Source organism: Platalea leucorodia (assembly GCF_965183815.1).
Source record: "Platalea leucorodia genome assembly, chromosome: 1".
NCBI classification, from domain to species: domain Eukaryota; kingdom Metazoa; phylum Chordata; class Aves; order Pelecaniformes; family Threskiornithidae; genus Platalea; species Platalea leucorodia.
Genome location: NC_138823.1, coordinates 149821388 through 150109745, shown reverse-complemented (window position 1 = coordinate 150109745; position 288358 = coordinate 149821388). Strand labels below are relative to the sequence as shown.

The window sequence follows — 288358 nt, the reverse complement described above, 5'->3', positions numbered from 1 at the left end:
TTTTTAAATAAGGAGAGTACTAAGCCATGGGAACAAACCATTACAGATAAGTGTCCTTGCTGCCACCACGTGAAAATGTAAACAAATCTTGGGTTTCTTTTTGAAATATTTGCCCTGCTTCCTCCAGCTATTGCAGGTGTTATGACTGGGTAGTATAGATATTGATGAGGGGGGGTGTGTCTTTCTCCTTTGCAGTATCCACAGTCATACAACAGCGAGCACAACAGCCTCTTTCTGCCCTTACAATAGACTGATCTGTCAGTTCCGTGACACCCATCAGTTACCAGCCACGTCTCAAACAGACCTGTCAGTTGCTCATCTAACATCATTTTTCCTGACACGAGGAATGAGTGAATAACCGCTCTGTGTGTTGGCAGGAAGAGCGGCAGGGCAGCGGCAGAGCTAATCAGTGAAGTAGTTGGTACTGAGGGCCAGCTGTCCACGCTGCCCACATCTAGGGGCTGCTTTGGGCCACCTCTAAACACCCAGGGCTGGCTGAAGCACCCGAGGTGTGCCTGCAGAGCCCAGCTTCTGCTCAGCTTCACCCAAAAGGGAGACACTTTGCAGGCTCTCAGATTACACCACGTTCTAGGTGGTGATGGTTTGCCTGAACAGATCAGCTCTCCTGATGAGAACTGCAGTGGTGATGTGGACACACACCCACTAACATGGCACAGAAATGCACCAGTGGAGGAGAAGCCCTGCCTGTGACAATAATCAGCTCTGGATCCTCAAGAAGCAGGAAAAATCACATCTTATGGTTCCCACGGCCAACAGTGTAACACTTTAATATGGACTTGGGCTTAATCAGCCTTGACATGACAGCAGGATCTGGCTATCTGAAAGAGGGACCTGTCTTTTTGGATCTCTAGGACACATGGTTTAAGTCAGTTATGTAAAAAGAAAAGTATTTACAGTGGCAAAACTAGAAATGCTGAAACATATGGAATATTATTTCTAACAACCTGAGAGAAAATGTTGCCCAATAGCAGTTCTTGTCTTCTCTTCAGCAAGGCTAATCTTAGTCTTCATTTGTTTTCCAAATGACATTATTATTCAGTAAATAGAATATGAAGCCAAGGAACAGAAATTGCTCAGTTTCTGGCAAACTTTCTTCTCATCTTGCTCAATAATCATGATTATAATGATTTTATTCATAAGTCACATTAAGTTTTTCCCTATGGTAAAATTAAATGAAATGGGAAGTGAATGATCTGTTCCCTAAAATGCAAAGCTAAAAGAAATACATCTTGCCCCTACATAAAACAACCATATTTATGCTCCAGATAGTCAATGACTGAATCAGAAATAACTATTCTGATGAACCCTGGCATTCAACTCTTCCTTTTCTTTTTGTTTAATAGCGGAACAAAATATCAGTCTAATAAATTAAAGCATCGAGATCTTTATCTATGGAGACCCCAGAACGTCAGACAGATTGATACTAAATTGCTGGATGCAGAGTAATCAATGTCATCTGAGAGATCAGGATGCAAGAGTCAAACACGACACTGAACAGATGGATTTGTGCCCTGTTTTATTCTAAAACATGTGCCATCAACTCTTTACATATCCACCAGATTGAAGGGGACCAGCTTTAGGACTAAAACGATACTTTGGTGTGAACATTTTGCTGAACTGGGGTATCCTATAAAAGCAGAGGCCGGACATAATTTGCTAACATTTTGTTTTAGTAGCAAGTAAGTTCTTACAATGGGAGGGAATACTCTGAAAACTAGACATCCAAGGAAAGCACCTGGGTACTGAGGTCAGCAAGCAAAATGTAAAAAAATTGCACCCTCTTAGTTCACTGTTACCTACTGAAGGTACGTTGGGCTGCACCAGAACACCTTCTGAGGGAAGAATAACCATACTAAAGCCAAATAATCTTTTCCCTTTGGAAGTGAACCAGCTGATTTTTGGAGGAGGAGGGCAAGCAGCAGCACGCTCACTTGGGGCTTGACACAATCCTGAACCCGACAAAGGACACAGAGAACAAGAAGTAAGAAAGGCTGCAATGACTCAAATCAAAAACTTGCAGCCTTGGGAGGTGAGTGACTGATGTGCTGAGAGATGAGTGACTGATGTGTTTGTAAAAGGCACTGCAATTGTTTTATATTTACTTGGCATTTGTGGAGGGTCAGTCTTCTGGGTTTATACCTGTCACATAGAGCAGAGTGAGGAGATTTAAGGGAAGAAAACTTAATAATAAATCTGCTAAGGCTGTATGAGTATAAAAGGTTCTGCAATAACAGTGGCAGCATTTACCTGAGGTATCTGCACTATTTTGGAGAAATGTTCACATACAATTTATGGTTGCGATGTTCAGCAGCTCACCAAACCTAAAACATGTTTGATTACACTTGAATAATATATATTGCTTTAATCAAGGCTATGGCATGTCCATGACACAACTCTTGGAGAACGAATGTCCCCACCAGTATTTTGAAGGCAAAATTAGTTAAATGCATGGGATTGTTAAGCATAAAGAGGACGTGTAATCCTATTCAGGTTACTATAATACAATAATAAAAGGAGTCTATTGGAGAGCAAAGCGATACAGCTAGGCATGCTACATTGTGTCTGTCTCACCAAGCATATTTTCTGTAGTATGCTGAATTTTCCTAAAGTCTTGCCAGTGAGGTCCTTTTTAGGATTACCTTTTGTTAGCTTGGGAAAATTGATGGTAATTCCCTGGAGCAGTGTGAGACCGGGAGACTTATGAAGACAGCACAGGAGCATACCACCATGTCACCGTACCCTCCTATTAGTGAACACGGTGGACAAAATCAGCTCTGATGAGGTAGATGTAGGCTAGCCTGATCTGAAACACTTGAGGCTAGAAAGCCATGCTTAGCCCCTAAGGGCTGAAATGCCTTAGGTAAGCAAAAGGAAATTAGAGACTGAAACTATCAAAACCGTGCTGGGCCCTGAGCAGTACTGCAAAAATGATTGCTTGGCTTGCTCAGAACTCTGCTGTCTGAGAATAAACCTAAGCACATAATGACATCTCTTTCTTTATTTGTTTCTCTGTCTTGTTTCCAGCAGACTAGACGTCAGGAATCCATGTCTGTCTAGTTTATACTGAATTATTTCATTTTTATTGGTGGTGGCCAAAGGAAAATGTGATCAGTGTTGAAGCCACATTCTCCCAAATAAAGGAGTTGTAATGTTGATGCTCAACATAGAGCATCATGGAAGCAGCACGTTTAAAAGAAATAAAATGTTTTGAGTAACTTACTTTCACGTATATGTATGCATACATGTGTAGTATGTGTAAGAGCTTATATTTATTTATACCTGGTATGCCTGCGGAGTACCAGATAATTCCATGAAGGAAAGAATATGTCCTCTTTTTGTGCCATGAATTTACTTCTTGAACTACACATGAAAGAACATTAAGATTTACAAAGCTATTATAACTGACAGATTAAATTTCATGGGGATATGTATTTTAATTGATAACCATAAAGGCAGTGCAGTAAAGGTTATCTTGCAACTGCATTTGGAAATCTCTTTCATAACATCACTTAATTCCTCTAGAAGTTATCTTTAATCAAAGAAACTCTTTGCTGATATTATTACATACATTTTATCTGAAAGTGACCCTATTTTCTCTTACTGTGACCTTATCTTATGTGTGATCCAGCAAGAATGGGAACTAATTTACTTCCCACAGATCCTTTTACTTCATATATCTTGCATAGATTTTCTATCCCCAAATAGACTAACCCAAGCATATAACCACTTGCTATGATATACTGAAATCCCTGCTCAAAAAATGGCTGGCACGTAACGGTGTCCTCAAGCAGCTGAATACAAAACATTAGAAAATTGTGACAGAAAGCTGATTTTTTTCCTCCTGTTTTTGGAAAATTAAGATTTTGCGGGGGGAGGTGTGTTGACAGAAAACCAAAATAATATTGTAGTGTCACTTACTACATATAAGATAGAATCATTTTCATCATTAAAACAGAAGAATTTAATAATGACTGTAGTTTTTGTCTTGCAACACTGTATCATGTCTCTCCCCAGCCACAGGCGGACAGCCCATGTTCCTCCATCAGCGGCACAGTTTGCCTCCCCTCGCACTCTCGGGTATCCACAACCTGACTGATAGTATTGTGAGAAACAGCAATTTAAAAACCTCCCTAGGCTGTATAAGAGCATCACCATTTCAGGGAAACATAACATCTTGGAAGGCAATTTGACTGGCAGCTTTGGCGTTTCAGTCTGTGTTTTCCCTCCTCCCTTACTAAAACATCCCGGCTGTTCGGCTGCGCGGGGCTGCGGGGGAGGCGGGAGCGTACGAAGGCTGCAGGGGTGGCTGTCGGGGTGGCTGTGTGAGCACCGGGGAAGTCAGGGGGAGCCCATTTCCAGCTACAGGATGGACAGAGGATCCTGTGGTTTGCCTTTGCTGGGGCTGTTGTTATCACACAGCTCCTGCTCTGATGCGTGGCACTGAAGAAGAGCAGTGAGCAATAAAGATGGAGCGCCAGCACCCTCTCATAATGCTGCTGAAGAGGGGGCAGAGAGGCAGACACCTGGGGGTGTCAGAGGCATGATAGGCAACAAGACTGTGGAAGAGGTCTCCAAACCAGGAGTAAGACACACAGTCTGCAGCCCCGGGGTCCATGGGACGTACATGATGGCGTCCCAGCGGCTGGTGGGGTCAGCCTGGTGGGTCTCAGCAGGAGCCAGGAGACCACCACCGACGTGCTCTCAGCAAGGCACTGCCAACCTTCACTTTGGCACCTCACAGCTTTTGAATGTTTTTTCCGTTCCACCAATGTTCTGTCAAACTGATTTATTTGTGTGGGGTATCAGCAGACACATTGCATTTTTGGACCTTTTTCTACCCTGTTCGAAGGAGGACAGGAGGATTTGTACAATTTTCCTCGCTATCGCTATTTTGAGAAGATATGGACAAATGGAACTGCAACAACTTGCTGACACCAGATGATTTCCAGCCAGCATCGATAGATCTAGACATCAAGATACATGATGTCATGACCAGATGATTTCCAGCCAGCATCGATAGATCTAGACATCAAGATACATGATGTCATGTATTTAGATATCCAAAAGTTATTTGAGAAGGTCCTTTATCAAGGGTCTTGTCAAGTAGTTCAGCTGTCAGGGAGAAAGAGAGATGGCCCTGGCCTGAATAAATTAATTGTTTAAAAGATAGGAAAAAGGGGATGAGAATAAATGATCAGTTTTAACAGTAGAGGTGGTTAGCAGTGGGGCCTGAGTGGTGCAGCATAGTCATAGACGATCTGGAAAATGGGTGAGCAAGGAGATGACATGGCCTGCTGGTGACACGAAGTTATTCAGGGAGAAAAAGACAAGGGCTTATTGTTGAGAGCAGCAGAAGAACCTGCAAGTGCTGAGGGATTGGGCAAAGAAACGGGAAATGAGGTTGAATGTAGATAAATGTAAAGAACAATGAAAAAAGTTTGAACTGACTTGAGCAAAAACTTGGGCTATAAGTATCCCATTAAAACTGTCAGCTCAAAGTTCAATAGCAGTCAAAGAAATGCACCAAACATGAGGAGTTATAGGAAAGGAACAGAGAATAAATCAAAGAACATGTTTGTGCCTCTGTATAAATGCATGATGCGTTTGCATCTTGGCTTGTTTATGTAGTTCTGGTCCTCAGAGTCCAGCCCACAGGGGACATACTGGAACTGGAAGAAGTTCAGAGAAAGGGAGTAGGATGGTTATTGGTATAGTGCAGCTTCCATTTAAGCACTGATTAAGTACACTAGGATGCTTTTGCTTGGAGTAGCAATAAATGAAAAGGGTACTCTATAAAAGCATGAGTGAACTGGACAGGGTGAATGTAACAGTGAGGAAAGAGTAGATGGACTTCAGGTGAAGAAAGTCGTAGGCTCAAAGCAAATCAAATGAGGTTGTTTCTCCCAAGATGTACAGTAAAACTGTGTTACTCCTTGCTTCAGAATTGTGGCTTCTAAGTGTTGTGTCCATAGGACCAAGGAGACAAACTCCAGGGAGGAAAATCCATGGACAGATATTAAATATAAAGTTATTTCTGTCTCAAGAAGTGTCTGAGGTGCAAATTTTCAGAGGCTGGAATGGTAAAGCCAGGTATGCCTCATTCCAAGCTTGCCCTATGGTTTTACTGCTCTCTAGCTGCTGGGCACTGCTGAGGGCAAAGTCCTGGCTGCCTGTGGTTGTGGTCTGGCCACTACCACCACTCTTGTGAGAAAAAGTATCAAACAATAAATACACTTTTCCACATTTTACAATAATTATTTAAATACAAATCTAAGAAAATAATTGAAAAAGCGGCAAACTGACAAATATCTTACAGTGTGGTAACGGATCCCGTGGTAGTTGCTGTCCTGCTGAGGTCTATCTGGGAGATATATTTCTATACGTTTCTATATGTATTGTCCATCTATGGTAGGCTTGAACATTTTCACCAATGATCAGACTGAAAAAAACAGGGACTTCTGTGGAGTAAGCCTGCGCTGGTCAGCCTGGCAGAGGAGTCAAAACTGGTATTTTATAACTGACCCAGCCCCACAAGTCTGCTCTGCCAGTGCAGAACTGATCGGAGGCTGGAGGACCACCGTGCTCATATTAATTTACGAGGTAGGATAAATAAAGAATTTTTGCTTATATAAGATTATCAAATTAAATCATTGCTGGCCTTTATGCTACTGTTTGCAGAAAGTACACTGGGGCTTCGTTATTCTTCTGCTATTTCTTAGGATTGATTCAGATTAATCAGAAAGCTCCTGAAACCTTTACATAGTATTAGAGAGATTATGCCAGTTCATCAGCATCTTTAGTCTGAGTTTTTTGACCGCATAACAAGTATATATCCTTTCCCTTTCCCCTCCGGGAACTGCACTTTTAGTGAATTAAACACATGGAGACTGAAAAGTTCAGAAAAGTAGAGATGTATTGGGGGAAAAAAGAAAACAAACAAAAACGAGTACCTGCTAAGTGACTTCAGAAGCATGTAACCTCCCTTTGGTCCCTGGTCAAAACCAGGCAGCCTTGGTGAAAGCATATCCAACTTGAAACAGGAACCTGCACACTGAGAAAAATCTGTTGTCAAGAAAGAAAGGAGGTTTTGCAACACACCTTTTGGGGGAAAAAATGTGTGGTTTAGATATGAAGAAACAAATGTTCTCCTGAGGCTGATATTTTTTCTCATCTTTTGGCACCACATACCATGTGAGATATTTAGCATATATCTTATCTCACAATTGTTGTGGGTTCAAAAACCCTATAGAAACACATCCTACTAAATTCTGAAGAGTTTTTCCATAAAATAAATATCTTCCTTTCCCAGTTGTTTTCTTTGTATATGTCTTCTTTAAAGGTTTGTGTTTGACTAAAGCTTTCTCCTTCAAAAACCAGGCATTGAGAAAACAGCACTGCCAAGAAATCCTAATCAAGATTTAGAAGAGCCTGTTGCTATGGAAATAGCTGTGGCATCATGGGTTCAATACGACTTCTGCTGCATTAAAAAGTGGGCTGAAAAAACCCAGAAGACTCTGGCCTGAGTAAAATAAATCAACAGAGTAAACAAATCCAGTGAATTTTAGCAACGATACATTAATGGTGAAAATTTAGCCTTTATTAATTATGCTTTCATTGGCTTTTTTACCTGCAGGTGGAGGGACTGCCTCCCCCCCAGGCAGGGGGATTGCAGCAGAAAGGAATTACTTGCACCCAAGCACCCAAAATGAGTTCAATATTTTGTTGAGTATATGTTTAGTTGGGGTGCTCGTATCTGCTCTCACTCAGCAGTGCTGACACCAAGGGTTGAGAAATCATGACTTAACTCTGCAAAAATTAAGTAGTTTTTGGAGAGCAAAGGAACCCTGCTCCAGGGGAGTGTGTGCACGTGGGCTGCAGTCAGGGCTGCCAATTATTCTCACGAGCTGGTAGGGCCCCAGAAGATCTCAGCCCCACAGAATCTGAGCCCCGCAGAAAGCCTATGGCAGTTTATTCTACATCCCAAATTAATCTAGATGCAGTGTCCAGGTACCATTTCTAACCCATCGAAGTCCAAGACACAGTAGCCTGCATCTCCAGCCCGCCTGGCTGACAAGTTCCCTGCACCAGTTTTGTCCTTTCAGCTCCCCCACATCCCATCCATTCACTTAATTTTGGCCTCCTAATATTTAACTGCTATGCTACTTAAATTGAGGCAAAAGTATCATCCTGTACTGCAAAAATTGACCACAAGTTCAGGAGTAACAGGGTCTAATCCTAAGTCTATCACAGCATCAGTTCTTGAGACTGTAATAGTCCTCCTTTTGTTTAGTTTGATCCTTAGTTAAAAGATTACTGAAGTTGAAGATATAAATCGTCATTTGTGCCTGGAAAGTTAATGGCCTTGGAGATGAATCAGCACCTCTCTCTGGTCCTGGCTCAGGGTTCCATTCCAGGTTTTCCCTTTCAGGTAGATCTCAACACTTTGGCAATGCTCAAGAATGTGGAGTCAATTTAAAGATGAAAGTTCAGGTTGCGGAACAAGAGCTGAGTGGCTCCTGCCAAGCAAGATGAGTAGATGCGCATCCATTTTAGGGCTGTTCATGGACATATGGAGACTGTGGGTATAACTGTAACTGCGTGCTTTATAGAAGTGGCTTTATAGCACTTCCACATGTGATGCAGGATTGCCCTGTGCATGTATAGCTCAACTGTATGTACAATGCAAATACTGTTTTTCTGGATACCCTGCACCTGAATATCTGTTCTTAGATCTGGGCAATCATCTGACTGCTGCAAAACCTTCCTGCAAAACTATATACTTTTGGAGAAGGATGTGGTATTTGATGTATAACATGGAAAAGCCCATATTATACAGCATGCCTAAACCTAGTGTTGGCAGATGCATCTTGAAAGTCTTTGGCTGGTGTGCTATGAATCCACTCCTTAACACCAAGCTGATCCAATGCAGCTCCTCGTAAGCCATCTCATGCCAGCGATGACTGCAGAGAAATGACTTTTAAAAACTGGAACAAAATTGTCTAGTAATCTCAACTGAAATTCTACACCTTTTAATTTAAGCTGATATGGCCTCAGGAAAAAAAAAACAGTAAGAGTTAAGTCCAATGTTGGTAGAAGGACATGCTCTAAAAGCCTGATTATCCAGATGGAACAGATAAATCTGTTACTCTTTCTCTAAATATCAACACTGCATAATTAGCAGCTGCTAAAATAATGGAAGCCAATTGAAGAAAAACATGGTATGCTCTACATTCATTTATTAAATACCTTGTGTTTCCAAACAGAGCTTTCCATATTTGCCGCAAAACTCTGTAGCTTCATGCTCTACACAACCGAGCAAAGATGACAGCACTGAAATGAGCTATTACTATTTCCATCAGGAAGATATGGGGAACTAGTCTGTGTCTTTGAGGCGAAAATATATATTCATCAAATGGAAAAGCTTTAAAAAGCAGCAGTATCTAAGATATCAGCATCCCATCTCCCTTGGAGACAGCTAAACCCCACATTTATCTAAATTATCTTGGTAATATGACAGAGTGATTGCTCACTAATGGTCAGTAACAGTTTTCTTTGTCATTTTCCTAGTCATTACCTCCTCAGAATGAACTCCAGAATAAACTGCTGATGCATCGTGACTAGAATATAAAGCGCACCGTTACAACAGAGACCATTTCTATTAAACTCACGAACCTGTATATTGGACTTCTGACATTTTCATTTACGAAAAATAATACCCCTCTATTACAAACCCTGATGAGCTTAGAGATATTTTATGCTTAAAACAGAAGCAAAGCAATATTTATTTCGCACAGCTGTCTTCTATTTTCTTCCTTTTCTCCCCACAGCTACTCATACGCAGGAGCAGCATTCTCTGCAAAGCGGAGAGCACTGTTCAAAGAAGGCTAGTTTTGTAGATACTGGATTTCATGGCCCATTCAGCTGCATTTTTTAATTTGGATGTTTAAGTCTATTTGCCCTTTGTCAGGAGCTGGAGAGAATCACTGATTACACAGCCCGCCTGAATCTCATTTCCCCTGCTGAGTCTGAGAAAAGCCCTCACAGAAGGCTCATGCACGTGGCAGCTGCTTATTGACTCCTTCTCCTCTTGAAGAGTGGAAATTTTCAGTGCTGAGATCCATTGCGTTTATTTCAAATCAAATGGAGCTGATCTGTTGAGCTCCAAAGACGGAGGAAACAAAAAACTCAAGCAGAAGTAGTAAAGGAGCCACAGTGCTGCCATGTGAAGAGGCATGGTTTTGAAATATTGCATCAGCCTAGAAAAACAGTGTTAGGGTGACCATAAAGGAGGATCGTATCTTCCCCAGTGCCACACTAAACAGATGTATACTGATCCTTCGGGGAGTCCTACAGGCCAAAGGGTTGGGGAAATGCTGTGGAGCTTCTACACTTCATCTTCTGACCTTCTTTTCTACAGGAGGGGATCCTGCCCGCTTGCTGTGCAAATGGGCATTAACAACATGGGCAGCCATACAGCGACAGCGGTGCTTCATCCTGTGAGCTCTCAAATGCTATTCCAGCCTTGCAAAACACATGCACAAATAAGCTATAGATACAAAAAGCTATCAATACATTTTTTTAACCTCTGTTGTAATTAGGAGAGAGGGGAGGATCACAGCATGCTCTGACTCCAAAGAAAGAGGGGCCCACCTGAAAAGGCAGATATTTCTAAATCATTAGGGCACAAGGACTCAAAGAGTTACATCAAATTTCTCCTTCTCTTAAAACAGGCCACCAAACCACATAATTTCCCTTGTTTTACAGAAAATGCCATGTATCTTTGCTAGCCTAGCTTGACCATGGAGTTCAGGTCAGGACCATGGAGTTCATGACCATGGAGCTCAGGACAGGTCCTCAGTTTAGCTAATCCAGAGGTGCACAGCTTGCAAAAGAAAAACAAGGCGTAGGTTATGTAATGGAACGCAGAGCCTCCTGAGGTGCCTTTCGTAGCTGACCCTCAAGAATAGACAGTGGTATTTAAATGCACTGAATTTCTTCCAAAAAGTGCCAGCCGGCAGCATCAGGAAGCCCCCTGCCCCCAGAGCCCCGGAGCAGAGACCCTGGGGGGGAGCAGCCCCGAGCTGGGCTTCTGCGCTGGGCCACGTCCCAGGGCTGTGCAACGCTACCGTCGCCAAGGTTTTGGCTTGCTTGTGGCAGTGGATGATACAAAAAGCTTGATGCCAGCAACTTTCAGGCAGAACTTTCCAAGCAATACAGACGTATTATTTCTTTTTTAAAAGGAGAGAAATACATACAGAGCTGAAGTCAGACCATGATTAGACTTTTCGAGTCCAGGCTGCTTCATTCCTATTGCCTTCCCTGAAACGCGGTGCTGAAGATTTCTGTATTTCTGTGTATATGCAAACAGTAGATCTCCTTGGCAGGCAATGTGTTTACCTGAGAGAACAATGAAGGACTGGCACAGAAATGAAACGTTTTTTGCTGCCAAAGTGTTGGTGCATCACAGCTCATCATGTCTATTCAAATTCTATTTTCTTATTTTCAAAAAGCCATCTACCATCTGAATGTGATCAGTCTTCTTGAGGGCTAAGAAACAAAACGGTGCATCTGTTCCACATGCTGAATGGGCCATGAAGCTAGGGCTGGGATGTCATCCTGAAGCATATGAGTCCTGCCCCATGGGGTGAGGGAGTTACGCCTTCAACATATACAGTAAGAATTCCCACTACATCCATGATTTTAGGATGGACTTACTTGTTATCTAATATTCTGAAACTAGATGAATTTCTAAATTTTCTAGATGGAAGGTAAGAAACACAACAAGAACCTGAGAGAGGAAGACCCAACAGGCTGAGCTGGACAAAAGCTCAGGTTAGCTCATTATTGTATCTCCAATGCCCAGCATTGCATGGGTATCCACATCTGGCATTTTGTGGCAGCAACAGAGTTCCACAGTTTAATGATACATTCTGTGTCAAATTGCTTCATTTTCTGAGAGTTGCTGGAAATGTCATTTAATGCCCTTTAGTTGCTGCATGTGAGAAACAGTCACTAATTTTTCACCTTCTCCATACTTCTCTATCTTCTCTCTCCCAAGTCAAGTTTTTTTAAGCTGATCTTATATGGAATGTATTCCCATAGACCAGATTTGAATGTTAAACGACTGATTTGCAAATCAAGTAACTTAATGAAATGTTTTTAAATAAAGCTAATATGCCTAAGAAGAATAACTATTTGAAGATGGAGATCAGTTCAGATAGTGCTGAGATGGGTAAGATTATTTTCACTATTTAGTTCTCTGCTCTTGGAACAAATTCAAGCACTTAAAAATTTGAAAATATATATATATTGCAATAAAGAAGCAGTAAAAATACCAGCAGGAACCACCTAAGTATGTGTGGGAGAGGTGAGAGGAGGCAGGAGGAAAAGGAGAAGGAGTTTAAGCTAGCATAGAAAATTCCCTCCCCAAAATCATTTGAATGCAATAAGAAATTAATCTGTTCTATATATTTCCCACTATAATAAGTTATTTTTGCCTCAGGCTGCCAATCAATTCTGCTAACAAAGACCCCAAACCTTCAAATATCTTGCATCACGCTATTACACGAACTAAAAATCTGCACCTAAATTTAACACAGGGTTTGGAAGAGATATTCTAAAACATTGCTAAATTTATCGACTAGAAAAGTGGCAATGGCTAATTTATAAGAAAATAATTTAATTCTCCAAGGTGATTTAGTATCTCTGCCTTTTATCACTGCGTCTAAGAACTTAGCAGGCTACATAAGAGCGATAGCTCTTTTCAAAATGCGCAGCAGATCTGCAGACAGATGTTTTGACCCTTAAGGAGAGTTTAAACCATGTTTGTATAACTCTGAACCCAAGCTTCCCAGTGGCCTTGCCTGAGGGGGAAAATAAGGTAAAGGAAATAGTAATACTACAAAGAAACACCTCTATCCCATCTTGGCAAAAGGAGAAATCTAGTAAGAAACCAGCCACATGCCTGGGGTATGCCTCTCTGGTGTGAGGCCGAGGTGCCGAAGGGGATTTTCACTCACGAGCCGAAGGCTGGGGGTACCTCAGGGCATCCCTCTGGAAGTGAGAGCGCAGAGTAATCACCGCTGATCGCATAGTGGTTGCTTCCCTTACCAGACTGGCCTCTGAAGTGGACAAAAGATATCTTAATTTTCAGCATTACATGTATGGTTGTATTTGCAGAGAAACTGAATTCTTAGGAAAATACGTTTTGGTGTTTTGAAAATGAACAGGAGGCCTTTTTGACCTTAAACAACATGCACAAGTCCCTAATCCTCTCAGAAGCACCCTCGTCACGCCACATGAACAATTTAGAGGAACTCCAGGCCACCCTAAGATCAGGGGGCATATGATTAGCATTAAACTGAAAAACATTTTAATCCTGCTGCAAGATTAAAAGGGTGCTGAAAAACAAAGTGGTGCTCCTGTCTCCCTCTGAATGAAATATTTCATTCAATAGGAACAGGAAGCTCTAGATAAGAAATGCCTGCACATTGGGGTGGACGAGAGTGTGGCTGGAGGGCTTTTCAGCTTTGGTACATCCAGCTGTTGACTTCAGGGAGGTTGCTCCAAATCTGCATCAGTGTTGCTGAGAGCAGACTCCGGTCTCCAGCCCTTAGACCTTGCTCAGTTCAGGAATGGCTTATCTGTAGCTCCCTAATACAGAGGCTTACAAATAAGTGGCTCAGCTTGGTAAAAGCCACTTTATAAGCTGCCTGCTGCAATACAAAGCTTCCTTCTTTAATTAAAAGGTACTAGATTTGTAGGAAGACAGCAGTGGTAGGCCTTCCTGTCGGTTAATGAGAGCACAGTGTTTTATTAGAGCAGAAAAGCCAATAAAAATGTATAGGTTGAGTCAAAAGTACTTTGATGGAGCTGAAAAATATGATGTTAGATATTTGTAAATGATGAACTACATCCTGGACCTAGAGACACAAATTGAGTACTTTTAAAAATCTCTCCATATTTACAAACTGTGAACATGGGGCTGCAGTTATCCTATTTAATTATGACAACTGACTCACCATTGTTGGCCTTTTTGGAGCAATGGGATAAAAAGTGCTCTGAAGGTGACTATTTCTTTAGGCAGGACTGAGGGATCCTGGGTGATGAGGCTTCCAGTTTCTGCAACCCAGAAAAGTACCTGAGGTTCCTAAATCTAGGCCATAGGCTGAAAATATGAGGAGGCATTACTGCCATCCTGCCATTCCTTCGTTATTTTTTCTGTTTAATTGGGTCTTGAACCAAGGCTGGGCAGGGATTTTCCCTTACTATCTGTCTGTTTGTGCAGTATCTGTAACACACGTAATGATAAGAAACAAAATCCAGAGTGCTGTGCTAAGATAGAGTACCTACATTTATTCACCCATCCATATTCCACAGTTCATGGCAAATTTCCATTCCAGCTAGTGGAAAATATAATGATGGAAGATGATAATTCAACATCTTGCAATAGAGGAGACAGAAAAATCAAAGGGAAACTTGCAGATTCAGCATCCTTATTACAATATAATAATAGCAGAGCATATTTTTTTCTTTTAAAGACATTTCATTAACATGTTACTCGCTTTGGATTCTTGGATTTAAGAAAAAAAATCTTAACCAGCACTTGCTGGGAAATGTGCTGCAAGAGGAGCCCAGATGCTATGGTAACAGAGCTGCACGCCTGCATGAGCCATACTGATGCAAGAGCTGTGAAACACCGGCTTTGCTCCCATCGAGTGCAATGGGAAAAGCCTCCGTGATTTCAAGTGTCATGAAATCACCCCTTTTGTTTCTACATCAATGCGGGATAGTCTTTCTCCAGATAATTTCCCTTCAAGATAAAATTTTTAAGGGAGCATGCATACAGATGATATATGTTAAACTGACTTCTTTGAAAAGACTTCATTTATTCAGGATTGAGCACCCGGATACCTACTTTTGCTTCAGTTGCATCTTAGCTTTACTTATGTTCCTATTATCTTACTTTGCAAATAGTCCATGAAATGTAAATCCATGTAAATATATATGCCAAAGATCTGAAAAAGCCATACACACCTTGCCCTGTATTTACCAAGTGGCCTCCTGAGTCTGCATTTTCAGGGTCTGATTTCAGGCACCATAATAGGTGTGTACAGGCAGATAGCAATTTCTTAATATGAAACTTCAATGATGACTAGTCATTTCTGAAAATGGAAGCTGCTGACTGCGTGTGTGGAAGTGCTGGTGGGATCAGGGTCCGGTGGTGACTGACAACAGATATCTTCTGAACAGCTCCCAAATCCTAGGAGATTTCCTGACTTGAACTATAAATCTTGTCAATTATTTCTCAATCTGCATGTACTTTCAGACCCTGAGATAATTTTACTGAAAACAAACAAACCGAAGTTGCTGATTTTAAATTGCTTGCAAATGCAGCAGTACAGCTAATTATGCCTAATGTCATAACTCGATAAATGGGTCACGGTAGAGAAGTGGAAGCATATCTGGCAGCTCAACGTTTCTAGGGTGAGGTAAACTTAGCCTTTACTTTAGGAATTTAATTCCGATGCTGCGCCCCCAGACTTTTAGGGAAAGCATTGCTGACTCTTCCTAACTTCTGTATACCCATGGAGAAAGGTGCTGTAGGTAGAGATAACCAGCCCACTCTGTGTGGGAGCCTCGCTCTCTGCACCGACTGGTTGGGGAGCTCTGAATGGCCGCAGGGGTACTCCAGGCCTTGCAGTGGGGTGATGGCCCCTTCCTCTGGCATAAATAGCCGGAGGGGTATGGTAGGTGCCATAACCCCACATGGGTTTGGTCTGCCTGGACCTCTTGTGAGGGCTGTGTGCTAGTTAGGGCACCTCTCCAGGGCTGCAGGACTTGCTCAGCTTGGGAGGGATCAAACTCTGTCTCCCACATTTTAGGAGAGCGTTGAACCCACCAGCACAAGGGATGTGCTGATGAAATGACTTTTCTTTTGAGTGTGATCCCCTGCACGGGAACCCATGAGCCACGCAGCCTGAGGAAGCCCGCAGAGGAGGACGCCTGACTGAGGACATCTGCTGCCTGAGGCAGGCGGCTGGGGCCCTGTTCCCAGCCTCGCTTGTTTTTCATTCATTCACGGTCCCACACAGCCTGGGAAGCTGGGACCAGAAGCCCAGCAGCGGTGAGCAGGGGATAAAGCATAACTTTATCATTGTTATAACTCACCTTGTTAAAGAGAAACTTAGAGCCTCATGATTTTAAAATTGCTCTAGAGCAAGCCTTCTTTCATCTTTTGCCAGACAAGGTAATGATTGTGGTACTCATCTTTCCCCTTTAAAAGAAGCCAAATGGAGACTGCAAATAACACTATGGCCCTTAAAAAAATGAAGACATAAATATTGAACAGATGTAACAGCACTTCAGTAAAGATCTTCAAGTACATGAAAACCAGCCCCAGCATAATATTGGAGACAGTAAAGAAACGGGATTAATCTTTTTCAGAGAATTTCTTTGAAGGAAATTAATCTCTTTTTGTTTGCAAATTGATCCTTGGAAAGTTTTGACTAGGCCTGCGTGCAGCAGTAGTACTCAGGGTATCATGGCAGCGTTTTCCTCAGAAGTGAAGCATAGTTTGAAAGCAAGTGTTTACACATTCAGAACGCAACACAGCAAGCATCAATGCAGAGATGCAAGACAATGATAGGATGTTGCTCATGCAACTTCCTTCAAGCATTTTTACATGTTGCAAGAGAAGAAAATTTGGGCTCCAAGACCCTGGTGCAACTTTTAATTTGCTAAAAGTTACGCAAGTGCAAGGATTATAGCAAGAAGTGGGCCCATGTCAAGATAAGAATATTATGAGGCATCTTGAAGACATTTGTAATGACTTTCAAGCCTGCCCATGTTTATGGCTAGGTGCTACCCTCACTGTCTTCAGTACCCTTCTTGTACCTCCCTCGTTTCCCCTGCGGTGCTCAGGCAGCCACCCCTCTTCTGCCTCTCCGGGGTGAGAAGCCTCGAGCAGGCACTGTGGGGAGGAGTACTGAGCTGCTTCAAAAAGTCACTTAGAGAAGGAGCAGCTGAGAGCAAGTTCCCATCACTCAAATGCGTGTCTGATGTACTGGTCTAAAAATAAACCCATGCAGTCTGTGAGATGTGACAGTCCATTACAGCTTCCACCTTGGCTTTGCTTGCTGCGTCCTCACAAGTTATGGAGCAGCACAGCCTCAGAGGATCACCTGAGCTAATCAGAGTAAGCCTGCCTATGCCCTGACAAGTAAAACAAGTAGCCACCGAAAAATGAAGGCAGGCCTTTGTGTGTGCATGTGATGGTTCAATGCAAATAGTTGTCTAGGCAGCAGCCTAAGACAAATCAATACCTGTAATAAGGCTCATCATGCTCCAATAACTACTCCAATCTGCATAGAAAGACATGTGCTGGACAAAGAGGAAACTTGTGCTCCTGAGGGAGAAGGCACTTAAGAGTAAATTCTCATTAAGTGAAAATAATTTGTTGATGAGAGATTAAGCCAGTTGGCAACTGGACAAAAGATGGGTGTATGGCAGTGAAAGAACACATAATGTGTCCTAATAGATTCAGCCGAGTTTCTGTTATCATTATTCAATGTAAGCAGCAGAAAATACTGCGGTTTTGCTCCTTTCCTGTCAAACACAGCTACTTTTTAATTCCTTTTTAAGAGTTTGCCCACTATTCCTACAGAAGAAATGAAAGACAGATCTATTGGAAAATAACTGGAAAGATTATTTTTTTACCTTTAATTAAATATTGTAAAGAAGTACATTTCTGAGAGAAAAATGCACTCATTTTATAGTGTGGAGTATTTTTCCCCCAATGTGTGGTTAGGCTATTGGAGATAAGAGCACTGATGATTTTCTACATAGATCTGATGGAATAGCTTTTTCATTTACATTTCAAAGAAGGAATTGGACGTGTGAATCATGCAAGGAAAGAAAATAAGACAGAAGATAAAGAAACCAAAGAAAGAAGAGCATCATACAGCTACAAATACCCCCTAGATTTACCCTGGGAAGAAGAGTGTTCACAGCTCACTGTAGCTTCATGCCTGACAAATGGCAATTAAAATGCGACGAATTTTGACCAAATGGTCAAAATTACTGCAGGAACAAGAGTGTGCATCATGTGTTCAGGGGCTGAGGGGGAGGGTTTCAAATGCTTTAATTACTGAGGGTTGGCTTCACACGGCTAGTTAATGCCTCTTTGCACGTGCCCCTGGCGAACAACTCTTCCTCAACCCAGGGAGCAGTACACCCGTGCAGATGGAGCCTGACTCCCATTGATGTCCGTGGGTCCTTGGGAAGCTGGAACTGACGTCCCTTGGGACCTGGCAGAATGGATCACCTCTGGCACCGCGCTCCCGCATCCAGCGGGGACTCTGTGCCGTGATTGCTGGGGACGCTGGTGCAGAGGAAAGATTTGCATTCCCTCTGCTTGCTCTTGCCACAACTAAATAACTGAAACCCACGGTGGGGAGGGTGTCTGTCTCCGACGCTCTGCCTCCTGCCACCTGATCTCCCAGCCTTTCCTCACTCTGCTTTCCAGCCAGCAGCAGGCGAGAGCCAGCAAGCCCCAGCCAGAAAGGGAACAGCCTGGCCGAGACAGAGTGAGTACGATGATTTAAATGGAGAAAGTCGGACAGTTGTCAATGGAAAGGAAATGAGTTGGAATCTAAATCTAACTAAAAGAAGCTACCCAGATTACCAACATTGTAAATTGGATTAAAATTAAGTCCTACAAGAAAATCAATGGAAAGCGATAAGAAAGTAAGTCAAAATGACAGCAGAATGAGGCAGACGCTCTCTGAGGGCTTATTCAAGAGAACCGATCAGAAGTAGAGAAGAAAATTTAACTGAGCCAATCCAATTCTAAATGGTAGAAAAATAAAGGGAAATTGAAAGATATTAGAGAGAAAGCCCAAGAAAATACTTTTGAGACAGTTATAAATCAGTATGCAAAACAGAAAATGGGGGGAAAAAAAAAAAAGAAAAGAAAGGCAATTTTAATTATGTCTTAGAGCAAGTGAAACTTAAGTGCCTGGGAATAATTTTTTATACCATGCATTTGTTTACATAGAAGTAGACTTTGATTGACATGCAGATGTTGTTTTTCAGAAAACAGGCTGATTTTTTTTTTGCCTTGTATGTGCAGTTACCAAGCCTCTGAAATGCATGTGTTCTCACTCCATGCTCTGAAAAACGCCTTTTTCTTTCTCTCTCTTCTCTTTTACAGGTTCATCCATTGGAGAAGTGCTGCCCCAGGCTGCGGGCAGCTGGAGCTGCCTGCGTCCTGCCAGCCCCCGCCAAGGGCCGGGGCGCAGGGAGCCTGCCCAGGGTGGGGGAGCCCGTCCCAGGGAAGCCTTTACCTTTCCTCGGCTGCACCCACAGAGCCACTGGATGTCACTGTTGTTTCATGAAAGACAAGATCTTACTGACAGCTTTTTGACAGTTAATGTTTAGTAAATAAATAGGTACGTATTTGTATTTCCTTCCCCCCAACTGTTCTGCACAAGGATCGAAATTACAGAACGACTGTGCAACCCCCTAGCTCTCACTCACATTTTTGATGACTGTTTTACAGTGATTGTGTTTATGGGTCCTTTTGTGGCACTCTAAGAGGCATCTTTTCCGTAAAGGATTGCTTTCTGCTGTGCTAGATGTAGAGTGTGGCAGAGCTGCCATAATGCATTTCAATTGTATTTTTGATTTTTTTGCTTCCATTATTTATATTACTTCCTGGGAAATATTTTAGCTCACCTCAGCTGGCCCGATTGCAGCTGTGTTGGGGTGGAGGAGTGAGCTGCCTGCGGGAGCAGCATCATCTGCTGGCATCTGTCTGCAGCCCTGGAGAGCCGGGCATTGCCGGAGGGCAGCGCTGCCCATAAATCAGGGTTACCCTGGAGGTGTCTGCTTGTCTCCACCATTACAGGAGTGCGCAGAGACTCTGCCCCTGAATCAGGCACCTCCTGTACTAAGAGGCAGTGAGAAACTCAGACCCCATTTCTTAAAAAGGGAAAAGCTTTTTTCCCACCGCCGGTTGCCTGAAGTGGTATTCAGCCGGCCAAATGAAGACACAGAACTCTCTTTAAAGTCAGTGGAGAGGAACAGGCAATTCCAGGAAAGTGATTCATCCCGTCTGAAAGAACACTTCTAGCAGATAGGTCAGGTAGGTGAAGGCTTACAGGCACCTATTTCTGCCAGCTGACGCTGCAGGAGCCTTCAGTGACCAGCTGAAGGCTAGACCGGTCAGACAAGAAGAATGGTACCCATTTTACCTGGCATAGGCGCCTCTGCAGCAGGGTTTTTTTTGAAACAGCCTGCAGATCTTTCCTACATAAACTTCGCTCCACTAGTAACTATCTTGAGCCATCTTTCTACACATTTCCTTAATGCTAAACATATCAGAAAAGGCACATGCTGCCGAGTGACCCACCCCAAACTGCCCACCAGGAACGGCCCTGGCCTGTGCTGTCCCCCCGCCCTGGGACTGAGAGTGGTTCAAAAACACACGTTGAAAACACACCAGGAGCTGATCTGACAATTTGGTAGTATGGAGAGCGGCATTCCCGTGCCTGGCAAGGCTCCCAGTGCCATTTCATTATCAGTGCTGCGGCCTAGGTGTAAAAAAATATTTCCTGCTGGTGGTAGGTACATAAAATGCAGTTTCAGCACGGTCCCCAGATCCCAAAGGCTTATCTGGTATATTGAGGACAACAAAACTGTTATTCCCTACAATAGGACATCAAATACAATGCTAAGGAAGTGGTCCTCTATTTACATTAAAACAGACTGGCTCTGTTAGCTGTTCTCCATCTCACACCCATATGAATTTCAAGCAAGGCTGTTTGTTATAGACTTCTTTAAGGCTTCTGTGACCTCACCCAGCATGAATGGTCCATGCAAGAAGACAGCAGCTGTGGCCTTCTGTACAGAAGCAGAGTACCAGAGTCCAGCTCCTCTTAAGAGGTCAGGCAAATCTGAACAGCGTAAATAAGGAGAATAAGAAATTTCAGAGAGTTACCTGAATCACTTCATGGGAGAGAACTAAGAGAAGAGGCAAAGCTTGAGAATTAAAACGTAATTATTCCAGAAAGGAGTTAATAAATTTGGGGCTAAAGGTCATGAATGCAGGCTGGCCTAAGAGATTTGACAATTTTAATTAAAAATGATGCCAAAACCACTAGGTAGAATAATGCGTGCTGTGCAAATTGAATAGGAGCACTCCTCAGTCCCTGCTGTTTTTAGCAGTGCTATTTTCATTCTATGTCCGTAAATAAAGGATTGTGGAATGACTGCCGTCATTTAATAGGGCACAGCAAAATGTGTGAATTATGCAAAGTTAATTTCAGGGAATCAAAACGATAAGACATTTTCAAAAATGAGGCTTCCAGGAGTAACTGCTTGGAGTGGGGCTCCTCTGGGGTGTGACAGGCGATCCCCCCCATTTCTCCACAGCACAAACCTCTGCCATCATCTGTGTCTTTTGGTTACTGGTACCTGCAGAGATAAAGGAAACTTGTCTCCCCAGTGTGTGGGGGAGACAGACACTCTAGTTGCATTTTCTGGGTCTTACTTTGATTGCCATCAGTAGGCTTGTATCTGCCAGGCGGCCTAGGGCACTCCTCGGAGGTGTGCAGTGCTCCGGGGCTCCAGCCTGTGTTCCCCGGTGGCTGCCGACAAACCAAGACTGCTATGCTGCCTGCCCAGCCGCAGCCCATGTGCCTGACAGGCAGAGCTGCATATAAATTATGTGTATAAAATTAAGCAGCATGCAGAGCGCTCAGAGAGATGCTGCGAGGTGCAGGGCAGGGTGAGATTACAGCCCTCTGCCTCCTCCAGCGCCGCGGTGGTTGCATGAGACCCCACGGGTGCAGGGAGCTGAGTAACATCCCCACACCCTTACTTCTTCCACAGGTTTGGGGCTCCTCAGGGCAGAAGGCAAGGCTAAAAACGTCAGATTTTCTATATGCATCTTTATATGTATTTTTCCCCTAATTTGTTGCCATTATTCCCATCACCAATAGGTGACCAGTGATTTACAGAAGATGGAGCAAGCCTGATCCTGCACGGGAGAGCTCGCATGTGTTAGCTTCCCAAGCTGTTTCATGGTATGCATCCCCATGGCTGCTGTGGAGATCTGATCCGCTTCACGCTCGTGGCTCGGGCACTTGGAGATTGTCATGGGCAGGGAGCTGAGAGACGTTGTTCCTTCATGCTCCACAGTGCAGGGAGGCTTGGAGACAGATACAGCCCACCCTGGTGTGAGGACTCACACCAACATGGGAGCTCCTCCTCGGGGCTCAGAGCACGCCAAGAGCCATGCGCCAGGGAGCCCTGGCCCTGCTGGCAGCGTTTCGGGAGGGAGCGGCACCCTGAGCGGGAGTGGGAAGCTAACAGCACCGCTGCGCGGCATCCTTTCAGAAAGCTTTTTGCATTCGCTGTTATCTCCACAAGTTAAATATATGCAAATTAAACATGGCTGGTAGCCGCTAAATAGGTATTTCTTGCCAAAAATAGCTTCTCTCTGGGGTCTCCACCTCTCTTGTGTTTGCAAACTGCATCAGATGCCACATAAGTCATCCTCCAAAATGTGCTGACACCAATACCAATATCAGGCAAGGAGTTCCCAGCCCTCCCTGCTTTTTCCCTTTAATCTTTTTTTTTCATGATTTTAGGCTTTTGCTTTTACATTTCTAAGCAATTAATTTTTTGGCTCTCATGTAGGATCAACAGGTGTGGAATGACTGGCATGGCCCTGATACGCTCCATCTGGTTGCTGCTGATAAAGTAATCCTGCAGGCTGAGGGGCAATATCTCCAATAAGCTTAAGAGGCAGCAGCCTAATCTATTTGCAAGAGAGAACAAGCCCTGCAGCCAACATTGTTATTCCACGGGAACAACTGGGCACAGACAGCACTTTCATAGGCGCGATGGGGAGGCTTTCACCCAGCTATTTTTCCCCTGGGAGTGATGATTCACCCGGTGCAGTTCTACCCCCTCTCAGAAGAAGGAAAAGCTTTGCTTTGTGAGTGTCTTCCCCCCAAACACACGATTTCTGAATCAAATCAATTATCGCTTTGCTTCTTTACCTCCATAAACTCTTGGGTCCTTAGTTAATCTTCCCCAAAGCAATGGGAAAAGATGATTGTCAGCTTCGTGTTGATAATATTTTTTTCTGTAACTTCCGTAAAACTATTGCAGCTGTTGGCTTCTGAATGTGGGGCATGATGAGAGCAATGGGGGTGTGCTCGGGGTGCCCTCTGCAGATGAAGGGCTCTGTTGTCTCCTCCGTGCAGGTTTGGCTCTGATCCCAGCCAGGGGAGCTGCGCAGGCAGGCTGAGCACCGCCTCGCCTCCCTGCGGTGTGTTGTCCTGGCTCGTGGCATGAACCACGGAGTGCCATGCCAAGAGGATCACAAATCCATGCCTGCACCTTTCACGGTGGGCTTTTTGTGGAATTTCAGCCAACAGCTTTGGGCTTTATTTTATTGATGATTCCTGTTCTTAGCTTTCACTGTGTGCTTACCCGGTTCAAATACATCCTGTATCTTCCCCCTCAGCAAAACACACAAACGTGTGCTGTGGGTTCAGCAGGTCAGCTGTCCGCCGAAGGCCCCCAGGCAGCCAGACGGCCCTGCTGTAGCTCCTTGGGGAGTCACAGGAATTAACAGCTCATACCTTCTCCCTTGGGCTGGGGAAAGCATGGAGGGCATTTTTTAAGCTGGTCTCCACCTAGGAAAACAAGTGGGCATTGCTCTGGCAGACGCGTTTCCCCACGTGCAGGACGGGGTTATCCCCCTGCCATCACACAAGGGCAGTGGCGTGACGGAGGCACCTGGCTGTGGAGCTGCCACCCCCGCTGGACTTCATGCTCCAGTAATGAACACAAGCAGCGTCACTGGCGAACGTGGCACTGCTTGCAGCGACGGGAGTTACTGCATCATTGCATCACGCTTTCTACCTTTGCTTCTGTCAGCCACAGTCATTTCTGCTACGTGCGTGCACAACGAATACGCTTGCCTGTGCCTGAGAGGGCAGCAGCCAGCAGCAATCCTTCGAAGCGGGGGGGAAGCGGGGAGCATACGGGCTCTTTTGCGGGAATAATTAAGCTTTTCCTCTTTTGTACCTTGAGCAGCTGCTGGTGTCAGAGACTGCACCATCTGCTGGTGAGCTGAGCAAAGGCGCTCACAGCAGCGAGGGAGGATTTCTGCTACCATATCCCTCCCGTGGGAAGGAGGTGCTGCAGGGGTGTCTTGGCCATGTCTGGTGCCCGGGGCTCCCCACAGGCACTGGGAGCCCCTCGCCCTGCCAGCCCACTGCAGAGGATCCCTGCGCCTCCACCCGCTGCACTGGAGAGGGGCCAAACCCAAATGCACCCCAGAGTGTGCTGGGGGGACCGCCGCAGTTCCGTGCAATGAAGGCACTGTGATGCCAGGGCGATGGCCTTGCTGCGAGATCCCGAAGTGAAGAGTTGGGGAAGACACCACAGGAGGAGGTTGGGCAGGTGACCTGGGAGAGGTGGCCCTTGCAGGGGATGTGGTGGGAGAAGAGGCTGCTCTTCATGGGGTGTTGTAGCAGCAATGCTGGGCTACAGCTGGTGCTCACCCCTCGGCTGCAGGGAGGACAAGGCCAGGAGCTTCAGTTTTAACCAAATACACTTTTCCTGCCCCCGTGGTTTATGGCATTCATGGCCTTACCAAATGAAAAGTTAAGATTATCAGATTAAATATACACAGTTGATTCTCCACTCAGAGAGAACTTCATCTCTGGTGCCTCCTTTCTAAATCCCCCAAGGACATCGGGACACTGAGACAAGACTTCCAGCTCCCAGTTAAGAAACAGGTAGTGCCCCTGCCAGCACTTTTAAAACTGACAGCTTGGAGATGAAAAGTGGCTCTCCCCCCTCCCAGCTCTCCCCTTGCCCAGCCCCAGGCAGCCCCAGGGAGAGGGGCTGCAGCAGCACCCTGTGCCTCAGCACACCATTTTCCTGGGCCCCCCAGGCCCTCTGCTGCCATCGAGCCTGCGCTCACACCAGGCGCTCAGCTGAGGTGCTCCTGATTGCACCGGAGACAGCAACTGAGGAAGGAGTGAGCATCAGTAATTACATGGAACAGTTTGCAGGAGGCTCATGTACGTGCCTTTTGGGACAAGAACAGGGAACAGAGGTGATGGGAGAGGTCTGCGTGCTGTCATCCCATCCTAGACAGAATGGATAGGGCCAAAATTCTGATTACTTTTGCATCTGGGTAGCTTCGCTGGTGTTAATTAAGTGGTGGAAATGGAGGATCCGTGTAAGCAAGATTCAAATCAGACACTGGTATTTAGCTCTGCTTCAGGTCCTCTCTATAGGGTTGCTTCTGTCAAAGTGAAGAATGAAACAAAGAGGGAAAAACCTAAATAGTGATTAATGAAGAACAGTCCATATTTAATCACGGCTTTCAATTCAGACTTTATAATTTAAACTTCAGTAATTGTCTTCACAATTTTGGCATCTGCTCGTCCCAGCCTACACACTATCTTTGAACTAACAGCACGGCTTATCTTTGCAATTAGGCATTCAGTGTAGCAACAAATCTTCAATTTGGTGTGAGTCACTCAGCTGCTAAATCAAACAATGTGTCACTAAACAAATCGGTTTCCTCCTGACCTCATATGATGATAATAACGATTTGTGAAACCATCTTGAGATTTCTTTGGTATAATTTGCTGGTACTTTCTGACACACTCGTTTTCATAAATATAATTGGGTTCTGCGTTAGAAACGGGATACAGCAGTACACAAACAATTGATAGTAGTTATTATCATGGAAATGCAGGCAATCCACCTCAAAACCAGTTGCTACAAAAGCAAAATAACTTTCTAAAAGTACAAGCTGTAAGTACAGAGTGAGCCAAAGTTGCAACTGCATCATCTCTGATGGGCGGGTGGGGATGGGGACTCCGGCTATGGGGATGGGCAGCGACGGGGTGGGCGCTCCTGGTGCAGACGGGAGCCCTGTGCCTCCATACGCCAGCCGCACACCCGCTGCTCTGCATCACAAGTGTCTGTATGTGCAGTCATTATTAGAAGTAATATGTAATTTTCAGCTTAATGTAGGCAAGGTGACATTTGGTTCCAAAAGGTTACAGTATGTAGAAACTCCAACTCTACACTCGAACAGAGAAGAGAAATGCTGGGGTGGAACTTGTGATGTGCAGTCCCGGGGCTCCCAAAACACACACCACCGTTTCACACAGCTGAAGTTTCTCAGAAGCTGGATTTGGAGTCCTGGTGGACGCAGGCAGTTGCTTATGGTGGCAGCACTGCCTCATTGCAGCCACACATCCCTGAAGTCCATAACACACAGAAATTGGTAGTGTCCTGTTGGGTGCTTAGACTTTTAGTGCTCTGTCTCCTCAGCTCTGGAAGCCACCAGAGCTCCACCACAGCTCTTTCTCAGCTGTAGCCAAAAACATCTGGGAGGGCTTTTACTTCAAAGGTCCGGCTGTGGTACATGAAAGCAGCTCTGCGTGGGTTTTGCTGTTAGCTGCTGACACAACACGGTCAGTGGTTGTCCTCATTTCAGGAACAGCACAGGCTGCACCATTGAGCTGACACTGCTGCCTGCCACCTGGGGCTGTGTCTTCAGGGCTTCCTGGACCTCGTAGAGGCTTATCTAGCAGATACTCTATTGCAATGTCTTTAGTGGCATACTCTCTCCTTAGCTGAAGGGATCTAGGCAGAAAGTCACTCACCTTCTTTCCCATTCCTACCTCTGATACAGCTCTTTGTCCCTTGGCACAAGCTCGTTCCTCTCCTGCAGTGAACCTAACGTGTGCAGGCAAGTTCTCATGCCCACATCAGCTGGTGTCAGATGAATTTTGCACCTTTTGCACAGCACAAAATGAACTTGGCAATTTGTAAAATGTGGCCCAGAAGCTGTGCAAAAGTCAAGATGTCATAGTTATGGTGGCCTCCTGCATTCAGGTGAACATAGTAATCTAATCGTAGTATTTAATTAGCTTAATCGGATTTTTCATTGTACCACACTGCTTTACTTCAGTTCTCAAAATGATTTCTAGGGGTAAAAATCCTCCTTTTGCCAAAGGAGGAGCTTGTATGAAGAAACAGAGGATTCAGCATTAGAGATGAGCCATCGCCTGCCTGAATGAACAAATGAACCCTAATAAACAGGCAGGAGAGAGCCACTTAGTAACACAATTTCACATTTCAATCAATGCAACTAAGGTGAAATAAAATAAAGTCACTCAGTTTTGATAGCAGTGCCAAGAGAAATAGGCTTCATGCTCTGTATTCACTTTAATTATTGTCTTTGTCTGGCTCAGAAACTACATGAGGTACAGTGAATGCTATTACCTACAGCAGAGCTGTTGATCTGTAAAAAAAGCAGTATGATCAGATGCCAGCAGGGAAAAGGCAGGAGTTAAAAAATCAGTTGTTTGTCATAGAAAGAAAGCAGATTTCAGGATAGATGACATTCACCGCAGAAAGGGCAACCACTTAGAGAGACCTTGAAGGGTTGACAAATCTCACTTGTTTTGATTATATGCATTTTAAAAGTTTGATTTTGCAAACTTTCACCTTCATTTGTACCACTGAGTTCACCAGCATCACTCCAGCAGCCCAGGCTTTCCTGGAACAGAGTCCCCCCTCAGCCGTTCCAAGCCTAGAAATGCTGCCAAGTTGCCAAACCATCTCATTAACAGACAAAAATTAAAATGAACTAACTTATTCCCTTTACAATGGAAGCATGATGGGTATTTTCAATTTTGTACCTACAGACTGCTCTTGCATCATGTTTTCATGTCTGTCTTCACAACTGTAGTCATTTTTTAAAAGGTGAAAGCTGAGATGTTTGTATATCCTACGGCTCCAAGAGCTGGCAGAAGCACCCTGCATGTCACAAGGTTCATGGTAAAGACAGGTCACACAGCTATAGGGATGTTCGTGCCATTACACTGCTAAGGAAGCGGTGCTAAATAGATCACACCTCTCCCAGACAATTCAAAGAGATGATTGAAAGATACAGTTCCCTCCAAACTCATGTCAGGGGGTGTTGAATAGTATTAGCAGAAAATGAAGACATTTCATGCAACCTCCTCCAGCCAAAATTAGTTCAGCTATTGTGAGTGGTAAGTTTGGGGTGGGAGGATGCTCCGAGCTTCGCTATTCACTCATCCAGGCCACCAGACCTGGTGTGGGACAGGGGATCGCGACCAGGTGAGTGGCCGGGCAATGCACACCCTGCCACCAAAGTCACATCCCAGCACATGTTTTCTCCATCCCAGCACGTTTTCTCCATCACCTCGTTTGCCTGAGTGCCTCCAGGAACCACCCCGGTGGGAGAGCCAGCCTTGGCAAGTTTGGGTTTCATCCGCACCACAGACCGCATGGGCAGCCTCTCTACTCATAAACAGCTGTAGCTCTGCGATGAAATCTGCCTCTGCATGTCCCACCTCTGGTATTCACTTACAATTTACTTATTGTAAATACCTGCTAGGAAAAATTTAGTGGCAGGCAGATTTCCTTGCAGAGTTATGGCTGTAAGCAACTGGCAGGCCCAGTGCAAGTAAGTCTTCAAAGTATCCCTTCAGTGTTCTTAGAAGAAAAGTGGGTCAGACCTTGCAGCTTAAATCTTCTAGGACTTTGTCTTTAATTAAAGTGTAAGATACCAGCACATCACCCTCACCTAGGCACACAACAGAGGGGATATGCTGCTATTACCACTTACAGATGCAAAAGCCTGGGGTGGGAGCTCCTCTTCCCTGTCCGCCTGCCTCAAAACACACAGAAACAGCACTTTTGACATTATTAATCCATTCAATTGATAGACAAATGATGTGCCACATGGAATGGCACCAACAGGGCTTTTCTTTACACTGCTGACCAGAAGGAAGTTTCCCAGAGGGAGATGCCATGTTATCCAAGCAGCTTTGCCTCCACAAAGTACTTGGCTTTGGCAGTGCATGATCCTGGGAGGTCCTTATGAGGGCTACCAGACCACTGCAGAGCAGGGGGACAAACCGAACCCCCAACATCTTCAAGCAGAAACTGGTATTTCAGCACAAATTTCCATGGCAACTATGTAATAAATTGACAGTTATGAGAAATATTGTCAAGAGTGAAGTGTCTGAGAGCAGTGAAAGGCTGACAGGGAGAGACGCGTGGGATGCTGGAGCTGGTGGTAGGAACAGGAAACTGATGTCACAGTGTGTGGTGAGCTAATAGATGACCTCATTTTTACATTTCCAGGACATGAGAGTGATATGGCAGCCTAAAAGAAAAGATTTTAAACTGCTTTGCGCATTTTATTTTAACTTCTTATCTTGTCAAAACAGCACTTTGCTCAGCCTGACAAAGTTAGTACAACTTTATGTGGTTGTTTATATGGTGTCCTACCTGTACGCTGTCAACTCTCACAAGTTTTTCAAGCTTCTTTTAATATTTTGTGTTCTAAAATCTCAGTTACTAGAGATAAGGGACATCCTCAGCATTTTAGTTTCTGCTTTATTTTAAAAATCTTATCAAAAAATAATTTCAAAAATCCTCAACAGCAATATTTGGAATGCATTCTCATCATTTGGAGGATGATGCCTTATTTTCCAATACTTGACTTTCAAAATATTATATTGATGCTGCAGAAAGGACTGAAATGCTTACACACTATGACTTTCCTGCCAATTATGAGTTTTTTGCACTGGATGGCATACCGAGTCCTGTGCAAGTATTAGTCTGTATCTAGCTAGTCTGCTCTAAACATTTGTGATACCACTGATTGATTGATAACTTTCCTCCCTTTGCAGTTTTTAATTATCATAAAGTTCTGTTCATTATGAAGACGTTCATTAAGTCTATTCAGCACTTGAATGAAGCTGATAAACCTGAGAGTACACTCAACTACACCAATAACTGACAATTTTTATTTCTTAGCCAAAGAGAAATGAAATTTTCCGTAAGTCAGGACCAGCCTGTAGCAGTAGCTGAGAGGAAATCCACCACTTATAAAAACCACGTCATTAGGTAACTGTAAGTTACCCCATAACTATAAGTGCTCCCGCGCTGGCCAGATGGTCTCACCGCTGCCCAGGGGCAATGCCGCCCCTCGCCCCGGGGGGCACGGCCACAGCTCAGGGCAGGGGGGGGGCAGCATCACTGCTGGCTCTGCCAGGTGCTGCGGCAGGTGCGACAGCAAATCCTGCTTCCCTGCCCTGCTCCATCACCCCCTGCCCTGCTCCATCACCCCCTGCCTCGCTTCTCCCCACCCAGAGCCACCTTTCAGAAGCACACACCAGTTTACACAGAGAGGCTTAGGTAACTCTAACTCAGTTGAGGTAGATAGGGTTGAACAGAAGAACTTACATTATCCAGCTTAAAACAGGTGACAGAAGAAGTATAATGCTTATATGGAGCCATCTAGGTCTGAGGCACAGGAACTGCCCATCATGTCTGTTCTTTCAGACCTCACAGTGCACATCTCTTCCCCACCTGGAGGGGAAGGGGAACTGGCATCTTCATGAGCAGTTACATCTGCTGATGGCTCTGCTTTCCTCCTTTTACATACATAAAACCTTAAGCAAGATGTCCTGGATTTAGTAGACAGGTAGATGCTGCTTAAATATCAGCAGACGCTGCCTGGTGTAAGAACAGGAGGTTTGTGAGCTTTGCAATTTTATCACCAATTTCACCTGCTCAGGAATCCAAACACACAAGTGTAATCTGACAGAGCTCTGACACCTTTGCTGTGGTTTATCTTCAGCCGAAGAGTAAACGGGTAAATGGTATCAGAATACGGAGAAGGCAGCCAGCAAGGGCAGCGCTTATGCACCTGGGTGGTATAATACAGGAAGGAGACACAAATGCATCATAAATCCATATTTTAGAGCTGCAAGACACCCATGCTTGCAGCTGGCACATTTCAGCTTATATTGAATACCCATAAGGATAAGCAAATCGGTGATTGCAGCATCTGATTTACACTGTCACCATTCCACATGTCCTAGAACATTTAGTCACCTACTTTACACTTGTACAGAGATACACCATTTTTAGGAGCAAACATTTAAGGTGGAGGGTTTTTTTATTATTATTTTTATACAAGGTACAGCACAGCAGACTGTATTTCTGTTTTAAGCATTGCAGGAAAGGGCACGAGCTGTCAAAAGGAAAAGCTAACGAGGCTGGCTCCATTTTACTGGTAGTGAAGAAAATATTTAAGATATGAGATGGAATTTAATATCTGTGAGGGCTACTTTAAAATGAAGATTTAACAGCTAGCACAATCCCCTTTTGAAGCCAAAGTACATCATCCTTGAGGACTCCCTCTCTGTCCCATTAGCCCTGTGCAGCCCTTCAGAATCCAGCCTTGTTGTTTGTTTAGCATTTGCTGTCATAGGAGATTTCCAGTATATTTTGCAGCTAGGATCACTTGGACTCGCTTGGCAACTGTATTCTGGCCATGCTGGCATCTCCTCGGGCTGGCAGCCTGCCTTGGTTTCCTTTTTTGCTGCAGCCCTTCAGTGAGGAAACTAATTGCAGTATTGCCACATGAGTGCAGGAGCATTGCCGAGGTCAGCCAAGGAGAAGGGCTCATCCCACTGTCTTCTGATGGCCATGCACCATCTGGAAGTAGGTTAGTATGCGCTGTGCAGCACTAATATGCTGCACTGTCATGATATCCCAGCGACAGATGAATTGCATGATCTGGCTTATTTCAGGCAATGGAGAAAGCATGTGGCATAGTCTTCTAGATGTCCTCAATGCAGAAAGAAACTGCTTTTATTTATTCTTAGTTTGAGGGAAAAGAAAGGAGTCTTTACAGCTCTAAGAAGAGCTTTCCCATCCTTTAGCATGGGGTTAAATTAAGCTGTTCCTGTTATCCTCTCCTAAATTCACATGCAGCCCTATAGTTAAGCTGGAAGTCAGTGGCTTGGTTGGCTTTGACTACATGGGCCTTTGGGGGTGTGGAATTCAGCATGAAATTAATGCAGATGCAAACGTAGATACCTACATACACATATATGTGCGAGCCAAGTGTGTAAGCTGCATTATAGCTGATGGAGTCCGTAATGTTAGTGAAGCGTAGGGTGTGACTGAGGCTGTCATAGAGTTGATTTCTCTGGTAGACTGGGCCGCACCACTCTCTGGCTTCACAGGCCATACTACCCACAACCGTGTTGGCTATTTGGGACTATGGTTGTGGGACTGGGTGAGGTACCTATGTTCCCACTCAGCCTGATGCAGCTGAAGTCAGGGGAGCCCACAGCTCACTGGCATCCACGCTGAGATGTCTCAGACCTAAGCTGAATCCCATCCTGGATGATGTCTACAGTTCTCCCTCTTCTGGAAACCTTGCAGGGCCTGGCTATCACAAACAAAGAACTGTCATGCCTTTACCTGGGGCTGTGAGTGACCAGCACCCCTGAGGATGAGGCACTCCTGGCCATTCCTGCTAACTCACCGAGTCATGCTGCAATTGCGGTCAGTGAGGACTGCTGTCATTGCATTAGTTGAACGTAGGCTTTGTACTTGCAAGAGGTTGCATCTGAGCCCCAAGTGCGGTTATCTTTGTACTGTGCACATATACATGATAAGCTGGGTAGCTTTCACATTTAGCAAACAAAATCTTCTGCTGAAGAGACATGGTTAAATGGAATGATTTAAACACTAAGCATAGAAAATGCTGCTTAAGCGAAAGTATATTATTTTCAGTCTTTTAATGAACTTTGCTACCTACAGTGATGCTTTCTCAGGGAGTCACCCCCCTGACTCATGGCTTTTGTAGAATATTATATTTTGTTAGGAGCCCTCAAAAGCTGGTAATTAACATTATTTTTCTCTCTTGTTTCCCTGATGTTTGTTTAGCTCTTTTGTCAGTAACCAACTGGCAGTGAAATGGCTTCGGCTCAATTTCTAAGTACTCCAACTGAAAACACTTGACTGACACCAGTTCAAGCCTCCATCTGGCACCCTGGGAAACTCCCAGTGCACTGCCGGCGTACTCACGGCAGAGCAGTGCTGCTCACTCAGCAGCAAAGGGCTCGCGGTACGAACACAGCTGGGCTAAGAGTGTGTTTGCTGAGCTACTGTCCGCTCGCTGCTCCTCACCTCGGGAGCACCAGCCATTGCCCGCCACTGGTTACCAACGGTGTAGATGTGGCTGCGATGGCATAAATACCTATCTGGCTCTGAGAAGAGATGTAAAGTACGAATGTTGTTTCCAAAAAGGCTTTATGAATTGCACCTGATGACAGACAGCTTCAAGTATGCATGACCTTATATCTACTCTGCCTACCTGGGATGAGTGTCAGCTTTCAGGGCAATTTATGCTTAGTACCAGACCAGGCTAAATGCCTCCTAGCTGGTTTGGTTTATTCTATCAGTAAAGTTGACTACACTTTTGAGGAAGCAATGCTGGGCTAGCCAGACTGTCTTTTTTGGATACCAAATCCAGACCCATATACTTCTCCACTTGTGACCCTTCAGAACTGTCAATGTAGGGAGATGTGGTCTTGTTGAGTTCTCAATGCTCATACTAAATTTTCAGAGCAAGCAGAGTATCTAATAATACTGGCATCAACTGAATGCCAGTTTTGGAAGACGGAGCAACCAATGGAGCAATCTCGTTGCGTGTCTGTTACAGAAAGCCACAAGAGTACAACTTTAGGACGTGAAGGACCACTTTGAAAATTTGTGCTGGGTGATGGTAATAGAAGTGTGAATGGTCATCCATAAATGGGCACTGCAGGTATCACAAATGTCATCTCTGTGTGTACTGGCTTAGGCTGGGATGGAGTTAATTTTCTTCATAGCAGCCTGTATGGTGCTGTGTTTTGGATATGTGACCAGAACAGTGTTGATAACACACCAATGTTTTAGCTGTTGCTAAGCAGTGCTTGCAAAGCATCAATACCTTCTCTTTTTCTCACGCTCCCCCCTCAGCAAGTAAGCTGAGGGTGGCCAAGAGGCTGGGAGGGGACACAGCTGGGACAGCTGACTCCAACTGACCAAAGGGCTATCCCATACTGAATGACATCGTGCTCAGCAATAAAAGTTGGGGGGAAAAAAGAGGAAGGGGAGACATTTGGAGTGATGGCTTTTGTCTTCCCAAGTAACCATTACATGTGATGGAGTCCTCCTTTCCTGGAAATGGCTAAACACCTGCCTGCCGATGGGACATAGTGAATGAATTTCTTATTTTGCTTTGCTTGCACGCATAGTTTTTACTTTACCCATTAAACTGTCTTTATCTCAGCCCATGAGTTTTCTCACCTTTACCCTTCCGATTCTCTCCCCGTCCCTCTGCAGGGGAGTGAGCGAGCGGCTGGGTGGGCCTGAGCTGCTGGCCGGGGCTAACCCACAACACCATGCCATCTACCACTTCAGATGACACAGTTTCCCTGCTGTGTGGGAGCCATCACGGAAACCATATGTTCACACAGGGCCTGCCCGGGATATGATTGTGTCAGCAGAGAGAGATTTCACTTTATTGCTCTGGAGGCAACTAGAGAGCAAAGATTTTAGCCATCACCAGGTACCCTACATGTCAAGGTAGATATGACTGCCTGGAAGAAGTGAGTGAACAATATAATCTACAGTTGACACTATTGCTCCTTTTCACTAAGTCAGACAGAAACTATGCAAAAAGTTTGGATTTTTTTTTCCACAGAGCAATTCCAGAGATAATTTCTTAAATTTAACTTTTCTCTTTTCCTTAGCTGTAATAAAACCCTTCTGAATAAACAGTGGAACAATTTCTGAGTTTATTCTGTCCCTTTCCAGTTGTATCCATTATAGCAAAGTCAAACTCCATTAATTTATTACCCTTGCGCTTCCCCAAACAGGACCATGTCAACCCTATTAGCGCCAGGAGCTTTCCACTAGTGCTTGGCCAAAGATGCCCCCGAGCACTCGGACACACCATAGCAACCCACTTCCCAGAGAGCAGCCTTCAGGAGGGCATGGAGGCTAAAGCAGGCGTCTGTCTTGATGTGCACTTCAGCTCAACAGTCACAACAGTTTTCAGCAGAAAGGGGAATAAATTCTGGTCTCATTTACTCCGCTGGGAAACTGGAGTCATTTTACAAGTCTCCTTGAAGATTTTTAACATTTAATGATAGATTTTGGCTCTGAGATCTAGGTCTCAGGTGCAGAAATTGCTGGGCTAATCAAAAAAGAAAGAGAGAGACGTGATAAGTATCTCAGATGGATGCACTCACAAAGGGCTGCTCTTCAAACAAAAAGATAACCTTGCACATGCATCGACATTTACACCTCAGAAAGATTAATTCAGAAAATATGCAGAAGCTTGAGATCTTTAACCCTGCTGACAACAGCGTGGGTGTAGGAAGAGTTTCTGTGCTGGGCCTACGAGTGAGCTGAAGCAGCGATAGCAAATGCCAGTGGCTCATGGATGCATCACGATCCACTTGTTGCTATGCCTTTCAAAGCTTATGTTGCCATTCGTTTGTTAGATCCTGTGGGAAAACCTGGGAGCTGGATTTGGTAGGGTTTGCTATGCAGGTGAGGGAACTGGCTGAGTTTTCCTTCGAATCCCTGGCAGGACTAGCTCTGTGGATCAGCAGCACAGGCAGCCGTGGCAGGCAGAATGCCCCAAGCCCTGGTCCCCCTCCCTGGGCACCAGGGTCCCTCCCTGCTCTGCCCCTATCTCTTGGATAAAAGATTATTTATGTCTTGTCAAACCATTTAGGATGGGCCTTTCTTTGTGTAGATGGAAATGTGAAAGACTGCATCCTTTTGAGAAAGTCTAGTTTCTGATGGGTCCAGTGTTAATCTTTTCAGGGATTAAAAAAAATTAAATAAATAGAATCGAGTCAGTGTCAGTAAAGAGTATTCCTGCACTGCTCCAGTTACAGTAATACTCTAACTGGTATTTAGAAACCTACATTAGAGGAAGGCAGGAAATATTCTAGACTCATGTCTGCTTTAAGGTGTTGTCCGTATCTGTCCAGTCATCCACGGTGTTTCTGTGTCTGTGTCCGTGTCTATGCCGTTCTCAGCCTTTCCCTGAGATTTCTCCTGTCTAACTTAGGAAAATCAAAATGCAAACATTTCATCTGAAATAATCACCTAAGTGAAAGTCAGTGGATCAAGACAGGACTTCTCAGAGCAGTTCACTCCCACCTAAGGTAGGCATTTGCAGAGGACAGGTAGCTAACGCCTCAATGCAGAGGTTTCATGGTTTGAGGACTAGCATCATGTGAGATGCCGCTCACTGTTCAAATGAGGTTCGCCCTCTCCTCCACAACTTTCTCTGCTAACCCCCTCATGAAGAAAACGTCCTCCCCCTGCAAAAAGAAGAAAGCAGGGAGTGCAATTGCACCTGAATTTTAATTCCTTAGAAGCAGCTCCGGGGAGGGAAGGGGGGAAGCAGGGGGCTGCTCCCCACCAGTCACCCTCGGCTGCTGGGAGACCCATGGCCGTGTGCCACCTTGGGGTGGGGATCTCAGAGCCGTGGCGTGGACAGCCACTCCGTCATTTAAACTGCTTCATTCACAGCAGCAGGAAGCAAAGTTAATCTTCCCCTGGGGAGAAAGAAGGTGGAGGATGTGCTACCACAGCTCATTGCTCTCACCTTATGAGCGTGACGTCCACTGGTGATGACAGAACAGTAAATGAGGCAAGTTCATGTGTTATTACAGCAAAACCATGTCAGATTTGACCAGACTTCGCCTTCTAAAGTAAAATTTGTTGCTATTTGACTTCCGACTTTTCTTGACCACTGAATTGGGAAGGGGCATGTAACTGTGGGGGGAATAATTTTCTCCAGATTTGGATCAGAGACAATTCAAATGTCAAATATACACCAAAGGGGGAACAGGGAGAGGCAGCGGCTGCCAAAGTGGAACCAGTCCTGGTGTCTGCACTCCTTCCCTGGGGGACACCCTGCAATGCTGTCCCGCAGCCGGAGGAGAGAGGAAACCTGCACAGGGCACCCCAGCCAGCATTTGCTGTCTGGCATATGCTTCAGAGCACAACTTGTTCTACTCACCTTTCGCCCCATGGACCGATGGAGACGGGCTTTAGGGAAACATCTCACACCTCCTTGGGCAGTCACACACATTTCCAGCACTTGCCCTGTCATGTAACTGCTTGTCTCTGTGGCTGCTATGAGCTGGTTTTTTTTAGTGGTCATTTAAAACTGCTTTCTTCCAAGTATTCTTGTTTGGCATCAGAATAAGGGTGAAAGATGAAGACCAGAAATTGGTTTTGGGGTTATTCTCACTGTGGCTTCTCACTGAACTCAGCTGAACATCTGTTAGTGAAATCTTTGTTTAAACTTATTTAAAGATTCTGTGATCTGCCTTGGCAACACCTTATGAGAATGCCAGGAACAAGATAGAAACAATTAAGATCAACAGCCGTGCTGCAATTTCCATGTCCATGCTGTAAACGTAGATCTGCTCACTCCAGCCCTCCTGCCACGGCACGTTGCACCTCTGGAGGTCCCTTCCAGCCTGAGTGAGGCTCTGATTTTATGGCTGCTCAAGCACAGGCTTTTATACATGGCTCTGCAGCTTGAACGGAGTGAGTTACTCATTATGAGGGCCTTTGTTAAACATCATGTCCTTCTGAGGTATGTTGATGCTTTTAGATTCCTTTTCATAGATGTTTCCTTGAATAAAATATCCAGCAACCTTTATTCTAATCACATAAAAGATTTATGCCTGTCTTTTTCTGAGATAAGTGAAGAGAGGTATTCTGTATGGGAAAAGGAGGAGCAATGCTTAATATGTTTCCTCTTATGTATATTGAAATTAAATCAAAAAGTATTTTATATTAAATTTATTGCCATGTTACCTTCTAAATTATATGTGCATGGAAAATGTAGAGACCTCCTCCACCCCTCTTAGTGTCTTCCTTCCTTTTTTTCTGGAAACTAACACATCTTGGGTATTTCCATTGCTCTTTCCCCTATATAAGGAAATAACTAATGTAACTTTAACTATATTTTTAGTGCCTCTTTTTCTTTATAAGGTTTACATCATCTCTGGAGGGAAGTTTTCCACAGGGATGCACTTCCACAGGAGGAAGCAGGCTCCAGCAAATGCCTATTTCCTAAGAGAAAAGTTCACACATTTGTAGATAAATAAGAAATTAGTCATGAGGAATTTGTTGGCCTCAGCCACCGTGGTACCTGGTGGGAGTGACGTGGGTGCGGGTGCCCCATGGCAGCCGCTGCCCTGCCAAGCAGCCAGCCCCATAGCATGCCAGAACCACACATCCCAGGAGGCAATGGGCTGACATCACATGGTCTTGAGTCATTTCAACAAATAAAGACATTTTAAGTCAGAAGTTTGATTTCAGAAGCAAATGATGACATGCAAGTTATTCAGCATATACGTTGAAAAATTCTATTCAAAAACTTGTTCTTGTGGGAAAACAGTTCCTAATTTTTCTCCCTTCTAAAGAGTATCATAGGTGAGATCCCCGATGCATTTTCCAAACATTAGTCCTTCAGGGAACATTATTTATCTCAATGAAGAAAGGCAGTGATCTCCATGAAGAGCTGCTACCTGCATGCTGGATTGGAGCCCCCCAGGCCGCTGTGACATCTCAGAGCAGAGAAGGGAACCTGCTGGCTCTGCTGGCCCAGGTATCTCCCAAAGGTACAAATTTCCCTTGGAGGAAGGGACTCTGCGGAAAATATGCTCCAGCCCCACTTCACATACCTGTGCCTTCCTGCTTCCTCCTCTGAGCTGTGGGAGAGAGAAGGAGGCCAGCCCCACGTCTCCATCCCGCCGTCAGACAGCAACGGAAATGTTCCCAGAGTAAATATCAGCCTTTGCATAGCCATGAATTTCTAAAACTCTCTGTACTGTGTGGGCTTCACTGGTTAATAAACCAGTTTTACAAAAAGACAAGACATTTTTTAAGCCTGTTCTGAGAAAGGAATAGAAAGTAACGCACAATTAATTGCAAGTCATCATAATTTAGATACTTAGGGATAATCAACCAAACAAACCATGCTGCAAATGCTACTCAATAAACCACAGGCACTGAAGTAAATCAAGCAAACTGGAGCTATTCATAAATAGAGAGCTGAAAAAAGTAAAAATTAGGACAGTGTCACAGAGCAACTAGCTCTTTGCTAGCATTTGGTTGGGAATAAACATTTTCTTTTTCACAGCAGCAGGCAGTTCTCACTGTGCCAGCATTAAATAATAGTCTTCCCTCAGTGATCCCACTGAGAAAGGAGAATTGATCTGCTGAGAACATTTTGTTTTGCAACGAAGCAGATTTGGAGTATGACTTTGAAGGCAGACTGAAGGAAAGTGAATATTCCCCACGAATTTTCTGTGGAAACCCAACTTCAGAGTTGACTGAATGTTCTCATCCTAAGCCCACATCTCCCTCAAAACGTGACCAAAACACACACAGTCTCATGCTCTTTGCTCAAAGACAAAATCTTGAAGTCCAAACCAATATCTTCCCCTGGTTGTCTGAAACCTCACTGACCCCTCTGGCTCGCTCTGCCTCCCGGGGGGACTGAAACCCACACCAGCAGGGCCATGGGCTTCCCCATCACCTCCCACGCCATCCCCGTGCACCACGCTTTTCAGTTGCTCCTTTTGCATGGCTCTGCCAGGGCCACCTCTGCCACCCAATCTATCCATCTGCATCTATACAGCATTAAAAAAAAAAAATCTCATTTTGCTAATTTCCTATAAAGTGCAGTTTTTAAAACTGGTACGGAAAGAGGATGCAATAGCTATGGGAGTTACAGGAGCCACTGTGGAAGACACGGCGCCAAATCCACGGGTTGAATTTCAAATAAATAGAAAGAAAATGTGTGTGGCTCTGAGGCCTTTGGCCACGGGAAGGAACGATGGCTGCTTCTCCACTCAGTTGCGCTGCTGTCCCCACAGTGGGGGAATAAAAAAGTAATTAAAAAAAAGCCTTCATTTTGTTTTAAGTCCTTTGTGCACAAACTTTGCAGGATGACTCCCAGCCCTCATAGAGGGAGCCATGCCGAGTAACTGCTTGCCTTCTAGAAACTGTTTGTTATTTAAAATATTTCTAGTGTATCTCATCTCCCTTTAGTCATCACTTTTTCAGGCTGTTTACTCTCTCTTCAAACAGTAGCTGTTAGATACTCTGATCATCTTAAACACTACTTTTTTAGGCCTATTTTATGCTTGTATAGTGTGGAGAAAAAAGGTGGCTCCAAATAATAACTCTACAGTACTTACACTGTAGCACATGGCATTGCTCGCAGTAGTCACTACTCTCCCACTGTTAATTCCTGAATATTAATTTTTTCTCTTTGGCTGCTATCAAGAGAAGGGCTGAGTTTTTTCTAGGACTCCAGGACCTTTTTCTCATTTATTTAGGGGCCATTTTACATTTGCAACTTGTATTTTGTCTCCTGCTCATCTTCCGTCCCTGCTGCATGGGTAGCATATGGCTACCTGCACCATCTGAGAGGATTACACGAACCCCTGCGAGGTCTGGCACCTTACTGCTATTGCGACCATCAATATGCAACCATCTTTGGCATCACAAGTTCGACTATTTGTTGAAAATCAAATCCTTCATTTTTCAATCCCACATTTGCCCTCACTAACTTGTAGGCTAACCACCCTCTGGCATAAAATGGTAAGGTGGCATTGAAGTCATGATGAGCTGATGTGTTCCAGGTGTGAGATCCCCACTGTCTCTGCTCTACTTTTCATTCCTTTGCCAAAGGCCATCTTTTGCTTTTATGATGAGACCGCCAGAGCTGTATGCGATGATCAGATAGATGCTTTTCCTTTTCTCTCTGCATCTGCCCTTGATTGGGAAGATGATTTTATGGGGGTGGGAAATGTGGTGCTCATTAGCCCATTACTTAAACAGATATGGTTAAATTGCGCCTTCCTCCCACTGCCTACAACTAATGTGACTTTATGGCTGTTTGCAGACATGTTATCATGGATGTCAAACTTTTTTGCTAGCATTCTTTGCTTGCAGGGACTCAAAAAGCACCGGGACATGAGCTGTAGATGCTGCTGTTCTGTTTGGTGTGATGAGCTCCCTCCAGCCTCACGTGTCTCGCACCCAGGCAGGGCCTGGGAAGTCCATGGAGTTGCTCACAGGAGCAAAAGAAGCAGCAGGCAGCACCTGCAGCAAAGCATGCTGAAGTTAGTAAAAGTCTTTTAGGCCCCCACCTTCATTTTTTGCCCTGTTCTTTATCCTTTGCTCTTCAATGCTTACAAACCCAGGAGGAGGCAGTGGCGATTTGCTCTTGCCCTCCCACGCCTGCTCGGAGGAGGCTGCCACACAGGTGTGATGAAGTGCTTGTCCACGCAGTGCTCTGCACCGGGGCCGAGCGCTTGGCTTTCATGCCTGTGCCTACCCGCTGCAGCCTGGGCCAAGGGACAGCCCCGCTGTGCAAGACATTTCCATTGCACACTTGTCTCTCAAAACCGAGGTGTAAAACACCTTGTTGGAAGCACAGGCAGCTCCTTTTATTCTGATTACCAAAATGCTACCTGGAATGGAGAAACTGGGCAGTATAGTAAAGAGGCATAAATACTGCGTAGCATCCTTATATATTCACTCACTTACCCTGCACCTCTCTTTTCTATTATTTTGTAACCATCATATAAATAAAGGCATTTTTCCTTCCACAACCATCCACACCTTTTACTTTATGTTGCAATGGGCTTAGAAACCACTTAGGGGAACTTTTTCCATTGCAGTTAATTATGGATAAAGAAATTGTGTTGTCACAAATACCTACTGATCTGACTCAGCTGCTTTTGTGAGCACTGAATATCATAGAAATCCAGCTGATTTCACTGAGAAATGTCAAATGCTTAGGACACCTGAAAATAAAGCGCTCTTGAGATTCCCTACTCTGAGTGTATAGTTTGGGAAAGTTTGGATTTGAGTGAATTTCTAATTAAGCATCAAACTGGCACTGAAAGACTTTTTTTAAGTCTCAAACTGTATCCTGACCTACAAAAATGGGGAAATGTTATTTAGTTGCTAAATAGGATTTTGTAGTGCTGTAAGATAACTATTGTGAACAATTAGATTGATGCCATGCTAGAAATGGTTCAACACAAACCGGTATAAATCTTGTAGGGCTTTTTCTCCTTAAAAATCCTTCATTTAAAATATTGCTTGGGCCCTCATAAGCAGAAGCTACGAGTGGAAGCTGGAACGAGCACCAAGAGCCTTCACCCACAGCAGATTGCTGCAGAAGAGCGTTTCCGAGTCCCGCCCAGGCATGGCAGAGACGCAGCAGCATCACCAGGTGGAGCTCTGCCCCTCCGCTCGCCTCGAAAATCCTCCCTGTAAATCTAAGGCCATACGTCTTCCGTATGTAAGGGCATACATTTTACAAAATAGAGTTTTTAAGGAATGTCCTTTGAATTTAATTGTGAATGCTAAATAACACTGTGTTGCTGTGCGGTGCTGTAGTGCCTGTGTGCAGGATGCACAGTGAGTGGTACGGGGCTGGTGAGAGGGAGAGTTTGCAGGGAGGCTTTTGGGGGAAGCTCATGGGCGGGAGGCACAGGGACACCTGCGATGGGCACCGGGGCTTTGCATGTGGGTCTCTCTTTCTTTCCCTGAAGGAGCCGTAGATTTCATTAAACACTTTCATGATCTGCAGTGGACGTTTTCAGTGGGCTGATTCAGTGGTCCTGTCCCAGCGCAGGCACATGGCAGCCCCAGCTGTGGGGGAGCCACCAGTACTGGTGGTTTCCTGGGGGCTGGGAGACACAGCACCGCATCCAGACAGCGCTGAGAGAAGGGACGAGGCCCTGGGGAAGGGCCCTGTGCCCCTCTCACTTAGAGCCCTGTGACTTTGCCGACTGTTCCCCGTTTCACCACTGAACTCGTTTCCAGCCCAGCACCGAGCACTGCCCTGATGCCTTTTGCCCATTAATCAGTTTTGCCCCTTGGATGCTCCCCCCTCTCCCGCCTGCCCTGCTGCTGTGTGCAGCCTTCTCTGGCCAGGCTGCCCAGAGCACTTCAGATACCAGGATGACAGCATTTTTCATGCTGTGATTTTTCACAAAACACCAACAGAGTAATCCAATATGCTTCTAAGAATGGCAGAAGTGAAAAATTACCCAGTATGGGGCCCAGTCACATCCCTTAATGCCTCAAACTACACCTACCTCCAGGAGCAGCTTTACTTAAAACAAATGGACTATTAAGGCCTTAATTTTTGCATTTGAACAAATATCTAAATCCCCTTACCTGTTACAAATCATGGAAACATCGACGTATGTTCCAGTGAAACTAATGGAGCCCAGGTCCGCAGCTGAGGTTCAGCAGGTGGCTGGTTGCTGTCCAGGACGGGGGCCAGTGAACACTGCCCTGTCCCCCTTTGCCTCCTCCTTCCCTTCCTCCTCTTCCTCCTCACTCAGTGGGGCCAAGGGGAAATGCTCTGAGCAGAAGCATTTTGCTTTGTGAGGCTGTTGAATTCTGTGGCAGAGGTCCTCATGTCAGTCCCTAGGGCCAGTGCCCAAAGTGCAAGTGGCTGGAAGAAACTAATGGACTGATGAGAGAAAGAAAAAAGAAAAGAGAGAAGACAAGAGAGAGGAGAGGAGAGGAGAGGAGAGGAGAGGAGAGGAGAGGAGAGGAGAAGGGGAAGAGAGAAAGAAAAGAAAAAAGAAAAGACAAGAAAAAAGAAAAGACAAGAAAAGACAAGAAAGAAAAGAAAAAGAAAAGAAAAGAAAAGAAAAGAAGAAAAGAAAAGAAAAAAAAGAAAAGAAAAGAGAAAAGGTCCTGCTCTTTCAAGATGCTGAGTATGTCCTCAAAGAGCCTTGTCAGAGGAAGCCAGAGGGACCAGCAAAACTGAGGTCTGCTGCTCCTGCTGCTGCAGCCCCCAAGGAGAGAACAGGGAAGAAAATATATGCGAGGAGCAATAGTCCCAGAGGATTTTGTTAGAAGTATCTGCCATAAGGTGACTCTCTAGCATTGAAAACAGGAGCATAAATGCAACACATACATGCAAAGATGATTCCAGTATTTAGATTTCATTTTTCTTCCTAGTTAAACACCAGGAAGTTCTGATATTAGCCTGCAGGAATCATCGCTCCCCTGGGAACTGTGTACCCACAGTGTAGCTGGGACCTTCATGGTCTTGTATAATTGAGCCTGAAGCACCTCATGGTGCCTGAGTGCTGCTAAATAATTTGGGGGTGTCATGTCAGCTTTTTCAAGGCAGAAGAGCATCCCTCTTGCCTATGATGAGAGTCTCTAAACCACAGCCACCCATGGAAAAGAGACTGGCTAGCCCCCAGGTCACCCATTAACAACCACAAGTGGGACAAAAGCTCCACAAAGTGAGCAGGGAGGAGGCTGAGCATCAGTAAACAGACGTGTCCTTTAAGAGAAGAGAAGGTTAGAGAGCTTGGAGGAGGAGTATCTGTCACTTTGCTGCTATTTTAGCACTCTTCATCCAGAAGCCAAGCTGACCAAAAGCAATCAGGACAGGGATTTGATGGCCTAAACTACTGCTTCTGTGGAAAGTGGGTTTCATCTTTGCCTGCTGGCTGCCTAGCTGTGTGAGATGCCTGCCTCTGAGAGAGGGACAAGCACATAATCACCACTGAATATTTGGCCCTCCAGCCTGCTGCTTTCCTTGCTGAAGCCGTGGCAGCACTCCTCCTCGGCACAGCCCACAACACAGGGTAGCACTCCCCAGGATGAAGGAGAACCCCAAGACATGCCCTGAGCCCCCATTTTAGCTACCTCCCAAATTATGACCAGTGCTGATGGCCCTTTCTTTTGGCCTCTTCTTTTTTTTTTTTTTTTTGTTTTTTGGCATCACTGACTCTTTTGACACTTAGTTTCTCACTTCTACCCTTTCACATCGTAGTTTAGACATGAATTATGCCTAACAGCATTTTAGTTATTTTTTAACTGCCCTGTATTACCATGTGACCCATGCCTTTGGCAAATTGTGGGACAGATACCATGCCTTGGAAAGCTGGCTTTCTCAGAGTCCACAGGATACCTCCTCAAGGGCCTGATAGCAGATGTGTTCCCAACTCCTCTGCAGAGGAAACCCAGTCTGGTCTGGCCTGGTAGGGCAAAGGGTTTCTCGAAGAATGCATCTGATGATTGATAGTTGTTGAAAATGTTGTCCACTAAGATGAGAACAGAGATAGTCCCAGGACGGGATGTGACAAACATGAGACCTGTAACGAGATTTGGTTTTTGAGATCATGGAGACCACACAGAGCACTTGGTAGTCCAAGGTATGCATATAAATAGTTATTTGTAAGGTTGTTTTTCAGTAATAAATATGATTTTGTGGTCTTTGGCAGGTGATTGGGTAAACCTCAGAGACTCAAAGCACAGCTGCACAGCTGAGCTTATGCAGCTGCCCTTGGCGGAAGGTCATCATTGGGATTCGCAGGAATTTGTACTGTAAAGGCTTGGCTTTGACCAGAGCACCAGGGGATTTCTGCCCAGGAAAAACAATAGATTGGCATTTGGTATCTCCCTGGTATGACTTTACACAGTTGACAGGAATCAAAATGTATTACTATGCGAGAGCTCAGAGGCCCAGCGCTGCCTGACCAGCTCTTGCCAGGGCTCCGGTTTGCCCATCACTGGTACATTGGGAGAACTGGCAAGAAACCCCTCAGCTTCTGTCTGGGACATCTTGGGAGCCTGAGGATTTATATCACCCTTTAAAATGTTTGAGTCACAGCAAACATTATATCTATTATGACAAATTTTTGAATAGAGATTGAAGTGATCATTTTTCTTCTTACTGTGGGAGTACATGTTTTTCTTTGCCTCCTAGTCTAGAGGCTTAGGGTTGCCTGGTTACTCTGACTCAGAAGCTCTGTAAGGTGTCTCTTGATGAAGGAGCAGATACAATTTGGCAATTAGAGAAGCTTGATTTGTCATCTAAATGTAGAAATCCTTAGGAAAAAATAACCATTTGAAGAGCAGTTGTACAGAAACCGCAGTGAGAAAACTCTCAGAATGTGCATTGGTACTGAACGTTGCTGTTTTGCTTATTGTAGAGGCATGAAGGTCATTAATAATATATGCAATAATTAGGATTTTTTTTCAGTGCTCAATTAATAGAATCCTGTTCATAGCATATATGAATTGCAAATGTGATCAGAAAAGCATTTTTGTTGAAGAATTTCCCCATGGACTAGCACTATAAAAAGACTCCATTCAGCCGGCAATCTATTCATCTCGGGCTGGAGTTAAAGGAACATGATGTATTCAGGTGAGGGCCACAATACAGCCATCACAGCAAGCTAATAAGTGTTTTACCTGCTTAAGTGTGCATGTGCGTACATATGTATTTATAAATATTGTATGTGTGTGTATAAACGCGTGCAGATGTTCTTATGAGTCTACATTTGTGCTGATTTGGGAAAACTGTGATTGCAGAAATGGTTTTATTTTGCAAAGTATTTCCTTTAGAACTGAAGCCATGTTGTTTTAACAGTTGCTTCATAGATGCCCTTTAGTTGTTTGCATTTTAATGAATGGCAGCAAACACTTTAAGAACAAGGAGGGGCTTCTAATGGGTTGGGAAGGTGGGGAATGTTTGTGGAACAGTGAGATCTGTGGACTGACAATTTTGCTTGGAGGTCCAGGGAGCAGGAAGGCTCAGCCAGTGTAAACTGTAAAAGGTCAGAATTCGATTTAATGAACTTAACCTTCAAGAAAACAAGCCTTTTCCATGTAGGATATCCCCTTAGGCTTGCTTCATTCAACTAGCAATAAGTGCAGAACAAAAAGAAGGACGAAAAAGTCCCATTTTGTAAATCTTGCCATGTTTTTAATCAAGCGTAGCCAACTCATTTTATATAGCCTAAGATTAAGGTAATGCTGTACCTAGTAGGGGTAGGGGTAAATCTATGGCATTGTGCTGGTTCCTTTACACTTACGCCCGCTTCTGTAACCTGCGTCACCAAGGTGTGAATCATCATTGGTAACTGCTGCCCCAGAGGTGCTCTCACAGACTCACTTTGGATACTGCTCAGTTGCAATGGGCTGTTGGCTTAAACACCTCCATGCTGTTGGGATTTCCTACTTCTCACAGCCTGCTTTTTTCAGCTCTGAAAATGCAATGGCTGTAAGATAGAAACAGAAAGCAATAGGTGTTTCTCCCCATGTTATTAAAAATTAGGGATAACTCAGGAAGAACATACATCACCCAGGATTACTTTCAGTAGTATATAACTGGCTGTAACAACCAATATTTTTAAATGTGAAACGGTGAAACTCTTAGATAGTCATAATATCATGAGATTCTTGCCAGAACTTTGCCAAAGAAAAATGGTGCCTCATTAATCTCTTACTTGAGGTTTATTTTTTTTTCCCAGAATCAATTGCACAGTTAATGAAACAGAAAACCAGGATAAATACCAGTTTTCAGCATGACACATGGTGAGCCTGATGGACAGAATAGTCACTACAGGAATGATATGTAATCTGCTTACTAATTACTGTGGGGAAAGTCCAGTAAAATTTGCAGCTAACACCCCCCCCCCCCCCCCCAAATTTGCATTAAAATATGAGAAACAGAGAAGACTTCAAGAAGACCACAGCAAAGCTGGGTAAGCAGTGAGGTGGGAGGTGGCATGCAGAGTGCTGCTGGCAGGAATAATTAGAGATAATGGCAGTCTAAATTAGTACCGCCAGTTAAAAAATAGCTACGTAATTCAGATGCCTGCGGTGGATGGTCGGTGACCTGCAGTAGGTCCTCTCCTGTGCGCTCCGAGCAGCCCCCAGAGCTCCACGGCCCCGAGCTTGCCGTTGTTGGGTTGAGCCACCACCCGTGCCCTCCCCATCGCTCAGCGCGCACCAGCAGCAGGGAAAGGAGCAGGGAGAATTAGCTTAAGAAGGAATGGCATAAGAGATTACACCGAGGGTTCACTGTTGCAGGTGATGATAAATCAGCAATCTGTCTGTGACCAGAAAACGGATTTAAAATCTGGTCACCACAACAAAATAGGATTTAACAACGGAGGGCAAACATCAGTGATACAGTCATTCTGAGTGAGTGGGCTACCTCCCAATAGGCTGCTTATCCTAGAATGACCTATTAAAGCAATATTTGCATCCTCCCTTGAGGATCCTCCACTTGCTTCTTTACTGAGCCGTGCTACTGGGTGAGAGGTATAGGGGAGCCAGAGATATATGGAAGCCAGTATGACAATACTTGTGCTTCTATATTAAGATTCATTCACACGTTTAACAACATTATTCCAAACACTGTTATAGTTTTGTCTGATATATGTCTTATGTTCTATTTTCTGAAGATAATATCCATGTTAACTCTCAGGGAATCACAAAATAGAAGGAACTTCATCGACCTGTTTTGTATGTTTTCACCAACCTCATGTATGCAATGTACTTTGTCTATACAGGTAGTTTATTTAGGAGGACTTAAAGAGAAAATTGCAAATCAGAGACGCATTATATTTTTATTCCTGTCTGTGAACCCTTTTTAACTATTAAGATTTATATTTGCCTTTAGTCAGAAATATGGTCTTTCACATCTTTTACCAGTCATGTTATGGCTTACAGAAGTTGCCACAGTAAAGGGATACTTGGCATTTCCAGGTTATGTTTCTCTAGCAAGTGCCCCAAACACGGTATTCACAGGATTTCCATGCTCTCTATTGCAGGGGAGGAAGGGTGCAATAACACCGAAGTGGAAAGCCCAAGGATAAGAAGGATCTGCTTTTACCCCAAATTTCTCAGAGCAGCAAGCACTTCTTTGTAATGCTGTAAGTATCAGGGTACTCCAGGAAGATTCTTTTAACAAAATCACCTTCTGAAACAGACACAACACAGAGACAGAAAAAGCTTTCAGGTTCAAACCTGAATGCGACAAAATTTACAGAGAAAAAAAGAAAACACAATGCGGAGGAGACTGACTTCTCAAGCCCCGAGGGACCAACACTCTCTTAACAGGATTAGGTAAATACAGTTGCCAAAATGTTAGCCTAAACTGCAGCCCTCCCAAGGATCAGCCCGGTGGCAGGCTGCAGAACTAGCTGCTGCACTTTTGATTTACTTTTAGTACAAGGAAAAGGATTTTAATATTGCTCTTTCTTGCCTAAGGAATGATCAAAGTTTTCCACATCTTCGGATGGAAGCATGCTGGGCCCAATTTTTTTTCCTCGTCTATGCCCACATGATGCATTCACAGCCTCCCAGTGGAGTAACATTACTTGAGGCTCAGAGAAAGAATAAATAAATTAGTAAGAGGCAGCTGTATGAAATATACATCCACATATATAGCTGTGAGGTTCTGGCCTCATACTGAGAGCTCCTTTTTACAGGCTAATCCCCAGCCTGGTACTCTTCTGGCTTCCCATTGTGAACTAGTTTACCCCTTTTTAGTCACTTCATTACATATCCGATGCATAACATTAATGATATTCCCAGCAAATGAGAAGAATTACAAACACCAGTGATGATGGAGAAATAATCAAGAAAAAGGAAGTCTCTAATGGGAAAATGGAGCCTCCCACAGAGAATTCTGCTTAAAATACCATCTTTTACTAATTGATACAGCCATTGGTGTTGGAGATGTTGTTGTTTTGCACCTGATTTAAATAGCATTCAAGGAATACTTAAATCAGACATGGGATGTGAAGTGCTTATTGTGTTTTTTCCTGAAGCAATGTTGTAAAAAGTGTATTTTAGAGACCCTGGAAATTCAGCAGCCAATGCCAGCAATGTCCCAGCTGTGTGGGACAGTGCAGTTTTGTATCATTAGGTGGCCTCGATACTCACCCAGGTATAACCACCTCTGCATGAAGGAGAAATTGTAATGATTGCCTGAGTCCTTACTCCCCAGAGACCAGTGCTGCTGGAAAAGGAGGAGGAGATGAGGAGGATTAACTCACCTGCCCAGTGAAGGGCTCGCTATGAAACCTGCAGTGGGGTGGGTATGGATTTGTAAGAAGATTTCTGAAATGAAGAGTGTAACAAAGTCCAGGCTGGGTTTCCCAGGCTCCTCTGAAGGATTAAGTGCACATTGCAGTGGGTTTCCTTGCACCTGAATCTGTGACTGCAGAGTGACAGTATTCACACGGGACCCCTGGGGACCCTTGAATGCATTCCTGACAAAAAGTAGGCTGCATGTATGTGTTGCTGCATGTAGGAGTTAGCTGCTCTTCTGCCATGAAAGTATCCTCCTCAAAGTTATTTTTGTATAGCCGCTCTTTCTCTCAGTATGTGCAAAGCCTCAAGTTTTAATTGCCTTCTGATGTTTGAGCCTTTAGGATTCATGTTTTTATGATCCTCCTTGCAGCTATTTAATTCTTATAAATTCAAATAAATGAAAGCTGATTTTTTCCACCTAATAAAGTCCCTGCATTTAAGTAAGGAAACTAAAGACATACATTGCTACCAAAGAACTAACTACTTATTTCAAATGTTTTCCTGAATTATTATTTAAGGGTGTAGGAGGAGGGGGAGAGGGAAGAAATGTGTTTCTCTCTGATTCAACCATTTAGGTGCAAACCATGAGTGAAGCTGCTCCTCCAGCTCCCTTCCTAGCAAACAATGGTTCTTAGACACAGCTTAAGATCACTTTTTCATCTTGCTGTTGACTTCCTCGGCATTAACTTTGAGGAAGAGAAGTAATGCTGTGCAGTGGTCTGGCTTAGTGGGAGATAGCAGCAATATCTACAGGAAGCTTTCTTAAGCCTTTCTGAAAGCAACGTATCAAAGGGCAAAAGCTAAGCTGTAGAGGATGCTTATTGTGCCAGGACAATAGCACAGATACCCTCACTGTAGCCGGTTAAGATTTTTTTTCATGAAGCCTTTTATATTGCTGTCAGAAAATGCCAGCCCATTGAAACTTTTCATGGCAATGTACCCATGTACCTTTCCTTCTTTAATTCATAATGGCCACCCGGTCAAACAAAGAGAAGATAACTCTCCCTGATGCACCAACATTGCCATGATCACCAAGCTAGTTACTCTTCTTAGATTTTTTAATTAAACTTGAAAAGAACCACATAAGCAAGCAATGATACTCTCCGTGGAACAGGGGTTTTATTTTTCCAGCTCTCCTTAGCCCTCCCCTAATGGCAACACACTGTGTGTCGGCTCAAAGAACATATGTCTCGGAGAAGCTCTGCCAGGAGGAAGGAAGTTGGATCGCTGTTGCTAGAGGGGCAGAGCCGGGGTTTCCAAGGTATTTTAGCTATGCATTTCCTTACTTTCAAAAATGCTTATATTTCTTTTAGATTTAAAATTGAGGCTGAATTCATCAGTTGCTACAGGTTTTCTTGTAACTTAAACATTTTAGTTCTCTTCAGGCTGCTGCCATATATGATGAACATTAACCGTGTTCAATAAGATCTTGAGAACATAGTATATTGCCAGCATCAATCAAGACAACAGCTGCAATAGCACAGTAATCTATAACACTCATGTACAGAAGGTAGAAGTTTTTTGTACATCAGAAACATCTGAATGGGAATATTAACACCACTAGAGCATTCCTCTACTCTGGGAAAAACACTGCCAGATAGTAAACCCCAATAAACTGAGACAGAAGAAGACTGGATTAGCATCTCATGTCAGAGTAGGTTGGAGTAGATTGGCTTCTTTTTATATAAAAGGTTTTCTAGAACAAGGCTGATGTTTCAGAGCTTCTTGATGTTTCACAGTCTCTTGTCTAAAGGTCTGCTTGCAAAAAGCAGCAGTTCACTCCATAGTGACTCACTTTAGTAGATATAACACAGAAAACCTTCCCAGCGGCACTTCATTCTGAGTCACATTTCTCCAAAGTAGCATCTATTCAATGTACATGGACTGACTGTCACTTTACTTGATCAATTAAAATCTGGAGCTTTACATAAACATTACTGGAGGAAAGGTATAGCCTAATGGATTTGCAACTACAATGGTGATTGAATAAATCTGCATAACAATAAAGTTAACATACAGTACTAGTCTCCTGCTTTCAGAGCTCTTGTTTGTATTTTTAAAATACCTGTTTTTATATGTCAGGGTGTCTAGCAGCACCTAGGGAATAAATCAGAGATAGTCGGATATAGTTGTGTATGTGTGCCTATGTGTGTATTTAAATGCATTATATATATATATACACACACCCCTCACACACACACATATACACATACATACATATATATACATATACATTATATATATACGTACACATACACAAACTATTTTCCTACATAAATTACTTTGGTTGGCTATTCATGAAAGTATGGTACAAGAGAGAGCTTGAAGACTTGTAGCAGAGAGTCGTGGTACACTGCCGGCCGCGCACCATCGGTGTTCCCAGAGGGATTCCGGCTGAAGTTAAAGCAGCTTTCATGGGGCAAGAGAGCACGTCGTAGAGAAGAGCCCAGGGCGGCCGGCAGGCAGGCGGTGCAGGAACTGTAGGCACAGGGGCAGAATTAAGAATAAAGAGTTCACTCACATCATGACAGCAAACTAATTGAATTGGTGCAAACTTCAGACTCCTCCAACCTTCTATTAAGTGTTTCAAGCTTATTCAAGATAAGAAGATTAAAATGGATAATTATAATTATGGAATATTAGGGGGGAAAAACTACAGTATAGCCATAGAAGTTAAATGAAAGCTTAACAATTATAGTTATTGACAAAGCTGATATACACAAGTTTTGTAACTTATAATTGGGTAGTAATCCTGCTTAACAGTATTCTGGGAAGGAAATGTGGCTTTCTCAGTAAAGCAACAGTGGTGGCTCTTACTCCAGTTATACTTTAGACATGTACAATGTCAGCATTGATGTTTGAACTAGTAACCTAACTTCCTTCATGTTCAAGAGAGAGAAATTAATACAGAATCATAGAATCATAGAATCATTTAGGTTGGAAAAGACCCTTAAGATCATCGAGTCCAACTTTTAACCTAATGCTACCAAGTCCACCACTAAATCATGTCCCTAAGCACCACAACTACACCCCTTTAAATGCCTCCAGAGATGGGGACTCAACCACTTCCCTGAGCAGCCTGTTCCAATGCTTGACAAGATATTTTGGGGTGCTTTTCATTTGAATCTCTTAGATGTGGAGTTTAGCAGGAGACTAATTGTATCCCAGACTCTATCAACAATATTGATTTGATCTCTGTTTGTAAAGGGTACCTAAGGAGACTTACGGATAGAGATGTTGGCTCTTACTCAGATGGATACTATTTTGGGTAGTCTTTGCAAAGAAAGTTGCTGATACTTCCCAGGTTTCCTTAGTTCCCTCCCTCATTCCTCCCACACACCTTTCATGGTGGAGTTCTCTTGCTGCTTTTTTTTCCCCAACCTCTGCAGCACCAGAGAATTGTGGCTTCACTCAGTTCCCAGTATGGGATTTGGCTGGAATGTGGTGTGAAGGGCAGTCATCTTGCTGAACCATCGTGATGTGTACAGCAGGTTTGACAGCAGGCTGTGGTGCTCACAGGGACTATTTCACCTGCCTGCACCTGGGCTCAGCCCTTTCACCAGGACTTGATGCCAACAGCCCTGTGCTAGATCTCCAAAAGACACGAGAGAAACGTGTGCAGTTGCTGCTGAGCACTGTGGCGAAAGAGCACGCCCCAAGGCTGTGGAGTCGTGTTGCCATTTGGAAATGCTGTGCCATTACTGTGCTCCTGGATGAGGGAACACAGGAGTACTGTCCTTGCACATTTAAGTGGGGTTAAATAAAGGATTTAACTAACAAAGCATTTGGAAGGAGGTCAAGTCTCACCTGCACTTGGGCCTGGTATCTGTTTCTTGGGTTAATGAAGCCATCAAGGGGGATATGGAGTCATGGTGCTCAACCACAGTGCATTATTGATGCATATAGTTTACTACACTGATGGTTGCTATGGACTGCAGAGTTATAATGCAGCAGAATACAACATACATGTGCAGAGAAATGTATGGATATTCATTTCACAAAGAAAGGGTATGATATTTAGCTGAGTGGTATAAAAGATTGGCTTCAACAGCAGGCAGGCCAGCTATGTATCTCGGGAGGTGTGATCACGCTGCATATATCACACCTGTGCTATGGCATATAACAGTTTTTGAGGAAGAGAAAGAACTTAAATGGCTAAGTAGATGTGCTGATTTAGCTCAGTGGTAAGTGACATTTTGGGGGCAGAAAGAAGGGGTGGTTAGATTTCTGAGTGGGCTGGAGTGAGATGTACCATTTGCACCCTCACCATTGATATGGCGAATCACAGCCGATCCCCCTAACTGTACAGGAATTGTCCAGCTCTCTGCATTTGTTTGTGCATGGAGCATCTTTCAAGCCTCACTTCATATTAAGCACGACCTGCCACAACATTAGCATTATGATCCATACACTTCATAGATATCCATTTTCACTGTCATACAGATTTTCAGACTTGGCAAATTATGGACCCCAAATTCATCATATCCACATTTAATAGTTTCCAGTGCTGGAATAATTCTGTACTGTCTAGCACTTCACACCTATGATTAATAGCCTTAATATTCACCTCACTATACACATATATTTTACCTGATACTGATACTATACTGCCACCCTTAATTTCAGTAATTTAAGGTATTCGTTCAATGTTTAAAAACTATATCAGTTTCAAGGGAAATTGCAATCCATATACTAAGTCATTTTAAGCTTCAAGTCACTTTATATGACATCATTTCAATTACATCCTTGCTCAATATATAGAGCACTTACTCATAAAAGAGAATGAGTTAGTCAGATGTACAGAGTTTTCAAGGTCACTATATTGTTAATAAAACTTGTTAACTGACACAGGCATTAGTCATAAAGCTGAGTAAATGCAATGATTAAGCCACTCACAGTTCCTCACCGTTCTGTTACATCCTGCCTTCTAAAGAGAGAATTTTTATTTTGGGGCCTGATTTAAACTTACTTAAGTCAGTGGGAAAACTCCCTGTGGCTTCACTGGGCTTCGTATCAGACTGCCACAAAATAACAGAACCATACTCACGAAAGGAGCAGACAACAGGTTGATAACTCGGGCAGACTCCTACATACCAGCTCCTAGCACAGTTTGTAGCTGTAACGTTCGTCTCAGCAAAACAGCTGGAGCTTGACCAAGCTCTAGGTGGAACTGTGATTACATTTTAGTCCTTCAGACATCTCTTACTACAGAGAGCCCAGAATTTCCCTGCTGCAGAAAGCATGGAATAATTATTGTTTGGACTTGCCAGGGTTTGTTGATCCCCCAGTGGTGGGCTGTTATTTGTTTGCTGGGTGGAAGGGAGCAAATGAAAGTACACATGCAACATGCAACCATACAAAGTGTGCAATAAACTGTGATCGATAACTAAACGGAGACACTTCAGTTTAATGAAATCCCCACTCAGCTCCTGGGAGAGATCAAAACAGATCAGCTCCCTTTTTGTGATAAGGAGTACATTATTTCTGTATACATTACCACTCTATACTGAATACTAATGAGTACTATGATGTATTCTGTTTAAAAGTGAAGGATTTTGTCTGGCTTGTGTCTGCTCTGCCTTACTCAGACAGTCACCCATGCTGTAAGATTAGGTATTTGAATGATCCTGGCCAGATGAAAAGTTGGGAGGCTGGAAAGAAGACTAAGGCATTGTCAGTGCCAATATGTATAATATAGGATGAATCACGTCCTGTGTGGGATCTCACATCTCACCTGTATGAGACATCTTAGATACTTCTAAATCTGAGCTAGTCATCCTAATCTCCCTTGGAAAAGGGAAAGATGGCAACTTTATGGTGCCATTTAGATGACCTCCTGTAGGCATTGTCTTTAGTGTGACATGAATTACGCCATAGACTCCAGTGAGTATATGGAATACATCTCCATTGACCATACAAGGGTCCTAAGAAGACCCACTTATATGTAGGTTTCCACATGGTGAGATTCATTCAAGACAGTCCCACCCAAAGCATCTGCTGCTGGGTATCACAAGGCAGCAGAAAGACCAAGCTGCCAGTACACATTGCCACCAAAACGGGCAGAACCCCTCCCTGGCCATACCAGCCCACTGCGACGCACCCCTTAGGAAGCAGAGTCTGCCACAGAGACTAAAGGGGGACAGAAATCCTCCATGAGGAGACTGTCCACTGCAGTCCCATGTAGAAGCAAGGGCCTGCATACAAGAGAAAATGTCCAGTTAAATGGACACCTTGCTAAACAGAAACATACTTACACAATGTGTGTATAAGGTGTTTACAGACTCCAGGGAGTGAGGGATTAAATATACTGGAAAGTAGTGGGGGACAGGTAGCACCTCAGCCAGAAAGCTGATCTGGTTAGGATCAGCAGGACAGCGAAGTCTTTATCATTAAAGGGAGCTGGAAAAAACAGTGTATGAACAGTATCATCAGTGTCACACAACAGAGGGACAACAGCAGCAAGGTGAAGGGACTCCTCCTCCCAGTAGGAATAATAATAAGGGAGCATTTAAATCAAAATCCAAGACACTTGAAAGATGTGTCCAGAAGGTAAAACAGAACGGCAGCAAAACTGTGTCTTTTAGTGCAATTCATTTATTAGCACTACAGCCCCTGCTACAGCCAGCTGCCCACTGAAACAGCTTTTTCTGAACAAGCAAATCCTAATCCAGCATGGTCCCAAGAAAGGAAAATCAAGGTTTTGGGAGAGGGACCAGCAAGAAGCAGCAGTCTGGGCACATGGTTAGATTGCTATTGGCAAAGCAGCTGTAAAATGCAGCTATAAAATTCTCTTAAGAATTTGCAGTTTATGTAAACAAGCATGGAGTCTTCCTACATTACTGTAGAGTATGCGGTTCATGATACAGTATGGATACACACAGACTTTAGTCAACAGAATTATTTTCATCTCTTAAAATTATTTACATCTCTTTTATCTTTTATTTTTGCCTGAAAATACTCTTAACTAATCTTAAAAAATATCTTAATAGACAAATCTATCTGGAAAAGTGGTGAATAATTTTTTTTATTGTCAGTGATGTGTCCATTATACTCACGTGATAGTTATCCCTCTTCCTCTTCTGCTTTTGTTTTCATCTTCCTGTAAGCCTAGGCTTCAAGTAGTAAAAAAAAAAAAAAAAAATCAGCACTTATTTCTGTGTGCTTTTGTACAGTGCTTAGGACAACCTAGACTGACACAATGACGCTGCCCCTCCTGCCTTGTGCTGCTCAGAGAATGCAGGAAGGCTGGGGGGGATGAGGCGGGGGCGGTGAGTCCAGTGGGCAGCAGGGTCTGGAGCAAAACGCACGTGTCAGTGGGGAGGAGAGAACTCAGAGCAGAAGTCAAGGTGAGGGGTGATGCATGTTTGGGAGGTGAGGATAGAGCAGGAGGTCTGTGCTAACTGAAATGATTTGGAAGCCGCAGGAATAGGAAAAACAGTAGGGTTTAGCAAGGGCACAAGCCCAGGCCTAGTGGAAAAGGCATAGGAAAACTGTAACACAGTGTCGCCACGTCTGAGACAAAGATGGAGAAGCTAAGAATCAAAGACAAGGAAACATGCGGGACAGACAGGGTAAATAGGATTTTTGACAACACCTAAATTTCTCAGTGCCCTCTTGTTTTCAGTGTCCTACTCAGAAGCAACAGATAGAGCTGAAAAATCCCACTAAAGGAGAAGAGCTCTGATCAGGCTGAGCAAGAGCTGGACATCAGGCATGCAAAAGGGGTTGTAAAGAAATCTGCAGCCACGGGTTATAGACATAGAGCATCAAGTCTAGGAAACATCTGTGCATCTGAGCCTATGTTAGTAAATGAGCTCGTTTTGATCACTCTTTGTAAGAGAATAGCGGGGGAGAAAATGCAGTTCTTGGAGGAGATCAGTAGAGAACACTAGAAGGGAGGATCAGGAAAGGTACTTAAAGCTTTCTTCGAGATCTTTACTTTGCGTGAAGGTTGTGACAGTGACATTAAATACAAATAAACTGGATGCTCACGACAGATTTGATCTCCACATTGTGCCACAACTTACCTTTCTTCTGAGCAGAGTCAGCTCTGTTTGCAGAGCCCAGCTATTTTAGTTAAGAATGTAAAGAAGAACAAACTTTGATGTTTTTTCTTTGAATTTACCTGGCTCCATGGAATTGAACAGAGATGAAGAGCTGCTGAAATTAAACAGACGTACAAAACTGTGCCAGATGTACCAGAGACGCAATACCCAAGACCGTCCCTGTGATATTTGGATAGTATTTGGAGGAGCAAGGAGGATTTTTAATTTGCTTTTCATGTGTACACAGGAATGCCATGATAGCACCAGCAAGCTGTGCAGGTGGGCAAGGGAAATTCTGGAGAACTCCTGGTGCCGGTGCTAAAAGCCAGCAAGTATTCATTTCCTGCGTCTGAAGAGCTCAGGAGACTATACGAACTTTAACGTAGGAAAAGGTCAGGTCATTTCAGCTTTGAGTTTGTCTGGGTTTTATCTGTTTTGCCAAGAAAACCTGCAAATTATAAAAGAGCCAAGAGGAAATTTCACGTAGTATAAAATTGCTTACATTAACCAAGCTTCCATAACTTGCAAGTTGATAATCACCTACTTTGTGAATCAATATGCATTTTTCTGCCATTGAACACTATATAATCCATTGTCATATAAAAGGTGAGGAGCAGTATCATGTTTGTGTTTTTTAGTGCTACCAGGAGTATCTGAAGACTGTAAGATTTTGACTGCATCCTTCTTCCTACCATCTTTTGGAAGTAGCCAGGTCATCCTCACACAATGATGGAAAGTTAAGGCACAAGGAGCCTGGGAGCCAGGCCAGTACCTATGTAAAAAATCTGCCCCTAAATGATTTGCCAAATATTACACTGGAAGTTTACAGCTAGGCAGAAAAGTGAATGAGTGTGGCTTTGTCCTAGCTGTCTCCGGTTTGGGGCAGGGGGGAGGCATTTTAGCAGGGCAGCTCTAGCCTGTATGGTAGCATGTGATTTAAAAATAAAAAGTGGGATGTTTTGAGAAGATGAGGACAATAGCGCTGCCATCTGCCCAGGACTTGAGCTTGGGAAAGTAACTCCAGGGGATAAAAGGCAGCTGAACAGCCAGGAGAAAAATCTGAAAAGAGCTTTAGTTTGCAGCACAATGCTTCTGGCCTCTGGCTGAAAAGAAAGCAAAACTAAGCATAAGCAACTGCGACATTTCCAGTGAAAAGGTGAACCTTTTGTACTACCTGCAGGGTGGCAAAGGGCAGTAAGCACCTGGTGGGACCACCAGCTGGAAAGCAGGGATATGAATGGACAGTGGCAGCTCTTGGGATGATGAATGCTTTTTTGTTCCTTAAGGGTTTTGTATCAGGCAGATTGCTGACAGCAGGTTTCTCTTTCCCTGGTATGAATGTGAACCAGATCCTGACTTAACACAGGCCAGCTCGTTTGGTGGCCTAGTTAAAATGAGCTTGTGGTCTCTCCATCCCAGTCTTGGTGAAAAGGTGTCTACGCTGTCAAATACATTCTCTCTCCTGTTTGGCTCTAACAACTCATTCCTGGTAGTCCAAAATGCATTAATTCTGGATATAGTCAATGTGTGGTCCTGTGTGCTGTTCAAAACGGTTTCCCACACCAAGAGTCCACTTGGCTTAGCATCAGCCTGTTTCTCCAGTGGTATGAGGGCATGGACTCTTTTGCTGACTTTGCAGATTTGCTATTGCCATTTGTAAAGATTCATCACACCATCAAAAACAATAATCTAGCCTTCCAGACAGGAGTTTTCAAAGAAGTAATTGAATTCAAAGAGGACTGGAGACTAAATTCCTTTTCTGGTGGCCTTGAAAATCAGTGGTTTCTATGCTAAGAATTAACCAACTAATGGTTTGCCTCTCATTCAGTAACTTGATACCTCCTGTCCTCTAAGTCTTCTTTAGGGCCTTACTAAGTTACATTAAAAAATGTGTTTCCCATGGAGGAAACAAGAAACAAGCAGAGGAAAGCAGGAACTCTGCATGGATAGCCCCTAAAAGCTGCATTGTTTGTTTTGTGTAAATCTATTTCCTTGTATAACCTACCTGTTTGGTACTCTAAACATGCACACGCTTTTGAAGTAACAATATCCAAATAATTTACTTCCACAGAAAGGCAATTTACTGTGAGGTAAAAGCAGGAACAGCATAAAACTGTGCCTTAATATAAACACAATCGTGCACAGGCATGGACCTTTAATGTGTGCAGACGTGGTTTCTGCACCTTCTGTTGAAATCCATCCCCACTGGGTCAAATGCACCTCTAGTAAAAATTGAGTTGGGCAAGAACTACAAGATACATACTTGTTTCAGCTGAAATCACAAGTAATTTAAATAGACAGAATGTACAAGGCAGTATTTGATCAATCAGAAACATAGTGAAGTTTTCTCTAAGCTTAATTAAAAATAATCGGTTCTGAATGGGAAAGTAATAAGCAAAATCATCATTGTTTTGTTTTGTTCTGTTTTCTTTCCCAGAAATGCCAGGGTTTTCACATTTTCACTATCCCATGTTTAACAAAGAAAAAGAATATGCAGTTTTACTCATTGATTTTCTATTATTATCTGCTAGCCCATTATATTGAATTATAATGTTGTTCCCAAGGAATTAAGAACAACATCTAAATTTTACAAGGTAATGGGTAAAACACCAAGGCAAGTGGTTTAGCAAGTAGTTTAGCTTGTGTGTAAAAATGCTTGTCATACACCGATGAGATGGCAAATCCAAAAAAACCCTAAACCCTCCCTGGGCACTGGATTTTCTTCATATTATGATTTTGCAATTCCAGTTGTAAAGCAGACAACAAACAGTTGAATGGAAAGGTCATGCAGTGCACAACTGAAACCTACAATTAATCATAAATCCTGGAAGCAAAAATACATTTAAATACCACTTAGAAAGTAATAGATGTAGCATTTTGCTAGCAGTTTTTACAGATTGCAATTTTGTTGGTCATTAAAGCAGTATGCATCATTAAAGTAATCAGAATAAAAATTGTCACAGTTGTATTTTAAAATATTTAACTATTTCTGAAGGAAAATTCCATAAATTGAGAACCTACTGCCTTCTGACTTCAAACACAAGGAAATTTGTGAGGATAATGCTGGCCTTGCAATAGAGCAGCTGAGATGCAAATCAAAGTTTTGTAGCAAGTTCCTGTAAAACAAATGAAAAAAAAGAAATTGTAGAGATAACAAAACTACTGTCAACAAAGGGAAACCGATATATTATAAAAGCATTAAAATGAGTAGAAACCTAACTATTAAAATACACTGCCTACAGAGGAGCATAGCCAATTTTCCTAGCTTAGACAAATCCTGTGCATTTGCCAAGTACCTCATAAAATGTGATGTGGGAACAGAGTTGGACAGGTGTCTTCTCCAGTGCTCCTGTGATTTTCCCTTAGTGAAGTCTCCAGGATGACTGCTTGGAACCACATGGTTCTTACCACCTTGCAGCTTCAAAAAAATCTTCATGGAACAAAGACATCATTATATGATACTATTTTTAGCACTGAAGTATGTCAAATCAACCTGCTTCTCATCTGTAGTACTGCAGACAGTCTAAACTCCCCATCAACATCATCTGTCAAGCAGTGCAGCTAATAGCATTCAACTTCAAACAGATCCAGGCAGCCTCCAAAAGACTTAACGCTGCCCCGCTCCGGCATCCCTGCGTGCCCACAACACACCAACCCAGCTCATCGCCACTGCTCTCGTCAACTTCTGCGCAGCAGCAGAGGAAAAGGTACAATAGAAAGCCGCCATTATGGGTGTTTGCCAAGCAGATCAACCAAATACAGGTTTTTAAGTTTATTCCATGATTCCCCATCATGAAGTAAGGGCACAGCAGGCCAACAGCAAGCAGGAAAGCAAGAGGTCACACACGTGGGTATGACAGCCCATGCCATGGTGGGACTGGAGAGGCGTCTGCATTTGCTCTGCCTCAGAACATCTCTCCAACAGCCAAGAAGCAAACGTGCCGGCAAGCCCTAATTCAGCACACATTGTATGCTGGTAGACCTGAAAGACACCCAGTGGTTTGAATTTCATTAGGAGACTTCCTTTGAGCAGGCTTAGCAATCTTCTCTTTTAATTGCTTCTAAAGGCTGCCACCCATCTACTGGAAAACCTTGCCTTCTGCAGCTACAAATATGTAATAATGATTCTGTACACTTGTGTATAAAAGATGTATATCTATACTATACAGACGATGATAAATGCACATTTTAAAAATACATGGCTATTTTGGGTACAATGTAATGTTTTTCCATGCTTTGACACAATGAAAAATTGGACCCAACTCATATATCGAGAAATCTAAAATCCAGTAATTTGATGGTAAAATGTCCAGTGTTTGATTTGTTTGTACACTTTCAGTGACTAAAACAGCTAACTCATAAATAAATGAAAAAAAAGAAAAATCACCTACATAATTGGAGAGATAATGTTCAATTTTCCAAGTATTGAAGAACCAGAAGATTGAATATTGCAACATGATGGCAGCCTGCCAAACCAAGTGAAACAATCAATATCTTTTACTAAATTTCTAGCATTGCTAAAGCTAATTTCCCAGTTGATGAAAAAAGCTCCTTTAGAATTGGAAAAAGTTTGCTCCAACCTGTCAGAAATACTATTTTATTAAGAAAAAACAGAGTATTCAGCTTGAAATGGCTTCTCTGCAGGCAGGCATGCAGCCCTGTAACCCTGAACCACATCAACTGCCATTTTGAAGAACTGCATTCACAAAACCCCCTAAAATAATGAATTTCTTTAATGGTTCCTTCAGAATCCAGTACTGATTTAAAAAAATTCCTCAGAGTGTTACAGAAAAACGTTATCCTTTTCATAGGGTTTGGATTTTTTTGTGGAAGACATTCTTTCAACTGTGTACCAGCTCAAGCACTCACTGAACATGAACTAAGCTAAAACTGTTCTTCTCAACCAGCTCTAAACAAAATCATTTCCTTCTTCACTTTGTCACCGTGATCACTCTGGGCTGTGGGGATCAGAAGAAAAGCAGAATGTCTTTCTATTACAGCAGCTGGTATTTGTTAAGGGGGCTTGCCCACAGTTACGCATTGCATAAACGACTACGTGTCCTGTACTGTTAGGCAGGAGTCAAAGCTGCCTGGAGTATCCATCTGCAGGCTTTCAAAAGGGTGATGTGAAGAACATGTTTTAGTAGTGAACGCTGTTCATAGAATGATAGGACCATTCAGGTAGGACCTCGGGAGTGCTCCAGGTCAGCTGCAGGATCAGGGCTTTATCCAGTCCGTTCATTAAAAACTCCAAGGATGGGAACTGCACAACCTCTGGGTAACCTGCTCCACTGCTTGACTTCTCTCATGGTGAAAAATTTTTCTGTATATTCAGCCTGAGCCTCTCTTGCTTGAATTTACGCCCGTTGTCTCTCTCTTCCTCCCACTATGCACCACTGTGAAGAGCCCATCTCTGTCCTCTCCATACCCTCCCCACGGGGGCCAGCAGGTTTCCTCTCAGATGAAATATATAACAGGAGAAGGAAGAAGGGTCCTAGAAAATACAGCTATGGATGATTTCCAAAGCCACAAAACTTTGGAAATCATTCCCTTACTTCTTAAAAGCTGTGAAAATGTCAGAAGTGGAGCTCAGAAGGCCACTATTAGTTTTGACACCCTGTGCCTGTGAGAGCAAAGCTGCCCTAGGTTTGAGCTGAGCCCCATGAAGTGATTCAGAGGAAAAACCTTCAGGCCTTATTTTTCTGATATCTGGACTTCTTGCTTGCAAAGGGCTTGTACACAGTTCCTTTACTGAATATAAGCAATTCCCTTTTCCTTCTCTCCCCCTCATGTCCCCATTATGCCTGATACCATGACTCAGACTGGTTACCCAAATGGCAGCTTTTCAACCCAGGAGGCACTGGGAAAGGTACAAATGAATATATATATATATATATCTATGCAAGAACCTACCAGAACTCCTACATCAATAATGGGTCATTAAAAAACAGGGATGACTACAGAAAATAAATTAATTGAACCTAACTATCTGTATTTATGCAGACATAAGAACGTACAAAGGTTGTGCTGGGTGAAATGCTCATCTAGCACCATATCCAGTGGGTGATTATGGAAAGAAAACTGGGTGATTATGCAAAGACAATTCTCCTACTTATCAGCCATCTACAGATTAGGGATTTAAGAGTTTTGTATCCACCATTTTCAGGGATCTTGATGGATTTCTCTTCCGTGACCTCTCCAGTGTTTTTTGAACTCATGATATCCACAGCAATCTGTGAAAATGAGCTCCATGAGTTATTTATGCTATATGTAGAAGAAAACTTCATTTGTTTTAAACTGCTGCGTGATGGCCGCTCTGGGTGTTCTGTAGTTTCTGCATGACAAAACCCAGCAAATACCAGTTTCCTAATTACCTTTGGACCATTTTTAATTTTATATAGGTCTCCTCCCTCTCTCAGTCATCTCTCTCCCAAGCTAAACAACTTTGCAGCTGATTTAGTCGCCCCTTACACAGCAGCCATTCTCTGTCTCTGATCATCTTTGCTACCATTCTTTGTACCTTTTCTATATCTATTAGACATATACTTTAGATGAGGAATCCAGGCATGCACACATATAGTACAGATGAGTTATAGGATTTTACAATGACATCATAAAATGCTATCTATTTATCTCCTAATATTTTCTAACATTCTATTTGCCATTAAATTCAGGAGAATATAGTGTGGACCCTACAATTTTGCTCCCAAAATTGCAGCCACTGAGAAAAGAGAGCTGCCGATCATGCTATTTATTTAACCTGAACACAGTATACAGCTAGTCTAAAGGTTGATGTCAAGAAAATAGGAGGAAAATCCGGAAAATGCTAATGATGTGATCAGACCATATAAGCTGTAAAACTCATTGTTAGTTATTTTACAAGTTTGATGAGAAACCTGTTTAGTTTGGATCGGTAATGACTTCAGGAAATCACAACACAAAAGCCTGCAGACAGATTTCATATAAATGTGCTTTATTGCAGAGAAGTTACATTATTTACATGCTGCAACACATTACAACATAAATCTATCAAGTATTTCATGGTGGATGCTGTTGGTTGCCAGATAACATTGTTATAAGAACCACATTATAAAGTGAAGAGACTTACAGCTTTATATACTCTACAACTTGGAGTAGCTAAAATGTTAAAAGTCAAAAGGCAGTGTTTTCTCAGGCCTGCCTGTTGTCATATGCATGCAAAAGCCTAAGGAGAGCAAATATAAAAGTATTGTCCGGTTTCAGGTCTATGATGCCACCAAAGCTGATGATAGGTGTGTAGTGATTGATATTTTAAAGCGTATAATCTTGCATAAATTATACAAGTCTAATAAGATCGGTATAAATCTAATTATTTATAAACCATGGCTTAGAAATAAAGGAGAAATGCAGCTTGCACATGCATTTAAAAGGACAACCTAGCAAATGTTTGTGACCTTAGTGTTTATTATCTTTTCTCTTAACAGGTCTGCTAGAAAACATCTTAATTCTAGAGTTGCACTTCTCTTGGCTGAACGATGACAATGAAACTCCAGAAAAAGACAACTAAGCAATCTAGCCAATATATGCTGGTGGAGAAAAATCTATGAAATACAGAACATTATTTATGTCTAACTTAGTATGTCTTCATTAAGCAATGTTTCTAGCAGCATCATAGTGAAATAGAATAGTTGAGTGCAGTTTGGCCCCTCATTTTCTTAAGTGCGAAATAATTTAAAGTCCCAATTGACTCTGTAGCCCAAATATCAGTTGCTAAATAAGCTGGGGAAAGCTTTGTAGCTTTCTAAAGGAAAGTTCTCCAATGGTATCAGTCTTAGGAGATGTGACTACAACAAGCCTAAAGAACCGTAACAGACATTTTTTAAGAAGTGAGGGAAAGGGTCAAGATGAAAGAAAACAAAACCAAACAAGAATATACAAGCCAGTGCCTTCCCTGGTAAATCAGCCATTGTTCTTTTGCTTGCCATGCAGCTGAGCTGTTTTACACCAGCCAAGGAATGGGCTTTTGTTTCTCTGTTTCTAATGAAGTTATCTTTTAAAAAAGAAAGAAAGGCAAAAGAAAATGAGCAAGGAATTGTAGATAGGTAGTGATGGCACACATACGGTCGTGCATGAAGGGCTTGATCCTGCCAGTGGTGCAAGGGGCAGTGGTACCGTGTGGATGCTTTGCCAACGTGGATCCCCTCACCCTTGGTGCATGTTGCACCCCAACATGGCTGCCGCAGCGCAGGGGCAGCATGTCCTTGCTCAGCCCTGAGGTAAAGGAGGGAGGGCAGGATGAGCCAGGGTGCCAGAGCTGGCGCATGCTCCTTGTGACCGTCTGTCTCCAAGAGGCAGTCAGTATCTACAAACATCTCCTTTCGTGACTCCTCCATGGATGCCCACTTCTAACCTCAGCACCGGGCTCCAACAAAGCGCTGACTCCCGTTAGTGAGTCAGGGCAACCTGCCATAAGCTGTCCCCCCCACCCCCTGTTCACACAAACCACCGCGGAGATGGGCTGCAAAGCCTCCCTTCAGGGGTAGGAGAGGCATGAGGTGGTCACCATACTCAACAGGTTTAAAGTTGTGCATCTCTCTGCACACAGGGTCAGTGTGCTCCTGGAGGACTCCCAGAAAGCTATGTTCCCAGGACGGACTTCTTCCCATGCAGGGAAATTCAGGGTTACTTGCTCTCTGAAGAGCTGATCAAATCTCACTGAAGTTGATGGAAGAGTTACTGCCAAATCCTGTGAGTGTCTCGGACTGGGAAGGGAGAATCTGGGCACACTGGGTCTAACCTCAACTCTTTTCCACACTAAGCAGAGAGCTGGATTTGGGCCACATGTGGGATGCCACTGGCAGTGTATGTGCTAAGTGGGTGCACAGATGTCCAAAGCACCCAGACTCAGATGCCTGATGCCCTTTCACAGGTGAACAGAGATTCTGCGCTGCAAGGGTCCTGGCCAGAAGATGTGTGTTGAAGGCAAAGACCAGATCTCCTAGGCCCTAACTACACCCTACAAAAGAGGGGTGGGAGAATCAGACAAGCCCAGGGTAGCAAAGACCTAAGTTAGCATGTCTCCATGGTGGAATCAAGCACCGTCCAGGCTAACCAGGTTGGTTGGGGCAGTTTGGCCACTTTAATCTGGAGCTAATGAGCAGAATTTATGAGTGAGGCCAATGTGTTTAGACAGCACTGAGACCTGAGCTGACTTGTCCCCAGCTGGCTCAGGTGTCGGCACGTTCCAGGTTAGGGCTTAGCAGAGCAAGATCAGATCCATCTTGATCTGTCAGTGTAGACGTGCCCATAGTCTCCTGTCCTTTTTAAAGGACAAAAAAAAGTCCTCCTCATGCCCAGCTTGTCTAAGTCCCTCTGCTCACTGCATTTTATCTTAAGCCACTTTTTCTATGATGCCACAAAAATCAGTTTATACTACATATGTGTTATGTGCATGTGTGTATTAGATATGACATTTTATATATATATTAAACATATATAAATATCTATTTTTATATATATTATATATATATTAAACAACACATTCTATTCAATCATCCTCATTTCATGTTCTTCCACTGAATCCCATCACTTCTCTCAAATTGCACAAGTTCTTTAGGACTGAGCTGTCTTTGTTTTGGAGTACTGTATGTATAGCCAATTCTAGTGATTAGCACTTTACTGGTACTGCATTTAGATGAGTCAGGGTTTTTTATTATTAGTGATACTCCTCAGAATCTTTACAATATGTCCTCAGGCCCTGATGGTATACCATCACTAAGACTCATAGTAGTGAACGGTCCATCTATGAATTAAGCTCATATGCACGATGGGGACTGTAGCTATTACTGAAAATTAGCACTGTATCAAACACTAGCTTTTACTGTAAATGTATGTCTAAATTAAAAAAAAAATCAAAGCATTTTGGAGAGTGGGAGAGAGATGCCATCATTTCCATTCCCACTATCTCTTACAATTGCATATATGGGGGAAGAGTAATATTTTGGACTTCTCTCCTCACTCCGAAGGCCAGTTTTTGGAGGTTTGCCAACAGGGATAAACAGTACACTGTTGTTCTATATGAGCTAGCTAATATATTTCCCAGAGTTGTCTGGTTTTAGTGAAACAGGTGATCATTTCTGGGGTATATTCGTTGTCATTCTTGCTTGTCTTATTTAGCAGTATATGCTCAGTATGAAATACTGAACAAGATCATCACCATGGATGTTTAAATTAAGAATTCTGGTTTGTTAGACGATATTTTCCAATTAGTAACAAACAACAGATAAGTTGTCCTAAGACTTACCAGAATATGCAGCTAAGACGACTGAATTCCCACTATTAACAAAGTCTATGAGCATTAACAGGGAAGTGCATAACAAGTAACTTACTGCGTATAAAACCCCTGAATAATACAGTATCAAACTATAAATTTAAATAACAGAGAGTAAACAAAAAAATTCACTATATAAATCACAGGAAAGGAAAAAAAAATCTCCAAAGCCCAACGGAATTTCCCGATATGAATTACGGCTTCCATAGCCAGTGAAAGGTTACTGCAATTCTATATATAAACAAAAAAGTCTACAGCAGGTATTTTAATTTGCAATTAGAAGAAAGTATCTGCAGATTGCATAAATGTGTTGTTGTGTCACATAATATCAAAGTTATTTGCAAAAATTATACAATCTGGAATGCTTTAATATGAGACACAACAATGTACTTAAACACACAGTAATAAGAAAATGAGAGCAACCATTATATAAAATGTATTTTTGGGATGCATTGAGTTAGCAGTGCTATCTAGATTAAATACGTAAAGTGAAAAGTCGTCATTTTAATAAGCTGCTCATTGATACCCCTTTTTGCCATCAGGACATTTCCTGTGCCCTACTTCTGCTGGATCTTTAAAGTCCCAAGGGCAAGTTAAAGCCAGTTGCGGCATTCAGAAATAATTCGGTTAAGATCTACACTGTGCGCTTGTTACCACCATATTTTTTTTCTTTTAAAAGTGAAGTGATTTCACAAAGGCAGGTTTCTTTCATTGACACAGTAAAATCCTTGGAGCAGGGACCACATTCTGGGCACTGCTAATCACATTGTTGGCACTCAACAAATAAATAATAACAACATTAATGATAATTTACTTTGCTTAACTCCTACTTATTTGTAGTGCTGATTCCCTTAAGTGATGCTCCTTAGGAATTCTCAGATCCTTTTGGCCTAAGTCCCCTCTGTCTTTCCTGTTGCCTTTCTTCTCAATGTTGCTACTCTCCTCAGTCCAAAAGCCTCTTATTTTCGAGGTGTTGCTGTTTTATTTGCACTTATAGCAGAGGTGTTCGATAAAGCTACACTTCTTTCAGCATTTGGTAAATCTGGTGTATCATACTCCCAAGGGCAGACTTCAGCTCGAGATGCTAAAGGTTTCTGTAAGTAACTACTTGGCTTACAGGAGTCAGATGAAAGCACGTTTCCCTCAGAAGAGGCATTTTTTTTCTGTTCTGCCAATTTATTGAGGTTTTCCTTTTCTGCTGCTTTCTGGGGTAGCTCCTCCCGCTCCCCAGCACAGGTATTAGGTGCATATCTATTAACATTCTCACACTTCAGCCCAGGGGAAACCTTGGAATTCAACTGTTTTTTCTCATTTTCAAAGACCTGCTGCTCTTGTGTCTCCTGAGTGGCTGTGTCCACCTTCTCTGAGCTCTTTTGATTTGATTGTTGATATCCTTCAGGTGTCTTCAGCTTATGATGAGACTTCCCCTTTGGCTGGGAAGGGTGGTTTTTCTCTGGCTCTGAGGAAGCAATAGACACATGTTTTTGAACTTTAGAGTCAGAAGGCACAGGACCAGGAGTTTGGTCATATATCTCCCAAGGACAAACTTCTCCTATGTCGAAATTGTCCTTGTGCAGAGACTTACCTGGGCCTGTGTCTGGATTTGCAGGTGTTTGACTAACCCTTTGTTGCTTCATAATTCCAGATTTATGGGTTTTCTTTGTTTCCTCAGAGTGGGTAGAGTTCTTCCGGTGGGAATCCTTATGCTCCCCTTTATCGGAGGCTGAGTGCTTTTTGCTGGCCTCCTTACCCTTCTGCTGAGATTTATGAGATTTAGTGCTTTCTTCTAGGCTTTGTGTTTTACCCGTTAGTCCCAGAGTCTTTTCCTTGGCACTAGCAATAACACTGAGGGATTTTTGTAACACAGATGTTCTTGGATGCAGAGGCTTCTTATCGGCACTTAAATTATGTGCACTTACTGATTTGCACACCAAAGGGACTGATTCAGTGGAGACAGCTTCAACTTTTTCTGGAGCGTTTTTGGTTAATTTGTTACCGTTCATGGAATCCAGCAGTGAATTCTCGGCAGCTATAACTTCTGTGCTTTCTGTAGTTAAGCTATTCGGTTCTTCTGTTTGATCCCTAACATGATCATAAGTGCTGTGCGACTTTTTTAATGAAAAGACTCGGTTTTTCAAAGTCTCTTCTTTTGGCTTTGCAGAACTTGTGGAATCCTGTGGGTTTTTTCTCAGCGTGGACATGTTCTTCACAGCACTGTGCTCCATCAGGTCCTTCTCGTCCCTGGAGCACTGCCTGGTCACCGTCTCAGGGATTTCTGTAATACGTCGCATTATCGAGCGCCCCAAGCCCTTTTTAGAGCACCTTTTTTTCTGGAGATGTGGGTTATTAGCAATCATCTTTTTCCTTTTATAGATTTCAAGCTGGGCATATAGTTTCTTCAACTCATCCTGCAAAGCAAAGTGAATGGCAAAACTAGTATGTACAGAGCAAGTCCAGTCAAATAAGCAGCCTGATGAATGCATTACCCATTGCTCTAAAAACAGCATTAAACTTATTTCACTTTTTTTTCTAATTATTGAATATGTCATTTCTCCATCAACTTGAATCCCATTTTTTCCACTGTAACAATAAGTTCAACCCTCGTGCACAAACCAGTTACCTTCCACAGCTGTGCATCATACAACATGCACAATTCATATACATTCATGCTGTATGTTTCAGTTTGTGCAATGCTGTGGTGCATGCTTTCCTACTGAACTCCATAGCTATTCTTTATTCTGGGAACATAAGCCCTTTTATCATGTAAGATAGGAATAAAGTATTTTTTTCTGGTAATCATGTGTTTTTAAAATTTTATGTTAAATAGTTATGTATAGTTAGGTATATGTTACGTACAAATGACTAATCACACTGACACCAAATGCTGTTTGCACTTCAAGATAATTCAAATAGCCTATGTAAACTGATAAACAGCTCTTGCTGTGGATGATTCCTCCTCTTTAGCCTCCAGTATGACTTTTACTACAACTAGTAATGCAGCTTCTCTTCACACCAGTGAATATTTTCCATGACATTTTACATGACATGATACCACAATCACTGAGAGACCTAAGCTGGCCTCTTTCAGCTGATATCTGCAAAAAAAGTCAAATGGATGCAATTCAGAGTTTACTCGTAGGAAAAAGTATTGTTCTTGAAAATAAATGCTATTTAAATAAGTTATATATACCCGAATGTCTTCAGGATCCAAACTATGTTCGCTCCATGCTGAATTGATACTGCTGTTCAGATAGGATCCAGATCGACCCATATCGAGTTCATCTTCATAAGCTTCTGTAGCTATATCATCTCTTGGGTTATTGCTTGAATGTGAAAACTGCAATAAGTATTTATAAAAAAGATGTTGCCATCAGTGCAAAAGTTTACTTCAAGATCACTGTAAGAGTTTACATCAACAGTTTTTATGGCACAATGATCGTTCTATGGATTTCATGTGATTTTCTGAACTCAAAACACTAGCTATAGGCATCACTGGCATAAGTAGTGTCCCATAGAATATCAGTACTGTATGGAAGGAACTCTTATTAATGATGGCTTAACTTGATAAATCTTGAGAGATTTGCATAAGGAAAAAAACCCACTTATTTTGATGCTTATGTGAACCTCTTTAAATTGAATTTAAATTAAGCTAGTATGGAAATAGACTTTTAGCCAGTATTTCCAATTAGGCTGCTAAAACCATAAGACTGTATTTTATATTTCATACAGTTTAATAATCCTGCAGAAAGCAATTCTCCCATTTTAGATCCTGACCCTGAAAAGGAAGAGATGGGGTGGCAAAAAAAAAGGTAGAAAAAAAGAAGGAAACAAACAAAAAAGCAGACAAGTTAATTTCTCTCTTCTAAGTTTTAGCAAATGCTTGGTTCAAGAGTTGGAGAGAGGTTGTCAGCTTTTTTTTTTTGGTTCATTCATCTGTAGTCACTATTGTCCACAGTCACCTGGCCTCAGGACTTTATGAATTGAACTAAACCTTGTGAATCTTCTCTTAATTCCCTGAATTCTTTGGTGTACTTGAAGAAAAGTCCGTGCCGTGGTACACAGATAATAAGCTAAAATTGGAAATGTTGATCAGTAGCTATGAGTCAGCTACAGAAAGGTTAACAAATTTTCTAGGTTACTCTAGAAAGACATCTCTGAAGATATGTAATAAAGTATATAAATATAAAATAGAAAATAAGAAGACTATTGCTAAAGACCAGAAAAGTAATTTAAAATAAAACAAGGTTATTCAGTATAGGCTGCATTAATGTGTCGCCTTGTTATGACTGCTTAATGTATGTATATTTGACAGTTATCAGCATACCCTGTTCTGACACACAGGCAAAAGACAGGAATAGCAGCTTCATTAAACTGATAATTACATCAACTTGAACTGCTTAATGTTCTTCTTTCATATGTAGCTTTCACATTTACTGTTTTCTTTGACTCTTGACCTTTTGATTAATATTATTGGTCATTTCAAAAGCCATTATAAAACCATTCGCTTTGCTGGGGTACTAAGAAGAAAGCTCCATTCGAATCCCGTGGAGTGGTGCTAGAGACAGGTGGAGCTGCCTGCGGTTCTCCTGCCCCTGGTGAGACCGACATATTGTCCCAGCGCCTGACGGGAGGCGTGCCGCAGTGCTGAGAGTGCTTTCTCTTCTCTCCCTGCCTCCTGTCATCCTCCATCTTCTCGTGTCCCACACACGCTCATCCTCCTACCCAGCGCTGGCTCCATATCATAGGCCACGGCTCCTCTCGGTATGCAGCATCTGTCCGCCCCAGGCTCTGACTTGCAAAGGGCTCTCCTTTTTCACCCTGGAACAACTGCCTGGTTTCAGTCCCAACCTCTCTATCTCACGGCCAGTCCAAGCTCCTCATTCTAGTTTTATTTAGCAGTCCATCCTAGTCTTTCTATCCCCCCTAAACTCTTTGTCTGGTCTCAGCTAACTCGGGCAGCAGCATGGTCACCCAAATACCTGAAATAAGCATCATTAGGCGGGATTCTTTCCTTCTTGTATTAATCACATCAAAATTTTAAATACTTTAAACCCCTGGAATTTTGAAAGCTGAAAGAAAGCATCTTTGAAGACATATAGGAGTTTTTAAAATAAAAAAATATACAGCTTTCTAGGTAACATAGCCAAATTTTACATGTTCCTTTTCTACCAGTTGCTTGCTAATTTTGTACAGCATTGCTTCTGCATGACAACATTTATCTTCCTCGGTCTTAGCAAAAGAAAAGAGACAGGAGACTCGAATACCTTAGGGATCAGAAGTAGCCCAACAGTGACTGTCACAGTCAGGTGTGTGTGTGCAAAGAACAGCATCAGCATCCAGTCAGACTGAAGTCTTGAAGCAAGAATGAATCTGAAAATAGAATTCAGGGTTGTAATTCACTGCCTTTTCTCTAGGGCATTAGATTTAACATTTTTAATGTTCCTTAGGTTTCTTTGCATTGAAAGGCCAAACATAACTGGTTTTGTTCTGTACTGCTTTCATACAGACTAAAAATTACATCCACATGCTTTACTTATACACCACAATTCCAAAACAACTCAGAAAAAAACCCCAACCAATAAGCCAAAACAAAATATAAAAAGAAACAACAGCCCTTAAAAGATATTGCTTATTCCATGATTCTCACTCTATTTAGCTGTTTTTTGGATGGTTTATATTGTCACAGCTTCTTTGGCCTGAACTGAGTTATGGCAGTTTACATACATTAAAGATCTGAACGGATGATTTTAGGTTAAGTATGCACATGTACTATGATAAATTGCAGTGCACTTCATAAATACAGGATGTCCATAGATCGCAGCTACAGAGTGCAGCTGATAAGCCATCAAAGAAAGAACTGAACTGAAATGCATTTTAGTGGGGAGCAGAGAAATGGTCTTGATTGCAGGGCCGCCCAGCTCAATACCGCAGGGCCCAAGAGCCTTGCAAATGCTAGGAAATGAGTGGCGAACCTCCCAAATGAAGCAATTCCTTGCTGAGCTTTCTAAAAGAGTGGCAGAACAAGCACTGCAGTTAAAGCTAGCTGGAGCATGCTTGGCTTATCCGCTTTAGTGAGCTCCCAAAGATAGAAATGGTAAGCAGTGCAATGGATGAATGGATGTACCACTGGCTTGTAATTTGCAGGTTTACAAAAATCATTCAGATAGAAATTACATTTGCAACTTATCCAAGTCCACAGATGCACATTTTGCAGAAGCTTTTGTTAACAGAAATAGTCTGGCATGAAACACTGGCTTATATGCCATAATAATACAGTCATCATTTCTTGTTTAATACTTTGTAAATGAAATGTTTCATGAACACAATAAAATATTATAATTATTTCTTACAGAGATGTTGCTCTTGAGGTGTGCAGGGATATGAGGATGCTCAGGCCTGAGGTTTAGCTAACTGAACACAACATGAGAACTATTGAAGATGACATGAGAAACTGCTGGAACAGAGTGAAAAGTGAACAAAAGTTACAGACAGTGCTGTACGGGATGGCAAGATTTCACAGATGGTTAACGGGGAGTCATTTGAAAGATGGCCAAACTTCACAGGTAACTGAAGGGAGCACTGGGGGCCTTTGGGGGAGTAGAACTTGCAAGATGAGCGGTACCTATGCAACCATATCAATAACAGTATATAGGGCTGTGATTACCTAGCTAATGATATCAGAAACACCAAATTTGAGTACAGATGTAGCAAAACTGGGACCAATAGGAAAAAAGTAACAAGGGGTGGGTTGTTCATTTGGGAGAAGACAAGGACAGAGATGGGCTGAGGTAGATGGGGAAAGAACAAGCATGGAAAGAAGGGGGTATAAAAGGGGCCAGTGACATATAAGCAGGTTGTCATTGACTGAGCCCTGTACCTGATCACTGCAATATCTCCTATCTTCTCATCAAATCATTCTCCTAATGTCTCTGTGATCTCATTCTTTACACTGTGCATGTGTGTATGTGCAATTCATGAGCAAACTTCAGGCTGGACTAGCCAGCACGTGGGAGACCCACACTGGGGAAGACCCAAGGCCTCAGCCCATGACTGGCTATGGGGCCCCAAGCCCAAAGATGGATATTAGACTGGCTTAAGGACTGTGCTTGTATTTCATAGAATCATAGACTCATAGAATTGTTTAGGTTGGAAAAGACCTTTAAGATCATCAAGTCCAACCATTAACCTAGCACTGCCAAGTCCATCACTAAACCATGTCCCTAAGCACCACATCTACACCTCTTTTAAATGCCTCCAGGGATGGGGACTCAACCACTTCCCTGGGCACCCTGTTCCAATGCTTGACCACCCTTTCAGTGAAGAAATCTTTCCTGATATCCAATCTAAATCTCCCCTGGCGCAACCTGAGGCCATTTCCTCTCATCCTATTGCTTGTTACTTGGCAGAAGAGACCGACCCCCTGGAGCTTGCTACAACCTCCTTTCAGGTAGCTGTAGAGACCAGTAAGGTCTCCCCTCAGCCTCCTCTTCTCCAGACTAAACAACCCCAGCTCCCTCGGCTACTCCTCACCAGACTTGTGCTCCAGACCCTTCACCAGCTTCGTTGCCCTCCTCTGGACATGCTCCAGCACCTCAATGTCCTTCTTGTAGTGAGGGGCCCAAAAGTGAACACAGTACTTGAGGTGTGGCCTCAACAGTGCTGAGTACAGGGGGACGATCACCTCCCTGATCCTGCTGGCCAAACAATTTCTGATATTTCTGTATTTGAAGGACCTGTGAATGCAGTGTGCTTGTGAATCTACATAGGGTGCATGTTTCATTAGTGAACATGATCAGCTGCAGAGGAGGAACAGGACCAGGCTGTATGTGTTGGACCTGCACTGGTCCATGTGGCCAGCCATGTGTTGCATGTGACTGCACTGTAGTGGATGTGCTCAGCCTTGCTAGGCCTGCAAATAAAAACAGCAGCAGCCACCTCCATCAGACAGAGACAGGAGAAAGCTCCCAGGTCCTGATGCCCACCAGATTTGGCTAACCCTTAACAGCTTCAATCCTCAAATTCTGTGAAGGCTTTTTGCTTGTTTTATGTGTAAAACCTTGACTGATTAATGTATCCATGCCATACCCCTGAAAGCAAAATAGCATTTGTATAGCCATTCGGACCTAGCAGAGATGGGGTTTCTATTCGATTGAGATTTTTTCCACACAAATTTTGTTTTTCTCAGTAATACAAGAGAAAGAGCAATGCAGGAATTTAATGTTATGTCGATCTGAAGATAATCAAGAATCCTCTGTTTCTGACATGGGAATAATACTTCTAAAGAAAAACAAAATGCAAACAGTTCAAGGTTTCATTTAGTGTTCACATCAATCTTATATAAGCTTCGGGAGTTTTCAGACTGTAATAGTAGGTGGCCTTCAAGGCTCCAGTGCTTTCAACTTCATGACAACTCAGATATGTCATATAAATCTGAGTCTTATACTTCCACTCTTTCAGTTACACCTGGAACTTGGCAGGGAAGATGGAAGCAAAAAAAAAAAAGTAAGGAAATGTGAACTTCAAAGAGACTGGATTAAGACTTGTGTATACAGAAATGGACATAATCTCAGGAGGGATCATGTACCTCCAGTGCATTTTATGAATTCCTATTCATAAACAGTACATGATATTTCTTCAGCAAACCAGCATGTAGAGGGTAAAGAATCAATACAAAATGTACATTTTTTAAAAAAAAGAAGGAAGACAAAATCAGCAGACCTTAGGCTGAGGGGACAGGATCCTCAATACGATAAACTGAAAGACCTAATCCTTTTGTGTCTCTTTCACAAGGCATGCATTAAAATGCCACATTTTCCCCTTTCCCCCTCTCTTTAATCCAAGATTACTTTCATCCTGTCCTATTGTTAAAAGAAACTTGCAGCCCACATAATAGCTCTCCCAATGCACTGAACTGTATCTTCGAACATGGCCCGAAGTATGGTTTAGGAACATAAGCTAATGGGGGAGAATTTTGACTGAGAAGCTGTCATATTAGTTATAATCAATTCAAAAGTATTGTAACTGAATTTTATATCTATTAGGAATGAAAAGAAAAATGCTTCCATCAAATACAAATTTCAAACAGTATTTTTGCAGATGTTTGTGTTAGGGAGCAAAGAAGAAGATTTTGAGAGTATGTGGATGTTGAGATATGGGGTTAGGAGAAGGTCAAGGAAACAAAAAGTTGCAAGCCTGAAAAGTGCAGCAAAGTTTATAACAATGATAGGGGAAAAGAGCACCTGGAAGGAGTAGAGATGAAAGATTTGCTTTGCTGATGTTTACTCAGAAAAAATGATGCCTCATGGAAGCAAACATCAAGAAAGCAGAGAGAAATGTGAGTTCCAAGATAGACTAAGGAACAGAGAAGAGTATTTGAAGACTGTCAATGGAGAGATGTAAAAAAAAAAAAAAGAAAATCTTAGTAGAGAAGGTCTGTCAGGAGGCAAAGAAGGCGTGAGAATGTCATAAGAAAGTTATAAGAATCTCTTAAAGCATGAGATGAAATTCATGCTATCTTGCTGTTTTGAATTTTCTAGGACCAATTAATTTTTACAGGGTACTCTGTAGGGAAGGCATATATAGTAATTTTAATGTAGCTCTGGCAAAGACCCTTATTTATTTCTTACTACTCTCATAATTCACAAGTATGAAATGTAGAGCTCATTATAAACTTTATAAGAAACATGTGCTTTATATTACTGTTAGAGCATCATATGCATAACAATTTTTTATGTCAGCATATAAAACACTCTGCTTCATGCACAAACCAGTACAATTATCTTAACATAGAGCTGCAGCTTGCCAATCTGTTACACACCAGGAAAAGTTCATATAAACCAACATTCTTACCTGCTGCTTTTCTATGGATACAAACCAGTGAGCAGTATGCAGATGACTGCAGACAGTAGTTTTGCTATATCTAATTTATCATATATACTGAACTTTGATCCAAGAACATATCAGCTAGCTATACTGAAAAAAAACCCCTAATTATACAATTAACAAGTTGATTGTACATATTCTTGAATCCTATGGGAACAGTTTTAAGTTTAGTAATCACTTCATTTGCAGAATTAAATATTTATGAGACCTTCCATTATGCACCCCATCCCATTCACCCATTTTAAGTTGCAACATGTGAAACCTGAAAGATAAATAGTTAATTACTCGATCTACAGATCACTTGCCTAATTGTATGGAATATAGCAGAGATAATGAGCTCATTGTGAACTGCAACAGCCATATAACGTGGCTCATGAAATGCTGATGGGACTGTCCGCACTGCATAGCAGAGATAAACACCCCACAAGAGGAATAAAAATTCAGCTGTGAGAAGAACAAAAAGAAATAATTTGCAATTAGTTTTATAGGTGAAAAAGGAAGGAAATTTGAAGTACTATAGTATCTTCTGTATGTGTGAGTATCTATGCAAAGACAATATACGCTCATACATGTATATATGTACACACATAGGCATTCAAACTCTTTCAGATACTGCCACTGTACATGATACATTTGGTTTTAATTTTACACACTTCTTTTTTCCACCTTTGCATTCATGGTGTTTCAGTTTTTCAGTTGGCAAACTTTAAGGCAATGTCTAATAATGTCTTGCTTGCTTTACAAATTGGTACTACAGAAGTTTGACATCACTTAAAATAACAAGTATTTTTATTTGTAGCTCTGGTTCTTGTTATAGAGGCAGATACCGGTGTTACTACTAGACTACAAGCTTTTTAAGATAACAGTTTCATTTCAAAGGTTTATAACTCAGATATAACAATATAATTTGGGTTAAAAAAATTCCTCTGTTCATGAGAGTTAATTCTGCTGGTGCCCATAATATGATGAGTCATTTCTGAGGGTCTAATGTAATCATAACAAATGATGTGTTTCTCTCTGTTAGGAGGAAAATGAGTAAAGGGAGAAAGGAGAAGGAGTAAAGGGTCACAATCAGCTTAAACTATCTTGTTAGAGCTAACTCATCTGCACCCAGCAGTACTCTGACTTCAGTTTCCAGTGGACAGTCTGCTGTGACATCATTTTGATTTTGATACAAATGAAATAATTTCACATCCATCTTGAAAAACCTCTCCTTCCAGAAAAAAACCCCACAGTTCTCCCATGTAGCTATGCGTAGAACTGGCACCTGTGCCTCTTGCCTTGCAGTCTGGGTTGCGGATGGCTGGAAGTGTTTGAGCATTATCCAGCAATGTGCTGTCCCATGTTAGACCCCTGCAATGCCGGCACTGCTCCAGACCAGCCTCAGAAATTGAGTGTGATCCCATTGTTACTTGTACACTGCTTTTGCCTTGTTGAATTTTTGCAGTAAAAACTACAGTCAAATGTAGTACAATAGAAAATTAGTTCTTTTTCATACTTACTTTTGCCAATACATGCTATTATACTGTAACTAGAATTGGTGATCAGCGACATCACCCTATGGTAGTGATCAGCAAATTGTTACTGGTCTGGTTTGGATAAGGACACAAATGCTTGTGGACCCTGCCATTAGCAGCAGATTGAAATAAAACATCTGCACTGGATATTTCATGAGAACAGGTCCTCTGGTTCCTCCACTTTTAATAGTCCACAACTGCTGTAAATTACCTATATTATATTGCTGTAGCATTTTGAAACTTCTAATTTTGCTATGAATCTCAGCTAAAATCAATAAGAGACAAGTCGGGATAAAATGAAAATTAATTCAGTTACATAGATCTCTCTGTGCTCTGATAAGAGTTCAGTTTGAACTCTGAAAAACACTTTGCATGTTTCTTATCAAAAATAGATGGCCTAGCTTTAAGACCATCATTTTTACTAGAACATATCCTACACAAACCTGCCAGTTTTACCAGTTACATCTGAAAAGGCATAATCCACACATGCTGCTATTTTTGTGTTCTTCCTTACCAAAATCCCAATAATAAACCTTTTGACTAAGTAATAGTTTGACTTGGGAACTTACTGAGTGTCAAAATGAAAAAGGCATGGTATGAACCTTCTGAGACTATGTGTCCCAGCCTGGTTTTGAGCTTTACTACAGCACGTACGCAGGTATGTCTTTCCCACATCCCCATACACTCACCATTTGGGCAAACTGGCTGCTACTTCCATTTCATTCCTAGATAATTAGCTATGCTACCAGTGAAGTCTGTTACTCTGGTTTCTTAAAAACACCTACACAGGAATGGCCTACCAAGCCATCTTGCTCCTGAAGTCCTCTCTGAGCAAGTGAAATACAAATTTTGCTTTAATGAAATAAGATTAAAGGCTCCTTTACAAATGGTAGTCGTTTTGGTTTTTCTCTTTAAGTACACTTGCCTCACATATGCAGAATCATGGCACTGAAATGTATTGCTCTTCAAAGCACTGGAATTTATTGCTTTAATTGCTCTGTATTGACTTAGAAGAAATTGAAAAGGAGAAAATGGTTAGAATTAGGCTGCTAAAGCCAAATCATTGTATCTTACTGTCCTATGTTCTATGGAAACATTTCTTATTAATACGGTTCAGCAGGTATTCCCCAGAACATGCTAGAGAGCCTATTTCCTCTCATTTTGCCTTTCATCCAAAGTCCCCTGCAGTAAAAAAACCAACATTAGTAGCAGAACTGAATAGATGAGCTAATTGTGAAATAACAGGCATACTCCACAAAACTACCCATGGTCCATTCTTCTTTCTCTTCCTCAACTGAAGTGAGAAGAGCCCCAAGTCTCTTACTGATTGAAAAGATCAGTTACAAGTGCTAACTAGGCTGGGAGTTTGAAAAAGTTTGGCTTTTAAAGAGGTGAAAATACATGCATGAAACTCCATGTCCTGAAGGTATTCCTGCTTAAACTAAAGAGTGTGGGCCAAATTTTTCTTATTTTCAGAAGAAAAAAAAATCTCCTCTAAATTTGAATTTTTACAAGATTTTTTTTTTTTTTATATACAGATTTGTATATAAGTATCTCAGAAAGCAAATGAAAGTGAAAAAGCCACACCTCCATAATAAAAACCAATTTCAATGAGCTGGGCTAAGTAGGAATGAAGGTAGCATTTGATCTCCACATCTGATTAATTCTGAAAATTTCACAGTTTTCAGTTTCACAATCATAGTTACAAGGAATTCCTAAGACATCAAGAGATTTCAAAACATTAATATACTGGAGCATAACAGTAGTTTGCACCATTTAATGCATAATGCTTTTATAAAAGCTTTACATTTAGAGCAGAGCTGGCATTCCTGTCTGCAGATAATAATTAGTGTGACATCTGCTATGCAACACAAATAGGGAATAGCTTTTAAAACACAAGGTAAAATAACAGAGTTCCTGTACTTGCTAAGCCCAGCACTACAATAATTTCATTAGCAATAACAAACAAAACAGACTGATAGAAAACCAATTTATTATCTAAACCACTAATTACACAGCTTAAATGTATCACGTAGAAGCTATGCTTAAGGGAGGAAATCAAGTTCATATAATTAGCTACAGACTACTAGTGCAATTTGTAACAAAAATCTGAAGGTGTTATAAAATTTTGCTGTATCATTTTTCTATATGGCCTTTTTGGTTTCTCAATATAAAATAAGGTGACATTTTCATGTATTTATTATACTGATGAAAAACACATATATAACTGTCGTGGTTTAACCCCAGCCAGCAACTAAGCACCACACAGCCGCTCGCTCACTCCCCACCAGTGGGATGGGGGAGAGAATCAGAAGGGTAAAAGGGAGAAAACTCATGGGTTGAGATAAGAACAGTTTAATAATTGAAGTAAAATAAATAAGAACAGTTAAATAGGCAAAGCAAAAACCATGCACGCAAACAAAACAAAGCAAGGAATTCATTCACTACTTTCCATCAGCAGGCAGGTGTTCAGCCATCCCCAGGAAAGCAGGGCTGCATAACGGTTACTCGGGAAGACAAACACCATCATACCCAATGTCCCCCACCTTCCTTCTTCTTCCCCCAGCTTATATATACTGAGCATGACGTCATATGGTACGGAATAGCCCTTGGGCCAGTCGGGGTCAGCACCCCCCCGGCTGTGCCCCTTCCCAGCTTCTTGTGCCCCCGGCAGAGCAGGGGAAGCTGAAAAGTCCTTGACCAGTGTGAGCACCACTTAGCAACTCTTTAGCAACAGCTTAGCACTACTTAGCAAGAACCAAAGCATCAGTGTATCATCGACTTGTTCTCATCCCAAACCCAAAACACAGCCCCATACCGGCTACCAAGACGAAAATTAACTCTATCCCAGCTGAAACCAGGACAATAACTAACTTCAGATAGATAGATTAGATAGATAGATAGATAGATAGATAGATAGATAGATAGATAGATAATGGAGCACATCTGGCCACCAAGCAGCAAGGTTCTTATGTACCGCTCATCTCTCAAGTCTTATTAGTTCTGTCTATGGCACACTAGTGACTGTTTTGCGCCCAATGTCTTTAATGATTAAAATCTGTGAGATGTGATATGAAATTTCTATTTGACTTGCTGAATAATTTTCCACTACAAGCCTGGTGTAGATGAGTGACTTCTTGACCACTAAAGGAATATCTTAGCATATTGCAAACCTGCCAAGACCAGACTCAAAGCTGAAAACACATGAGCTTGTTCCTTTAAGTATGATTTATCATAAGGCTTATAAATTAGCCCATTTCACATATTAAGCACAAGAACAAGAAATACCTTCTTTTCCCCTTCTGAAAAATGATGGAAATTCCTAGGAGAGAGAGCTGTCAACAGCTATCTGGACAGAAAATGTGAAGCCAAAAAAATAAAGCATAAAAGAGCTCTGAAAAAAGTTGCAGTAGCTACTCTATAACTGTCCAAACCATGCATTTGGATTTCAGGTGCAAATCTCTCATAGATAAGAGAGTAAGAAAAGGCACAAAAGGTATAAATGGATGTAGATATGAAGGGAAGGTAAGAGATGAAAATGTCATGTGGCCTCAATATGTCATGTGCACAAATTAATCTTTAAATACATCTCTTCCAGGTCACTACCTATTTCTTACCTGCATAACCTTTTATCTGGTCTTTGCACTATCTAATCAACCTGCTTAGTGATATTCTTTGGTGTTTAAAAAACACGATTGTTCATTTTGTTTGCAATGCCCATCATGTTTGTAGAAAAGGGAGCATTTTGGAACTCTTAGCTCGGTCATCCAATACACTGGACCAGACTCATGCCTGATGCCACCAGCCTGTTACAACTAAGACTGTGCCATGCAACGAAGGTCAATGATATACGTTCACAGTATGTGAAGTGTATCTGCTCTATAAAAAAGGACAAACTCAGGGTTGGTATTATTGACTTAATCAAACTTCCTCAGAAGATCTGGGTTAATATATCTACTAGGTTTTGCTAAACATGCAGTTGTCCGTGTTGCAAATTATTCTTTCATATTTAAAGCCAGTACAAGGCAAAGGTGTGTCCAGAGACAGTCTCTCTGACATTTTCTTTCAGTGTCCATTAGCCAAGTTGTGCCATGCCTTGCACAGCACAGCGAATGCAGACTGACCCGCTCCTGCCTGTCTAGCCCCCAGCACAAGTAAATTCCTATGTTAACCCATATCCTCTCTCATAGCCTGCTCTGCAGATGTCTGTACTTCACCCGACTGCACAAAACTGCAGAGCAAGATATGATGAACTGAAAGCAGTGACCAAAGTCACTTTCCTCTCTTTCAAGATTTGGAAAAATCATGGAGAGCCTCCTTACACTTGAGTGGGTATGGGAAGAGAACACCCACAGATGGCAAATGGAGTAAAGGCAGTAAGGGCATGACTTCAGGAGAGGTAAGAAAGAATGGATTCAGAAAAGCAAAGATCATATAAAGAAACATGAAAAATCAAGAAATGTGAAGCTGGATTTTTGAATATGGCTTACACACCAACTCTTAGAATCACAGAATGCTTCGGGATGGAAGGGACCTTTAAAGGCCATCTAGTCCATCCCCCCTGCAAGTGGCAGGGACAGCTACAACTCGATCAGGTTGCTCAGAGCCCCACCCAGCCTGGCCTTGAATGTTTCCAGGGATGGGGCATCTACCACCTCTCTGGGCAACCTGTTCCAGTGTTTCACTACCCCTAGTGTAAAAAATGTTCTCCTTATATCTAGTCTAAATCTACCTTCTTTTAGTTTAAAACCATTACCCCTTGTCCTATCGCTATTGGCCCTGCTAAAAAGTCTGTTCCCATCTTTCTTATAAGCCCCCTTTAAGTACTGAAAGGCCGCAATAAGGTCTCCCCGCAGCCTTCTCTTCTCCAGGCTGAACAACCCCAGCTCTTTCAGCCTTTCCTCATAGCAGAGGTGTTCCATCCCTCTGACCATTTTTGTGGCCTCCTCTGGACCCGCTCCAACAGGTCCATGTCCTTCCTGTGCTGAGGACCCCAGAGCTGGATGCAGTGCTGCAGGTGGGGTCTCACCAGAGCGGAGTAGAGGGGCAGAATCACCTCCCTCGCCCTGCTGGCCACGCTGCTTTTGATGCAGCCCAGGATACGGTTGGCTTTCTGGGCTGCGAGCACCCATTGCTGGCTCATGTCTAGCTTTTCGTCTGTCAGTACCCCCTCTTCATAGAGGCCTTAGGAAAGTACTTCATCCTTACTTCTACAGCTTTGCTGTCTCTAAGAATTGGACAGCACTAAAATAAAAATACCACATATGCAGCCTAACTTGGTCTCTTTTGCATATATAATCTTCAGTTAACTATATAATTTCTTAAGAGACCAGACTCATTTGATGCATGTGACAGAGAAATTCCAGAGATAAATTAAGGTTGGCTAATGAAAAAAGCTCTGTAATTTGTTGCAAGTGACATTCAGATGTCTAGGGAATGACAGAAAATACCGCAGGGGGAAAAAAGTGGTCTTGTGCACATGTGCAACTGAATTCTAACTTTGTCTGTACCTCAGGCTCCTGTGCATATGAAAGAAGTCCCCACTCAAGCCAAACTTTGCAGAGGTGATCACGGAGAGCATTTCTGTTGCTATTTGGGTGCCAACCTAGGCATTTTTGCTGCGATTTGCAGCAGAACTAAGCACACAGGGCTGTATTTGTAGCCAGTGAGACCATATATAACATGTTATATATAGATTTGACTAAGCTCTGTAACTGAGCCAAAGGCATTGCAAAATGGGCACCCAGATTAAATGGACCATATAACCCTAATCTTATTGTGCTTCAGCTCTGGCTGTGTAAAATGGGGATAATGCCACCCTGTCACTGCAAGATGACAGTGGAAATAAATTTACCCATATTTGTGAAGAGCTTAAATCCTAAACTGTGAGTTTCCTTCCCGCCATGGTCAGGAAAGGAAAGTGAGTTATTGTAGGCTGTCCTGGTTGCTTCTCAGCCCTCCTACCCTGCCAGAAATGCCTTTCTCTTGTGCCTCTTCAGGCTGGCCTCTGGGTGAAGATGGCTGTGGGCTAAAGCTGCTGAAAGGAGCTCCCTGGAGCCAGGATACCCATCCCTGCGCTTGCTTGCACTCTGCTGTCCAAAAGCTACCTGCAAAAAGAACACACCCCTGAAGGATTAAAGCCCATTTTCATGACTTTCTATGACTCTGTGTCTGACCACACTCACTTGCTTAAAAAGCACTGTCATAGGCCAAGAACAGGCCGCTGCTCTCCAGAGACTGTGATATGCTCTGTGTCCTTTCCTTACACTAATAAGGGAGAGCCCGTTACAGCTGAGACTTGACTAAGTTCATTTGGTATTCTGAACTTTACACTCTTGGCAAAACAGTACTGTTCCCACAGTTATGCAATTTTTTTCCTCAGGTTTTGGACACAAATTACTGATTCCAACTCTACTTACATCCGTAACACAGCTACAACTATCTACTTCTCCATCACACTTCATTTCATCAGACTAATGTTTACATTTTAAATCCCCTTTATTGAAACGAAGCGAGCTATGGATCTGGAGGCGCGGCTCTTCCATCCGTTCATTCACTCAGGGTGCTGGCTGGAGCCGAGCATGCACCATTTTGAAATACGAAAAAAATTGTGTCCTCAATTGCTCCTGTGTTGCCAGCCAGGACAGTCTCTTTCTGCCTCACTGCGTCCATTCTCCCACCTGGAGAGTTGCACCATGTCATAGGACAAGTTTTTTTCTTCAACTGAAAGGATTTTAATCTATTTCAATGAACTGTGATTACATGTATAAGTCTTTAGTGCTGAGTTATTCCTAGCAAAGTATAAATTACCAGAGGTTTATCTGTCTCTCTTACCATATCTCAGCATCATTTTAATTAGCTAGGCACAGTAATACAGAAACCTATGCGTGGAGTAAGAACCAACGGTACCAAATCCTGACTTTTTTTCTACCAGAACTTCCATGGTCTGTGGCTGTGCAAGGCTGAAAGAAGAGCAGGGGTCCATGGGCTGGCAGGGGGAACAGCATGCTCTGTCGCCCACACAGTCACAAGTCTGCCTTGCAGGTCCACTTGATGTAATGCAAGGGACATGCTGACATACAGTCTGCGGGCCCCATGGCTTGAGGTGACCAGCTTTTGCTGGCAATAGAGACATATCTACTGACTTGAGTGTGAGCAACATGCCTAGGAGTCTCACTGCACAAAACATATGCCAGTGCCCAGGTCTACAATCTCCAGGAACTCCCCTCATTTCTGCACTTCTCTCAGCCCTTACACACATGCATTTTATTTCTTCCTCTACACAGGTGTGCTGTCCTGCCTCACTCTTTCCATAGCCCACTGTTGTTATTAAAGCCGCCTGGCCACTCTTCTGTCTCCATGTGCCCCATCACCCTCTTCACTTGTGCATGGATGAAAGAGGGAGAACAGGATCAGAAAGATCTACCACCAGCAGCTGAAAGCAAGCTGAGTGTGGGACCTCTTCTCTCACTTCTTAAAGAGGATGCAAGCAAATGCCAATGGTATCCAAAGTACTTGAAGGGCTGGAAAGACTTGGAGCAGTATAAGAAGTAGATTCCAAAAAGGGTGGTGCAAAGACAAGAGGAAGTCAGAGCATCTTCCAGCCTCTCCCAAAGCCATCTCCTCCCTGGGTGGCTTGCAGAAGCATCTGAATATGGCATTTACCAATAAATACACATGCGGCTCAGGCAACTCAGATGATTTCCTTAGCAGAAAAACTTCCCAGGAATGGTGTCTAAATAAAGGCTATGGTATTTCACCTGTGATGTAACAGATACCAAGAAAAAGCAACATTACTGCAGAGGGTAACACAACCCAAACTGCTCAGCCTGGGCATTCCGGCACCACTCATCATCTTTGTGGCTCTTCCCCATACCTTTTCCAGATTTACTATATCCTAGAGATAAGGGACATAAACCACACACAGTGCTGGTGATGTGGACTGTGAAAGAGGTGTACATGGTAGCGGGAGGAGTGGGTTACAAGCAGGAAAGGGACAGAGCTGAAGGCTCCTCCATAAACCAGGATTCTTTTCCTATTTTTGCTGCAAACATTTTATACAGCCCTGGTCTTATCACTTAGAGTAAGCTTTTCACAAGTGATCACTATTTTTACATGATACATTTTCTGAGTATCTAATGTGAGAACTAAAGCCAGATCTTCATCAGTGCTGAATTCTAACAAGTGCCTCCTGGTTGTGCTTTCCACACAGAGGAGGCTATAAACAGTACTCTGAAAAACCAGTCCCTAGATGTCTCAAGACAGACACCCAAAATGGATAGCTACTGTTGACAATTTTGGCTTTAATCTTTGTACATCGATGCTAAGGAGAACATGGCTTAAAAACGTCCATTTGGAAACAAACAGTTCTTTATTCATTGCATGCTCTGAACAACACACCCTGAATATGGCATAGGGCCACATCAAATGGGGATAACAAAAAGAAATAATAATCACTCATCCGCTGAATGCAGCAGAGGGCCTGTAGAAAATTTAATAAAGGGCCTCATAAGGCTGTATTACAATGCCCTAGCTCAAAACTGTACAGGCAGTCTTAATGCCCAATCTGTCAGAGCCTGTCCTGGCAACTCATACCCTCTTTGGATACAAAGATTATATACCTTAAATATCAACAAACAACCAGTGGGAGGGAGTTCTTTTGGGAACAGCCTGAAATACTTTGTTCCTTTTCCTGGCTGAAGGCATGCAGTAACCATGGCGCAGCCTTGTGTTTGAAATCCTCTGGATGCCCAGGACGCAGAGCGTGACCCACCGATTAGTGGGCTATGGCAGCAGCTCGGGCCAGCTGCCTGGGAGCAGCCCAGCTCCTGCCAGCCGGGAATCAAACAGGCGCTGGGGGAAATTACCTCTCTGCGCCTAGTTAATACCTGCCATTCGCTTCTGGTTTAAATAAAACATTGAAAAACACAGAATGCATGGGGAGTTTTAAAAACTACAGATCAAATCCTATCTGTGCTGGGTGAAACCCTGGCCCTGCTGTAGTCAGGAACATCCACCTGCCAAGATGTCACCTCTGCTTTCTATTTGTGTTTCTGCATGCTTGTTTATCTCTCTGCCTGCCTTTCTCTCCTGCCTGGGGCTTTGTTCATTAAACTTACTATTTTGCTTTTTTTCCCAGTTTGTGGGAATTTCTTTTAAATCCTGTGCTGACATCTGTTTCACTTATAGGTTTTTTCCCTCAGGATAAAGAATAATAGTTTGATTTGTGACACTGCAAGCCCTTAGGTACCAAAAGTTTATTGCTTGGGTTTTTTTCTAACTTGGAATCTGGCTGTGACAGGTAGAGGTATAGAATATATTCAGGCCATAGGAAAAAGGCTTTGTGGGTGAGTATTTTCAAGTCCTCGGGTCTTTCTCTAAAATCTCAAATTGTCAACCATGCCACAGCTTGTCAATGAGACAGATTCCCCAACCTTGAAAGTGATGCAGAAATGAACACAAAGGAAATAAAAGAATCTAGGCAAGTGACAAATAAGCTACCCACAAGTATCCAACCTCAAGGAAAATGCACACTAACTTCCATTATGTTATGTAGATATAAAATAAGATTTACTGAATGCTAATTTTTCTCATCAGCATATCACAGAGTACAGAGGCAATGCTAGAAATGGTGACAACCTTTGTGTCTAAGTCCCTACTTCTCTCACAGAGAGCATCCTCTTAAACTTAATGGAAATGTAAATATAAAACATTCACTGCAATAAAAGTCTCCGGAGATAGAGCCTAAGTAGCATGATTGGTATGGAAAATGCTTCATAAATCCTAACTCCAATAATCTCTGGTAGCATAAAGGATTCATCTCATTACGACTTTCTAACAGAGCCTTGTTAATTCTCACTTCACTAATCTGCGACCTTGAAAATTCCCTCTCCACATTTCAGTAAAGCGTTGACAGCTGAATGAAACAGGGAGGTATTCCAGCAATGGCTACAGGTGACGGAATATATTCCAAAACGCTCACCAGTTTTATATAAAATACTGTGCCTGACTAAATTAAATGAAATAACAAGCCCTTCATAAATTATCATTCAGTATTTTTATTTTCACATTTTAAATCAAATATCATAATCTATCAATTAATTTATCACATAGAATCTTTTGCAAGGCTGCTCCTAGTCAACTATAGGAATAAAAGGGGTTCTGCCTTATGGGTAATTCTCCTGACATATGTCTGAGACGAAGTATCTAATTTTGGAACTAGTTCCTACTGGCTGTAAGCTTTTCAGACTGCTATTAACAATAAAAATCTTGAAGTGCATATACACACACATATAGACACACACATATATGTGTCTATATATATAGACACACATGTTAGTACAGACTTGTAGGCATACATCTCCTGGTACCACTAATGTGGCTGCATAGTTTACTGAAAACTTGCACAAACATAACTGCTTATAAGCTAGTTTGGGTAAGAAGGCAAAATGACAGAACATAAGAAATTCTGCCCAGATTTGTTCAGGCTTGGGAGCTGGCTTTGCCTCTACTGCCCTTGGGTGCATTTTGAAAAACATTCAAGAGCAGGGAAAAGGCAGAAAGGTAAGAATTTATTTCAGATTTCAAAACACTGATGTATTTGAGATAGTGGGTGGCACACCTGGGCTGTACTAGAAAGACCAGCTCTAGGTGCAGAAGCATCAAAGCTGCCCAGCCATCAGGAGGAAGCACATTATACTGTATAACTGAACACTGGCATGGGGAATCCGCTGTTTGTTATAAAATTAAGGAAACAAAATGTGTCATTTTTCTCCTCGATATGAGTTCTGCAGGGTGTCATTTTTTAGCTCCTGCCTATCCCATGCATTGAGAGCACATCTAACAAATGCGTTAAGTTGGGATGTTTGATGTGCATTTCCTATTCCCATTACTTTGATACTAATTTCTGTAAGGTTATGAAAGAGTGGTCTTGCAAGTTCTTTCCCTCCTCACACACAAGAGTTCTGCCCAGTTCTGTGGTGCAAAAGCAAAAAGCTTCTGTTATTTTAGCCACAATTTATCACTTTAATAGTGTAGGAGAGCACGATATCTTCTGCCTTCAAAGACGAAATTTCTTGAGCACCCATCACTTTGTTACTACAATCCAAGTTACAAACCTTTGAAAGTCATAAAAGTCTCAGTATATTTTAAATATGTTTTACTTCTCAGCACCTTTAAAAAACATATATACCAATATTTCATCCCTTAGAAGCTTTTCACGTGATGTTATGCAGCCTGACAAAACTTTAAGATATTCTAAAAGAAGACAAATGAAAAGGCAACCAAGCTTTATTTTAGAAATTAAAAGATAAACTAGAAGATGAACATACCAACAGCCATCATGTAATCCCAGCGGTCTATGAGGCACATATTGAAGATCAGGTGGTCAGATGTTTGCCCTTGGCCAATGAGTGGAATGTTTCTCTCCAGATTTTGGGTTATTGCAGAAGTCCAGCCAACGAGAAACCAAAAGACTATCAGGAGAATAACAGCCAGCATCCTCATCACTCGCCCACCTGTCATGTATGGAATACGCTGAGCAGTTCGGGACAGGAATACCTTCAAAACCCTGCAAAATTCAGACATTGCAGAATTAAAAAGAGCACTAGCTGTGCTGCAGGAATTAGACTTTCATTTTACTTCACTATCAGATTATTGAAAAAAATTATCAACATTCTTTCCCCTGACAGTATGTACAAGAGTGAAATTTGAAACATTATTACTTTCACATTCATCGTATTTAAATGGAACTGATTGCTGCCCAGAGAGTGCTACACAGCAATAACAGAAGATATTAGCTATGCTTATGTTAGAGACATGCATTCACATGCTGTGTTGGCAAGCTGTTTTGTACCTTCTAGCTCCCCGTGGAAGACTTCTGTCTTTGGAAAAGGGAAGGTCATTTCCATAAAATAGCAACCACGTGTGTAAGATTTCATTTTGTTTTGATGCTGTCTGTCTGCTCATCTCCAATCATACTATTTCCAGAGAAAAAATTAGCTCTTCTTGGATGTTTTCCCCATTGAGTTTGATGCTTCTGAGACAATACCTTACTCCTCGTAGAAATAACTGTGGAAGGCACTTTGCTAATTAAGTGTTTTCTAACTCGTTTAGAGGCAACAACATGTTTTTCAAGCTGGGACAGAACCATCATAAGGAGCTGCAGGGGCTGCTGCTGCCATTGCAGTGCTCCTGCCTTGGCCCTGCCAAGTTACTAAGGCTGGGCAGTGAGGAAAGGCCACCACTGAAGTTTTCATGTACCCAAACTGTTAGAAGCAGGTGGGCTGAAGTTGAAAGGCTTTTTTAGAGATTGGGCTGAGGAGCCTTTCAAAGTGAAAAGGTGAGCTGTTTCAGTGATTTTGTCCTCAAAACCGTGGTGGTTCCTGATTCCTGAGCATGAGCGTGTCTAGTGAATACTCTTGATATCCATGAAGCGACAAATTATCACTGAGGTTTAGGGAACTTGAATTTTTCCAGATAGTTGAGTTTTTAAATGCCCTTGTCGGTTCTCAAGTCTTTTCAGTGTACTAAGCACCAAGCCACCTCCCAGGCCGTTCCATGGCCAGGCCCACCTTTTCAGCAAAAAAAAAAAATCACACTCCAGATTAATATTTATGCTTATATTTGTCTAAGAGAAGGCAGAAGCAAGTGGTGCTGCCTCACAAACAAATAATAGGGCACTGTCTTTTAAAGCAGAAGCACAAAAGCTTTTCCATATCCATAAAAATGAATCATCGTTTGACTACAAACACAGCCTTCACAGTGTGCATTAGGTGAAGTCAGAGATCTGAATATGTTCAACATTATTCAGCTGTTTCCCTCCCAACAGTTACTCCACAGGGAGTCACAGTTTTTGATCTTTCCGTGTTTGATAGATGTTCTGCTCTCCCTTTACAGATGCTAAGTGTTCTATGTTGGAAGCAGCTTCCCAAAGACTTCAGGCAGGACAGACAGACAACTCCACAGCGACAAGGTAGGCAACTGCCTCCACATTGCTCAGCCACACCACTACTGTTCCAGGGCAGCACAGGTAAATCCTCATTTTTAGAACACTAAAAATCAATAAGTGAAGGCTTTCCTCCTCCCTGTTGTGAATGGCGATCAATACTTAGCTTCTTTGAAGGGAAGGAAAAGGTATTCTTTTTGTAATGCACTGGAAAACACCATCTTTTCACAGATATAGTTTGCCATTTGAGAAAAATATCACATATGTTTATGAAGCTTTAAGAACTGCAGAAATTGTACAAACCAACTGAGAACGACTAGAAACTTTCCTTTGTATTTTGGCTCTCCAAAGTCAATTCCTGATTCTACTGAAAGCCAACATGTGAGCCTTTTCTGGACGTAACAAGGCAGGACGCATTACGTTTTTTCCAGTACTAGCTCATTAACTGCTGTGAGACAGCTTTCTAAGGTAGAGGGGTGGGCTGCTGTCACATTATTGATCTAAGCACAGTGAAACGTAACATTTAGCAGTACAGCAGTCAAAAAAACCCTCCAATTTGGATCAAACCACATTTTTTTTTTCATCTTTTTCACAAAAGTAAGTGTCCACCACCACCACCGTTTCTACCTTGAACATGTAGGCCTACATGTAACCCAATCTTTACACTTTTTTTTTTTCAAAAATCCTTTTTCTGAGAAGCTGTAAGAAAAGCTGGGTAAGATGTGTAGTGTTGAAAATCTCTTTTCCAGAGGCTATGGCACAAAAGTACTCAACCAGAACATGAGACCAAATTGCCTCAGCAAACACGTATTGTCTGATGACTGGTACCCTCCAACAGAAAATTGGGGAGTTCTCGATTCACATCCCTGCCCTGACTTCTGGGTAGACAATGCTTAATCCCCCTTTTTCGCACTGTTCTATATTTATATATTGGGTTGAAATACCTGTTGAACAAATGAGAGAGATTTCTCACAGGGAGGTAAGAAGTGGAGCTGGTGGGCTGCATCTATACCGGGAAACTAAGTACGCCCAGGGTTGTCCCTGGCAGTGATGCCAACGGGCACAGAACAGACAGCATCCATACTATTACTGTCCAACACAGGGTGGCTGCATGCAAACTACCCACTGCAGTGGCCTGTGCCAACTCCTGAACCACGCGGCGAAACGGCTTGGGAGCATTCAGGTTAGCACGGGCCAAGGGCAGGCCAAGGACCACTAGAACAGTTCGGCAGGACAGATGATGGAGTTCCAGCACCCAGGAATGTTCTCTGATGCTACTTAATTTATGAATATAGATGTAGCTCTGGATTCAAATCCCTGAGCAAATTAATGTTTAATTATGAGTATCAAGTAAGGCAACACCAACTAGAAAGAGTCCTCCTCCTGTCCTGTGTAACCCCCAAATGCCTGGTAGTGCTAGGCAGTGCCCTGGTAGAAGCTTAGGGCACTGTTTGAGATGTATGGCCTCTGATCTAAGGCGGGAGAGGAAACTTAACCATCTTCCTCAGCATCTTCTAGCTCTTCTCCCAACTAAAACCATTCAGCATATGCAATCCACTTTTATGTGCCATTGTTGGATAATCAAACCATCATTTTCAGTGACATGTCATCAGCTCTCTTTAAAGGCAGATCCGACAGAACACTGCAATGTGCTCTACCTGCTTTGCTGTAAGACAGCTGCCTTCAAGCACAGCTTTGACCTGCAGACAGCATTAAAGCTGATATGCAATAGCCATCCTTTTTACAGAGTAAATAGAAGGCACAGTTCAGGCTGAATGAACTGCCTAGAGACCACTGCCGGTAACTCCCAACTCTGCTGGCTGCACCGCCAAGTCTGGGGAGAATTGAGCTGTATGGTCTGAGGGTTTTTTTGGGGTGGCCTGGCTCCATATAAATGGATGAGGGGAGGACTTGGTTACAAACACTGAGAGCTGAGAGCCAAGGGAAGCCCAGCAGCCAGGAAGAGAAGCGATGCTGCAAGTGGATCTGAAGCAGAGGGACAGAGCATACTGGTTCACAAGCAAAGCATGTGTCTGCTGCTGTAGAAGTTACATCCTGAGATGTAATGTGTAATCTTAGAAAATAAATAAAACCATACTAAGTTTTCATGTCATATCAATAATCTGTCCTGTCAACAGAAAACAGGGCTCCCAAATTATCAGCTGACTGCGTAAGTGGCAGGAACAACAGGTGAAGGATCCTGCTTTGACAGCAATGACCTGGCACGGTTTGTTTATTTTTTTATTTCTAGCATCTGTCATTTTGTGGCTCTACTGAGTCATCCTGTCAAACTGCTCTGTTCCAGACTGATGATTTTTATTGTTATATGAAAGCTACATCAGAAAGATAACGGGTCAAGCTCTTATGAAGTATATTGCCCTCTATGGTACAGGGATTGTGTCTTACTGTTTTTTCTGGAGTAACAGCAAACATGCCACTAGTTACTTCGAGTTTGTAAACTGATGTGATTCTACTAAAACCAGTAAAAATGTACCAATGGCACTTGTATGGCACCATTCCAATACAAATGAGAGCCTACCCTTCACACTTGACACACAGGCACACACACAAACACTGAGCGCAGGTTTTACTTCCACATCAGGAAAGATGACTGAAGAAGGAACATCAACACTTAAGGCCCAAGACCTTTCAATTCATATTTAGATGCACTCATACCACTAGTTACTGGCTCTCAGCTGGAAAGGATAAAACCCAACTGAGAGAGAGAAATGAACAGCTTTCTAAACCACATCCCAGCTGAAAGTCTCCAAATTAGTCACTATCTACTTCCCAAGTGATTTCTCAAGACCTCAGCATAGAATAGATGTGAAGTTCAGAAGATACTCACTGACATCAGGATGATCTTTTGTTTTCCTGAGTCTGATCATCTTGAACCTGAGCAAACCTGGGCTGAGGGCCATGCCATGTCAACAGTATGACAACGGCATGGCAAGACCTGCATCATACACATCACATCTCGTCCAGTGAAAAGGTACAACAATTAGAAAAAGAAGTTCTGGCAATTATTTGGGTGTATGAATACTTCTGAGAGTCCCCATCCTATGTGTAGCCAACAAACTTGGCCACATATCACTGATAGCCATCAAAATATCTCAATTCCTTCACACGACACTTGCAACAAATCAAGGTGTAGATAATAGGATTTCTCCCACAATTTCCAATTCAGGAAAGAATTTTGTAATAGCAAATACACTGTCAAGAAGACCATTGCCATGAAAGGCAATAAATTCTTAGAAGAACTGACTAACCCTTCCAAATGCACTGGATTTTGCCATTGGTAACACAGCACAAGCTGGCTGAAGGCTAGTCTGCACAGTGAGACAACTATGGTATCATAACGGGTAAACGTGGTGCTTGAGGACATGGTTTAGTGGTGGACTTGGCAGTGATAGGTTAACGGTTGGACTGGATGATCTTAAGGGTCTTTTCCAACCTTAACGATTCTATGATTCTATGATAAGCTTTCTAGATAGTTACAAGGTAAACCCTAGGTACCCATGGTACCAGAAACATGGAGAGGGAGATTGTGCTGCAGGATTGTTTCTTCCGTACTGGAAGCATGCCTCGCTTCAAATCCTCTTCTGGGGGTCTGTGGTCAATAAATGGCAATAGTCATATCTGAGGATATCCTGGCAGTACATTAACAAATTACTGATCAGGTAGTCCTGTGTACTGAGTGATCAGGGAAACAGTGGTGTATTTTTTCCTTAACAAATTATATTTAGTTTCAAAAATGTGATTTTGAAAGTACAGTTTCCTTGATACCTTCCCCAGAGTTTTGAAGTGATTTCCTCTCGTGGGAAACTAATGTAACACAAATTTATCAGATGTATGGCTAGAAAAGCAAGCTGTGAAGAGGAGTTTAAAAACTTATTTCATCTCAGTGCCTGGTAAAAAATACCATTAGTAAGCAAACACACATGGGTCATGACAATGCTAGCCTACTCAGTGCAGTAGTTTCCTAGATTAGCTTTAGTACTACATGTATAAATGTAATCTACAGTGCTTCGATGGAAGTCCCCCTTCTGGATCAAAGTATAGGAGATAAACTGTGCTGCCATTAATTTCCAAGAGTTTGACCAGACTGAGGAAGATAGGAGGGAAATCACATGCCATTCAAGGGAACGCTCCGGGTATTGGGAGACAATAGGAGTCCAGTAGGTCTCCCGCTGCAATCAGAACCACTCGCTCATTCCCATTGAGCAGCACTGAACTCTCAGTCTCACGCATATTTAATAACATGGAAAGAGTCTAAAAATATGACTTGCTTTGATGAAAATGTATTGATTTGAAGTAGCTTTTGTCTGTCAATCTGTAGGTAAGCCTGAAATGACCAAACAAGATGATTTTTTATTTTTTTAAATGTAGCCTAGATTCTGACATTTTTCATGCTATAAATATGCTTTATTTTCTCCTTTCACCTGCAAGTCTAAATTCCCACCTGAGAGAAAGCTCAATTTCCTGGTGGACTACAGATCAAAAAGCCTTCTCTGTCTGCAACCAATTCCAATGACTGTAGCTGGAGTCTTTTGACAAATCAGCTGAGGTTTGCTTTTCGCCAGTGCCTCCTCACTCCCCAGCTCACTGCCCTGCTGCCCACGTCTGTTCTGGCTGCCTGCTAGCTCCCTTTGCAGGAGACACTGAAACTGCACACGTGTTGCTTTTTGAAGTGCTTTTGTTCATATTACCGTATCGTCCAGGCAGGTCTCATCAGAAATGGCTGTTCCTCAACTGGATTTGCCCATCCTGGGTGTGTGCTGATGGATGTACCAAGCACCAGGGAGCTGAGAGGTTAGAAGGCTCAACAAGGGGACTTGCCATGTCACGTAACTAGGTTTCAGTGATGCAGACCCAGTCTCCTTATTTATGAAATCCTCATCTGCTTTGTGCTAATTATCTCTTCTAATAAACCACTTACTGCACTAATACCCCCACGAATCCTGCTGAGATTAGCAGAACTACACAGTGTCAGTGAAACATCTGACCCTCCACTGTCAAACTCTGACCGGGCAGAGCTCTTACAGAGCACATCGTGACTATGTAAGCTGTGAAACAAAAAGCCCATCGATCTGCCCCCAGACAACTAGCAGTGACATGTCTCCTGTTTGTCACCTATTCACGTCTAAGGTTACGCCACATGGTTGCTTCGGTGGCACCAAAATCGAGAGCTCATCACCACAGAATCCTACGGAAGATTTCTAAAATTCTGAAAATCCCCAGGCATTGGGATAGGCACAATACCATCTCATTCTGAGTCTGCTACCAAATGGTTAACATAGCCATTTTAATAATTTCCTTCTGATAGATATGTTTAAATAACTACATCCCTCACTCAGTAAAAATGAGGTCAGCTCCTCAGACATTTTTCTCCATAAGCAAACCAATCTTGTTGAGCTCTTTTCTTCATTCAAATTTGAGGTGGTTTTGTGGCAGAAACCTTAATTCATAGATCCTTGAGACTCCTGCTGCTAGTAGTATAGACTGAAGATTATAAATCCGTCAGCCTTTACAAGTTTTGGCTAAGCTAATTATTTGCTTCTTAAAAATCATCAGGTGATTATTATCTTTTTGTAAATCTAAAGCCATTCAGTTCTTTACCCTTATCAAAGACTTTCAGAACAGGCAGTACAAATGGTCTCAAGGTCACTATTTATCAGGAGCTTACACTGTGAAAATAGACGCAAGAACTGTCTCCTGGTAATCCTTTCCTACAACAGGTCAAGAACATTTTCAAGGCTTTCATTACAAAATTTGCTTCACAGAGCGCTGTGGAGTTGAACGTACAAAAGCCAACTCCCCTCCCGAGCCCAGCTCACAATGTTTCATTTAACAAAGGCCGATGAGTAAAACCAGCGGGGACGACACAAATTCCCCTCCTTGTTAGTGCTGCTCCATACATGCACCCTCTCCCACTGAAAACATACACAGACAATTTCAACAAGCTTTTTGAATGTCAGAGGCATTTTCTAGTGATCAGCAAGAAGGTAGCTGGTCAAAACCTTATGCCAAAGCTTGTATTTTTGTTCTTTAAATAGTCACACTACAGAGAGCAAAAATCTTGCCACGGATAAAGCCCAAATCCAGGCCAAAGTAAATTTGGGGGTGGCTATATATCTTGATACACAAAGATTTTCTTTCCTTTCTGCTTCTCCTTAGTTCACCGGTGAGCATGATAAGCCCCACTTAAAAAAAACAGTATCTTTTCAGCATTTTTCATGTGGCCAGAAAACCAAAATACCTCCTTCCTTTTAAGCTAAAGACAGTAGATACTCTGATCCATTTGCATGATGTGAAAAGTTGCAGCTTTAAGAAACAAAATGCATATGAAATTTTCAACAGGACCATAAGATTTAGCAGTCAATAGCAGCTGCACTACGTGTTTCAGCACTGTTATAAATTTAAGCTATTAAATTTATTAAGGTACTATATAAGAAGAATGCCAGGCTTTTCTCTGGATCAAAAAGCAGTGAAGAAAAATCTAGTGAACTTGAATGAATTACAATTCACTCTGCTAGCAGTCGTTTATTGTGAGGACTGAACTATATATCCATAGCATATTTACAGGTCACTATACTTTGCTTTTTGAGAAATATACTAAAGAGTAGTCAGCAACTGAAGAGACACAACATAACCATAATTTCACAGATAAATATCTTAGTGTTCATAGATGGATGCTTCACTGTTTTCCCCTTTGTATCCCATTACACATGTAGTTAATATGATATTATAACTGTTAGTTCATGTGTGCTATATTGTGGATTGAACAAGATAAACAGATTTCAATAAAAAGATCTCATTAATTTACTTCTTTTTTATTTCTTATTACATAGCAAGTAATGAAATGTGCTTTTATGTGACCTCTTTTGTCTTATTAGCTGCTTTAACAACATTAAACACTACTAATGGTGCTCTTCTAATAATATCATACAATTCTGTTACTGAATTTTCTAGAGCAGGATCTGAGATCCTGCAGCTTGAAGGCCAGATGTAGCTCTTCATTTCACTCAGGCTGGGCAGTTACTGGCTGACAACCCTGGGACCCCGTTAATGCACAAACCAGTACAAGTTTTGGCACGGTCTCCCAGGCCCCAGCAATGAGAAGGTTCCCCATCCCTTCTCTAAAGGAACAAACCAGTTGATTTACAAGGTCTAATCACAGAGTTTCAGTTTGGATTTGTCATCACAGGAGCTTCAGGGACCAAACGATTTCTCTGAACACTCCACTGGTATGAGGAGATGAAAAACAGAGCAAAATTTGTTTGTCCTTAGGAGTCGAATTGTGTTCTCCTTAGACAGCTTCTCATGCTGATGAGATTTGCTTGAGGATCTTCAAGCTCCATGTGACATCTGGTATTAGCTTTATTTCCAAGATACTAAAGATACAATTCTTTAAAAAATTATTGGGTCAGTAGACTTCTCTGACAGAAGTGATACTGCTCTGTCTGTCAATGGACTGCTGAGCAAGCTCAGGAAGAGATCTGGGAGATGGCAGTGGGTGACAGTAGGAGAGCTAGAGCAGATCCAGGAGCCTGGAAACAAAATTCCCAAGAACCAGAGAAGACTGTGGAGTGCTTGATGCAATTTAAAAATTCACTAGAGTTGGATCAAATCAAGACCTGCCCTGCAAGGGCACGATACACAAGTGAAGTGTTAGGCATAAACACTGCTATTTCTAGTTGGATATATCTAGTTGCCTTGAGTTTTTTCCATTAAAAAAAAAAAACAATCACTTTGGCTGGTCAAACAGATCCCTAATTTTCTGAGTTTTCTTTTTGCCTTTTTGGAGGTGGTTCCTGCAGGAGAAGATGCATACAGCTCAAAGCTGTTGCTGACTGTGGGTCTAGAAAAGATTGTCAGAGAAGATTCAAGAGAAGTATTTTTCAAAATAAACTGGTTTAAGTACACTGCCTTGAAAAATGCCAGTGAAAAGAAAGAGACCAGAAGAAGTACTGTATCTGTGGAGCACTCGCTAAAGTGCTATATACAAAATCTTTTGGCACAAAAGTATCTCCTCACCAATTTACTTGCAAGCACTTGTTTCCTTTTCTGCTGTGAAATGATGTTCCTACACACTACTTTAAAATGGCAATCCATTATTAAAGATGCAGGAAGCAAACATCAGCAATTGAAAGGACAGGAACTTCTCCCATCTTTATAAAGTGTAACACATCACTGTTTTAATGCCCTTCTATTTCTTCCATATCTTTTGGAGGGTATTTTTTTCCTTTCACTTTCCTTCTGACAGAATGTTTCAGTGCTGGAAGTTACTGTGAACTGGTTGAGAGGTTCATACAGCTGCTTCCATATTGGATGACCAGAGGGATGTATGCCTTTACTTATCCAAATAGAGCCATAGAAATGTTCACATTTTTTTGTCACATCGTTCTCCCAATCTTACCACTTCATTGCTTATCGTACGCAGACATGGAAACCTTGTTTAAAAAAAAAATCCTGAATTGCATCTAACATTGATGAAATTTACATAGTGGAATTTCCAAGATTCATGCTTTTCCCTCAAATTACTACAGTTAATATGTGGAAAAATCTCTTTTTCTACTAGTCCATATAAACTAACCATGCAGAGTTCTTACATATCAGCCCTCAAAGTTATCTACCTTTTCCTAACAAAATAAGAGTTAAGTAATCATGAACAAGAACAATCCAAATCTGCATTTCTTTTCAACCACAGGGACACTGAGAAGGAGGACGCACTGAAAGGTCCAGTCTTTGATGTGTTCTGCTCTCGTTTACATGCATGTATAACCATGGCAGATAATCAAACAGCACAGATGTAACAGAAAGAACTTGTCCTACTATTTTACTTCTTTTAGGTGTAAGAAAGAGCAATCACACCCACTGGACACAATCCTCCTCTCAGATCCACAATGCAGACTTCCATACTTCAGTAGAGCTCAAGAAGAGGTGCTGGGTTGCCAGCACCCTTATTACATGATGCAAAGCTGACAGGGGTTAATGAAATGTGGAACAGAAAACTGCAGAAAGACACATAACTGTAATATTTAGTTATATTTGTTGAGGGCTTTGTGCCCACTTTAATAAAATAAATGTTAACCACTTTATAATGTGATTGACAGGCAACAGCATTTTATATCAGCTCTACTGAAAACAAAGCTCTTTATCAGCATTGTGTTCTCCTTCCACTTGTGGAATAAATATTAACTTTATCTCGTGGTTGTGCATGCAGGTATCATGGCTAAGACCTTCATGTGTATTTGAAAGGAAAGTTTATTTTTCAGCTTGTCTGCAAAAGATAAGATTCAAACCACTCTTAGAACAGATAAAATCAGGAACATCTTCACCTGTCACGAGATACAGCAGTGTTACCACCAATAGAAATTGAGACCATAAACAATGCTAAATTCTTTGGATAAAATTTCCATGTGATAAAATATTGTTATTATTAAAAATATTCCTCTGCAAATGCATGCCTGGAGTAGATTACACTGAAGAGAATGAAAATCCTGGCAAGGGTATTAAAGCTCATCAGGCATCTGGGGAGTTATTGTGGCTCTGGTCAATTAATTCACAGAATGCCAGAATAGTCAAGGTTGGAAGGGAGAGATTAAGAAATCGCCTAATCCAACTCTCCTGATCAAAGCTGGATCAACAACAGCAGGTTACTCAGGACCTTGTACAGTTGAGTTTCGAGTTACTGGTCTATGTTAAGCATCTCCTGCAGTGGGGAAAGGAAGAGGCCAGTTGCTGGCGTGGAGGAGCAGCGACCCTCTTGTAGAACAAAAAGCCCAACATGCAAGTTAAATACCAAAGGCTTCCACAACAGCTTCATGTCCTTCGGTGCAACTTCCAGGCTCACAGGAGATACTTAAGATGCAGGAACAAAATCACATGTAAATACACCTCTACTCTATCAATACAGAGGTGCAGATATGGCTATTAAATGTTGTAGTAGTAGTACTTCAGACCTCCCCTTGCTTTGGTAGTCTTCTTATTCTACATTTTCAAGTTCTCCAGTCTCAAAAACAACAATGACAAAATGTTCTAAGCCTTCATATTTCCAAAACCCCTGTTTGTTCTTCTCAATGCGGATGATGCAGAGGACAAACAGACATTAGTTGGTAACCAAGCTGCTAGTCACATAAATTCCCTGACACAGAAGAAAGGAAATTTTACTGTAAACGTAAACAGATCAAAATAGAATTTTTTAGGTCCAATCTTACTCACACTCCAGTATGTCAAACACCCCTCCTGAAGGAAGAACAAGGTGAACAACAACCGTGTAAGAAAATGAACACCAGTATGTGCACAGCAGTTTCTCAGCTAAAGCAGAAAACAAATTCTGGCCAGAGCAAAGTCAAATAAGGAAGAATGAGAAGAATGCATCTCTTCTATAATACTGTAATAAAGGAACAAAAAACTAAAAAACCCAGCAACCAAAAAGCCCCATCTGTATTAAATCGACATCTGATAAACTGCTGAAGAAGAGTGGATTCTTCTGCTCTGATTAGCCTCAGCTTGGCTCGTGCAAGCAGCACGGTACACAGCAGCGCAGCAGTGCAGACTAGCCCTGTGTTTTTCCATATGCTATTTCTGCATGAATCTGGCATGCTACTGACTATTATTATTGAAACAGATCAGTTACATTCATGCTCTGGAGGAGATAAACTGCATTCTGTGTGTTCTTTTTCCAATGTTTCATATAAAATACAACATACAGTTAAAGGAAATTTAAAGAATCGCAGTCCAGAATCATTGTATAGTATCAGCAATATCCAAATAAAATGAATCCTTTCCTCCATGTTCTATTGCCAGGTAAATGCTCATTCAACTATGTTTACTCTCAATATGTGTAAGCATGTGTAGCAATCAGAAAAAAGCTGCTAATTAGGTTAATCATGAGCACTTCTGAGGAAGCTGCAGTTTCCTGGAAACTAGTTTCTGAATGTCTGTCTGAATTTAAATTTTGTGAAAATAATTAAAAGTTGTGTGTTTTGACAAATACTTGCTCTTCCCTCCCCTGCATTGCACAATACCACAGTGCTAGGAATCTGCCTCAACAACCAGGCCTACCTCCTGAAGCAACAGCACTAATGGTGTCCTTAAAAATAACTGCTGCTAACAGGACTGGAGTGCTCCATGGATGGGTACAGGCACTTTGGGAAGGACAGACTGGAAGGGCAAGTTGCTCTGTTTTTGAGAGGGCAGCTGGGATGCATGGAGCTCTGCCTTGGGACACTGGCTGAGCCAGCTGAGAGCTTATGGTGACACTGTGGTGGCTGTCTGCTACAGACTGCCTGATCAGGAATACAAAGACAGTAGGTCCTGAGGTAGGCCTTCTTCAGACAACTGGTGGAAGCCTCGTGCTCACAGGTCCTGGTCCTCATGAGGGTTTTCAGCAAGCCAAATATCTGCTGGAAGTGTAACACAGCAGGGCACAGGTAGTCCAGGTTTCTGCAATGTGCTGATGATAACTTCTTGACGCAGATGACTGAGGAGCCAAGGAAGGGAGACACTCTGCTGGACCTCATGTTTACAGAGAAGGAAGAACTGCTGCGGCCGTGACGGTCAGGGACAACCTTGGCTGCAGTGACCATGAATGGTGGAGTTCAGGATACTGAGAGAAGGGAAAAAAGTTTCAAGCTCCTCCAAGCTCAGGAACGGACCATACCAATGTGCAGGAAATCAAGCAAAGGTGGCAGGAGGCATGCACGGATGAACAAGGAGCTCCTGACTAAACTCAGACATAAAAAGGAAGTGTACAATAAGTGGAAGGAGGACCCAGGTGACCCAGAAGGGATATAGAGACACTGTCTGAGCATACAGCACTGCATTTAGGGAAGACAAAACCCACCTGGAGTTCAATCTGGTGAGGGCAGATTCAGCTGGCAACAAGAAAGGCTTCTAAAGGTATAACAGCAGGAAAAAAAAAAAAGCCTATGGAAAATACAGGCCCACTGCTGAATGATGCAGGGACCTGGTGGCAAACGACACAGAAAGGACTGAAATACTCAATGCCTTCTTCACCTCAGTCTTTACTAGTAGGACTTGCTTTCAGGAATCTCAGGTCTCCAAGACCAGTGGGAAAGTCTATAGCAAGGAAGATTTAACCTTGATGGATAAGAATCGGGTTAGGGAAGACTTAAGTGAACTGGATATACAGAAGTCCATGCATGGGACATGACAAGATGTGGCCGATGTCATGGCGAGGCCACTCTCAATACTCTTTGAAAGGTCATGGTGATCAGGGGAGGTTCCTATTGACTGGAGGAAAGCACATAGAATCATAGAATCATAGAATTGTCAAGGTTGGAAAAGACCCTTAAGATCATCGAGTCCAACCATTAACCTACCACTGCCAAGTCCATCTATACCATGTCTTCGAGCACCGTAACTATCCGTTCTTTAAATACCTCCAGGGATGGAGACTCAACCACTTCCCTGGGCACCCTGTTCCAATGCTTTACGACCCTTTCGGTGAAGAAGTTTTTCCTAATATCCAACCTAAACTTCCCCTGGCACAGCTTGAGGCCGTTTCCTCTCATTCTATCACTTGTTACTAGGGAGAAGACACCAACCCCCACCTCGCTACAGCCTCCTTTCAGGCAGTTGTAGAGACCAAAAAGGTCTCCCCTCAGCCTCCTCTTCTCCAGACTAAACAACCCCAGCTCCCTCGGCTACTCCTCACCAGACTTGTGCTCCAGACCCTTCACCAGCTTCGTTGCCCTCCTCTGGACATGCTCCAGCACCTCCATGTCCTTCTTGTAGTGAGGGGCCCAAAAGTGAACACAGCACTCGAGGTGTGGCCTCACCAGTGCTGAGTACAGGGGCGCTATCACCGCCCTGGTCCTTCTGGCCACACTGTTCTTGATACAGGCCAGGATGCCATTGGCCCTCTTGGCCACCTGGGCACACTGCTGGCTCATGTTCAGGTGGCTGTCGACCAACACCCCCAGGTCCTTTTCTGCCAGGCAGCTCTCCAGCCACTCCTCCCCCAGCCTGGAGCGTTGCTTGGGGTTGTTGTGACTCAAGTGCAGGACCCGGCACTGAGCCTTGTTGAATCTCATGCAGTTGGCCCCGGCCCAACGATCCAGGTTGTCCAGGTCCCTCTGCAGGGCCTTCCTACCCTCCAGCAGATCGACACTTCCAACCAACTTGGTGTCATCTGCAAACTTACTGAGGGTGCACTCGATGCCCTCATCCAGATCATCAATGAAGATGTTGAACAGGACCGGCCCCAACACTTGGCCCTGGGGAACACCACTCGTGACCGGCTGCCAACTGGATTTGACTCCATTCACCACCACTCTCTGGGCTTGGCCGTCCAGCCAGTTTTTAACCCAGCACAGAGTGCACTTATCCAAGCCGTGAGCAGCCAGCTTCTCCAGGAGAATGCTGTGGGAGACAGTGTCAAAGGCCTTACTAAAGTCCAGGTAGACAACACCCACAGCCTTCCCCTCATCCACTAAGCGGGTCACCTTGTCATAGAAGGAGACCAGGTTAGTGAAACAGGACCTCCCTTTCATAAACCCATGCTGGCTGGGCCTGATCCCTTGGTTGTCCCGCACTTGCTGCATAATGGCACTCAAGATGACCTGCTCCATGACCTTCCCTGGCACCGAGGTCAGGCTGACAGGCCTGTAGTTCCCCGGCTCCTCCTTCCGACCCTTCTTGTAGAGGGGTGTCACATTTGCTAGTTACCAGTCATCTGGGACCTCCCCGGTTGACCAGGACTGCTGATAAATGATGGAGAGTGGCTTGGCCAGCTCCTCTGCCAGCTCCCTCATTATCCTCGGGTGGATCCCATCTGGGCCCATGGACTTGTGCACATCCAGGTGGAGGAGCAGGTCAGTGACTGCCACCTCTTCAACAACTGGGACTCCACTCTGCGTCCTATCTCTGTCTCTCAGCTCAGCAGCCTGAAAAACCCAAGGATGACTAGCTTGACTATTAAAGACTGAGGCAAAGAAGGCATTACGTACCTCTGCCTTCTCCTCATCCTTCGTGGCAAGGTTACCTTCTGTATCCAACAAGGGAGGGAGATTCTCCCTGGCCCTCCTTTTGTCACTAACATATTTATAAAAACTTTTTTTTGTTGTCTTTAACGGCGGTGGCCAGTTTAAGTTCCAGCTGCGCCTTCGCCTTTCTGATCTTCTCTCTCACAACATCCTTGTAGTCCCCCTGAGTCACCTGCCCCTTCTTCTAAAGGCGGTAGTCATGTCACTCTGACCTTCAAGAAAGGCAAGAAGGAGGATCCCAGGAATTACAGGCTGGTCAAACTCATCTCAGTCCTTGGGAAGGTGATAGAAAGAAATCCTCCAGGAAACCTTTTCCAAACACATGAAGGACAAGGTGACTAGGAGTAGTCAGCATGGATTTATGAAGATGAAATCATGCCTGACTGACCTGATAGTCTTCTGCAAGGAGATGAGGCTTGCTGAGGGAAGAGCAGCTGATGTTGTTTACCTTGACTCAGGAAGACTTTTGACACTGTTTTCTATAAAATCCTCATAGACAAGCTGATGAAATACAGGTGAGATAAATGGACAGTGAGCTGGACTGAAAACTGGCTGAACTACCAGGCTCAGAGGGTTGTGGATTAGCAGCAAGAAGTCGATTTGGAGGCCAGTCACTAGTTGTGTACCCCACGGGTCAATACTGGGGCCAACACTGTTTAACCTCTTCATTGACGACCTAGACAATGGAGCAGAGCACACCCTCAAGAAGTTTGAAGATGGTACAAAACCGGGAGGAGTGGCTGAGAGACCAGATGGTTTTGCTGCCATTTGGCAGGACCGAAACAGGCTGGAGAAATGAGCAAAGAGGAATCTCAAAGTTCAGCAAAGGGAAATGCTGAGTCCTGCGGCTGGGCAAGAATAAACTCGTGCAGCAGCACCCGTAGGGGGGCCAACTGGCTGGAAAGCAGCTTTGCAGAAGACAACTTGGGGATACTGGTGGACACCAAATTGACCACGAGTCAGCAATGTACCCTTGTGGCAAAGGTGGCCAGCAGCCTTCTGGATGATATGAGGCAGAGTATGTTCAGCAAGTTGAGGGAGGTAGTCCTATCCCTCTACTCAGTATTGTTGAGGCCACACCTGGAGTGCTGTGTCCAGTTCTGGGCTCCCTGGTACAAGAGAGACACGGACATGCTGGAGCTGAGCCCAGTGAAGGGCCACAAAGATGATTAAAGGACTTGAGCATCTCTCATAAGGGGAGAGGCTGAGAGGGCTGGGACTGTTCAGCCTGGAGAAGAGAAGGCTCAGGGAGAATCTTATCAATGTACATAAATATCTAATGGGAGGGAGTAAAGAAGATGGAGCCAGACTCTTCTCAGTGGTTCCCTGTGGCAAGATGAGAGGTAATACGCACAAACTGAAATCCAGAAAATTCCATTTAAACTTAAGAAAAACCTTTTTTCCTGTGAATGTGGTCAGACACTACAATAGGTTGCCAAGAGAGGTTGTGGATCTCCATCCTTGGAGAAATTCAGAACCTGACTGTACATGGCTCTGAGCATCCTGCTCTGGCTGAGCCTGCTCTGAGCAGGTGGGTTGGACTATATGATCTCCAGAGGTCCTTGTCAACCTCAACTCTTCTGTGATTCTGTAATCTTTGTGCAGTCAGTATACAGATACACAGATAGATGGAAGAAACTCAGAAGTCACTACTATTTTCCTAGTATGCTTTCTGCAACAAGCTTTTTATTCAGACCTTAAATCTTAAGATTTAATACGCTTTAGAAGTGTACTAGCATTAAAGGTATAGTTAGCATTAGAAGCTCTTTTGTATAACTTGTTCTATGAACTTCTTCAGAGCTTTGACTGAATATTCCACAAAGTATCACAAATTCTGTTCTCAGGGGCCCACTAAAGTACACCATTTTATTTTCCAAATTTATTACTAGACAACACTGTCATCCATTCTAATGAAGAGCGTAATGCAATACTCATACTCCCCTGCAAGGTTATATATATAAATGCAACATATAACTTCAATAAATAAACGAAACATTCTGTTCATTTGTCATTCTGCAATAAAATATTCAAGTTTAAAAAGTCAACTGCAAGAAACACTAACTCTCATCTTCTACGTTTCCTCTCAGATGCACAAGAAGAAATAGCATCATCTGACAAGTTGTCTGAGTTCTGAGAAGTGTTGCTTTGTGTGTTCACCATAAAATAATGAAAAACACTTAAATTACGGTCAAAGGTTTAGCTGTTGAGGGTTCTAAGTCAGTCTAGGAAAAAAGAATAATGTGTCTATTTAAAGATAAACTGAATTAAAATTATTCTGCCATTCTGAAGGAGCATTAAGCAAGGATACAGGAGAGCTAACCTAAATTCCACAATTTTCAGGAAGAAAGAGGAAAATTTTCTTGCTATGAGATAGATAAAACAGTCAGAGATTCTCACTGAAATCAAATGTAAAAGATGTAAAAGATGCAGACCCAGGCAATCTACCCACATACAGCAATGAGACCATACTGACAACAAAATGGACTGAACAGAATGAGAGGAAAATGCAATAAACTCAAAGCTCCATAAAATCTGCAAAGATGAAGTAAGGAGGAAGAGTCCCACCTCCACTCTGAGGTCACTTACACATTAGAAAAGTGTTGATAGCCTTGAATTTTTGTTAAAGAGTAGTTGTTTAAACAGAAATATTCCAATCAGAGAGACATCAAATAGTGCTAAGAAATGCAGTGGCAATGACCTTGCTTGAAAACCAAATGACCCAAAGAAACAAATAGGGAAAAAAAGGGAAATTAAAAAGACTCCTTTCTTATTAATAGTCAGACATTGACCCAAATTCAGACTTGGTGACATCCATGCAACAAGAGCTAATGATACAAGAAAGAGATTTGGACTCTTGAATATAGCAAGCGGCTTAAATGTGGTGTTTCATATAGCATGAAGAGGAAAATAAAACAAATCAGCCCAGTCTAACTGAAAATGGAGACAAAAGGGAACAGAAAACATGGTTTATTTTGTTTTGACTAAAAATAGTCTTGAGAAACATCATTTTGTTTCTGTATTCTATCTGACAAGTCTTGCAAATGACATTGATGACTCTGCCTTTGCATGGTAATGCAGATGCATGATGATAGACCTGAGGCTTCCCAGGGCAGGGCGTGCTGCCAGCTCCTCAGACATCCCAGCCTGCTAGGGCTGCATCCAGGCTGCAACAAGCTAGGAAAGAGCTAAGCTTAAATGCTCATTGCCTTCTGAGAATATAGCTACAAAACCCGTCTCACTAATTTTGATTTCCAGTATCTTTCAGGGTACTCAGTTTTGCTATTCTCAACAGTCTTGTGTTCATTCGAGAAGTTGGGGAGCCCACTCAGGAAACACTTTTGGGATTTGGGATAAATAGTATTGTTTGGGTTTGCAGGATGATCTCTGTCAGTGGCTTTAATACAGTCACTATGCTTCTAGTAACAAGGTGCAGAAAACAACTACAAAGTTCACTGACTTCATTTATAAATTCTACCTTTTTTCTTACAAAAAGACTCACAGCTGAAGCCTAAAGAGCTTTGGGTTGGGTTTTTTGTTTGTTTGTTTGTTTTTTCCAGAAAGCCTGTGCACTCCGGCTGGAGTGCAGGTTTAACAGACACATCGCATTCTGGCCACTGTGTGACTCCGTACAACAACGTGCTTGCCAGCTGCGGGGAACTGCGCCTTTAGGAAGCTCTGGCAGAAAGTGACTGCAGCTGGTGGCTGTGCCCCTCCTGTCATGCAGCGCTGACTGGATTGTGCCCACTGGATAAAGCATGGGCTCTGCGTGATTTCTGAACACTACAGAAGGAAAACAAACAAAATACAACCCTTAGTTCTCTTATGGTCAACCTATCTTTCTCAGCTCAAGAAGCAGTTTAGGTGTTTCATGGTGCCTGGAGTTGGAACTGGCAAACCCTTCAAACCCAGGCAAGCTGTCCGCACATGACCAGGAGCACTGAGGAGTGAGCAGCAGGCAGAGGCAGCTAAGTATGAAACTGCTACACTGAAATTTGAAAGTGCAGGACTTTCTTCATAAAAGTGGTCTTTTAAACAGACACCCAAAAGAAGGTGGGAACAAGAGAGTTTGTAACATATCTACAGTGAAAAACTGGTCTTGTCATTTGAGCTGGAGCAGCTGAGTAACAGACCTGGTTGTGGCTGACATCTGATCGAAAAAACTCAGAAGGGAATTACTGGGATCCCAGAATTAGCCCTGTGAAAAGCCACTAGGATTTGTCTAGCAAATAAATTACCTAAACAGAACTTGGGATTAGCAGACCTGTGGGACAAAAAGGCACGTGGAGGAATCTACAATAAACACTGCATTGCACCTGATGGCACTAGACAAGGCGTCTGTGTTCTTCAAACACCAGGCATGGTGTCTGAAGAACTCAGATGCCTTGTCTAGTGCCGTGCCCGGTGTTCGAAGGAAGGCTGAAGAACGATGTAAGTCTGCCCGCTCCAGCTGAGCACTCACACCCTGCACAGGACTAAACCAGCAACGCAATGATGAATGAACCAACAATGTATCATACCATTAACCTTAAGGCGGTCCAAGGCAGACAAGCCAAAATGGCATCTGAAATAATGTCTAGTGCTCCAAGTAAATGCACGGCTAATGAAAAATAAGTGTAGTTTTGGACCTAAGTGGTGAGCAAACATCCTGTAAGCTGTTAAGTTAAATATACATATGGATAAACAGATAATTGGAAATGACAGTTTATAGCTTTTACCAACAAAATGTGTATAAATTAAGAGGATAAAAGCATGCCTCACTCTTGGTCTCGCTCAGCTATACCTTTCTTTGGAGATGCAAGGAACAGGCAACTGAGGAACATCCTGGCAGAATGTAGCAGCATCGTAAGAGTCCAAATGACCTATAGTTTCATGACATCAGTGATTTATGGTGCTTACCACATGGCAACAGCTTAAACAGAGTGAGAGTCACTTGCTGCTCTGACAAACAAGCAAGGGATTAAGTAGTTCTGGTTCTCCAGAAGGGAAATGAAGACTACCTAAAAGTGCAACCCTGCCCCTTTAAGGCTACAATATAAGTAAGAATCTGAAAGAAACGTTTGGATGCCCTAACCAGGGAAAACCCGGAGGGAATGGACTAGGCCAAATGCTGAGGCAACTGTGCAATACTCTCATCTTCAGAAGACATTATGGGACATGGCACAGAGATGCTGTATTAGTACAAAGCACACCAGTATTAGGACTGGAAGCACCATGACTATGTTAGTGAGGTGCACACCTCAGCTATTTGTTAGGAGGTTTTTTTTTTCCTCAAGTTGGCCTCAAGTTGCGCCGGAGGGGGTTTAGATTGGATATTAAGGACAAGTTTCTTCACTGAAAGGGTTGTCAAGCATTGGAACAGGGTGCCCAGGGAAGTGGTTGAGTCCCCATCCCTGGAGGTATTTAAAAGAGGTGTAGATGTGGTGCTTAGGGACATGGTTTAGTGGTGAACCTGGCAGTGTTAGGTTAACGGTTGGACTTGATGATCTTAAGGGTCTTTTCCAACCTAAATGATTCTATGATTCTATGTTTGGCACACTGTTGCAGGGCTCTACTGCTTTCAGGTATCTGCATGACATTGTACCTTGTGGGAGAAAATCAAGTGTCAGCACCTGTTTGGTACTCCTGCACCATGCTTCAATGCATGGCACAGGCCCACTGTCTCCTCTGGGTGAGATATAGGTTATCTTGGGCATGCTTAAATTTTCAGTCAGAAACACAAAACCCATTTGTTAGCACAAAAACCATTAATCTATGTAAGTGTCATTTTGGTACAGGAAGAACTCTAGAACAGTTGTCCAAGGATTTAAGTATCTTTGATGAGATCTAGGGGTTCTGGGCAAGGATAAATGAATACCAGAATGCCCCATGAGAGAAACGGCAAGCACAGGAACAAAGTTCAAAGAGGAGTATAAATAGACAGTGGCCGTCACCATCATGTTTCCTCCCTAGATGAGACAAGGATATGAAAGCACATAGAACAAGGATTTTGTGTCTTGCCCATATCAGCAATCCTGATGGTGCAGCTGTGCAGCAGATGTCAGTGCAAATCTCAATAAAGAATGTGAAAAACAGTATGAGTTTGTTCATGGCGCTTCCAGCCCTGAGGTATCATCGTAGGAAGTAAACAAATTTAATTGAGCGCCAGCCAATATTTCTGAGGAGGCACACTGACAAAGTTCCCTTACAAGAGACTGAGCCACAGACAAAACTGAACATTACATAATATATGTCTTTGCAAAACCCTACATTTTAATACATTCAAACAGTAAAATGGTCAATGTCTCTTTTTCATGGGTATAATAGGTTTTTATTCATCAGAGGCCAATGCTAGCTGATACTCACCAGAAGCTATCAACTTCTACTGCTAAAAAGAGTTTGACTATCATCACCTACAAGGTTCTGCGCTGGTTTTGGCTGGGATAGAGTTAATTTTCTTCATAGTAGCCAGTATGGGGCTATGTTTTGGATTCGTGCTGGAAACAGTGTTGATAATACAGGGATGTTTTCATTATCGCTGAGCAGTGCTTACCCAGAGTCAAGGCCTTTTCTGCTTCTCAAATCACCCCACCAGCGAGTAGGTTCGGGGTGCACAAGAAGTTGGGAGGGGACACAGTTGGGACAGCTGCCCCCAACTGGCCAAAGGGCTACTCCCTACCATGTGATGTCATGCTCAGCATATAAAGCTGGGGGAAGAAGAAGGAAGGGCAGGACGTTCAGAGTTATGGCATTTGTCTTCACAAGTAACTGTTACACATGATGGAGCCCTGCTTTCCTGGAGATGGCTGAACATCTGCCTGTTGATGGGAAGTAGGGAACGAATTCCTTGTTTTGCTTTCCTTGTGTGTGTGGCTTTTGCTTTACCTATTAAACTGTCTTTATCTCAACCCACAAATTTTCTCACTTTTACTCTTCCGATTCTCTCCCCCATTCCATTGTGAGGGGAGTGAGCGAGCGGCTGCATGGTGCTTAGTTGCTGGCTGGGGTTAAAACACGACAGGTTCCCAGAGCATACATAGGCTATTTTCTCAACTAGCAAAGTATGATTTGCAAATTGAATAAAAACTTGGAAGAGATTTGGTCATTGCAGCCACATTCTCCAAAGCATTTGAAAAAGTGCAGAGGAGCAAAGTCCAGAGCTGGATTATGTTAATCCGATTTAAAAGAAAAAAAAAAAGTCTGTCCAGTCTAGGAGAGAAGGCAGACTTACTGCTGAGGAAAGATCCTGCATAAAGTAATTAAGGCTGTTACTAAGGGATGGCTGGGACAGTGTAATTCCAGCCCTTTTATCAGTTTCAAGGCTCTCAGCACTATATGGAGTTTTGTTCAAAGCCAACAAGAGAGTGATTTCTGAGGTTCTAGAGAAATATGTCAGATGGAATATATGATGGTCATTTAGGGACTGAAGGAAACCACAGGAGAGCTAGAAAATACACGGTTTAATAAAAACTAGTATCAAATATAAAGTTCAATACAGAACTTTATGAAAAAAATACAAACAGTGGCATGAAAAAGGTTCTAAAAGATTGTCACATATGCCAAAACTAGAAAGACAAGTCAAGCAGAAGAACAGAAGATCTCCTGAAAAACTGTGGGCACAAATTTGTTTGCAGCATCTGGAAAAAACAGCTCATAGATTTTTAGCCTTATTTCAGTTAGGCAATGGTACCAAACAATTCCACACTTATAGCTATCAACTCTCTTTTTACTAGCCTTGGTGAAACTGCCACGGTGCCTTCTGACATCGGCTCTTGATTGGAGGCTGTGAATTTACATAGTTTGAACTGAAGTATGATTTCAGACAGGTAATGCCAATTTGCATTATCCACAGCCAAACAGTAGAAAATGATGTCAAAGTAATGCTGAAAAACATATCAGAGAAAGACCTTGGTCCACATATAGCAACAAGGCAGCACCAATGAATCCCTGGTTGCTTATTTTGTAGAACAGAAAGCCAAGACCAAGAATGCCTGCACTGGAGAAAATTGATGCCAGAGTCAGAGCGGCCTAATGGATATATAAAAAGATAGGCAAGGAGAAACAAAAAGCTTAGGAAGATTTGTGGTCACAAGAGTGGTTGCCAGTTCTCAACAACTCTGTGCAAGCCAATGCTTGAGGCAGAGGCCGCCAACAGCAGGGGCTTCACTACCAGCAGCCCTGCACTCATGCGGAATTGTAACCTCCCCTAGGCACACCCGGGAGGAACAGGCGGCATCTCCCTGAAATCCCACTGAGGGGCAGAGAGGTTGTTTTGCTGAAGAAGATCTTGGAAAAATAATAGATGCTGCTGTTGCAGAGGCCAAGTGAAGAATATGGCTCCACCAGAATGACTGCGCTGCTATGAACTGCCAGAGCATAACGGTGCTGATGGCTGGGAAGAGACTCAGAGGCCCTTGACTAACTCAGCACTGCTAGCTAACTTAATTCACACATTAGAAACAGGCACTCAAAATTTTACACTGATTATTAACCACTAGTATTTTTAGATTTGCCCAGAAACAGAGGCTCCAGCTTGAATTGTGTACAACTGACTGCAATTATGTGCAGAGGCTCACATTCAGCACATGAAAGAGGTAGGACTCAAGTCAAGAAAATCCAAAACTCATCTGCATGTAAAACCTGCCAGTGCACTGTACTGTAGTACTCTGCAATAGCAAAAGAGTTTTAATTTTTAATACAATTTTTTCGTGGTAATTTTTAATTGAAGATATTACAGATTAGCTCTAAAAGGAATAGCTTGATACTTGCAACTGAATTAATAAATACTGAAGCTTTCTTCAGGACCTACTGTCTGTGTGTTCCTGAACTTCAAGCAGCCAAGGCAGCATTGTCTTGGCCTTTCCAGTTCAGATCATGGATCTAATACATTGCATCTAAAATTCTTAGAGCACCTTGGACATCTTTCAGAAAAGCATATATGAGGATAACTCACCGATGTGCAGACTAGTACAATGCTGACAAGCTTTACCCCTCTGTATGTTACAGCATGGCAACACAGCATTTTATGTCACCAGTGGTTGGTTACCACTGGCCAGGTAAAGACTCAAATTTTTCAAGAACGGCAATTTTTGGCTTTCACAAAAATCCAGAGAAGAGCAATTAATATCTGAGAATATTTGGTCCAGTTTTTCCAGTACTAAAGATCTGCATTAGGGTAAGTGATCAGGACTAATTTCAAAGCAGCTGGTGTGTCCCATTAAACAGGAAAACTATAAATATGTCATTTCAGTTTATAAATATCCTTAATTTCTCAACAGACCCATACTAACAAGAATGCTATCATTTCTACTGCATGTTTGTAAAATAAAGGCCAAATATAGGACTAACCCCTAAATTATATAGCTTGATCAGTTGTATAACACAGACCATTACATTTTTCTATAGAAACTCCTATAAGTTGCAGTAGTATTTAACTATAGAACATGTTCCAAGAAGGGATTCAGTCTTGATCTGAAAGCAGCACAAAAAATTCCTCATTTTCCTTGTTAGGTTTTTCTATAGCTAAGCACCCTTCTGAGAAAAATTTGTGCCAGATTGCTCATTTGAATTTCTCTGGCTTTGGGTTCCAGCTACCAGGTCTTATTAAACCTCAGTCCAATAGATTAAAGAGTCTTTTGTGACTACCTTTTCTCTCCCTGCTTGTTCATACACCACACAAGAAGTCCTCTCTCAGTCTTCTTGCTGATCTAAAAAACAGATTAGGTTTCATAGTATCAAGCACTTTTCCCAGACCTCAAATACTTTCTGAACCACATCCATCTATTGTGTATCTCCTTTAAAAATGCATCTCAGGAACAGGACATAATGCATTTGTATTAGTCTCAAAAACGTCACCTCCTGCTGCGAAATCAATTCTCTACTGATAACCTTTAAAACTCTTCTCCTCAATTTTGTGTCTTTAACTAGTCCCTCACTATCGTTTGCCTTTTGGCTGTATTCAAGTGTATCTCTCTGACTAAGCCCAAGTTACCAAGCAATAAAGATTACTTTTCATTACTATCCTTTCTGAAACAAAATTTACCATTTCACCAAGCTTCGTGTTATCCACAAATTTTATGAGTAATCACTTTGTGCTTGGTTCTTCATTGCACCTGAAAATGCTAAATAGTATCAGGCTTACTCTTGATCCTTCACAGTAGCCCACCAGAAGCCTCCCCTCCAGTCATGATTTTTCACTGACAATCAGTGTATGTGATCTGCAGATCTCTGCTTCCACTTAACTGTGATCAGCCCCTGTGCGTGGAGTGTGAGTCACACACTTAACTCCCTCTTCACACTCCTCCACAAATAGCCTATAACTCATGTATTGCAGTGCAATGCCTGGTTTCTCTTTCATGCCATAATCCCACCCAGCAGACAGCTGGGCAGCAGATACCTTGTTCCACCGACCAATTTTGTCCTTCCCATGGAATGAGGAAAAAACCAGTCTGTAGAGCTACATTACTTGTATCGCAAATGCACGCACAAATGCATGCCTACCTGGAAGGGAGATGCTGCTGTATTGCACCACAGCACAAAGTTTTGCCAGCTGATGGGGTCCTGGACTTGGATAAGGTCTCTGAGAGGAGACCTTCCAGCTCCAATTCTGAAGCCCTTCTACTATCATGTAATCTGATGTGCAAAGACAGTCCTTTCTGCCATTATCTGCCATGGTGCTCTTGTATGCCATCAACACAAAAGAGATCTCAAAGGTCTTGTGATACCTGTGGATCATTGTAGAGGGCCTTCCAACCCACTGTTTTTTTTTCTAATCATGATGGGTATATAATTTAATATTAAAACACCAGATACTTTCTTTATCTTCTCTTCGAACTTTTCTAGCCAAACTCGGTCTACTATGATAAAGCAAGATGCGTGCTATATTAAGGTGATTAAAAAAAAGCAACCCATGGAACTGTACAGCTGTATCTACAATATTTTTATATAAATTAAATATTAATAGGAATATGGATGAGAATATTTTCAGGATCACAGTGCTCTAATAATCTTATGTACTTTATGTGCCGCTGATTTTTTTGCTTAAAGATAATGTTTATTAGTCCCACTTCTACACCGTGCTCCATCAAGATTAATTCTGCACTGAGTGTCTTTAAAACAGTTGTGCTACATTTTATTAGTTTATACATATGGAAGTAGATATTTTATTCAGAAATATGAAACAGAACCATTATGCTGTCTAGTTAAGGCTAGTTATTGCTTGAGCATGGCAGGGATACAAAAGAGCTAAATAGGATTTTAATAATGCAGATTTTATTGGGAAAAAAGACACAATAAAACAGAATGTGACTCTGTTATTTAATCTAGAACTACCAAAATGAGAATTTCATCTTGAATGTGCATCATGCAGGAATTACTAAACTCTCTAAGTTGTTGTCTAAGGCCTATAAGAATAAATAAACAAACTAGCAAACGTTTGCCGCAGGCAAGAGAAATGAATTATACTCAGGAAATGAATGAATTAGGTTAAGACATGCTAACAAGAAAACAGATTTTTCCATGACCAGCCTAATTAGTGAAACTTGGTTCCTTATGAACTCCTACTGTATGTGAATACATTTTTGCAGCAAGTCCAACTCCCTTCCTCCCTAAACTGCATCTCCCAGCCTTTCAGTCTCCCCCAGCCCTTAAAGACCCCGTTTCTCTGCTGTCTGCCACAGCAACCAGGCACAAGGCACAGCATGGGAGCCACCAGCAGCTCGTGCCTACCGACCACCCGGGGCACATCAGGCAGAGAGGGACCTGCTGATGCTGCGGGTTTCAGCCTTTGCTCTGTGGGAACATTCATAAGGTCTGTTTTCTGCCCCAACACTGTTTTTCACAAAGCTCTGTAGGACTTAGTGCATACAACCTCTTCTTCACTGCTATCTTTGAACTCTCTCTTTTGATAAAAAAGAAGCATCAGTGATGTGAGCTTGAAATAACGCAAATGACGTAAGAATCCACATACATTTTCCATTTACTGCTTTACTTGTTTAAACAAAGATGGGTACGTGTGTATGGAAACAAACTGCTACATGTGGAAAAAGCAGTGGAAGGGGACAAAGATGCCCTGCTTTCACAGAAGATTTACTTTTTCCTAACTAAATTAAGTTCATAATAAATGCAAAAAGTACCTGCTGCCTCTTTTTTCACCGTGTCTCTCTTTTAACTGAAACTAGGTACCTCCCTCTCATCTGAGTCATCGCTACAAGAAAATAAAGCTGATAGCGAGGTGACAGTAATGCAGGAAGGCTCTTTTTTAATCCTTACAGTTTCTGCACTGCTGCTGGCTCTGATATTCAAAGCAGCATCATGGAGCTCTCGCATGAACACAAATTAAAGAGAAGAGGCAGAACAGGGAGCTATGGCTACAAGAGCATCAAAGAGGTGTGATGGATGTACTCGACCCCTTAACCAAACCAGCGGTAGTTTGGTGCAGGCTCCAAAGGAGGTAAAGGCCTCAGTTGTAGCCAGGCCAAGAACTCCTCTAGTTCCAGTCTTTTCTCTGAAAACCCACAAAGGAGCAGAGTGACACAGTGAGCATCGATGCATATGAGCTTGGAACACCAATCCTGAGATTGACACATGAATAGCAGGTGGCTTTTCCAAGACTCATTTATCAAGGAACAAAGAAAGTTGTGGGTACAAGGAGTATCATGCCTACCTTTCCATCGTGTGTGATTTGACTACAAGCCAACCACTTTATCCCATAAATATGACAGCCTAAGTGAGCCTTCTTTGAGCTCTCCCTGCTGGGCAGCGTGGCTCCATGGTGGTGATCTCCCCTTGAGCTGGGACACCTCTCAAGGTTGCTTCTCGAGGCAAAGAGACCTTTTACCAACGGCAGATCTTTGGTAAGCGACTGATATTGCGCATAACCCTGTAGTATGGTAACTTTGATTTTGTCTTGGTAACTTTGATTTGTATCTTGGTAACTTTGAAACATCGTTCAAATGATTGCGCCATACAGTAACAGAGTGAACCTTGGCATCGAACTTGGTTAAGTCACACTTCTACATCATCATATTAACACCACTTTCGCTAATACCTTTGACAGTGGTTCTTTAAGCGATCTGAATCACTCATTCGTGACATGAGGCATGGAGCTCCAGCAGCCCACAGCAAAAGGTATATGGCTGTGAGCCCTTCTCTGCCAAGCACTGGAAAATTTTGGAAGCTTCTTGAGTTAATTTTCCGTGTAGAAGAGAAACTGGCAGTACAAAACAAGTATCTTCTCAGTGCAGGATGTTTATTTTCAGAAGTCCAGATGCCCTTCTTCCCAAAGCCAGAACAATAACAAGCAGTGCTCAGGCAACTCTGCTCAGCCAAGGCTTCAGACTGGGTGTCTCTCCCCTCTCCAGAAGAATGTCTTCACATCTTCATCTGCCTCTCAGCAGGGATGCACAGACTTGTGAGCCAGACAGCACTTACTGCTTCTATGCAGGAACAACTGATCGCAGCTTCATGTCTGACCACATATCCCTTCCCTTCTCTTGCTTAAGACAATGCAGTCAGAGACCAAGGAAACTGCACATCAAACCTCCTTCCATGACGTTGCATGGAAGACACAGAAACATGGTATCAGACCTTCGTTTGCATTATCAGGAATTAAAGTTAATAAGGAAACTTAAGATTACACCTTTGTTATGTAACTGCACAAAACTAACATGAGTTTTTATCTGGTTTAATTCAAATAAGATTACTACAAAAAACTATCTATCATCTCACTCAAGAGAGGAGTACTTTTAAGTTTATGAGTCTTGGGGTCAAATCTAAGTGCAGTTGCAGCTTGCCCGCTTTCAGGTGGAGAAAAGGGAAAATCACACATTTGTGGACAGTTCCACAAATCCCTTGGAAGGAGAGGCAGATAATATCTCCTTCCAGGGCCTGGGGGAGATTTAGAGCAAGTTTCAGCACAAAGAACCATGGGATATATCCTATAACACACCCCTATAGCGTTCGCAGCAAGTTTGTCTTAGGATGGTTGGTCTTTAGAGGGGAGTTCACAGTGACAGGTCACTTGGCTTTCTTGCAGCTGATGCTGTGATTTATTTCCTGGGAATATAATAAACAGGAATAGCTGCCCCAGAGCATTTACCATAAGATCACAGGAACTGGATCTACAAAATGAAGAGAGCTGCATAAATATAACAAAGATCAAACTTCTCAGGTGCTAAAATACACTAATACTGTACCAGATGGCAAGGCACGGCAATGTAATCTTAGCATAGCATTTAGATGAAGTGCAGAATTGCCTCACAGGGTTAACATCTTCTTGTCCCCCCACTAACACATTCATCCTACCATCACTACTTACAAAAAAAACAGTGTGTCATTGTCTTGTTTTCCATACCTAGAACGCTACCTTCTCCATACCTTCTCATTCTCCTCACTTCCCCACTCTCCACTTTTTCTCTTAGTAATGTAAGAAATGGGGACTCCCACAAACTAGAGATGCCATTCCTGGGTTTCATTCTCCTAAAATGTCTGTAAGCTATCCTGTGTATACACACACACATATACATATGTCTGTATGTATATACCTATAGCTTTCTTCCATTCTTATGCTTTAATCCAGAATTAAGGATTCTGTTTTAATCCTGACACCAAGATGGTAGAAGTTCACAAAATATTAAAAATAATGAGATAATCTGTTCAGAAAATACAGGGCTTGAAAAAGGACACAGAACGTCTTCAGTCACAGAAATATACTGAAAGATGCAACATCAGCAGCTCTTTTAAACTCAAAAGGTTAAATTTGAAACATCATTATTTCTTGAGAGAATTATTTTGAAGAATTCATTGTTGAGGAAAGTACTGAGTTTTATGTTCATGGCTCTACAGCTAGATTTCTTAAATTAAGCTCATTTCCTTACCCCCATCCTTCCACCCCCATAAACATCAGCTCATTATTTTAAAAATGCACAGTGAATAAGAAAGAGGCAATTTAAGATGAGGCACTGTAGAAATTGACTGTGACGGGTGTTCAAAGAATGAATCAGTACATGACTTCCCTGTTCTTTTACTCTTCCTTAAGCATCTGCTTTTGGCTCCTTTTCTGATTTCTCCTTGATGCCTGACCCTAATGACACCTCAAAGACCTCCTTGGGAAGTGGGGAGCTAAGGGGAAAAAAAGCCACAAAGAAAACAAGTGTTTCCAGTGCCTCCTACCCAGCTTTGGATAACCTTCATGCTCCAGTGCTACTCAAAGCACCTCATTTGTTGAAAAATACAGCTTTAGACTTCCTGGTTATCATTAATAGCTGCTTTTACACAATATTGGTTTTCCCATTAAACTTAGAAAAATCACAAGTTCCTTGCTAGCAATCAGTTCTTCCCCTGGGCAAGACACAGGCTACCTGCAGGAGGGAACCAGTGGTTGTCATGAGCATTTGTGGTGTCTGCAGCAAGCCATTCTTCAACCCTGCAGTGACTGTGGATAAAATTAGATCTGCCAAAAATTTCTACCGAATTTCTACTAGCATCATATTATTCTTAATTAGCATAACTGTTGCAAATGTATATAATAAAACATATATCTAACTTGACTCAGTCTTTTGCAAGGCACACTCCCTGTCTGAAATATTCAGTACTAAAAAAAGACCACAATATAATGAATGAAGGAAGTGAATGGGCAGGAAACCTGGATGGAAAACAAAGATAGATTCCTAGAGAAAGTAATTCTAAATTAATATTCAAAATAGTTTTTTTTTTCTCTTCATGATTCACGAAGAAATATAGAATTATTCAGGCTGGAATTACCTCGAAAGGCCATCCAGTGCTCAAAGCAGGCTTAACATTGAATCTAGACCAAGTTGCTCAGGGCTTTAACCAGTTGGGTCTTGAAAACCTCTAAGGATGGAAATTCACAACCTCATGGGCCACTCCACTCCACTGCTTAAGTACCCTGATAGTGAAAATGTCTTCCTTGTGTAACATTGACCCTGATGTTAATTTATATTGTATAAAGTTGAAATCTCCTATTTCAATTTGTCATTGTCTTCTCCCAATATACATCGCTGTAAAGAGCAGGCCTCCATCTTCTCAGCAACCTCCTTGTAGGTGTTGGATAGCTGCTGTTATGTCCCTCCAATGCCACCTCTTCTCCAGGCTGAATAAGCCCTGTTCCCTCAACCTCTCCTTGCAGAGCAAGTGCTCCAATCCCTGACCATCTTGATGGCCTTTCACTGAACTCACTCAAGTTCACTGATGTCTTGGGAGAGTCCAAACTGGACACAGCATTGTGGATACGGCCTAAGGCATGCTGAGTAAAGGAGAACAATCACTTCCCTCAATTTTCTGGCTGCAGTCCTATTGATACAGTCCAGTCTGCTGCTAGCCTTCATTGTATTGTGCTGATCAAGGATGAGGATGTAGTTCATTCTTGGTTTCTTGTTCAATCTTGGTCCCATTTGCTGAGCCTGTCAGCACGGGTGCCAAGTAACACCAAAGAGCTGAATGAGCAAAGCAGAAGTGCAAGATTTTGTGCCCAATTTTGCAGTCTGTCCTCACTTCATATAAATGGAAGATCATCTCCTCTGTCAGGATATTGCTTCCTCTCACCATGTAAAATCATATAAACAACCTGTTAGGGTAGCAAAACTGCAACAATGATGTGAGTCTTCCATAGTCTTAGGCTGTTTCTCTATATATCTGACCTACAGATAATAAACCACCCAAGCAAAATCACCAGTTGTGTTACATCTTTTCTATAGTGCTCTAGTTGTTATTCTTTTTGCATCAGAAATTGTACAACCCAGGAAAGACCATGAGGGTGTGGGATTTTCTGGATGAATTTCAATGTGAAGATGTGGCCAGACATAGCATTATAGAGTCAAGAGTTTACCAGCCAAAGTGTACACTTGTAACCAGGGACACAAACAAAATGGAGCTGCACGAAGAGGCTCTATTTCAATGGGAAAGCAGGGTTTTCCACCTGAAATGTGACAAGCCAATAATGCAACATGAAACACAGGATACCATCAGTCCTCATTCAGTTTACGAGCACAATATCAAACTTTCCTTATCTAACATGCCAACACCATAATGAAACTAGGATAAGACGATCAGCAAGCCTACTTCATTCAAGATGTCTAAGTACCAATAAACACATACTGCATTTCTCTTGGCTTCACTAAAAATACAGAATGCATCAGTAATTTTTTTCACTAAAGTTTAGAGAGGAAAAATCATTAGGATTTTATCAAGCATAGCCAGAAAAGGCTTCAACTTTAAAGGGGACTGTAGAAGTGGAATTTGAAGTTGGGTCTCTGAATCTTAAAGTCTGAATTGCACGTGAATGCACTGCCAACCCCGTAGAACCCAGAATTTCCCACACATTTTTGCTGGCAGGCTCATGAGCATGCAGCCTGTCTGCTCTGATTGCCTGAAGAAAGCAGCCCTTGACTTATAGAATCATAGGATCGTTAAGGTTGGAAAAGACCCTTAAGATCATCGAGTCCAACTGTTAACCTAACACTGCCAAGTTCACCAATAAACCATGTCCTCGAGCACCACATCTACCCATCTTTTAAATACCTCCAGGGATAGATGTCGTGGTTTAACCCCAGCCAGCAACTAAGCACCACGCAGCCGCTCGCTCACTCCCCACCAGTGGGATGGGGGAGAGAATCAGAAGGGTAAAAGGGAGAAAACTCGTGGGTTGAGATAAGAACAGTTTAATAATTGAAGTAAAATAAATTAGAACAGTTAAATAGGCAAAGCAAAAACCGTGCACGCAAACAAAGCAAAGCAAGGAACTCATTCACTACTTCCCATGGGCAGGCAGGTGTTCAGCCATCCCCAGGAAAGCAGGGCTGCATCACGCGTAACGGTTACTCGGGAAGACAAACGCCATCACGCCGAATGTCCCCCCTTCCTTCTTACCCCAGCTTATATATACTGAGCATGACGTCATATGGTACGGAATAGCCCTTGGGCCAGTCTGGGTCAGCACCCCCCCGGCTGTGCCCCCTCCCAGCTTCTTGTGCCCCCGGCAGAGCAGGGGAAGCTGAAAAGTCCTTGACCAGTGTGAGCACCACTTAGCAACTCTTTAGCAACAGCTTAGCACTACTTAGCAAGAACCAAAGCATCAGTGTATCATCGACTTGTTCTCATCCCAAACCCAAAACACAGCCCCATACCGGCTACCAAGACGAAAATTAACTCTATCCCAGCTGAAACCAGGACAATGGAGACTCAACCACTTCCCTGGGCACCCTGTTCCAATCCCTGACTACCCTCTCGGGTGAAGAAGTTTTTCCTAATATCCAACCTAAACCTCCCCTGGCACAGCTTGAGGCTGTTTCCTCTCATTCTATCACTTGTTACTAGGGAGAAGAGACCAACCCCCACCTCGCTACAGCCTCCTTTCAGGTAGTTGTAGAGACCAATAAGGTCTCCCCTCAGCCTCCTCTTCTCCAGACTAAACAACCCCAGCTCCCTCAGCTGCTCCTCATAACACTTGTGCTCTAGACCCTTCACCAGCTTCATTCATTTGGACATGCTCCAGCACCTCCATGTCCTTCTTGTAGTGAGGGGCCCAAAACTGAACACAGTACTCGAGGTATGGCCTCACCAGTGCCGAGTATAGGGGCACTATCACCGCCCTGGTCCTGCTGGCCACGCTATTCTTGATACAGGCCAGGATGCCATTGGCCCTCTTGGCCACCTGGGCACACTGCTGGCTCATGTTCAGGTGGCTGTCAACCAACACCCCCAGGTCCTTTTCCGCCAGGCAGCTCTCCAGCCACTCCTCCCCAAGCCTGGAGCATTGCTTGGGGTTGTTGTGAGCCAAGTGCAGGACCCGGCACTGAGCCTTGTTGAATCTCATGCAGTTGGCCCCGGCCCAATGATCCAGCCTGTCCAGGTCCCTCTGCAGGGCCTTCCTACCCTCCAGCAGATTGACACTTCCAACCAACTTGGTGTCATCTGCAAACTTACTGAGGGTGCACTTGATCCCCTCATCCAGATCATCAATGAAGATATTGAACAGGACCGGCCCCAACACTTGGCCCTGGGGAACACCACTCATGACCGGCCGCCAACTGGATTTGACTCCATTCACCACCACTCTCTGGGCTCGGCCGTCCAGCCGTTTTTTAACCCAGCACAGAGTGCACTTATCCAAGCCGTGTGCAGCCAGCTTCTCCAGGAGAATGCTGTGGGAGACAGTGTCAAAGGCCTTACTAAAGTCCAGGTAGACAACACCCGCAGCCTTCCCCTCATCCACTAAGCGGGTCACCTTGTCATAGAAGGAGACCAGGTTAGTGAAGCAGGACCTTCCTTTCATAAACCCATGCTGGCTGGGCCTGATCTCCCGGGTTGTCCCACACGTGCCGCGTAATGGCACTCAAGATGATCTGCAAATGATCTTATGAGGCTTAAGAAAACAGTAAGTATATAAACCATAGTGTACTGTTTTACCCACCATTGCTGTATCTAAACACTTAGAAATAATCTTTCTATGAACACTTTACAGGAAAACTTTTGAACACTTTTGAACACTCTATGAACACTTTTGTATTTTCCTATATCCAAGCAAGATATGTTCACCTTCTGTGAAAAGGGGTTCTTGCACAATTTTACAGCTGACATACATTTTTCATCAAATCCTGTCTGCATTCATAGTTCTGTACTGGGATTAGAAGCAAATAATTTGAGCAGGAACAGTGAGGAGAAATACACAGTGGTTTTAAAAATCAGAAACGGCGCTTGTTTATCGTAATGTTTGCAGCTCTTCCATCTAAGTACCCACACAGATTGCACATACTCCCACAGAGATGGAAATTAATAATATGTGAAATACCTGTGCAGTTTGAGCGTCACAGTTCCATAAACAGTAGCAAAGCCCAGAAGACGAACCCATCTTAGGAGAACACAGCGAAATACACTTGGCTCAAAATACAAAATGACAACCTATAGAACAGAAAGACAGAGAGAGCTTCAGTACCACTTCAATGTGAAAGTAGTTCTTCATTCAAATGCAGAATAGTTGCAAAACAGGACAGCAGACATATTTCAGCTCGTACTGCTATATATTTAGATTTTCTAGTAAAGTGACGGGATGATCAGATCAACCAGCTGGCACAGTTCTAGGCACAAACTCCTTTTGAAGGGAGCTGGCAAAAGCCCTGTGACAGACTGTGAAGTGACAACACCTTTAAATGCAATTCCACTGACTTTTCTTGACTGAGTGAAAACATGTACCCAGAGAAGAGGATAGAACAGACAAGGACATTTTCCTTGAGCTATTCCAGTAATATGCAGCTGGCCTAATTCTCGTTTGATGGGCTGTATTTACTAGGTTACACTTCAAAGTCACTCCTTCTAATAAACCTAGCAAAATGACAGTTGCTCATTCTTCTCTGCCAACTATTCTGCCACACTAAAAATGATTGCACTAGCCTCCCTCTGTCCAAAACCCCAAAATCTTGATGTCATATTTGACTATTTCTTATTCTTCCCCATATATTTTCCCTAAGCTATACCAAATCACCCTAGGTATCACCACTTCCTTAGCGAAAATAACCTTTTTGTTCACTTATGGCTTTCTCTGATCACAACAGAAAGGTCCTACTGGCCTTTTGCTCTATCTACCAAGCACCATGCATGAGGACAACACTCAATGAACAGTGACATAAAGCTACTTCTGCAGGTATAGTGCATATAAAAGCATCATTACCAAGCAAAATGCCACCCTTATCTAAAACAGAGCTGCTCAAATGGTGGTCTCAGTCACGATCTGAACCAGGAGGCCATTTCTTCTCATTCCAACAGATGTTGTCGCTGGTGTCCTGAAGGATGATCTCATACTCCTTCCCACTTGCCTGGCCCCACCAGGAGCCTGCTGCCCCAGGGATTTGGCTGTACACTGCCCTCACCCCACCTGCAGACCCTGCTTGGTCCAGCAAAGCTAGATCCAGTGCATCCCACCCATCTGACCAGAACCTGGTAAAACGACCCAATGCACTGTAGTACAAATCAATTGGGTAATCCTGGTCTAGAGGAAGAAAGCACCGAAACATTTCAGGCCATCTGCCACAGCTTCATTTAGAGTCAGTACATTCTGGCAGTAGAGGTAGTATTGTGCCTACCGGCTGCCACATGATATTATTTTCCTAAGTAAATGCTTTTCTATGTGGGAATTCAAGCCCAGGATATTGGCCGAAAGCCCAGGACTATGTCCTTTGGGTGACATAGACATATTTAGGAGAGTGGGGACAAAAATGGCAGACATGTGGGCTGAGAGAGATAGAAGAAACTGCTGTGCTTCGCTAGCATGTTTTTTTACAGCAAAATCAAGCTATTTCTTTAAAAAAATATGGTTTGTTGAATCAAACCACGATGCCAAATTTAATCCACTTTTTTCACTGTTACTGGACTGACATGTTTCAAGGTAGACATTTTCTGGTAAACTGACAAATTCTGCATGTCGGGAAGGGAACAGCGTGCAGCAAAAGGCCCACTTCTTGGAAAATCAGCTGGAAAACCAAAATGCATCCACACACACATGAACATGCTTGTGTAAATAGAGCATCCAGCAAGAAATTTCTCAGAAAGACCTGAATGATAGTAGTGACCTCTTATCCTAATACACAGCTATACACATTAAGACAGCTGCAGAACCAGAGCAAAGTCTGTAGCAGTAACCTGCCTCCTGAGGTTTGCCAGGGGGTAGAAAACACCCTGTTTCATCTTCAATTCTTCCAAACTAGAAAAACAATGCCAAAAAAGACTGGCATGCAGAGGCTCCAAACATTTCAAAGTTGATCTGAAAGAAGAATTTTTCAGATGATTGGAATGGGAAGGTCTGAAAACTTTCCAGGCACAGAATTTTCTGAACAAGGGCAACAGTTCTCTTTGCCATAAAATCTGACACAGCAATTTTATCTGCAGTTGCTTGTTGAAATATTAACTGCTTGTGTCTAGCAAATCTCATTGATTTGCATTGAACCATTTGTATGAGCAGCTGAGGCATTTGGCTAGCTATCAACCGAGAAAACACCACTTCCAATGCAGCATGGTGTGAGCTGGCATGTGGCAGCTCACCGGGAAGGCTGCAGAGGCAAGGCTCTGTTGGCGAAAACTGTTCTCATTTCCCCATTTGAATGCAGACACATTTGAACTACTCCTTTTCCCAGTGGTCAAGTACATTGCGTAAGCTGTCAAAGACTTGATCCAAGTTTGATTCCCTTTTGGGTCTTTTGAAAATCTCTTCCTATGTTTGTACAATAGAGAACAGTTGCAATGCCCTCCCAAGGGTCAACATCCATTTCTACCTATTCTTCAATAACTTGCATGTGGTCTGGCATAGACCAAGGCTTTGAACAGCAAGAATTGCTATACTTATGTTTTGCTTGCTTCTTAGGCTTTCCAGAAGGTTACTCGAAGGGTATGTCCCTCCCGTCAGGGCTACCTAAGATGTTCAGTTGACTGCCCTCTCTAAGCTTTTGTCAGCATTAAGTCTCTTATAACCACAGTGAATTTTAGGGACACAATTTTTAAATTGAATAATCTCTAATGGATTGGAGCCAAGGGGCTACAGAAACACTGCCCTGGAAGCTCAGTACACCTGGAAGCTCAGTACGCCATGCTCAAGTTTTTCATCTTAGTGGAATCACATTCTTGCAAAGAACATATATCTGGTGAAAAGTATGGCTGCTGCACTCCATCCCTCACTCGCCCTAGCTAAAGAACACACAAAAAAAAGAAAAATAACACAGAGAAGTCTTGGTTTTGTTTCATATCAGCCTCTTCTACCTTCTGGTTACCAAAACCCTCATTCCCTACTGTTCTTCCCAGAGACAAGCCTTCCTTAAAGTGATACACAATATGCAGCAATAGGTTGCTGAGCTCTGAGCTAAGAGCACAGGATGAGCACAGGATTCACCCACATACCCAGGCTTCTCTGAAGAGAACAAGGGAATCCCTCTGCAGTTCTACAAGACTACTCTGCCCATCAAAAATCTGACAAGAATTCATTTTCTCTTTTTGCTTTTATAATGCATTAGACCATGACAGCAGCATAAATCTCATTAAAAATGCTTAGAGGTTTTCACAGAATGACAGAATGGTTGGGGTTGGAAGGGACTTCTGGAAATCGTCTAGTCCAACCCCCCTGCTAAAGCAGGTTCACCTAGAGCAGGTTGCACAGGGTCACATCCAGGTGGGTTTTGAGTATGTCCAGAGAAGGAGACTCTACAACTTCTCTGGGCAGCCTGTTCCAGTGCTCTGTCACCCGCAAAGTAAACTAGTTTTTCCTCATATTCAGATGGAAGTTCCTGTGTTTCAGTTTGTGCCCGTTGCCCCTTATCCTGTTGCTGGGCACCACTGAAAAGAGTCTGACCCCATCCTCCTGAGACCCACCCTTAAGATATTTGTAAGCATTGATAAGATCCCCTCTCAGTCTCCTCTTCTCCAGGCTAAACAGACTCAGCTCTCTCAGCCTTTCCTCATAGGAGATGCTCCAGTCCCCTAATCATCTTCGTAGCCCTCCGCTGGCCTCTCTCCAGTAGTTCCTTGTCTTTCTTGAACTGGGGAGCCCAGAACTGGACACAGTGCTCCAGATGTGGCCTCACCGGGGCAGAGTAGAGGGGGAGGATAACCTCCCTTGACCTGCTGGCCACACTCTTCCTAATGCACCCCAGGATACCACTGGCCTTCTTGGCTGCAAGGGCACACTGCTGGCTCATGGTTAACTTGTTGTCTACCAGGACTCCCAGGTCCTTCTCCGCAGAGCTGCTTTCCAGCAGGTCAACCCCTAACCTGTACTGGTGCAAGGGGTTATTCCTCCCTAGGTGCAGGAGCCTACACTTGCCTTTGTTGAACTTTATTAGATTCCTCTCCGCCCAGCACTCTAGCCTGTCCAGGTCTCGCTGAATGACAGCACAGCCTTCTGGTGTATCAGCCACTCCTCCCAGTTTTGTATCATCAGCAAACTTGCTAAGGGTACACTCTGTCCCTTCATCCAGGTCATTGATGAATAAGTTGAACAAGACTGGACCCAATACTGACCCCTGGGGAACATCGCTAGCTACAGGCCTCCAACTAGACTGTCCCACTGATGACAACCCTCTGAGCTCCGCCATTCAGCCAGTTCTCAGTCCATCTCACTGTCCACTCACCCACACTTCCTGAGCTTACCTATGAGGATGTTATGGGAGACAGTGTCAAAAGCCTTGCTGGAGTCAAGGTAGACAACATCCACTGCTCTCCCCTCGTCTACCCAGCCAGTCATGCCATCATAGAAGGCTATCAGATTGGTGAAGCATGATTTCCCCTTGCTGAATCCATGTTGACCACTCCTGATAACCTTCTTTTCCTCCACATGCTTAAAGATGACATCCAGAATGAGCTGTTCCATCACCTTCCCAGGGATGGAGGTGAGGCTGACTGGCCTGTAGTTTTTTGCTGATGCATGTCACAAAACCTATTTACTATACATAAGGAAATGTGATATCCTCTGTTTCACCAGCTCCTGAAATCCATTTAAATACTAGGCATCAGTTTGTATTCCTCAAACAACAAAGATCTGGGGAAAAAATATTTGGAAACCAGAAGAAGAGAAGTCAGACAGTGCCTGTTCATGTAGCAGTTATGCAGCTGTGCGTGAGACTTCATAAACTGTGGCTCCTCTTTGTCATTTGGACAAATGCATTTAGATGTTTGCTTTTAACCTCAATGTGTTTTAAGCTATTATTACCCTTGCCAAAACATTGGCCCAGTAGTCATGCTACCACTTGTGGAGTCAGAGATGAAAAGACTTTCTAAGGTCATGAGCTAACTGTCAAGTATGTTTAGAGCTGGAGAATTACAGACACGGAAGAGAGACTTAGCTTGCTGACACAGCGTTCAGCCAGCTCAGTTATTCAGCTGACATGATGAACAGGCACACACGCTCTCTAAAGACAATGGCTGAAGTCGATACAGGCACCCCGCCCACTACGGCAAATTTTTGTTATAAGGACAGGTAGGACAGTAAAAGTGCAAAGAGAACGAACATTGAACAATTTAATGTTCAAAAGGAAAAAGAAATCAGAGCTTTATAATGTTAATAGTGAGCAATACTTCCACACAACACAAAATATTCTTTTGTTTTTCAGATTAACTTTACTGTGCACATTATAAGATGATTAATTTTGCCCTTCACCTTGGGCACCAGATCCAGGCGAAAATATTTTAATTAATACTGTGCAGTTCCCCAAGGTGCATTGACTGGGATTCAGTCTGCCTAGATCAGGCATACAATTTCCACGTACATTGTAGGGGTCTAGTAAATCAGTCCTACTAATGCGAGTTCCATAGATAACCCACGGATAAAGGCAGGTACCTTGAAGAACCCCGAAGAAGTTCAGGACTTCAGCTACTTGGACAGAATCTTGGCCTAAAGGCTTCACATCACATCTTCACTGACTAGGAAGGTACTTCGGATTTATTTTAGGGAAGTTGCTTCACTATATGTCAATTAATAATTTGCACTAGAATGACTAAGCCAAACACTCTGTAGCCAGCTCTAACAATTTTGTAATATATTTAAGACAAGTTGCTTTTTACTCTGATTCTTAAACCATAAAAATCATATGAATAGATCAAAAACTCATTTTCCTTTTCAATCATCAAATTTCTATACTCCACCTTGAGAGGGAACGGGCAATGTTATGATGTCTCAAAAGATCAGAAGTCAAAGAACAAATATTTTAAAAAATACATGGAATTCTCACTCCTACAAATCCTAAACCTAAGCACGAAAAATTTTGAGCAGGACCTTAACTCAAAAAAACCCAAAGTGTTCACTTTTGAACTCTTCTTATTTTTGCCCTCAGTTGTAGAATCACAGAACAATTTGGGTTGGAAGGGATCTCTAAAGATCATTTAGTTCCCAGTGCCGTGGGTAGGGATGTTATCCATGTTAAATACATGGAAATGAGATACAGGGCTTAAAATTTGAGCATCAGCATCATCTGGTTATGGATCCGAGGTGAAAGTCACCTACTTTAGATAAAAGCCATGCAAAAGTATTAATTTTTTTCTCATTTTCAAATAACTAAAATTCTCTTAAAATTGTGCCCAGTTAACACAAAAAGCTTTACAGGAAAACTACCTACTTTTTTTATTTAACTTCAGAATTTGCTGCAAGTACTCTGCACAGTTCAATGCAGGACATGACGCAGGCATTTAAGATAATGCCTTTTGGGCTAATTCCATTAACAAGCATCTAGGAGATATTGTGAAGAGATCCATCCGATCTGTTCCACTGCCCAATGCCATCTGCCCTTGCCTGACTGCAATAGCTGTCTTGGGCTGTCTCTAGGCAATTCTGCTACAGAACAAGCCATCAGATGCTTCCTCTCAGTATCCTGCCGTGCTTTGAGATGGGCACTCTTCTTTCTTCTGCCATGTTTCAGTAGTTTCTTTTAACACATAAAATATCCTCCAAGGTAACCTAGTACATCAAGTCACCTAATAATGCTTCAGTCCTAATACTGAGGAGGGATTTCCCGCAACAGAGATGCTGTTTGCAATGTTAGATAAGCTTGCCATCCAAACTCATAACAGTCTGGCACTATGCTTTCTAGAAAAGGGACCAATCCACTTGTAGGTGGGCACACTGCCATCTTAACAGATGGGCATGAATGAAGGCATTCATGAGCCTGTGTACACTACGGGCACCACATACCACTGTTCGAAACATGATTCACAGCTCAGAGCATCTGCTTAAATATTAGTGAATGCACAACTCATTATCCAATCCCATACTACCAACAAATATTTCCGGTGCAACTACACAAAACATTTTAGAGGTATGATAACAGCTGAATATGTACTTAGGCTAATTATATAAGAACACTTCCTTCCATCTCCATCCCATTGTTTTTAAACCACATGTGCTTTTTAAGCCATAACATTTTATTCTAATGGGCCTATGGACACACAGTACCACCAAACCCTGTTACCCTTGCAAATCTCACAATTTTAAAGCAGAGTTGTGCTGGATCATTAGCTCAATGCCTTATAAAGCACACAGTCACTGCAGGAAACCACAGTAGGGTTTATTCTTGCCTCTGAATTGGAACTGAATCAACTCCACAGTAACAGCGTTGGAGGCACTCTGCTGCTGGGGGCAATGCATTTCAGATAAGATGTATGTCAAAGTCAAAATACTTACGGCCATTTATGATCTTTTGGGTTTCTTCATAAAAGAAGATAAGTTCTTCCTAGCCGCCCACACAAAGTCCAGCTTGAAACTCTGCCTACTGAAATCCTCTTTTCCCTCCCACTATACTTTCAACTGTAGATAGGTTTTCTCCATCACCTGTCTTAAAACATATATTAAGCCTCTGGCTGTATTTCAGCAAAGAGATGTCTTGCCTGTAAAGTCTTTTGGAAGTCCACGATGCAGTATAAGCGCATAACCACCAGCACTGGTGTAAAATACAAGGACAGACTTCTAGAACTTGATTCATCAAAATGCTTTGCTATCACTAAGTTTTATTATACTTTGGATTCATCCCCATCAGGCAGTAACAGCGGATCTCTAAAGCTCTTTATGGAACATATTTTTTACAGTGGAGCTCATTTAGCCTCCTGAGAGATTTATCTGGTGATTAAGCAAACAGAACCTTCAAGATCATTCTAGTTTGACACAAGACTGCATACTTAGAATGTCTTTTTATTGATATGTCTTCAACTATTCTCCCTCTTTTTTTTTCCTGTTCATGAGGCAGATCTCAGCTAACGCTTGACAGGTTATTTTGCAGAAAATAGATGTCCACATGACTTCCAAGATGCCGTCATGTCTTTCCTGCAATTTGAAGTGAAAAAGTGATATGTCACAGATCCTACCAGCTCTGGAAATATTCATTTATAAGTGACCTGAACACATGGCCTGAAAATGCATTTATTTGCCATAAATTCTAGCTTTTACTTAGAGTTACTAATGATCCAGCTTCACTATTCCTATTTACATTGGCCTAATGAATAGTATTCTAAAGTTGAGTAATAAAATGTTAACATATAATCCACAATGCCTCTAAAGAGAGACATGCTTGCACCCTGTAAACAGATTTGTTCACAACAAATGAAGTGTTACGCCTAACAAGGCCCACGCAGTAGAGAAGGGCATTCTATTTTTTTTTTTTCTAATAATGTCTAAACCTTTGTCAGAAAACACTTCCTTAGCTTATGAGAGACATAAATTGATGCCCTGGCCGAATCAGTTATAAATGCTAAGGGTTGTAGGGTTCCCCAAGGGTGAATTCACAACCAAGAAGAGAAAGGGGATAAAAAGAAAGACAACACACTAAGTCTGTATCCTCTTTGGGGAAAGAAAAATGTAAGAACTAGTATTACCAAAAGGACTAGACCCCTGCCCCAGGCAGCTCTGGGAACCATCTGGGGAACTGAGAAACAGAAATCACCTTGAAACCAAGCTAAATCAAGAGACGGGTTATCACATACATTCTCTATATCGATCTCCAAACACAGAAATTAACACCTAGCTTTTCACTGTAATAGAATAAACTATTTATCTTTAACTGTAAACTTCTCAAATACAAAGAGAGATTTCAATGGCACTGGCCCAGGGAGTGGTGATCCTAAAACAGTAAAACATGGTCATTCAGGAAGTATTAGGTCTCCCAGCCTAAGGGGCTACAGGCACTGAGCTGCTGGTGGTGGCAAATGTTTGCCCAGGAAAGGTGTCTTCCTGACCACTGTGAGTTATTGGATGCTTCTGCAGCACTCAGTACAAGACAGGGAGAAGCTCTGAAGCTCAGAAGTTCCCTTGAGACCATGACAAGGTGCAGCACAATGAATATAACACTTAACACTGAAAAACCCAACACTGAAACAGAATAAAAATCTATACAATAGCTCTAGTCACATTCCATCTTAAGAGAGAAGAGAAAATAAAGTCGGAATTGTATACTACTCTTTCCTTGTTCTCATTCAAGTGTATTTCTGCTCCACCACCACTATAAAGCAAAAGCCGCAAGAAAATACTTTTCAGGGAATCCAAAGAGAAATGGGCTTGGTTGGCCCAATGGATCTTCTTATCCATCTGCTTTGATGTGCCAGTTATTTCTCTGTCTTTGGTCTGTATGTATCCCTCATACATATATTGGCTCACTTCTGACAGCCTCACATTCTTTAATACAGTTACCCTAACAGCAGCCTGAACAGCCTCAGAAGTCAGTCCCTGACGACGTGAGAGTTGGCTGATCTCAGCAGTTCAGAGATTTCAAGTTGGCCAGATGTGGACTTGGCTGGAAGTCAGAAGTTTCCACTGGAATCAACACATTACCACAGAAGGTTTAAAATCTATTTAAACAAGATTTTTAAAAACAGAAACAACTGTTGTGTTTGAAAATTTAAAGCCCACCAGAATCCATGTAGCTAACTGTGCACGGGGGAAAAATGTTTTTCCTGACTCATGTAGGTCACCAGCCGCAGCCTTGAAGCACAAAATTAATGTCTAGTCATTGACCTGATTTTAAAGATACTTAGGAACTAGCCAGGGAACTAGAAGCCTTTGACTTCATTAAAAGGCAACCACCCAAATATTTAAAAAAATATCTGGCTCTCTGTGTTCAAAAAGACCTGCAAATGTTAAGAGCCGTGTAGATCACGTTGATGCTCTGCACTCTCTTGATGTTTCTTCTTCCTAAACTTATACACAAAGGCCTTGGATTACTTTCCAGTTAAATATTGAAAAATATGTGATAATGTGGGTTTCCTGATGAAGCAAATGGTCAGGTTTTGAGTGGAGATTATTAGACATGCTCTGCCAGCAGCAACACTAAAAGCAAAGATAAGCAGGTGGGACATTCAGGGCTCCAGCCACATGCATGCTAAGGATAAGAAAAGAAGCACAAGTGAAGTGTAGAGGAGAAACTGAGCTCCTTAACCATTCAATGCTTCTATTTTCATAGTTTCATTCAAAAAATGTAATCTAAAATTAATAGAAGTAATTTCATCAGAATGTTTTATCTAGGCAACAGGTATATATGCATATGCACATTTCAAAAATCGTTCACACCAATGCAAAATTATGAAAGTGGGAAATCAAAGGAAATTGTAAAGTCAGAATATCTTCTAAAATATTTGCTTCCTCCACCAGTTAACTTTTTCAATCCAGCTACTTCTTTCATCAGTTCAAATAGATTTTCTTCAGTGTGACATGGCACTTGGGTAGATGACAGCATTCAACCGAATGTCTAGTTTACCTACTCCAGATGTGGAAACAATAAAAACTTTCTTATTGGATGCACTGTTATCATCTTTTCTTAACAAAGCTGTGATCACCCCAGCAGCAGAAAAATAATCATTTTAAGGAGCTGAAACATCTAAAATGAAAAAGATATCTATTCAGGCCAGTCATTTGCCAAATACTTGACACATTTTAACAACAGGGTTAAGAATATGCTAATTTCATTTTATGAATAAAGAAGGACACTATGCAACACAGTATTTTATTAAAAACAAGGAAAATCTACCAATTCATTTTAAGACCTTGTCTGTGATTTTAAGAAAAAGGAACCTTTTAAAAACATAATGGCAAAGTAGTCTATATTAAAATAAATCTTGCAAGAGCTGCAGCTAAATCAAGACATAATAGACTAAATTATTCAGAGCAACTTGCCAAGTATACTTAATGCAAGACACAGGTCATAAAACACTCACATAGACCTTTGCATTTCATTACAATAGGGCTGAAATCCCTACAAATATACAGTGCAGAGAAGGGTTTTATGTGAGTATTTTCAAATAGTGACTTCTACCTGGGAAAAAGAAAACATGCAGCTATTTAGAGCTCCAAAAATACCATATCTCCTGGTCTTAATCTAACAAAGCCAGTGAAGTATTTAACACTAAGTGTGTGAGAAAAAACTACCCGCTGGTTTAGGTTTTTCAGGAATACCTCCTTCCTGGCTGCATGCTCTCTCTGAACTACACGTTAGGCAGGTTCACGAGCTAAGGCAGGAATTTTATTGACACCACCTTTTAAGATGGTTACTTGGAAAAGACAGTAGGGACAGAGCAGGTCTTTGAAATATCCTGTTAAACCACAGCAAAGAGTAGGACACAGAACTGGCTGTTACCACCTGCAGGAAAGTTTTTGTTGGTATTTATTTTGACAACCAGTAATTTAGAAAACCTCTCTTCACAAAATACCAGCCGGACATCTCAATCCAGCCAGTGCTGATTAGTTTACTGCAGACATCACTGCTGGAACTATCGACTTTTCATTTTCAGCTTATGTACCTGTAGCAACAACAGCAGTGGGGACAAGCCAAAGGCCACAGTGTGACAAACCTCCAGAGGAAGTGGTGGGAAAGCTCCAGCCCATAATGTTCCCAAATCAAGAACGGATGCCTGTCTGGGAAATCTGCTTCAGGTAAGGTGAAGCTATTGGCTTCAGTAGAGAGGTAACTGGGTGAGTTGTGAAAATGAGTGACATACTCTGATGACATGATCTATGATCCCACTGGTTTTAAATCCGTATTAACCATACTAAACAAATTATGTCATTAATATAATTAATTAATTATGGGTAATTAACAAAGTCCAGAAGAAACCAGCCACAGCTGCAAACTCAAAATTCACTCCATAGCGGAGTGAGTATAGTAATAGGAAAGAAATACTATTTCTCTTCCTATTGACATTCTTACAGTTCTCGTATCACACGGATATGAAAGTTGCTCCCTTCCAAAAGACTGTGAACAGTTTTCTTGGCTAAGAGGGCTAGAGTGCTCATGTGCTTTCGTTCTAGTCAAAAGAAAATTATTTTTTAATATAAATCCAGACAAGAAAAATATTTATCCGGTGTTGATCAGATATTGATAAATTTTATGACTGAGAAATGAAAAGAAATTTAGAAAAAGAAATTTCTAGATTCAAAGCAATCAGGCTCTTCAGAAATTTTCTCTCAGTCACGTATGACCTCTAGGTGATTTTTAAAGAACAGCATAAATCAGCTCCACTCCTCACTGCAGCACTGGAGCAGAGCAGCCTGCAGAACCAGCCCTCTTCTGTGCAGAGCGTAGGCACATGCACTATGGGTCCTCTTCTCTGGAAACCCAGACTCATCCATGGGTAAGCCACTACTTACTTACCTACAGGTGGCTCAGGGATGCTGCAAAGCAGCAGTTCAATAATGGCCTAATAAAGGAGAAGTGAACGTCATAAACGTATGAGTGGGATTACTACAATGGTTGCCTGGAAGAGCAGGGGACTGATCTCAGTGAAGGAGAAGACCTTTCTTATATGTTCCTAAGACAACTCTTTGCTTCCAGATTTTCATTAGCAACTTTTTCTTCGCAGAACTTATATTCTGTGATGTATTTCTGCCATTCTGATTCTTAAGCATGGACGGAAAAGAAAAAACTCAATCAATCAGCTCTATAGTTAGAGAAGAGCTGAGATTACTGGAAGGACTATAGACAGAGCATTTTCATGGAAACATGTTTCTTATTTCCTCACTGCATTTAGGTTCCAAGATGCAGGCAAATGAAGACTACAGCACAATTCCTGTCTTCCTGTTTTCATTGTCAGTTGGCCACTGAAAACATACTAGAAATAAATTCTGCTACCGCACATTTGTTGTCACAAGAGCTGCCATTTGTCGAGGTTTGTAAAGGATCCAGCACATTTCTCACCACTGCTCTTGCTACCTAAGAAGTGCTGGGAGTTGAAGACTCCTTAGAAAAGCATCTCTTTCATGTAGGAGCTCCCAGCTCTTGGCATCTCAATTTGAATTCAGAGGTAGCTGGGCCCTTACATTCCTTGCCATGCACATGCAAGATACTGCGAGATCAATTAATCAATAACATTTTTAGCCTTTTAGAGATAGGATTTCCTACCTCTCATGGAGTTTAACCAGCACACTTAACCCTTAACCGGAGAAGTCTGACTCACCAGCCTTTCAAGTTCTTGTGTTAAGGTGAACAAATAGACATCAGGAGACATGAGCTCTACTTCTCCACCTGTCATGGAGCTTCAGAGGAGGAAAATATTCTTAAATAAATAAAAGCAGTACAGAATAGATACTTCGATGGTGCAAAAATGAATGCTTTCACAAACTTCAAGATCCTGTAGACTATAGATATATATTGATATTATGGTGCTGCAGAATTTGATTCTGTGTTTATGGGTATGCATGTGCATATGAGGGGATAGTTGTAAATAAAACATCAAATCTTTTTTTTTTGAGTGTAAGTACTACATACACAGACATTTCCTAATCCCTTCTCCAGTTGATGTGTGTGTATATGTGTGTTTGTACATATAAAATTAATCACTTGCTTGTATGAATATTTATATATCTATACATTTATATACAGAAATAGATATGGTGCTTTCCTTGTGATTTCTTTTTTGCCTGCAAAATCATGATTCTGTTTCAAAAGTTAGCTACTTTTCATACCAATTCTACAGCACAGTGATTCCAAAATAGCAGCATAATTCAATTTAAGTATATCCGTGCTGATGTTTTCTTCTTTATGAAAAGCAACACAGAACTTCATCAAGTTCAATCTGCTGCAATCCTAAGCAACCCTGAAATGGACTTTTAGAGCAAAAGGGTTTGCACGGCATCTCCATGAGCCACAAAATACTCCTTCACACAGTATGTGAGAAAGTCATATTCTCTATATTCACTCTCCTTCACTACATTCAACTAGCGTGATTTTATTCTATAATCCCTATAATTCTATAGGAAATAGACATCTGGAGTGGAGCTTCTATACACCTGAGCTAGGGAAGACAAGTAAAACGCCTAAGTCCAAGACAGGCAGCCTAAGCTCCCTCTGTATTCAATGGAGAGCATCATAGGCAGAGGGCAATGCACAGCATCCTTCTACAGGCACCTAAGGTGGGTTACAAGCGCTGTCCTCCAGAGGACAGCCTCCAGAGTCTTTTCTCCACAGGCTATAAAGGGAGCCTAAGGGTAAAACGTGATGTTCAGAGTTAAAATCAATTAAAAAAAACCCTGCACTGTAAATTACTGCTCCAAAGTTTTACTCACAGTTCTCAGCACTCTCAGCATGCTCTCCTTCTCAAATGAGAAAGACTTTTCTACAGTTCACATGCAGCTAGTAACCTGGCAGACCACGTAAAGCCCATCCTTCAACTCTGAAATACTACAGAGAACAAGCTGGAAAAGTCTTCAGAACTACTTAGCCTAATTTAATATTTACTACCATTTTAAACTGGGAATCTCAAAGAAAAAAAAAAAAAACAACACAAAAACAAAACTAGAAGAATCCAGCCGAGGAAAGAAATGGGCCTAGAACACAAGGTATGTTTCATGAATTTTAAGGTAACCATCAGGGAATGCAGAAACACAGAAATAAGATGGCAATGAAAGTAACGCAGACATTAGCCCATTGAGGGCTATGTTCTGAATGGACAGGTGCCAGTTCCATTACAGAAGAAAAATGCAAAAGCCTTAAAATGAAAAGCAATGATCTCAGACTAGCCATGTTGAACACAAGCTGTCAAGAAGCAATACATCAGCAACATAGCTGGATGAACTCAGAGAAGCCTGAGAAGAAGAATTCTTAACAGACCTCAGGAGGAATATTTCTTTAATAGTACAAGAACAACAGACTCGACTCTGAAAGAGCGGTCTTCAAAAGCTTCAACACGTGTAGGTGGCAACCGAATAAACAGTACAACAAATCAGAACAAAAATCTCCCTTTGGAAATGCTGCATGGAAGTGGAAAGTAGGAGGGATGGATCTTGGAGCAGATCTTCAGGAAATTGAGTGTGGACTTGAAAAACTTTTAAGAGTCTGTGGAGGTCAGTGAGGAGTCGGTGAGAAGTTTGGAGTACAATGGTGCAGGAAAGAGAGGAGTCAGATCAAAGGAGAGTTGCAAACTGTGAAATCATTGACTGGGGAAAACCAAGGCTGATGAATTCTCTTCTTCTGGAAAACAAAGATTCATGACACCTCAGCAATTTGTATTGCTGCTCATCACCTGAAAAATCAGTAACAGTAAAATCCCTAAGCAATAATAGGCACATCTCATCTTCCAAATATCGCATTTCCTAACCTTTGCATACATTCTGGTTTTCCATAAAACTGCATTGGCGAATGCACAAGTAAACATACTGATGAATTCTTAATTGTCTGACATGGGCAATTTCTTTTTCAAAAAGAAACAGATAAACCACAAAAACATTTGAGATGTAAGGTTGTATTTGATGGGCATATCTTTGATCATTAACATCTTTTTCAGTTGTCATTAAAAACTTCAATCCTCTCTCTCACATGATATGAAGCCTTTTCAGGTCCTAAAGATTTTAACTCAAACACCCAGAACAGCATTAGAACTTGCAGTTTGTTTTGCTGAACTATGCTTTCTCTGTAACTTAGGGTTTGGGGGTTTGTGATCAAAATTCTGTTTTATTTCAAACATGTAAAATAACTGTAGAGAAATAAATTGTGGATAAGAAAAAGAAACTCAGAGGAGTCAATTTTTTCTTCTTTTGAAAATTTAGTGGGATTAGACAAAAAAATCACACCTGTCCTCAGTGCAACAATTATCAGGTTTCTGAGGAAAGTTCTTGACAGTTAATGCTTTAACCTGGAAAACAACCAACTTCAAGCTATGTTCTTCCAGTGATAACAGTTGAGGTCCATATGCTCATACCTAAAAATAACTTAAGCATTCATTGAAGCAGGTATTAGATGCCAGGTCTCCCCCTTCTACCCAATAGGTAACCTAACCAATAGGTAAAATACCTTCCCTACTACACTGTAGTGTTAGATAAATATTTGTGCTTTTACCCATTTACTACTGCTTAACGAAGCAATGTGAAATGGAACAATAGCAGCACAAGAGGCTGAACACTTCTCATGCAACAGCATCTTAGAGACAAAGCACTAAAACTTTCTTCAAGGTGGTACAAGTTTGTATATTCGGAGCCAGAACTGAACCTGAGTGTCACATCCAGAATGAAAACATTAATAAGTGGGACACCGGATAAAAAAACCTACGTATAGGTTGGTTTTTTTACCACTTACACTTGGTAAGAAAGTAAGGCTTCCATGGTGCACCTGAAGACAGGGTTCAAATCTGCAGCCCTTTGTGAAGGCAGGCATTTTTCCATGCACAAAAACTAGGCAGATCATAAACCACAAATTTCTCTGTCTTCAGCATGTCCAACTCTCCAAGCTAGCCAAAGCAGGCATGCTGGTTTCTGTGTCCCTGACTGTGAGTACACAGCCCTCTAACGTAAAGACTACCTTACTTGACCTCAAGGCACCAAATTTAGGCACTGCAATCTGGAGTTGCGATGCCTAACCCTATGGCAAGTTGAGTCCTTAAAAGACTTGCCATGATAAAAAATGCTTTTTTCCTAACATAAAAGCTATGTTAGGAAACACATTCCCTGCTAATGGCCTAACTATTCAACCATCTTTGGTATCCTCCTTTCAGAGACACTGACCAAAATAGCTATAACCAGTACCTGCTGGTTCCCTCCTGCTGCTGCGGCTGTAAAAATAAAGCATTAGAAATACCAGTCTTTCAGGGCAAGATCTCTCATTTGCAGTCCGGACACATCTCACTTGCACGCTCCACAAAATGCATTCATTAACAGATTGACAAAACAGCAGAAGGAGGCTTCCTTCAAATGTTCCACTCCTTTCTGAGCACAGGGGGAGTCCTCCAAACATTCTACCAATTTATCAAAGAAATAGCCCACCCTCTACAAGGAGAGAGATATTCTACTGCATTTTGTTGCTAGGCAGTCCTCTGCATTTAAGAACAACTATTTATTTTTATGAACTTCCTTCTCCATCCTCCCTACCAAGCTGCTTGGGGTGTTGGAGAAACAACTGTACAATAAAAATAGCATAAAAGCAGAAGGACAAAATATTTAAGAGCAAAATGAGCAGTTGTCACCACAACTAAGAATGAGATAGTAACCGGAAACCAAAAATAACCGAACTCCAAGAGGCCGGGGAGAAACACGGCATTTTTTAAAAAGAGAAGTCAGGTTGGTAAGATAGATAGAAAGACAGATAGCAATGAGATAAAACACCCAAGTGGTGAGACCCTGTATCTGAGACTGGCCAAAACAAACACTTCAAGACCCACATTTAGATGAGGAGCTGAGAGCACTCAGAAGGCCATGACCTTCTTTTCTTCAAGGTTCTTGAACACTTACTATATATATCACAACTATTTATGATTTAAAACAAACCCATTCAGGCAAATTTTGACAGGATTGCTTGTGACATGTCTGAGAAAAATGCATTACTTCAGATGATCTAAGGAAATGAACCTAGCAGATTCACTGTATCATGCTACAAAATTTCATCTACTTTATGAAAGAAACATATGGAGGGAAAAAAAACCCCACATTTCTTTGAACTTGCTTGGGTAACTACAAAATCTCAAGAATGTCTGCCATGCTCTCTAGACCAACAGAGTACTCAGATAGTGTTTAGCAACAGGGACTTCTCTGTCCTCTATTTCTTTTCCTCTCTTTCACTCTGAGTGGTTTCAGCTTTCTTTTTTTTCGTGTTCTCTAACCTATTATTTCTTAATCAGTTAAGACTAAACATTACTTCAAGTTAGATCAAGGTTCCCAACTTTTTTTTGCATTTGTTGAAAATAATAGAGAATGACTTTTCCCAACTTTAGTGTCTTCGCAATAATTCATTCTCTGTCAACTTGCTTGTTTGTTTCATCTGATCCACATCTGGGGCCTTGTTATTAATATAAACAATAACACATGCTAATTATGGTATAAAAATATGATTAGTTATCTATTATGGAATTAATTTCATGTCTACAAATTCTTGATCAACTCTGACGTCTGCTATACACACTGGAGAGTCAAAACAAAAGTGAGTGCCTTTCACAGCTACATCACTTGATGTGAAAGGCTTTTGATGTTATCAGGTTAGCCCAGTTTATAGACACTTGAGGAAAGCCTAATATACTAGAGGTTTCTTTTCCAAATGTAGTAAGCACTGAAGGCACTTACCCTAAACAGACAGGACATCCTGCCTGAGAAAACAAGTGCTCCGTATTATTTGCTACTCCCATAACCAACAGCATTAAGTACAGCCCATAGAAAGTCATCTTAGCTCAGGCTCAAAACAGAGCAAGTTTCTTTTCCTGTAAACCTAGTAGTGTGGCATGTCTTTTGGTTCCAGAAAAGTTATATAAAGAGCAGCTAAAAATTAAATTTAGGTTTTTTTAATATTCTTGGTGACATCTGAAATTGGCAGATACCTTATTGTTACCAATATAATTGACAAATAACTTAATGTTACTAAATCTATTAATCTTGCTTAAGACTCACATTTGTAGGTGTTTAGGGTATGTTCTGATTCAGATATATTCCAAAATTCCTAGAGCATATGATTGTCTAACAGAGCCTTACGTTGAATTAATGGTTAATATAGATGTTCCTTAGGGTTTTAAAAGACTTGTTATGACAGCATTTTGCCTTCTCTTGTAGCAATGACTGGTGATTGCTTGAACACAGAATGACTGCTACTATGGCAGTAACTTATTTGGATTATGATTTCAAAGATTTAAATATGCCTCGAGGCTTGGAAAGTAGATACAAGTTTAATAAATATGGATATAAATAGCTGACTAAATAACCCAGCACACAGACTTCTACAGATTAGTTTTTTAGAGATTTCAAGGCAATGGCATCAATAAAGACAGAAAAAAGGATGAGCTGACTCCACGGGCCAGGAAGCTCTGCCAGAGTTTCAAAACAACATTTCAATGGTTCAGCATGCTGGTGTTTTCGGATTAGGAGTTTAAGAGAGTGAGCTGAACATTGAGAACACTTGCTCTGTACCCAAATACATGCTGTATTTCAGAGAATTAGGCTAGTTAACAAATTAAGCAGGATTAGTAGATTTAACAACATACTACTGGAATATATAAAATTATTTTGGACTCTGACTAATGTGACAACTTGCACACTTGGATTGACATGGAAAAAGAGATCTGAAGAGTAAATCACAGCTCCAATGTTTAAAAACAGTGGTTATTTTAAGTATTTCCTATAGAAAATTCCCATATTTGAAAGGAAGATAAAACTCTGAACAAGATACAGTACTTGAAGGAAAAGTGGAAAGAACTTACTTATGCTAACAAAACTTCCTCTATTTTTCTTCCTGAATGTCATTATAGTCTGCATAAATACCAGCATATGCTATACAACATATACCTGTTGGATATATGGTAACAGGATTAAACATTTCTTTCAGTGAAAATGACCAAAAAGGTTTTGATTATACAGGAAAAGCAGTATCAATATGCATTTAACAGGAAAAAAGTTAAACGAAGAACTATTAAGATTTCCCTTTATCCAAAAATGTTTCTTCACCAATCTTTGTACACACACCACAAAGCAGAACCAAACCTCTTTGCAATATGCTCTCAGGCAGCAAATGCCCACAGCGGCGATGTGCTGCCGCCTGAATGGAGCCCGGCCACAGCAGCAGCAGAGGGCATGCTTTCCCACGAGAAATTCGTAACACAACTTTACTCCATCACGAAGCACCAAGATTTCAGCACACCCAAGGAACACGCTCTGCCTTCATGGTGGATCTGCCCACGTGCACGGGTCCGACACATTCAGAATATGTCAGAGTTAATGTGTATGTGCACTATGACTATGGTTCTGCATTTTCCAGTGGATTTGCCCTTTCAGATTATTTTTAAAACCAATGATCCTGACAATGATAAAGTTTCCAGGTATTCCAAATGACTGCTTAGGCTTACTTTTGCCTGCTTTTTGGCTTACTGCCTTTCTCACTACCCTTGATTCAGTCTCACACTGGACATACAAAGCAAGGACTTTCTATTGTCTGCAATATATAAGAGGGGAAGAAGACAAGTAACCAGCAGTCCTTAGTTGCCAAGGGGACTAAGGCATCTAAAGGATTACGTTAACTTCAAGACTTATGCATTGCTGTTAGTCACAAAAACCTTGCCTAACCTAGCATGCATCTGAACCCCCTCCAGCGCTACCACTCCACACAAACAAACCCATTTGACTCATGCCATTGCCAAACTATGTAATGTCTAACTCCCTTCTGAGCCCTCTTCAGCTGCTAGCATGCAGGAGCCAGGCTTGCTGCCAAGGCCAGACCAGGAGACTGAGTGACTTCACTTAAGCCATGGAAAAGCAGTTTTAAATCCCTGATTAGTTTGAGAGAGTTCAAAGACCCTTATCTGTAACAGCATGCCAACCGTGAGGCAGCTCAGTGATCTAAAGCTGGCCTGTTCTCAACCCACGCTAGCAGAGCTGCTCCAGTTTACATGGAATGCTTGAACGCATTCACTAGGACAGTCAGTACCTTATGAGCTCAGGTCAGTCCCCTAAAAACGGACAAACCTGAGTTGCAAATTCATGGTTCCATGACTATTCAGCAGAAGACTGAAATATTCATGTAAGTAAAACTGGGACTTCTTCTTGCTCTTGCCCTTTGACATTGCAAGCATTCCCACTGTTCCCCATTATCTTAAATCCTGTAGTTTGAGGCTATCTAGTGGGAGTGATGGATTTTCTTCTTACTATTCCCTGCTGCTTTGTTTGTCATCTAATGTCTAGTCATGCAAGTTGGGTGCAGCTCCATAGAAATTAGTAGAGTAGCTCTGAAATACAGTATGTGTGGGACTGGAATCGGGCTTTTACCTGTTAGTATTTTTATGGCTTAATCTTTTCAAGACTAAATCAAATATTCTCAGATTATTCTCATAGAGTACCTATCATCTCTAGCAGTATAAAAACAAACAGTTGCATGCTACCAAACCTTTGAGAAGATGAAAAATTCACCATCAAATGTGTCCTTGCTCACACCTTTAATAAAATATTTTTAAACACTTTCATTGTTATTATTAGTAACAGCCATTTGTAATGTGATTCTCACTCATTGATCAGGACCCTGCTGTGCACGGCACAGCTATGCCAAACATCCCTGTACCAGAGAGTTCATAATTTAAATATGAGATGAGAAACCACACGTCAATACAGAGGAAGCACAAGGAAAGAATGAAAGATTTATCTTCTACAATTATGTAAGTGGTGGTCTAGGAAAGGAGAAGAAAGCTTGCAAGGAGTAGTGAGAAATAACTGTATGCAAGCAAAGAACAAACACTGAATGTCCAATCTGTGGTTTTACAGATATCTTCCATAACATGTAATCGTGACGATGAGAGAAAAGTCGGCACTCTATCAAGGTACAAGATGTCACTTCCGTCTTGTTTTCGTTTCTATACTGTTTGGTTGCTCAATTTTGGATTAATTTTCCTGTTGCTATATTAGACTTTTTGCTGTGTTTTAATTCCCAGTAACAAAAAGTTCTCAATTACTTTTTCTCAGTATCATCCTTTCCTTTTTCTCTTTACATTGCTTTTAGCAACTAAACAGTATGCAATAAGGCTTTAGCGCCCTGGCTTATTTAAAAGATTAACATCAAAGAATAATGAAAATTGTGGATGATTTAAATAATTGAATATAAATTTGATAAATGATACACTGTAAGAGATCTGTATAAAAATGTTATTTTCTTCCACTTGCAACTTTTTGTGTGATGAAAGAAAGTCTCATTTCATCCTCTTATTTTCTATGGGTTTTGTCCATATATATTACCTTGGAATTGCTTAAAATTTTTTATTAGCTTTGAAATCCTCCCATCCATTTCCGGTAAGAGTTTTGATTGAATTGACATATTTCTCTCTTTGCTCTGTTTTTTTTTTTGTTTTTTTTTTTTTTCAAGAATGCACAGAACTTACTGAACTGTATCATGCCACTATTAGAAATCTACTTTGGATTCAGATTTCAAAGAGAGATCAGCACATGGATGCTGTGTATTGGCTATGAAGGACACAATATTCCTTAATAGCTTCCTCAAAACCTGCATATATTTGCAGACCCGTGCTTAGCCCCACAAAGGCATAGGATATCGAAATCAAATAGTTTGTATAAAACACTGTTTGCTGAAAATAATATTGCTTTTTCTGTGTGGTCCTGACATAGAGAGATGAGTGCAATAAATCAGGTTTATATCACCTAGGAAAAAAGCTGGGTTTTGTAAAGACTAATTGTCTCCTCTAGTGAACATCTTCTATTCCATCCCCAGTACTACTGGTACTTCTAAGAACAGAAATCTCATCTCTCCCTACTTGATGTCATATAGATTTAGACCCAGGCACTACTCTTCCAAATGTTTCATTTTCAGAAATCAAGCTGGCTAGTTTCACAGTGAACTTTTTACCTGCTGGCCCCTAACTCTTCAATTTTTTTAACCGTGGCAAACTAAAATTTTGAATATTTCTGCCACATGACTCTATTATTATCAATAATAGAGGAAATACAGCATATCTTATACACTAGTACTTGTTGATGTGTTTGGATAATTTTATATTGCAACTTATATTTTGTGTTGTAAACTTGTCCCTGCTCTCATAAGTATTTATATTACTTTTTCCAGTCCCTCTCTACAAGTAAAAAGCTGATTTCTTATTTACCTCAGGTGATAAGTGGTTTTGGGGTAAAAGCATTGATTTAAATCCCACTAATCTCTTATCAGAGTTTAGAAATGAGAAGTTTAAAAGTGCTACATAGAATGATACATTCCACTATCACTATTATAATTCTATAAGATTTTTCCAGTGCAAAGATTTCAGTAGTTACCATATCATTTTGCCTGTAAACTGAAAACTGCTTAACAACATCTAGCAGTTGGTATTAAAAACCATAAAGATATCATTGCCTGCATATTCTCGGTTCTCAGCATGTAGAATGACCAAATAAGGGCAGTCTTATCTCTGATGGATGAAATCTCCTTTCTTAATGACCTCTTCCAAAAACATCAACTTTTCTCTTTCTCCATTGTAATGCATTGACTTTCTCATCCCTCCTAATCATTAACCATTAATCATCCTCCATGGTGTGACACTTACTTAAAACTCTAAGTAGATGGTTAGGAAATACCTAATGCATTCATACATAAAAGAAGAAGGACTGAGAAGAAAAACCGAGTGAGCAAAGAAGAATATTTCAGCTCCTGTATTATTAACAGTGAACAGGCTTTGAGATGGAGATTGTCTTTCCCTTTTCCTCTGTGTTGATGCAGAGTACTCTGTCAAGTTGATAGGTAAGATATCATGTTTTATCACTCAGTTGTACATATTATACCAGTCTGTGTCTTACCTTTAATATCTCAACCTCGTATCCAAGGCATGGTGAGCTATCATACCACCTGTTTCACTCTGGCAGCATGGGTTTACAATTGTACTCAATTTCATATCAGAAACAGCTTGGTAGCAGCAGATTATCTAAGTCAAGTCTTCCTTAGGCATGAACTGCTTCTGCTTTCATTTTATTCTGATTCTTGTTGATGCAGATCACAACAACCCTGAACTAAGGAAGCAGGCAACAGCTGAGTCCAGCAAGTGCAGCAAAATTTAACGACAAGCTACAAGCCTTTCACTTGACTACAGTTGTTGCTCCTTGGGTCTCAGGTATGAAAGCATGAATAAACAATGAGAAAAGACATTTGGTGGAAAAATATGAACACACCCCTAGCTTTCATTGAAAGACACCTGGGTAAGTGAAAAAGAATGACTGAAATTTATCTCCCACCAACATATAGTCTCTCAGGTGTTAAACTAATTAGTGAACGTAAATCACTGACATTAGGACTATGCCCTACTGAGAATATGTCAAATGTTGACTACAACTTTTAATATTTTCCTTTCTGACATGGTTCAATCCTGGCCCATCTATACTATCAAAACCTCTTGCCTTTAGTTTTACAGTTTAATAAAAATGTGGTATATTGTTTTTCATTATCTTTCCTGTAAAATTTCTATCACATTTATATTTTGAACTAATACATGAGAGTGCCTTTTTTCATGTGTTGATTTTTTCATAAACTTAAGTCACTACAGTAAAATTCGAATATATTCTAAAGCATCATGTGTATCAACTCAGCTCACTTGCCCAGTGGTCAATGTGATCATCAAAACATGTTTGGCTGAGAAAAATATTCCTATACTTTCTACCTTATATGCCATTGAGTCCCAACAAGAGTTATAAAAAATAAAGTATATAATCATTCAATAAGACTTTTTTTCCTGTTTTATTACTCTAATTCAGGAGAAACAGGGGGGACAAGTGAAGACTTTCACTAATTCGATTTTTTTCTACCAGGTGTTCTTCAGTAATTCCTTGGCTTGCCTATGGCACTGCTGTGATCTCCTGCCCAAGTGCTAGCCAAGCCCGTACTAGTTTAGCTTTAGAGAGCTGAGCAAAGAGGATGGATTATTAGCAGTCTCAGAGGTTCCTGGAGTGTGTGGGAGAAAACTTCCTGACGCAGCTGGTAAGCGAGCCAGCCGGGGGAGGCGCCCCGCTGGACCTGCTGTTCACGAACAGAGAGGGCCTGGTGGGCGATGTGGTGGTCGGAGGCTGTCTTGGGCTCAGCGACCATGACATGATAGAGTTTTCAATTCTAGGAGAGGTAAGGAAGGGGGTCAGCAAGACCGCTACCCTGGACTTTAGAAGGGTGGACTTTGGGCTGTTCGGGAGTCTGGTTAACAGAGTCCCTTGCGAGGCAGTCCTGAAGGGCAAAGGAGTCCAGGAAGGCTGGACGTTATTCAAGGAGGAAGTCTCAAAGGCGCAGGAGCAGGCTGTCCCCATGTGCCGCAAGTCGAGCAGGCAGGGGAGAAGACCGGCCTGGCTGAACAGGGAGCTTTGGCTAGAACTCAGGAAAAAAAGGAGAGCCTACCGCCTTTGGAAGAAGGGGCAGGCGACTCAGGGGGACTACAAGGATGTTGTGAGGATATGCAGGGAGAAGATCAGAAAGGCGAAGGCGCAGCTGGAACTTAAACTGGCCACCGCCGCTAAAGACGACAAAAAAAGTTTTTATAAATATATCAGTGACAAAAGGAGGGCCAGGGAGAATCTACCTCCTTTGTTGGATGCAGAAGGTAACCTTGCCACGAAGGATGAGGAGAAGGCAGAGGTACTTAATGCCTTCTTTGCCTCAGTCTTTAATAGTCAAGCTAGTCATCCTTGGGTTTTTCAGGCCCCTGAACTGGGAGACAGAGATAGGACGCAGAGTGGAGTCCCAGTTGTTGAAGAGGTGGCAGTCACTGACCTGCTCCTCCACCTGGATGTGCACAAGTCCATGGGCCCAGATGGGATCCACCCGAGGATAATGAGGGAGCTGGCAGAGGAGCTGGCCAAGCCACTCTCCATCATTTATCAGCAGTCCTGGTCAACCGGGGAGGTCCCAGATGACTGGTAACTAGCAAACGTGACGCCCCTCTACAAGAAGGGTCGGAAGGAGGATCCGGGGAACTACAGGCCTGTCAGCCTGACCTCGGTGCCAGGGAAGGTCATGGAGCAGGTCGTCTTGAGTGCCATTATGCAGCAAGTGCGGGACAACCAAGGGATCAGGCCCAGCCAGCATGGGTTTATGAAAGGGAGGTCCTGCTTCACTAACCTGGTCTCCTTCTATGACAAGGTGACCCGCTTAGTGGATGAGGGGAAGGCTGTGGGTGTTGTCTACCTGGACTTTAGTAAGGCCTTTGACACTGTCTCCCACAGCATTCTCCTGGAGAAACTGGCTGCTCACAGCTTGGATAAGTGCACTCTGCGCTGGGTTAAAAACTGGCTGGATGGCCGAACCCAGGGAGTGGTGGTAAATGGAGTCAAATCCAGTTGGCGGCCGGTCACGAGTGGTGTTCCCCAGGGCCAAGTGTTGGGGCCGGTCCTGTTCAACATCTTCATTGATGATCTGGAGGAGGGGATCAAGTGCACCCTCAGTAAGTTTGCAGATGGTTGGAAGTGTTGATCAGCTGGAGGGTAGGAAGGCCCTACAGAGGGACCTGGACAGGCTGGATCGTTGGGCCGGGGCCAACTGCATGAGATTCAACAAGGCTAAGTGCCGCGTCCTGCACTTGGGTCACAACAACCCCATGCAATGCTACAGGCTGGGGGAGGAGTGGCTGGAGAGCTGCCTGGCAGAAAAGGACCTGGGGGTGTTGGTTGACAGCTGGCTGAACATGAGCCAGCAGTGTGCCCAGGTGGCCAAGAGGGCCAATGGCATCCTGGCCTGTATCAAGAATAGCGTGGCCAGCAGGACCAGGGCGGTGATAGTGCCCCTGTACTCGGCACTGGTGAGGCCGCACCTCGAGTACTGTGTTCAGTTTTGGGCCCCTCACTACAAGGACATGGAGGTGCTGGAGCGTGTCCAAAGAATGGGAATGAAGCTGGTGAAGGGTCTAGAGCACAAGTGTTATGAGGAGCGGCTGAGGAAGCTGGGGTTGTTTAGGCTGGAGAAGAGGAGGCTGAGGAGAGACCTTATTGGTCTCTACAACTGCCTGAAAGGAGGTTGTAGCGAGGTGGGGGTTGGTCTCTTCTCCCTAGTAACAAGTGATAGGACGAGAGGAAATGGCCTTAAGCTGCACCAGGGGAGGCTTAGGTTGGATATTAGGAAAAACTTCTTCACCGAAAGGGTCGTCAAGCATTGGAACAGGGTGCCCAGGGAAGTGGTTGAGTCCCCATCCCTGGAGGTATTTAAAAGATGGGTAGATGTGGTGCTCGAGGACATGGTTTAGTGGTGGACTTGGCAGTGATAGGTTAACGGTTGGACTCGATGATCTTAAGGGTCTTTTCCACCCTTGACAATTCTATGATTCTATGATTCTATTATAGCACGGTTCCAGGCATTAGTAAGGAGCATATCATGAATATTTCCAGCACTATTTTCCTCCATATGAATTTACCCACATTTCACCCTTTGATCATTTTTTTGTGTCAATACTTTCTATGATCAGAACAGAGCTCCCCACAACTTTTATTTTTCACATGTAGCAGATTTTTAACTTGTGCACATTATTGCTCACACTGTATCAAAAAAGTTTAAAAGCCCTGGCTAAATACTGTGCACTGTTTTTCAGGATTGTGGTCTGGTTTTATAATACTGCTTTGAAAAGAAGATGTTAATGTAGGGTCTTTATCTACAAATCCTTACATATGCAAGTAGTGTATTTGTGCAAGTTACTTCAGTGGAATTATCAGCAAAGAGGAAAGACCACAAGATCTTGTCCTGCTCCCCTCACCACGAGATTAATTTCACTGAATGAAGGGCTGACAAGACTGTATCATGTAAGTCCCTACAAGCCAGCTGTGCAAGACAGCAATTTAAAATAAAAAGGTCAATGAAAACCCAATGCGGCAGTTGGTTCAGGTCATTGACTACTGTCTTTTTCTCTCCAGCTCTCAAGCCCTGCACGCACGCATATACTTGGCTATTCAGTGAACCTAAATTCTAACAAATGTGTCCTTCAAACTCAGTTCTCAAAAAAGATTTCTGAGTAGCAAAAATAACACTGCCCTCCTACAATCCTGTACTGCACCTTTGGATCTGTGGAAGGAGGAGATCAGGTTTTGTCTCAGTATTACAAGTAGCGTCACAAGTATGAGCGTGGGAGTCCAAGATGTGAAAGAATAGTAACATCAGTACCTGTACCTTCACTGATCTATCTACAGCCTGTCATTTATAAACCTCCCTATATGTTCCAACATCCCACTATATGTTCCAACATCACATATTTCATCACAAGATTCAAAAATCTACAACCATGTGACTTTATTATGTGCCTGCACACTGCCCAGTTGGGTAGTCTCTATCCTTGCAGGTTTTTAAGACCTAGCTGGATAAAGCCCTTAGTAACCCTGTGTCATAGCTAGTCTTATAGCTGACCCTCCTTTGCGCAGGAAGTCAGACTAGAGGCCTCCTGAGGTCCCTTCCAGCCTGAGGTACCCTGTGAACACAGCACGCAGACATACACAAACACACAGAACAATCTCTTAACCAAATTCCACTTTTATAATTTCTTAGAATTTATGGTATCATAGCTCTACTGAGTTTCCAATATCCCAAACATTTGTCATTTACACAGAGATACCAGTATCAAATCAAGGTCATGAGACATATAGCTGTGGCTAATCACAGTTCTAGATGTGGATATATACAACAGATTCTAGATATCTCCTTGATAGTAGCCACTAGATTTTTTAGGACAGCTATGTAGACTAGTGACAACAGAACTATGAGGAACTATTACACTGTGTATCTTGTTTTTCTGCTATTTCAAATACACTTATTCAAAAAGCAGAAATTCTTCAGTGCCTGCTTCCTGTTAATAAAAACAGTCATAAACATTTTTCTTAGTGAGGTTCAGGGCAAGGACATAAGTGTTCCCAGCGCCTATGAGGTTTCTGTACTTTGAAGAAAAAGCTTGTAATGCAGAGGCTACCTCAGCTTAGTTTTGGCTTTTGCATTCAAAGCAAGCTGACTCTCAAAAAAAGCTATTGGTTTACTGGTTGCATGTTAACTTCAAAACGCATGTTCGCCTGACAAGGACATTGAGAGAGACAAACTATTGCATAATCTTCTGCCTGGTTCCCTCACTTCTCTGCCCAAGCAAGACAAGGCACATGTAAAATCCTGGCAACATGGCATTTAAAATCAGCCTTTTCTATTGGCTTGACATCTAATCCACTATGATCCAAATAAAATGGAAAGACCCTTTTCTAGAGTACTAGGGAAATCTGTAGTGATTATCTCAGAACAGGTAGTTACAGTGTCCTTGGACTTCAGTGACATGAATACTATACTGAAGACAGGCATGTTCTTTAGCTACTGTGAAACAAGAAAATGATGAGTGTCAGGTTTTGGCCCTCTCTTCAAAATCTAAGAACAAAGAAATATAAATGAATCAATTAGAAAGCCCAGCGTTCATTTGGAGGAGGTCCATCAATAACTGGAAAGACTAAATAAAGGGAAATCAGAGATGTTACTGTGAGAACTACAGATAACATAAGAAATAAGAGCCTCAGAAATCAGAGCTGCCCAGCAACTGCAGGGTAAAATCTATGTATTTGTAATAGACAAAGCTCATCTGCCTGCTTATAATTCAGGAAAGATCAGTGTGTTGTTATCAATATAGCAGAATTTGAATAATAAATTTTGGTGGAGACCATCATTTGCACTTCCTGTTTGGTTAGAAGGGCATTGTAACAGCTGTTTTTCTTACCAAAAGCAGCTGGCTGGTGATATTATTTTTCAATTAATGATGCTACACTATGAATAGATTACTGCATGCAGACATGAAAACAATGACAATTAGTGAAAGAAATTAAGCGATGTAACAAAGTAGGTTTTGGTTTCCATTTAATTGGAGGGTAAGAAAAGTCAGAGATGCAATAAAGCCCTTCTGGACACAGCAAAATTTGTATGCTGAGGGCTCTCAAAACAATCCAAGACAGACAGGGTGAATGGATTTAGAAAAACCGAGAATTAGGAAAGTGTAGAGGAGCGGAGAGTAAAGATGCAAAAGACTTAAAGCAGTGTTGAGAAAATCTAAGGGGATTTTGATTTTTAAATAAGAATGTAATCCTTCAACAAACAGATTTGAGTTTTAGATTTGATTTAGAACTGAAATGCTGTCATTTTATCCTGTTACATTGTATATGCACTAAGGCAAGCTGTGTAATTCTGCACTTAGTTGAGCGTGAAAGTAAAGCTTTTTGTTTTTACCTTCCAAATCACAAAAGAAGAGATGATGATACAAAAAAGGAAAACAGCCTTATGTTAAAGGAGAACACCTTACTGCAGTGATGCTTGTCTGACCAAACTGGTGAACTCCATTCCGTATTTTAACTTGCATTTTGTGCTAGCTGTGGAAAACATAACCTAAATTGGGTGTATAAGAGGTGAGATCTATATTAATTGGTCTTAAAGCTCTAATGTACTCCTCTATAGCAAAACAAGTTTTAAATCATTGAAACAACTCTACCTCTGTGCACATTACTAAGTCTTTAACCACCTCACTGAGTTACAGAATATTCCCAGTTCTTCTCAGAAACAAATAAAAACACCAAATAACAAGAAGAAGTAAATAAACAATGGATATGACCCAGGAAAAGGAAGATCTGCTTTGCATGTATGTGACTTATAAACAATATAATAATTGATAATCTATGTCCTACACCTTGCTATGAATGACCATGTGTGAATGTCAGCTGGTGCAAACGAGAGTCTCCGTTTAGAGCTTGGATTTTCTTTCTCTCACGCCATCCTGCTCTGCTTTGTGCTCCTTTTCCAGAAAAAAAGCGGGTGAACATATTTAGATACTTTCCATGTACAGCAAAATTTCAAGAGTTCACATTCCAAGGACTCACATCCCATAATTCACACCTTGCAGAAACACAGGGTTTTCTTTCTTAAAGATTATAAAACAGACCTCTCTGGCTATGCTTTATAGCCCTCACACATTTATTGTTCCACTGTCTTGTCCTGGATCAGAAATTGATGAAATCTTCCTTGAAGTGAATTGAGGGACAGGGATATTGAAATGCTGATATTTCTGTATCAGTCCCAGTCTTCTTCGTTTTTTACAAAACCATATTCTTGCGGCTGGTGAAACCAGGATTAATTTCTCTGTGTGAACATTAATATGGCCTCCCACTACCACATTCTCTACATCCCTCCCCTAAGACCTTGAAAATAGAAACGATAATATTTCTCTCTGTTTTGTTTCAGCCTGTAGGAGGAACAGCGTGATTAGTAATTACCTGTGTAAGAAAGAAAGAGAGCCCCAGCAAAGAGTGTGGGAGCATAAAACTGCTATAAGAGAGAAGTCAGGTCATACACTTTGCATATTAGTTTCTAACAGAGTGTGTTCTCAGTGGACAGTTTTATATAGTATGAGAACGAGATGTGCAGAGAAGTACAAGCTCCAGTCAAGTATCTACATCCCAACTGGGAGACAGGCTAATCAGGAATTTTCAGCAACAGATTTTTCCCCAGAATATGCCAAATTGTCATTTGATAATTGCTGTACATTTAACATAGTTAATGTCAGTGGAAAAAAAAAGGGGGGAAATGTTTAAACATCGGCAAAAAAAGTTGAGGGGATGCTTCGGTTACCGAACCCCTCCCTCCCAGCTCCATTTCCTTTCCTCTCTTCTCCCTCTGCATTTAAAGGTTGTGGATGGCCATCTCTTGTCTCTATACAGGATGGTTCTTCTTCAAGTCAACTGCTGAGAGAGAAGTCTTTTTCCACCAACAGTATCTAAGTATCCCTGACGCTGAGCACCTGAAGCCTGAAGAGAGACAGCCAACAAAGGACGTTCGTCCTTTGCGAAATACAACAATTAGAGGATCAGGACAAGAACTAGGAAAGAAACTGAAGAATTAGTGACAGCTGAGAAGACTGAAGACACAGCAAGAGCTATGATGAGGCTTCTGGCGTACTTTGGAGTTGAGGTTGTACAAACACTGACTGGTTCTTATGGAGCCTCTACCTGGGGAAGCTACTATATGGCTCCAGGGCTCCCCAGGAAAGCAAAGAGGAGACAGCCATGGAAAGGAAACCCCTTGCGCTATGCTTTATGCTATGAATTTCTGTAAAGGCTTCACAGCATTTCTACACCAGCTGAGGAAGCAGTGCATGGGCTTTCTGTTCTGCTCACTGGAAAAGAATATGAAAGAAGCTCTGAAAATCCCAGGGAGATGTATTGCAAGTTGTAAAAAGCATTTGTACAATATGGAAAAACACAAAACTTCTTTCTTCCTGACATCTGCAAAGTGAAAGACAAAAAAACACATAAAACTATCCTAGAAATGCACACGTTTTCTTTAGAACTTGAAAGGCCCATATGATTCAAAAAATAATGTATAAAAATTCCATTGGGATTTGTGTTTATTATCGTATTCACACCACATTCTACTACAGTTTGCTTGCTACTTGTTCTGCAGCTGCTGAGGAGTTTTGTTTTCCAGCTAGTCTCTCAGTAACTACATGATGGCCTGTAAAAGCACAGAAGATTTTGACTACTGAGGAAAAGAGAATGTAAAGGTATTTTAAAATAATCCATAACTCCATCTTTCTTTCTATCTCCTGATCTGCACGCTTTCGATGTCTTGCTTTATCTAGTCATTATATTGGGTTTATGTGGCAATCAACAAACCCGGGTTTTCCGGGATTTTTGAAAAGAGAAAGAATCTATATTTCTATGAGTTTTGTGATATATTCCTCAGGCGACTGTGAAATTACTTTTTTTTCCACTTACAGCATAGGGATAATATCATCTCATTTTGCCAAATACATGGTATTGCAGATGTCACAGAGCTTCAGAAACATCAAAATATATGCCACTAATACATTGAAGTGATTACTCTCCTTTGTACAACATTCCAGAGAAATACTTGGTATAATCAGTGTCTTCCTTTCACACACCTTGCATATTTTTCCCATAGCACAGATTAGAGAGGTATTGTCTTTCAAAGCAAAAACTCAGCTTAACCCAGAACACCTAAAGACTTCCAAGTGAAAAACACTGGAAAGTTCCCTAAACGGAAAATGAAGAATTATTATAAATACAGCAAAACATTCAACTGTTCTTAAGAATATTTACAGAACACAGCACATTTTATAGTCAGATTAAGCTAATCATTACATAAATAGTTTTGACATTTATATTTTCACCAATGTGATTCATACAATGTTTTAAGATGTCGGCAAGGATATCATTTTTCCAAAGTGTTATAGTTTGACTTACTGGGAAGTACAGAAGAAGTGATCCAAAAAGAATGGTTTCCAACAGCACCAGCCCTGAAGCTCTGATACTCTAGAAGACAAAACACAATACAAAATATTAGAAAATTCTCTCTCTCTCTGTGCCATTTAGATGCCGAGTTCTTTGCAGAAGGCACCTTCACTTTTGTCAGTATAATGCTTCCACAGTAATGCTTATTAAAGCACAATATTAAGCTGTCTGTCATATTGGCATGCTCCACATTCTTTAATTCACAGGCCCATTACAATGGTTGTGTTTTACAAAATCCAATTTAAAAAATCACTCTTTCCTATGTTAAATACTATTCAACACACATTACCTGGATACATTTTGAAACTGCTAAAATTGCTCTCAAGTGTGAAGAATTATGGATCATGGGAATTACAGATATGAATTTAACTGTAGAATTTGTTCTGTACTATTTAAATTTCAAGAAGTCCTTCGAACATTTTGAATTATTTAATATTAATGACTTGGCTTCTATAATACGCATGAATAATCTACAATTTTACTGAATACAGAGTGTGCTCTTAGATTGAAAGCGCCTTTATTTTTCCTGAAATTTTGTGCAAAGATGTTGATTCAGACATTAACTTGTCAGGATTGTAAAATATCATGACATTTTCTCACTGATTCTAATGCAGTCGCTCCATCACAGTTTTCTTACATTTTAAAATAAAAAAAAAATCAATTCTTTTTCCTAATACAAAGTGTATTCCACTAAGTTTGATGATTTATGTATATTGCATCTGTGCCTTATCTTAAAGACAAAACACGAACACTGTTTCCCATTCCTTTAACCATCTCCTTCCCTTGAGATATTGTTTCACACACTGTTCTGGAAGAAGGCAGTGCTTTCCCAGCTGCAAGCAATGCAGCCAGATAGGACAGCAGAAGAGGCTTTGCCAAAAATCTTTTGAAAAATCCGCTTCTTTCACATCATAAAATCCTCTTGTGGGCTGGAATCAATGGCTCTTGGTAATCTCTCTAATGGTTTTAGATGGGAGAAGTTTATCTTTCAGAGGTAAGGCAATCATAAAAAAAGAATCTCTATCTGAATGGATTTACAGACAAATTTTTGGTGCCCTGGGGTCCAGTTTCTGCTTGCAAAAGATTGGTGGAATTTTCTAGATAAAAATTCAGCTTTTCAGTGAATCTATAATCTTAGATTTCCTATATTGTTTTTTTCCCAGGAAAATCTTGAGATCACACCTTATTTCCTTATTTTTTGGCTGGAATTTTTCATGTATTTGAGAATCATTATTGTGGCTCCTCTTTTCTAGACTTTTCCAATTTTTTCACTTTTCTTTGTGGATCTTAACCTTAGACTTTCATATGAAGGATTGCAGAACTGTGCTGCTACCAGCCTCTAAAATTGCGCCCTGAAACTGAGACATATATATTTCTAGCAAAATTTTCATGGAACTGATACACTTCCATGAAATGTTTCTTAAAAAGCAAAGCAAAACAAAACAAAACAAAACACCAACAAATAGATAAAATACTTTAACTATCTTTCCAAATAGAATGCAATGCCTGCCTTAGCAACTGCTGAAACTTGAATATTGACCCACAAGTGCAGCTTATACTTACACTGGGTTCCTGCAATGCAAGGCATTTGTTTCAGGAAAGCAAATTAAAGCGGTTTGTTTTTTGTGGTTTTTTTTTCTCTATTATGATGTTGGGTAAAGTATAAACATAATCCCAAATGCAAAAAGCTGGTGAACTGGTAACTGAAATGCCAGTGTCAGGTTTTTAGGCTCAAGTGATCCCGTTGTTCAATGACATATCAAATTCAAATGAGTCAGTACTTTATATAATTTATTTCTGTTACTTGAATAGATAGGCAGCCTCACCCACTACTATGGTAATATAAAGGTGGTCCAGCGCTCCCGTACTGCGTTTCCCCATGTAACAGCCCAGCCTCACTTCATCTAGAAGGATGCTCCAGAGAGACACTCACAATGCATATATATCAAGAGAAAAAAAGAATTGCCCAAAACACATTGATTCTGTATTTGTGAGACACTCATTTGTTATAAGCATCCCTAAACAATAAACAAAGACCTGAAGGGATGATATTATCTTTTATGGCTGCTGTAATAAAATTGTTTATTTACCCATATTTCTGTATTCAGATGCATTCAACTTTTTCAAATAGCACTATAAAAATCAATACATATAGACACCTTTTCAAGACTGTTTTCTGCAGACGCTTCTGTTCTGATAACACCAAAAAGCTGGAAGTAAATGTTTAGATGCCAGTTATAAAGTCATTAAATGGAATACTTCCAGGTTATTTTAATTAAGAAGTGACTAGAATCCCAATTATTTTATAGCTTAAACATTTGAAGCTATGGATCATGCACACTGCTTTGACATGTATAATAGAAAGTGCAAATATTTTTACAAACTATAAATGGCAGTGTGAGTTAGTTCACATTTCTAATGAACACATTGATTTAGCTTGAGTGAGACGTAAATCTTGTGTGCAGCAGATGAAAAAGAAAAGCTTAGAAAGCTTAGAAAAGGTTAAAATCTGCCTGTTATTACACAGGTTTCACACTTTGTGATGTAAAGTTCCCAGTACTATATCATAAATTTGAAAAAAGCACTACAGGACCATGTCCACAAGATTCCTTATATGGCCCTGACTCTGCCATAGCTGGGAGCTCCACATGTTTTGATACAGTTTTACTTCACAACATCGTAGTAAGACAACGGCACTTTATTCACTGGGAATTAATGCAGAGGGGTCTTGCCCAATACCACGCAAGACACTGACAGAGGTCAGTGGACTCACATCTCCTGCTATTGAGCAATACTCAAACCACTGAAGAAGCTTTTTTTTCTTATTTTGCACAATGCATCTGGATATGACAGAATGGCTGAGAAAGTAGCTGAAATAGGTATCATAGAGAAGATGGAAATGATCTAAAAATGCTGGTGTTCAAACAGCTTCTGTGTGAACATGCTTTTCTAAACAACTGTTTCACGTCCTATTCAGTCTTTTCTTATCCAGCTTTTTTCTGGGAGGCGTGATCATAAGATAACCTGCAGGGGCAAAGAACTTCAGTGTTTCCAGCTCTTCTTCCAAAACAATGAATGAACCCACGATTTTCTTCTCACCTGTGTTCCAGTAGGAACCATTCTCTGTGAATCCTGTCTATGTGCTTCTGTTTCCTGCCCCCAAAGAAGCGTGCCTTACAGAGCAACACTGGAATTCAAAATGAGCTTGAATCCAGGTTTTGACTGTGCTTTTATCTCAGTCTTTGATACCTGAAGAATGGGGGGTTTAACCCAATGTTTACAGATACCACAGCTCTTCTTAACAGGATTCTTCAGCAAATGGAGTAGACTTTCTGGCAGAGATGAATGCCACCCACAGTGATGACAAAAAGCACAAAACTTCAAATAAAAGCAGTACAACCAAAGAACTATTTTTGCATAAGTGTAGAGAAAAGAAAAAAATGGGATGGAAATGGAAGCATCAGAATTCTCCCAAACTACATTTTTGAAACTCTAATTGTTAATTTTTTCTACTGCAAAGAAAAGGAGATCTTCTAATAACAAATAAAGTAATATGAAAGTTTTTGGTTTAGAAAACACACATACATTGATTTAAAAAATATATCTGACTTTTTTCTTCCAACAACCCCCACGATAGCCCAAGAGGTCAGGTGCAGGAAATAAAGTCTCCATCCAGCCCTGAAGCTTTAATAACAGGGAATAGCTAAAGAGGGGAAAACCAAAACTATAGCAGGATGTTTTTAAATTAATTTATTAGATGAAGATATTCTATGTTTGATAGACAGTATTTCCACCAGTCTCTGAGCACCAGTTTTTCCACCAAAAGTTGAATCCTTCACTGTACAGACTTTGCAAATACAGGCCCCTAAGGCATGGATGTGGGCAGCATCACAAATGCTTGACTTTATGGGAATCTCCAACATACATAGCAGCGAATATGCCCACATACCTCAGGAAAAAAACCTTTGCTCTTTTAAGAAAACAAATGAAAGAATGGAAACAAATGATAACCCAAAGCCTCCACCAACTGCTGTCCACCTATATTGTCTGCACAATTAAAATTCTCTGATGGAATTCACAGAAATCAGGGCATTTTAGGATATAGCCCTGAAATTCAATGCAGTGGGATTTTCTTCCACTTGCATGTAACATTTGCTCAATTTCTTTTTCTCTTCCTTAACAGCTGCATGTTTTTTTGCATCTGCCTTGCTTGTTGGCATTTATTTTGGCTTTTGCTTATTTATTTCTCTGGCTGTTCATCTTGTGTACAGTTTGTTTATTGCCACTTCCTCTGTGTGCTCATTTCCCTTTCAGGGTTTTATTTCTATGTTTACTTATTTGTGTCAGTAAAACTGTCCTTTCTGGTTTTCCCTGTCTCACTTAATGGTTACACATTGCTGACACCTAAGTGATACTGCAATTTATTTTGCTTCTAGCGTCATACTAACTTTCGCACTTAGCGTAGCTACCTCTACCATACATTTTCCACATTGTCTAGGTTTGTTTGCTTTTTAATTAACTGAGATCTTGGTTTAAATATTTTTTATTATTATTATTATTATTATTATTATTATTATTATTATTATTATTATTATTATTATTATTATTATTTCAAAGGAGGAAAAATAATGATTGAACTAGGCATTAGCTTCAACCCAGAAATACTGGAATCAAACCAAAAGGAAGCAATTAAAATAGTATGGCATGTATTACACTAAAGGTCAAGACCAGGTATGTACTGGTCTCTACCATCTTCTTCACCCCGAGCCAGAGTTTTTTTAAAGAGTAGCTACCATCCTTCAGTTCTGCAATGAACAATAAGGTCCACTAAGAAAATTCTAGCAAATTTGATGCAAGTTGTCAGCCATGAGAGAAATTCAAGTGAATTACAATCAGGTGTTCCATAGGAAGCTATCAAAAGGGCCAGCTAGCAAAATGCAAGATAGGTTTAGGTACCTGGTAGCAAATGCAAATAATGAAGTAGTGTGAGGACACAGGACATCAAGGCCCCTGTTTGGTAGGCTTGGTAACTTCTGAATCACTGGGTATGTAATGCTACACCTACACAGAAAAATTAGCATACTAGAACAGTAAAATGTCTTGCATCTGTATGTAATGTACATTGAGAAGCTTATATGGAAAAAGTGAGTTCAAGTAAACTAGTGTGACTTAGGGACTGCCCCAGGACTCATAGCTGAGCACACATTCTCATGTTATACAGCCACTACAGACTGGACCGGCACTCCAACTCAAGGAGGAAGATGCTAGAAATATTCACAGCAACTCCTCTCAGATGGGATGTAGCTACTAACAGTTGTGAGATGCTACTGACTGTTTTGCATTTCAGTGACTACTCAAAGTTAAATGAGTGTTGGTGATCTAAAGTAAACTGTTAAAATTACAGAGGTTAGATATAACCTCTGTGCAAGATTCAGGATTTGATTGCAACTCTGCATTCAGGTATAGGGTCAGATTCATGGGACATGATATCACGCTACATGATGTGGCATGTTCAGTTCATAAACAAGTTGAGGAGCAGCTACACTGAAATTGCCTTTGTAGGCTTCCCCTTGGAAGACAAGACATAATAGTGGGTCACGGTAACCCCATGGCAGATTCTTTTCATCAGTCAAGCAAGATGCACTGATGGAGAGGAGACAGAGCCTTGGAGTAAGGGCAGGGAAAGCAAAATCAGGGTGCTGGGCTCCAAGGCAGCCCTGTGAGAAAGGAGAGCTTGCCAGACCTTGGTGTGGTCCAAACACATAGACAGTCAGAGGCATTTTTCTTATTAACTATGTTTTCAATACTGAAATCTCAGTTCATCATGTACAAATATTCTGAATTAGGAAGACAAGGAAGCAGAGGCTGGTTCATTACTTCTGCTCTCCTGTGAAGCAAAGATAGCAGTGTCTCTGAAGCAATTCCTTTACAGAAAGCCTCATTCACTGTTTATTAAATACAGCTATTTTCTTTCTCATATATCTTTTCTTATTAATTAAAAAAACCCAAAAACAGTATCACAGGAGGGAAGCCGTTCACCATAGGTCCGTGCTGTTCTGTGAATGGCAGCCCAGCTGAGAGAGAAGCACCCCTTTAACACAGAGTAACTCATGGGACTCGTCCAAACCAGCAGGACTGGGGCTAATGCCTGCTCCACAAAATACAGAAGACTGTGACCACTCGTCAGTGCCCGAATAAAAGTAACATGACTGAGGTGCAGCTGCTTCAATACCATGCAGGTGTTTAACATGTAGATCATCCTGATTCCATTATGAGTTTGATGTGTGCAGCTTTTCTAAGCAAGCAGCTAGCATGTTAGAAATATATGGAGAGAAAACACAAATTTATTAATCTGAAAAGAAAAAAAAAAAAAGTGAGGTGGAATGGGCAGGTAAAGATAGAAATAATATGGGTCCTAGAGGTCACATCTGCAAACAAATATTCATTTGCAAAGTCTTGTGACAAGAAAAATGACCAGTGAAACTTGAGACTTGCACAACTTTTCATAGCAAGATCACCACTGCTTATTCTCTTGAATATATTAGAAAAGGAGGTGTCTGGGAAGGGTGACAGAGCAAAAATACCTACTAATCTACAGAATGGATTTGGAGAAACTAAAAGAAGATAAAGTAACACTGCACAGACAGGTAAAGCTGTAACTACTGACAAAGGTAAAACATCAATTAGCTAGCTGATATAAAGCAATATTATTCACTACAATGAATTAAAAGGATGTCGAGGAAAGTTACCAGAAAAATTCTTACAAATAAAGGTTTCTTGTTCTAATCTACTTTATCCAAAGGAAAGCAAATAAGGTAAGTTCCAAGTCTTGATATTCTCCAGGATACCCTAATAAAGGGAATATGAACCTTACAAACAACTAATCATTAGCTGAAAGAAGACTGAGATGCTCTTTTCTTTTCACAGTTCCTGTTATCATGCATGCTTTGTATCTAATAAATAAACACTCTAATACGCCACAATGTGCATAATAAAATTTAACTAGTCTCAGAATCACTGACTCATAGAAACGTTTGTTGGAAGGGACTTCTACAGGTCATCTAGTTTCATCCCCTGGTCAAAGCGGGAGTACTGCCACCACTAGATCGGGTCAGCCACAGCTTTGTCTATACAAGTCTTAAAAAACTCCAAGAATGGAGCTGGGTAACTGATGTGTTACCCAGCTGACTCTGGTCTGGCACTTCTCTCCTAGTGAGAAAGTTCTTCCTAATGCCCAGCTTAAACCTCCCAAGCCATAATTTGCTACTGTTGTCCCTTGTTACTTCCATCACTTGCCATTACTGAGGAGAGTTTGGATCTGTCTTTGCAACCACTCTTCAAGTAGGCTGCTACTAGATTGCCCCTTAGCTTCCTCTTTGCCATCCTATCGAAGCGTAGCTCCCTCAAGCTCTACCAGTAGGTTATATGCTCTAGTCCCCACTAGCAATCATCCACTGGACTCTCTCCAGTTTCTCCACACTCTTTTTGAACCACGGAGCTCAAAACTGGATCCAGTATTTCAGGAGCAGCCTCACTAGCACTGAGTAGAGAGGAATAACAGCTTTCCTTTGCCTGCTGGCCATCCTCCTGTTGCCAGTACACAGTTTTCCTGGATTGTGGTGAGAGCTCACTGTTGGCTTGTATTCAGCCTGATTCCACCGGAGCTTCCTGCTCTTCGTCAGCCAGGCTGCTAATCAGGGCATTTGATTAACGAAAAGATCAGGATAAAGACTTATACATACAACATATGAACAGATGCCTTTGTTAAGACGATGGTATCAAGGCAAGGGGTTTTCATAGAGCTTCCTGATCCATCTCATTCCAAAACTGCATTTCAGCCAGAATTTTTTATCTGACTATTGGTTCCAGTTTTGGATCTGAGGGAGCTGGAACTGCATGTGTCTGGAGCATGAAAATGGAATTTCATTCTCTAGTCTTGGTATTACCTTCAGCTACTTCATAAAGAAACTGACCAAAACAAGAGGGCAGCTCCTGGAGAAAAAGTGAAATGGTGACTACAAAAGCTGAGGAGCAAGCATGTGTAGTCTAGCTCTCAGATGTCACTGGAGAAGAACAGGTAAAGCCAGATCACGTTCACATGACAACACTTCAAAGGCGGGATTTCAGTGTTACTGCACTGTTTGGTTTGCTCCTGAGGCTTTCTCCGTGGCGGGAAGGAACTATTCATCAGCTCCATCCATGCTACTGGCAGTCCGCCTCTCAACTTAGAGCTTTACTGTCTATTGCCTGTGAAACTAATGAGGGGGCAGGGAGTTCCTAGGTAGAGCAAGCCAAGTATCCTGCATCTTACCTTCTGTTTCCCCCTTCCAATTGCCTTAGCAGAGCACATTTACTTAACTAGGCCTGCAAAAAATATTGTTTGTGAAGGGCTGTTTTATGCCTTGGGATTTGCTCAAACTTCAGTCTATCCATACCATCTAGACCACATTAGTAGCCTTTGAGATCAAGTCATTCCTTATCCCTGGATCTCAGAAAGTAACACCATTTCTGTGGCAAATCACATTAGGAAAGGAAAGTCATACGCGCCTCTTGGGCACTGCTAAAGGGTCATAAATAAATGCTTAACAATTATTTGCATGAGGGAAATTAAAAAAAAAATGTAGCCAGCCAAGTTGCATCAAATGTAACAAAACAAAAAGCTAAAATGATGGATAAACAAGCATAGAAGATATTGCATTTCAATTCTCTGTGGTCTAAGCAATCCAGGAAATACAGCAGCATTAATTAGCATTGAATTTCTGAATGTCATCACACAAAGTCAGTGATATGAGTATCAAAGTATTTTCAGAGAGGAGAAAAAATAAGAAATTAAAAGCCAAAATAAAATTAAAGTCATTCTGTATCTGCTACATTGTATATTACTGAATTAACAGAACTGTACCCTTTTGGTGTCAGTCCAGAAGACTGCAGATTTCTCCAGGGCCACATGTCACTGAGTATTATATGAACATGGTACCATGGAAACCTACCGAGGGGAAAAGGTTGGCATATTCTGATTTTCTTTCACTTTAATTAAACAGTTCTGCCACTTTTACAATATAAAGAATGGCCGAGTGGAACTGTGATTTAAAGAGAATTTCCTTTTGCAAAGGTGGCTTACCACCAGAAAGTGAACTTGCCTTACAGATAAATGAGGCCTACAAGAAATTATTACAAAAAAAGTGAAGACAGATTTTGTCTTTGATCTCAACTTTGAATACAACACATTTGTACTTATTAAACTGTAAAGGGTGTCCACCACTCAACGTACAGCTGGAAAGGACATACGGATACATGACAGAATGGTGCAGAGGCAAGGAAACAGAGAACAGATACAGGTTTGTTCTGCTGTGCTAAGCTAATGTATTTGAACTGACTAGATCAATTACTATGTAAAACTGTCTCAAAACAAGTGAAACAAAAAGCTTAGCTGAAGGTACATGTGATGGCAGCGTGCTCGCTCTCTGGTGCTCCCAGGTGGAGTAGCTTTGGCGTGACCCTCGTGGTGCAGGTCTGGCAGATCCATTCTGCTCTGCACATGAGGACACAGGAGATGTGATGAAAAGTTACTGGATTGTATTCCTAAATCTGTCTCTTACTTCTCTGAAACCCCTCCCTGCTCAAATTCTTGTCTCCTGGTACAGGTGGTTCTTTACTTCTATCAAATGACAAAAGGGAGAGGAGATTTTGTCAAGTTGAAAATATTTGGTCTGAAGTGGAGCTGGTTGAAATGTTTTATTACCAGTTCCTTTTCTTACTAAAATATGCCTTCCCAGCAAACAATTTTTTCAGTATGACTATATTTTTGCTTTGATTTCCATGCGCTGTTTTTCTAAAGCCCATTGAACCTTCTTCCTGCCTCTCATCCCATAGAACTTTTCCCAATTACAAACACATTGTTATCTTTTTCAGTGAAGAAGCTGTATGGAAAAACTAAAGTGCTAATTTTCAGAAATATTATTTCACTTGAAATTTACCTTTAAGAAATAGAATATAGAGATCCTTCTTTCTGTACCTGAGGCTGAACTACAGCGAGCAAGATGTTTGGCTCCTCTGTTAAGAGACAAAAGCTGGAGCTGCCAGGTCCCAGACAGCCACCGACATTAAAAAGAGCAGAAAAGAGTGGAAATGCATTTAATTGTCGTGGTTATCTTAATACTGTTCACACCTGAACAAGGACTACTAGCAACTAAAGAATGGGCACAAAAGCAACTGGAAGGAGTCCCCTGAAGCCTCAGTTAGGTACCCTGAAATGGTGCTGTCATCATTTTTTTATTTTCTCAATAATAAATTCAGGGACTGATTAGGACTGCTACCCGGGAAAAGGGAAATTTCAAATGCCATAACAAGGCTATGTTTTCATTTTATTATTGTTGGTTGACGTACAGAATGCAAGCAACTCATTCCCAGCTAACTGCAGGAAACACTCTTCCCTTCAAGACAGAAATGGTTGTGCCTCTTCTGAAAATTTCTTTGTAAAATATTCAAGACGAAATTCTGTGCCCTGTTCAACCTCTTACCACACTGACAAATACTTTTAATGATAATTGTTCTATTTGAATAATAGCCTCCTAATAGAATATGGATTGCAAATACAGCAACTTTCATAGCAAAGGCCAATTTTCCAAAGATAGGCCTACAGCTACATGCTGCCACTTAAGCTACATTGGCAAATTGTCAGAATTTTCTGGCATTTGCAGGTTTTATGCAGTATTCCTAAATCAAATAAATATAATCCTCATGTTTCTTCATTTCCCTTTGAAGAATACTTACACAAAGGTCAATTTTTTTTCTATTACTAGTTATAGCTGAACTCAAATAGAATATAATTATTAAATTTACTTTTTACTTGGAAAAAAATCAGGAAAAGCAAAGGTCAAGCAGCCGTCAATCATAAATCAATTTCATTAAAAGTGCACAAGATGTCAGGGACCCAAGAAATCCCCAAACAAAATTTCTTTTTCAATTCATGTGGCTCTTGATCCTTTCTGTTATACAAGTAATAAAACCTGTTACGATATATCATGATGAAGATAAGGTCTTCTGCATGGGTTCTGCTGCATATAAGTTGCACTACACCACCTACAAGACAGACACTTAAAAAACCAGCATTTGGTGGTAAAGAACCCTCACAATGAAAATGGTTAATGTCCCAGGAACAACTTTTCTTATAAGAGCAGGAATTCCTTCCTTGGGGACATACTGCTTAGATCAAGATACCTGGTTCTCACCAAATAGTGATGAATATGTAGATGAAGGAAAATCAGTAATGAGGTAAATAATGCCTAAGTTCAGTTTCAGTCTATTCACATTCTTATGGTTAATTTAAAAGCTGAATACGTAAAATGATGATCATCAAAATTCTGGATCACTTAAAGTGCCTGTTTCACTAGGTTATGCATTTAAGTAACACAGAAATGAAATGAAAGGAAGATGCAAAGGAATTATGGTCTTCAAGAATAAAATGCATTTTAATATCAACAGTTGTTTAATCAGCCAGAGATCAAATGGAATATACAAAAAATCTGATGGAATACAACTCCAAATTTCATGAGCAGGAGGTGGGGCTCAGTTAGCAAGTTCCCCTGATTTAGTTTACAAATAGCTTCAGAACACCTGAACTGAATTTCAGCTTTCTTATTCAACATGACATTACCTATTACAGAAGAAAATACCACAGCTTGCTAAAACAGGCTGTATAAATGGTAGTTCAATCATGTAGAAAGAAATAGTTTATGGTAAATTATAGCAGAAAAAAACAACCTGACTGCAAAGCTCAAGATTTGTAACATCTCAGAGGAAACAAACTGAGAATGATGTAAGAAGAGAACGGTTAGAATAAACCTGGTAAAGATAAAAAAAACCCTCATTATTCACATGACTGAGAAGGCAAATGAACTATAGATGAAGATCATTATACTAATTTCAAATTAAACAAAACCTCATAATTCTGAAGATTTTAAATCCAACTGCAGTTTATTTTATTCACTTTTACTTTACAAGAGCCAAGTGGCTAAACTGCTCCAAACTAATAGCTTATGATTGGATGTGAGAAATGATGATCCCAAAAATGGTGAGATTTTTCAGCTCTTCAAAATTTATTACGCTAAGTAATCTCTAATTAAGTTTAGATCATGGATTGTATGTTTCACTGGAAATAAAAACACATTTGCCTTTGAAGGAAAGATTGCTATGTATAACTTAATTATTCTTCCTACCACTGTATTGATGAAAGCCCCAGCCTCAGGTCAGCCTCAAGTTATCGGGGACCCTGCACAAGGAGAAAGTAAAAAAGACTGTCCTCCCTCCACAAAGTTAAGAGTTCAAGATAAGGGACAACAGATGGATAAGGACAGACGGGAAGAACAATGGAACAACAAGGCAATATCACATATCGTAACAAGCAGGCAGTAGTGCCAGCCTACCGTAGTCACATACTTTGTCAGCACTTGAATCTGAAGACATAATATGGAGAGGAGGGGATGCTCTCAAAAAGCCTCTACCAAGCATGAGGAAAGTATGAAGAGAACAAGGGGTGTTTTCTGAAAAATGTAACAAGATGATGATGATGATGATGATGGAGGCTGGTGTTGACACTTCTGCATCAAAGAAATGGCATCAGGAGAGAGAGAAGAGCTCATGTGGGAGTTCAAAATCCAAGAGGTATACCTCATATACGATGTCAACAGGGAGATGCAATGAGGACAACACAAAGTGGCAGGACAGAAAGTCATTTGCAGCATCATTTTGAATAGATAGGAGCACGCCATGACTGCATTTGCCAAGCCCAGCTGAAAGGACATTGCAGTAGTCAAGACACAAGATAACAAGCTGAGACAAGAATTTTGGGTCTGTGGACCAGCAGAAAACATGTATTAAAAGGGAACTCAGAAGTAGTTCAGTAAGGCTTAGACATAGCCGGAGGCAAAGTGAGCTCCAGAGTCCAAAGTGATGTTAGATAACAAGCAGGTTGCTACAGTAACTAAGAAAGCAGTAGCTGGGATGTCTTAGAGGGAAGCAGGAGGAGATCAAGGTTTCTTTTCAGCTATATTGATATTGATGACAAGATGTCAGAGAAAAATGTCAAGATTTTATTCCAGACAGAGGGAGGCACGTCTGGGACAGGGAAGGCAGAAAGCAATCTGACTGTGTTCACAGCACAAAGTCCTAAAGAGAAGCTGACAGCATAAGGCTGCTGCTTGTGAGCTATAAACCTTCAAGTTTTGCCCAAAGAAATGAAGAAAAAAATGAAGAACAGGCATATGTTTTAGTTTGAATGATCTGTGTTCAGCTTCCACCACATAATACAGCCCAGAAAACACATAAAAAGCAGCACATAAAGTTTCTGAGGATGCTACCATTAAATAGAAGTTTTACAATTAAAAAAAATCAGTAAAAAATGCAAGACTTTTCCTAGAATGCTTCCAATACAGTTTTATTTCTATTATTTGAAAGTTCTCATGCCACATTTTTTCTGATATTGTTTGTTTTCCCAGTTTCTTCATTTAATTTATTTCTTCCTTCTCGTTGAGTGCAACTTTTAAAAAAAATTATTTTCTCATCTTCAAATGTGCTTTTCCTTAGGTATACTGGTTTTCAGCATCAAAATGGGGTCCAGACAGGGGCACAATGGAATGCAAATCCCAGCTGCATCAAAAAACACGTTTCAATCCCCAAACCTTGGCCCTGTCTATCGGCCAATACTTTTCAGACAAAGAGCTCATCAAGCAAATGACTGTCACTATGAAATTCTGCAAGCGTTCCTGGTTGAAAAGTTCCTCCACTACAAACTGGGCTCACACTTGGAACAGTTCTTCTGAGCCTACACTTAGACCCTTAAAACAAAAAGAAAGGCCTGCTTCAGACAGAAGTCTGCTCTTGGAAACGGAGGCATGCCAAAGACCTTGTGCAAGCCACCGGGGACTTTGCTATTGCTATTGATCGTACAAGGAAGGTTCGCAGCAGCATACAACTCCAAGACAAATAGCAGGATAAATAAATAATGTCGCTGTTATTCTGCTGACATGCTAGGAAGTCCCTTCCCAGCAAATCTGTAAATGCCCATTCACAAACCCAAATTAAACTTCAGGTAAATGCAACTGTCCTGAAGTTACTGCATCAAAGAATCAGGGGGAAAAGCTTATTATCATGTGACACACCATTTGGTCTACTCAGCTTCCCTAGAAGGGCCACAAATAACAAGACTCAGCAAGAATCAAAGACAGAGTAAAACACAACCAAAAATCTTAGCAGTTTACTCAGTTTAATTTCTAGCTCTGAAACAGCTTTGGGAAAATTATTCTATGCTGTAATAGTTCTCATTGTTAGAAAATATATGCTGAAATTCAAGGATTCAATTACCTTTATTTTACATAATTTATTTTAAAAGCAAAATCATAGTGTAATACAATTAAACTTACATATGCCTTCAAGGCTACTACAGCCTTGTCTCTGGTGACAGCTATCTTCCTGGCCAGCTCCCTACCCTGAAAGTGCCTTACTATCAGCTCAATTAATTTGGATGTTGGGTCTCTATGTTGTAGAGTTTTGTGGAGTATTGGCGGAACAGAAGATGACAATGATTCATAGACTGCAAGGTCTTCAATAACAAGACATTAAGGTTAACAAAGTAAAGGCCAGGAATCAGTCTGAACACCAAAGTGGAGCAAACGTGTCATAGTCCACGGCTGATTCACTTCACTTCAAAGGCACTACCCAATAAACCATGTATGTTTTCTAGATGGGCCCTATGGTGCTGTGTAATTCAACTTTGTGGAGACAAATGTTGGCTCTAATATAAAGATATATAGAGAAGATTGTAGCTTTTGGATCCTTAGCGCTACCGTTGAATACTGATGAAAAGTAATTTTTAAGATCTACCTTGTCCATTATGGGTAGACTATCTCTAGTGAACACTTATATAGCCTTTTTGTGCTTCCTACTGCCCTGCTCGTCTCATCATCTCTTCTTCACGAAACTGAACTGAAATCAACTGACATATTTTATATCTAGTTATTTTCTTCACACTTCAGTTTTTCCTTAGGCCTAAACTGTCTATAGTGGAACCAGGTTTATTTTTCTATTCACAAGTACTTAGTTCCTCTAAACCATGTATTAGAATGCAAATATACAGATGTGAAACCTCTGGGCTTATGAAGTGAATGCCACAACACCCTACAAGCACAGGGCAATACCACTGTTGCAGCTACGCCTACCAATGCCCGCTGTCTTGGGGAGCTCCAGCAGCCAGTACGTCATCTCTGATTCTCAAGTGCTGCCGCAGGCTAACAGCCCCTGCACTTCCTATCTTTTCAGTACGGCACTCTGCAATTATTTATGTGCGAGTTAAAAAAGTACAGCATCCCTAAAGGCGTATCTTAACTACGCAGAAAAATGGGAAAGGACATTTTATGAGTTCTGTTTTATGAATAGAGGAAATGAGAATTCCACTAAAAACAACAACAGTTTGGAAAAAAACATCGCCCATGTCTCTAAAGCTGCACACCTCAAGACTACAATAAACTTCCCTGAGAAATCACAAGAAACTAGGTTCTCGCTCTAGGATATGATGAAGAAAGGGTGTATAAAGCACTGCACAGAATGTGTATGTGCCGAGTGAACTGTCAGGTATGCCCACCAGCACAGCATGTAAAGGCAGCTGCTCCATCTGTGCAAGATCTCTTCCCTCTATCAAGTTTCCACTTCAGCTGAAATGTCAGAAATTGGTGTCTAGGGAGAAAAAAGCAGAATGTGCACCAAAGATGAAAGGCATCCAGGCATAAGCACATCAAGATGCCACTGTAGAGTTAAAAAAAAAAAAAAAAGGATTGGCTGATTTACATTAGCAAAAAAGGTATGTTTGCAAAGCCAGCATGCTTTAATATTTAAAGATGTATCACACATCAATAGCCTGTGATTATCTCACTCTGAATTACTGCATCCTATCATGGCTGCAGTAAAGGAGAAACGACATTCTTGATTTCTCAGTATTAGAAAGGGGAACTACAGCATTAATTTGCATGTTGCCTTTCCATCTATGTGCAGTTTTGCGCAGTGTTTAAAATTGCATTTTTTAGGGACTATCTTCAAGCAGTTTTGAAATCATATTTAGCAGAACACTTAAACGTATTTACACTAAATGGAAAAATAGCAAAGTGGTGGCATAGAATATCTGGCCACTCTGATCTCCAAACACTGGAAATCTGTATTCAACAGAGAATAAAAAACATATAAAAAGTCAGTTGCTGTTATTGCCACCGTTCCCTCAAGAGAGGTAAAATGATTTATTCTTGGTCATGATTAGTCATGTGGTCTTGTTCACTCTGAGTTTTTTCCTTGATCAGTGTTCCAGATACGTATTTTTCTCCTCTCATTCAAACTATTTGTATTTCTGTATTTCCAACAATTCTTGAGTGTTCATAAATGGGGGGGGGGGGAGGGGGGGGAGGAAGACCAGTACAATAAAAGGGCATTTAGTTATAAATTTCTAATATTTGGGATTGGAAATGGTCTTGAATGCAGCAAAGCCCGTCATTTCAATGGGCTCTATCACGGTCCTTCATCATTGTTAATGCCATATGACAACACCATTCTGAACTGCTGTTCTGAAGACTCTCCTCTAAGCATTTTTTCCATTATTTTTTCAGCTAAAAACAACCTTTTCCAAGTGTTCTGGTTGCTGTCAATTTTACCTTGATGTGATGGATTTACATCCAGAGAAGCTGGCTACAGATACATTAGGAAGACGGAAAGCCCAGATCCCCCAAAGGTTTCCTCCCGCACGCCCGCGGTTCCCCTACCCGCTCAGAACCTGGCAGCACCGCAGTGCAGGACAAGGAAAGATGATGGGAAAGTAACTTGGCTTTAGTGCAACTCCTCTGAGGCCTTCAGCGTTGATCTGAATGAGAATTCACAGCAAGCAAAATCCTTCGGAATAGGTCTAGTGTGAGTCAAGGCTAGCATCAGATTCTCAGCTCTCCTTCATCACTGAAGTAGCAATTAGCCTCTTCCACGCTACGGCTGATATCAGCTTCTCTGGTCTCTTTGCCAGTGGTGGTTTTTAGCATTTCTTAAGGGCACTTACAATTCCTCACAGCAGTTGTATTCTACCTGGTAGCTCCATGTTTGAGTTGGTATGCCGCTATGCAAGGGCCAGTTATTTTCAGCTCTTCTTTCTGATTCATTCGAAAAGGCAGCCTGATAACTGATGAGCTCTTTAGTTTCTTTGCAGGTAATGTCCTTCAACGGTCCAGTACTCTTACAAGAACTTGTTTACAACACAGCTGGTTTCCTCTCTAATGCTCTGGTAGATCTTTAGCCCTTGAAATGCTATGTTAACTTTGAAACAAAAAAAAAATATGTTTTTTATTTATATTTATTTAAACATTGTTTCCTTCTGGTGCCATATAGCTGTGCTACCCTTACACTGCATGTAATCAATACTGCAGTTGGTCGCTCCCTGTTTGACCTCTCCGTTGGTTCATATAACACTACTCACATAGATGAATTCTCCTATTTTGTTGATGCTTTTTCTTACAAAATCACTGTTCAGCTTCTCAGTTTTGAGAATATTTGTTTTAACATCAATGATTTCTGTCCTTGCATAGCCAGCTACTTTTGTTAGCTTAGCCTCATACTTTTTGGACGTGCGTTTAGTAGTAATATTTGCATTACCCAATCAATAATAATGTCACAGCACACAAGGATGTTTGCTAGTGTTCACCTTTACCTGATTTGTTTCTTTGTTGTTCAACTTAGAGAATGTTTTGCACCGTTGTATACAGCCATGAAGATCTGACCCTGTAGGGCTGAAAGTTGTTCTGCAAGATCCTCTCATAGTCTGTCAAAGCACTTTCAAAACCAAAGAAATAAGAGGAGCCTATTCCTTTATACACTCCTCTACAATTGCTAGGACACATATCTAGTCCATCCAAAGTGCTGAGAGCCTCAGTTGAGCCTGTTCCTTGTTTTGCATCCAGTGTCCCCTCTTACTATCACACCGCAGAAGCCTCAACACCTCTCCATCTGCACTATTCAGCAAGATCACCCTGTCGGGGCAGTCTGATAAAACTCCAATGTTTCCACTACTGAGGAATAATCTCTTTTTCCCAGGCTTCATTGCAGAACTCCCTCAGTGTCATTAAACTGGTGCTGTCAGGTGCCGTCAGCTTTTCTGATGGGATTTCATCCTTTTCCATCTCCCAGGGGTTTTTCAGCCTCTTGCAGCTTGTGTCAATGCCAGGCTCAGGGTTTCCAGCTTTCACTACTGCTTTGCATGAGGGTTGTCTAGAGTGGTTAAAGATTTCTTTGAAGTGATCCACACATCTGCTTTTCCTTCTGTATTAGCTGTGAATATTTTTTCCTTTTTTTCTTTGTTTGGCACATTTCCTCCATTTACTCTCCTGCTGAAATGCTTTGTCTTTTCCCATTATAGCAGCAACATTTGCTTTATCTGTTACATTTTTCATCTTTTTCTGTCTTTCCCTACAATGCTTTTCACTAATGGTTTAGCTTCTGCTACTCCTTCTGTGCCTTCTTCCAAATTTTTTTTTATTCTTAGCATTTTGGCATTCTCCCTTCTCTCGGCAAAAGGCCACATTTTCTGCCTGTGATTTTCTCTAGTTATGACTCTTGCAGTTTAATAACATTGCTGCTGAGCTAGTCTTGAGGCTGCTGAATCACTTTCACCTGTGTTTGGCAAACCCTCAAGTGAATTCCTCAGCATCGATCTGAGCTTTCTCACAGTATCTTTCTGCAGTTCCATTTTGTACTGTTTGCCAATGCTGACTACTGCTTGAAGTCACTAATTTGCAGTTTCATTTACAGGTTGGCAATGCCAAGATTTTGGTCAGTGATAGTTTGGAGTAACTGTGTCTTGAGCAAATGAGTTGAATTTTGTTTTGCCACCTATCAAATGTGCAAGTCTGTATGAGTAACTACAATGCTTTCAAGAGGCATGAAATCTAACTTGATGACTCTTTGCCAAGAGAACAAAAGAATGGCTTTCTAATTCAGGCTGTAGTGTCCCACCTCAGGTCATGGCCTGTATTATTAAAGAAGGAGGACAGCAGAGTGATCCTTCCTGGTCTATCCTCCCAGTTTCCAACAATAAAAATTATGGACTTCCTGTACCAGATATTTCACCAAAACCACTGTGTTTAAATGGCCAATAATGGAAATATCCTTGATGATTCCTTCTAAACTCTATTTGAATTGATTCATACTTTGGGATCCATGACGTTCTTTCTCAATGAGGAACATAAAGCAACTAGAAGTTGTGTAAAACACTTATTTGATTTCTTTTAACTACTTGAGACATCACTTGAACACCCTCTAATGATATCTTAAGAGGAACCACGAATATTTGGTCACATGTCAATGTCTCCCTGCCTTACATGATTTTATACCATATTTCCTGCACTGTCTTTTCCTCTGTCATCTCTTGGTTACCTACAAGACGTGTAGCTCATCTAGCCCCTTGAGATCATGATTTTTAAGAGCTTTTAGTGGAAGACCTTGGAAAAAGTACTCTCAGATCCACATGCTCTTAATCCACTTTCACAGAGCTGTACATTTGTAGGGCATCATATTCTCACAAAAGCCCACTTCCCACACTTACCCATGGACCCAGTAGTTGTATTTTTTTATTACCATTTCTATGAATTTGCAAGCATATAAGTTGGACCTACTGATCTTTAGTTCTTGTCACCGTTACGTGAAGTCTTTATAAACACAGGTGTCACACTTCTTATCCTCCATTCCCCCTCTACTGTTTTTAATGTAAACAGTAGCTTACTCCACAGTAAATAATTCATCAGTTTTGTAGAGTTCATAGAATCATAGAATCAGGTCAGTTGGAAAAGACCTTTAAGATCATCAAGTCCAACTGTTAAGTTCTTTCAGAAGTCTGAAAAGGACTCTTTAGAAGAACCTTTAGAAGTTCTAGAAGAAGAGACTTAAAACTTCAGAGACTTCTAAAAGTTCCTCTAAAGAGAAGCCTGGCTTTTAGAAGCCAGTCATCTGGCTTTGCTGTAGGCTTTGCCTATTTATTACCATTCATTTTGTCAAGATCTTTCACTTGTGGAACCACTTTGGTTGATATTTACCAGGTTTCCCTGTAGATCATTATTATTATAACCTAGGTCGGTAATAAAGATCATGTCAAAATGAAAGTCGTATCATCACCATCTGCCCATAATACTTTGGAATTAATTGTCAAAAACATCTCTGTTCTCATTGCTGTGTTCTTTGGCCGTGGAGCAGTAGATCTTTTACCAACGCTTGTTCTTTCAGTAACCGGCTTGGATCTGGCATATATTCTGCACTGCTGATGAAACTAAGCCGATGAGTGACTCTTCCACAGCAGTTTCCATTATAAGTACTGCTTGGTCACAATCTGTGTAACCACTATGATCTGAATAGCTGAGATATTTCGTCTCTTCTCTAAAATACTTCTGATCCGCATCTGCTCTTAGTGATATGCTGATTTTTTTGAGACCAAGGTGGTCACCACCATCACGATCTAAAGGGTCCTTATGAATGGTCTGAATTATTGCACTCATAATATGACAGTCAAGGTGCCAGGGGTGTATCTTCCCAAGGTGCTTTCTGTTGGCAGGCTTAAACTTTTCAGGACCTTAGCTTTTTGAAGTTAATATTTACGAGGAGCCTCCATAAAGTACAAGCATTAAGTAGTGTTTTGCACAGTCATTTTTACTAGAGTGGTAACCTGATCCCATTTGCCTTCCCATTTTACTGAGCTCATTGTACTGATCAACAACTGTACCAAAATGCCACATATCTACTCTTCACTCTTTTCAGTACTGGGGCCTTAATTTAGCATTTTTTAATTCTTAACCCCTGTCTTTTGCTCTTCTAAAGACTTTGAAGATTGTTTCCTGATATGGTAGCAGTACATAGTTATTTCTGTTAACATGCTGTATTAAAAATTACTTTTTGTATCTATTTGAATATTGTAGTGCCATACGTGGGAGAGAATCCCAAAAACGCTCTTCTCTGACACCCACCCAGAACAATGGAAATGAGCAGTTTAACACAGTAACTTTAATCACAGACAGATATACTAACCTAATTGAGGTTTGTTTCACTAACAGTTGGAAATTCTCAAAATGCAGATATGGTGAATATATTTCAATAGTTGTTCTTTCATTTTCGTGACTTTCCCCCGTTGGCGGAGAGTACACAGTCAGTTACTAGTTTTCTTCATTCCCTCCAAATTTCTGTCATTATCCAATGTAACCAGCAGTTTTCTTATGCAAATACTCATTGTTCTCAGTATGTTTGCCCTTCATACAGCTTCTCATTTCATGGTAATCACACAAGATCTTTTTCTTTTTAAAATCATGCTGTACCAACAAGATAAAGAACATAAAAGGAATCCAAGAAAAAGCTCAGCTGAATGACATGAAAAGCAACGGAACATCTATTTGTCAGTTTCTATTCCTTGAAAACATTGATCATACAGGAAAGGATCGTTAATCACCGTATTACTTTTTTGTCTCTTTTTTCCTCCTCTTTTCCTTGTGAGATATGCGTTTAGAGCAAAGTCAACTCTCTTCTAAGGTAGCAAAATTATAATTGAATCCATCTCTGTCCAACTGAATGAAATGCAATGTCTCAAAGGCATCATTTTTCTGTCTGGAAAAAAGAATGTTTTGTATTATGTCTGGTTCTTACTCGTTCAGATGTCATGATGAATCTTTAATGGTAAGAGGTAATCTGGAAAAAAATAAGCTCAAATTTTCTTATAAAGACTGAAAAGTTCTTTAGAAACAAGGAAAGGTGAGTATATGCCTCCTTGATATTGCTTTGATATTAAATATTCAGATCACATCTGGTTCTTTATTCATAGCCTACTTTGGAGAAATGGCTAATTATCACAAAAGTACAAATGCACCTTTCGTTACTAGCAGGTTTTGTGAAATACAAGATTTCTGCAGTATGTTTAATAAAGATGTATCTTTTGTTTACTGTAGCGGATATGTATATCAGAACATATATAAGTGTACAAGTGCAAGAGTGTATGCAATTTTACTCATCTCTGATCTCAAGCTGTTTATGAGAAAATATAGAAATATCTTATAAAACAATAAATATTTCAGTGTGGGAGAAAAAAAAAAAATCAAGCCAAACTTGCAATAGCTGCATATGAAGTAATCTACTCTGTTCACTTTGTAGGTATAGAGAGTACATTTTTTACCCACAAAGAATGCTTCTTTCATGATGCTGTCTATGACATTAAAAGCAAGTAACATTACAGTGCGGACTAAAACCTCACAAAACTGGAATGAAATTCTTCTGCTAAGTTAATGTTAGGCAACTAAACAGATGCCTACAACAGACTTTTCATAATGAAAAACTTTATAAATACAATTAAGTCTGTAATTTGAATCATTTTATGCAATATCGTTAAATACAAAGACTATGTCAGAAACAGAAGGCGGAAAAAAGAGAATGTAACTGCTCGTTCTGTGATTTCCTGCCAGGATATTAAAGTCTTTCAAAATGAGCCACACATTTGTAACACAGACACTGTAGGATTAGGAAGACTGGGGGATCAAGTCTTCCAAAAAACAAAATGGAAATGCTTATCTAGTTATGGAAAGTGGATGAAGCTATTAATTTCAACAATGTAGCATGCTGTGTGCACACCTACGTCTCCCAAATGTAGGTAGTGAATATATGCCAGCTTCAATTCTTTTTTTTTTTTTTTAGTAAATTGGAAGTTTCAGAGAATATTCTGCATTTACTGAGGCAACAGTGAGATTCCATGAGATCTTACACGTTAAAAGATTTTGAGTGCGATAAAAGCAGAAAGTTCATTAGGTTAGCACATAAAACGTAACCATAGCCTGCATCAGCAATTTACAGACACTCCTTAATATATTCATATTTTAGAGAATAAAAAAGATCTTTAACCATAGAATCAAGTTTAAACTCTCCAAGAACTACAATTATTTGGAAAGATTTCTCTTTGATATAGTTATTTTCCAGCTAGTCTCTCCAATATATTGAAACCAAACATCATTCCCAGCAGTGGTAGAACAGAGACTTTCAAGATCCCAATACTATAAATACCCATGTCTCCTTAGATACCTCTGTAACTGGCCTGATTTTCCAAAATTACTTTGAACATAATAGTTTTCCTTGATTTTTGCTGACCATCTATAAACGTAAGCAGATTTCACTGGGAGACACAAATTGCTTGGCATTTTTTTCAAAAACTACATAAACAGTTTAGGTACTTCCATGCCTAAAGCAAAGCATTCCTGTTTGGAAATCCCATCCTCACCTTGAGTTAAGCTCCTTACCTGAGACATTGACTGTCAAAATGAGAAGCTATAACATGAATGAGTCTGTACCACACAATGAGCAGGAATATCAAAGTAAAACATGTCTGCTTACCTTTGCCTTGCGAAAATGGTAGACTACCAGCATGCTTATGAAGTCCAGCAGCATACAGAGCGTTTGGAATGAGATGATAGCCAGCCGCAAATACTTGTCCTCCTGTGCATAGCAGGGAGTATCATCTGTACAGTAAGAACATCCTTCCCTGCAGGGTAGGCAGGTGTAGTCTTCCTCCGACAATTCGCCACCAGAAAAGCGATTTTCTGCATCCTTTCCTGAAAGTATCAGAAGGGTAAGGGGAGACAACTTTAGTTGTACAGGATGGGCAGTTCATCCATACAGGCGCAAGCCAGTCCTCTGCTGACTCCCTTTCCCTCCCTGTTGGCCTCTTCCATTAAATTACAAAATGGCTTGCCAGGGCTGCTTTTCTCATTTCACCCTCCTTTGTCACGTTCAGAAAATGCAGACCAATTTATACAATATGCTTAGTGAGCTTATAAAATGCCAAATGCTTTCCCATTGTATTTAAAGCTAAATCTGGGGGCTAAATCTGCATAGGAAGTTCTTTGAAGGAGTATTCTGAATGGGGAAAAAATTACATCAAAAATTTGGGAATAAGGAAAGGATTTTACACAGACACATGAAGAGCAGACTCATTAACTACTTAATGTTCACAGTACAAGCTCTGATCCTATTTCAGATTGTTCCTCAATTTCAAAAAGATGCTATCTAGTGAATTAATTAGCTTCAAATTAGATAAAACCCTTCTTAATTAACATTTGTTCAGCATGCTGTTGCATGATTGCACTCCTCTGTCCCCAAAGCAAAACCAGTGCACTTACACTAAGTATAATTTTCCATTGTTCACACAAGCACACCAGGAAATCTGGAAAACCTATTGGCAAGTTAATATTTTCTCTACAAAAATCAGTGATTCTTGAGCTGACATCTCGTCCATCAAAGTGAACCCACCAACAGAGCACACAGGATTCCTACTTTTTCTGATCCATGAACACTTGCCCGTAATCCCCTGTAAGACTGCTTACCCTACAGGCAATTAATGGAATAAAAAGGTGAAAGAAAAAGGGGGCAAAAAAGAGTATTGTTAAATAAGAAGGAAAACTGAACTTGCTGAAAATGTTTAATATAAGCAAGACAGGCTTAGGAGCTGCCAGAAGCAAGAGAATGTGGCTGAAGCCAAATCAATGGTGTGTTAAAATGTGTGATAACTTCTCTCACTTTTCACAAGACTAGAGAATTGCCCAAATATCTTTGATCAAAATTCTCCTCCTCTGACAGTGAAAGTAGTAAATCATGCATTGTTTAGTCTTAATTCAAGAGAGAGCCTATTCCACTGATGTCGCACATACATATTGGCTTATGAAACTCTCTTCAGACTTTTAGCTTGAAACATATGAAGCAGAAGGTTATCTACAAGGGTAATTATTTCTTGCTTTCTCAAATCTATGTACGAACGTGCATGAGCACACATCTTCTGACAGGCAAAGCCTGGGAAAGGGACAAAGAGGCTGTCTACCCAACCCTGTTTATTTGGCATGCTGTTCCAGCAGCCCTGTGGCTCCTCGTCTTCAGTGTAGGGTGCTTTGCTCCTGCATCCTGCAGTGAGCAAAGAACAAGCCGGTATTTCTCATGAAGATTGTGGATTTCTCTTTGGAGCTTTATTCTAAACAAAGATGTTGGAAACCTGAATATAGCAGAGTAGTGCTGACTCATGCTGGTAGCCAGATTTTCTTAGATACAAGCAGACAGCAAGAAGAGATCTTGTGTCACTTTGACCCAGACTGTGGGAGGCAGGAATGGAAATGTTGGAAAATAACCACGCTTGGGCATCCCAAGAAGGAGAAACTCTAAGGAACACTAGTCCTGAAGATATCCTAGGACTGGAAATTCTTTTCAGAGCAAACACCCATCCATGGACCTCAGCCCATTATCATTCCAAGAGCTTTGCCAGAAACCACCTTCTCCATATCTAACATTATATCTCTGTTTTCTAAATTACAGCTAGAGCAATGGACCCACACTGTCCTCCGTCAGAGACAGAAGTCACAGCCTCCCATCTCCATACCCAAATTAAGAGTGCACTACCTACTGTCCAAGTTTTCCACTTCGTTTCCTCAACATTTGCACTCAAGTCAACCTGCTTTTCCACCACCCACCTGTTCCTTTATCATTTCCATAAAGAGTCACCCCATCTCCAAAGAGATTATTTACTCTCTTTAAAATATCACATTTCTGAGCCACATGAGCCATTTCTTAATATGTTTTTATTGTGGTAACTAAATAAATTATTTTCAGCGTAAAAAATTAACCACTGAAAAAATATAATTTAAAACCTAAAGTTATGAGATTACTTAAGTCCCAAATATTATATGAATATGGCTTGATAATTTTGCATGGTCCTAAACTTGATATTGTTACTTTAATTCTGAAATGTTCAACCTTGAAAGTTGTTGCAAATACATTAGAATCCATTTTATCAAGCATTTTCTTATCTGAGTCATGCATGGAAGTTTCTTCATGTGTATGCTTGTCACATACTACAGGGATAACAGCCAATAAACAGTTGCATGTTGCAGTAAATATCCCAAGGATATGACTTCATAATGCAACACCAAGCCTTTGCTTAGATGTGTCTGGTGTCATGCTGTCTGCTGTATACAAAGGAAGATCATCGATATGCGTATCCTGCACTGCCAGCTATGACTGATTATCTGGAGAATATCTTTTGACTTTGAAACGATTCTTCATTATAGCTGATATAAGAAAGATACAAAAAATTGGATCTACTTGAGATTTTACACAATGTGATAAGGAATTATTAACAATCCCCATCTTTTTTTTTTTTTTTTTCTCCTTGCCAAAGAGAACGAACATTTTTCAGACCCTCTAAAAGAAGTGTTTGGGAAAGAACTGATCGTTGTATTTACCATTGAGTGGGAGCCTGTTTGTCCACCCACACCCTTGCCCTAACTATATGTCTCAGGGCACCACTGCCCACTGCATAGTTGAACATTTCTGCCCTTTATGTCCAGCCCTGTCCCCTCACCAAAGTCAAAGTAACGTTAATTCAAACCATAGACAGTCCAAGCCAAGCATGAAGTTACTGCCTCTTACAGCACTGCTAGAGATTTCACTGTGCCATGCCTTCTCCTGTCTCAGCAGCTCTTTGGGATTACACATGCCTCCTCCAGTGAAGAAAATCAGTTTTTCCTCCCCGAAAGATGGCAAAAGATTTTAGACACTGGTAAGGTAGGTGGACAAGAAGTCAGTTCTGCTCCATGTAAGGCAGCAGTGGTTTTAGCACTGACAAAAATGAGACGGAAGCAAACACTGAAAGACTGACTGCGCTGCAGGAGTTCAAACTGAGGATGAGGAAGGTGTAAAAAAGTTACGTCCTCAAGCAAAAAATAAAAGGAAAAAAAAATAAAATGCAGCAACAAAAAAAAGGATAATATGGAAGGAGAAAAGAACAAAGAATTGGTGGAAAGTAGGAATAGGGACACAAACTATTACGAAGTATAATAAGGAAAATGCTTGAGTACTGGAAAAATAAAACAAAAAGCTTAAATGCTTCAGCTATTTCCCCTCTACTGTATTTTTTTCCTAGTTCTTCTCTCTTCTATCCCAGTCTTATTTTGCTGTCTGTCTGGCCCATTTGTTTTTGAAATGGTCTCCTGAGGGTAACTCTTCATCAGCTTTGGTTCTCCTAAGCACACTCTGCTACACAAGGGGTGCCTCGGCAGCTGCGACATTGCCAGCTTAGACCTTCCTGCAAAGTAAGAGTGGCACCACAGACCGCTAAGTGCCAGGGCAGGTATTGCTACCATCCCAAACAAAATCATTCCAGACCCCAGTCAAAACTCAGCAGATGAACACAGAGAGCACAGTGCATGCTGAGTGCTGAGCAGAACAGAAGACTGATTCTGCTCCTGTTCTATTATAGCATAAATTAGGAACAACACCAGTAGCATCAGCAATGCTGCAGTAACTCAGTGTGTGTGAATGTAACTGGACCTGTTAGCATCAAAATCTGGTGATCAGCCACGGTCATAATCCTCACCTCAGAAAGGGATCACTGAAGTCAGTGACAGTCTTCATACAAGCAAAGATCTGCACGCGTGAGTTCTGTTGAAGAACCAAAGCCAAAGGGCAGGTGTGAAAAATGGGAATTCGCATTGAACTGGAAACCCCTCTTGGGACTTTTTATGTGATCGTAGCACTGTTAGAGACAATAAAGTCCTATATCCAGACAAAAGAGCCTGGTGCAAGCACCTTTTTGCACAGGGCAGGTTCCATATCCAAACAGCAAGAGCTGAGCAGAATCTCTGCAATATATGGATGATGCATTGCTAAAGAATCAACTTTTAGGTTGAACAAAGCACTGCTGTTCTACTAAGGATCTTCCAATGCAAACCTGATTACCCCATGAGGCAGAGAATGTAAGTGTTTTGGAGAAGGGTGTTACAAAAATGTTAAAACGCATGTAGTCAGCAGTTAGTCTATTCTACCTGTACTAATAGCGCTACCTAAAAATGAGCCTTTAGGAGAAAGTGCATAATCATGTACTCAAGCACTTACAGGTTAATGCAACTTACATACATGAAATAAATCTTTTTCTAAAATCAATTTCTGTCCTCAAAAGAGACCCTGGAAATATGGCAATAACTCTGCGCCCCACTAGTACCCAGGGTCCTCATTAACTAAAGCAGAAAAAATAGAAAGGTTTTACATATTTTGGCACTGTCCGTTCTGAAGAACAAACTCAGCCTTGGGAGGGAAATGCTCTCCTACCCGGCTTACTACGCAGTAAGAGAACAGCCTAAATTTCAGCCATGCCCCTGTCCCACACCCACTTTAGGAACCTGTGCAACCTCCCTGCGAGTAGCAACACCGTGCTGCTTTAAATCAGAAGAACAACCCATTTGCTGAATCTTTCCTATGGAGGACACTGTTTATGCAACGTTGCATCTTGGCATTCAGGGCCCCAGCTGAGTTTGCAGAGGAGGCAGATAAGGAATCTTTTAAGCCTTCCCACCAGCAAAGCGTGTAGAACGGCCAACATCCCTGCGAAGCCATTTTATACAGCCATGTTTCAGACTCAAACCAGAACATTCATCTGGACCTAAAGCAGAACCTTGCCCCCACTTAAAACTCTGACACTTCAGGCACCATGTGCAACTGTAGTTAACCATATTCTGCTGCGGTGCAGCATCCCAGTACCATGGAGAAATGCTCCAATTTCAAGACACAACACATTCGATCCAATTTTTCAATCCACATACTACAGGTATTTTAACCATATCATCTTTTCCTTTTTTCTTTTTACAGAATGCAGCTGGGTGACAGGGCCAAGTTCCCTTGAACCACTGTTTTTTCCTCCCACTGCTTCACAGTCATTTCCAGTCTCACACTAGCTGTCTCACCGTTCACTTTTTGAACTCACCTATTGAGCTTTGCAGATTGAGCTGCATCTGGATGAATTAAAGCAGTTCTTTATTACCGACTGTTTGAAAACTCATGTTTATGTTAACTCACAGTAACACATGCTCAAATCAAAGTGGCCCCAGATCACGTAATTACTCCCCCTAAAATATCAGCATATGCAAACACTTTCATGCAACAAATTTCACATTTAGAAGCTAAATATCCAATCTTAGGTAGCTATATAGGCTCCTCCTTCTATAGTAAATGGAGAAAAAAGGTTATTTGCCTGAAGAGTTACTTTTCCCATCCAAAGACAAATACTGCCTTTCTAAAGCAGCAGAATTACCCTCCAGGGCAGCCACGCTCTTGCTGCTGACTGCAGTTGAAACCTAGGTGACTAATACATACCAAGCACATACATTTTAGACAGCTGATGTGAGATAAAATGAATCTCATCCCTAATGATCAATGCTGTTACAATCTCTAGTCACATTATTTTTGTGTGTTCTGTGGCATTTGGCATGACAAAAATCAAGATTTTTTTTTTTTTTAATATGCTCATTTAAGGAGTTAAATCCCAACTCCATTGTAACTCACTGCACTGCAGGAGCAAGCAAACATCGTCCTTACTTTCTCAAAAAATTTGCACAGAGCCCAGAGAAAAAGCACTATCAGAAGGCTGCCTTCTGCGACACTCCACAACATGAAAAGAGAAGGGAAACAAACACTCAGCAGGTAAACTGTTGAACAAACACGCTGTGCTATTTATGCCACATAGACATACAGGAGACGACATACATATATATTTATCTCATGCATATATATATATGTATGAGATATACTGAGTCAGGGGTAAGATATCTTGGCCAATCTATATCCAAACCACACCAAATCAACAAAAAACAGGCCAACCCATGACACAGATCAAAGTATTTAATATCTGGAACTCGAGGCTGTGAACAAACAGGGAATTCTAAAGCTTTCCTAATATTAAAAGTTACCTACCCTTCATCTATAACCCCTGCCACTTTTTATGTAAGAAAGCAGAGCTCATGAGTAACTAATATAGGAAGGAACTTGGAAGCTTTATCTGAAGCTCTTGAGTCCACACTGAATAATTTATTTAGCCCAATTATGAGGTACTCTGTAGCACAGGGGCATGCTTTTACAAGTACCATGTCATATAATCCTGCACATGATTTACCAGTACAAAACACCTGAATCTGTATCTGTGAGTATCACAGAGGTGCGTGTTAAGTGTTGAATACTACCAGACGTACTTCTATAGTGGAACGGGAACAGCTGTGTTCACACAGGGCAGTGGATAATACATGCAGCCCTGGACCAAGCTGGGTGAAAGCTACTCATCACCATTCCCTGGGCATCTCATACAAACTGCTCCTGTAGCAGAGAGCTGACAACATGAACCTTTGGCTAAAGGATGGTGCGAAGAAGCTAGGATGGTATTCACTCGAAAGCAGGAGGCAGAGAAGGATGCCCTGTTACAGTTTCAAGCAACACATTTACACCTGTGACTGCAGCATGAGTTCTACTAGTATAACCGCAACAATTTCAGCACAAAATCTGTGCAGAGATTACGCTTTGGTCATATGATGAAAATAACAGACATCAACCTTGGGCATGCAGTTTATATATTTTCCCTGCTCAGTATCAACTGAGTCCTGTTTCCCTTACTGTGGGCAACTCCGTCTAAGTACCATACAACGTGTGTCCTGGGCAAGTATATCATACAGTCAACCAGACTCCCAGGCCTGACCCATCTCTAATACCTCTTCAGCAAGTATTAGAGTTTGGGTGCTCTTTTGGATTCTCCTTTGCAAATGAAGTAAAATGAAAACAATTAAAGCCCGCAGAAAGCCAGAGGCTAGGGCATTCTAGTTTGCCCTGACCAAAGAGAAAATTACTAGATTAATTTTCTCAATACTTGTGCTTGAGCACAGATGCCAGAAATCTCTATTTCCCCATAGCAAGACTTCTTTTCATGTTTTTAAATTTATTTACAAATCAAATATTCTTCAAGGGGGTATGTTTTACAGGATCCTCAAGAGTATCGTGAATGACAAACCAAAGGGCTAGAACTCCTTAAGTGATTATATAATCCGAGAGTTGCAAACCACTGGGATTTTACTGTATAACCCTGACGAGGATAAAAAGGAGCCCTGCATTATTAATGCTAGCTCTGTTTTCTTTTTTCTTTTCTGTTTTTAAACTCAAGCAAAGGCACTTACTCTGAAAGCTGTTCACTGGGAAGATGTTGGGATGATAGAATCCAGCCTTGCAAATACATTTGTAGGCTCCGAGCACAAATCCAAGGCCTTTAATTGGCATGCACTGTGAGAAAAGAAAAAAAGAAAAGTCACGCAGATGATCATACAACGATACCCTCAGATGTACGTTCAAGCATAAACACATTACAAGGCACCGTCAGCAGGCTTCTAAGAATAAACAGGCACCCCTTCCAGTCTGACAGTATTTTCTCATCAACTTTTCCCATAGTCATCTATCACTCCAATTTTTTTTTTTTTTTTTTTGTTGCTCATCACTAGCAAAGACAGCTGTAAATCAAGCCTGTTCTACTGATAAACCAAGAAAGTGCCAAATTTGATTCTTGTACTTCGGCTCTAGGTAGGACATGAGACAGCTGTGTTTTTTCCTGGAGAGTTTCCAGCACTATTCCCCAGCAGGGCAGGTGGGGTTCAGATGGCTGGAGCTCACGCTACGTGAGGGAGAACATGGACACCTGCAGTCAAGCCACCAACCTTCTGCAGGCAGCACGTGCCAGTGCTGGTGCCCCCGCCGCACCGGCAACCATACCAGAGTGAAGATTGACCCAGCCAAAACAAAGCCAACAACTGGTTAGAGAAAATGGCTGCAGACCTAAATCAGAGAACCTAGGTGAAAGAGAGCAAACCTACACCAATGGGAGCCCCATACTTCTAAGCTCTCTTGTCCCTTTTCAAGGATGTAATATGTGAAACAAGTTTTGGTTTAGCTCAACTTTGCTTTTGCTTGATTTTGACATCAGGACAACCACAGCAAATTTATTACAGTAACAGAACATCTACTGTCAGACCATTTCTGTACAACAAATAGACTGCCTAGTACAGAGGGAAGAAATAGTTCAGCAACATAAGGGTAGAAACACTGGTGAAATTGTTTTCCCCAGTATAGCTTATTTCACTTTATCAGATCAAAGTAGGCTATTGTACTAGATGCCCTTCCCATCAGTATAGGCGTACCTATACCAACATGCCTCCATGAATAGGAACTAGACACTAGTAGTTCCTCAGTGAGCAACTGAAGGATTTAACTAAAACACCCTCTGTTCTCTCATTTCCTTACGTTTCACTTGTTTGTGACTGTGCCTTTAGAATATGCTTTAATCCCTAACTGCCTGCAACTGGGAGCAAGATGCAGAAGACAGGGTTTAATAAAAAAGATCTCAGTTTCAAAAATCAAATGCAAACCAAGAAAGGACAGTCTGCACTGACACTTAAGAAAAACTCATTTAATCTCAAATTTCAGCTTTGTGACATAATTCTGCCTGATGCTGGGAAAGCCACTTTGCTTTTCCGTGCCTCAGTTGGCAAAGAATGGCAAATGCCTCAAATGGCAAATGACAAATGCCTCCCAGATGGCGTCGTCTTGTCTCGCACCCTTTGCCGATCTGACGTCCATGCACGCAGCGTGGGCCTGCAGGTGCTATTGGAAAACAACTAAGAAGCAGGAAACTGGCATGCGAGAACACTGAAAATTCATTCAGCCTTTGTATAAACATGAAAGCAAGAAAAAAAACAGGAAGAGAAGGCACAAATCATTTTTCTTCACACTTCATCTTCGCCCTACACAAATGTGGCTGTTGACAAGGTGGAGGACAGAAGAAATCGAAGTGGGATGAGTGTGTGTGCAAGTCCAATGACAGCAAAACCTCTTTAACCAAGCACAGAAAAGCAGTTAAAGTAGTAAAAAGAATTTTTCAGGGGAAAATTCTGTTCTGCCTTTCTGGCCTCTTGCTTTGTAATGGGAAGGTACACGCTGCTATTAAGACTGCATTTTCTTTCTGAAGGCAAGGAAAAAAAGAAGTAGCTTCTACTGAATTCTGCGAACACCAGAGTACCCCTAGAACCATATCCATTGCCACTGAACAAATTCATATAAAATGTGTCACAGGCTCGTGAATCTGTTCTGCATTAAAAGAAATGCTTTACTGATGATCCTTTCACACACATCCAATATTCACACCAAATAAAAGTCCATAACTCTTATTTTATTTCACTGACGAGTCTAGAACTTGAAAATGAACAAAATATTTCAAATGCTGTTATCTTTCCTTGGTCTAGGATATTATCCTTGTTTCCAGTCTTTGGCAGCTGTAATGCACACCTTAAAAACCATCAGTCAAATTCTGTTTCCTGCAGTCCATATAATCCCATGCAAAGGTGTAACAACGATCAGAACATCAGTCTGTTGAAAGAAGGGAAGGAGAGAAAGCAAGCCTAGATCCCTCTAGATGCAGCTTCAAACTCTGAAATTCCACTGTGCTCAACACTGCATGGAAACAGAACTATTTACAGCCTCACTTTTTTTAAGAAATTGCAGCAGTGAGGCAGGGAAGAACACTAAATATCATGTGGCCAAAAATGGGGAAAATACTTTTCCTGGCAAGAAAAACTTTCCCTCTTTTTACTAACGATTTAACAGTCATATTAACCAATGGTGGTAAATATTATGGTGAAAAAGGTAATAAATAAACTGAGTAAGAGTTGGCTGGTGTACAGAAGGAGTTTAGCAAACAAAGTCCAGATTTATTTAATCAAAGTTCTTTTATCAGATAGAGAGGCTTTTCCTGGCTGTCTGCGGGTGAATCCGCACAACACACGGCAGGCACATGCAATCAACTTTTGTCCTGGCCCTGGCAAGTGGCACCCCCTGAGCCCGAGCCCTGCAAAGCTGTAGGAGCTCCGCCGCGGCAGCTCACGGGATCGGTCACGGGCTCCAGACCGCCAGGAGCACAGAGACTGAGCAGCCCACAACAGACTGTGCAGGCACTGCCAGTAAAATATTAATCTGCTGCTAAGTTACTTAAGATTTGATCCATCTAGAACTTAGCACTGAAAAAAGCAAATGTGTGAAAAATATCCACCTTCACATAAGCAAAAAAAGGAAGCATAAACTGACCTGGTTTCAGATTTCATTATAAATGTGAAAGCAAAGCTGTGGGAATAAACCCACCATATTCCTGAGTATTTTTTTCTTCATTAGTGGCTATCAGCTTTTTAAAAACCATGCTTTATTTAATTCTGGCTACCTTAGGTTAGACCAGAAGCTCCATTTAGGCTTGTATCACATCTCTTACGTGCCCAGCCACAAGTGCCGAGGCAAACAGTGAAAGATGCAGGCTGGCTATCGAGTGAGCCTTCTTCTGATGTGCCCTTCAGAACATCATACTCCTAAACGGAATTTGCATTGCTTTAACTTCCAGCCATTAGTACTTATACAGGGCTTGGTTACAATTCAGAACAGCTGTATCATAATCTTTGCTAAAAAGAGAATAATAGGCATCTGTACAATTCACGCAGCACATTTATGCCAGCTGTCTGTTCCCTGCTTTGCAAATTTATACTTTCAGCTTTACAATATTTGTATAATGTAATGACTCCCAAGTTTAACATAGTATACTTTAAATTATGCAGTCAGCTCAAAAAATAAGATATTCAATGAATATTTATCTTGAAAATATTTATAAATAAACAGGTCCTGCATAAACACAGACACATCACTTAAACCAGTTAAAAAAGTTTGTATTGATTTCATTTTTATGCTGCTTGTTGTAAAGGATACATTTGGAAAAATCTATTGTGATAAAGAATATATCTGTTGGAACGAAAATAAATCCTTCAAATAACCTGTGCAATTGCTTTGGAAGTCTGAGCCAAATCTTCTGGCCTAAGAGAGGCAAAGCCCTTCATCAGATCTGATTAGCCAGAACCCAAGTGACAAAGTATTCAGCAGATACACAAAGCAGGAGTTACATCAACACCAGAAAATAGAAAAGAAGAACAAGGCAAAAAGAAACTAGTAGTTTAAAAGAGAAAGCGTGTGGCATCATGTCCTACATGTAATTTAGGAACTTAAGATAAACAACCAAATACATCTGGCCCATGGCATTCTGGAGCAGAGGGGTTAAAACAGGAATTTTAGAATTAAAAAAAGAAAAGAAAAAAGACTAAAAATGCAGTCAGCCTTGACTTGGGTTTTTCAAATTTTTCAAAGAGCATCTTTCAAAATCCATATTTCCACATGCATAGAGTGATGGGGATGTCTCTCTTTTCTAAAGCTGACTCCTTGTTCAAAGGATGGAATAAGAGCAAAGTCATGATAGAAGCAGCTTAGCACAAATAATACAAATAAGCCCACATTTCTTTGCTCTGTTTTGGGGCAGGATGTAGGGAATTTCTAGAAAACACTACGTACAGATGAGTCATTTTGTGCCTGGCACATGGTGGCAGCTGGAGCAGGTTGGTGTCCTGCAAGACCCCGAGAGCTCCTTTCTGGTCCTGTTTACCATGTTGTCAAGAACACTCACTCATAAAAATACTTGAAAGAAGATAAAAGTCAGAGAAAAATTCTGCCTGCCAAATTTGACGACAGCTCTGTCATTGAAACGGCTTTCCCTGTTATATTTTCTCATTTAATTTCTCCTTCAAAAGCAGAGTTTCGTGTTAAGTGTGTTTGCAGCCTCAGAAGTGAACAGCGAGCACATCCACGCATCCAAGGTCCTGGTGCATCACCTGGGAGCCCCTCGCTTGTCTCCGGACAGCTTGGGAGGCAGCCAGCCTGCCAACAACGCTACTCATAAGTTTTTCCCTTCAAACACAACATTTCCTTTCAAAAGGACAGGACAGGGCTGGCCACTCCGTAATTTACACCACAGAGTTACTTGTTAGGCCCCCGAAGCTTTTCTCCTCCCTTCTGAGTTCATCAGTGGAGTTAATTCTTGTTTAAATTCAAGTCTAGAAATGTGTTTTCCAACAGCAATGTACTTGAAATGACACTGAATTGTTTAAATTCTGAGTCAGACAAAGCACAGCAATAGCTGATCTGATTCAGCTCAGAGCAAAGGTAGCCATCAGGACAATATCTGTCTTAATAGTCTGAAGCTTTGCTAAAAACTTCCCACTGCTTTTTAACGTGACTTTTCATTATTCTGGTCTTGTTATGCTATGGGACCAGGGAAACACTGATGGTAAGGAGTCTCAGCTCGTTCACACAGATAATTATAAACCACATGTGATTGTTCAAGTTAAAATGTCTGTTTTTTTTTATTAATCTTAGACAAAATACTCAGGAAATGACACAAGTTATTCAAGTTATGTTTTTTTGTTAGGATACATTTGTTAATACTGATAAACCATGAACAGAAAAGTTAATGTCAAATCACCCCCAGTTCAAGCAGGAAAACACTCATTAAATGTAAGAGGCTGCAGAGTCTTTAACTTCTATTTAACCCCTTTTGCAATGTGAATCACTTTGGTTACCGGGCTGTATGTCTGAGGAACCCTAAGGGATCCCCTTCTGGTTCTCCATCACTCCCAAGATGCCAACGTTATCAGCGCATTCCTGGACAAAAGTGACAAAAATTCAAGTGCTAGTGAAAAAATAAGTAAATAAAGTTGGTGGAAATGGAGCATTTTGCAAAGAAGTGGAAGAGAGAAGATCAGAAATATATACAAATCACAGTACTTGCTTAGAAGACAGTGAGAGAGGAAAAAAGGTGAATTTAGCAGTGTTTGAAAGCAGGTTACTTGGGGTGGGGGGGCTAAGCAGCAAAAACCTCATCATCAGCTGTTGTCATGCATATGGAGAACCTAAGGTCAGCTTACAAAGTACTTCCCACAGTCCGGACCCTTTACCAAAGGATGAAAGCACAATTACAGCAATTTTCAGAGGATGGGTAGCGTGGACACTCAAAAGTTCTCAGCAATGACAGTGTTTAAGATGGATTTTTCATTACTGCTGAAAATACCTGTGCAGGCTACAATCAGCTTGCTTTAAAAAAAAAAAAAAAATTATATGGCAGACTGGAATTGTCATTGGTAACCTGAATATCATTAGAACACACCAAGCTTTGCTTCTGATTAAGGTGATAAATAAAATTACAATTTCTCCTCTCCTAGAAAACTGCAGCAATTACAGGGGAACACCAAAGGGATTGATAATTTTATAGCCATTAAATAATACAGTGTGATTAATTTGAAGGCACTTCCTCAGGGCCAGATTTCCTTGGCTTCGAGGATAATTTTTTTACTATTAGCACAGGTTAAACTGCATTTAGAGCGAAGTCTAATTCACTTCCTTAGTGTTTTACCTACTTCAGAGAGAATTCTCTTCACACTGAATCTCTACCCCTTCTTTTCTATCACCAGGACAATTTTGTGCTTTACACATGGGCAATACAGAAAATACCAAACGTTATCTGCAGAAGACCTTCCAGAAGCTGTCAAGGAATATGCCAAAATACACATAGGTCCTTTACCTCTGGATGTCTGGTTCTGCCAACTACTTCTGCATTCATTTGTGACTTGGCAGCAAGTGTTGCAAAAGTTGGCCTAGAAAATGGGCCACAGAGTAAGACAGGGGATTAAGAAAGCTTGCCGAAACCTGCAAGAATGTGAGGCATTTCCAAAAACATTTGGTGGGAAGAAAGGCTGGATCTATTCCTGATCCCCATGAAGGATGCAGTTCCGAGTAGTGGAGTAGTCTTTCTCACCTATTCACATTTCCCTGAATTATTAACAAACTAGTAGAATTTTGCTATGTTTTAAAAAAATGCGAAAAAACCTCAATTTCGTGTTCCTTATTGATATTAATTTTTTTAACTGAATTTTCACAGTTGGCCATTCACATTTTATTCAATCAAGAAAACTGTAGAGTTTAAGCAAAGAAAACTCATTCAGAATAGGAAAGAGCAATAGAGGGCGCATGGGAATTGCACAGCTCATCTCATCAAAGAGCATGGCTGAACATCTTGTAGACTGCACCGTTCTTTAGAAAGAGCTTGACTGTTACAGTACTGCCAGCATGGATAGCCTGCTGGCCCTGCTATGTGGAAAGGGAAAAATTTCCTCTAGTTCACCCAAAAGCTAACAAATAGGTGCTATAATCAATGGGTAATTTAGATGCATAATTCAAAGAGGGGAATAAAGTGGTGGAAAACAGTGCACAATATTTTAATAAGTTAACACGGACAACATCGCTAAACCAACATTTTCTAGCCAGCTGCTATGTAATTTCTATTGCATTTCCCAGCAACCATTAAAGTAGTTACTTCTTGACTCTTAAACATTATTTTTAGGCTGATTTCACATACTAGCAAGACATATGTGATCACATTGGAAAAGGTGTTTAACAGCTTGTGTGTGTTTTCCCAACCCACAGTAACTTTTTGGACCTACTGGCTGGTTCCAGGCAGTGCAGTAGGAGTGAGAAACTTGCTGAGTTCCCACAAGCTTCATGAAAATAACATCTGGTAGAGAAGAGATACCTTATCAGCGTCCCTGCTGAGGGAGAGACGACACCATGAGGACATATCTTTTATTGGACACTAAAGAATGCTCTCTGAAATGCCACAGTCACAAGAAAAGCTTTAGCTGCCACTGGTGCCTTCTTAGACATCAGCTAACAGCATAAGAAAATGCGTTAGGAAACCAGGCTACAATAATCTGCCGTTCCTGTTCCTTGGCATTCAGTCCTTTTAGGACAAGTTGGCCCATTTTTCCAGAGGTTTTTACTACTCAGGACTGCTAGGAGTTTTGAGTTGAGTCCAACTATGCGAAGTTGGATAAAAGATGCTCCTAGTCATAAAATCATTTCTTACTGAAATTCTACTTGAGTATTTTGTGTGAAATATGATTGAGAAGATGGCTGCATAAAGGATCCGGATTTTAGTATCTTTGCTCAATTTTGCAGCATTCTTTACTTTTATATTAGTGCAACATTAGACAGCAATTGAAGGAAAATACCCACCTCACTGGTAATTGAATGAAGACACAGCATTATTTATCACAAACCAAGTCAGACACAGTCTATTAAATGAGTCCTTGTGTTTACTTCGTGGTCATTGGTAAAACAAAACTCCCAGCTAGTTTCTGTCCATCAGCAGCATGCATTTTAAAAGCATATTTCTTTCACGCAAGAAGACAGACAAGTCCTGCAGCAGAGTGACTGCTCTGTCCACAACTTGTTCAATATCCTTTCATTAATTTTGCTTGATTCTGGATTGTAGCCTCTACAGTTTGACAATGTGCCAACTCATCAAGAAAGTTAATCTTGTTTATAAGATAGTATCAGAATTTGAGTTTTTCTACTTGTCAAACATATCTCCATGTTCCAGCCACAAGCCTCCCATCCTCAAGGTTGGGATGTCTCTCAGAACTGACGTTCAGAGCAGACTTTCTAGGTTTAACCTATGATCTGAGCTCTGTTAAACCACAGATTCTTCTTGATTGCTTTCAATCTCATCACCTGGCTTCTTTTACAATTTCATCTGTCAAAGGAAACAACGATTTTGTGACAAAGCCATCAGTCCTCCTCTTGCCCAAGAACACTGCAGACCACAGTCTGTCAGACTGCTGTTTAAGCACCCTTGTAAGGGTCATATCACAGTCAGAAGCACCACCATATTATTGCTGTCAGCAAAAAATTCCCCCCAAACTCCTACTACTTGACAATACCAGCTTCACACTCATCTTCACAGCGTGGCGCCGTACACTCACTCATTACAAGGTACAAGTCCCACAAAGGTGCTGCATGTCCTGCTAGCACCATGAAAATGCAGCACACACTATTTGCCAAATATTTGCTAGCTCATTCAGCCTCTTCTTTAGCACTACGCAAGCATAAGGGTTTTAAAATATGCACTTGGGCAAGACATATAGTTATACTTTTGGGTAATAAATCAGAAACAAAAGGTTATAACTAAAATGAATATGAAACAGCACTATACTTAATAAATGAATACCTGCCTAGTTGCTTGTGGCTTCTCATCCAGGACACCAAAGAGAGATCAGCCACGAGGGTACACCATGTAATCCCATTTTTTGCTTTGAACACTTGCTTTCTTCCTGCAACCTTTATCAGCTTTGAGGAAAAATGCCCTAATTTTGAGTAGTAACTGTCCTATAGGTAAGCCCTCACTTCTAGGTCTAAGGCTAGCCAGAGGGCTAGTGACCCAGTTCCCTATATGGAGCCACCATATTCTAGACAGACACCTTGAAAATCTTTCCTTTGTTCTTCTGCTTCCCTTATCTCAAATCTAGATTCTTACTTTTTATCCAAAGCCAATGTAGCCTTGATGACTCATATCTCACTCCTCCATTGCCTTCTGGAGCTGGAGGTTTTGGCCGTGAATGTAAATTCCTTGGAAGGCTCTCTCTAAATGACCACTTTTGATATGTAATGACGCTTCTCTCTGCCGATCATTATTTTTCCCTCAGGTTTGCACTTAATCCAACAAGGGTATTCCTGTGCCCTGGTGATTAAAAGCCACTTTTCCCTGTTCCACTTGACTGCAATTTCCTGCCCAAGCTGAACTCCTCCTTTATACAAGGCTACAGCCACCCTCAGTTTAACATTACAAAAGCCACCCATTATAAAGATGTTCTCTGAAGCTCATGGTATATAACACCAGCTTTGACACAGACCTATAAGAAGCATTCTTATTTTAACAGACTGAGAATAAACTATTGTGTCTAGACATGTATATGAAAGCAATTATTCCCTTGTCCTGCCTGCAATAGGGAGCCCGTGTGTTACAGAGTCCTCTTGTACCCACAGAAATTTTAGCTGGGTGTCAGCTAGAGCACATTGCCCATAGCCTAACGGGTCCCAGAGCCCTGCCAGGACTCTGTGTCAGTGTTATGCCAGGGACCTCCATGGAGCAGCCCAGACTCACAACTTCGCCAAGGTGGCTTAAAATCTTGGTAGCAGCCCTCCTCCATTGTGAGAGCTCCAAGCAGGACAGGTTTCCTCTTGTATAAATCTGAAGCATAACTAATCTTCACCACAGAAGTATAGCCACATTTAATTAATCCTCCAAGACGTATAACAACACACACACCAAAATGAAGATTAAGTTCAAATCTAAGCTGGAAGGATGAAATACACTTCTAGTTTTAATTTGTTCGGTACTCTGCTTTCCCTCGGTTCAGCAATGCACCGTTTTTGAGCCAAGGTCCCAAACTGGCAGACGGCTTAACCATTTCTAAAATGAGTTCCCTGCTAACCCCAATGGCAGATGGCAACACCACAGAGAGACAAGAAAGATGAAGTTGTTCCAGCTTGCAGCGGGAAGCCAAAGCAAAGCATCAAACAATCTCTGGAACCAGAAACTCTGGAACTTTGTATTCCTTCTCCTGGCAGGGTAACTACTGATAACACTCTTTGAAAAGCTTGTGACTGCAAATTTGGAAGCCAATTTCATAGGGATCATTAAGAATGTCAGAAAACTCAGCAAGTTTATCTGCACTGTAATTATTTCTTCCTCTGGTACTTGCAAGTATACGGTGGCAGAAGGGTAACACTAAAACACGGGAATCAAAGTGGCCTTCAGGCAGTAAGGTATCTATCACCCATCAATTCTATTTCATGACTTGCATGAAAACAGGGACTACTGAATAACAAGTAACATGGTATAGCCACTGAAGAGAAAGCAAGCTAGAGTTTTCTCTCTATTATTCAGCAGCTGCCAGGAGCTGGTTCACAAAGCATGATGGACTGGATCTTTTTTGACATCATTAAAATTAAAAAGGAAATTGTTTTCTATTATTAATTATAGAAGTGTACCTCTTGTTCTCAGAGCTCTCGTAAGTGGTGAAACAGCAGCTGGTAGCAGTACGTTGTAGACATATAAACCTCAGCAGACAATAAGATGCTTGGAAGAGTTTGCCTCAGACTCAACAAAATGTCAGGTTTACTTTCCATCTGACAGAGCAAACCCATTTTATTGGAAGCCACTACAGAAATAGCACCAAAGATCTGCCAGCCTTAATGTGACACACGCACGCACATGCAAAAGCCCACCTTTGCTCCACATCATCCCACTTTCTAACTCTCACTTTGAAATCACTTGAAGAGGCTGCAACACAGTTATCACTTCTATCAAGTGGCAAAATCCCTGAGACCAGTGAAGCTAAAGCCAGAACAAATGAAGGCAGAACCAGGTCCTGTCGCACATGCATAGATTTTAGTTGATAACATGTAGATATTATACAGGTGACAATGGAAAAGGAAACAACTTTCAGGTTAAGAAAGAAAACGTTTGGTTAGTAACTTCATTAACCTGCAGCTAATAGCATCAGATTTTGTTTCATATTTATAAATAAACAACACTCACCTGTTTTCCTGGTCTAACAATTCCACAAGAATGAAAACATTATAGCACACAGTCTTGTAAAATTAACTTACTGTTATGTTTTGTGTTACTCCTCTCCCGTCTCTGTCCTTTCTACTCTTATTCTGCTGCAGAACACACCACCTCAGCAGGGACGTGAGACTTGTGACCCATCTCCCCAGAAAAGTCTCCCATCTCACCCCCAGAACGACATGGGGTTCACCTCACTCCAACAGACTCTTATTCCCAATGCTTATGAAGCAGAAGGCAAATCCAGGCACCAGCCTATTCAGTAGTCTGAAGAGCCTCCCAGTTCAAATACATTGACCAGTACTTTTCCAAATCTTCTAACAGCACAAATGGGACACAGATTGGGTCTTCCAAATTTCTATTCTGAGACTTCTAAAATTCCATCTCGACGATTGACTTCATTAAAACAAACAAAAAAAATCTCCCGAAGGTAAATTGTATTAACATGTTTCTGTATGGTAAGTGAATTATAAATCAGCCAAGTTTGAAGACAAGAGTTTCTATTGAGTTTTCTTGAGTCTGAGGCAAACTTTCCCAAGTACTTTCACCGCTTCAGAGTTTCCAGGAAGTTTCTGGATTCTGTATCCAAAAGTTGTAATTCTATAATATCGTGAATATAACCCTATAATACGATAACTATATCCAAAAGTTGTTTTGTTTTTTTTTAATATAGTTATCATATTATAGAATTGCATTCACTATATTGTAGAAATAAAGCCACATGAACAGACCATGGCAGAAGCTTACGGTGAAATCCTACTCCCACTCCCATCAACCTCCCAGAGAGTCAGCTGCAGAAAATGTAATGAAAAGCCTAAAACCCAGAAGCAATGTTTTGAAAGCTCAAAAAAGTCAGAAACATTTGAAAAAGCAAAGCACTCTCTATAAGCAGCATGACAGCCTTGCCAGCCTGCAGAGCCCACATGCTTCCAGGTCAAGTTTGGAGGTTCTTGACAAGATTCAAAAAGCTCAGAAGTTCATAGGTATCTGCATGGTCACTCCAGGACAAACACTTCAGCAGACTGTCAATGTGACTTACCTACTAACAATTCTTACCCATCTCTCACCAGGAAGATGGGTCCTTTACTTATCTACAGGCTTCTTTTTTGCTTGTCTTGTAAATGATACATCTTTTTCTTATCTGTGGACTTCTTGGGGGTGGGGGACTTTGTTTTTTTGATCCCACTTGCAAATCCTCAAAGCATCTCAAGATAAGGCATTTCATACAGCTTTGTACCATGAGAAGTGTTTTGGTGAACTCATACAAATACCAGGATATTTAGTCAGTATGACACCCATAAGAAAATACAGAGAAAAAAGAAAAAAAAAAAAGAATCCTTGCTCTAAAATGTAATAACTTGCTCGCTATACTGTAAATACTATTAAAGTATTCCCGTGACATAGAGAAAGTTACCTGACAAGCTAAATTGTACTTAGATTTTGCTATAACTCTTTGCTGTCCTTATTAGCTCATTGGAGACCGGTACGCTGCTCATAATTATCCTGACCTGTAAAAAAACCCTATTAATATTGGCAGTGATGCTGGTACTGGCAGAGCAAGTTATAGACACTGAAGTTAATTATATTCAAACTAAAGTAAATTTGAGAAACGTATTTGGATGCACTCAGCATTTGGCTACCTTTCAAATTATTATCTACTGTAAACGCAGAACATTTCCCCAGTGAACTTTTATAGGCTTCTGTTATGACAATTGTTCAGTTTTGGGCCCCTCACTACAAGAAGGACATGGAGGTGCTGGAGCGTGTCCAAAGAAGGGCAATGAAGCTGGTGAAGGGTCTGGAGCACAAGTGTTATGAGGAGCGGCTGAGGGAGCTGGGGTTGTTTAGCCTGGAGAAGAGGAGGCTGAGGGGAGACCTTATTGCTCTCTACAACTGCCTGAAAGGAGGCTGTAGCGAGGTGGGGGTCGGTCTCTTCTCCCTAGTAACAAGTGATAGAATGAGAGGAAACAGCCTCAAGCTGCGCCAGGGGAAGTTTAGGTTGGATATTAGGAAAAACTTCTTCACCAAGAGGGTAGTCAGGCACTGAAACAGGCTGCCCAGGGAAGTGGTTGAGTCCCCATCCCTGGAGGTATTTAAGAGGTGTTGATGTGGTGCTTAGGGACATGGTTTAGTGGTGGACTTGGCAGTGCTAGGTTAACGGTTGGACTCGGTTATCTTAAAGGTCTTTTCCAACCTAAACAATTCTATGATTCTATGATGCTAATTAGCAGTTTTGTGAAGGAAAAGTTTCCTAGGTAGGGACCAAATGTAAAGGAGTGGGCAATTAAACACCTCCACCTACAGAATGCATCCTTCCACCAGCAGCCAGGTGAGTGCCAGTGCCCCTTCATCCACCTCCAGCTGTCACAGGTGAGAGAGGGGAAGGAGAGGCATTTATATACTGCACCCATCATGCTTTTTCTCATTACAGTTTCCACAGCTGCAAGACATATGACTGAACACAGAAACACTACTTTCAATGGCACTCTTTAGCCCCTTACAAAATTTTACCCAGGTATTCATAGAAACTATTAGTATCCTGAAAACTCTCCCTCCCTAGAGATACATTACAGGCTCCTCAGCCACATCTCATAACTAACTCCTATTATAAGACTCTGAAATAAATACACAGAGAGTGAAAAAAAAGAGACATCTCATCTTGCAGTAATCTCTTAGTAATAAAAGTAAATGCTACTGTTAATTTAGAATAGTAAATATGAATTATATAAATTTACATAAATACCAACCGTATGAAGTTAATGTACAAGAAGAATACATAACTCTCAGCCACCAAACATGTTTGCATGTAAACCTGCATTGAAAATAACAGAAATAACAACTAGAGTGGATCTTAAAGATCACCATCAGTTAGCTATAGCTAAAGCAACAATGTGTCTCTGTTTGAACTACAAGGAATTTAAAATACTTTACAGCAGAAGTTATCAGATCTATTAACGACATTAATAATAATGAACACTTTTTTACAAAATTTCATTTTGATTTTAGTAACAACTCCATATTGCAATGTACTACAGCAGTCACTTTGCAACATATGTCCTCACTGAATCATACCTTAGTGTATATAGTCTATGTATTTTTCATTTAATATCTCTAGGTTATAAATCAGCAAATTTCAAAATTGTTGTTGTAATCAGTAACTGCTGACTTGCTCAGTCAGTACCCTCATGGATTACTTCTTATACTCAAGTCAGAATTTGGATTAAAGGATGGTTTGGCAATGAGAAATTTCTAACTTTAAGAGTGTAATATAGAACAATATGAAGCAAAATTCCAACAAAATGTAGATACAATCTAATATAAACATGTAATCTGGGGTGGAGAAGACAGGAACAAGTCTGTAGCCAGAAGGCAGCCCGCTGGATGATCAGACAGGGGCTGCAGCCCAGCCATGTACTGGGGTGGTCTCCTTGCCTTTCTGCACCAAGTTGAACAGAGCTGATATGTGCCCGCAAAAAAATCACATCAGTTGAACTAGCATTTTTATGAAAACCTCCTTCCATCAGAAAACTGTAGCTAAGCTCCTCTTATTTTAGTTTCTCTCAAGTCAAAATTAACAATACAGAAGAAGGCGGGAAAATTTAGTATATCTTATTATCCCAAGGACCCCATCCACTATCTTCCTCCCTCATACTCCTTCCCCAACTTTGTAACCTAAATCTTCCAAAGCCATTTATACTCACAGGCAATTGTGCTGCTGAACCTTAAACTATAGCTGAGGAAACACATTTGAAAGGCAAACCAGCTTTTAGTGGCATAATGTCAAAAGCAACTGAAAATACACAGCGGTTCATCAAAAAGGACAATTCTTCAGGAAATGGTTAGTGGTTATTTTCAGAATCACAATAACATGCTCAGAGTTGCACAGAACAAAAGACATATACGGTCTCTGTCACATGAAGTTTATTGTAACAGACACTTGGAAGACAAAATGAGAAGGATCCAATTCTGTTCTCATTTGCCTTTATTTTAAATAAAACAAAATTCCAGGGACTCCAGTGCTTCAGTGCTTCCAGTCACCTCATTGAAATTACTGGCTAATGATACTACAATGAAATCCACCTTGCTTCATTCTGCTTTTATACTTTAATTTATACTTAATTCCTTTAATATAAATTCATTTGTTGAGACTACTACGAAGTTATAAAACCTAAAGAATGAAGACCAGCGTAGCCTCAAGTGCCACCCACAATGCCAGCTTCCAGCAGATTCCAGAAGGACCAGAAAGTATTGCCAATTAGAAAATAACACTCATTTAGCCACATGGTTTCCCAGGTCCTCATCAAATTCCAGCTTATCAGTGAATACGTTCCTAAAACTGTTTAATCCTCAAATCCTGTTTTTCAATCCAGTTTCAGCAAGCCTCTCTCTTTGCTGTAAAGTGCAGAGTAAACTTGCCTTGAGATGCCAACCGATTGCCAAGTTTTACCACTGAAACAGCTGGATTTCAGTGTTAGCAGGTGGAAAAAATCCCTGAGCTATTCTTGAAGTCAATAAAGTGCACTGTGGGATCTTTGATGGAGGAAGAGAGTTATATGATTGTATGACTGTTAACAGGACTGTTATTATTTTTGCTGAACACCCCACTCACCATAATCAATGCCAGAGAGATTATGGACACAGCCTGAACTTCACTGGTAGGACTAACAAAGAGGCTCCTTCTAAGAAAACTGAAGATCCTTTGGAATACCTATTTGTAGCATCACTTGAGATTACAGAAAAAGCTGGCTCCAAACATAACGCTGTGCTATGGACTAACTGATTCACGTCTTTATTAAACAACCGGAATAGTTATTAGGTTGCAAAAAGCCCCTGTCTCAAAAAACCAGTTCCACTGGCAGAACTTCTGACAGCCCAGACACCTTTTCACTTTCAGTGAATTAGCCGATTTGTACACAGCAGTAACCCGTAGCTGACCTATGAGAATTTCACCGTTTCCATAATCACCCAGATCTCTCTATAGACAGCATCCTCTCCCTTTATTGTGTAAAACCTCCATACTTCTCATGTACTAACTTACCTTTCATGCAAACTGTCTGCTGGATTGGAAAGGCCATCTCCCCAACGCACAAGTTGGGTTTGCCCTTTCCCCCCTCCTGCCTGCAGCCCTATTTGCTTCCTTGGGAGATTTCTCTACCTGAGCAACCTGAAACAGTGCCAGTTAAAGCTCTCTCTTCTCTGCCCTGCTTCACGTATTCCTTTATTCCACTTTTCTTTCTGGTCTAAGACACACTTCTTGATTTATAGAAAAATCGGGGGAAAGTTGCTAAATGGTTTTAGGCCATCATCCTGGCATTCACATTCATTACACACATCTCCTTAACTGAATGTGTCAGCAGCTCCTTAGAAATGAAAATCATTAGAATATTATTCCTATTAAGATCATGTAGATTTCAATCAGGATGTTTATTATGAAATTTCATCCTTTAAAATAACTTTGCAGAATTCTATTCAACTTATTGTCCAAACAAGTTACCTCTTTCACAGAGGTAAGAGGCACTCCCCACTTGAAGACACTAACTTCATCTATATTTTCTCCTCATTTGCTCTCAGAGAAGCAGGTGCCCTAGCTGCATACGTCTTAAAGCTACAACAGAAATTCCTTCTTTGCATGGGAGATTCTGTCGTCTTCTCTATACTGGTTTGCTTCTTACTCGGAAACAGCCCCTCAGATTTTCATGGTTGCTTTGCTGGAGTGAGAAATTACCAAAATGAGCAACACAATCAAAATATAGCCCTAAAATAAGGTGCATAACAAAGCTGTTATCCTGTTATCTGTGGAGATGTCAAGCATTCCTCAGCTTTTGGAAGAATCATTTATACAAATATTTAAGCCCTCAAAGCCAACACATTTACCAATCATTTAGACATAATCATCGTGTCACTTACATACAGCTCAACAAACATGTCATTGGGGAAACCCTACAGTGTAATTAACATTGGGTTGAATGACAACTTAAGAAAAACATTATAAGCGGTTTCATTCAAACCTGAAAGGTAATATCTAGTATGTCAACACTCGCTTCACCAGGAAGATTGATCTTCCCCATTATTATTCTTAATTGTACACATGTAGCTTTCAATTTAATTTCACTCAGGATTTTAATCGTGGCTTGGCTTTAAGGTTTTCTGTTTAGCAGTGCAGTTCAAACTTTTATACTCAGGAACACAAGAGATCAAGCCACGTCGTCTGATGGCACAGTTAAGAGATCCAATGGTCAGAGAGGAGAGAAAAGAAAGAGAAAAACTTACTGTAATTTTTACGAACCTTCAATTTGGTAGGTAAAATTTTAAAAAGAAATGTAAGTGCCAGTTCCACTCCAATAATCATGATATTTTCCTAAATATACTGTCCAGTCTTCTGAACGAACTGTGGCCTCAAAAGGTCTTATTTTGCTGTCAGTGTTGTAAAATTTCATAAAGTGAAACAACTTGCAGTCATGTTTACCTGTGTTATAACATATTTCCTCTACACTGACTGCAGAAATGTAAGCAGAGCTATCTGTCAGTGTAAAATACACACACAACCGTTCTCTAAGCAGCACAACAGCCCGAAGCTCTGAGATGCAGCAAGGTCTCACCAGCACATCTGAATTCTGCATGAAGTGCTATTAGTGTCTGATTAAATATTAATTACAAGAATGTAGTTGTACAGCATTTAACTGGGGAAAGGCCATTAGCGAATTGCAATTTTTCTGTCAAAAAATACCTAGCACAGCACAATGTTACTTTCTGCCCTACTTAATATGGATCACAAGGAGGTAGTAAGTTGCCTGAAAGCATCGGTCCCACCCAGTGGCAAAGGCTGTGGTTCAGTGTCCTCCCCACTTTTAACCAGACAAAATCCTGGCTAAAAAGCATGCCTGGGAGACAAGTACTATTTGTTTCAACAAGAGCAAGAGGAGAATGTTCCGTTTCAAAGAGAAGCCAAGCCTGTACGCAGGGAGCCAAAGCCACGGCTGCTCCCGACCTCTCCTCCGCTCCCCCTCCCCTCTGGCCTGATGGAGGTTTCGGGCCCCAGCTGCTAGCCGTGCGGGCGTCCCCACTGACCACACATAGACCACAGCCATCCTTCTCTGAGAGGCAAGGACCATCTCCAGCTATTCACACGTGTTTTTTGCAGTCAGTTTAACCAGCAGATCCAACAGAGGACCCCTCCCACACCCCTTGCCTTGCTCAGCTGCCGCCTGCCCTGTCCTGGGGAAGTCCACCAGCTCTGCCCGTGAGCGCTGCCGGCAGCTACGCAGCTGTGACACCACTTTTTCCCCCCTAACAAACTTATGTCATGTGATGAATATATGACAAAGACTTGAATTCTACCAACTGAGGAGCGCAGATCTAGTGCCTCCGTTGAAAAATTGCGGTCGTTCCTATTTTGCTAACTTACAGCGATGAGATATGGGCTGAAAGAAAGCTCTAGCACTACCACGGGCAGGGCTGAGCAAATACATTTCAATTATTATTTGCAAAATAAGAATTGTTTGGGTCATATTTAAACTACTTAACTATCCGAATCCACTTCAGTGAAAAACACTGGTGAGGAGAGGGAGAGCTTAAATACTGTATGATTAAAACATGGGTTCAATAATGCTTGCAGAAACGGTCGTCTCCCACTGGGCACTGAAAAACCAGGAACACCTACACTTACTGTGGTGCAGCAGGCATCACAGGTCAAAGTCCCTCCCTTGTGTCGAAGGACCCAAACTGGCATCTTGCATCCCCAGAGACTGCTCTGGCACTCAAAATTGTTCCGGGAGTGGTTTCTCTCAGACTCAGCCAAAACAGTGCAAGATACTGATCTCTGGGCATTTTAGTTGAGGTCTCTGAATGTGCCTTAGAAAAAACATCTCACCTCTCAGATGCACCCTTTAGCTACCAGGCTACTGATCCATTCACACCTCCTCAGTGCTTCCATGCCTCATGGCAGCACTTTATTTAAGTGATTTATTAAGTGACACTAGTGGGGTAGAGTCAAAGCGTAAAATTTACTTCCTATTTCCTCACACCAAAACACCCCCCTTACATTTTTTTTCCACAAACTTCTCTCCTCTTCAAGGTGCCCTCTAGGTTTTCACATGTTACACTTGAGCACTGAAATATTTTACAGCACTCAGGAGAGCGCCGGATGGCAGAGACACATGATCCCTGCCCAAGGAAGGTACAGCCCAGAGCAGCGGGCAAGGGCGAGGCAGTTCGGTGTTGCAGTTACTGAGCTCTGGGAGATGCTCTTTCTGGGCTTTCCCACCTAGTCCTGGCTCCTCTCCTATCTGTCCTCCCCAGCCCTCGCCTTCCGGGAGGCATCTTTACAGCCCTGAGCTGCACCTGCAGGAATTGCTCTGCTGTTGGGTTGGGTTTTTTCCCCCCCCCTTTTTTCTAAATTTCTGTCAGTGTCTTTTTCTGCTTCTTGTTTTTCTCTCCTTTTCCATTCCTTTGTTAGCCCAGTTTCATATGACTAAAATCAAACCTATTATCACTTTTGATATGAAGGACAAACCCAATCACACTGTTCTTCCCTGTAACACAGGACACACAAAATGCTTAGGAATTAAGAAGTCATCAAGCAGGTCTATGTGAGTTAACCATTTTTCCAGAGAAACCTATGCAATCAAAAAAAGACATTAACTCTGAAGCACCTTTAGGTTGGCTGGAGAAGCTGGGCATCCTCAGTCAGGATGAACCAGCTCCCTACAACCCCTTCTGTCAGCTTCCCCAGGCACTTCCTCTCAAGCGATCTGTATTACCACATTTTCAGCACTTTTTCTGTCTTCAGAGCAGTTGCTCATGGAAAGCTGGTAACCTCCAAGAGGATTAGACATGAGGCATGCAACCTGGTAGAGCACCGTCACATTAAGAGCTCCCAAGGGCTCTGTGGGAAGCACTTCTCCCACCTGGGGCCCATGAGAAACAGCGCTACAAATAGCACCACGTGCAGAAGTATGAAACTACGCTTGGGGACAGAATTTGAGAATGTTTTTTCACTCTGCTCATTCTTTGCCTGCAGCTGCCTTAAATACACGTGAAATTGCTCCACATGATCCAACTTCCTCAGTTTCTGCATTGGGTTTTAGAGTAACGGAACAAGCTGAGCTTGTGAGTTTTTGCTTTAGTTGTTGCCTCTGTATTAAATAGGTTATGTTGAATGCTGAGGGAGAATAAAGAAAAAAGATTTCTTCTTCTTAAGTGTTGTCAGCACAGGATTAGCCTACTAGGAGATGAATGCCAAGGAACCTCTCACTGGGCAGCCTGGATTCAGGCACTCTCAAACTGCAGACGCCCTGGGAGAGCACAGGCTTTTATTTGCAGATACACTTGATCCTAGCTTACACTTGTAATTATTTGTAACTGCTCATCTCCATAGAAATGAAAGGATTTACATCTTTTTAAATAACTGGTTTAGAATAATAGGTAAGGGTTTGATGAATTTTCAAATGTGTCTTACAAAGACAATTAAAACCATTCAGTCTGCATTATCTAAAAAGCTGCTAGAGCAGAGAAGCAAACAAACCAGTATTATTCACCCTTCTTTTACTAATGCATTTTTATGTTCTGTATACTTAGCTAGCTAGCTATATACTTTTTAAATTGACAAATGGAGAGCTGCAAGCACTGTTTGAATGTTATGTCTAGGATTGGAGTCACAGGGAAGATTTTTAAGACATATGTTTTTCTGTAGTGTTGCTGTCCTTTCCTTTCCTGTGTTTTTCAACTTTCTACTGCAGTATTTGAAAACAAAACTGACCAAGACAGCCCAACAATTAATTCCAGAAGCAGTGATTGCAACAAAAAGTTGGTATAATGGATTTAAAATAGGCTAGTGCTCCAATGCCCCTGCCTTCCACAGTCAACAGTCATAAATCCTAACTCATTCTTTGAAATCAGAAGCAGGTTGCTGATGCAGGCGGCTCCAGTTTCACCTGGGAGGTAATGAGGTAAAGTCACTGCACTGGAGAGAAGAAAAATACAGCCAGCTGACTATGTACCATTTAACTCAATGGCTCCCTAGTGGGAAGCATCAACAGCAGGGGTGCAGCTGACAAGTGAAATGCTGCTTTGTATAACACTTTACTACCCATTTGTGTGGTATTGGAATAGCAAATAGTTAAAAGGCCACAGGGGAACAGAGCCCCATCAAAGCAATCTGCAGAGGTACCTTTTGTGGTTAGTAGGCAAGAATTCAGCAAGCTCGTGGGTTGGTGCAAGGCTTTGTCCCTTGAATTGTGTTAGAAATTAGTTTTCTCAAAAATGCCTGCCCAGACTGTGCAGTGCTTTGTAGTATTGACAGAATATAAAGTCCTTGCTTTTAGACCTTAGACTATATAAAGGGTGGGTGACAATAGGATTTAACATCTCTTTTGCTACTCTGGATGCCTTTGTTACCATCTAAAAAAAAAATTCTATAGGCAGTACAATGAAGGAAGTCAGGTTTCTTAATAGATGTACCTCATGTTTCACTGTGAGCTCTACTTAATCATCTCACGTGGCTGGGACACTTACAACATCTCCTGCACTTGTGCAACTTCTCCTATCTGAAACAGAGTAAGTCACCCCACTTCCTTCTCCTCATGGAGAGTTTTCACTCTCCTCCACTCCTTTCTCTTCACAAAACATGCAGGACCAGAACATATTTTTGACATCCACCTCACTATCATATTGGCCGATTGGCTCAAAATTTTCTGCGTGAGATGACCTGACAGTCACACAACACAGTCACGAATGCATCTTTTCCATGGGAAGCCAGGCTAAAATTACAATAGAAACTTATCTAACAGTAACACAGTTTCCCCCTGCTCCCATCACTTGCAGACCTTAGATTCTGTGCTCATTACTCACCGAGCTGCAAGACTGTCCCTACTTAACCTGGATGGCTGGCCTCCAAAACACTTCCAAGCAGACTCCCTGTTTAGCAACACTGGGGTATGAGAGTGTGCCCACAAGTCTGCCAAGATTCGACTCTCTTTATGCCGGGGCAGGACTGAACACCATTAGAGAGTGCTCAATTTCAGCACTTTTCTGCTGTTGAGCTTGCACATCTCTGCAATCACAACTGCAACTGTATGACCTGAATAGAGAGGTGACTGTAGAAACACAGGAGTTTCCAATATATTTGACACTTTACCAATTAAAAGTAGAAATCATCTAGAAAAAAAAAAAAAACATTCTTGTTCATTTATCTCCACCATAGCTTTCACATTTCTACAAGCACTGCCACAGCTGCAGATAGGTTAATCTCACTATAGCTATTCAAAAACATGTCTCTTGTGTCCAGTACCACTATTTGAGTCCAGTACAACAGATAAAAATCATGACATTAGCACGCCAATAGCCTCTGTAGCCATCCAACAGCAGAAAGAAGATGGGCTCCTGCTGATTGATGGTGTCTTGAGAAGACAGAAAACTGCCCAACACTTCATGCTTTCTGAGCAAGGGGAGTATAATATCATTGCCAACCAGTTCCATCCACTTCTCAGTCAGCTACAAGGAAGTCAATGGCACCAGCTGACCACTGACCCCGCACAGCTAACCGTCAGCTGCGTTGTTTGATAGCACTCCGAGGTACTCGTGCCCACCACTGCTGCCATGACTTGTCCTTCCCAGTATGGCTCCTGTCCTGCTCAAAGCAGCAACTAAGCAAGGATAATGATATAATCCTAACTGCTTATTGATCAATAATTAACTTGATTACCATCAGCAGAAAACAGCTTCCTGAGCAAAATATACCCAGTGGTCTCACCATCAGATACTCTATTCTTCCCTCCTAAAAAAAAGCATTAATAATCACCATAAGCAAGAGTATAACACTTTCTTCATGGATATTTCCCAGGCAGGGAGGGCACTTGTCTGCAGCCTAAAAGAATCTGCCCCAAAATCCGAAGGTCCAAAGATAATACAAAGCTGCCTCAACAATTCGGCAAACACCACTGACCTACACCCAGCCAGAAAACACAGCAGCATTCGATCCATCATTTGCCACATTTGTAGCCTTGATAGCAAGCTGGGCAGCCTTGACCTGCATCATTTCAATTTGAGAATCACTGGAAATTTCATTACAGCTGGGGGGCTGCTGCACCTTGTTGAGACAGACATTGTTAATCAGACCGTCCTTAATCTTAACCAAGGTTGCAGTTGAAACTTTACAGATATAATACGAGGATGGACTACAGAGAACTGCTTATGAAAAAAAAAAATATATATACTTTCTAATCCTGTTGTCCCAAGACATTCTGATTTGCTATGTTTAAAAGCAAGCACACAGCAAGAAACCTATACTCTTTCCCCCCATACCAGGAATATGTCTTTGCTGTCCCCTAAGCAGTACAACAACGATGTGAAAAGATTCCTAGGAGAAACAGGAGTCAGAGTCTAGCACACAGGCAACATCTATTTTCTTTTTCCCATTAGTAAGTCTCCAGTGTTTTAATAATTATTAGATGCCTTCGCTAAGGAGGAGTTTCAGTGTTAGAACAGAAACATATAAATAGCAAGAAAATGGAGGAATCGAAGTGTCAAGTCACTAAGGTCATTTTTTCATTTAAAAAAATAAAATCAAGTTCAAGGTTGAATAAACCACTATTGAGTTTTGCCATTATCGTTACTGACAGATGAAAATGTCTTTGATTTGTGTGCTGCTACTCTTTCCAGTGAAGATATGGGTACACATTTGCATTTGCGCTTAGCCTTCTGTTTGAATTTAAGATTTGCTTTTTGGTGTGCTGGGAAATTCTAATAACACTCTAATAAGATTTTTAATTAGCAGATATGTATTTACACATTCAGCTAAATTAAGGACGTGTTTTTTGTCTGGGAATTACATGATTTTTCATTTCATTTCTCAGTGGCTGTGGACTGAAAGCACACAATGCTGATACTTCTCTCAAAGTGACTTTCCTTAAAAGGATTTAAATTTTATATTCCTTTTTCATTTGCAGTTGTTCAGTTCAAAAACACAATTATCTAGAAACTAATGAAGTGTTTATATTAGGATCATTGTATTGCTTTCATAAAGAAGAACTCAGGCTTTCTTTAACTATCTATCCATATAAATAGATGTCATTCCAAATATGCATTATCTTTATCATTCATAAGAATGGTTTTAAACCATTAAATGCACAATTTCATATCTTTTCATCATATTTTTCACATAATACTCTGGAATGATTAAAAGTTTCAATGAATCTTCCCTTATCCAAACTCCCATATATAATCAGCCGAGCAGTTTAGCAACAGAAATAATGGTGCAAACAGCGAAAACTGTATGACAAATGCCTAATAGCTAGACATTTATAATACAAATAAGGGTACAGAACATATGTGACAAACATGTTCTAAGAAAACCAAAAGAGATTGCTTGAATTTGGAATATTAAATTGTGGAGAAAAGCTAAGGTAAACTAAGAATTACCCACCAAAATATTTCATTAATGTCTCTGAAAAAAACATACCTAAGAAGTCAATTTCTAAAACAAACGTGTGTTTTTCAGTTTTCTCAGTTCTAACTACTATACATGAAATAAAAGAAAAAAAACAAAAACACCAAAGTTGTGCAATAAAGAATTTAAGTCAAATACAGTCAAAGTGGAAAAATTCCTCTTGCCTCATTATGGTGTTTGAATCAAGCTTTAAATAAATATCAACATGAAGACACTACATAGTTTTCTGAAGAAATATAGTCCATAGCATTCTAACTGTGTTTTCTTTTTGCTTTAGTAGATAACCTGGTTACACAGCATCTTTGCTGTTTGTCGCTTACTCCTTCCCCATTTCATCACTCCTTTACACCACTAGGCTAAGATTACTCGAGTAGTGGTAGATTCCTTCTTTTGTTTTTCCTTTTTCCTTCCCTCCCAAGATTAATTGCATATTCATATATTACCACAAATCTTCCCCAGACCATATGGGAATAATTTCAATCTGCCCCAGGTTCATTTCTGTCATTATTGGCTATTCATTCCCATTAGAAGCTGTTACCCATCCTGTTACTCAACATAAAAATGAAATCCTGTATTATCTATTCCCTGCATCACAGGGATGCCAGGGTTCGCCTCCTGCCATTTGAGCAGTTTGTGGCAGCAACAAGAAGACCACCACTCTTAGAAAGTTTGCAGAGGCAGCTGCTCTGCTCGTTCAACAGATGGTGCAAACCTAGCGATCTCGCTCACAGACATAACTCACGTAATTCAACGAACTGTATTATTAGGCTGTCGGGAGTAGCATTATGTATATAAACCATTCTGTATTTTATTTGACAGCAAAGACTAGGTTGAAAAGAGGTCAGTGTTTACAACTCCAATAACAGTAAGAAATAATGAAAGAAAAGGCTTTTTTTTAAGTTTCACTGGTACAAATATGCAAGTGTTCAGCATGGTGAAACTGGGCAATGACATTGCTTCCCTGTAACTACCTGATCCTGGAGTGTGGAAACCTGACTTACCTTCTGTAGGAAAAAGAAACCTGACTTTCTCTCCAGAGAACAGCCAAATGACCTTTATCTTTACCTACAGCAATTCGGGGAAGGAGAGGCTGTAGAGACATCCAGGTCTATCCACTGTTAGGAGAGGACCATGGAAGGAGAGATCGGTGGTCTCTATGCTCCCACTTCTAGACTAAAGAAAATCTTCTTCCCACACTTTAAATCTTTGCTCACACTTTACTTGAAGAAGGCAGGAGTCTGTCTCAAACGCCATATATACCTAATAGGTTGTATTTCAAAGAACTACTGCATAAACTGTAAACTGCTCCAAGTTCTGACCAGCTCTGCCGCAGCTTCTGACCGATGGGAAGGGGCAACAATTCAGGATATGTTTTCAGCCCTGGTGCTGCACTGTACCGTGGCTCCCAGGAGCCCGCTTGCTCAGTCACAGCTCCTTCCTACGGGGGACATCACTCAGAAAAGCATCTCCCGGTAAAGCTAGGGAGAGCAAACTGCAGCCTCGCTCCCCCCTTGTGGTTCCCTTGGCTTTCTGACTTTTCCAACACAGCTCACCAAGACCAACACCATGCCAGGGGCTGGGGGCCATTCCTGATCACTGCCCTGTGACATTCCTGGTGGCACTCCAGCCTTGGTGAGCCACATGCACCTCTCCGTTGCAGGCTCCCTGGACTGTCCTTTCATGGCCATGTCATTAGCTGCATTTCTGAATGCCCTGCACTGGCTCCTTTCTCTACCATTTTACCAAGCGATGCACCATAAATATTACACATCTACTTGCCTCTGAATTGATGTGACTAATTGTTACATTTTACAAATCACATCCAGCTCTATCCTGGTGCCATTTCCAGCTAAACCACCTGGCCTTCTTTTCATTTATTTTTGAACATAGCAATAGACTTTCTGGGATGACTTGTCTGACTTTGTATTCTACCTCCACCCCATGGTCCTGAAATTCATATTTCTGTGACCCTTACAGCACTGCTTTATCTGACACCAGAAGCAAGGAGAGGAATTTAGGATGGGCCAGCAAACACTGAGACAAAGAAGAGAATCACAGGATACTATCTGTAATTGTACAATCCAAGGCTGTCACCCCTTCTTCATTCAAGACACAGGCTAGATCTGGACTTGGGACAAATCCTGGTGCTTACTTACAGTGCCTGCTGCCTGAGTAAATCTTGCTTCATTTGTTGCAGTAGTTGAGCAGCGCACTGAAAATGAGGCAAAGCATTAGAGGACTTGCAAGATGATTTCATGATTCAGATAACCACATACTTCCCTGAAGATCCTGTTTCTATCCCTGCCCAAGCTGCAAAGGGTATGTGTAGTTGCTCTGGCAAGACTTGAGCTCACCCTGCCCTTTCCCTGTCCCTGGAGGTATTTAAAAGACAGGTAGATGTGGTGCTTAGTGACATGGTTTAGCGGTGGACTTGGCAGTGCTAGGTTAACAGTTGGACTTGATGATCTTAAGGGTCTTCTCCAACCTTAACAATTCTGTGATTCTTTCTCCAAGTCAACATGAGCTCACCCTGCCAGTGAGCTGATCCAAGACCATGTACATCCATAAAACAAAGCCCAGGCTCATATGCCCTGCGCAGGAAGTCAGGCACTCGGCTGGATGTAAGGTGCCCAAAGTCAGCAGAGTGAAGTATTTACTAAGAATGTGAGTTTTTCTACTGACGTCCATTTAGTTGAACCCCATCATACCCAGGGATAGCTCATGTCCTGTCTCAACAGCTGCCAGGAGGAAGGTGTGCTGCTCAGGGCAGTTCTCCTGAGTTCTGACAGCTATCCTATCAAGACAAGAAGCAAAAAAGTTTTCCAAGAGGCAGAGATCTGCTCAAGCCGGGGCACAGCAGACTTTGGTTAAATCAAAATCAAAAGCAGCAAAGCGGCAGAGATCAGAAGAAAGAAACAAGCACCCAGCAGGTGACATTGGACTCATACGTTTTTGCTGCTGGGGAGGGAAGGCAGCTGAAGCAGTCTGATAACCACATGTGGTACGATCAGCAGCTTCAATGGTTAGCCAGATGGGAGCAGGAAGAAGAAAAGGTGGCACAGAAAATAACGGAAAATAATTCCAGCAAGAGCTGCCTTAACAGTGCCTCTAAAACTTCTGTGTAAACAGTCCTCCAAAGGCCGCCTCACAAGAAATCTGAAATAAACACTAGAGTCAGAGCGCTCAGCAGCCTGCAGCTATTTGCAGGTTGGAAGCATCCTGCGTGCCGAGCACCGGGGCTTACAGCCTCCCAGGGTGCTTGTTCGCCCTCCCAGCTGCACAGCAAGAGGCACAGATCCTGACACCTCTTGGCCCCGGCAGCAGGAGCAGGCTCTGCTGGCTTCATTGCACACCCACCCGGAACCAAAGCACCCTGCACACATCATCTATGTCTTGCGTGGAGGCCACCTCTGTCCCTGGCTGCCACCTTTGTCAATGGATAATATCTGCTGCAGTTCTTCCTATATATTTACATGCAACAATACCGCTCCACATATTTCTGCATGGCCTAGCAAACACAAGGGGTAGTTTTACTTGCATAACGCTACATCTAAACTAGTATTCCCAATGGTGTTTTATAGTTGAATTAACCTGTAAATATTCTAGGAGTCAAAACACTAAAAGGATGCAGACTGTGATGCTTTATTTTTAAACAGGCAACTACTGCATTTCATTTTAGCAAACATTTCTCTTCATTCTCATTAAAGGGAAAAGCTGTTTTCACAGGGGCTGATAGATATGTCTTATGACCTCTATGTAATTCCCAGATTTCACAAGCCTTCAGAGTTAACAAAAAATGGGAAGCACCCAGCCAACATTTCATATAATTTAGCCAAAAAAATCAGAAACAAGTGTCGGGGGTTAATATGCTCTGAATGACTCCAATAATAACCTTAGAATAAAGCTCTGAACAGAGTTTGATGATCAGATGGCATGCAGCAAGGTGACAAGAAGTAAGTGTCCTCAGACACCATGAGTTGTTGTTTTCCTCCCCCTTCCTATGATCTCTGACCCTGCTCTGCAGCGATCATACACTGCAGCTTTTCTTTTATCTAAAAGAATCCTTGAGAAGGTTACAATAGGTGAAGTGATAATACTGTAGACATAGCCTACTTCTGCTTTTGTGTGGCAGTTCTCTGAAATACTCATAAAATATGCATGTTGTAAGCTTCTTCGTGGCACTGACTATTATGCTAGTTAGCTTGATGAAAGCAACGCAACGGCAAATTTAAAGGGACACTGCCAACTGGTTTCAGGCCTTAAAAATGGTTTGACTCAAATTCAGCATGTGTGTTTGGAGGTGCTGGGTGTTATACAAGTCTAATAACTACAGAAATGCATGCGGCAACAAATATCTTAAACTTTAGTTCAGAATAATTTGAATTCTTTAAAATTATCTTCCATAAAGTTGTGAAGACCCTTCCAAAACATGACTGTGCCAAAATAAGAATATAGGAGAAAGAACCCTGCAAACTCTGTAATATAATCAAAATGATGTAATTTTTAGAAATTACTTTAAATGTTTCTCTATTTTTGCACAAACATCCCCAAGCAAAGATCTTTGTCTATTCCGCTGTTGCTATCTTCTGAAAAGGTGGCTCTAAAGATAATACTGCAGGAAAGTTCAAGCATCTTGGTTAAGTCTGAAAGCTTTTCAGTCTCGGTGACAAAACCTTCAGAGAAGGTAACCCCCACCTTCAGGTCTGAGTATCCATTACCTCAGTCCACTCAGAAACGCATCCAAAATGGGCAGGTGGACTTCAGCCTTAACATGTCTTCCATTACTAGCCTTGATGACCCACCCACCCATCCCCTGCAAAAAAATCACAGAACTTGAGTCATACAAACTGAAGGCCCTAAGCCTGTTGACAGTGTCCCTTAACAAGAGCTAACCAGGCTTTTACACTCTTTGAACAGATGCTGACGTCTGAGAGGTGCAGAAGCCAAGTAGTCCTGACCTCACTCCCCCGTACCTGGTGTGCAGCCTGGCAGGCACGCGAGTACCGACAGAAGCAGGCTCCCTGCAGAAGGCAGCTGATACAGTTGCGTAGTTGAGCATCTGCCCCTCTCCCCCATAGTTTTTGGGTTACAGCAGTTGCACGGGACGTGGAAAGACATAGGTTTAGGTCCCTCTTGTCTGAACAAGGTTCAAACCCACACCTTGTAAATCCCAAGAAAGAGCATTAACCACCAGACTCTGGACTCTGTGCATGTGAAAGGAGATGAAGGGCAGGAGGCGGTGGGGAGTGCTCCTCAGCCATGTAGCTGAAGCATTATCAAACAGAATTAAAGATTCATTGTACAAGACAAAGAAATTACGTATGTGTCAGGAAGAAAGTAAGTCTCCTCCATATCTAGTGAGGTCCCTGACCAGTTGGCTACAGAACAGTAGTTTCCCCAACCCTTTTCTCCTGTCCGATTCACCTTGAATCCTTGGTTACACAGTGGCATCAAGTCAACAAGAAGAGGTGAGTGTCCCAGCTAAGAACAGCATTAGCCTGGTGGCATGTTACTCCTCTGATCTGAGTGGGTTTGTATTCACTCAGAAAGAAGAATACTGGAATCTGGTCTCCTTTATCCTGGGTGAGAGCTTTAATTACTGAGCAGAACGAGGACACTAGCAGCAGCTCTTCCTCCAGCTGTGTTTTAAATTAAAAGAGTGAGGCATGGTGAGTTCTGTGGGAAAAGATAAGAAAGGCTGCCCATAATGAAAGGGGGGCTCAGCAGCACGTAAAGAAACCTCTCTGCTGCCTTCGGTCACTTGCCATTAGTCATACAATGGGTCAGCAGCAGAGTGGGGAACTGAATCCAAATCTGCCTCCTAACCCAGTGCCCCTTCTGCTGCATCTTCTGAGCTCCCAGATTCCAGCATTGAAGTAGACCTCAGCCACCCAAGATTCCCCAACTTCACATGAGTTTGCCTAGCAGGGTGCTGAAGTCCTTCAGCACATTTCCTCTTGGACAAATCTAAGACGACATACACACATTATTCCTCCCCTGCTGGTTTTATGTCTAGGTGCCATTCCCCTACTTTGAAGAAAAGTACAAAGCTGAGAAAAAGCCAAATGGGGGAAGATTCTGAGAGACAACCTGCCTAGCCTCTGGGGAGCCTTCTCAGAGTGCATGTCTACGGTCAAATGATCAAAGCAAAACCATTTTTGCTGTTACCGCTCTTCTCTGGGTCCTTTGAAGGAAAGAAATAACAGCTCACAAAAAAAGCGAATATTTACTCTTGCAGTTTACATAGCACGTGATCACTATCCAGCTTCTTTGGCTTTTGCTACAGCTGCTGACACACTTCCTACAGCTATCGGAGGGGGGAAAGGCTTCTTATTTTCAGACATCAGCTATTTCAGCTTCTTAAAGACTTCTCTTTCTTGCAGTTAACCAGCAGAGAGTCTCTCTTTAACACTGTCTCCCAAATTGCTGCCCATGGAACTTGGCAGTCAAAAGAATAATATCTGCTAATGTCACCAGAATAATCTATACTTTATCACCATCACCTTCTTCCACCTTCCCCTCTCCCCCAAAAGGATAAATCAAACTAACCATCACTTGCTTAAAGATCTTCCCTCTCTTTTGTTACCCCTCTCTAATGTCTACTTAAAACTGTGTGGCTCAGAACATTTCTCAGTGTATGGCAGATAACACACTGATAGACAGTAGGATAGTCTTAATGCCAGAAAATTTGGAGTGACTCATCTTCATGAAAGCAAGCCATGTGAGTCACATCCATGATGACTCAGAAGCCTGAGGAGACAGCACCTTTCTGGGAGGAAGAATTGAAACTGTCCTACTTTTCCAAATATACAACTCAGAGAGGAGCTTCCCATAGGGGTAGATTTGGGGGGCAAGGAGTGAGGGGGAATTACTTCATCGAAAAGTAAAGGGACAACAAGTATATTAATAGCACAAAAGAAACCCACCAGTTACATTGTGAGTCACCATATTTTCATTATTAGACCTCCTATTTAATAAATAATATCCTTCTTTTCTTGTTCTGGCAAATTAAATTGTGTTAGGCTTTTTGTTGAAGAGCTTGATTGCCTGACTTCATTGACCATTCAATAATGATTTAATGAGTGACCACAGAGAAAATAAAACTTAGAAGACCTACAGTTCATTAAAGCTGTCAGCAGAAGTGGATAAATATGACACACTGAATAACAAATTGTAATGTTTTGGGATGTAAACGTGATAAGGCATTTATCCATCATACTTCACTTGATGGTAGCAGAAATACCAGACTGAATCATCTGAAACAAACAGGATGAACTTATAAGTCTGCTTATCATAATTTTTATATAAACTATAAATTATAACTCTGCTTATCAGAAATTGTGCAAAGATCTAAATTAGCAAGCACCCAAATGTGATGGCAAGTCAAGCAAATTTCCATCTATGGACCACGTGTGGTCCAGGCTATGTGAACCACAATGTCTTTGTCTACAGAGGTTATGAGGCTTTTCTGTCAGGATCTTACATAGAGCTACAGAAGGTAGAAAATTCATGAAATAGAAAAATTCGGTGGCTACAGAGACAGGTAAGTTAGAAAACTCCATCTAGTTATCTGGTTTGATCCATCAAATTTCAGCTAACCTATCCATCTAGTGCTGAAGCAGGTGCCTCAAAATAGTCTCTCATACCCAGGACCTCACTGCCAGGATGGCTAGCTCTGTGCCAAAGCTGAGGGCACACTAAACCACATCATGCAGTTGTTCATCGTTCATTTTGTTGCCTGATTAACACACTCTGCTCCCTCATGCTCTTTATCTGTCTTTTTTGTCTGTCTTGTCTTCCTTCCATATGTCCTTAAACACCTCTCTAGGTAGTCTCTTCTGTGATCTCACCTTCAAAGTTTTTGGTTTCCTTTTCTAAACTCTGTGAAGACAGTCTCATTCTTTTTTTTTTTACTGCTGCCAATAGGATCTGCACTACTGTTGAGTAAACTGTCTTTTGAGTGCTTTCAGTGTTAGAATCACTTTATTCTTCAAGTTTCAGCCCTTGCTGCCAGATTTGGCTTTAGAAATCTTATTTTTCTTGCTTCAAATTGACCATCCTACCCATGGCTGTTCTGGCCATGTCCTTTAAGTACAGTTGTATGGACTAGACTAATCAATGGTTGTCTCTAAATACCTTCTCTTCAACCCGCTTTCCATTCCCTTGAACTTCTTTTTATATTCCGATTCCTCGTATTTGTCTCAGAGTTATGTAGTAATGCAGCTTCATTTAAAACCTCAGCAAAAAGGTTTAAGCTAATATATTTTATTTGGGAAGACCAGGAACATGCAAATGAACTCCTGAGGTCCCTTCCAATCTGAATTTCTCTGTGAGTCTATCAGATTGATAGTTACAGGGCCTTAAATAAAGAGCAGCAGTTTGTTGCCCCACCATAACTTACCTATCTGTCTGAGACCGCGTTGCCGTTTGAAGACACAGCTTAGAGCGTATACCTACCATACAGGCAGTCACACGAAGAACCGCTTTAAAAGGCTGTCAGTGTTCAGATACTTCATAAGGAGAAGCAGCACATACGCATGCAAAACAGACAGGTTTCGCAGATGTTCCCCAGAGAACCCACCTGTTGTAAATTATTTTGAATATTTAGCCTGATAGCCAGCAGGGCTGGCTCTACCTGCTGCTGCTGAGGTCATTGCTGCCCTGGGTGTTTATTCTGCCCTGGCCACAGCTGAATTACTCAGCTTACACTCTGGCCTGACCATCATCAGCTGGTAAGGGTGGGTTTGCATTAAAGCTCAGGATGGAGAAGGGTAATTTACCTGCCCATGATCCCTTGTTGGCACCCTGCAGCAGGGGTGCAGCTCTCCGACAGCAGGGACAGAGAGAGGGCTGGGGGCAGCAGTGTTTCAATCTACCATGTGTAGGTTTGCCAGCAAACATCTGCCAGAGCCTGGAATTTCCCTGGACTTAAATTCAGATAATTGTTTGCCTTTCTATAGATACAGGTGGAGCGATGCTCCCCACCCACATTTCTATTACTGCCTCAAAGGTATTTATAGATCTTGGCAACATTTTCCACAGTGGCCAGCTCTTGTGTATGTTCTGATTTCAGGACGCCTCAGCTCGATTCACCTGCAAAGGCCCGGTTACCAAACGCACCAAGTGCCAGCTCTCTCCAGAAGCAGGTCATGCTGAGGAAGCTGACCTCCCTGGTCCCTCCGCACAGCCAAAACACTTGATCCGTCTCCCTGACTCTTTCTCTTCGTCAGGCAAGATCTGTGGCAGGCATGAATCAGCAAAACTCCTGCTGGCTCATAGAAATTTTAGTACCATCTTCTTACAGGTTTTCTACTTCAGTTGTCACAGACATATTGCCCTTCAGTTTTCTCTCAGTTTTCCATATTTTTTTGTCACCTCTCAGAAACAAACTTGAGGTCACATCACAGAGTACTTATCTTGAAGCAGCAAGTAAAGGCAGCTTAGAAGAATAAACATAAAATAGAAGTACAAACCAAGACAAAGGGACTTGCTAATCTGTGTGTATATACGTGATTATACGGTATTGCTACTTTTTCTGACGTACGCTATTAGAGTCAGTGGTTTGGGAGCTGCCTTCAGAAAGAGAAGCAATTGATTAGAGATCTACAAATTCCTCTGACACAATTGTGTTTATATTTATAGAAGTCGTATTTCCCTGAGCACAGGAGGAATCAAACAGCAGGAGACAGTGGGTGTGTTGATGCTGCAGGACGCAGTGCAGCACAGAGATACCATCTTTAAACAGGCTGGCTTGCACACTGGGAAACTGCACTGCCGCAGCAGCACAGAGCTTTGGTTTGGACCAGCATATCCACCCAGATATGCACGTTAACTCCGTAACACTTTCAAAAATTTTTTCTTCGGTCCCTGGCTCCCTGACTGTAGTGTTAAAAGTCAAAGCGAATGTGATGGGAGCAGGCTGAAGCAGGTTGCAATGGTGCTGTTCCCAGCCGGTGTGCAAGCCCTGCAGAGGGGCTCAGAGAGGGTTTGAGCAGTGGCAGAGGCAGGGAGCCACCTGCCCAGGCTCTCTGCAGAGCAGCCAGGCAGCACACCCAGGACTGAAGTCCAGGCTGCTCCAAGAAAGCACAAAAGTTTCCCAAGCCAGAGTGACTCTTCCCTAAATCAGGTGCCCTTAAATTTAAGCGTCTCCACTGCATGTCTTGCTGCTATTATTTCTCTTGCTCACCCAGAATGATTACATGAGACTTCAGGAGCTATTACAAGGTAAGACTGGATGTGGGAACAATGTAGTCACTGTAGCTTAGAAAACATATTTACACCTTAGACAGGTACACGCATATTCTTAACGAGTATCGATAAAGGGAACTTCAGTGGCTCCAGAAGCTAAAACCTGGATTAGGCTGAGGCTTGTCCATCCTCTTGGCTCAGTCTGTGAGCCCCCCTGTTTCCCAGCACCCCAGCACCTTTGCTTTTTCCTTAGCTCTTGTCATTCCCTCTGGGAAAAATCACTCAGAGATGCTGAGTGAACAGTGAGGACACTTATTATCCCCTGCGCCACACCCCACCTTTACAAGCTGCTTCTGCAGGCAATTGATAAGATCCTGAATTACATCAACAACAGAAATGGGTGTTACTGCACAGCAGCGCTAATGCCTCTATTAATTCACAGCTTCCATGAAACTAAGGCCAAAATTCACGGTCATCACTTACAGGAGACTCCAGACGCAGCCCAAATCAGACATAATTAGCAGACTGTATGTCTAATGATAAGGTACTGATACTATTGGACATTGAAATTACTTCAGAACTTCAACTCACAAAGGCTATATATTTTAATTATAAAGTTATTTATAGCCTTGATAAGAGGATAAAACTAAGTCCCTTCTGCCTAGGCCTGGTTGCTGAGCACGTGGACGTTAAAGATCCCGCTTGCATTCAGGGATCAGGATAACCCACCTTACTTCTCCAGAATAACATTGCTCTCAAAACTAAGTTCAGAAGTGTTGACTTGGTGCTTGCGATCATGTTTGAATACAAATAAATAAATAAATACTGTTAGGGACAACTGCCTACACCTTAAGGTACTAGAGCAGTATAATGTTAAATTGGAAATGAAAGTAAATTGTTCAGTTTTCACTGGCTAAGAATGCAGCTGAGAATGCAACAGTTGGTACAACAGTTGTAAACATAACATATATATAATTGTAAACGTTTGTTCTGATCTAAAGAAAATTAAAAGTAATACTTTTTACAAAATGCTGTTCACTACAAGAATAAAGATGCATAAGTAGATTATATCGCGCTTTTTGTTGTGTACGCAGCCAGTTGAAACAATGCAAAGTTATGCGGATAAAGGAGCAACATATTTGAATTTACCTCTCAACATCCTAGACATAGGGCTGCACTGCAACTGGAAGGACCCATGGAAACCAGCGATATGTCAAATTCAGAAATTCTCTCTATAAAACCACCTGCACAGTTTATTAGTTCTGACAAAGTAGTTGGCTGTACCAAAAATGCTGCCACCATATTGCAGGCTGGAATTACAGCATGATACTCATTTGTAATCAGATTTTCATACGTATATAAAGAGAGAGGTGTGAGAGAGATGGGTGACATTAGGAAAAACAAACTCCCCCAAAGTATTTTCTATTGCAAAGCATTCTTGAGTTCAGTATCCAGAAATTGTAACCACTTGTTCCGAAGAGTTACCAAACAGGCAGGTAAGAATTAGGGAGAAAGCGCAAATTACTGAGCACGGCAGACAAGGAAGAATCCTGCTAGACCCAGCAGTCAGAGATGTGCCTTTCAAAATCCAGCCTTGCTAAGCCTTGCTTCCTGAATTAATAAAGAGATGAGCTACATACCTTCCTATCACCTTTTCCACAATTTCCAGGTCAAAATATAGATTGGTTGTGCAGTCTTAAATTCCCACTTACTCTGCAAGAACTAACATCTTCCTCCCTATCCGAGAGTTTTGCAAATAGAGCTTCAAGAAATACCCTGCACGACAAGCAGAAGTTCCAGAACATTTGGACGGGACTGCTCAAATAAACACTAAGGACATCTGTTCTGAAAACTGAACCAATCTTTGTGGTTTTATATGAGTAATACGCTAAAAATGGATCATAAGTGGCCAAATTCTGTTCTCAATCAAACTTAAACAACTTCAGTGATTTCAACACTACTACGCTAATTATCCCGGTTGATGTGCATCACTTCTGCCCGTTGGCAAAGAAGCTGCAATATTCACTATATTACAGGATGAGGTGCTTTTCGCAGTTGAAATTCTCTCCTTTCATTGTCTCTTCACTGGTAATTTTGTTTCCCACTGGTCTTCGGTCTACTATAATTTAGTAATTTCATTTCACTTTGCACATTTTTCATCAAGTTGAGAATTACAGTTTGAAAAAAGTGCACAAGGAGAAAGGCAGAAATGGAGAAAGGCTAGCATTAGCATACATTTAATCCACTCAAATCACACCTCCCTTCAGTCCAACAGCAGAGTGTGAGCTAGTCACAGCCATGAGTAACACAGTGAGATAGATCACCAAAGGAACTAAGGAATTTCTCATTGATTAGAGTCTTTAATTTCAGATTGTAGGTTTCTCTCAAAGACATACTTCAGCTACAATTTATCAGACTTGACAGCTTTTACTTACATCCTAGAAAGATGAATTTCCTCCACAGCAGGAATTACCAAGTGACATTTTGTGCTTTGAATTATGCAGGTGATCAGACCAGTTATTCATATCTTCTCTATGCGGCCTTGAAATTGGTGAGTCACGACTGAAGCTACGATATCTGATTTGACGTGGCCTGGACTTTCCAAATGAATATTTCACTTTACAGACCAGTCTCTGCCTAAAACAATTGTAAGGTCGCACAGTTCATCAAGTTACCAGGTCCTGGCTGATTCCAACTCTTATTATTCTTGGATAGGAACATGTTTCTCAGCTTTGGTTTAATCCAAGTCCAAAATTAGGAAACGTTTCATGTACGTACAAGCCATAGCCCTAAAGTAAACTAATAATCAGTTTTAGATTGTATGGGGGAAAGAAAACAAAACCCACCTATATTTTATTTCAATAACATTAATACATTAATACTTATCACTGCTAACTTGCAGTAATTTTGAGATAGAGGAATACTAAGTGATTTTGTAATCTTTACTGTATTCTTTTTATGTCTTTGAAGAACTCAAAGAATAAAAATTACACTACTGAAAGACTCAGTGAATTCAAATTTCCACAGCTCCCCACTGAAAATCGTTCAAGGCTGAGGAAGTTAATATCTCACAGGCCATCATCAGCAGAACGTCCCTTGCACTAATGCAATACAGCAATTCTCAATTACCAAATGGTAGAAAGCATTTTATTCTATTCCTGGCAAATGGCACAATATCAGACATTAAAATCACATAATTTCATTTTTCTAACATTTTTACTTTCTTTTCCCCTCATTTCAATTTGGATGAGATATTAGCAACCAATAATTCAAGAGCAGCCAGAAATAGAAATCAGATCCTTGTACTATCCAAGAATAGCTTAAAAAACATTTCAAAGGCTATGAAGCATTAACCTTCTCTTTTAACTTTTCAAAAGAAGTATTATATATTGGATCCTCAAGTCATATCTGAAATGGGAGGAGGCAAGATTAGAAGCAGATATCAAGGGTCACATCTCACAATTCACAGTAAATACTTTGGCAAAGGCATAAATAATACAAGGTTACATAAGAATTTCCAAGCATTATTTGTACTCTATAATCTTTTTCAGGAGCAGCACCATAAAGCATGCTGCAACTGGCTGCAATGTATTCCTTGTCTCATTGCTTTTTACACTGCAGTAACCAGTGTAATGAAAAAAAATCTCATTAAGGCTGAATTTGACCAGGGGAAGTAAACAGGGCCCAAACTCAGCCCTTCTGTGAGTATCACACTCCAGTAGCAGCAAAAGGGGATAAATATGAGGCTCTATTTGGGTCTGATCTAGAGGAAATTGAAGTCAGTGGAGTTAAATAAAATTTTCCTACTTTCTGTGCCACTCTAAAGGATTCTCAAAATCGACAAAAAAAGATTACAAACTTTTTAAAAATTTCATAGAAACAATACAGAAGTTCTAGCAAACTTCCAGTGATACCACTACATAGAAAATTTGAAGTCTCTAGCGTTTCAGTACCTACACAGAGATTTAAAAAAAATTTTTCATTTAACACCTTGACTTTAACAGTCTCATTTTGTTCCACCAATGGTCTAGAATGATATTCTGAATTTTGTAGCGCTACTGTCCAATCCAAGCTACTGTGAGTAACAAAGCTCAAGTCTCCTTTCAAACACAATGCAAACGCAACACCATAGGAGAACCCAGAGCATCTCTCCATAGCAGAGAAAGGATTTGTCACCACTTTTACATTACTGCAAGGACCATCAGAGGTCTTACGATCTCTTGACCATTTTCATCAAAAGAAACCACTTAGAATGACTGTGGGATGTTGCCAGCTGAGAATATGGATATCAAGCAGTGGGATTTTGGGCTGTGTTATTATGATAGCTCAGCAAGGTCTCAGGCACCTTGATATTACATGCATTAGAATAACATATAGTACATCTGCCAACAGGCAAAATTGCTTTGCACTGAAAAGGGACTATGCTAATTGCACAAACCTGTAGACGAGTTAATCACTAATAATGATCATCCCAGTAGTACTGACAGGGTTGAGTAAGCAGGCAGAACTAACAAAGCTAACAATGAATAGGAGGCTTTCAATTAAATTGCTATATTTGTGGTTTTAACTGAAAATAACTATATCTGGAATCAGAGTACATATTATTTGCATACCGTAATAATTTGAAACAGCTACAGACTTGTGTACTTTAGGTGTACACAAAACATGAAGGAATAAAAGGAGCTAATTTGGCACCTTTTTGCACCATGCACAGATATGCATGTAGTTTATGAAAACGTTAGTTAAAAAGAAGTAGCAAATGCATGATGCGATATACTGGGATGTGTACGCAGTAAAAGGGGAGCTATAAATCAAGCTGCTAGATAGCTAAATGGGACCTGTGTGGGCTGCTTGAGGTGCTACTGGGTGTGAGTGGTAATTCTGCTATTGAATCATGTTCACGGCTTAACGGCTCTGAAATTGTAGAGGCTAGAAGACAAGAGAAAGCTCACACCTTGCCGTAGAAAGCTGTATCATGCAGAGTTACTACTCAGATCCACAAGGAGACTATCTGCGTGTAGTTAAGTGTCGCAGACAAGTTAGTAAGGCCCTTTGTCAACAGGAGTTACTAGCTCAGGACAGCCAGCTCAACAAAAATGCAAAGAGAAAACAAGAAACTCTCATCTTCTCACTGGTTCACCCTGGAAAACCAGAGCTGTATGAAAGAGCCTGTATCACCTGCAGCACAGCCCCAGACTGAGCAGTCCAGCGGGCCTAACCACCCTACAACAAGAAGCAAAATTGCAGAGGTTTTGTCACCACAGGCTTCCAGTATGGTCATATAATGGTGTATAATGCTGGGAGACAGACAACAGACCCTCCTTAAAAGTAACTACTGCTATGAACACACGATAAGCAGAGATGATCTGTACCAGAGAGCCTAGGAAAGGCACAGTCTTGTCTGATGGCACTGGTGACAGATAACACGCTTTGGGCTCGGAGGCAGATGTCCGCCGTCACATGTGTTCCTCCCCCATGCCAACAAGGAGTGCAGCCTGGCTGCACTTCTTACACACTCGTACACAAAATCCCTATTAGACATCTAGTCCATGCTGTACAGAACTATTTTTAAAAAACTCTGAATTTAAGAGATATTCACCTATTTTAAACAGAAAGCTCCACTTTGATTCTGCTACATATCATGTTTTAAGTTTTAATGTTTCTGCATTTTTCTGTTTCATTATTTGGGGAAAGGAGTAAATGTCCTTTTCTGTTAACCTTTCTTTGAACAACTGTTTCTCCAAAATAAAATTTAAATCTTCAACAGCTATGTTATGTACACATACATACACACACCAAGCCATGCCTTTTCACATCCACTGTTTTAAAGACAGCCCTCAATCAAAATTAGCAATATTCTCAAGCTGATTTTCAACACCCTATCCATTTAATGAAAAATCAGGCTGTTTTCACTAATACAAACAAGAACACAGATATATTTGCTAAGGAATCCAACATCTCTTCCTTTTCCTCTTACACACCATCTCACTTGGCTATTAATTTATTGAGCACATCACACTATGTGCTTCATCAACACGAAATTCAATTTAATGCTTAAATAAAAATAATAATAACCAGACATTCATAACTAGAATAATTTCAGATTTTTCATTCTGATTTTTTTTTCCATTTGATTTAGTTCCTATTACTGTTTACTTTTTTAGTAGTTGATTGAATTTGGGAATGATGCTTGCTGACAAATTGTGCATTCTGCTTTTCAAACATTCTCCAGTGGGTTCTGCTGGTGTTTACCATACCAGACGTGTGTTCCAAGTAGTGTTTCCATTGACTTCTTTTTAAACTAGAAAGATCATTAACTGAAAAAATGTATTTAAAAAAAAATGCTAAAGTACCGGCCTTTATATTGTAAGTCCTTTTAAACATTAGTTTAAAGACAAACAAGGGCAGGGGGGTTGGAAGAGATCTTTAAGGTCCCTTGCAACCCAAACCATTCAATGATTCTGTGATTCCATTCCATACACTCAGTGCTGTATACTGCCACAGTGGACTGGGGTGTAAGGGTCACAGTGGACTGGGGTGTAAGGGTCACAGTGGACTTCAACGCCAGCCAGCCACCACCACACCACCTGATGCACCTACCACTCCAGGCAATGCTTTCGAGGAGGCAAAGGGAGGAGGCTACAACCCTTTTAATCTTAGTTCTCATGTACGTCCATGATCTGCCACTTGGGTAAGGATGCTAATATCTGCCCTAAAATTAGAAATAATTAATAGCTCAGATTATATTTTCAAGATTAAAATGAACTATGGGATAGCTACTTTAATTTAAAAGAAAAACAGCTGCCATACAGATAGGCATTGCTTCTCTATGCTGTAGTCTATATTCTTACAGCAGAATACAGTATACCGACGTATACCCTGAATTATACCACAGTCATCAAGGAAACTCCTGCCATTTGCAGCTGAACCTCTACAGTTCCTGGCCTCCGTAAACACAGAGCCAACATCTCATGGAAGCCAAGTGGTCAGCACAGGCTCCTGGTGTCTTCTTAGGTGAGGCACAACTGTGCATCCAAGTCCAAAGAAGAAAGGGATGGAAACACTTTGACCCCTGTGGCCCTGCCGCCTCTAGGCAGCGCTCCGGACGGAGAAAGCTGAGAGTGCTTCTGACCTGTGCTTCTCATGGGACCTTCAGCTGACAGCACCAAAAGCAACGCTGACCAAGCAAAAAAGAAATTAAGGAGAAAAAGTATATGCGTGCGAGGAACTGAACAGAGTGGGACTCTCCAGCTTGGAAAAGACATGCTTCACTAGAGGCGTGATTGAAGTTTATAAAATGACAGCCACGGAGAAAGTGAACAGGGAGGGACTATTCACAATTTCTTATAACGCAGCTAGAGGCAGAAGAAAACTACTTTTTCCCCGCAAAATGTGCTATACTAAGCAAGGGAAGGGAGCTGAGACATTTCACCCCAGGTGAGTGAGCATTTAAGTCTGATTAGCCTTGTATGATTTTGTGTGCATTGGCTCTCACAGAGAAATCACGGACATGAATCTTAATAAGTAAAGTTAGTGGTTTTATTGTTTTCAAGATAGCAGAGTATCCATCAATTCTAGGAAGACTTCTGCAGAAGAGCAGAAACAAAACTTCACAAGATTAAAGGGCTTTCATTTGTTCTACAGAATTATCTTTCTTCTGTTATGTTAGTGACCACCTAAGAAGATCATATTTTGCTTTCCTGAAGCTTTGAAATGTGTCTATCAAAATCCATTACCACAGCAGCAGCCATTCCTACTAGAAGCCATTAGCTAGCAGGAAACAGCAAAACTGTTCAGACACAAGCAAGAAAAAAGATCAAAAATTAGAAATGCGCTAAGACAAGAACAGGCTAAAAATATCAGTGAGCAAGTTTCCAGATATAACTGAAATACAGTCATAGGCAACACATCCAGCTCCCAACAAATGCTGATGCTTGCTCTAGATGGGCAACAGTCACTAACTTGAAGCGAAATATTACACTATATATGAACAGAGCAAACTCTCAGAGCTTGGTTGAAAAAGCTAAGAATACTTTTGAAGATTGTAGATTTACTTTTTCTGTGCTAAGAGAGGAAGATCTGCTTCTCCCAGGCCAACAGTCACGTCAGCATGAAGAACTGTCCTAACTGTACAGCCTGAAAAGGATTCACCATTTTTCATAAAGTCTTTAGTTTGAAGTTTATTACAGGATTTATTTTCACCCACCAAGTGAGCCCTTTGGTAATATTTAAGTGTATCACAGAGAAGAGAGAGAAGCATTTTACTTTCTATTTGGATGACAACAGTAGCTCAGGGCAGAAGCAGATCAGCATCTTCAGGGTAACGGGGATCCAGCTACTCTATTTGGAGTGTACTGGGCCAAGACACCCAGAAAAGTCACTGGAAAAGATATATTTCTAACCACCCTGTGAATCGTTCCCGCTGCTGACCATGAACGGTTCAAGCTGAGGGGAGTTTTAACCACTTCTTGTGATCTCCACTCTCCAAAACGCTGACTGCAGAAAAACGCAGGCACTGCACAGCAGTGCCTATGGGTGTGTTAATGCAGAAGCAAAGGGTTGTGATACCGGCTACAAAGCAGACAGAGGAACAAGACAGCTCAGCCTTGCTGTGACGCTGCATCTCTTTAATTGGTCATTCATTTGGCTGGACCTTACTAATTTGCAGGTCTTCAAAAATTAAATGCTGTCAATTTTAAAAGGCCACAGAACATGTGATAATCAGTTTTATCAAGAAAGATTTATAATGAACAGTAACAGCTAATATTTAGAGGCAATTCAAGCCTTCGATGAATAACTTCAGGAATTTGCAATAGGAATTCAAAGTCATTTCTTCTGTTTCTAAATACATATGCTTTTTTTTCCGTTTGGGATTTTTGTACATTTTTTTTTTCTATATCCTATATGGGCACTTAGTGCATGTGACAGGGACCTGCTCTGTGTCAGGTTCCATAATCCAACGCAGTGATCACATTTCCCAGCTGAGGCTCAGAAACAGCTTAACTCCTACAGCTGCAGCCGGGGGGGCAGAGTTTGTAGAAAGAGAATCTCTTGCCCTGAGAAAACATTAGGACAAAATTATCCTGACCATTTCCATTAGGATGCCAGGACATGCTGTTTTCAGAACTGTCCCAGCCAGCCAGGGATGTCTAGACACATTATGTAGCTACTACAAACCTGAAATTTCATCCCAGTTGCCCGTGCTGCCAAGCTACTGCTGAAACTACGAAGAGTGTATGTCCAATAGGCTACACTGCCTTTCTGCTACAGAAACATCTGCAAAAATTTCTCATTTATATGAGCAGAACAAAATTTTACCCAAAATGATGATGCAAAATGCTTCAGTTCTGGATAACAAAAAGCATTAACTCTTAGAAGCAAGAAATCCAGGGCCAACAGTCTGGGTAGGGTTACTCGAGTCTTCTGACACCTAAACTAAAAACAGGCTTGGGCAGGTAATGCAGATAATATGCTGAAGATACCTAATTTGAATGAATAAATTCAGTCACCTTCTTCACCTAATATCAAATGCGTAAGTAGTTAATGTAAAAAAGCATTCACTTTGAAAGAAGAGCAAAGACATTTTCTCCCTTTTTAATATATGGGAAACTCCTCCTGATGTCCTAGGAAATGGAAAGCCAAACTTGGAAAACCACTGTTTAAAAGGAAGGCATAATCAAGAACATGTGCTACTAAGATTACATAGAAAAAATAGGAATTTCACAGACAGTTAAGGAGGTTCACAGAAAACGCAATTTAACGTAGCTCTACCTGAAATTTTATACCTAAAGGAGCAAGGAGCTAAGGCAGATGAAGGACAGTGTTAGGGAAAGCAGTTACGGGAACATAACTGAAGTTCAAAGCTTCAGAAAATACTTAGGAATCTGATAACCACTGAACTTGAAATTGGGGAAAGGAAACTCTCAAGGATTTCTGAAGGATTAGAAATTAGTGATCAGAATTCATCACCAATTACTCTTGACTGCTAAGACAGCAGAGTTGATCCTGGCATATATCAGGAGGGGAATACTGCAAGAGTGAAGACACAACGTTAATATCATACTATGGCATTCAAGAGGCCGTAATTAAAAGGCAGCGTCCTGTCTTAGCATCCAAATTTCAGAAAAGATATGGACAAATAAAAGGAAGAAGTCAAAAACAGCTATAGGAATGAGTCAAAGGGTAAGAAATATGCACAATGATAGTCTAATTTATTAAAAAATAAAATAATAATCTATTAGTTTCATAAATAAACTTCCCTGCCAGACAGACTTCTAGCACTGGTTGCCTCTTTATCCAACAAAATGGCCTGTCTCATTCTAATTAATAGAAACTGAAGTTACATAACCTCAAAATGGAAATAAGTTTATTATTTTTGCCAATTAAAGTCACAAACTTTTGGAACAGCCTGCCATCTCATGTGGTTGGTTATAGATCACCGGAAGAAATTCCACCAAGATCAAATATCTTTATAGAAACCTTGTTGAAACTGAATGAGTAATTACAAACATGCTGTAGAGACAAATGAAATTGTTTAGCCAGAATTATACAAAGACAGTGGTTTCTCCCACCCCTAGTCGACAAAGCTATTTTTAAAGTTTCAGATTTCAGTGCGTCAGGGCAACTCCACTGATCTCAGACCATTTATCCAAGACTCACTTCAACACAGCTGACATTAAGCACTGGCACAGTGACTCTGAGTAACACACCAAAGATTACAACATCCAGTTCAAACTGAAGTAAACATATTTGGAAAGTTTTAAGGAAAACTGATACCTGGGCATGCTATATTGTTGAATATTGCCTCCGAAGAGTGTTAATGAAAACCACTTGGTATTATGCCATCTGCTATTTTCAGTGGCACATTTTAAGTGCAGCAAGATGTAATAGACATATCAGCAACAGGCCAACCAAAAAAATAATCATCATTGTTGGTTCAAGTAAGTAACTCACTTAGGGAAGCATCCTCGGTAAATACTGAAGCACCACAGATCTGCAAGCGCAGTTCACTTCAAATTTCCAATTATTTTTGTTTTTCATATTAGTTACAGATATGCAAACATGCTACTTGCATGTATTTCACATTTCAAATTCTCAACAGCAGCAAAAAAATGAGTAAAAATATCAATGCATACAAAATTCACAAAAATCACTTCCTATTTCACTAAAGGCTACACTCAGTTCACAGTTTGGGTAAAGACACCAACCAATTTTTTCTTCCCAGAAGTTTTGATCCACTCAGAAGTCTAAACATGTTAAAAGAACAAAGATAAACATTCCAGTCTCCTGAAAGACTAAAAGAGAACATAATCTTTGAATAGAATACCAGGAAAAATATCAAAAATAGTGAAATAAGGTGTTTATATAATCTCTGAATTCAGCAATGGTGAAGCACATTCTGGAATGTGTGCCCATTCCTGGTGCATACATTTTGTGAAGGATCAGTGGTACACTGGAGTAAATTCAGGAAAAGATCCATAAAAATGAGCTGAACACCAGAAAATGGGCTTTACAGACACAATTCTTCATGATAAAAAAGCCCGAGTTGTTCACATTGAAACACATTTTCACAAAGAAGGCAAATTTTGATTACCAACCAAGTATCTGTAGTGGAAGAAGTTAATCAATAGTAAAGAAGATCTTTAGACACATGGCATGATGAGGCTGATATTTACATGTTATCTCTGAATCTGTGTATGACATTTATGATGAAAAACAAACGAAGCTAGACAAATGCAAATATGGAATAAGATACTTATTTTCACTGGAAAACCTATCATGCCACCAAACAGATGATTTATCATTTGAAATGTAAAAACAAGAAGGGATCTCCCTCTCCAAGTCATTGCCTTGTGGTCTACCAATTTCATGAGGAATTCATAAGTAACTCCAGGTAACCTGTGCTGCACAAGGGCTTGGTCTTTTGATTTCTTTCCTCAGGAAATTACGGCACAGAACTGTTTCACAAAAGATGTAGCAGAGAAAGCCTGGGGTACTCTCTTTGAGTAATAACATAAGACCAGAAGGCTTCTTGTTCAGTCCCTACCCCTGCTACCACTGCATGATTTTTAACTCTGTCAGTTAGTAATTCAGCTGGTGCCTTTGATTTTTGTTTGCTTCACCTTGAAATACTTAGAAGCTTGGCATTCTGCAAAGGTAGAAGACTGTGAAAGAGCAGCTGCAGTCTATTACAATGATAATACAGTGAACACAACCATGAAGACTTTTCTGAAAGCAAGAGAAAAATGATCTGAAATAAAAGTAACAGCAGACTGATGGAATATAGCTGTTCCTTCTATAAAAATGGATGATGAATCCCTTAGCTTTTTTGAGTTAAAAACATGACTCTGCTTTTAATGTTCATGGTAGGTAGGGCTAGTTGGGACTAGGGTGACAGCAAGAATCATTTCTCCTAAGAAGTAATGAATTATTCAGTATCACTATTCATTAAAAGAAAAAAGGAAAGAAATAAATAATTTTAGATGTCAAAAAGACATGCATAAAACTATGTATTTTTCTTGCTTTTATGAAGCCTTAATGAAAAATCATAGAATCATAGAATCATAGAATCGTCAAGGTTGGAAAAGACCCTTAAGATCATCGAGTCCAACCGTTAACCTAACACTGCCAAGTCCATCTATACCATGTCTTCGAGCACCGTATCTATCCGTTCTTTAAATACCTCCAGGGATGGAGACTCAACCACTTCCCTGGGCACCCTGTTCCAATCCCTGACTACCCTCTCGGTGAAGAAGTTTTTCCTAATATCCAACCTAAACCTCCCCTGGCACAGCTTAAGGCCATTTCCTCTCGTCCTATCACTTCTTGTTAGGGAGAAGAGACCGACCCCCACCTCGCCACAACCTCCTTTCAGGTAGTTGTAGAGAGCAATAAGGTCTCCCCTCAGCTTCCTCTTCTCCAGGCTAAACAACCCCAGCTCCCTCAGCCACTCCTCATAAGACTTGTGCTCCAGACCCTTCACCAGCTTTGTTGCCCTCCTCTGGACACGCTCCAGCACCTCGATGTCCTTCTTGTAGTGAGGGGCCCAAAACTGAACACAGCACTCAAGGTGTGGCCTCACCAGTGCCGAGTACAGGGGCACTATCACCGCCCTGGTCCTTCTGGCCACACTGTTCTTGATACAGGCCAGGATGCCATTGGCCCTCTTAGCCACCTGGGCACACTGCTGGCTCATGTTCAGGTGGCTGTCGACCAACACCCCCAGGTCCTTTTCAGCCAGGCAGCTCTCCAGCCACTCCTCCCCCAGCCTGGAGCGTTGCTTGGGGTTGTTGTGACTCAAGTGCAGGACCCGGCACTTAGCCTTGTTGAATCTCATGCAGTTGGCCCCGACCCAACGATCCAGCCTGTCCAGGTCCCTCTGCAGGGCCTTCCTACCTTCCAGCAGATCAACACTTCCAACCAACTTGGTGTCATCTGCAAACTTACTGAGGGTGCACTTGATCCCCTCATTCAGATCATCAATGAAGATATTGAACAGGACCGGCCCCAGTACTGAGCCCTGGGGAACACCACTCGTGACCGGCCGCCAACTGGATTTGACTCCATTCACCACCACTCTCTGGGCTTGGCCGTCCAGCCAGTTTTTAACCCAGCACAGAGTGCACCCATTCAAGCCGTGTGCAGCCAGCTTCTCCAGGAGAATGCTGTGGGAGACAGTGTCAAAGGCCTTACTAAAGTCCAGGTAGACAACACCCACAGCCTTCCCCTCATCCACTAAGCGGGTCACCTTGTCATAGAAGGAGACCAGGTTAGTGAAGCAGGACCTCCCTTTCATAAACCCATGCTGGCTGGGCCTGATCTCTTCGTTGTCCCGCACTTGCTGCATAATGGCACTCAAGACGACCTGCTCCATGACCTTCCCTGGCACCAAGGTCAGGCTGACAGGCCTGTAGTTCCCCGGCTCCTCCTTCCGACCCTTCTTGTAGAGGGGCGTCTCGTTTGCTAGTTACCAGTCATCTGGGACCTCCCCGGTTGACCAGGACTGCTGATAAATGATGGAGAGTGGCTTGGCCAGCTCCTGCCAGCTCCCTCATTATCCTTGGGTGGATCCCATCTGGGCCCATGGACTTATGCACATCCAGGTGGAGGAGCAGGTCAGTGATTGTCACCTCTTCAACAACTGGGACTTCACTCTGCATCCTATCTCCATCTCCCAGTTCAGGGGCCTGAAAAACCCGAGGATGACTAGCTTGACTATTAAAGACTGAGGCAAAGAAGGCATTACGTACCTCTGCCTTCTCCTCATCCTTCATGGCAAGGTTACCTTCTGCATCCAACAAAGGAGGTAGATTCTCCCTGGCCCTCCTTTTGTCACTGATATATTTATAAAAACTTTTTTTTGTTGTCTTTAGCGGCGGCGGCCGGTTTAAGTTCCAGCTGTGCCTTCGCCTTTCTGATCCTCTCCCTGCATATCCTCACAACATCCTTGTAGTCCCCCCTGAGTCGCCTGCCCCTTCTTCCAAAGGCGGTAGGCTCTCTTTTTTTTCCTGAGTTCTAGCCAAAGCTCCCTGTTCAGCCAGGCCGGTCTTCTCCCCCGCCTGCTCAACTTGCGGCACATGGGGACAGCCTGCTCCTGCGCCTTTGAGACTTCCTCCTTGAATAACATCCAGCCTTCCTGGACTCCTTTGCCCTTCAGGACTGCCTCGCAAGGGACTCTGTTAACCAGACTCCCGAACAGCCCAAAGTCCACCCTTCTAAAGTCCAGGGTAGCGGTCTTGCTGACCCCCTTCCTTACCTCTCCTAGAATTGAAAACTCTATCATGTCATGGTCGCTGAGCCCAAGACAGCCTCCGACCACCACATCGCCCACCAGGCCTTCTCTGTTCGTGAACAGCAGGTCCAGCGGGGCGCCTCCCCCGGCTGGCTCGCTTACCAGCTGCGTCAGGAAGTTTTCTCCCACACACTCCAGGAACCTCTGAGACTGCTTCCTCTCTGCTGTGTTGTATTTCCAGCAGATACCTGGTAAGTTGAAGTCTCCCACGAGAATAACGGCTAGGGATTGCGAGACTTCAGCCAACTGCTTGTAGAATACTTCATCTGTTTCCTCGTCCTGGTTGGGTGGTCTGTAACAGACTCCCACCACGATATCTGCCTTATTAGCCTTCCCCCTGATCTTTACCCATAAGCACTCAACCTTATCATTACTGTCGTTAAGCTCCAGACAGTCAAAACACTCCCTAACATACAGGGCTACCCCTCCCCGCCTCTTTCCTAGCCTGTCCCTTCTAAAGAGCTTGTAGCCATCCATTGCAGCACTCCAGTTATGTGAGTCATCCCACCGCGTTTCCGTGATGGCGGCCACATCATAGTTTTCCTGCCGCACAGTGGCTTCCAGCTCCTCCTGTTTATTGCCCATGCTGCGTGCATTGGTGTAAATGCACTTCAGTCGGGCTATAGATCTCTTCACCAACACAGGCATGCTACCCCTAGGCTCATCCCAAGCAAGCCTGGTTTTATCCTCTTCCCCCTTCGCATCTAGTTTATGCGTCTTTATCCAGTGGCAAGCCAAATGATCTTAATCAGAACAAGCTGTGGATGCAGAGGGTGATGGCTCTTACCTGTGTTAACCACCCAGTAAACATTCCTCTTTCCCTTTTAAGCAAGGAATCCCTTGGAATCAGCTAATACCAGACCTTGCAAGAAGGACTGTCCAGACTCAGATGTTTCTACATTGCAAGAAACCTGGAGACTGCTGAGATGGAGACTGAAGGTGGAAGGACAAAAGAAAAAAAGCTTGAAAATAGCTTTTAATAATTTCTGATTAAATAAAAATGGATGTTTTAAAATATACTTTATAGTGGGTGACAAAGAAATGAGGATTCCTAGATTCTGCGACTCTTATATTAAATAGCACTTTTTTTTCTAACATCACCTCACTATACTCAGTAGAGCTGCCTGTGAACTGAGGTGTAACTGAAGTAGAGAAGGGCAATTATTTCTCAGAGAATGCAATGGGAATGGTCCTGCATTTCATTAAATTTATATTCATCATGCCTCTAACAACAGAGTTGTGATACAATTTGCACATCGTTTCATCTTTCTACTGACATAAAAAGATTTCCCTATTTCTACTAAGCACTGGTAGGGACCTATACAGCAGTCCACATCAACAAGAAAATTCCAGTATTTCTTTCTGGTCTATTAAAACTAATAATCAGTTCTACTGCTGTGACAATGCTGACAAGTTAAAAAACGTGAATTTTACTCAGTAGGGAAATTATCATTTTTGCAAGAAAACTAAGACTGAAGAGATTCTCAGTAGGCAACAAATGAGATCCACAGGGCTTAACCCATCTGTTTGATTCCCCAAACCTCTGTTGTTGTCCCTCCCCACCATGAAATGAGCCCCAAACACCCACTGTTTTCCTTGCCTGGGGAGTCTCACCAAGCTCACTAGATGATTCATGAGCACTCTTAGCATTCTTTGTATGCCTTTATCAGTCTTCAAATAAAAATGGCTTGCTTTGTGTCTGTCAGACCAGAAAGGTTTCTAGTGTTCAAATGCTTGGACAAATGCTGACACATCCTTTTGATTACCACAGGCAAGATTATGCCATCCGTCATGGCATTTTCCTCAGCTTTTTTTTCTCGTCATATAGTTCATACTTTCTTGACATTACTTACGAGGTATGGTGTCCCTTAAGTATTTATGCAACACTTGGGAAATCATGTCTTCAGCATGAAGAGGAAACAACTCAAGCAACATACAGGCATCTGTAAATTGGCATAATCTGTCCCAAACTCTATGTAACCTGTCTCTCTGCTACTGCTGCTACCTGGGCTAGGTAGATGAAAGTTGTCTTATGAACCAACTTTTGTCACTTTTATCCTTATTTAAGTGTGAAAATACCTTTGCCAGAAAAGAGTGACACAAGATGGACCTATCAAACAATCCTTTTCAGTACTGCAAGTCTCCTCCCAGAGGAGTATAAAAAATTCATTACAAAAGATGGGTAGCCTACACATCCAAAGAGAGTGGTCTTGTACCCTTTTCTGATTGAAGACAAGTTTTACAATGTACTGACCTCATTTCTTCAATCACTTCCAAGCCAGACTTCATATCAGGAATGCACTTAAGCTTCTGCTGAAAATTAAGGTGGCATTTCAGTACCATTGAGGTTTAAGGCCTTCTGTCCTGTTCCTGATGTTTTACTGAACTAGGACCTTGAACCAATATGCGAACAGATTCAAGGTCAGAGTCTTCATTTGAGGGCAAAAGACTTATAGTTAGCTCCTTTATTGCTGGTTCTCTTATTGTTGTTTGCGCTGTTATAGAGAAACAAGGCTCTCAAGCCTTTCTTCCTAGCATTGTTTTTTCAAAATAAGGTTATTAAGGTCTAACGACCCCATAGCCACTAAAGACAACATAGGTATTTTCATTACATTCCTGAGAAATGCAATTCCTCAATTTTACAGAATCATAGAATCGTTAAGGTTGGAAAAGACCCTTAAGATCATCAAGTCCAACCATTAATCTATCACTGCCAAGTCCACCACTAAACCATGTCCTCAAGCACCACGTCTACCCGTCTTTTAAATATCTCCAGGGATGGGGACTCAACCACTGCCCTGGGCAGCCTGTTCCAGTGCCTGACTGCCCTTTCAGTGAAGAAGTTTTTCCTAATATCCAACCTAAACCTCCCCTGGCGCAGCTTGAGGCCGTTTCCTCTCATCCTATCACTTTTTACTAGGGAGTAGAGACTGACCCCCACCTCGCTACAACCTCCTTTCAGGCAGTTGTAGAGAGCAATAAGGTCTCCCCTCAGCCTCCTCTTCTCCAGGCTAAACAACCCCAGCTCCCTCAGCCGCTCCTCATAAGACTTGTGCTCTAGACCCCTCACCAGCTTCATTGCCCTTCTTTGGACACGCTCCAGCACCTCCATGTCCTTCTTGTAGTGAGGGGCCCAAATGCATTTTCACTACATTCTTAGGAAAAAAACCTTTAGAGTGCTCAGCACCTATCAGTCACAAGAAAATTGAACTTTCAAAGTCTCCAAGAGCGGAGCTCTGCTTCCAAAAACAGCTCGTGTATTTACAGTCATGCTTTTTGACCTACTTTTCTTATTTTCCAGTGGGAATACACAACCTAAAAAAATTGGAATTTAATTATAGTAATGGTTCATAAATAAAAATTCCATTTTGGTACACTCAACCTGACAGGGTAAGCTCTGGAAGTCTCTTCACAGACTACACATGCATACTAGTTTGCTTACGTTTCATTATTGGCATTGCTACCTGCCGATTAATTGACAAATATTGTAGACAAAGTGCATACAAATACTTGGGAAAAGCAAGGTCAAAATAATATTTAAACCTGAAACATTAAAACACTGAACTGGAAATTGTTTAGATAGATACTTGCATTTAACACTCAGTGTTAGACACAATACTGAATTGTTCAAACTATTCATAAGTTTGGTCCTGCTACAGACCTAGAGAAGAAGAAAGACGTCACTTTCTTACCCAGGAATTTTCTTCCCCTAATTTTAGCAGTAACACACACAGCTTCAGAGAAAGGTGCTCCTCAAGTACCTTCAAGACCAAGTAACTTATTTTCAAATGGATAAATGAATTTCATTCTTATTTCTGAATTCAATCATTTGCATCTATATGATACACTAATATGGTCAGACAAACATGAACCTGATTTTGTCTCATAAAAAGAAGCAAGAGCCCATACTAATTTTGAGATTTCAAATTGAGTTTGTATGGGTGGAAGTTAAAGTGAAAACATCCATAAAAAATCATGAATACAGAAATTAGGTAGTAGCCACAAGTATAAAACAGAAAGGAAGGGAAGAAATAATAATTAAAAAAACCCTCTGAGTCATATTTTGGGACTTTTGGAGGAGCTAAACACCTTACATGTGACAGTTGCTAGAGCAATGCCCCAGGTTGAAATTGCTCAGATACGCAAGGCTCAGCGATGACTTGACAGCCTAACTCAGAAGCAGTTCCTTGGAGTCTATGCAATCACATTCAAGTAAACCCTGTGTAAGCACGAGGAAAAAGTAACCCTTTATTAACCTGTCAGTACTAATCTTCAATAATCTTCAAGTATTCTATTTCCTCCTGCCAAGGTAAGAGTGAGACATGAAAAAAGCAGCAAGATATGCTCCCTACCACACAACAGTTCAGTTGGGCTCTTTCTTACAATACCTAGTTCTCAAATCAGAAGTTTTTCTCATCCCATCCAGGCATGCAATTATATAAAAGCAAACTCAGTTACCAATTGTAGCAGTAAAAAAATTCTCGAAAATTATGTCCGCTGCTAGAGTTTCCAATTTTAAAACTAGGTCCAGCCTTTTCACTTTGGGTAAACTGGACACTGCGACCCTGATCTGGCCTCTTATAAGCCAGCACTGGCAAGAACATTGTTAAAATAAAAAAAAAAAAAAAAAGAAAAAAAAAAGAGCTACTTAGTACAGGATCAAGGCATTTTTAGCTTCTTCATTAAATGGAAGGAAATAGATCATATACAAAATGCATGAACTGGGAGCGACAAAGATGAATAATGTATCTGTTACTTGTTTGCATAATGGTGTTATTTGATCTACTTTGACTTCTCAGGCAGAGCAAAAGTAAAAAGTAATGGTTTTCCCACCTTCTTCCAAGAAGGTCCTCGGCAACTCATGCAGATTTTGCCACTTGCATTGGAAAGATACCAACCACTGGGCATCTGCCTGATTTAATGAGAGAAGCTCAAGCACTCATGCAGAAGGTGGCAGACAAATGTCCATGTGTGCTCGGATGGCAAAAAGAAAGAATTTGCACAGGGGAGTAAAGAACAAAGGTATTTCAGAGAGGTTATTTTAATGGATTTAGGGTCCTTTTACCCATAAACAACCCATACTCTTGTGAACTTTTAATTCAGTAGTTTCTCCCCAGATAAGCATTTTAGAAAGCTTTGCAAACTTCTAAATGCTTTCAAAAGCCTTAATCATTACTTTCTGAACTTGAAGGCCATCTGATAACATTCAATCATTTGCAGGGCAAAGTTCTGCAGCGAGAAGTTCAGTCCTAAACTGAAGTCAACGGCAGCACTGTCCAATGAGGAGCGAAGCTGAACATCTCTAAGATGTACACCAGACCAGCTTCTGGTGACTTTACGTATAGTAGCCATTCTTGTGCAGGTACACATGGCACTGCCAGCTCCTATGGTCTTAGTGCAACTTTTACACAATTGCTATGGTTTTAAAGCTACAGGTCTTGGAACTCCTGCAATTAGACCTCTCCAAACACTTTTTGACTCGAGTGTCCAAACCAAAAGTATTTTGCTTGGATTGGCTTGATATCTTCTTTGGGCTGTGGAGGGCTAAAGGAGGATGGGGAACACTGATTTTCTTGCTGAAAAAAAGCATTCCCAGTTTCCACCACCACCACCAGATAAATAAAATGTGTTACTTTTGTTTGAAACATCAAAAATGAAAGCAAAGCACTAGCCACAAAAATAATCACGAAGATTGTTATGTCTGGGATTTTTTGTTAGGTTTGCTTTTTTTTTTTCTTTTACATCTTTTAAACTACTCTTGAAAGGATGACATTCACCTCAAAGCCAAGAGACACACTTCCTCTGTGGCTCTTCTGCAGTAATATCCTGTGAGGACATTCTGCAGAGGGGAAGGGATTTTCAGTTTCTCAACTGAAGTTACTCCACCTTCATATAAAGTAACATAGTATTTATGCAGAAATCTGTCAGGAAAACAAAGGCACTTCTGAACACAGAAAGACCCTTTTTGATAAGAGGAATTTCCTCTGGAATCGCAACCAGTTTTTCTACACACACTCACTTCAATATCACTTTTTTTCTGGAACTCCCTACGTGATAGTTGTGGCAACTATTCCCCCTGGCTTTTTTTTTTTAGATTACTGTTGAAATCAATGCACAGAAATAAAAAATAGTTTTCAATGTTTTACAATTCAAAGTGCCCTTAAGATAAAATATCTCACACTGAGTAATAACACCAGGTTTACACACTAATAATAGTTTTTTGCATTCTTTTAGGCTCATACAGTTAATTCCTTGCTCCTAGCATCTTCAGCCATGAACACAGAGATTTATAAATGACTTAGTAATACAAACTTTTACAGCCAAACGTCAGTGAGAAAGGAGTAAAACAAGACACAACTCTTCAACCACAGCAGATTTTTTCTCTGCATTTCATCCCAAAATGTAAGTTAACAGTTGCCAAATTTCTGTGGTCCTTCAAATCGTCCTTAAAGTCAGTACCAGATCCCTCAGAAGGTTTGGTCCAGCAGCTGAAGAGGACTGCCTGGCCTGCCCAAAGTGTTACCGTGGCTCTCATGTAGGAATTCAGGGTGCGGGCAGAGATGGTGTACTTGAAAACCCTGAGATCACCTGTGGACAAACTAACTTTATAGGTGTTCATTATCATCTCTATGGAAACAGCTTCTTGCTCTGATTTTTCTGAAAATTTCTTAGGAGTCCTTCTCTCTTGTAATGGCAGAACTATACTGGGTAAAAGAATGTCTTATTACAGAACAGCTTTGGCATTACTTTCATTCTGGATAATCCAAAATTAACATTAAACCCAGGGATTTTCCAATAAAAAACCTGCTTGATAGAAATTTATATACAGAAGAAGTCTAAATTTAGAGTCTAAAATACAAGTTAGTTCTCACTTATAACAGCTTCCTACATAGTGATCAACTGAATAAAAATGGTTTGGTTACCTTAATGAAAACAATTAAATTAATAGGACTGCATTTTTCTCAGTGTTTACATATTTGAAATTTAATAAAATGGCTTTTTCCCCATCTGATTTGTTTAGTTAATATCCTCACTATGCTCTCTCAGATAATTACATCCTCAAGTAAGAGGCTCCTGTTATTTATCTTTCATTACACTTATTTTTTTTACCTAAGAAGCCTGCTGATCTCTTTTCCTCATTACTTCTCATACCTGAAAGCACCTTTTATTTTATGAACAGAATATAGGAGAAAAAAATAACTAAGAAAGGATCTTCTCATTGTGACCTAGAAGATGCTGAGCTGTCTTTTACAGAGCAATAGCACACAGCAAGGTGCACTGGCAACACGGCAGGAGCACATGGCTCCTCAGCCAGAATTCGCTTGGGTGTACTGACAAACTGGGCGTTAATGCTTTAATCAGTTCAAATGTGACTGTATACAGCCAAATACAACCCCGTTTTTAAATTACTGTCCTTATACAACAACTAACTTAATGGCATGACTTTCACTGACAGAGGTTGACAAAGTAGCTCAACAAACGTTAGCCTTAGTCATTATAAACATTTCCAGTGCAAGTCATAAGAAAGAGCAGCTTGTTTCCAAGCTTCCTATCCAGCATCCCTGACTTCTGATCCAGCATGAGGAAAGGGGTCATCAAAAATTGCCCAGCCAGGCCTAAATCCATCCCAGTATTGTTAATTACTGCCCTAAAGACTTGCCTTGTTATTGATAAACTGATTCATTACAAAACATAAAAAAAATACCCGGAAAGAAGGAAAACAGGAAAACCATAAGCCTTTCCCACTAAGCGGCATGTTTTCCCTATCATCCTATCCCATTTCCTAGAATGGAACACAGTCTACTTGATTGCAAACTCTTCAAGTCTGATTTACATTTGCTTTTAGGAGCATTTTACATGACAATAAACATGTCTGTATTCCTTATATCCGTGATGTAGAACCCATCACACATTTTCCCAGTACAAGTAGGCTTTTTTGGGGAAAGTTCTTAACATTTGTCTCCATAAGAACTAGAGCAAGTCTGGCACACAGTACCACAGTACAGAACACATCCTCATCATCGGCTCTCCTGAAGAAGCTATACCAGGGGCCCTTCCTGTGAAGATCAAATTGTGCCTCAACATTCAGGACCATCAGATCTGAAATGTCAGTTAATGGCATTTTGACAGAGATAAGAAAAAGCAATTCTTTGTGAGAAAGGGGAATAGATAAGTACAACACTATTTTGGAGTGCTGAAAAAATACTCATTTTGGAGTAAATGCACTGTAAATATCTTCAGATGTTTTGACCACTCACCATCCCTCCAATACGTAATCTTTACCTTTCAGTCAGAGCGCAGTTTCTTGAGTCAACTCCCACAAGATCAGTGTTAGCAGTGGTTTAAGGAAGAACCTACTTTATACAAGTAGGGAGAAAAAGAGAAAAAGACAAAGCTGAAGAAGTCTAATGTCCACTGGTCTGAACCTGGACTTTTTCCTTACAGATGTCTGGCCACAGTGTTTTGAGATGAATGTGCAAACTGTGCAAGTTGCTTTAAAAAAGCTGTGCTGTTTCTTTAAAAACCTGTTGTCTTCTGCATAAAGATTGCCTAAGACTGTTATTATGAGGCTCCACACTTCTTGTATCTATCCTGAACAAGATTCACCCAGTTCACGTCTGTAGCTTTTCCTCTCCGAAAGCCAAACTGACAGTCTCAGGCAAGCATCCAAAATCTAGTTGTCGTTTTTCTTATTACAGACTATGTTCAGGGAGAGAGAGATGGACTGACCAGTCCAGTGGTGCTCCCCACAAGGCTCTCAGGCTGCCGCAGCACCCCAATGCATTGCCTCATTTCTCTCAACAAGATGCAACGCAGCAAATAAACAAGACTAATTCGGTAATCAAAATGCAGCGGGGATATTTAAGAAGGCCCAAAGAAAACTGTCAGAGGTTCACTGGACGTCTTTCCTTGATTTTCATTACAGAGATAAGCCTAATAAGAATTAGGCTCTTAACTGTCCACAAAGTTAACAAGTCTGAGGAGGATGCATGAAGGAAGAAAAAAAGTTTCTTCTACTATTGCTCTATTTTTGTTCAGCTGTGCTAAGAAGAGTTTTCACATATATGAGCAGAACTGGTTCAAAATAGAGATAAGCTGCTGATGCGGTGAGCCAGATGCTGCCATTTCTGCATTTTCACCTCTCACAGGAGAGGCAGAGACCTTTGTGGTACCCACCTGCAGCCACTCCATCCTGCACAGCCCTGGGCACACACCAGCCTTTGCTCCACAGTCCCGCAACCAGGAGTTTTACAGCAACCACGTTAACTCCTCTCTTCTTGAAATTCATTACAGAGTAGTAACATTTTAGAGTTTTAAAGAAGTTTTAGGTTTTTTTCACATGCATTACGCTGTTAAATGGCAAAATCTTCACAAATGTGAGTGGCTGAAGCAAAAAGCAAATCAGCTCTGCAGTAGAAAGCTCTCTAATGGGGTTAGACTAAATAAAATTGTACCAGACTGTTGTATAATTGTCTTGGTTTGGAAGACTCTCAGCAAATTCAGTTCAGAAAAGACATCAAAGGGGGGAGACATTTACTATACTTCAAAAACTCTCAGCAACTGAAAGAGTAACAGGACCAAAGGTACACGTGATGAACTGATTCAGCATTTCTGTGACTTTATTGACTATATTTTAAGCCAAAGGGGAGTATTAGATAATATAATCTGACCAACTATATAACACAGATCACACCGCTTCAAACAAAACACCTCCGCCCGGATCTCAACAGCATATGAATGGCTAATAAGGGTCTTCCAGAAAGGTATCTGGTCTGCATTTGAAAACCAGAGAGAGAAGAGGTTGGACCGTATTTGGATTTGATTTTCCCGGTTAACAGCGCAAATATCACCAGCCTACAATGCATTTGCGCTCATGGTCATCAGGGCAAAATAAACACCACAAACAAATGCATAATTATACCTTCACACACCCCCCCACAGGGGCCCGGCTATCAGCCAGCAGAAGGGATTTCACATAGATCGGGGAAGAGGAAGGCCCAGGCCCACGGGAGGGTGCAGCAGCCTGCTGCTCCCCGCATGCCTAAACACTAGCACACTTGTACAACACACAAGGGTCTGCCAGTTTCAAAACTCACTCCAACCCAAAGCATTCCAGCATATTTACTAGAGGCGCTACTCAAGCTGGTAAGAAAACAAAAATAATATGAAAAGAATAATAGAAGTGATCAGAAATAAGTTAGAAAGAAAAGCTGAAACTCCAAAGCATTTCACTGGATAGTCAATCTAGAGAGGAGAAAAGCAAAAACAGATTTAAGGCAAACAGTTGCACACAAATAGCTTCATTTACATCTGCATACTTCCCAAACCCAGGAATACAATCTAAAACTAAGGCTAGGCTAAGCTAGAGACTCCCATGTAAAATAAGACTGCACACTCAAGAGCACAAATTTATACAGTTGTTTGGGGTTGTTTTTTTTTCCAAAAAGGCAACGTGCGGTGTGGGATTTGGTGGCGGGAGAAGGTAAAAGGGAAAAGGTCTGATTGTCCCAATTATGACACTGTATCAATAGGCAAAAATAGCTATTGGTAACATCCAAGATGGCCAAACAGCCCCAGGGTCCCATTGTACCAGGTGCTAGACAGAGTCAGATTTCACCTCCACTCAAATAAATTGCCAATGAAAGAAAACATTAAAAACACATCACTACAGTGGCTATCAATACAAAGCTGCTTCTTGAAAGGTAAAATATGACCACTGTGATGTCTGCAGTCATTCCAAAAATGAAGAGAAATGCCACTAGTAAGGTAAGTGGTTATTTTATTTCAGAAAATAAAAGGGTTCTCCTTTCCAAAAGAGGAAGCAGAAACGAAAGACCTTTTTTAACCTGCACAGAGGTGCTCCAGAACTCAGAATGAATGCCTGCCAGAAACCAGTCTGACCTCAACGATTTGGACCATGTCCATAGAGCTATACTTACTAAGAGTACATTGCTTGTACTGATGGCTAAATTGAACAAGACGACCAATAGTACCTGAGAAGGTAATAAAGGGAGAATGATCCACTGAATGGTGAGCTGATTAGCCTTTGTTGCAAGAGGGAAGAACATATCCCATTTGCTTTCATTCTCCCTCCAAGATCTAAAATGCTTCGCTACAGAGGATACTCGAAAAAGCTGGTCATAGAACAAAACACAACAGGGGCTCTGAGGGCCAGCGCAACAGGTCAGCAGCTCCGCTCATCTTCGCAGAGATCACAGACTACTGCCTCTGTTATTCAGGATCAAACAAGGATTAAAATCATATAAGTGAGAACTGTCTGCATGCTCCAGACTGAAACACCAATTCCCAGTGTAAAGCTATTGCTATGAAATCATACAGCTATGGAATATCTGAATGGATAACTATAAACATACTCACACTTGCAACCCAAAATTATTTGGGACTTAATCAAGACAAGAAATAATAGGGGCAAAAAAACCCCCAAGTTCTTTGTAATAGTGTTTATATCTTTGGAGAAAACAAATGGAGTGGAATAAGAGCACAGACAAAGTCAAATGTTTGATGTTTACAATCAACAAGTGAGATGCTATTTCATTGTAAATAAGAGCTAATGTTAACAATGTTAACAGTGTTATTCTTGTCATGTAACTCTTCCTAAGAAGGTAAGTATTCAGCTGTTGTATAGAATTTATCCTTTTCAAGTCCTCCTCTTCTTCCATCGCTCTTTTCTTGATAGGACATTGAAGCTTGCAGCTCTAGCTTAAGGGGAGCCTTCTGCGGCCACAGGAAGGCAACAGGATCCCACTGACATACATGGTGTTTCACATACACATGAACTTTGCTTTCTGTCCTACATCTGCGAGACATGGCAGTTGTTTCTTGTGTAACGTACATATACATTTAAACACAGAATTAACTCAAGAGCTATGGAAAATTCAGTGAGAAGTGAAGACTTCAAAATTGATGCATCTCTCAACTATTCCAGGTGTGCCAACATTTTCACCATTTGCAGTGTAATAACAAAGATATACAAATAGGGAAAATACTTTAAAATTTGGTGCAGTACAATACAATGATAAAAATGCAAAATGTGGCTCATTATAACAATGTAATCACTGAAGAAAATATTTTTAGGTTACACTTGTAACAAAAATGACTGTTATACTGTATCATTGTAACATTTTTGTTAAGCAATGTTAGAAAGCAGCTAGAATAGTCCACTGATGCATAATTAAAAGCAACTCTCAATCACCTATGGAAATGAAACTTAACTGAAATATGTATTAAACCTGTAAAAATAACTCTTCAAGTGGCTGAGTAATACTTCATAAAAATTGCTTTTTATAATTACACAGACTACATAGCAATAAAGCGGTCCCTTAGAAAGCAATCACTGTTATGGAGTCCTATCCTGCAAGAAAACACAAACTTCAAAATTAAACTTCATTCCATTACAAAGAAAAAAAAAAATCAGTCTTGGACTTTTTCACAAAAATATTCCAGAAGATTCATATCAGGAAGATTGGAGCATTTTATTTAGACCTTTATTTCAAACAAGCATCCTATTAGTTATCCATATAAAAATTCTGTATAATTGAACTACAAGAAATGCCTCCTTCAGCTAGTGTAATGCATTACTCACTTTGAAGGGCTCTGGAGCAATATGAATTCAGGAGTTTAAGCTCTCCAGGGCAAATGGTTGCTCTCACATGCTTAAAACCAATTTGTGCCATGTCTTGTACATACTGGAATATAAAGATGTTTTATCATGTCTTGTAAAAGTTTACAAGTTCTGGAGCGCTGCTTTATTTGACTTCCTTTCTTGGAAGAGAGACAAGCTGTTCTGGCTGAGCTAAAAACCACAATGACTATCCAACGGCGTAAAACAGGTGGGATTAGTGATGGAACTGGACAAATGGTATCAAAAGTTTCTCAGCCTTTCAAGAGGAATAAAGGACATGTTTTTGGTGGGGCTTTGACTGGTAGACAGGTTTCCAGAATTTCTCAAAATGTTATGATCAAGCCATTTTCCATTACCATACAACAGGACTTTCTCAAAATGTCTTTTTTCTCATTTTTTCCCATAAGAGAGGATTAAAACTAATGCACATTTTTAATCAAGTTTTATCAGTCTTTCAAGTTATACAATTTCCTAGAGCAGCTCCCTGAAATACATATTTTCATGTTTTCAAATTAATACTTTTTAAAATGTTAATTCAGGAAAATGCACTGCTGGTGTCGGTTTCACTCCATTTCAGGATGAAAAAAAGAATCAAAACATCCTAATTTCAAACACGCCAATAACAATTTACTGAATAGCCCTAGCAATTCTCCTCTATCTCTAGGACAGTATCCTATACATTGTAGACTAATTTACTCTGTTTAGAAAACTCACATTTTATAATGCAGTGTATATTATCCAAATAAATCCCACTACAATATCTATATTACAGATCTTCCCCCCTTTCAGAGCTTTAACCATTAGATACTTAGATAATATATATGAAGGGATGAAAATATGTCAACCCTAGCCCAACCAGCAAGCCAGTATCATCACTCAAAATCTTAGTGTTATCCCTACTAAATCAGCTTTCGAAGTTCTGAAAATAAATAAGTAGATAAGTTTGCAGCTATTAACTAAAAAATAACAATCTGAATATACTTACTTCATTTCTTCTATCATAGTAGGAGAAAGAAGCATTGAACTTGTTATAGAAAAAGTATCAGAAGCAAACGATTTCTCAAAAAGCTCCCATACACATCTTCACAAACTTAAGAGAAGTTTAAAAGAAACAACTGGTGAGCGAAAGCAGTTGGCAATGGAAGAGAGCCTTGACATAAGCATGAATAAAACAGAGTGGAAATACAAAGCTCATAAGGGATACCATATTCTCCAGATATAAATCAGACAGGAAAAACAAATTATGAGAAAGATGAAAGAAGAGCTGACCGCAGAATCACACAGCAGCTGAGGCTGGAAGGCACCTCTGGAGATCATCCAGTCCCAACCCCTGCTCAGAGCAGGCTCAGCTAGAACAGGCTGACCCAGGGCCACATACATTCAGGTTCTGAATATCTCCAACAATGGAGACTCCACCAAATCCCTGGGCAACCTGTTCTAGTGTCTGACCACCCTCCCACTGTAAAAAAAAAAAAGTTTTCTTTTTCTGTTTCAGTTTGTGCCCATTGCCTCTTCTCCTGTCACTGACTACCCCTGAGAAGAGTCTGTCTCCTTTACACCTTTCCATCAGGTATTTACAGACACAGATAAAATCCCCCGAACCTTCTCTTCTTCAGGCTGAACCGTCCCAGCTCGCTCAGCCTCTGCTCGTTCAACAGGTGCTCCAAACCCATCATCATTCTGGTGGCCCTTCGCTGAACTCACTCCAGTACATCCGTGTCTCTTGGACTGGGGAGCCCAGAACGAGACACAGCCCTCCAGATGCTGCCTCACCAGGCTGGGTAAAGAGGAAAGATCATCTTCCTCGACCAGCTGGCAATGCTCTGCCTAACACAGCCCAGGAGGCTGTTGGCCTTCTTTGCCGCAAGGACACTTTGCTGGCTCATGGTCAACTTGATGTCCACCAGGACCCCCTGAGCCTTTTCTGCAGAGCTGCTTTCCAGCCATTCAGCGCCGCAGCCTGTACTGGTGCATAGAATCAGGAACAGTGTGGCCAGCAGGACCAGGGAGGTGTCAGTGCCCCTGTACTGGGCACTGGTGAGGCCGCACCTCGAGTGCTGTGTTCAGTTTTGGGCCCCTCACTACAAGGAGGACCTCGAGGTGCTGGAGCGTGTCCAGAGAAGGGCAACGAAGCTGGTGAAGGGTCTGGAGAACAAGCGTTATGAGGAGCGGCTGAGGGAACTGGGGTTGTTTAGCCTGGAGAAGAGGAGGCTGAGGGGAGACCTTATTGCTCTCTACAACTACCTGAAAGGAGGTTGGGGGCGGGGGGGGGGGGGGGGAGGCAGTCTCTTCTCCCTAGTAACAAGTGACAGGACAAGAGCAAACGGCCTCAAGTTGTGCCAGGGGAGAGTTAAATTAGATATTAGGAAAAATTTCTTGACAGAGGGAGTGGTTAGGCATTGGAACAGACTGCCCAGGGAAGTCGTGCAATCACAGTCCCTGAAAGTATTCAAAAAACATGAGGATGTGGTGCTTAGGGACATGGTTTAGAGGTGGACCTGGCAGTTAGGTTAACAGGTTGGGCTCAATGACCTCAGAGGTCATTTCCAGCCTTAATGATTCTATGATTCTATGATTCTATGGGGCTAAGTGCAAGACAAGGACCAGTATCTCCCCAACCTCTGTAACACCTCATCACAGAACAGTTCTAGCAGAATGCCTATGTGCAAACGACCAAGTCATTCGGTTCCCTGTATATGTATATACAGGCATGCATGCGTGTGCATTTATATGATATTCATACATATGTGCACACATACATAGATTAGCTGTAAATAAATGTATATATAAAAACATACACACAAAAAATATTTGAGGCTTGCAAATAATTCAATTTATCAGCTATAGAGAAAGTTCAGTTTGTTTCTCAGGTCAGGCCAACCTACTTAGCTTTATTTTCAAATATAAGAGTAAGACCATACCTGTTTTAGATGAAAGTTACAGGACTCACTTTGCCTAAACTAGAATGCATAGTTATACCACTCCATGAATATTTTTTCCCTAGCCAACCATATTTGAAAGATGAAAAAATTAATAGAATGATTAGATGGAATTGGTCGTGGAAAAAAAGTAACTACTATATTCTGACAGAAAGAGTGGAGCTCAGTAAGCAAATCCTACTATTTTATGCAAGTAAATGGAAACTGATTGCCCTGCAAATAACAGTTGTGGTAAATCTAGGGACTAAATTTAACTGCAGAGGAATTCTGATCCTGCTGCAAGAAGAAAACAGTGCAGTACTACAAATATAAAATTGTCTTATTTGTCTCTACAGTAATATCTACTTTTCCTCACCATCTCTTCCAAGTAAAGGAGGAATCAAAGACAGTAAATATCTTATTTATCTTAAGAAGTTTACATGCATAAGATGTTGGGAAGAAGTGTTTTTCCTTTCATTACTTATTCACTGTCAGAAAGAAGAGTAAAACCCTTAAAGGAGATGAATGAGAAAGAAAAGCAGTAATACCATGAAGCTCAGTAATGGCTTATAAACTAGCCAAAACATAAAAAAAGAAGAGAAGAAATATTCAAAAAGATAAAGATTAAAAATCAAATGTTCTGCATTCCCATGTTAGTACCGGTGCTTAATATATCCATGATCTAAAAGAGCACAGGGCGACAAAGCAATGAAGAAACACAAAAGAAGATACTATATATCTCAGTTCAAGAAGATATATGTAACCCCTTCTACGACGGGGTTACAGCATTGGTGGATATTGGAAGAGCAAGTGACGTGATCTACCTGGACTTGTGCAAAGCATTTGACACTGTCCCACATGACATCCTTGTCTCTAAATTGGAGAGACATGGATTTGATGGACGGACCACCCAGTGGATAAGGAATTGGCTGGATGGTCGCACTGAAAGAGCTGCAGTCAACAGCTCAATGTCCAAGTAGAGACCAGTGATAAGTGGCATTCCTCAGGGGTCAGTATTTGGACTGGCACTGTTGAACAACTTTGGTGCGGATATGGACAGCGGGATTGAGTGCACCCCCAGCAAGTTTGCCGACGACACCAAGCTGCATGGTACAGTTGACACGCTGGAGGGCAGGGATGCCATCCAGGGGGACCTTCACAGGCTGGAGAGGTGGACCCATGTGAACATCATGAAATTCAGCAAGGCCAAGTGCAAGGTCCTGCACATGGGTCAGGGCAATCCCAAGCACAAATACAGGCTGGGCAGAGAATGGATTGAGAGCAGCCCTGAGGAGAAGGACTCGGGGGTGCTGGTTGATGAGAAACTCAACATGACCTGGGCAACGTGTGCTTGCAGCACAGAAAGCCAACGATATCCTTGGCTGCATCAAAAGAAGCATGACCCGCAGGTCAAGGGAGGTAATTCTCCCCCTCTACTCCACTCTCATGAGACCCCATCTGCAGTACAGAGTTCAGCTCTGGGGCCGCCAACATAAGACAGACATGGATCTGTTGGAGTGAGTCCAGAGGAGGACCACAAAGATGAACGGAGGGCTGGAACACCTCTCCTACAAAGACAGGCTGAGAGAGTTGCGGTTGTTCAGCCTGGACAAGAGAAGGCTCCAGGGAGACCTTCTCGCAGCCTTCCAGTACCTGAAGGGGGCCTACAAGAAAGCTGGAGAGGGACTTGGAAAGGGCACATAGTCATGGGGCAAGGGGCAGTGGCTTTAAATGGAGAGAGGGTAGATTTAGATTAGCTATAAGGAAGAAATTCTTCACCATGAGGGTGGTGAGGCACTGGAACAGGTTGCCCAGAGAAGCTGTGGATGCCCCCTCCCTGGAAGTGTTCAAGGCCAGGTTGGATGGGGCTTTGAGCAACCTGTTCTAGTGGAAGGTGTCCCTGCCCATGGCAGGGGGGGTTGGAACTAGGTGATCTTTTAGGTACCTTCCAACCCACACCATTCTATGATTCTATGATACTAAGCAAGTTAGTAAAAACGGAGAAATTTCTAGGGAGACCAGCCCCTGCTCAGTGAGTGGATGACCTGATAGCCATCAGTTTACAGTACTGGCAAATACAAACTAGAAAAACAAATCATATGAATTACTGAGATCTAAACAAAAGCATAGGCAAACCAAAAGCAGTTCTTTTTCATTTGCAAAAAAACATTCACCTCCTACCAGAAGTCACCAACAAAAATGACGGTATTTAAATGTCTAGTGCTATAAAATTGTGCTCCAAAAATAAAACTAAATGAGTTTGTTTCCATTAAGGCTATTACTATGGCTCAGTACATTGCTTTGAATATGAAGATTCAGCAGCTATTTCTCTCTAGTTTTTCATCCTGGGATCTTTAATATGTTTTCAATCTAATTTTAATTTGTTGTAGAAAAAGAGAAATGAACTTTCTTCTCAAGGCTAAATTAAACTTGTCTCTTGTGCAGGTATCACATAAAAGTATAAAAAAGGAGAAACAGTTGCTACATTTAATAAAAGCTTTTTAAAAAAAAGGCAGACAAGTTTTTTCCGTTAGTTTACTGTTTCACAAGTCCATGTTTTTTCAACAAAAATAATTAACTGTACAATATGTGCATGAGCATAATATTTTTGTATTTTAACAACCAAAAAACCCTCTGCAGTATATTGCCTGAGTAAGCAAATAGCTAAGTATGCAAGTCAGGAACAGAGTCTACACTATTCATAGGAAGCTGGCGTCCTTTGCAATGACAGCAAGTGTAGCAACAGTGTGTTCAGCTAAGAGGAGGTTGGGTGGCTTCATTTTTGATCAGAATGCTATCACAAATCAAGATCACTAAGAAAACTACAAAGCTGGTCAGACACAGGTTTCAAAAATATATCAGGATGCTTAACTCTTCCTGGAAGTATCTGAAGCGTGGGGTGGATGCATGCTGTAACGCACCTCAAAATCCCACTCTGAAGATGATCCAGCCTGGTCCCTGGCTGAAGCACATCAGGACTCCCTTTATGCTCACGTGCTCAGCATATCTTTCTGCAGAAACCAAACTGTGGAAAGGGTAATTTGCACACCTGGAGATCACACCTCAATTTGAGTCAGGGTGTCTATCAGTTTAGAGATAATCATTTTGCCTCTGCGTCCCAGCTGTAAGATGGGGGTAACAGTCTTTATATTATCTCACATGATATGGGAGTACTTGTGTATCTTCCAAGATAAGCATATCAAATCTCACAAAGGATGGAACAGATGCTTTGATACCAAAATGCTGTATATTTATCTAGTTTCATATATCTAATTGTGGTTAATGCTACTAGAGACATTTTTCAGTATCTGAATGTAGTGATAACAAATGAGAGCCCTGAATGAAGCTGTGCTCTGTTTATACCTAGATCTGATACACCTACTGCCACTTCACATCTGTGAAAGGTAACTCACAGCCAGCCTGCCAAAGGAGAAGGGTCCAGCCTGGCTACAATCCCCAGGCTCCTTGCTGCAAGGTTTTCTGTGGCTCCCAATAAACCCTGATCTTTCATCTCTTGCCTCAGCCACACAGTTTCTCAGCCTCTTTCCAGGGAAGAGCTCTTCCCTGTGCCCGTCCCCCTCTTTCCAACTTCCCCTTTGCTCCCACCAGGTATATTTTGTCCATGTCCCCCCAGCTACCTGAACTTCTGGGCCTCACCCCTTTCCTTCCCAAACATAATGGGGAGAACCACCAGTTCAGATAACTGGCATTGCCTAATAGGATGCTCTGTCCAGCAGAGAAAGACCTGAAAGCTGTAGCAATAGATCTGAAAGAACTGGTAATTGATGCAATGCTATCATTGCCTCTCAACTGCAAGAGAAACCAAATACCTCCCTGCTATTTTCATTTTTGTCAGAGAGCATCATTCAAGCAGTCATCTACTGCTTTTCACTTTTTAACTCTGGGGGAAGGAAAACAGCAGCAAATAGAACTGACCCAGATGAATTTAAATGCTGAAGTTAACACTGCTAACTAGGATGAAAGGAATTGTTGCAAAGGTTTTCTTCTTTTGAAGAAAGCATTGCTAACCAAGATTAGCTCCTGCAAAACATAGAGTCATTTAAAATTTTTTCTAAAAAGGCAAAGATGCTGTAGCTAAGCAACATGGCTCTTCCTTAAACTGAAAGTTGGTTTTCATAGCACCTTGTTTATCACCAAAAGCTCTGACAAACCTCCACCTTATTTTACGCAATCATGTCTGGGGGAGTGCCAGATTAGATCTGGTACACTGTCATAAAGGGACTTTTCCCATGAATGCAGATGATGCAAAGTTATTTTTAAAATAGCATCCAAAATGTTCTTTGTGTCTACTGCATGCTCTTCAAATACACTGAGCTGTGTGAGCAGCCATCAGCCTGAGAGAACAGATATGCCTTTCTGCTTTTGGATCCAATAAGTGTTGGCTATGTTTTCTTTATCTGTGTACTGAACCGAGCCGCTCCCCTTTCTGTCTTAGATTGCCCTTTTAGCCCAGGATTTGATACAGCATTTAGTATTTGTATTCTACCACTAAAGATCTTGTTTTCTTCTAAGAGGAAATATATCCTGACATATGCTCTCTATGCTTCTCTTGCCCTATCTTGGATGCAATCTGTAGCTCCAAGGATGATGATTATTTCCAAATTAGAAGTTAACTATGTTCTGTAAACCCTGTTCACTCAGATTGAATCACCAAAAAACAGCTTTCTTTTCAAATTTTTCTCATTCTGACTGCATTTTTCCTAACGGACAGGACAGAAAATACATGCAAATAATAAAGAAAACTGATGATACTGGATATGACCCACTGCATTATGACTTTGGATACTAATCTCTTGTCATGCTTCCCCTCCCAGAGACTATGTGCGTTAATAGCCTTTTCCCAGTTTGACAAGGGCACTGGAAAGCATGTTTGAGAAACCTGGAAAGCACTGGTTTTTTTTCCCCCCTCTCCCAACTCAGTCCACATTACAATTTTATTTTTAATCAGCCCCTGCCTCCCCCTTTTTCAGCAGGTTGTCTGTAACACTACATACAGTATAATAAAGTATGATGGTCCCAAATGTTTTGCTAAACAATAGAAAACAGATTTTGGCTGTACTGTTTTCCTTTCTCAATTGGTTTTGTGTTTGTGCAGAATAAATACACACACAGTAGGCCTATGCATCTTTCTACAAACACAGAAATACACACGCTATATACAGAGAGCAATGCAGCTTTTTTGTTTACTCTGCCTCTCTCATTCCCTCTAGATATTTTTGCACGCTGTCATTTGTGGAATACTGTTGAAACCCAAAGGGATGTCAGCTGAGCCTGCCTCGTATTGCAAGCTGTTGGCAGTCTCATTAAGGATGGGGGAACAGCGTGGAGTCCGCTGCCGGTTTTCACAGACTGATGCTGCTGGTTGGAAGCGTTTGGCCGAGCTCTACGGGCTATGCCGGCTGATTTCTTCAGACGCTCCTCAGCCTTGATTTTATTGTTGGTGTCTCAACAAGGACTCTAAAGTTGTTACTAGAAGTGCCAGCAGCTGCTGACAGCATGTATGGGGAAAGAATCTAATATATTAAAAGAAAAATCTTCAAAGGTTTCAAACAGGGTAAAATGCATGTTTTCTTACCCCCATAACCAGCCTTGCCTGTACAATGAAATTACTTTGGATTTGTTATTGGGTAACAATATTTTTTCTACATTTGTTAATTTCAGAATTATCTGCATCATTTTGTTCTCTAACCAATTAATTTTAATTATTTCAAACCCTGCAGATATTACCTGCCTCATGTGTTGCAGCCCCACAGAATCCAAATCTCTTGCCCATGTATTTTTTCCAAGGAAACCGTTGCCTATTTGGGTGTCAGGGTAGAGGGCAGGAAAGAGAATGTAGTGCCCTCTGCTTTACCATGAGTTTTCCCTTCTTCTTCCTCCAGGTCAAGAAAAGAACACCTGGTCATCAGCCTCTTTTTGGCCAATACAATTAAAAAAAAAAAGGGGGGGGGAGCAGGGGGGGATCACAAATGAAATAGATTTTAGCCACTGCTGCCGTTTGGCTTTCCTGTGTGAAGTCTCACCTAACTTCCTGCCTAATTAGACTGGGCAGTTTCCAGTCATCCTGAGATTGAAGGAGGGCACTCTTGTTCTCCCAGTTCATCAAGGCTGCTATGAAATCAGGGATATATGGGTCCTGTGCACAAAAGAGAACAAATCGGGGAAAAATATGACTATATATTAGGAATTTAGGCAGTCAGTTTAAAAATGGAGAATCTAAAGTTCACAGTGCTTGCTTTCGTTTTGTATTCAATTTGAGAGCACCATACATAAAGCAAGATATTTAAGAGTCACCAATCCACCTCCTGAGGAACACCTAAATCTAAGGACAGATGGCAGTTAAAGGAGGAATAGTATGTCTAAGTCTAAGCATTTTGTGTATTTAAGCTGTAATATTCTTTAATTCCCCAACCACACACTATTTTTCTTTCAAGCAAGGACTAGCACTACAACTATCCCACCACATAATCAGGTTACTCCTGATGACCTTCCAAAGCCAAATTCCAATGTCATTTAGCATCATCTCCTAGTGATTCTGTGCCAGAGCACGTGAAGGCAACACAGTACTTTCAATGACAATATCTTTATTTTCTTGTAGAAGTTGGGTGCCATCCATTCCTTCCTTTTTTCTGTCTAGCACATAGAGACCACTGGTTTACCATATGTTTACATTCACTGTAGTGCACCTCCATCTCCCTCCTTTCAATTTATTTTTTATTTAGAAGATGAACACTTCAGGACAGCACAGAAAGTAGGCAAATTTGTCTGCAATGTGTCTAGCAGATTTTAGCCACTATAAAATTTTTTTTCCTCTTGTCCATTCCCTAAGTCACTCCCTTCCCCTTCTCTGTCACTTGCTATATTTTCATAGTGTTAGAGAAGAGGGAAGTTGTATCTCTGAAATACTGAGCTTTATGCCTTAGATTTAATGGCACTGGTAGCCCGGCCACGTAGTATGGGCTGTGCAATAAACAGACTTTCAGAGCCAAATCAGAAATTCACTATGGTAAAGCCTTACCAAACGGTCTGTGGAAAGGCTATGCTGCACTAAATATGCAAGTCACCTAACAAAGCTAACAAGAGGAAGGAGGGTCTAACTTAAGCAGAACTGGAAATCCAGAGATCTCCGTTCTCCTCCTTACTCTGCTGGAGACAGACTTTGTAATCCGGGGCAGAGCATTCCAGCGTCAGCAGGTATTTCTGTATCTGCCTCTAAGAAGAGAAAAGTGAGGATGGGGAATATTCATTTCATTAGCATTTATAAGGCAAACTGTGCAGAAAGCATTGTTGCACATCTATGTCGTTTACCCTTATTCCACGGGGTAGATTCCAATTAAACAAAGTGTGAAAAGCAGCATATGGGGCCTGCTTATAAAGAAAGAAGCCCCCATCAGACTGAACTCTCCTAAAGTGGTGACCATAGAGCAAAAGGAGAGAAATCTTCTCTATAGATTGTTCCCAGCAACTCCCCATCCCCAGGGTCACTGTTATTAAGCAAGGAGTCTCATCCTCTTCAGGCGCAGTAAGGAAAGGCACTCCCTGCTTCCAAGTTTCATTTTGGGGGAGGTTTGTATTACCTATATATCCTTCTCTTAGCCACGAGAGCCTCGTTGATTTAACACTCTAATAAGTGCCATGAAGAAGGAAGAACAGCTGGGAGGTTTTTGCTCTATATACAAGATGAAAAGCCATTCATGAAGTGACATTCATCTCCTTAGCCGTGTTATTAACAACTTCAGGTGTGAACATGAGCCACTCTCACAGATACAGCAACACTCATTAAAGAGCTTCTGCCCTAGAATGTATATTTTAATTTCTTTTTGCATCACAAGAACTCACTTATGAACTACAGCATTGCAGCAGGCTTACTAAAAAAACATGCAACTATCCAGTATGAAAACATGCAACTATATAAAAGCATGCAATTATCCACTATGAAAAATAAAACATCCTTTGTAACATCAGCAAACGTAGTGCTTCCTATTGTCAAAAGAGCACAAAGCAGCTCTGGTTTTATACTGATACGTCAGGTTGGACTCAACAGTAGCAGAAGTGCTGTATAAAAAGAGATTATTGTAAACTATGTACAGCAGTCTCTGTTAGCTCTAAAGAACAAGGAAAACACTATGCAGAATAAACAGGGAGAGGACAAAAAGAAGTAAAAACGACAGTGGGAGTGAGTCTGGTAAATAAAAGCTCTGCAAAGAAACTTACTTGACCACAGCAAGCTTTACAACAACACACCCCAGAATCCCAACATGAAGAACTAATCTGTAACGTACATTTTAAGTGAAAGAAATGTTATTCCCTCCTTCAGCAGATAGGAAACAGCCACCCTCTCAGCAGGAGAATGAAGCCCAGAATGCCAAGAACCCAGTCCTGGCTCAAAGCTGGTGGAGACACCTTCTCTGCATCAGTGGTCCATGACAGCCACCTCAGTTTCTCATGCACAGTAAGAGACCAAATCATAGAGGTGAGATTTTTCCAGCTTGCCCACTGAGACACTAAAGACTGTGGAATTAAAATGTTTTTTGCAAGTCATAGAAAACTTTCTGTAACCCTCAAGGTTGTCTTTCATGCAGAATTTCTTTCTGCACTCAGTTTCCTAAATGACCTTCCACTTGCCTCATGTGCAATAATAAAATAGAACGTAGATTTTACTGAATGTCATATTCATGAAGAAAACCCCTTTTCATAATGAAAGTGAGTTCTACAGAGAAACAAAACCTACTTTTTACTCCCATGAAAATGAATTGTGAAAAGTTAAAAAAATCCTTTTATTTCCCCCCCTTCTCCAACAAATTCTTCCAGAGAGAGTAGCTTTTTGCATTGTGCTCTCCAGGACATACTCTTTAAGGACCTAGATTTGGAAGGGAAGTGTAATTGTAGAATTATATTCAGTTTGGTTTGACTCAGATTCTGTTTTCCTATATATTAAGAATACAGAGCATGATGCAGAGCCCATTACAGCAAACAATGGGTTTTGAACCAGACCAGATGTGTGCTAAAGCCCACCATTGACCTTTCTTCATTTTCTCCATTTTACTTTTGCCGTGGTTTTTCTTAGTCTTCCTATAGGGTTTTTTGTTTCCTCTTTTCTTCTTGGTTGCAGGAAGAGATGCTACTTACAATCCCATCCCTCTGCTGACAATTTTGCTCATAAGACATTAGGAAAAGGAGGAGCACTTGACAAAATATATAATCACATTAAGGATAACTAGCATATATTAAAAAACAAGGTTTACCAGACCTTATGGCAAACAATATTTTCTTCTAGGAAGAAACATCAGATATTAAAAAAGTGTTCCCTTGAATTCAGAAGTCAAAGAGTACTTAACAAAGGAAAAAAAAAAAAAAAATCTTTTTTTTTCCATTTGCAGAAATTTTTCATTTAAAATCAGTCTTTATCAAAGACTACTTGATTTCTCATTTCAAGTTTATTTTAAGAAAAAAAAAAATTCAAGTGAAAAATACCAAAAAGGATGTTTACAAAAATCCTGAGTTTTTCTTGTTCAAAAATGTTAGTAAATGAATTCATCAAAACCAACTCTTTTCCTAAATTTAGATTTGGCTTTGATAAATTGGCTTTTTTTAAAAAATTCGGCAAACATCTCCTGACTTCTGGCACACAACCGTCAACCTTCCCTACATTTTAATTGTCCTTTCTGAAAGCACAGAAGTGCATGAGGTGCCTACTCGCACAGAAAACAAATGGGTGCCTTTGAAAACAATGTAGTATGCCATAATAAAAAGAAAAATCATTGAATGTATTTTGGTTTAAAGTTTCATTGAACACATATGACTGGCCAGGCTGAACGATCTATGATATACTGACAGGCAGAGCCAGACACAGACCTTCAAAAGAAAGGGGAAGCAGGAAGGAGCTGAACAGAAACATTTAGTCAGCTCTGTCAAAATGTTGGCACTGCTATTAAGAAAGAATTACAGTATCCAACTCTGCCTGTTATTCTGTATCATTCCACCAAAAGCCCATGTTTTTCTGAATAATTATTATTAGCATTTGAGCTACTTTTACTCTACTTTGCAAGGCTGTCCAGTCAAAATTGACACTGACATTAAAAGCCTATTTTAATTTTGAGTGTAAAATAATTGTTTGACTCGCAAGCAGAACTTCATAAGTCATTTCACTGGTAATATTCTTCTTCCCTATAGCTGTTATTTCTGCACAATAACTTAGCTTCTGTTTTATTTAAGGCCAATATTCCTGAAATATAGGCACACCTGAAACTCACGCATACCGTAACGCCTTGCACGGTAAGATTTTTTCAGCCTACAAACCACATTTAAAGTCTATAAAATAGATAGCATTTATACTACAGAAAATTACTCAGAGTGGAAAGACTTGCTATTGAAGTGTGGCTCGGTCCCTTAGGGACAGACGTACCTCAGAATTGTTGAGATGACATCTGTGCGTGCCCGAGAACCACCCCTCACTCGAACACTGGTCAATGTCCACCTTCTGCAGATTGATGTCGACTTTGACAACACCTCTGAAAATAAGAGAAAAACAGCCTTGAACACAGCGACTACAGAAATAGGTTAAACTTCTTTATGATGCTGTAGCCTGCAAAGAGGAACTACATCTTTCTTCTAAATACGGAATTTGATGAAATGTCTGAAAACAGAGAATTTTTGTGTTCCTGAAGCCATGATTGCAGACACATTTTTATGTTAGACCTTACTGAGATGTATTACAACAAGGGCTCGATAAATCTAATGCACTAAGTGTAAGGCAGCAGGTAAAAATAAGTTATACACTCAAACAATGTAATGACCTTCACATTTTACAATGCAGCAAAGAACTAAAATAAATACAATGAATGACCTGCACTACTTTTTCCGAGGCCAGCAACCTCCCCGGCTGACCCCGAGTACAGTACCAGGTGCCACACCTCACCCCCATGCCCAGTGACGACAACATCCTTCCCTTTGCTCCAGGGAACGCAATTTGTCAAAACAACCGGGAAAAGCCTTTTTCCATACTCTCCCCAGAGACACCCCAGCCTCCAGTGACTTCAGGCCTCTCCTCCATGGCTCAGCACCCTCCTCCAGCAGGCAGGGTTGTTCAAACCCCTCTCTCCCCATCTCTGCCAGCCGGTGCTGGTATAATACTTGATACAACATCAGAAGGGCAGCGTGAGCCAGGAGTAGGCCATTGATGTCTGTGAAACCAAAACAAATGTTTCCTACACAAACAGGTCTTCAGGGACTGTCTGAACTGTAGTAGTCCCATTCCAAGAACACTCAAGTTTTCATCATCAACTGCTTCCCTCAGAAATTTTTTTGAATGAAAAGCTAACAACCCCATTTGAAAGCCAACACTCCATTTTATAAACAACTTGGAAATCACCAGAAGAAGAAAAGCTTAAGATTGTAGCTGCTTATCTTAAAAAAAAGCCTTTTAAAATTTCCTTATTCTCTCTAAAATAATGTCCAGAATGGCTTTGGACATAGAACATTTATAGCATCACCTCATGAGAGCACGTATCTGTGGCTGGTTCGCTGCTGTCCGGACTTAGCAAAAATGTCAGTATGCAACTTCTGGTAGTTAGATCATTACACGGATTCACTCATAACTGATGAGTGCTTTGTACTGATTTCTTAAATCTAGAGTACCACTTCTTTTAACTCAACTGTTTCAGCCACTTTAGACAAAAGTTTTGATTTCCATGACTACAAACACCATCACCCTCTCAGGCTGTGGACTACCAAGGGCACGGCCCAACCTTTATGTCAAGAATACCTCACTCACCTCAAAGCATATTGACTCTTTTAGTTAAAGCTCAGTACACATAAGTAAGAACTCTACTAATAAAAGAGCTACAGAGCCATGCATCTGGGAGGCTGCTTATGAACAAAGTCAGAACAGGTCTAAGAAATGAGCTTGATCAAAACCAGGACAATATTGCTCCCTCATACCTGGTCCCAGTACAACCAAGTGCAAAGTGTCCACAACAGCTATATTTGGACATTCATCTTCAGACATGCTTTATAGTCAAAGAAACACAAGCATGTCATTTAAGTGATCTGATCACTTCATCCCCCTCCGTCTCCTGCCTAGAATCTAAATACCTGACACTAGGCACACTTAGAAATGACCTGAAATGTTTAAGTGCTGGCTCTAGCAAGCTTAACTTGAAATAGCACACACCACGCTTCTAGAATATTCAGAAATATTTTTAATTTACAGCTTTATGCCTTTCCACTCTTGTTTTGGACAAAAGCTTCTTCAGGGACTGCTAAAACTACACTTCCACTCCAATGAACTGTTTTTTCCATGTTGCAGGTGACCAATAACCTTAAGGGAAAAACTGCTGTACTGTACAGACTAACTCTTTATAAGATGTTGATGTCAGTGGATTACAAGCTTTTCTTAACCTGCTAACAAGGTATCTGTCTCAGTTGCTCATAGAGTAGAGGTAACCAATTCCTCATCTGGTCATGTACAGATCCCACCAGGTAGGTTTCTAATATTTTCTGGACCTTTCTGAGCATTAGCGTGCAGGCTGGGGACAGGACCTGTTCTTCAAGTGAATAATCTCACTGTGGCTGCATACAGGCACGAAGCAGGCAGCAGGACCAAGACCAATGCTACTCCTTGCTCTTCTAGTTCATGTTATACACCAGACACTTTGGCAAGGGTCTCTCAAGCATTAGCATCATTCTGACTACTCTAAAGAAATCAGTTTATACAGTAGGAAAACTGGTAATGATTCATCCTTATTAGGACTGCATCAGATTCACCTGGGAGGCTCTAAGCACCTTAGGGATGCAGGTCTTTATTTCCTTTACATGGAAAGATTTTCCCTCATGCACATTTTGTTTTTAACTGATAGGAGAGGAAACTCTACTTTACCTCTACAAACACTTCTGTGAAGAGAGAGGTACAGATTGAAAATTAAGGGTAAACTAACAACTGCTAGGAGAGGAGAAACACCTTAAGAGTTTGCTGTGTGGTATCATGAGCAGGCCCTGTAGAAGCACAGTCGGTACAAAGGGCTATAAACATTTTAAAAAAAAAGAAAAAAACAACTTACCTAGAGGTTACTTGTGAGAAAGACAACACACCCAAGCCAGAGGAATTAGGGACAGTAAGCGCACTGAGCAAGCATTTGAGTACAGCCTTGTATCAGACATGCTGCAATTTGAAGAATTAGTGGCATGTTCTAGTGGGCCAAGAAGCAGGACAGCATCCTACTGCTCAGAGCCACGTACTGGAAAGAAAGGAAATGTACTTCTGGATTTGTCACATCAGAATTGATTAAATAACTTGTATCCTTTGAAAACTCTTTGATACAATTATTTTGTTCAAAACAGATGTGAAAATCAGATTCATACAGCAGCTGTCATTGGAAGGAACCTCTTCTGATCATCCAGTCCAATCACCTGCTCAAAGCAGGCTCACTTCAGTTGGGTTTTTTAATACCTCCAATAATGGAGACTTCACCAGCTCTGGGAAACCTGATCTAGTGTCTGACCACCCTCACAGTGCCAAAAAAATAGTCTTCTGATGTTTAAATGGAATTTCTTGTACTTCAGTTTGTCTCTCCTGTACTTTCTGTCCTTTCACTGGCTACCCCTAAGAACAGTAGCCCTACCCCTCTGTCTCCTTGACACTTTTCCATCAGGCACTTACATGCCTATGTAAGATCCCCCTGGAGCCTTTTCTTATTCAGGCTGAACAGTCCCAGCTCGCTCAGCCCTTCTTGTCTGTCAGAAGCTCCAGAATAATCTTTGTGGTGCTTCAATATGCTCACTCCAGCACAGCCACATCTCTTGTGCTGAGAAGCCCAGATGTGGACACAGAGTCATCTATATGCAGAAGGCTATTGGGTTGGTTAAACACTATTTCCCCTTCATAAATCCATGCTGACTACTCCCCATCACATTCCTCTCCTTCATGTGTTTTGGAAGTGGTTTTCAGGAAGATTTGCTCCATCACCTGGGAACAGGTTGCCCAGAGAAGCTGTGGATGCCCCCTCCCTGGAAGTGTTCAAGGCCAGGTTGGATGGGGCTTTGAGCAACCTGTTCTAGTGGAAGGTGTCCCTGCCCATGGCAGGGGGGGTTGGAACTAGGTGATCTTTTAGGTGCCTTCCAACCCACACCATTCTATGATTCTATGTGGCATTTACAGAAAGCATCATGATCGTACAAGACTTTTACTGCTTTGGGACGCTTTGGGACGCTTTGCCATTTTAAAACACCATCTCAGATAATGCGCCCCAACATTATTACACATAGAGTACACCAAAGTATACATGATATATTTCTGAAATTCATCTGTGATTAATACAGTAGCTGGCACAGCCTGGTTAGCCACCCACATTTTCAGTTATTTTTGATTCAGCATTCAGAAAATGGAACATATGGAAGAACACATCCTCCTAGAAGGTATACAGACCAACTACCTGTGTTGTATTTATTGAACTAACTGGGAATAATTGCAGCTCTGCTATCTTGATAGAAGTGATCAAGACAAATACCAACTGTGTAAGAGTAGACTCAGCTTGTCAGCATAACACATTCATCCATACTGACAATGCTGCCTGGCTGAACCCAAGTCACAGTGATAAGTTAATAACAATATTACTGGTAATTGTGGACTATCTGGCTATTAAGTATATTTTGTTAATCTCCTTATAACAATAAATATTTGTTTTCTGGCACAATTTTACAGTCCTTACACAAAAAAGATACTTAAGGATTTGTGCTGGTTTTGGCTGGGATAGTTAATTTTCCACATAGTAGCCAGTATGGGGCTATGTTTTGGATTTGTGCTGGAAACAGCATTGATAACACAGAGATGTTTTAGTTATTGCTGAGCAGTGCTTACACAGAGTCAAGGCCTCTTCTGCTTCTCACACCACCCCACCAGCGAGTAGACTGGGGGTGCACAAGAAGTTGGAAGGGGACACGGCTGGGACAGCTGACTCCAACTGACCAAAGGGATATTCCACACCATATGACGATCACGCTCAGCATATAAAGCTGGGGGAAGAAGGAAGGGGGGGGACACATTTGGAGTTATGGTGTTTGTCTTCCCAAGCAACCATTATACATGATGGAGCCCTGCTTTCCCAGAGATGGCTAAGCACCTGCCTGCTGATGGGAAGCAGTGAATGAATTCCTTGCTTTGCTCGCACGCGCAGCTTGTTTTACCTATTGAACTGTCTTTAACTCAACCCACGAGTTTTCTCACTTCTACCCTTCCAATTCTCTTCCCCATCCCATTGTGGAGGGAGTGAGCAAGCAAGCAGCTGCATGGTGCTTAGCTGCCTGCCAGGTTAAACCACAACGGACACATTTATGTTTAAAATGTAGATAAGAAAGAATTAGTTGAATTGTACATAATAGATAATCACTGAAGAATGATGTCATCAAGGATTTTCTGTCAGGCCAGAGGTTTGATTTAAGAGGCTTTCATGTCTGTCTTAATTTCCAGTACCACTGTTTGTTGGCATGCTGTTTGCCTTGAAATCTGTGCCAGAAATTGATTTAAGCTTATTTTCCCAACCTACTAGCTATCTTGATAGTTTCAGTAGTTATAATATTTCATTGTAACAACATGTTGTAAAACCTATATCTACAGAAGAATTTTTTTGCCTGTACTGTTAGATCATAAAAAAAGCAGGAGCATGTTCTCTTTCTCCCAGACAGCTTAAGCTAGAGCTGCACAGAATAATAGCCTGCCAACATTTAAATGGTGATAAACAATATCTTTGTCCTCTAGATCTTCAGAAGCTTTTTGGCACAGAGGTCATCACAGCTCAGCTAAACAGGCATTCAAAAGCTTGCCTTCTGAGTTTGTACACTTATTTTTGTACCTATAAGCATTGCAAGCAGCCATAATTAAGATATAAGACATGGATATCACATGCTGAAGCAGACATCATCCCTCAAATCTAAATGCCTGCCTAGATTCTTGCTGCCATATTCATTCACCCCTGCATGCTGTACTTCCTAAGTCCTCTTTACCACAAAACAAGGAGATAGGAAAAACAAGTTCTCTACAGCCGCCCCAAATCTGCAAATGCCCACACCTCTAGATAAATGCATACCATAATTAGTATAGCCTATGTTTTCAGGGCAGATACCTTTTCTGACCATTCTTATTTTGGAAGCTGGCACTTTCAAGAATATTAATCTTCAAACAGTGCGCACTACCTGACACTTGAGGCTCCTTCAATATACTGTCAACTGAGCATCCAAAAATAATCCTGGTGTTAAATTCGCAAGCGACTTTCAGCCATGAGTCTTACTGGTAATCAACAGCTTTTGCAGGCTCAAGTTGCTTTTGAAAGTTAAGATTTAGGATTCTGCATCACTTAGATGTTTTTAAAACTACTACCTTTGCACATCCAGCCAGATTGACAACAGGCTACTAGGATGTTACATACAACATAATTTTGATCTGGTCACACAGTAACCCCTAACTCCTTACTAACAGGACAGAGACAGACTTACCTAATTCCTCAGCCATAGCATGACTGCTGCTTTTCAGCACACATTTTCACAGGAGAACCAGCTTTCACTAAAAATAAACTTAACTGCAGAGTAAGGTATAGCAGTGTGGGCACATGAATCAAGATTCACCTGCAAAGAGAATCCCTCTAGGCCATTTGGAACAGTACTACAAGGGTGGAATACTTAAAGCTGAATCCTCTGTTGTCTGAAGAATTATTTCGGATTTAAATCTGCCTTCAGATTTATGGCATGGAGTGCTGTCTCTCTGGGAATTTCCCTGCAGTTTCATCAGAGAGCTTCCTAGATACTTGGAAGGGTGGTGGTATTTTTTTTGCTTGAGGATGCCTAAGTTGCTGCTAGCATCTTAACTCTGTCACAAAGCATTCCCTTGTACAGGAACACTGAGGTGTCAGTGATGGTGGGGTACCACTTACATTAGATTCTCCCTATGAAAAAATGTCTTGGAGCCAAATTCAAGCTATTTAGTAAGAAACCAGCATATTTTTTTAATGCTCCCATTACTATCCATGGGGTCAGAGGCAGGTGGAAAGAAAGGGTCTCAAGGAACAGTATAGAAAGTGATATAAGGGAAAAAAAAGGTTATGAACAAGAAAAGCTTTTGAATTAGAAGGATTCTACACATGAGAGATAGCCTCAGCCTAACTATACCCAATCTTCTGACACTGAAGATTTATTTAAAGGTAATAAGGGAATTTTAAAGCTGAAAAGTAAGTGGAAGCCAACATTAAAAAAAGGAAAATGGAGAAGCATAAATCTGGGCAAGGAACATACAAAACTACAAGAATGTAAGACAAAACCAAAAGACATTTTAGAAGCAGCATGTTTAAAGCATAGGCTCTACAAATTAAAAACTTTTCAAATACCTCAGAAAAAGGAAGCCTGAAATAGAATTTGTAAGGCCAATAGCCAACCAAGATATAAAAACTGCTCAGAGTAGAGACAGCCTTTGCAGAAAATGAATTATTTTCATCACTGCACACTTTAGAGCCAGGAAGGCTCCAACCTCTGAGCTGCTCTTGAGAATCTCAATGTGACAAAAGTCAGCTTTCACATGCAGGGATGTTAACAAGCTGGGCACCACAACTATCCGTGCTTTGTTCAACATATTCACAGATGAGCCAAATGGGTGACCAGTGACAAAGTTTGCAGTTGATAAAAATACTTAGTACAACCCACAACTAAATCTGACTGACACAGAGAAGATGAATGAACACTTTCCAAAGTGTTTTTTTATCACAAGAATCTGGGATCTCCCAATGAATTTAGATTCATGGAAGAAATTTAAAAACAGAAAATAATTTATTTTCTCCTAACAGTTCTTAATTATATTATGGAACCCAATGCCAAACTACATTGCAGAAGACAAAAATGGGTTAAAAGGGGAATTAAAATCATGGAGGTCAATTTAATCTATACTTACTATCAACACTCTTTCAGAGAGAGTCTGAAAAATTTTTTTTTTTTGTTATTGCTTATTATCTGCAAATGGGATATAACCAAGATAAGAGAATTCAGCACTTCCATTGCTCTTGCATTTTCCCTAAGTACCTGCCAGAAGCTGCTTTTGGAGACGCGGCCAGGTAAGCCTCGCATCTGACCTAACACAGCAATGCTTTTGTTCTTACCTGTAGGAACATTTCTCTATCTCAGCCCAGGTTCATGAATAGACAGAACAGGAGGTGACAGTCCTGGAGTTGCATCTCAGATAGTAAGGACTGTCACATGTCTATTCTCTTCAAAAGAGCTTTGATAACCTGCTGTGCTGGAAGCCTTGCCCAAGGGGGATGAGGGTAGAGAACAGAGCAGTGGAAACAGCAGTTTGACCCAAAAAGCTAGTTCCTTTTATTGCAGCTTACCATGTGCTATATAATTATTGACATAAATGCAGTATGTTTCAGTCCTCTTCTGGCCATATGTAACATCTTTCTTCAAAGACACGCTTTTGTTTCCCCAATAGTGAAGAAAGCTGAATCACGTTTCTAAAAAAGAAATCCCTACTTATTGTTCCTCTTGTTTCACCACCATCCAGTTTTCTGTCCTTATCCATGACCTCGTACAAAAAAGGCACAGACATAATTGATGGTCTAGAGAATACTCATAACATACTGGGGGTTTCTATAAGCAGACAGTAAATCATAGGAAGATATTTCTTTGTTCTCACCTCTTTTCAGGAACATAAATCCCAAACTTTCAGAAGTTCCAGGAAATAAATTATTCTTTCTCAATTTTACAACCTGTTCTAAATCCACCCACACCTTCAATCATGTTATATGGGCCAGGGCGCGTTATAGAAAAAATGTCAGCCTCACAATTTTAAAATATTTTCAGGATTATATGACTAATGTATCATGTCACAAAAAATTAGAAAGCCTCCTTAAACAATAAAAATGAATTTTCTTTCTTAGTTCCATACTGAGACTAGATTAAAGAGAGATTAGGGTGGAAGCTAAAAACGGGGGCTAAAGAAAGAAATTAAACCATATTTAAAAGAAAAAAGTTACTAATTCTTACAATCTCTCTTTTTTTATGTCTACTTTTATGGTTATTTTACCAAACAATTTAATATCTATGAAATATTTGGCAGAAGAGGAAGTCACGTACATTCTCTAAGAAATTACTTATTTGTCATATATAATTCTATGTCCATGGTTTAATTTGCCTTCAAGAGCCCCATTATGGCCCAACACTGGTGTGGTCCAAGTCACTGTTAACAGTACAGTGGAAATCACTACATTACACTGCCTTTAGGGAAAACCAGCTACATTTAACTGTGCAATAAGGATTAATCTTTGCACCAAGGAATACCTTTCTAATAATTAAGAGATAAGGAGCAAATGTCAGGGAGACAAAACATATTAAGTGGTAACATTTGATTCAGCCAAACCTCAGAATGAAGTTATCTGCAAATGCTCCAGGACACATCATCATTTAAAAAAAAAAAAAAAAAAAAAACCAAAAACCAAAAAACAACTAAACTTACTCAGCTTGCTGATTGTGGACCTTTCTCTTTTCTGCCAAAACAGCCATTATTCCATTGCATTCTCCCAACAGTCCTTAAAGATTGCAAATACTGCCCTGGATTTGTTGGGCGGGGGAACACAACAATCCACCTGGCCTCGCTGGAACGGAGTGGGGGGTGGTAAAAAAAAAAAAGTGTCACTGTACCCTAAAGATATTCTGACCTCTTAGATGAAAAATAGCGTGAGAGCAATGACCAGTTTCCAAAATGTTGACATATTACAACACAACACTAAAGAAAATGAGAACAGCATGAAAGAGAACATTTTGAACTGCAAAAGCAGCATTTCATTCATCAGACTTTGGGGATAATTGATGTCATTGTGCAAGGCTGAAACACTGCACATGAATCTGACTAACCACATTCAAGAAATACTGGAACAAGACTTGGGAAGAGGGACCATGGCAACAGAGAACTTCTGACAGGAGACTAAAGAATGTGCAGTCTAGTAAACAAAGGTGGAGAAGAGACTGCTGCCTATAAATAGGTCAGGGCAGTAAACATCAGCGAAGAGTGCTATTTCAGATAGAAGGCAGTTCTGGAACAGGAATAAATGGATGAGAACTGACTGCAAATAAATTTAGATCAGAAATCAGAAGAAGCTATCCAAACGTTAGGCCTGGCATGCCAGTGGACTGGACAGCCAAGAGGGAAACCCACCTACTTTTAAGATGGAGTTTGGTCAGCTGGTGACATTAAGTGGGCACGTAACAACAGGAGATTGGACCTAGTGACCCCGGATGACTTTTTTTTTTTAAAAAACTCATATGCTCCTAGTAGCTGACTCCTTGCACATCTTTCTTCCAGATCAAGGAGTAATCCTCCCCACTGGCCTCCTAGACTGTTGAAGCAATGAAAAGCTCCCACTTCCTCTCCAGAGGCCAAGCGAGTACTTTTAGAGAGGAAAGTTACTCACAACGTGCAGCTTCTCACACCTTTCCACTTCCACAGTAGGGCTGCAAAGAGACCAGCTGGATCACCATGTACCACGTAATATAGTTCAATCTCATCATGTAATAGGGAGTAGCAGAGGAAGGTCACAGAAGATCAGTGACAAATGCTATCATGCTCTACCCTCTGCAGCACTAGAGTTGCAGAGTGATTAGACACATTAGATGGTGAATTCCAGCTGCAAACTGTATCAGCTTAGACTTTTTAAGAAAAGTGAAAGGGAATGTTTAAAATAACCAAGTGATTACTTCTAGTCTCTGTGGCTCCTCATTGCTGAATGAGAGCTTACGCTGTGTTCTGTAAGCAGGTGGGAACGTTCTCTCCCTGCACTTTGGGCGGACCAAAGGCCGATGAATGCAGACACCACCACCAGCAAGCACTGCTAAGAAGCTGCAGACAGTCAGCACCACTGGCTTAGCATTGCGCTGGGCTAATGTGGTTCCATGGGGCCTGAACAGTTTCTGGCACATTTATCAGCACAGTCAAGTTGTCTTTGGTTTCTCCACCTCATCTCAGTAGTGGCCTACAATGCTAGCCTTGGCAAGACAACTTAACCATATTCTCTCACCTTCCTTGGCCTTCACTTTGGACAGTTTGGCTGTCATCTCTTGAGAAGGGGAGGGAGAGGGTGGGATGTGAAATTAAAGACAGACAGCAAGCTGCTTGCAAGAGCCCCCTTTGCTTCCTCTGGCAGGAGGCACTATAAGCCTTTACAACCTGAAGAACAAAGCTTTTTTTTTTATGCTGCACTTTCAGAACATCATTGACAACAGCATTGCAGTAGTAGCATGTATTGAACATAACCAGTAGTAATTATTAGTATTGCCTTCATTAAACTCTTTCCATTGCTACACCACACAACATATCCATCTGTTACCGCAACAGAAGAGATACCAAGAAGCAGGAGCACTGGCTTTTCCTTCTGTAATCCAAAAGAACTCTCTTCCATGGAGATATTGTGTTCCTGAATGTCTCTTGCCCTAATGTACCATGCCATAAACCTAATGTCAGCAAAGAAGAAAGTGCATAAACTGTTCGAAGAATATTAAAGGGGCATGCACTAAATTACCATCAATGACCTCATGCCAGACTATTAAATGGCAGGAGCATGTAAACTGATCCATTAACATGTTCCTAACAGATGGTTCAGAGGTACTTTGTTGGGAGAACCAATGTAGCGTTCTCAAAAGATGGAGGTTAATACATACTGCTTTTTACCATATGGGCCTTAAACAGGAATTTGAAGTTAAATCATTGTGTCACTCGAAGACAGATGGTGAGGGGAAACAGAGCTTATTTCAAGAGGTACCTTATAATAATTAATACTAATGTTCTAATAACTACATTAGATTTTACATTTTTATATTACTTGCTTATACTTTAAACCATTTCTTCTCTTATGAACGCACACTGAGGCTGTGTGCCTATCAAGTATAGAAAATATTGTGCATATATTAAGACATCCCACAAGTCTTGTGAGAAATGTATTTTTTTATAGTATGTCTTACGGAGCTGCAGTTAGTTTTTCAATATCCCAAATATTAAGCTTTCAACAGAAGCCCATCTTTCATGTAACATACCTCAAACTAGGCACGCAGGAACCACCATTTAGCCTTGCCTGAATATGTACATATATATGTACTTCTTCCACTTTCTTCCTTATATAGTCACCAAAAACATAGTGACCCATTTTCTTAGAAATGCTTACCATCTCTGGTTTTGATACAACAAAGCTTTGTTAGTTTTGTCCTAACTGTTCAGTACAACAGCAATACAACACTTTGAACTTGCACAGCATACCCCATCGCAAGGTCTTCTAAATAGGAAGAGGTTCTCCAAGCTTAGATGTGCTGAACGGATGCCCTTTGAAGTATCAGAGTTACAACAGGTTATTCTATTTCTTCAACTGAAGTGACTCCCACATGGGAAGCAGAGGCTGGGAAGATGAGGAAGTGAAGGCAGGGCTTTGTACTGCACCCAGGAGGACCTCTACTGGTTGCCGTGGTTGGCCAGGGCTACTCCAAAACGGACCTGGTGTGTTCTGCACACCAGAGCTACCACAGCAGAAACCGGCACCACTGAGATGCTTCCTGACATCACAGGATCTTGGCACAGAACTAAGGTTGAAGCTTTAGACTCTGTTTAAGAGACCTGTTTTTCTCTTAACTGAAATCAAGATCAAAGCTTCTTTGCGTTAAGCTTTGTATCAAGAACTAAGTCCTCAGACAGCTGGTTAGTGGCTGCCACCTCACCCCCAGCCTGGCGGTTCTCTAGGTTATAGGAACCTCTATCCCTAACAAGAGAATACGAGCCTACACTAGCTTTCGTCTGCATCCTGAAGTTCATCAAGCGTGAAACACTGCATTTCAATGAAATACAAGAAGTTTCCCGAACTTTTCTGGACATACACCACACCCCCCCCCACTAGGGTCCAGAAGAGCTCTGCAGCAGAGCTATTCTTGGGTTTTGGTCTTGAGAGGAATTCAGCAACAAACAGCCTGCAGGTGAGCTCACTTTACCTTAACCCTACCAGCCTCATAAGTGTGAGGATTTCAGGGCAAAACGTAATTCCATAGAGAAATAATCAGCCGTTCTCTATTCAGCAGATTTTTATTTTTTTTCCCCCAAGGATGCACAACTGCATTCATACCTGTTTGATCCCACTGGATTTCAGACTAAGCCAAGACAACCAGTGTTCACATACACAATTGCCTGGCCACCTAGGTGTGGCAAAATCTCTTTGGTGTCTTGTGTTCTTGTCTATCATTATCTACTACTGAATCAGAGCTGTAAGCAAGTTTTGTGCTCTCTCAGCCCCTGACAAATGCCAGCTGCTTCTAGGCAGTGGGTGTTCCCCGAGGAACAGAGTTACCCATGAACCCCACCACAGAAGCACCAGTGGGAAAAGTCTGACATCCCATGCCCCATAGGTTGCTGTCATTCCTCAGGCACATCCCTCTCTGCTGTCAAAATAGGAAGACACAAAAATGGGCCTTTTTTTACCCTCCTCTCTGCTAATCACAGCCCAGCTGCAAAGTCCTGGGGGTAACGGCAATAAAAAAAAATAAGCAATTCTTTACATATGCCAGGTATCACCTACACAGCTATGTTACAGGGGGGTGTCCTAAGAAAAGCTTTCCCACCACCAGCTCAGGCTGTAGCCACATGCACTATGACAGAACTGCAGTCACAAACACTTATTTACCTACAAGCACACTGACCAGGCTCGAGCACCCCACAGTGGATGTGCTCTGGAGACCAGAAATGGCAGTTTACCTGTATAACAACATTGTTTCCCAGCTGGTTAAAATCATAGCCGCAGTCAAGCTAGTTTTAATTATGCAGTGTAGTAAGAAATAACACCTGAGTAAATATCTTCCTCTTGCAGTCAGAAATAAACTACAACTGGCAACTGCTGCTCTCCTCTCCCCCCCCGAAGGATGCCGGGAAGCCCATGCACACCTGTTTCAATGGGAGCAGGTAAAGCAAATGCTGCCTTACAGGCAGAGATGGAAGCGATTCTTTTACTGAGCAACAGCTCCCTGAGGCACACGAAGGTAGAGCTCAACAGGAAGGCCTGAGGTTGCTCTGCAGTGTGACTGAGCAGCCCGTCTGCAAGGGTCGACCAGGTCACTCCAGAGACACAGCGTGCCCTTCCCCAGGGCGGGGGGCAGAACCAAAACCCCATCCTACCCCCCTCTCAACAGAAAGCAAGCAGAGGAACACTCCTCCTACCTGAACTCGGGGAGGAGGTTCGGCCGCAGCCCGTAGAAAGCCGCCGACAGAGTCACTAGCCAGCCGGGTTTGTAATTCCCATTCTCACACTCCAGGTAAGGCGAGGACCACCTGATGTGGTTCTTATCAGCAGTGAAGCTCTCCCGCCTCTTCCAGCTGTTCTCCAAAGTTTTGGGGCCCGTGTTTAAGACCTTCCTGTGCAGATGTGGCCTCCACTTGCGCCTCAAGCTGTGGAACCACTCTGTCTCCACAGAGGCGTTGGCCAGGCGGTGAGCTGAGGAGGACAAGTCCTGCAGGAGGACCTGGCTCTCGTGCCTGCTGGCCTGGAGGAAAACCTGGGGGGTGGAGGAGAAAGGCTCCGTGCTGAAAGTGATAGCTGCCCTGGAGATGTTGGGGTCCCCCTCCAGGAGGCTCCTGATCAAGGCGCGGTACCACTCCAGGTCCTCCTGCAAGTTCTGCTCCCGCGACTTATTGCTCTGGAGGATCATGTTGAGGAAGTTGGTGGCGTGGGTGAGGGTGTCCAGGGCCCCGTGCAGGGAGGGGTGCGAGGTGAAGCGCGACTTGCCGGCGAGGCTGGCCAGCTCGTACCGCCCGGAGCAGTTGGCGCGCCGCAGCTCCCGGGAGTCGCCCGTGTAGAGGAACGAGGCCACGTCCTGGGGCACCTCCTCGGCGAGCCGCTGCGCCAAGATGGTGCTCTCCGTAGAGCGGCTCCGCGGGGCCGGCGGAGGCTCCCGGCTCTTGATGTGGTCGAAAATAGGCTGCCTCCCTCTGAGCGCCCGCTCCCGGCCGCGCACCGCCTGCCCTTGGCCGGCGGCGGCCCCGAGCCCCCGCGGGGCGAGGAGCAGGAGGAGAAGGAGCCGGAGCAAAGCCATGTCCCCCGGCGCTGCCGGTCGCGCAGGCACGGCGAAGCGGCTGAAGACGGGCTCCGCGCAGGCGGCCGCGGCGCAGGGGCACGACGAACGCGCAGGGGCGGCCGAGCGGCAGCGGGACGGAAGGCGGCCCCCGGCCCGCGAGTCACCTGTGGCGGCGCCGCCCGCGCCTTCCCCAGCGCGGGGCGCCGCGCAGCCCCACCGCCGGCGCGGAGCGGCTCCCAGCCCCTCCGGCGACGGCAGCGGCTGCAGCGAGCCCGCCGGTGCCTCCTCCCGCCGCGGCCACCGCGCTCACTGAGCTGCTGCCCAGCGCAGCGCGCAGGGGCGGCGGCGCCCGCGCCCGGCGCAGCGGCGGGTCCCTCCGCGGCGCCCCGCCGCCGCCCGCGCTCCGCCGCTCCGCATCCTTCGGGCGCCGCTGCCGGAGGAGGGGGGGGCCCGCGGCGCGGGACTGCCACTTGCTGCGGGGATCGGCGGGCGGGCGGGGCTGCTGCCGAGGAGCCGGCGGGCGGGCGCCCTCCTTCGCGGGCGCTCGGCTCCCCGGGGGAGGACCCCCGCCCCCGGCAGGCTGCTCACCGGGCGGCTCCTCACCGCCCAGCGCCCCTTCCCCGCCGGCCCTTATAGGTGTAGCCCAGGCAGCTGCCGCCCTGTGTGGCCGCCTCGCCTGTCAGTCAGCCGGCAGCCATTCACGGGGCAGGAGGACGGCGCCGTGCGGCGCTGAGGGAGGCGGTGCCGCCGCCGCGGAGAGGCGTCGAGGCACCTCGCCTCACCTGCCGCCGGCTCGGCTCGGGGCGGAGGCGGGGGAGCCGCCCGCCGCGCCGGCAGCCGCTCCGCTTTCCCCCCGCGGCCGAGGGGCGGGAGCGGCGGGCGGGGAACCGGCCCGCGGGGGACCCCGCCGCGCCCGGGCGGTGCGCGGGGCTTGCCCGGGGAGTGCGGCAGCGACACCCGCTGGCCGGGCGCGGAGCGGCGCCGCCGCGCTCTGCGCCTGGGCGCCGGCGGGAGCCGGCGGGCAGCGGCCGGCGGGGCCGAGGGGAGGAGGGGGGTGCCGGCTGTTCAAAGTATCCCCGCCTCCCGCGCCGCCGGCGGGGGACGGGAGAGGCCCGGCGCTCCGGGGGAGGGCAGCTGCAGCCGGATCCGCAGAGTGTGGGCTGACGCCCGCCAGGGCTGCGTGCCGCTGTGAGGAAGGCGCTCCTGCCTCGGGCGGCTCCGGGGGCGGGCGGCGGGGGGGCCCAGGCCGGCTCCTCACGGGAGGCGTGGGGCCAGCCGGGCTGCCCCGGCAGGGAGGAGGGAGGTGCTTGGCGGGGGGCACGGCGTTTGGGTGGGAACGGACAGCTTTGGCTTCTGGGGCCTCGGGGCCCACGGCCAAGATCTGCATCGTCCGCCGGTGCTGCCGCGCTCGCCGCGCTGCTGGCGCGGGCTGCCCCGCGCCTCCCCCGCCCCGCACGCGTGGCCCGGGGCGGCCCGCACAGAGCGCGTCCCGCTTCCCCCCGCCAGCTGCAGTGGCTGCCTGGTTATGCTTGTGTAGCCATAATCTTTCTTCGCTTTTTTCCTTGGTGTTTTGTCCATCACCTGTCTTTTAACTCCAAGATGCTAATTCCCGCTGCTGCCTTCAAAACTAAGCCCTTAATCCAGTGGCTTTCAACGCTGACCGGTAGAGCACTTGCGTGGAGCCGAAGCAGCGCTGGCTAATCACCTGGCTTTCCTCCTGCTCTGCCGAAACCGCCGGTCGAAACACCCAAGTGCCCTGAAGATGTAGTTACGATTTTCCAGATAAGCCGTCAGTTGTGGGGCCGTGATGATCAGTAATAGCCAATCTAGTTCAGCAAAGCATTTAAACGCCTTTACCTTTGTGCATTTTCTTTGGCAGAAATATTCGCCTGCTCGGTATCTTACTGTTGGGTGAAGGGTTTGCGACAGGAGGCAGTTAGCAAAGGGTGAATTTCAGAGGAGATGGTCCACAACAAAATCTCCTAATTACAATTCATTCCCTTCTGGTTTAGTATAAAACTCCCTTTTGGAATTCAAAAGTGCAGATGAAAAGAGTAGTAAAAAGAGGATCTTTTTTTTTCTTTCTCCCACACACATGTGCGTGCACATCCTATAAGGAGCAGATTTCAGTCATGCAGAGTATATGATTTAATTTTAAACCACTGACAAGATATATCTGCTTCTTAAAGCATACTCTTATTTTAGAATTATTTGAAACTATACTTAAGGGAAAAGTCATTCTGATATAGCTAAGTGTAAATTACGTTTGCAGTCCATATATCCTAGTGATGTAATGCACTTTATCTTTGCCTATGGTCACCTTTAATAGTTACAATATCACATGTGGATAAGAGAGAAAGTTGCATGTGGTTGAAGAGGATATTCGCTGCTTAAGAGTAATGTACTTGGAATGAACTTTCCCTCAAGTGAATAGCCTGTGAGATTATTTAGAAACTGCATATACTGAGCAACTCAGAAGCTTGCATTTACCGTTTAGCACAGCACAGAGAGTCTGTGCTTCCAAGTCTGCACTGAACAAATACCTAAAGATGCATCGTTTGCTGTGGATAAGTGAGAAGCGGGGCTTTTGACAGGAGCAGCTGTCAGGATTGAGCTAAGCTAACATGGGATCAGTTACATGGGGAGATATCAATGGCAACATAAATAAACAAGCATTTTTTTAACGGTGTGCCTGTGCTGATTCTCTTTACTGACTGTCACAGGCTGCTCTAAAGGAAAGGTCAGTCCCTGATGGGAATTCGCTTCCCCTACTGTAGCCTGTAGGGGTAGATTAATATCTATCTAAGTTGCACTAGGCCTGCTAAATGGCCACATTCACATGTTCTCAGGATAATAAAATAGCCCTTTAATGTACTTGCATAGCAAGTTCCTTCTGTTCCGTGATCTCCTCGTAGTCCTTCCAAATACCCTTCTCCAGAAGCACCCACCACTGCCCCGCACCCTTGTCCCAGAAGCTCTTGTTCTTAACCCAAAGGTTTGCCAGGAGCAGAGACCCAAAGGGGTTAGGGCACAACTCCAGCTGCTGGAAGTCTCTCCCTTATCTCAGGGTGAGGAGGCTCTCTTTTTCCTGTCTCATCGGTTTGCTCTGTGTTTGTGCTCTCTGCGCCGCCGAGTCAGAGGGAGAGGATGAGAGGTTAGCTGGAGGACTTTCCCATTAAGGGTGCCAGGTTCGTTGTTCGGTCTTGTGCAGCTGCGTTGCAGAGGGTTCAAAGACCCTTTCTTTATCCTCTAGGGCTTCCTCCTGCAGCCAGTTCAGACCTGCTCCCAAACAGCTGTTGTGTTACAGCCAGGTCCAAAATGAGACAAAAACAGATTTTAAGCCATTGCAAATGTGCGTCTCCTTACGGCTTTCTAAAAACTATGCTGCAGACACAAAGCCTACCATTCATTGCCCAGATCCAGGGAGCTGGCAATACGGAAAGACAGTATCCTCTTAGATTAAAGAAATCCATCAAATATTTTATTGACATGATGTTACTAAGGATTGGAAGAGATGTAGGAACCTTTGATGATAGTATTTTTATTTTAATAATAAAATGCACTAATGATTCTGGCCTGTCATCTGTAATGAGTTGACCATGTCAGAAATCCGTTCAGCTGTGACCAGTACAATGTAAAAATGGACTGGGAGTCCCTGAGACACAAGATCACTGTGACTGAATAACGTCTCCTCTGCTTCTGCCTCTGCCAGAGGTGCTGCTTCAAGCCATCCACCAGCGAGGAATCAGGAGGCATCTCTCCACTGTCCTGCATATTTCTGAGTTGTTACAGCTATCGCAATTGCTGCGTGCAAAGTACCTGTACACGAGGGGTCTTGACTGGTTGTATTACCTATCAGGCTAGAAGGCTGCATTAGATGTCACATGAGCTCAACCTGAGTCTAATTACAGTGTAGAAAAAATAGCAGTGCAAAATGTTAGCAGTTTTTAACAGACTAGAGTAAGTGTAACCTACTTTCTCCAAGTACAGCCTATACAAAAAGATCTTGGTTTATCTATCTGAACTATTTGAAATGCTAGAAGCAGAATTATTGCATTGTTAAAACCAATTGGAATGAAGGAAAGACTACTGTAGCTGTGAGATGTATTTAAAAACTCAGTTCCTTATTAATTTTTTTCCTAAGCTGATGAGGTGATATACAGAGTATACTCACTAAGAGTAAGGGCTAAAACTTTGAGAAGATGCATTTTATTTCTCTTACAAAACAGAAACAAATTGTTTATCAAAATCATTGCTTATAGTATTAAAAAGCACATGAAAAATAGTGTTTTTAAAATAAGAGTACTCTTACTTTTAGCTTCATTACCTAAAGAAATAATGTTCTTGCAGTCATACTTTTTGTCTGTCCGATGAGTCCCTTCTGTCTGCCAATAACTTCTGATCCCATTAGTTCATTTCAGCTAAGTTTGACAGTAGTATGAAGGTCTCAAAGTTTCTGCAAACTTCTACAAATGTTGTGAAACACAGCTGGATCAAAGAAAGTAACCCACGTTCATTTTCATGCTGGGGGAAGAGCTGCAGAGTGAGTTCAAGAGTTAGATCTTCTCTTTGGTCTCTCATTTGGCCGCTCATATTGGTCAAGAAGTGTAAATATACCCCAAAACAACTGGAGCATGTGTTGCTGCCTCCCTACCCAATAGACAGGGAACAGTGGAGGGGGCTAGTGGGGGGCAACTCAAAAAGCCAAGGGGGAGCTGGTGGCACTGTTGATGGTGGGCACAGTGCCACGAGGCTTTAATGTACAATGCAGAGTACACGGGGGCTGGGAGAGATGCTGGGTTTATTGCAGCAGAGGGTGAGAGAGTGAACACAAATCCATTGGAAACCAGGCTTCATTAGTTCTCTTGTTTCCTCTCACAAATGAATTAAAACCATCACGTAAATATTGCAGAGAGAAAAAAAAAAATGAAGTAGGCAAAATGTAGAGTACAAAACTTCTTAGCTAGAAGCTGATGGAAGAAGCAGCAAGAGCTTACCTGTCAATTAATGTTCACTTATAGTGAGAAGTTCAAACCCACTGGATATTTTTTTAGAAACACTGAGACAGAAGGAATCACTCAGAGGTTACCCAGTACAGCACTCCTGCACGGCGGCAGGATTATGTACAGCACAACTGTCTCTGGCAGGAGTTTAGCTGCCTTCCTCTCAGAGAACTTCCAGTCGGGTAGCCTCCACAGCCACCCTACCTACCTTCTTCCAGGTTTCATCACCTTAGCACCAAGTGTAGGGTGAGCGGGTTCCCTAATACACCAAAGTCTTCTTTACTTTCTTTAGTTCTTTGCTTTCTTCTTCTCAGAGCACAATCACCATGAGCTAGTATCTGTCTGCAAAAGACCACTCTGACTTACTCTTTTTTTCTTTTCTCTGGGCTAAATTAATCAAATTTCTTAACAGGCTATGCTTTCTAAAACTGTTGTTGGCCCTGCTCTTCTCTTCTTGACTGCCCATTTTTTTAGCCTGTTTCTCTAGGTGTCCCAGACAAGGCCTCCTGCTATGCATCTTCCGCAGGCTATGTAAAATTCTCTTCTAATACACCCCACATTGAGGTCTGCCTGCTGTTTCACCTTCACCACAGTATTGACCACTACTTGAGTCTGTAATGCTATGTAATCCTCATAACCTTTCAAAGCATATTGCTTCCTAGTTATCCATTATCTATTTTTATTTGAGGATTTGAGCTCTGCTTCCTCTGGGTAGTACTTTGCACTTGTCTGTTGAATTTTACCTTACCGATTTTAGGCCATCTCTCTGATTTTTCAAGATTATCTTTAATTCCTATTCTGATCTTCAAAATGCTTTTAACTATCTCCTTGGTTTTTGTAGTCGCTTGCTAATTTTATGACCTTTTATTTCCTTATCCAATTTGTTCATTAACCTACTTAATAGAATGTAGCTGAGATCAGCACCTACTTGAAACATCCTCCTGGTTTGATAGAACACAACTGATAGTTTTTGAGAATGACTTCAGAGGCAATTGCTTACCCACTCCTGACCCACCTACACAATATTTCCTTAGCTTACTGATGAGAACCTCACGCTAAGTACGTAATGAATGTTGCTGCTGCAGACATATAGCACATCTACTGCTTCATCGCTATCCACGAGGTCAGTTATGGTCAAAGAAGAAAATTCAGTACATTTCATATGGAGTTATCTCAACGATCCCACATTGGCTAATTTTAATCCATTTATTATTTTCTAGGTGATTACTAAAAAGTAGTTTAATAGTTCTGTTCTCAGTTTTCCTGGTGATATTTATTTCATGAGCTTCTTTATAATCTCTTCTCTTTTTCTGAAAATAGATAGTATGATTTTTTTCCAACTTTAGAATGTTCCTCCCAAACACTTGAAATGGCAAGTGGTAGTATATGTTTGGAAGATCACATCTTATCTCCAACAGAAAATGTTATTCCAAATTAGGAGAAAATTGTCTGTCAGACAACATATTGATGGCTTTGACTCCTAATTGTTTATGGAGAACTTGCATCTGATATGCAGATGTATCTAATATGCAGATGCAGACTCTGCATTTTAAATAAACACTATTGAAGAGCTTTGTAAGCTTATTCACAGTTGGGAAAAGATAAGGGGATGCTGAAGTTAACGTTGCAAACACAGTCCATTCTGCCTGTACTTTACAGAAATTATTTGAATGCTGGGAGACACTGCCCACATATACTGAGAGCTGTTGGTGCCTTCAGACTCTGTTGCAAAGACACACAGGGTCATGCACTTGCACTAAGGAGAGCAAAATTGCAACTCAGGACACATACCAACAGCAGTCAGATCCCTGAGCCAGTTTCCATAAATTTCTTTTTTTTAAATTAAAACAAAGGTAAACCAGAAACGTCTGTGGCAATAAAGGCAGAGTACAGCAAATGGAATAAATTACTAGCATAGTACCAGGGCTGCCTTCACAGAGTGAATCCCACTTCCCCATAATTTCCAGAATAAATGTTGTCTAAATAAGGACATTAAGTGGGCAACACTCTTAATAATGGTAGAAGACCCAGTGCTGTATCCAAAAGGAGATATTAGTGTTTCAGTCACTATGTTATGGAGCTTAAAAGCTAGCCTAAATCCCTGGCCTCTCCGGCAGAATGAACAGCTGAGCTCAGCCCCTCAGCCATCCCTGGGAGAGCAGTAACACACGTGGAGGAGGAGTGCTTGCTCCCCTGTTAATCTGTTTTAGCTGCAGCAAGAACAGCATTTAACTGCAGCCTCTCATTCAGGGAGTAAAAATACTTCTTGTGCTTAGCCACTTCAGTCATATATTTGGGTACAGATTAATGGATGTCCGCTAAAGCCCAGCCAGAGGTGGTGGTATTGCTCACCTTCGGATTCATAGCCAGCGCCTAGAACATTTCTGGGGCAAGTGAGAGATGGAGGCCCTTCTCAAGAAGAGCTTCAAAACCACAACTTTGAGAAGACATCCCAACAGCAGGCTGGCAGCTGGTCAGGGCCAGAATGGAGCAGGCAAGAAATGAATAAAAGGTAAATGCACTAAGACAAGATAAAGGAGGAATCACCTGCAAAGTAAAGTTTAAAAAAAATTATAAGCATCGGGAAAATTAAATCTCAACTAGCACATGTTATATGGGACAGCTAAGTTTCCTATGAGCACCTTGCCTTCAGTAATGAACCAGCTGATTACAATGAGCATCCTAATCAATACAGTGCTTTTTAACAGCTTAATATACATCCTTCAGAACTACCAGGGAAGAAGAATCTGCTGAATAAGAGC

At 41.7% G+C, this 288358-nt stretch overlaps 1 protein-coding gene across 1 annotated transcript; it reads right to left on the bottom strand.

Annotated features, from left to right (window-relative positions):
• Positions 1-69215: 69215 nt before the first annotated feature.
• GPR158 (G protein-coupled receptor 158) lies at positions 69216-280611 on the bottom strand (the record flags this gene model as incomplete). Its single annotated transcript, XM_082307042.1, has 11 exons — positions 69216-70664; positions 71447-71593; positions 73521-73626; positions 78444-78582; positions 90986-91224; positions 126400-126509; positions 159223-159291; positions 182695-182912; positions 190332-190434; positions 265934-266039; positions 279740-280611. 11 exons carry the CDS (start codon positions 280609-280611, stop codon positions 69216-69218), a joined length of 3558 nt encoding a protein of 1185 aa, XP_082163168.1.
• Between the last annotated feature and the right edge of the window lie 7747 nt (positions 280612-288358).